This window comes from Neopsephotus bourkii, unplaced genomic scaffold (assembly GCF_033783945.1).
Source record: "Neopsephotus bourkii isolate Nb327-2 ecotype Australia unplaced genomic scaffold, CSIRO-AGI_Nbou_v1 NB_638, whole genome shotgun sequence".
NCBI classification, from domain to species: domain Eukaryota; kingdom Metazoa; phylum Chordata; class Aves; order Psittaciformes; family Psittacidae; genus Neopsephotus; species Neopsephotus bourkii.
Window position 1 is genome coordinate 847,097 of NW_026901137.1, and position 240,125 is coordinate 1,087,221.

The 240,125-nt window shown below is 36.3% G+C and overlaps 1 protein-coding gene across 2 annotated transcripts; it reads right to left on the minus strand.

Annotated features, from left to right (window-relative positions):
- Positions 1-17,717: 17,717 nt before the first annotated feature.
- On the minus strand, positions 17,718-152,593 carry SEMA3E (semaphorin 3E). 2 transcript variants are annotated; one of them, XM_061352220.1, is made up of 17 exons: positions 151,681-152,592; positions 83,229-83,389; positions 75,543-75,602; positions 70,195-70,314; positions 54,071-54,164; positions 46,783-46,902; positions 44,797-44,939; positions 41,958-42,072; positions 41,545-41,614; positions 40,048-40,192; positions 34,990-35,212; positions 32,016-32,107; positions 30,859-30,900; positions 27,597-27,763; positions 22,250-22,317; positions 20,152-20,294; positions 17,718-18,983 (listed from the first exon to the last, which is right to left on the minus strand). In XM_061352220.1, exons 1-17 carry the CDS (start codon positions 151,793-151,795, stop codon positions 18,531-18,533), a joined length of 2,331 nt encoding a protein of 776 aa, XP_061208204.1. In that variant the 5' UTR covers positions 151,796-152,592; the 3' UTR covers positions 17,718-18,530. The 2 variants fall into 2 exon arrangements, with proteins under 2 accessions (XP_061208204.1, XP_061208205.1); XM_061352221.1 differs by lacking the exon at positions 83,229-83,389 and having other exon boundaries at positions 151,681-152,593.
- Positions 152,594-240,125: the final 87,532 nt, after the last annotated feature.

The window sequence follows — 240,125 nt, forward strand, 5'->3', positions numbered from 1 at the left end:
CATTCCTTGAAGTCTCTGGTCCACAGGCTCGACTTCTTGTTGGACTTGCCTCATTGCAATGGACTTGCCTAATGATCTGGATTCTGGTCTGAGTCTGGCTGCCATCCCCAGACTGCGCTGTTCACCTAGCTCAGAGTCTGACACTGGTCAGTGAGGCCACTGACCTGCTGGCAAAGTATCACTTCCCCATCCCTTGTTCCCTGACAGCCTGTCCCATTCCACACATTGTTCAAAGCTGCAAGAAAAAAAAAAAAAAAAGAAAGAATACGCAGTAAACTGTCTGTATTGGAGATAAGAGGGACCTGAAATTGCAGCTGAAGTTCCACTGTGCTATACTATTTAAGGTAGCAAATAACTGCATAAAAAAAGTATTTTAAATCCTCAGTAGTTTCATAGAATCATAGAATCAGAGAATGGTTTGGGTTGGAAGGGACCTTATAGATCATCCAGTTCTAACCCCTTGCCGTGGGCAGGAACACCTTTCACTAAACCAAGTTGCTCAAAGCACCATCCACCATGGCCTTGAACACTTCCGGGATATTCTTTATCTTTTCTTGCCCCATGCTGACTTATTAACTAATGATGCTCAGAGGTCATGGATCACACTTGATATAAAGTGATGTCTTCTGTAAAACGTCCCCAAGTTACCAGGAGTAGCTAAAAACCACTATGTATATATTCAAGCTTTTCATTAAGCTTTGCTTTAGAAAAAGTGACTTTGACATTTCCTCTGTACATTGAAAGCACTAATGACATACCAGAAATCTTGCTATGAAGTGATGAAATTATCACTTTAAATACTTCAAAGCATCTCCAGAATCAACATTGTTTTGAAAAGGTAAAAGCTGAATTTCTCTTTCAAATCTGATCAAAAAAAATATGACATTTTTGCCCAAAAAATATAACTTTTTTTCCCCACAAAAATCAAAAGGAATATTAAGATGAGCAATATGAGTGTACACATACACAGATGAACTTTTCCTCATTGAGCGACCATAAATTCATGTATTCACTTGTGCTACTTTTAATGTAAACATTAGTATTTAGAATCATAGAGTTTGTGTGTAAAGCTTAGCACTTATACAACTGATTTTGTTATAACTATTTATACCATCATGAACTGGATTCTCTACACTGACTATAGAAGAAAACTATGGAAACTAGATCTTTGACTGTCAGATGGTTATGGATAATTTTAGGTTCATCTAGATTCTCCACAGATCCTTTGAATTATTACTATGGCTTATGTGTTAACGTTCATGTTTTACTGTTTGTTGTTATTGTTGTTGTTACAAACAAACAAATGCAACTCACAATGAAAATAATCATATCGATCTAGAAAATTAGTGTTTTAAAATGTATTCCAAAAGGCACTTGTAGCAGGGACAGATATGGCACATAAATAAAAAGTGTTAGTAAAAAGAAAATAAAGGAAAGTCTGACAAACCTTTCCAGAGTTAAGAAATGTCAGATTAGTTATCTTTGTAGCTTTAATCTGACCATTTAATGTGTATACACTCTTTACCATCTGTAAAATAAAAGAAGTCATAGCTCTTTCAATTGGATTTCTGCCTTAGTCAGGGTAACAAAAGAACAATAAAAAGTTATTCAGTATTTTGCTTTATGCTTGTACCACTTGTTCCTGATGCCTTAAATTGTGTACTATTTGAACACGCCTCCAGCAAGAGAATTTTTCATTTCTTTAATGTCTGGCCTCTGAGTGCATAATAAATGTTAAATGATCCATTTCATCATATTTCGCAAGGCACAAAAGAACCAAAGTACAGACATATTTTCCCTTTCCTTTCCCCTTTCCCTTTCCTTTCCCCTTTCCTTCCTTTCCTTTCCTTTCCTTTCCTTTCCTTTCCTTTCCTTTCCTTTCCTTTCCTTTCCTTTCCTTTCCTCTTTCCTTTTCCCTTTCCTTTCCTCTTTCCTTTTCCCTTTCCTTTCCTCTTTCCTTTTCCCTTTCCTTTCCTTTCCTTTCCTTTCCTTTCCTTTCCTTTCCTCTTTCCTTTCCTCTTTCCTTTTCCCTTTCCTTTCCTCTTTCCTTTTCCCTTTCCTTTCCTCTTCCTTCCTTTCCTTTCCTCTTTCCTTTTCCTTTCCTTTCCTTTTTCCTTTTCCCTTTCCTTCCTCTTTCCTTTTCCTTTCCTTTCCTCTTTCCTTTCCCTTTCCTTTCCTCTTTCCTTTTCCCTTTCCTTTCCTCTTTCCTTTTCCCTTTCCTTTCCTCTTTCCTTTTCCCTTTCCTTTCCTCTTTCCTTTTCCCTTTCCTTTCCTCTTTCCTTTTCCCTTTCCTTTCCTCTTTCCTTTCCCTTTCCTTTCCTCTTTCCTTTTCCCTTTCCTTTCCTCTTTCCTTTTCCCTTTCCTTTCCTCTTTCCTTTTCCCTTTCCTTTCCTCTTTCCTTTTCCCTTTCCTTTCCTCTTTTCCCTTTCCTTTCCTTTCCTCTTTCTTCCTTTCCTTTCCTTTCCTTTCCTTTCCTTTCCTTTCCTTTCCTTTCCTTTCCTTTCCTTTCCTTTCCTTTCCTTTCCTTTCCTTTCCTTTCCTTTCCTTTCCTTTCCTTTCCTTTCCTTTCCTTTCCTTTCCTTTCCTTTCCTTTTTCTTTCCTTTCCTTTCCTTTCCTTTCCTTTCCTTTCCTTTCCTTTCCTTTCCTTCCTTTCCTTTCCTTTCCTTTCCTTTCCTTTCCTTTCCTTTCCTTTCCTTTCCTTTCCTTTCCTTTCCTTTCCTTTCCTTTCCTTTCCTTTCCTTTCCTTTCCTTTCCTTTCCTTTCCTTTCCTTTCCTTTCCTTTCCTTTCCTTTCCTTTCCTTTCCTTCCTTTCTCCTTTCCTTTCCTTTCCTTTCCTTTCCTTTCCTTTCCTTTCCTTTCCTTTCCTTTCCTTTCCTTTCCTTCATTCTATTCCTTCTTTCTTCTTCCTGTTCCTGTCTTTTCCTTTCCTTCTTTCTTTTCTTCTTCCCTTTCTTTTCCTTTCCTTCTTTCATTTCATATAGTTATGTGAGAAACAACCTATAGCAGACTGTAACAGAATATACACATTTTAGTTCACAGGTCTGTATGTGTGCTGTGGCAATATCTGTATAGGATAGGGGCACATGCCAGTCCCATGCAATGCTTTTCAAATAAAACCAAGTATAGGGCCTAGGTAGGAACTGAAGATGCTTAGCATATCAGGACTGCAGTTCATGCATTATGTTGTGGTAGCTAAGTCCTAGTCTGTCAAGAGATCTCAGTCCTACAAGAACCATGTCACAGGGTTTGGTGAGATGGCCAGGGTCAGTAAATCATGTGTGCAGATCATTAGTGCAGAGGAAACCAGAGACTGGCTGAAGAGAAGTACATCTGAAGCAGCAAGTGAGAAATGAGGAAAGAGTAGCCTAAGACTTGCCCCTTAAAATAGATGGATTGTTACTTTGCTCTAAAACCCAGCATCTCTTCGCTTGCAACACTGGGGAGCTGAAGAGTCAAAAAGTAGGCCTTGTTCAAGAGTCAGATAAGGGTTCTCTAAAGCCAAGAATAACTTCCCCTGGATTACGACCTACCCAGGATGGCAGACTACTCTTATTCTCCACTACTCACCTGGGGAAATTACTGACTCATAGCAAAAGGGACCAAACTGCTTATTAACACAATAAAGAATGTCAGTGCAAGCTTTTAAAAATGTCTTTTTTTTTTGTTTTTCATTTATTTTATTTATTTTTTTTACCTTGACCTGCATAAAGAAGATTCAGAACTTGTTTGGCAAAAATCCTCCAGCCCAGTTAAGCTCAGGCAGGCACGAAAGTAAGTGAACTGAGAAATAAGTTTATTACTATGATCAGTGGTGTGGTGATTTCCAATTCAAGTATTAAATATGCCTCCCTGAAGTTTCCGTGGAGGGAATGGAGTCTGCCTATCTGACAAGGAGTTTGGTGTTTTCAGACACTCGCGCTAAGACAGATTCTAATTGCTGAAGAGGGTTGGCAGTGAATATTTATGCTTTGTGGCAGCATGACTGGTGAGTTTGAAAAGAAATGCATGCTTATGTTTTGACCCAAAGATCTCCTTTAACATGAGCCATGAACACACCATTGTAGTCCAAAAATGTGTACCTCCATGCTTCAGACTATACTTTCAGCATTTTATTTTCTTTCTAAACTGGATGGGATTAACTTTTCCTACAAGAATACCTGCTTTTGGATACTTAATTTGGACCATTTTCAGCCCTGAAGTTCAAATACTCATCCCTAAGAATAATAAATCTAAAAAGGCAAAGAAGGAAGAAGCATGGTAAAGGTAACATCTTTCTGCGATCCACAGAGTCTTTGAGAGATGGTCAGAGGGAGGCCAAATTATCTGCAGAATTCTGATGCCACTGTTTCTCATCCATAGACAGGTACTTCCACATGAAATAGAATCAAATGAATAAATTCATTTATTTAGGAGAACTATGTTCTTCATATCTAATCACATCCTTGCACACAGCTCTTAGCATTTCCACTTGTTAATAATGACTCTATGTAGCTGTGCCGCATCAGTTACATACTATGGATCCAGTGAGAGTTTGATATAGGTATCTTACCTTCCGTCTTGTGAGCACAAATAGCAACACCATTCAGTTAATTTTTAACTGGTTATTTACCAAGATTCTGGGGTTCTTGCAGCCTTTTGGTGTTTGATAGCGGATTGAAAAGAAAAAGGAAAGAAAAAATACTGCCACGACATTGATCGTGGTGAAGCTTCATTCTGTGGAGCAGTAACTCCAGAGATAATTTTGAAAATTTTGGAATGGAGTATAGACAAGAAACTAACCTAACATTTTACATGCATTTATAACTTTCAATACACAGAGTGTTGGTTGGCTTTTTTTCTCTTAATTAAAAAAACCACCATTTATTATTATAGACTCATAGAATGATTATCATATAAATGAGCTATCATCAGCACAGAAGATATAACCAAATGTGTGTTTTTCATATTCAGATGAATTTAGACTGCTGAAAGTTTTGTTCATTGCTTTGCTTTTTGTTTGATGCCTGATAAGAGTAATGCATATCCTGGAGTTATCCATAAAAATTGCTGTCTTTCTTCAGATACATTGTGGAGATTCATTAGGAACCTTCTGCACAAATATATATGAATATTAGTGTATTTTATTTAACTATATATATATAAAGCTATATCTAGAAATATAAGTATTTGTGTATACATAATGTTTTCCTTGAATAATCTTCTTGAAGAAATTACTTACTCACAATGTCCGTGTCACATCTCTTTTCCTTCAAGCTCTGTCATATTCCTTAGGCTGAGTAGAGTAAGGAGAAGTCTTATGGCATCATTTTATGACAGCTGCTCTTCACCTTATTTCTGAAAAAAAATGTTAAGATGATGATTATATCATGAATGTAAGTCCGTCCCCTTCCTCTTTCACAGTTCAGTCTCCTCCAGTGTTAATAACGCAAGAGCATATTCTTTCACATTAATGTTATTAATTAGCTTTAAATCCCTCAATTTAGGTAAAAAATGTAAGAATACAGACTTTGTTTTGCTTACTTTATCTTTCCAATATCCATTTGCTTAGAATACTGTATTGAAAGGAAAAAGATTCTTCTTTGCCCAGTACATCAAATTCTGACTTCTGATAACTTTGTAGTTTAAAGAGAGAGATAAAGTTTTGTACTTCAGAACCTTTTTTTTTTTTTTTTTAAACTTATAGAAGATTGGAAAGAAATGGGGTTTTATTGTACCTCCTTCATTTACCAAACAATACCTGTAGATAGGCAGCTGGTATATTCTTTCATTGACAGAAAAGTGCTTTGATTCAAGGATCAAATTGTACACATCAGGTAGCAGTTCATCAGCTTCATATATGTGTCTTTTCAGGATTTTGGGGTGAATGACATCCAGTCCTGGAAAGTTGTTATTCTTCCTTATACCCATTTCTTGCAAAATCTCCAAAAAAGGGAAGTGTGATGTCTATTGTACACGTTTCTATTCTATTCTAGTCTAGTCCATTCCATTCCGTTCCATTAACACTTCTATTATGAACAGTTCTTCAGCTTATTCTATGAGAAAACTCTTTAGGCCCTGCTTACTGAGCAGCATATAAGCCAAATTTGATTTAGCTGTTTTCCTTACCCTTCTTCAATACTTCTTTTATTGTTATCATTTATCAGTCAGCCATGTGAATGTCTTCTTCTATGGTTTTCTGTCACAAAGCCTCTGTTTTGGGAAGGATGATTTTTTGCTTATATTTATTTTTATATATATAAATAAATATTTTATATGTGTTTATATATATGTGTATATATGTGGGGTTTTTGTGTGTGTGTTCCTCATACATTTTTTATATTCCATACCAATATTTGTTGAAGTGTATTTTATATGTATACTGCACGTTTATGTAACTACCAAACCTCAGATATGTCTCTTAACACCTAATCAGAGTCAACACATGCAAATAATTCCGTAAAAAAAATAGCTGTCAATGAAATTTAGGAGTTCTTAAAAAATGAACTGTTTATGATGCAGTAGAATATGTAAAAAGTTTGCAATTTTTTTTTTGCAACAGCAAATCCCACTTACACATCAGCTGTCCATCCATTTTTTTCTTTTCTGTTCCAGCTGTTCTTTGCCCTTCCTGTGCCTCCTGCTTATCTATATCAGTTGTGGAATTCCCTGCTCTGGTCCCCATACTAACTCCATGAACCCTTCTTCAGATAGACCTGAGAGGGGTACAAAAGGGAAGCAGTGAGGGGCTAGGGCTAGTGTAGTGTGAGGGCAAAAATTACTCAAGCTAAGAACACTGTTATGGAATGAAATAGGGACAAAATTTAATTCCTAATTAAAATAACACACTTGATAAATTATGCTGCTCATTTGCCACCTCTTTCTGATGTGTGTACCTGATGTTAGTGTCTTACGCATTACAGCTGTCCTGGTCTGCAGTATCAGGTATCAAAACTGACATTCTTAGTTCTATTCATGAAGTAGGACATAGAGTATTTGTTTGCTGAGCAACAAAATTGCATCTTCAGCAGTTATCTCAGGTATACTCAAAGGAGTTAACGCTTCAGAAATGAGACTCTGGAGAAACTATGCAGTAAACGAATTCTCTCCTTTCCTGTATAGTTCTATAGATATTTAAAAGTTTGTTGATTGTTTTAGCCTTACAATCTAGTTAAAATACTGAATGATGTATGCATGCAGTCTATTAGCACACAGCATCGTTTAATAAAGAAGATGGTTTAATCAGAATCCACAATGAATTTTTCCAAAAGTGATTCACAGTTTGTGTTTGCCCATGCCCAGATGCATTTCTGAGTAAATCTAATCAGCGGCTGATATTTCTTTTTTAAGAATACTAACCATGCCAAGTGTGCTAAAAGATCAGTTTCAAGTTCCTCAAGCTAAATCCCTGATCTGAAGAAGAGTCACTCTCTGCTAAGAAGAAAGTCTGGCTGATTTCTGTGAAGTGCCTTGCATGCTGCTTGCATCTAAATGGCATTTTTAAACGCTATAATTTAAAAAAGAAATCTTCAGTGGAGAAATAAGAGCAAATCAAGAGACTGCTGATGCAAGAAAAGCCTCATGGAGATAATAAGAAATTTGACAATACAGTCATAGCAGAGATAAAAGATTTTAAGCTGGAAACTCCTAGTATAAAATCCTCCTTTTCTGGGAACAGAATGTAGTCTTTTGCTCTAAAAACCCAAATTACAGACTAGTTTTGCAGATAGCTTTAAAGTGTTTGAAATTGACGATATAAACAGAAATAGCAGGATTATGAAAATCTTGGGTATTAACAGAAACAGCAGAAGATGTCTACAAGTACAGTTATTGTACCATGTATAGCAATTATCAGTTAATTCAGCAGTTTACTGGGAGTTAATATATGTAATTAATATTAGTTAATATATGTAACTTTTGCTGTGCTTTCCTTAGAACTAGATAGGTAACCCCTAACTCTAAAAGCTTCAGCTCATACTACAGATTTGTATCATCTTTGTTAAGAACACAACATATGTCTTACAGTAGTATCAATCATAGAAGAATACAGTAGTTTGGGTCAGATGGGACCCTAAAGATCATCTAGTTCCAACCCCCCTCCAGTATGGATGGGGCTCAAAGTCCCATCCAACCTGACCTTGAACACTTCCAGGGATCCACAACTGAATTTATTACTTAAATCCAGTCTAATTCTACCATCTTTCAGTTGACAATCACTATCCCTTGACATGTCACTACAGGCCCTTGTAAAAAATCTTTAAGTATTTTATTAAGTATCTACTGATTGCAAATTCAGCAGGTTATTTTTACTTATTTAAGGTAAAGTCTTGTATGCATAAATGAAAGACACACCATCTGTTCTTCATAAATCACTACCTTACCTATGCCCTTGATTAATCAGACCTTGGTCTCCTTGTCTGTCTAGACCTTGTATGAAGAGAACAGCCCTTGCGCTGATGACTGGAAGGTTCGGTTTCAGGTAAGAAGAGATTTCCCACAGCATGACTTTTCTTTATAGTCACAAAAATAGACTGATTGCTTCATTTGATACACTTTTCAATGTGTATGAAAACCCATCTCTTGTCATGTAAGACATAAATTGAACATGGTATCAGAAAGAGATCAGTCTGTATTTCAGCTCTCCTACCCCTGAAAATCTTTCATAGCCTTACATTTAGTGAGAGGGAAGAAAACCCACTTCCCCTAAAGCCTGAAAAGAATTGTGGCTGAACATGGTTCCTCTGCAGCCTTTGAAATTGTAGTCTGAATATTTAGGTCCCACCAAACTAATATTTTATTGGTTTTGGGGTACCTTTATGTAACTGCAGTGTAATGTGCAGGCTGCTTAGAGATCAAAAGCTCTGCAGCATATGTCATCTCCTGACCAAATAATGCCATTTTAATGCTTAATTTTAATTCTTCAAAAACCAGCTTTCCAAAAAGGAAAATCCAAACTGCAGTTACAAAATTACTAACACTTCTTTTTCCTTCCTCCTTCTCTTGCATTGTACCATATTAAAGGCATGTGAATTGCAAGTAGTTGTTATGAATGAGGGATGGCTCCACACATTACATCTACTTCCCTACCAGTTATCCTACATCCAACTCTCTCCTAGCAATGCATCCTATAATTGGCACCCTTTACTCTTGCCATACAGCTTCTGCAGTGTCTGCCACAAGACTTCACAATCTGTGTGTGATTTAATACCCTGGATCAGAGCAAAGCTGCATTTGAACACTGAAAACATTCTGCGGTGAGAGTTATCTCTAGTAGGGAATACTCCCTGGCACAAGCTGTGCTTCAAACCTCTTGGCAGATTCAGCCCATTGACAACTACAAAAGAGGATGCAGAGGGCTTGAATTCATACTGACCCTATGTTCACCACCAAAGACACAGCAGGCAACCATATTAACCAGTCAGGAAGCACCAAGGAAGCCCCAGAAAGTCCACACTTGCAACTGTTTTTTCTGCTCTGTGGTTTCCAAACTTTATGCATTTTTTGGTGCTCTGAAAAGGATGGATGGGGGGGAAACATTTTTAAGTCTTTTTCTTTTTTTTTTTTTTTTTTTTTTCCAAGCAAGAAAGATATATTTCTGCCTGTCTGGAGCATATCTTCTATGCAATGAAAAATTCCCCACAATTCATAATCTACCCAGGCACAGGAACTATGATAACGAATCACAATTCAAGATCTTTTCTGAAAGCTTCTGTGGGTGAGCAGTTCTCATATCAATATAGCCACTAACCCCACATCAATATAAATAACTTACAGACAAATATTTATCTGCAGCTCACTGTTCTCTGTGCCTGGTGTAACATTTAATGAAATCACAAAACAATGCCATGGAAGTGTGTAAAACAGTCAAAAAGAAAGAGTGCAGAACTGAAATGGTAATGTTTTAGGCTGTAACATTCATCATTTCAAGAGAATAATTGATATTCTGGAGGTTAAATGATTTTTACCATGTCCACACTCTTAAAAGGTCAGTGTGCATAAAAAAATAATTGCTAAATTTTTTAGATATTAAAAAACCTCATCTCTGATCTTTTTCAGAATGATTAAATGGCTGGAAAATAGAAAACCAGGTATTCTTTGGAAGTTATACTTCAGTATTTTTGATATCTTTTTTCACACAACTGCAGTACAAAAATGAGTGAGCACCTAATTCCTCTAGTTACCAAGCAATCTAAATAATAATGCTTTCTCATTAAAATTAGTGTCTGATGAAGCATGACCTCTGAATAAATGAGAGTACATCACTTAATGATTTGTGCTGATTAATAGTTAACTAACTGTCCTGGGTTCAGCAGTAGCAGTCATTTTTCTCTTTCTTGGTAGCTGGTGCAGTGCTGTGTTTTGACTTTCAGCTGGGAACAGAGCTGAAAAACAATGATGTTTTGGTTTGGCCAAGGACTTTGTGGGCCTCATGCTCTGCCAGGGAGGAGGGGAGCCGGGAGGAAGCAGAGACAGGACACCTGACCCAAACTGACCAAAGAGGTATTCCATACCACAGCACGTCATGCCCAGGACGTAACTGGGGGTTAGCCGGAAGGGCTGAGTGGACGGCAGGGTTGGAGGAGGTATCGGTCGGTGCTTGGTCGGGCTGGGGGGGGCGAGTGATCTGTTGGCTGGTGATGGGGTGTTGTATTTTCTTCCCTTGTTATTTCCTTTATCATTACTATTATTGGTGGTAGCAGTAGTGATTTGTGTTATACCTTAGTTACTAAACTGTTCTTATCTCAACCCGTGGGAGTTGCATTCTTTCTGATTCTCCTCTCCGTCCCTCCAGGAGTAGGGGGAGGGCAAGAAAGGGGGGGGGAGTGGGTAACAAGCTGTCTGGTTGGGTTAAACCACGACAGTTCTTTTTGGCGCCCAACGTGGGGCACGAGGGGTTGAGATAACGACAGATCTGACCATCACAATGATGATTTATTGGATCTCAGAGCTTCAGAATGTTGTAACTTACTTAGAGCCGGTATTTGCTGTGTTAGTGTTTATCAAGTGTGGGGCTTGGGCTAAGGTTCTTGTCTCACTGTACTTTATGGCAATAACTTGTAATACGGGCGGGCTCCAGCAGCAGGGCGGGACGGACGTGGCCGTGGACTGGTACCGGGCCGTCCGGCTGCTCCTCACCGTCCTGGCCCTCGCCCTCACCTCCGTCTGCGTGAGGCTCTGGGAAGCCGAGGGGGGGCGGCCCCGGGGCCCAAGCGGGAGCGGGACCGGAGGCCGCAAGGGGACGGCTGCCGGTGCAGGAGGTCGGGGCGGTCGAGGAGCGGGAGGAGGCGGCTGCCGAGCAGCAGGAGAAGGCGGCGGAGGAGCCGAGCACCGCAGAGGAGCCGAGCCCCGCGGCCGAGCTCAGCCCCGCAATGGCCGAGAGCATTCCCCGGAAGCCGCCCGCCGAGCCCCAGGAGCACGCAGGAGACCCCGCAGCATTTCCCAGCAAGGCAGAGAAGGAAGAGCTGGACTCAGGAAAAGGGAAGCTGGTGGTGGGAGAGCCGGCAAGCACAGCAGATACACCAGCCCCAGTGACAAGCACAGGAGCTACACCAGCCCCAGTGACAAGCACAGGAGCTACACCAGCCCCAGTGACAAGTACAGCAGCATTGTTTGAGAGTTCTGAAGGTTTTGAATGGCCTTTGGGTATCCTTGGGACCTGCCTGCTGATTGTGATGGTGTTCACTATGTTGGCACATATGCAGAGTGTGTTTTACCCACCACCATTGTGTCTGATCCCAAAATTTAAGCAGAGTCAGGTTTGGGTCTTGTCTGGGGTTAGACAACAATATGGGAGGACCAAGAGGTTTTCCCCAAGGCTGGACAGCCATGAGTGGCAGGGCATGAGGGACAGTATGGGCAAGTATCTAGTCCACTGGGCCCCTCCAGTGCTTTGGAAACATTGGAGATGGAAGGACAATGAATTATTTTGAGCCTGGTGGGCCCATGACCCTTAAGGCCAACAGAGCAGAGATGCAACATCGAGATGGACTCATGATCGAGGGGTGGACCTAACAATGGACACTACTGCCCAGGTTATTCATGTGTGTGAACACCGCACACAGCCTCTCCTGCTCTGAAAGACTGTTACAAGAGATGGAGCCTGGCATCATGGACCAGATGGACTCAGCAGCTTTATAGGGACTGGTCCATGCACTACGATGAGAGTGCACTTAGATAAGAGTGATGGTATATTGAAAATGTGGGATCTGAGCATGACGTGAATGGTATGGAATAAGGGGTGGATAATGTCCTGGGTTCAGCAGTAGCAGTCATTTTTGTCTTTCTTGGTAGCTGGTGCAGTGCTGTGTTTTGACTTTCAGCTGGGAACAGAGCTGAAAAACAATGATGTTTTGGTTTGGCCAAGGACTTTGTGGGCCTCATGCTCTGCCAGGGAGGAGGGGAGCCGGGAGGAAGCAGAGACAGGACACCTGACCCAAACTGACCAAAGAGGTATTCCATACCACAGCACGTCATGCCCAGGACGTAACTGGGGGTTAGCCGGAAGGGCTGAGTGGACTGCAGGGTTGGAGGAGGTATGGGTCGGTGCTTGGTGGGGCTGGGGGTGGGCGAGTTATCAGTCGCCTGGTGATGGGGTGTTGTATTTTCTTCCCTTGTTATTTCCTTTATCATTACTATTATTGGTGGTAGCAGTAGTGATTTGTGTTATACCTTAGTTACTAAACTGTTCTTATCTCAACCCGTGGGAGTTGCATTCTTTCTGATTCTCCTCTCCGTCCCTCCAGGAGTAGGGGGAGGGCAAGAAAGGGGGGGGAGTGGGTAACAAGCTGTCTGGTTGGGTTAAACCACGACACTTAACTATATAAATATATACTCATGTGATCCTGGCGTCAACGGAATGGCCCTGTCCAAAAGCATTCCCCAATATACATTTTCTTCTTGAATGCTGTCAACTTTATCCTCCTCACTGACTTTATTTAACAATAAAAGACAGAACTGCTCAGATGTGGTTACCATATTTTCAGCTAGATTGATAGCTCCTATGTTTTGGAGTATTTACTTTGTGACAAAAATTAGCTTGAAATGGTCTTTCTGATTACCTTAAAGCATCATGGTGGAGTTCATCTGATGAATCCATCTAATTTGTATGAATATATGTTAAAAAGATCTCATAGATTCTATTAAAAATTTTGCATTTTTCTGTTTTTCCCACCTAAACAAACAAAACCCAAACAAACAGCTCCACCCTACCCCCGCCCCCAAACAACAACAGAACAACAACAGAGCAAATCAAAAAGCCCTGAACAACCACAGGGTCTTGTGATTTAAATATCAATATGGACTGTACCCTGAGCTCAGTATGACAAGACCATAGATGGACAGCATTGTAAAGAAGCTTTATATCTCAAGGTCCTTTCCAACCCTAACTAATCTATGATTCTATATTCCCTAATAGCTAATAACTAACCTCTGATGTTTTGTTTTGACCCTCTTCCAGAAGTTTCCACCTGATAGCAGGAAGGTATTAATTAGTACACAGGTGTTTTGGAGCACAAGCTGGGGTCTCTGCATGGCATCACACTCTGTTGATCTAACTTGCCTACTCACCTGGCACTACTCTACCTTGATGCAGCACTGCACTGCATTGTGTGGTGGGTGAGCTTTAGCCACAGGCCTTCTCTGCTCCTGTAAACAGCAGAGTAAGGGACAAAAAAATGTATTTTCATCCCTCTAGTGGCTGTTGGGAAACTAAACAAATTTTGAACATAAAAAGCAAAATGAAATTCTCATTATTTTCAATGATTTCAAAATAATAATGTAATAACATATTTAAGCAGGAGAAAATGCAGTGAATTAAATACAACTGATCTGCATGCCTGAGTTAAAGCCACAGGTGGAATATTACCATAATTTGACAAGGTACACAGTGCATTCCTCTAATTCTGGTTGTTGATAGCACCTCTTAATACATCTAGCAAATTAAAATGCAGAAAATGCTCATGGTGCATTAATTATACCCATTGGTCTGCAAATTTAATCTCTTATTATTGGGAAGAGGAGAAGACACTGAGTTACAGCTGTTGCAGCTTACGATGATCACAATGATGATGATTATTATGGTTAACATTATGTGCCTTCACAGACTTGTTTGAAATCCATGTTGAGGGCACTGAATAAGTGTGATTCTTCAACATGAGAAAAAAACATCATGAGATATATGTGTGATTTTGTTGGATACACTGAATTTCAAACTGACTAGATATAATTCTGAGAGTTTATGATTTATATACGAACACACCCATATTAAATGTAATCCTAGACTGTACTTCTTCAAATTCAGCTTTTAAAAGATGTGCAAAACCATCCTTAAAGACATGAAATTCTACAGCTGAATTAACTGACTTTGCAAGTAAAGAGATGTTTTGTTTCAATGGAGTTTTCAGGGTGTCGCAATTGGGGAAATCTACTAAAACAAGTTACTCACAATGGCTCTTTAGCCCACAGATGTTCTGAAACAGGATCTGTGACTCACCAAGCCATTCATGGTTCCAGGCATCTCCTCCTGCAATTCAGTCTGCTTGTACTAGACAGAGACAAGAATCTCAGGAAATCTAGGAACTAGGCAGATAAGGCTCCCATGCTCCAACTACATTCAACTCTGTTCAGCACTGCACCTCTCACTTCAGCAAATTATGTGCACGTGTGCAAAGGCTTAACGATATATTCACTGTTTCCACATTACATGAGAGCCATATCTCAAAGGAGCAAAGTTGTTTTGTGAAATCAGATTACAGTGATGGATTAGGTTGATATTTGGCAAATTTGTTCTGAAATGTGTGTATCACTGTAGAATATTGATTCATTAATAGTGGCTAGTAGTTTTACTTGATATTGCTAGCTCTGCCATTTTTCTGTTTATAGTGCTAGCCAGATAACTTATTTTCCTCATTACTAAAGGAAAAAGTAAATATCACCCAAAGGCAAGACTTGTCAATCATGGCTTCATTTATGATAAATACCCATGTTAACTGGACATAAATTCTCCTTCAAAAGCAGCAATTTGGTGAACTGAACAGGATTCCAGGTCTGATAGGTGTTGCAGACATCCTGCTAGGTTACAAATGCAGAAAAGCTCACACTCAGGGCCTCTTATCTGGACAGTGCAGATCTCAGAGGCATTCGTGCATTTTGGACCCAGAGACATAAAGTAGCATAAATAAATCCAGCTGCACTGCCCCAGTGCAGACTAAGTAGATTAATGGACTTTTTAAAAAGGGAAACTGACTGACTGCTTTTTTTTATGGAAAAGAAAGTTATCTCTATCCCCCCTTCCCTCAAACTAAAAGAAAAGAACAAGAGAAATTCTATAATTATGTTAGTTATGTTAATTCAAGCACTTCTTCAAATGTCACTGTTAACTGTGCTATTCAGGTACTTGAGTGTAGGGCAATTCTTTTTCTCTCATGCCTACAGATGTTCCATGCTACAGAAAAATTGTGTGGACCGTAAAAGCCTATTTTGAAAGAGACAAGCCGGGAATTTCATAGCAGTCTAGCACTCTCCTGTCTTCATGTCCCAACAGAATCTGAGAACACAGTCATTTGTACAAGGTGACAGTAATCTCATTGACAACAAAAGAGCAGGAACAAAACGAAGTGTTAGTCCAAGCAACCTAGCTTGCACCTTAGCAGGAAGCAGGGCACAGTTCAAAGCTTTATCCAAATTGTTGTTTGTCAGTGAATTTCCATTAGTTAGAATCTTCTTGGTTTAAGTGACCATGTTCCATTCTCAAAACACATCCATGCAGCAGATGATGCTCTACTCAATGGCTTTTCCAAATCTACCTGACATTAACACACTAAATATACTGATTACCCTGTGCTAGTTTCCTACTTAGCAGCCATATACTAATATCTCTCTGTCCGGATCTGAGATCTCTGCTCATAAAATACATGGTGAAGGGCATCTGTAAATAATGATGTGTGAATAGTAATCTGCATATAATTAATAATGGTCAAAATAAATTATGAGAAATAATACAGATTTTTCAGTCAAATACAGTTCTTAATTATATTTATAATTTGACCAGTTCATGCACATACAAAATACATCCAACTCATAATGAAAAGAAGCAAACAATGCCCCCCAAATATACATAGAAGCATTTTAAATAACATTGTGTACAAGCACATTTGTGCATATCCTTCCAAAACACATTGTCATTCTGTCTTCTTCCACAGATGTCATAGCTCTCTTAGAACTTTCATAGCACTCTTTGAAAAGATCTTGTAGTTCTGAATTCTCACAGCCATTGCAGCCAATGAAAGTAGCAAGGTGTGAGCTAGAAGTTTAAATTTTAAAAGGTAAATAAAAATTTAATGAAGTTCTCCAGATGTAACCACTAAAGTGATGGGGAGCTAAAAATACGCACTCATAATAAATCAGGAAATCTGATTTGCATATCACATGATTTCCACCTGAAATGTCAGAGAACAAGACACAAAGTTATGTTTATCCCATCATGCCGAGATGTTGTTATTCCTTTCTAATGGTCCATGAATGGTGCTTTTGGCACTAGATATGAGCAAATGAATCAGAAAGAGTAAAATATGACTCCCGTTATTGTTGAAAAGAAGTGGAGTCCATAGTTCATCAGAAAATGGTTTTCAGCAGTGTTTTAAAGTTTTCCACCAAGGATTGTATAAGGGATTAAGCACAAACCAAGGATGCTTATTCTGTGTATGTTCTTTGCCACAGCATTCAGTGCCAGTACTTTCAATATAAGTATAAACAGAGGACCCCAGCAGCTAGGTTCCATTAAAGTGTCATGGAAAAGTGAATTTATCCTCTCCTGTACCAGATCAAAGTCAGCAACTTTGTGAATTTGTGTAAGGCTATGTATAGTGTCTGGTCCCATCTCTCAGACAGGCATCCTAGCTAGAGAAGTTCAAACCCTCAGATGCATTGATTTCCTTAACACAACTGGCTGATGGAAAGAGTTATCTGTCATTATAATAAAATAAGATGAAACCCTGTTTTCCTGGATACTCGGGTTGCTAGTGAATCTCTTTTATGTTTTCCTGGTGACATCAATATCTGTATCAGTTTGGCTATTTCCCCTACTAGCATCATGTTTTCATTTGAAGAGTTAATTCATTTGTGATTCATTTGTGTCTATAACTTCCTTATCTTTTTTTTTTTTTTTTTTTTAATTCAATGTAAAAAAAAAAGTCCAGTTCACATTGGAGTACCACATTTCTCAAATGTGGATTTTTGGTGTTTTTTGTTTAGTTTTGTCTTGTTTTGGGTTGTGTTTCTTTTTTTCATTTTCTGCATCTGTTTTCTTGTACTTAAATAAAGATATTTTTTATGTTTCTTTTTTTTTGTTTCTTTTTTTTTTTTTTCTTTAAGTCAGTCTTGAAAGCCCTAGACTGTAAGTGACTTAGCTCTTTGATCTCCTCTCCTGGTATCACTCACAAAAGCAGCAAAGCAGCCCTTTGACCAGAGATGACATATCAGGAAAAGATTTACTTCCAGCACATCCTGTTCTTATTTGTAACTGTTTTTTAACTGTTCTTTTTTTTTAACCTACATCCTAACTTTTTATGACCGTATATTATCCCAAAAGCATGTTAACAACATGAAGTGTTACTTAAAATGCTGTTTCTCCAGTATGAATTGCTTCCTAAAATGCCTTCTAAATCTTTGGATTTAGCACATGGAGACTATAAGTGTCAGCTGCAAATAAACCTTTTGTGGGTATGGGTTATACTTCCCCAAACAGATGACAATATCGGATTTTGCTTTGTTTTGCCACAAGAGGGCACTCCCTTAATTCGTGCCACTACTAAGGCAACATCCATTACTACAGACAAGATAGACTCGTTTCCTAAAATATTATTCCAACTTTCTGTATAGATAAATTGAAGATTTTCATTATGTTTGCATTCTCAGCATGCATTTGACTTACATTAAGTTACTAGGAAATCTTATGTAGCTGTGAGAGCACATTGCGCTTCATAAATGGCTGGTAAGACAAAAAAATTGTGGGAAGTAAATAAGATTTCCCTTCATTATCTTTAAAAATAGCAGTACACTGTATTAACACAACTAATTGCTCTCAGTGATAAAGTCAGGTCACAATCAAAAAGAAAGATCCGAAGACATGCCACTTTCAGAAGCATGAGAAATTTGTGAAACAAAGAAAACATATGTGTTATGGTTTTTCATCCATTTGTGAATGCTTAGACATTTGAATTTTTTAAATATGCCATCATGTGCAACAATATACAGCGCAAGCATGGTCCACACAGGAAACTGGTTCACGCACTCAAAGTCTGAAGATTGTCACAACCTCCCTAATGCAAAACTCTGATTACATTGACCTACTTAAAATCAGATAGTTAAGAAGATTTCATTTAAAATGCTTCTAAACTCTCATCATGAGTGTACTGTATAACTTACCATAGCATTTTTAAGTCCCAATATTTTATATATATAAACCTGTGTCATTTACCAAAACCAAGACTGATTTCTCCCTGTTACTTAAGTCCAAATAAAATTTCACCCATAAACAGTTGATGGATTTTGTCCATCAAGAGTCAGCTATGTTCCTGGGCAACCGGTAATGCTCTGGCCTGATCCTTGCCTTCTTCTCCTGAGGGTTGGCATATTTCCACTTAGATGGAGACATTTTCAGCTTTTTTCTCTTCTTATCTGTACACCACACTTTTTCACAGTATTCTTCCACCCTCTGGAAGTTGCTGTAACCTATTAGTTGAAGAAATTCCTTGTACCATGGTTTTGATGCCTGGGGTATACTGCTCTGCATTGGGCATGGCATTTTGTGAGATATCTCCTCCTCATAGTCTTTATTGAACATTTCATCTACGCGTTCTTCCTCAACTACTTCCAGGGTGATTTTCCTGACAGTGTGAACAATGCTGTGCTCCACTGTCTGACAGAAATAGGTCCCTGCATCCAGCCTATGCAGCTTCAGGAATAAGAGGCCAAGATCCATTTTGATTATTCTATCATCTGTCTTCACCTGAAAAATAAATTGGTGCAGTTGTAGAGCACAGTCCTTTACTATTACATTAAATCAGTGCAATTACTTCTGAACTGTACTTTCATGAACATAATACTTGAGAGACAGATTAGAGATCCAGGATCCTCTAATTCACAGTTTTTAAGTAACAAAAATATTTACTTGAAAAAATTAGAGATTGAGCTGTGAAGGGAAAGAGGTTGAAAGAAGCTGGCAAGCATGGAAGAACAGATAGTAAAGCAGATAGTTCCCTGTTTTCCCAGCATGGGGTAGTCACTTATGTCTTAATCACAGAGGAAAATAAGGTTGAAACATGCAAATAAACTACTGGATGGAAAACAAATGAGAATTTGCCAGCTGACCTGCAATACCTTCTCTGTGAATTCTCTTATACATTGACAAAGGTTTTTGAGGTGACATTCACAGGTATTTGTATTATCTAACTGCAATACCACTGTAATTATAAAGCCTCGGTTCTGAGTTTGGTGTTTGAGTTCCCCCAAAGCTCCTACATTGACTAGAACCCAAGTAAATATCTTTATTATAAATGTCCACATTTTCTATCAGATGAGTCCAACTTGAGAGATCTTCATATGTCTATGGCTAAACTGGGGTCTCACATTTGCAGTGGAGCCCAGCTGCTAGGCAATAAGGCAACCGTCTTTATCCTTTGGTAGACTGAGGCTTTTCCCCCTCCATCCTTCCACATACTGAGTGGGGATAGCGACATTGATGTGTATCGGAGAGAAATAAATATAGTAACACTTATGAAACGCTCTTATAGTAAGAAGATATATGTAAAAGAGGCAGAGAATCCACCAACACCCATTTTGAGAAGATTCTGTAATATAGAGGATGAGGAAAGCAAGAATGAATAGCTTTAAGCTAGACTAACATTGGGAGCAACCTGCACATTCCAACTCTGCAACAGCATATTAAGAGAAGTGGTGAATTCTCTTTAGTTTTGAGATCTTAACTCAAGTTTCACTACATTTCTAACATCTGCGTTCAAGATGCTGAATGCAAACACCAGATGAAATCCTCATTTCTGTTAATTCAGGAGAGCAGATGAACATAATGATTTCCCCTGACACCCATGTGTCAGTGAGGTTGTAATATTCCTCACAGTGGGCTCTTACTTAAAAGTTTAGTCTATAAGAATATTTACCTCTTCCTTTTTAGTAGTATCATGTGCTCGCTGGACAAACCAGATTACTTTTGCTTGTAAGGTCCGTGGGGTACACTCCAGAAGCGTGCTGTTGTACTCTATTCCATAAATAAGTCGCTCCTCAGCCTTCTCAAGGACTTCACCTGGAAGGAGAAGATATGTTTTAAAACCATGTGCTACTGCCAATAGTTGTTACATTCGATATTCAGGGTATATTTACTTTTAAGAGTGAAGTTTAATTCAGATCCAACCAGATAGCGACTGAAAAAGAGTGTCTGGTGAAGATCTGACCTGCTAAGTGAATTTTCCCATCATCTCAAACCTTTAAAGGATCTGCTTGTAAAATAAATGGACCAAATTATGCTGTGACTCAGCTAAAATTATACACAGAGAAACAGATCTCAGGCTTTCACATTGCTAATTGCTTATGCCTTGTTTTTATGAATAGTTCATCTATTTCATTGTCACTCAGTGAAACAGTAGGATTCAATACATGCTTAAATATAATCATAGAATCACAGAATGGTTTGGGTTAGAAAGGACCTGGAGATCATCCAGTTCCAACCCCCTGTCATGGCCAGGGACACCTCACACTAGACCATGTTGCCCAAGGCTCTGTCCAACCTGGCCTTGAACGCTGCCAGAGATGGAGCATTTACCACTTCTTTGGGCAACCTGTACCAGGGCCTCACCGACCTCACCACCCTCCCAGTAACAAACTTATTCCTTATATCTAACCTGAACTTTCCCTGTTTAAGTTTAAATCCATTGCCCCTTGTCTTATTGTTACAGTCCCTGATGAAAAAGTCTCTCTCTGAGAGACACTAGATACTAGAAGGCTGCTATGAGGTATCCACGCAGCCTTCTCCAGACTGAACAGCCCCAACTTTCTCAGCCTGTCTTCATACGGGAGTTGCTCCAGTCCCTGATCATCCTCATGGCCTCCCCTGGACTTGCTCCAACAGCTCCATGTCCTTTTAATGTTGAGTACACCAGATGAAAATAAGGACACATAGACTTTTGCAGAATGAAATTCTTAACACCTGTAAATACCCTAACCAATATTATAAATGTGCATGTTAAATACATGTAAAGTTTTGGCCCATGGGTGTCAATAAGAACGAGGTGAATAAAATTAATTAGAACTCAATTCTGCTTTTGCATCCAACAAAACATCTAGAGGAAGATAAGCTAGATGTTATACTGGAGAAGTCCAGTTGCCTTAATAAAAACTTCTTAATCCATAGCAGTGAGAAATGTTCTTGAGATGAATCAATTTTGAACCCTAAAATTACAGGGTTTGTTATCATTGTGATTTTTCAGTTGTACTCCAAACTTAGGGTATAATTAGTATTTCATATTAGAATACACTTTTGCAATATCTACTGTATTTTGTATTATGGACTCAACTTTAATGAATCCTTCTCTGGTAAAATATCTGATGTTTAATATATTAAAATATCTATCTAAAAGAATCTTTTATATTTGATTTTTATTTTCTTCTACAAATATATTGGCTGTTATCCAGCAAAAGACTGTGGAAGTCCAAACAACTGTTTTCTGTCTGTTTTACCATTCTCATTACTGATGTTTGAAATCATCACTTTTTGAGGCTTGGAAAGCAAACAGCATTAGACACAGTAATCAGTATTTTTTTAGGACAAATCTTGATGATGATCATAAATACACATCTGTGTTCTGACATGTCATTGCCCATATCTTTACTTCAATTCTGATTGAGTGTCCTGGCAGTATTTCATATTCATTTCAGGATACAGGCCTGTTGTTTCTTATCCCTGGCCCATCTTTCCACTAGCATTTCTGTTGGAAGCCCTTGAGATGCATTAGCCACATACCTAGTCTGAATGAAAAAGCTGCAGAGCTACATGAACTCTATGGGATCCACCTAACCTGCCATTAAAACAAAGTCATGCTTAGATCTGGATGACATGAGCTCCCATGACTCTTCTAAGTTATTACAAGAATATGCCAATAAAAGAACTTGAGTGATATCATGGCCTGGCTCATACTCTTGGCAAAGCCTGTGCTCTCTGCTCCAGGCATTTGCTAGTAATTTGTAAATGTGTGAGCAGATTACCAATGAACTGCTGGCCAAAACACTGCTGCGCTGCATTTCCGTGTCGAACATCTTGTCTGCGGAAACGTCTGGAGGGGAAAAGATGGAAGTGTTTGAGATAATACGTTTAGCTTACAAATTGTTTGGTTTATGTTAAAGTGGCATTCATTAAAAACATAAGGAGCTAAATCTTGGTTCCTAAAACTTCAGGATTGTTGAGAGAAGTAAACATTTATCCAACGGTATTTTCTCTCTACTCAAGCTATTGGGAATCACAGGTCTGAGTAAAAGAAACACACTTGTCTGGGGAAGAGGCAGAACTATGTGTCCAGTTTATCCATTATAACTACACTAATGTTATAACTACTAAGATCCTCTGAACCAACTGGGCAACACTCAATTCAAGGAAGGGTCATAGGGACCTTTATCCTTTATTTGGATTCTCTCTTTCTGTAAGCCAAGGAAATGTTCATATTTTTTAGTTTCAAAGAGTTTGCCATGTATGTGAATGGTAGTTCTTCTATCCTTTGCTGTCATGTTATTTTTTTTTTTCACTTGGGAATCTCAAACAGCAGAGCATGTACCTTATTATATCTGTGTAGCAGACAGTTGTTAAGCTTATTTTTCTCAACAGGGAAACAGACGTATTCATGACATGCCCATTCTTAGAAAGTGAGCGAGTGGTCAACTGTGGTGAGAACCTGGGAGCCCTGGCTGTGACCTGGAAATAATGCAACTGTTTTTTGAGAGAAAAATTGTTGTGTGTTTTGGACTTTGTGTTTTTTATATGCATTTGCAGAAAAATAATGAAAACCATAACTGTAAAATGCATTCCCAGAAGAACTGTGCTTTTGTACAGCAATTTTTTCCTCTGAGTGTCCTGATAAATAAAATTAAGATTGTTTACTAGGGAAACAAAAGAGCCTATTGGAATGTTATATCTTGCCATATGTAGTATTTCCAACAACCTAAAATTTAGTTGTGCTAAGGGTACCTTTCCTATATTTGCATAATTTTACATGGTATTACCAATGCCATACATAACAGATTAACAGAAATATGCAAGTCAACAAATCTTAGACAGCAGGTATGTGCAGAGTATAAATCATATATGATAGAAAAAAGCAAAACCAAGCATTTTTGTTATTCTTTGCTTTTAATACTTAATAATGCTTAAATAATGTTATGTGAACACAAAAGACAGAATTTTTATTTGGCACAAACTGAATTTACTGAAACTATGTGGATTTATACTTAAGGGTCTTGCTGATGGATGTTACTCATCATATTTCTAAACTTTCAGTAGACAGGGGTTATTTCCTGAATTCTGTCACTCATATGAACTTCTGATCCAGAGGTGCTGGTGGACCAAGAGGGCATCTTTAACCCTCACTGATATTCAGAGCGGAACCAATATATTGTCATTGTTTTTTCAAGGGAATCTGCAAATTCAGTAGGGACTGTGTTAGGTTTTTACAGCAAAAGTGCTAAAGATGCGTGCATATTATTAAAAAAACCCTGAGATTCTGAGATGGCAACAGAGCTTTATCATGCCCTTGGAGTTCTCACTATAATGTATACATTGCAGTGCTTACTACAGCCATGCTTACTGGTAACTCTGCAAAGTGTCAGTGCTGAATAATGTTGCCACCAGCTTTGTATATCTGTGTATACAGATTATTCAGAACAGACATTTTCTTGCACAAATATACAAAAATACTATAGACATTAGTCTTTGAAAAAAGCCATAAGAAAACCCTGTTTCTGTCAGGTCCAGCAGCCCTACCTAGCAGGAACAGGACAGTTAGCAGGCATGTACTATTTAAGTCCTGAAGATCATTGTAGAGCTAAAGAAATCCTCATCCTGTAAAATAGGATAGATCTCCTTTTTCATAACTAGTCTGGAAAAATAAATCTTTGTTTAATGGAGTTTTACTGTTGTGTGTGTGAAGACTGGGGAAGATAACATTTACCAGTGCTTTCACCTGCTACTTTTTTGAAGAACAGGAAAAAATGGGCAGAGGTGCTTAAAAAGAGGGATATGCTGGGAGATAAACGTATTTCAGAAATACTGACATAAGCCTGGTATTTGGTATTCTTTTTCTTAGTAAGCATTTCATTCAGAATTCCATGAATAATAGAGTACATGACAGTTTCTGCCATGAAGTACCACAAGGAAAAATTTTTAGTGACTAGCAAATGTACTGAATATGTGGAAGTGTCTTTTGCAATCTATAACTACATGAATTAGCTTTCAGTCTGCAAGAAAGCAATACAGTGGACATCATCATCACCATTGTCCCCATGTTTCTTTGTTATTTCCCAGGGATAGATGAGGCAAAGTCAAAAAGTCTCAGGGAGAAAAGGCATCACTGTGGTTTGCATAAATAAAGCAGTAGACTTAGTTAGGGTTTGCTGGACCAAATGTTATAACAAAAAGACATTTGGCATAGCACCTGCACCCAGCTGCAAGGTGCAAGAGCATGTTTATGTGATTACTGGTGGAGTGGATGGTAGAGAGGGAGACCAGAGAGGGAGAAGAGGCAGGAGAGTGACTGTCAGCTTCCTAAAATTAGCTAAAGAATCATAGATTAGAGGAAGACCTACCCGAACTGAAAGACATTTTGAAATCACTAAAGCCCTTTTTCAGCCTGAATGGTGAGCTGGCACAGCAAAGAATTTTACTTGCAGAATTTAGTGCTTGTTTAGGTAAAAATTGAACCTGCCTCTGTCAGATCGCAGAGGTAATAGTGAACTAAAACATTCCCTGAAGTCCTGGACCTCTACTTTCTGAAGCAGTCATGGAATTTGGATGTAATATAATTTCCTTTTGGCTTCTTAAGTATTTGCAGTATGCAGGAGCCATGAACCTGTAACTATCATGACATTGTATGATGTTGTGCCACCATCACCAAGATACAAAATTTTGGGTTCAGTTTTTATTTGTCCTTAATTAAATCCTCTATCTGATTAACTGTCCAGGCTATGCATTTAAAAGGAATTATAATATAGACTTTCACAGCTTAACAAATTGGTACCAGCTGTCAGGCAGAGTTTTTCTGTATTTATGCTGCAGTTATCTCTCTATCCTGTTCCTTAGTGCCTTAGTTTACAGTTTTTCTATTTTTCTATTCTCTAAACACTTGTCATGCCTTGGAGGCATTAGGATCTAAAGCAGATAACATTTGAATCAAAGTGGGAAGGACACATTATACATCTCTGCTTTGTTTCAACTCTTCACCAGAAGGAATAGAATTAAAAAGAGATCTCTTAGAGGTGCTCTTACTGAACTAGCAGGGCACTGCTTACAAGTTAGAGGCCCACCTAAATATACACTCTATGAAGGCCACATTTGAACAGATAGAGGTGGTATTAAAACCAGCTCAGTTGTGCTGTAATGTAAGGCACAGCTCTGTGAGGCCCAGTGAAGTGGGGAGGTCTGGCTACCAGGAACAGGGGAAGCAAAGTGCTCTCCAATGCCTTTTGTACCCACATTACTCGTACAGCTTGAGCAGAAATATAAAGGCCAGATACAAGGCCAAATTAAGATATGTACACTCCAGGATGTGGCATTAATAGTGGGTGGAGCAAAAGGCAGCCATGGCAATGTTATCACTTGTTCAGGGTCACTTGGCATCAGAAAACTTCATGTCGTCTAGCAAGAACTTTTCCCAGCAGTGCTGTCCACTTGGTACCAAATGGGAGGCAATTTAAAACAGCTTCCATACACATGGCCTGAGTAGTTTTCCCTGTCTCTCCATGTACCACACAGTTATTGTAAGTTCATAAATTAAAAATGCTCTGATCTTCAGCTGTAAGGCAAAGTGAACAAAGCAAAGGCCATCCATCCCTCTCTGGCTGTTCCCCAAACTCTTATATGTAAAACAAGTTTTCCAGACATCAAGATCATTCAATTGAGGCAAATCCTTCTTCACTGATGCAGTGCTTATCTTAAGAGAAGGAGGGTGATAACAGCAGCATTTTCTTCTTTTAGAGACTGACCTTCTGAATGCTGGGGAGGTACCGGACAGGAAAATGCCTGGGGTGCTGCCTGTATCAGTCAACCCTGGATAAATTCGTGTGTCAGGGGACTTAGAGGCTACTAGTCTGGAAATTGTCCTAGGCGAGAAATATGTTAAAAATGTACAACAGAGTTCAGGACTCAGTGAGTTTCTCTTATCTTTTCTTAGACAATAAGTAGCCTGCAGACAAGGTAAATGCTGATATAGCAGACTAGCAGGCTGCTGGGAAATATTTTAACCCCTTCCCTTCCCCAAATGTCTTATACATCATTGGATGAGAAACCCATATGCTTTATAATTAGGATAATCCAATTTCTACTTATATGGTAGGAAATAAATTTCCCTGGCCTGCTACACAGCTGCTCATCTGTCTTAATATGGGGTCTTATTATTTTAGCCAGACTTTTTCACATTGAGGATACAACCAGAGGTCTCTTCCTCCCTTAGGTCTGCTTGCAAAAGGCATGGGAATACTGTGCAATCCTGCTTATAAAAGTGTTGTAGGTTTCCGACTTGGTTTACCCTATCCCTTAGTGCAAGATGTCCGAGAAATTCTTAATTATGATGAGTCATTGGCTGTATTACTCATTTTTATTTTTTAATGTGCTTTAACAAAAATGTCGGGTTACCCAATGTAACATGACTGTGCTCATTGTCTTTTAAAAAAATCAACAGAAATGTCTGTTGTGCCTGGCTAGAGTCAGCAGTGCATTGTTTTAGTGCACCCAGGTTCATGGAAAGATAAGGTGTGCACAACAAGAACAAGAACCCCCAGTTTCAGGACTTTGTACTTGGACTTGTTGAACTTCATGAGGTTTGGACAGGCTTTATAAATTCACTGGAGAAAGCCTAAGCCTAAACTTTAGCAGATACTCCAGCTTCATTTTGTCTGTGAAGGCATTTGGCTATTAGCACAAATTTGTCTTTGCTTTCTTTTGGAAATGCTGTTACATATGTTATTGCAGTGTGACATGTTTTCTTTATAATACTACCAAACTATGTCTCTGATGTTGTAAAGCATCTTTCTTTGCACAACAAAATATATAGAAGGAAATAGAGGTTTGTTTAAAACCCACTGCAAATAATTACTATGTGACACTGCTTCATTCATGGAAATATTTCTGGTACTGCAGTTTATGCCATCTTGTTACTTTCTCTCCTTTGCAATCCTCAAAGGTTGTGCTAATAAATTGGCAGCCTACATATCTTCTCACTGCTCAGTTTTCTTGGGTTTTTGGTTTGGTTGGTTTTTTTTTTTTTTGATACAGAGTATTTTGTGTTGCAGTAGGAGCACTTTACGAAGGTATTTTGTAAAAAAGGATATAATGGAATGCAGGAGTTCTCACCTCTTTGCCTGCATTCCTGTGGGATAGTATCGGGAGCAGGAGATCCCATCCCAGGCACAGTATGGGTCTCGAGCGAGGCAGCAGTCAGCACAGGCAGTGCCGTACATGTTACACTGGTGGAACTTCACTTGTGCTATGGCAGACTCAGATCCAACATAGAGCTGTTGCTGGAAAAAACACATCACATACGATTAAATTCCTAGAATTTCCACCGAAACTTCTTTTACCAATGGAGTTATTTAAGAAATGTTAGCTTTATCATTGCTTGCCAACTGTGTATCCAGCCTCTGCCCAGAGGGAGGCAGAGTTACTCTGTGGGAAAATATCTGATTACAGATTAATCTCTTCCGCATGAGGACAGAGGAACAGAAGGAAGGTAAAATGAACAAGTTTAGTTTGGCTTTTCCTCTCTTCTGAAGTTTCAGATTGTAAGATTGGTGTTTTAATAAGCACGATTTTAAGTGTATTTTTCTTCCTTGGGATTGTTTCCAGTGCTTCCCTTTTCACACTTCTCTGTTACCTAACATATCTGCAGAAAACATCTGACATGAAAGACTTCAAAGAAAGAAATTCAAATTTGCAAGAACTATAAGCAACCTCAATCTTAATACGGGAATTATCAAGTAAGTTTAATTCCTGATCTAGCTACTTACAGTATGATCATATACACACTTAAGCAGTTGTGCCGTATGATTTCTATAATCCCTCAGTGCACAGGAGATAGATGTTTGGAGGTTTTGTTGTTGTTGCTTCTTTGTTTGTTTATTTTTTCCTGGTGCTGTGCAGTCTTTCTTTACAAATTAGCCAGTCATAATCTACTTACTTAGTATTTATTTGCAGAGTTTGCGGTTTCTTTGCAGCATTAATGCTAAGGTTGTTTGAATCTCTTGAGTTCACATAAATGTCCTTTTCAAATCAAATGAAAGATGATCAATCAAATTCTTGAGATGTTGGCACAATAAGTTCAGAAAAGAAAAGTTTGAATTTACAAGGATTTGAGAAAAATCCTGTTGCTGGTGAATGTAAATGGTCTGAACACAGAAATATGCAGTGTGCACTGCTATAGGAACTGCTTCTGCACAGCTCACTTTCATGGTTTTGCCAGTCAGAGAAAAGATTCCTAATGAACACTTAAACTGTGCTTATCCTAATGGCTAAAATTTGTCCATAAATCCCACTCTTAGACCAAGCTTTCAAAATCTGATATTTTGAAATAGTTTAAAGCTGGAAAATACTGGCAGCTCATTTAGTCTGATTTACCTATCACAAAACATGAAATTTAATCCAGATAGTCCATTCTCGCTCCCTAATTACACCCCCTATATCTGTTTAGATCACAGAAATTTAACTTTCAGAAATGTCAGGGGAAGAGCCTGGGAGAGATTGGTAATAGCAATGCTTGAAGACTTTTTCAGCTGAGATAAACCAGAATATAGTAGCAGGAGCTCAGTCTGCCATCAGGAATGAAAAAGAAACCTAGGATCCTTGTTTGCAGGGAATTCTTTCTTGTCTGTAAAGGCTGCAGTGTGATTGTCCCAGAATACATGAGTAACACTTTCAATTAGACATATGAGATGCGATTTTTCTCTTTCATCTTTTAGTAGGGGTGTAGACTACCCTAAGTCTTGGTCCATCAGAGGAGGGCAAGAAGCATCCTATATCTAGCTGACTGAACATCAAAGAAGAACATTCCTTCCCAGCGGCTGCAGATAACTAACTCAGACCTGAAACGTGATGTTTTATTGTACCACTGACTTAGTGAATACTGGTTAGTGTTATAAAGATATTGCAACAAAGCTAGCAAGCAGCTCTTCACAGACTCGCTAAATCCAAGTTCAAAAGATACCAGCCAAAATCCTCAAGCTACATACCATTTTTTACATAAACTCAACTCTTATGCTTCTGATCATTACGTGGTGCCAGCCCTGTCCCTAAGACGTATTCCAACATTTAATTGTCCTCGGTGTCAGAAAACTATTCTATTTCAAGATTAAGTTTATCTACATACAACAAGCTGAATTTGATTATTTAATCTCATTTTTCTCTGCTATCAGTGTTCAAGAATGTCTATACACTTACACTAGGAAGTCACTTTGGTAAAATTTTATGTTTGACTATTCTGTTCTCTCTAGTCTTCTCATTGATATCTTGAAAAAGTTAAGCTACTTTTACTTTTCACAAGTAGTTTTATTTCTGAACCACTGGATTGCTCTGGTGGCTTTTTACAATTCTCTTCAGATCTTCCAGACACTTGAATTAGAAAAGTTAGCAGCCGTCTCGGGAGCAGGATCTAATGGTGAAAGACTACTTTCTTTTTTATACAGTAACACCTCTTTACTCTTCCAACACAACCCTTTTAGCATGACATTTCACTGGTAGCTAAAGGTAATGCAAATATCTTTCTCTAAATAATCATTTAGGTGCAGTTTTAGACAATCTAGTCTCCAAAGTTGCTTTCACAGTCAGTGGGAAAAAATAGATTGATCCAGGACATTTACACCTAAGATCCTCCCTTAAGTCACCATCAGAGGAGTTTGTCTTCCTGCATTAGCTACAGAAACAATGCAGGTTGATAGACATCAATACTAAAATGATCTTTTTGGGCACACTCACACCTCCTATTAATGCAATTTTCATTCTTTGTTACTTGTGTTTCACTATGTTTATGTTCACCTATGTTGCACCAGATGTCTAAGATCTATTAAGATCATATGTTTATAATGGCTTCATCCTGAGATGATATGATAATATGGTACAGATGAGAATCTACATACAAGAATAATAAAGTGAGTGTTTATATTAGCAGAAACTAGCAGAAAAACAAAAGGGAGTCAGATCCAAACCCCTGCCTTTCATGGGCAGCTGAGTACGTGGGAGAGCCAGCAAGGCTCTTTTTGCACCGATATTCTTGTGGGGCTGAAGTCTGTCTGCATTTACCAGCAAGGAACTTTTCTGTGAGCTGCCATATCCACCAAGCTAGTCCCCACTGTGATTAATATGCCAGTAACTCCTGAAACAGGCTGGGTTTTACTTCCTTTGATAAGCATGATCATGTGAAGTAAGGGGATTTAACATTAGAGTTGAAAAATATAAATGATTCATAAAAGAACAGAGACCATAGTTATCACTTTATATTTAAAAAGGATTGCATGTATCAGAAAAGATCTCATAATATATGATGCACATCTGTCTATCTATACAGCTTCTAGTTTACTTACATTTGCGTCACAATCTTCACATTTCAAACTTGTCAAATACTTACCCTTTTTGAAGAAATTTCCATAGAAATAATAGGAGCTGGCACCTAGAAAATAGGAAATATTCCTTGCTCAGAAAAAAATAGTGTCTTTTTTCTATGACAAGAAAGTAGGTAAATTAGTGTTGATGTTTACTTGTTATACCAGCTTTGCTAGATACGTTACTTCTCTTTAAGTTCTGATGCTACAGAAAGAGGAAATTGTGACTGTATTGCTTTTAAAGACCTTATTTAAAGATAACAAGCCGACACTTAATTCAGGATTATTGGAGCCACAGGAGCCCTACAATTTTGCTGTCAAACATGGTATTAGTTCTTGCCACCACTGAATCTCTTTTGTCCTACTTGAAAGTGATAAGTGGAGTGTCTTTATAAGAAAACATTCATTGAAGATAAGATAAAAATAGCAGGAATTCCTTCTTTTAGCATTGTCCTCTCTGACCTCTACTCATACTTCCTAGAACAATGGCAAAACATAGCCCCCAGTAGGTCTATTGAAAACCAGCTTTATCAAGAGGGGCAATTTCTGTGATTTTTTTTTTTTTTCAGGCAACAAGTTTTTGATTACACTGCCTAAATACAGGTGCCAGATTTGAATATCTAAGTTTGGATATTAGTCTCCTACCTTACCTGTGTGGCTAATATGGCAGGATGTGAATACTTTCTAAGAGAATTTCATTATATTAGCTTTGCCACGTTTAATACGGAACTTTATATATGGAGTATTCTTAAACAGAACAGAGTTTTGCCTCACTAGATCTCAGGTTTGCCTACTGTAAAGACAGATTGACTGATTAACTCTTTCTGAGGATTAGGCTTTTTTTTTTTTTTAATCTGGACTTCATTTTAAGCTTTCAAGACTGCAGTAGGCACATTTTTGTACATGTAATACACATTCTGTACTTATTTAAATACTTACTTGGATATGAGAGAAAACTGAATTAAATGCATCAAGTTTCTGATTAAAAGTTGCAATAGGCAGTATGAATGTATTGAAAAACTTTAGTTGAAAACAGAGATTTCCTGTCATAAAATAACTGGATCATTAGAAATTTTCCTGCACACAACTATTATATATTTCGCTATCCTCAGTTATATTTAGACATTTATTTCCACAGAAAATTCAAGACTTGCATATATGATTCATATACAGCACATTTCACCTTGAATACTTGCAGCTCTTCAAGAATCACTTCTTCCATTGATTCTGTCTCTTGATTATAAATTGTAATAACTTTCAGCACAATTCCATTATCTGAGAATGGGTGAAGAAAAAAAGAAAAACAAAGCAAACCAAAACTAAAGCTTATAATTGGTCAAAACATTTATATGGTTTCAAATATACTAAAAGACTTTTTCAAATTGATAATGGCTATAAATTTACAAATGTGTACCATTAGTTGAATCTTGTGGTTAGTGATGAGGATTCTTACTCTTAGAAAATAGACACATGACAATTTGTCCCTGGCAAATACAAGTCAACTGAGATATCCCTTAGCTATATAACTAATTCACGTGTATTTTTCAAACTATGGGTCATAACTCCTTGGTGAGCTGCAGAAAGGGTGACCGTATTTCAAGAAGAGAAATGAGAGTAGGCAGGAGCTGAGATAATCAAGGCCAGGGAGTGTAAAGTATCTTTAATTATAGGATCAGATTGTTTACACTAGCTGGGAAACTACTAACTATCCTTAATTACTGGCAGCAGCTCCGTTGCTCCAAGCAGGAGTACAAAAACCTTCAGGGGTTCATTGTCCCCAGTTCTTCCCCTCCACTGGGGAAACTGAGCTGCTGTTGAGCTGAAGGTGTTTGTTAATCAAAGGAAGATGAACCGAAAAACTCGCACATTCAAAAAATTCTAAGGCATATTGGAGTTTAGATTTATCTGCTTTTCTGTCATGATAACTCTTGCAGGAAATTAAAACACACTAATAGCATCTGGTCTTCTACCTCTTCAACTTTTTCTTGCTATTGCTAAAATAGTCTTGCTTTCCTTAATTTGAAAATCTGTCATCAACAATGGCAAATATCACTTCCTTTCTTCTGTTGCTTTCAGTCACCTTTGATTTACAGAGGAAATATTAAGCAGACAAGCACTGGGAAAAATGTTCAGCAAAAGATCAAAGGGGCAAATATAAAGAGGAGCCATTAAGCTGGGGTCATACACCAGTTCTCAAACAGAATATATAATCAAAGGCATTCATTTTGTGATAGAACAGTAAAAATAAATTGCATTCTGAGATCTGATTTTCATAAGTAAGTCCCTCTTCAAATCCTGCTGACACACGTGAAAGCCCTGACATTTAGAATTTGCCTTTATGCACTTTTCTAACCTACACTGCTACCCTAAGGAAACTCGTGCTCAGCTGCAAGACCCTGTTTGCTTATGTTACACAGCAGGTGTTGGACTTGGATAAAAAAAGATTAACCCTTTCTAACATTATAATGCCAAGAGAAGCAGTGCATTGTTTGATGGGGGTTTTGCCAGAGCAGAGATTGAAGGGTTTGTTTCAGAGTTTCTAAAGCCCAAATTCCTATGCTGGAATTTCCTGTCACCTGAGATTAGACATCTCAAGAAGACTAAACAGCTGTTGGGTGCCACTCAGCACAGCTCTAACACACACACTTAAGTCCCTTTGGATTCAGCTTTGCTGAACAGAGGATTTGTGTACAAGGGTACTTGATACAGTATCTCAATCATAAATTTAAATGGAAAATATGAGAAAATCTAGTCACCATTATACAACCTGCTGTACAGAAATAAGTGGCACATGGCACAATGTTTTATAGACAACACTAAGTCCAATACCAAAACCATACTGAGGCCATTTAAAACCATAGAAATCAGCACTAGTATAAATAAGCCTTTGCTGTTGTACAAACATGCTTCTTTTGAGTGTTCTCAACACAGAAATGTGCTTATCAGAGGAATTTCATTTGTAAAAAATAATTCACTGTAACTGCTTTCCTAGACAAAATGGTCAAAATGATTTGTGATACCACTCCTGTTGTTAAATTGTTAAAATGTGAATGGATGAATCCTTGGATTTTTTCCAGATGGATTAGATGTGACTAAAGTCTTATTTAGTTCCAAGCTTTTCTCCTATTTTCTTCAGTTTTCTTATTTTTCAAATACCATTAGCATATGTTTCTCTCTGGTTGCTTAGAGTTAGTGCAGGTCTACAATACTGTAAACTATTTTACCTTAACCATATTTTTTGCTCGATATTTACAAATCCTCTTTAAACAAGCTCTCTCTATCTTATGAAACTGTATGTCTGTAACATATGAAAATGGAACAAAAGAACAAGAAAACTTCGTAGAAAACTTCTAACAGTATCTTTTTAAGAAACTTGGGTATTTCCTCCTTCCTTCCTTACGCTGTGTTATAACCCAAATCTGGAAGCTGGCAGTTTCTTTTTAGCAGTATCAGCTAGACTTGTGGTCTCTAGAACTTGGGAAAATAAACTGTGGAATAAAGGCAGTAACTTGATCTGATTTTTTTGAAAATCATATTAATCCACTTTGTTTCTCTCAGGTCTCCAGTCTCAGCTCAGAAATTGATACGATTATGTTCTGAATTTTTAAAAATAATGACAATTGTTCAGGAGTTTAATTTGAGGTTCTTGTTTGGAAAGGAAGGAAGGAAGGAAGGAAGGAAGGAAGGAAGGAAGGAAGGGAGGGAGGGAGGGAGGGAGGGAGGGAGGAAGGAAAGGAAGGAAAGGAAGGAAGCAAGGAAAGGAAAGAAGGAAAGGAAGGAAGGAAGGAAAGGAAGAAAGGAAAGGAAAGAAGGAAGGAAAGAAAGGAAGGAAAGGAAGGAAGGAGGGAAGGAAGGAGAAAGAAAGAAAAAAGAATCTTATATCTGAGTTTCTTTTCTTAGCCTTTAAATGTTTCCCCTACCACTAGTTTTCTGTATAATGTTATCAGGACAGGGAAGCACGTGTCTAGAATGACTAACCTGCTCTGTAAGTCAAAGACTGGAGAACTCATGTTAAGAATGACTGTTAAAAAGGAATGTTGTGTTGATTTTTTCTTTTTTTTAGACTATGCAGAAATTAATTCCATTCATCCTGCAGGTACCCCCCCCCCCCCCCCCCCCCCCGCGTTAAATCATCCCCCTCGCTTTCTTTAATTTACCTGTACCAATGAACAAGACATCATATTGCCCATCTTCAGCTTCCACTCTGTCCACTGCAATTTGTTTAAGGTTGTACTTTCCATCTGTTTTAACTAATATTGGTCTCTTATGAACAGGCTTGATGGGCTGATACATCAGTGGATGACTCCTGGCAAAATGGATGGCTTCATCAGGGTAGTCTTTGGTGGTAGTGTACAGACCACCATTCACCTTGCTGGCACACTGCAGAAACATAAAGCATAGATTATCCTGAAGTTTTGTTAAATAAATTGTCAAGAGACAGCTCGTGTTGTTAGGGGTGATGACAAGTCTACAGAAAACTTAGCACTAAGGTACAGTAAGAACTGGGACAGTGAACTCTATGCTTTTACATGTGTAAATTATTAATTGTGAGAAGCCCAGAAAATGAAAGTTGAACTGAGCCTTGCATTGCAGGTTTTAGAAAGAAGTAGCTCCTTCCTCTCTGGCATTCTAAGAGAAGAGTAAATAGTGACACTTTTGGGTTTTGACAAAAAATAGTGCCTTCCCCAAATTCATATCGAAGATGTAATCAAAATGGCCACTGGCACATAGGAGAAAGGTAGAGACGCAACCATGCAAAATTAGCAGAACACCAATGCTTGACATCTATCTCTAGTCTTATTACTTTTGTTTGCAAAATGTATTGCCATAAAAAGCGAAGCACACATAAAAATTATGCCAGTGGCAAGAGTAATCCTTGATTTCAGGTATTCTAGCAGTATTACATTTGATTCTAATTCCTAACTCATGAGGACAGTATTATATATCACAGTTTAGCTTGAAATACCAATGTTTGTATTGATCAATCTACCGGTTTTGAAAGCGAATAGACTTTACATCAATGATTGACTAAAAGAGGCTTACTCCTTCAGCCAAATGTGCAATTAGGGATAATTTAATGCATTAAACAGAGAAGTTCATTTTAGAATGTTTTGTGAAGGATATAGTGTTCCGTAACTGAAAATAGATTCTACATTTCCAATTTGCTTCATGATGTCTAATTGAAACCGTTCATGATCAACTTGGAAGTATTTCAATAACCATTTACTTTCTCCAAATATTCGTAAGACAGTGTGGTTTTAAGAAACATTTCAAGGAAAGCTACAGTAGCATCCTTTCCCTATTTAAATTGGATTTTTCAATCAATAAAGTGAAATAAAATAGTCTTTATGTTTACTAGAAACAGTAATTTTAAACTTGTGGTCAGCTGTAATTGACAATAACGGACTCCCGCACTTGTCAAGCCGGGTAATGTTTGTTTCCACTTTTGGGGCTTAGCTACAGGAAAGTATTTGTTCAATGTTGACTTTAAAGTAATTGTTTAATCAACCTAGTGATGGAATTTCACTGGCTGTTTGCAATAAGGAGACAGAGCTAGGAGCATGAACACAGGCTAAGACTCCGCTTGCCATGCACTGCACAGCATAAAAAGTGAATAGTCGTTGCCAGGTTGCCTTTGTAAAGTTCTAGCCGTGGAGATATTTAATAAAAATAATCTCTCACAGGGTTTTCATTTTTAACTAAATAAAATCACAGAATCATAGAATCATAGAATAGTTAAGAGTTGGAAAGGACCTTAAGATCATCAAGTTCCAACCCCCCTGCCATAGGCAGGGACACCTTGCTCTAAACCATATTACCCAAGGCCTCGTCCAACCTGGCCTTGAACGCTGTCAGGGATGGAGCATTCACAACCTCCTTGGGCAACCCATTCCACTGCCTCACCACCCTAACAGGAAAGAATTTCCTCCTTATATCCAATCTAAACTTCCCCTGTTTAAGTTTTAACCCATTACCCCTTGTCCTACCACTACAGTCCCTAATGAAGAGTCCCTCCCCAGCAACCCTATAGACCCCCTTCAGATACTGGAAGGCTGCTATGAGGTCTTCACGCAGAATCGTCTCTTCTCCAGGCTGAAGAGCCCCAACTTTCTAAGGCTATCTTCATATGGGAGGTTCTCCAGTCCCCTGATCATCCTCGTGGCCCTTCTCTGGACTTCTTCCAACAGTTGCATGACCTTTTTTTATGTTGAGGACACCAGAACTGCACACAATACTCCAAGTGAAGTCTCAGAAGAGCAGAGTAAAGGGGCAGGATCACCTCCTTCTACCTGCTGGTCACGCTCCTTTTGATGCAGCCCAGGATACGGTTGGCTTTCTGGGCTGCAAGTGCACACTGCTGGCTCATGTTCATTTTCTCATCGACCAGCACCCCCAAGTCCTTCTCTGCAGGGCTGCTCTGAATCTCTTCTCTGCCCAGCCTGTACCTGTGTCTGGGATTGCTCCAACCCACGGGTAGGACCCTGCAATTGTCATGGTTAAAATTCATGAGGTTGGCATCAGCTGACCTCACAAGCCTGTCAAGGTCCCTCTGGATGGCATTCCTTTCCTCCAGTGTATCAACTGAACCACACAGCTTGGTGTCATTGGCAAACTTGCTGAGGGCGCACTCAATCCCACTGTCCATGTCACCAACAAAGATGTTGAACAAGACCGGTCCCAACACCGATCCCTGAGGGACACCACTCGTTACAGGTCTCCAGGCGGACATTGAGCCGTTGACCACAACTCTTTGTGTGCGGCCATCCAGCCAGTTCTTTATCCACCGGGTGGTTCATCCAACAAATTGATGTCTCTCCAATTTGGAGACAAGGATGTCATGTGGGACAGTGTCACACACTTTACACAAGTCCAGGTAGATGACATCAACTGCTTTACCGCTGTCCATCAGTTCTGTAACCCCATCATAGAAGGCCACCAAATTGGTCAGGCAGGATTTCCCCTTAGTGAAGCCATGCTGGCTGTCACCAAGCACCTTGTTGTTTTTCATGTGCCTTAGCATGCCTTCCAGGAGAATCTGCTCCAAGATTTTGCCAGGCACAGAGGTGAGACTGACTGGTCTGTAATTCCCCAGGTCATCTATTTTCCCCTTCTTGAAAATGGGGGTTATATTTCCCTTTTTCCAGTCATTTGGAACTTCACCTGACTGCCATGATCTTTCAAATATGATGGACAGTGGTTGAAGTCACCCATGAGAATGGGGGCCTGTGACCGTGAGGCTTTTCCTATCTGCCTATAGAGTGCTTCATTCGCAGATTCCTCTTGACCAGGTGTTCTATAACATATCCCCACAGTAATGTCTCCCATCGCTGTTTTCCCTTTAACCCTGACCCACAAGCTCTCTGTTATCTGCTCACCTGTCCCGAGACAGTGTTCCATACACTCCAGCCTATCCCTAACATAGAGCAACTCCCCCTCCACGCATGCCAGGCCTGTCCTTTCTAAAGAGTCTGTAACCTTCCATTTCAACACTCCAGTCATAGGAGCCAGGAAAGGAAAGGTGAGGAAAGCCCCCGTTGTGCCTTTTCTGTGAGATGCTGATGGGGCCCTGCAATGCAAAGGGAACTCTCTCAAGTGGTGCAGAACATAGGGCTGCTCTCCTCACCCCCCAGACTTGGGTTGAGACTTGTGGGCTCATATACTACAGAAATGGAAAATTCAGAAACATCTAAAACAAGAGTGAAATGGAAAAGGGTTTGAGATGATTACTTGTAATACCTTTGAGAAATCCACTAGAAATTAGGAATTCCTTGTAGAAATTAATTACTTGTCTCTAAGTAACGAGTTTAATTTTTCCTCCAAAATTTCTATTTGCCAAATGAAAAATCTAACAATTTGCAGGAGCAACTCACTGCAGCAATTGTATGGCTGCTAAGCAGTTGCCAGATTAATTCAAATTTCAAGATACATCTTGTTTCATTCCTTCATTTAAAGTCCATTGCAAGAAAAGGAAGCTTGTAAAGAAACTTGTGTGAAAATTAATTAAAAGCATGAGTGATTTTGCTGAGTTTGGTTCTTTGCAACATTGTTTTAATGTTTCTACATACTTTGTAAATGGTACACTACAAGAATGTTAAAAAGTTCAGGAACCCTATTTGAGGGTAATAAAATATCACTCTGTGATGTCTGAAAGCAAAGCAATGCATTGTGAGGAAGCCGTTCCGTTGCTTCTAGAAAGAACCTATATGAGAGAAGGACCTTGGGTGGTGGAGGACTTATTTCTTGACTAGAAATGTATTTATTCAGATTAGTTATTTTAAAAAAATCTGTGTCTCCTTTCTAACCTGTACATCAATCTAAATTATGACAATATTAAAATTTGATCCTTTTTGAAAAAGATTAAAAAAAGGAACCAGAACCACCTGATATTGAAATAGTGGAGCATCTTTTAATTTTTTTTTTATTTCCCTTAACACTTGTTAAATGCCCTAGTTTCAGCAGCAATAAAAAATAAGTGAATTGGTTTGAGTAAGCTTGTTTTTTTCCAGTAATGATCTTATTTACATTGGAAAATAGTGCATGTATCTTAAATATGTATTTTTTTTCAATGTAAATATATGTACATGTTTCTAGTTCATCCTGGCTTTATTTTCTCTTTATTTTCTTTATTGTTCTCCAGAAATTTCCATTAGGAAAAAACCTCCATGGTTACTCAATGCCCTTTAATAAATTTGACTTTTCATTTATTTCTTTTAGCAGTTAAAGTTATCAAGAGTCAGATGCAAAAAATATGTCAGCAGCCAAATTTAGAACAGTTATTTTAGACTCAATAGAAAGTGAGGCGCTGTCCTGCTAAACCCAGGACAGGCGCCTTCCCAGGTAACGCGCTTAATGTTTCTGAATGCAGCTTCAGACCCATCTTCCAGGGATGCCTCTTTCTGCCCCTATTGCCTAGGGTCCTAGCTGTGGGACCTTTGGACCTAGACACGAGGTTGTTAAATTCAAGTTCCAGCAGGATTTTGAAAAACCCTATATAAACAATTCCACAATTTTCCTTTGGGAAAGGTGTGCATCTGGTACTCGATTAAACTTTTTGCTGAACCATTCCACGATTTTCCAGAAATGCAGAATATGTAAATGTTCAAATAAACATACCCTGACTGTGAAGTCAGGAAGATCTCTACATTAGCAGCAGCTTGCTTTCCCTTCCCATGTTCATTTACACAGCAAAGTGATGGAAAATAGATTGTACTTACAGAACCAGGTCTAGGATAAGGTACTTTTCTTTCATATAGAGCCCAGTGGTATTCAGGTCCTTCTTTATGAGCATATGGTCCATTGAAAGCTGCTCGGACACTTGCCATGTGGTAAACACATATAGCATATCCTCTAAATATATTGCTATGAAGTAAAATTCAAAGACATTATTAAAGCGGTATGTCAGATTCTATACATATAATACTGGTATTATTATGTAGTTAAAAATAAGTCCCATTTCAACAGTATTCAGGGAGAAAAACACTACTTGTTTTTCTTATATGCTTTTCTTGTAACTGCTGTGTTCATTATTCTTTACAAAGTCTTTAATATATTTATATTTATATTTATATTTATATTTATATTTATATTTATATTTATTTATATTTATATTTATATTTATAATATTTCTTTAAGGATGCTCTGTGTTCTAACCCCAAAAATGAAAAATGGTGAACAAAGGCTCTAAATCATGTCTTTACAATCACAAAGTGCAGGGAACTGAATCCAGGTCTTATACATCTTTGATTAGTGACTTAAACAGTTAACCTTTTTTTTTTTCTCTAAGATTTTTCTTGTTATTCGTTGTTGCCTTATTGTGGAAATATGGAAATCAACCACTGCTGACTGAAATGAACAGGAGTCTTTTTATTCTGAATGGGAATGTTGGTTGATGTTATTAAGTCATCAAGATCACTCTATGTAGATCAATCCACATAAAATTTACTCATAAATTGTATTCATTTTATTGCACAGAAGCGATTCAGGGGTTTGGGGGGGGGGGTATTGTTTTTTGTTTGTTTGTTTGTTTTTTAAGAAACATTAGTGCTCTCTATAATGAAATCACCCCTGAAGACTTCAGAAGGTGATCCAGAACATTTTTATTAGGTGCCTGCCCTTCTGTGCTGGGCTAGGGAGCCAGTAGGACATTCTAAGTGCCTGCACCTTTAAAGAACCAGACTGGCTTCACTTTATTCCAGAAAAAATAAGTCAGGAGAGTGAGATAGTGGTAAAAGCACAGCTGCTCTACCATTTACATCCTGAAAAAACAGTTGGATCTCCAAAAAACTGGTACTGCATGCTTGCACTTGAACTGGGCTGCAGTGCCTAAGCTTCACTAGGAAGTTACTAGGAATTTAAGCTTTATCTACTTAAACTTGAATTACAGTGAAGCTCTTAAAGTAAGACAATTCGCTTTGATAAGCTGCTGTGATAAGCACGTAGGAGTGTATATACTTTGACACCAGGAAATTTTCGAGCAGAGAAACATTTAATTAATTTGTGATCCACATAGAATGGATCACTGAATAAGACTTCAAGCTCCTGAGTTTCACAGAGTAGTTTTTACATTAGCAAGGAAGACTGCTGTGAATATAACAGGGATTAAACTGTTTACTATATATTTACTAAGCGATATTTATCATGCAGCTTCTCTTTCTTCAATAGGTTGTTCAAACATTAATCTGTGGTTGCTATTATTTCTTCCAGCTATTTACCTTGTAGTGTTGAAGAGGCCAAATATCACTGGATTTTTGTTATCTCGAGTTTGCAGCAGAAAAACATCCTCTGAAAAATTTAAACTCAAAGTAAATGGTAGCAGATTACTTTTCTCAGCCCCCAAAAGAAAAAGTTCATTGTTTGTTAAAAGTGTAATCCTATTTTACTTGTATATGCTACTTAATTTTATGCAGATTTAAAAGCAAACTTTATAAACAATGCAATACGTAAAGGCACAATTGATGATAGTCAATTCCATATATATAGAATATCATATGAACTGGAAACAAAACCTTAACAACCATTCCCTGTCAATGAATAAAAATACAATTTTTGACAGTCATATGTGTTATTATGAAAGTGTGTGTTTTTTTATGATGGTTTTAAGTTTATTGCAGCCTATGATATTTACCCAATTCATCAAAATGTGTATCAATTCCATTTCTCCCAGGCACAGAGCAAACTAGCCTGGTTTTGAGAAAGGTGCTCCATTTATTCACGAGCATTCGCTGGCCTCCCATATCATTCTGTGTAAAGAGAAACAAATACTGATGGTAATTTGAGTGAGTAAGTCTAGAAGCACAAACATCTCTGCTGAATTAGCCACTCATTGTATCTTTTAATGTCAAAAGCGTGCGTTTTCAAACCACATGTCTATTACTAGTATACTTTCTCTGGAGTCAGTTTCCAAGCAAGATTGCACTGATCAACTCCAGGTCTCATTAAGAGCTGTGGGTTTAGAAGAATTTTTTAATTCTGTACCACATCCGTGTGTAGTTTTAACTATGCAGCTGTTGTAAAGCTTTTTTATTTCTCTCTTTTTTTTTTCTTTTTTTTTTTTTGTTAGCTGGATTTACTGAGTACTTTGGCAAAGTTTAGCATTGTGTTAGGAGCTCAGTGCAGGGTTAGATAAACATGTTTGGAAACTGAAGCCTTGAATCTATCTATAGAGCTGGTACAGCTGGGGCAATTGCCTACATGGTGTTGTAAGAATTTCTCAATAACATTAAATGATTCCTGCTTTGTTATGGCTGTCTCATCTTTTTCTTGTTATTGTGTCTCTTGGACTGTTAGGAGAATAGGGTATTTAGTACCAATCATAAATCAGGTTCTGTAACTTCTGGGCAGCATCCTCAAAGCTATGGCCTTGTATTCAGGTAGGCTGTGTAACTGATTGTTGAAGGCTTTGTATTAGACTTGCAAAACCCCTCTGACAACTTAATTCTAAACTGCTGAAATTAATTGATTTCCTCAGCTTCACACTGATCTCTCACAGAAACAGAACTTTGTTTTCCTCAGAAAAGCAGAAATATATGGTGTAGTTGCCTCTGTGTTACAAAACCTCTTACAGCTTAGATTAAAAATGTAAAAACTGGAAAAAAAGTCAGTTCTTGAATCACCAACTAGCTATTTTCTTTTTGTATTCATTAAATCAAATCTGAATTATAGCATACAGCTGTGAAGTTAATGTCCAGAGGATAGAATATTTGGAGTTTTGGACAAGTGGATTGGAAAGGTCTGTAGGCTTTTGGTTTAACCCATGGCTAGAGATAAGACGTTCAGGTGGATATATTTCAGACTAGAGTGAACTATTAAAATAATCTATTCAGGCATCTACCTGAACATAGACCAAAGAATTCTTCTTCAGATCTTAATGCAGGCTTGAATTCAGAAAGCCAACTGGCTTTGTGGACATTAATGTCTTAGGCTGAAATTTGGTACTTCGTATACATCAGATGTTTTAAGTTACACATGAGCACTCCTTAAGAAATGTTAATGGGTAATATACTTGTGAGCATATGTGACATATACCATACATTGAGGTGACAGAAGATTTTTAACTTGAATCTTGCACTTTACCCAGTAGTTTAAGTAATGAATCCCCTACAGTTAGGAGGGGGAATGCAATTTTTTTTAGAAACAAAATCAGATGCTAAGAAATAAACTCATTCCTTCTTTTAATCAAGCAGAAGTGGTCCCAGTGGGAATGGGAGGGCTCCTCTCATCAGCCTTACTACAGTTCAGTAAAAAAAGAAAGGAATGCACCCGAACTTCATTAGTTGTTCAGAGAGGACCAGTTATGAGCAGCTTGATCTGGGAGACCATATGTTAAAAGTACTCATCTTCATCAACTGAGTTCTTCCTCTGAGATGCTGGCCTAGGGAGCCAAAAAAAGATGGGATCAACATACGAGGAGTGTGGTCTGAGTGGGGAATGGACAATCGTGCAGTGCAGTGGAAGGAATCAGTCTTTCGTCATGAGTTTTCTGCTTCTTCCGGGAAACCTAATTTGCTGGACAGGTCAATCCTTTATTCTAGTTCCTACCTGCACAATTTTCCCTAATCGATGTTGAGAAGAGGATAAATGAGACATGAAATTAAAAATTAATCAGCTACTATTTATAAAGCACTCTATAGATGATTGACGTTGCACTCTTTCTATCATTTATATATCACAAATAGTTTTTTTGTTTTAATTTACAGAATCACAGGATAGTTGAATTTGGCAGGGACTTTTGAAGATCATCTAGTCCAATTGACCTGCTCAAACCAAATTGCTTTGAGCAAGTTGTGCAGCAAATTGCTCAGGGCCATGTCCAGTGACGTTTTAAATATCTCCAAGGATGGAGATTCTGGGCAACCTCTGACAGTATTCAACCACGCTCAAATAAAAAACATGTTTTCTTACATTCATACAGAATTTCATGTGTTCCAACCTGTGCCCATTGTCTCTTGTCCTATTCAGCTTTCTGTTGGGACAGCCATTGGCCCTGCACAAATGGAGGTCAGTTAAGTCTGCCTCTTGCTGAAAGAATAAGAAGGCAAGAGGGAATGTCGGAGGGGACTAGTGGCTGGCCTTGTCCTGTTACCAGGAATGTGAGGGGATGACAGTGTATGTCAGCTGTGGGAGCTGCAAGAGACCCTGGACCCTTGATTTGAATTGAGAATATGGATGGTAAGAGAGTCCGGTGAGCAACTGCTACCACATATCAGCATAGAGAGATATAGAACTGAATGACAGATTTTCTGAAGTTTGCCCTCCTCTTTCAGCAAAATTCAGTTTCAAGCCCAGATTTCAGATCACTTTTGAATTTTCTAATGCTTGAGGCTGTTTAGAGGTAGTATTTTCATTCAGACCTATAGCTTACTCTCACACCCATAATAGATGCCATATTTTCCTGGGGAAGAAGGACCAAAGAAAGAAGCTTGCTTGTTTTTGATTTAGCTGGGGAATCAGAAGAAGGACCTTACCGCACATACACGTCCCACTCTGGTATATATGGCATGAGCACTTGTCTCAGCCTCCAATGCTTTTTCAGTAAAGAAGAAATACACTTTGTTGTCATCATGGTCTTCATTGTCAGGAATCATGTATGAGCCAACAAATTTTGGTTCTATAAAAAAAAAAACAAAAAAAAATCAGAACCAAGTTTATTAAAATAATCGCTTACAGATTTCAGTTCTTAAAATCAGCAGGCAGCAAAGTAAAAAGTAAAATTAAAAATTCAGGGATTTGTCAGTCAAAGAGATACCTGATGGTATAGGGTGATAAAAATAGGGAAAAAAATATCTATTATTTTCTGGGTGAGTATCTATAGACCACGTGGAATACATTAATGTAAAACCTCTCATTGCTCCAATACGCAAATCAATATTCCTTCGTATGCATGCAAGAAAGAAAACCTTCTTTCAGTCCAGTTCTCCAGGGTTTATATATTTTTATTTGGCTTAGGTTAAAACCTGGCACTATTATTCACATAACAATCTCTGATCCCATATAAACCCAGTGCAGGAATTTCAACTTCAGATGAAAACCCTTTTAGATAAAGAAAAAGCTCTGGTAGTTCAGCTAAAAGATGATATATGAACATACATTTTCAAGGATAGAAGGTGCATTGTGTATATTTGTCATGAAATAAAGGCCTTCCAAATTTTTCCTGATTCAACATTTTGCTGCAAAGTTGAAACTTCAGACTTCAGTCTATGCCTGTATACCTTTTAACTCCACATCAAGCAGATCTGTGAATGATTTCATCACACCGAGTTGTAGCTAAGATTTTACAAGTTCTTTAAATGAGTATTTCAGTCACACATAGTATATCTTAAAAAGCAGTGGGTGATGTAAGTATTTTCTAACTTCCTGTTCTGTGTGAAAACAGTAGTTTCATTTTAAGACACTGATACTGTTCTTGCTAATTTTCTGATTTTTTAAAATACACATTTTAAAATATTTCCTTTCTGCAAATTAAAATTTCAGGTATAAACAAAATGAAAAGCAAAGTCTGAGGCAATAATTTAGAAAATTCTCTCTTTAAAATAAAGAAAAATTCCAGATGGAAGAGAAGGCAAACTTCATTTGTATATTGTGGATATCCACGTGATTGTTGTTACCCCAGTCTTTTATATACCCAGTTAGAACGCTCATTTCAGGAACAAACTATGTATTGGACTTAAACTGTCTTTTAAAAAAGTGTTTAAGTCAAGTCTTAAGTGAGATTCATGTAGGAAGAAGTGTCCAGAAGAACTATTTTCTCTCTTCTGATTTGGGAGAAAACTGCTGTGAAATTTGATGAAATATTGCAATATGTTTGGAGCAAAACAAATTAAGATTCTGATTCTCCGTTTCACAGAAACTTTGAAATTCAATGACATCTCATATTGAAGAGTATGAAACAATTTCCAAATTTCCCAGCATATGATTTTTCTCGATATTTTTATTGTGGAATACTCAAATGTTCTTCTCTAAAATTACCTGGTTTAACTCTGCTTCATTTAACTGTATGATCATTGTACGTTTTTTATTATACGTTACTGCATGACATCTCTTTACAACACAATTTGGTAAAGATTGAGTTGTTTAATTGCAACATAAAGATGAAATGATCGCATCTAAAAAAAAAAAAAAAAAAGAATGGTGTGTTCTAATGAGAAATTCCCATTAATTAAATAGAGCATTTTACTTATATCAGGTGTATCACAAAATAGTATAGAACATTCAGAGTGTAAATTAAAAGCAATGTTAAAAGTAAAAAATGAGTGATTTAAAAGTTCTATTTGTTAAATCCAAAATGTAATCAAGGTAAAGATTTCAATATAATCGTCCTGACAGGGGGTTCATGAAAAAGTAGTGAAAAAAATAGTTTAAACAACTTAATCTCCAAATGGATGGATGTATGCATGAACAATATATTTTTAATTTCTGGTTAAACAGGAATTGTTTAGTATTCCTTCCCATACCTTTCAACAGGCGCTCACTATCAGGTTCTGTTCGGAGATGAGCCATGCGGTTCATGGTGCGAAATAGAGCAGCATCTCTTCCCCAGTAGTCACTGTAGAGACCAGTAAAAAGTTCACCACCTGCAGACCATACATTAAAGAACAAAAACAAAACGATTTGGTAATGCTCTATGTATTAATTTCATTACCTAGGACAGAAACTGCATTATAAACATGGCACATTAAAATTTGTTCAAATTCGAGTAAGGCAAATCAGTAAGTTACGTATGGATCCCAAGAGCATATGGGCGTTGCAGCACTGCAACAAGTACTGTTGGAATGGCATGAGGACAAGAATTTTAACTTTCATTTATGGGCTCAGCCTCATTTTCAGAACTGACTTAATGACTTTAGGATAGATTCACACGCAATACATGAAGCCCTTAAATTAACATCTAAATGTATCTGCCATGTTAACTTCTGCTACACCAGGCATTTAAGTTCGAAGATCTCACTGTCATTCAGTTAGTGCCTAGCCCCAGAGACACCTACCTAAGTTTTCACCAGTGCAAGGACTATGACCAGTGCTTTACTTCTGAGCATTTCCAAATGTGTCCTGGTCTTGCTAGTGAGAAAAAACAAATGCCTTGGTTCCAGAACTGGAAGACACATATTAGGTTTATGAGCCAGAATATGGGACGAAAATGCAACAGCAGGTTTCAGAGGATGCAGTTCAAGGGAAAAGAATAGTCATGGTTTCACTGAACCACTGATTTGGGCTACGGTGCTTGGATACAGCTCAAAACTAAACTATACCTGAATCCACAGAGTGGACCTCAAACGGGAGTTTCCTGAGCACAGTTATCAGATTTGGCTCTGTGCAAAACATGGCTGAAAAAAATATTAATTAGTAATTTCACATGGTGAAAATACTGGAGGCAGTTATCTCCCCAGCTGAAGAGATAAGAAGCAGAACCTACTGCTTTTGAAATGATTTCTATAAGCAAGGACATGTTTTATGAGGCCAAGGGAGTTTTCCAGTCAGCCCTCTGGAACTGTTACAGTTAACTACAGTGTGGATACATCTTGCTACCTTAGTTGTTCAGTTGACAGAGAAAAAGAGCTTGTTTTACTCTGATCTGACAATAACTTGTTTTCATACGTTAAAATATTTGACACAGGAGGGACAGGATCTGAGATGTTATCCATCCTGCACAACCAGTGATGAATATTTCCTGAAAACTTTATAGGAACAGAAATTGGGTCCCATTTTCATAGGATTTAGATAGCATTCACAAACGAAGCAAGCATAGGAAAGTATTAGGAACAATGTGATGATTGCCGATAACTGTTGAAAATCTGTATGTAGTGGAGTGCAAATAAATCATACATGTGTTCAAAAATTCACTCTATCTGACCCATCTAAAATTGTGATATTGGATGTATTTTACTTTAGTGAAATACCAGCAGTAAATCTACCTTTTAGTTATGAATGGTGCATTTGCCCTTAACTGACCAAGCATTAAGATATTTCACTTCCTTGTGGATTTAGGCTATAGCTTTTAGGCCCAGTTTCAGAAGCTGACAGTTACTGTCACTAGGTGGCATTCTTATGCTAGAAAATAACATGGAAGGAATTAAACTGCATAAGAAAAGGAAGATGATCTCTAGTTCGTGGCTAAACTGATCAGAGGTTTCAGTGACACGGTCCTACCTGCTAATTAAAAAAAAAAACACCACTGATGCATTCAAACTACATTTGATGGTGGGATTATGGCAGGAAATTTGATTATACAGGATAATTGCAAAAACTAAGGGTTTTCATGCTGGTCTTCCTCAAAGTGTGAATTCTGTTTCTCTTAGGAGATATATATGAATTTAACAGTACCATAAACCTGAAAAATGATTCTGAAAAGTTTATATTTTGGCAGTTGGGGCTGGTTCAGAAACCTCTGTTAATTTGGAATTCAGAGCATTTTTGCCTTGCACTTCACCATATGAAGAATGGATATCGCCTCATAAAATACATGGTCATGATTTGGTGTAAAATACTGGCAAGTGATTTTAAAAGGAAATATAAATTATAGCATCAGTAGAAGTTAAGATTACTCAAAACTAGTAGCGGATTTTATTTCTTAAACAACACCAATTTGCTTAAACAACAGGATTTTCCAGTGTCTGAATAATGCTCCAAACAATCTTCACAAGCCTGATTAATGAGTTACATTAGTCATAAATCCTGCTTTAAGAATTCCATTGGAAAAATATCTAGGACTGGCTGGTTTTGTTTTTATTTATGGTGATGTGTAATACAAAATGTGGTGCTTATTTCTTTTCAACACCCTAGAGAATCTTGGAAAATACATCAGTGCAGGGTAAATGATTCAAAGGATTCATATATTCACATACAGCTGGTGATCGGGATTATCAGCTATAACTCCAGATGTTCAGAAGTTTGGATATGAAGCCTATTCCCTCTGTTTGGCATAGGTATTAAAATGTTAGTACACTTAGCCAACCTGCTGCTACGGCATTCTACCATATACTGGGGAAATTCTGACTGATTTTATCTGTGAGATCCTAGGGGTAGAAAAACTGAAGTTCCAGTCTTGAATGAATATTGTTCCATGAAAGAGATTGTACGAATACAGAAATGAAACCTGATTTTTACCCTGAAGTGTTACTAAACTGAACACAAGTATCAGGTGTGAGCAGACAGGTCACCTCACCTAAGGAAAGCAATGAGAATATACTGGTGATTGTGACTAGCAAAGATTTCAGCCCAAGAGCATTCAACATAATTCTGAGATCTTTTACACTTTTGACATTAAAAGGATCTTCTCCTTCCCTCTTTAGTTGACTTCTGCACACAACTTATATCCAAGTTACAAATTTTGAAAACTGCAGGTTTTTACAGGTGCTGAATAATTATAGTTTTAGAGACACCCTGAGGTTGAGGTTTAAAAAATCCTGGCAAGATTTTCACTCATCTCTCCTCCATTGTAAAGCTATTACTACACATCAACTCACTCCTGCCTTGGTTGCAGGGTTTATACTACTGCACATCACACTGATAAACCAGTTTCTTCCAGTGAAAATCAACTGAGTAATTTTGCAGAACTTCACTCCCACCCTCTTCCAGTGTAATCTCAGCTTCACATGTGTTTGACAAATAAATTGCTAAAGTTTAAGTTTCAATACAACCTGGTTGATCCTGCTGAAATAAGAATAAAATCTTTTTCCTTTCCTTATTTTTAGAAACAAAAAATCCCATGGACCTCAAAACCCAGTTGTGGCTCAAGTGATACATTCGCACTTTCTAGCTATCACACTTTTCAAGAAAACAAATACTTTCAAAGTTCAATGGGAGAACTTAAAAGAGACCTTTGTTTTTTGCCCTATTCTCAGAGAAAAAATATTAACAAAAACTGAATACAAACTTCTTTTAAACGCAAGAATTCCTAAATGATGGCCCTTAAAGAAAACCAGATTGGAACATAAGATTTAATTTAAGAAACTTAATACATACATAGGATTTTTAAAAAATAGGCTGCTTCCACCTTAGAAGTGTGTTTTCTTCATTCGTTATTGGCGTGTTTTGTGTACCTACTTCAAACTAGGAAGAAATGCAAACATAAGCTACTGTTTATCAGTAGCCTTATATGTTTAAAATGTAAAATTCATGTTATGAATAAAGGAGCAGAGTGCAATAAGTAGAACGTAAGCAGCACCTTTAATACATTTCTTTGACTGTCATCCAGTTATTACTAACTGACAACTAAAATCAGAATACCATTTCACATTTATCGCAAGCGACACCTTTCATGGTAGGAAAAAACCAAATTCAAAAGAAATTAGCTACTGCTTAGCTGGTAAATTTCCTCTGTATATTTGTACTTTCTGTCTGTCAGTCAAGTATTCTGTCTTCTGTTTAAGGAGAAAATATATTTATTTTAGTTCATTGTCTGGAATAAAAGAAAAAAACACAAATACATGAAACTGTTTTAAAACTGTAAACCCATAAAATATTGGAGTGGCTTCCCTGGATAGAAAAGCATATTCAATTGTAGTTTAGATTTTTCACCATTTGCTTATGATATATTGCAGGTAACAAAACATAGACATAAACTAATTTCTCAGTTTTCAAGAACTAGTGTGGTCTAAATTAATCAGTGTGCATGATCTGATATCAAAAGTAGTTTTTGCTATTGAAAGCAGATGGGAAAGTTCATTAGAAATAAAAGTCCAAAAGTTTTATATGCCTCTTATCTAAACACACACATTTTATTCAGCCTGTCTGCCATCCAACATCTATTCTGTTTCCTGATGCTGACAATAAATTGCTAGAAGTTAATTGTTCATAAACTGAGGAATTCATCACAAGCTACTTTACCACTGGGTCAGATAACCTGTAATAAAACTTATGACAGCATGGATAGTTGATTTTAAAGCCAAGTCACGAACTATTGTTTTCTTGAAGTGGGTATTTAACTGATGTGTTGAAATACATGAAGAGATACAGAACAAGGAATTCTCTTTCTTCCTAAATTAATCTTGCTAAATCTGGTTCTAATTAGTGATGGGGTAAATGTTTTTTCAAGATCAAGATTTTAAAAGCTTTTAAACTTTTATCAGAGTTATGTCAAATTTCCTTGTTGGTCTAATCTTTACTGTTGGTCAATAGCCACACTGGTGTAGGCTGCTGTGCTAATTGGAGTTGCAGAGATGAAAGCAGGTTTAGAATTGTTTAGCTAGGAAGAAGAGGAAGCTGAGATATGAAAGCCTTTACTAACAGCTTTGCATAAAACTTTGTCAAGGATATACGCGTTGGCTGAACCTACATGGGAGAGTGGAGGCAGCTCCAGGGTGCAGCTTTTAATGGCCTGCTCCTTAGAGAGATTTCACTTTCGGAAAATTGGAGTGCATGAGGAAGAACGGAAAACCCAGGAACCATAGGAAACACTGAAAAAACAGTCCTTGAGGGTGCCTTGTGTAGTTGTTATCTCCTGGCATAGGGTCGTGGCCACCATGAGCTGGAATCAGGGCTCAGCTGAATAAATGACCATCCCTTCCTTCAGAGGGCACTTGGCATTAGAAGTTTCAGTCTCATTTTCAAATTTTAATTAAAAGATTCCTTAATATTCACCATATTTTTGTCCATGTCTTCCACCCTTTTCAAATGGATGCCTACAGAGATAAAGGGTATAGCTTCTGGAGTCTAAGAAGCAGTATTAATTTTGTTTATTCTGCAAGCTCTAGTTAGTAGAAGTTTGCTGAAGATTTTAAAATACATGGAAATACAAAGATTTTAGGATATTTTATCAACTGTTGCAAGTGTTCAGTTCCAGTAGTATAAAAAAATGAAAGCATTAATAAAATAATAAACTGATTGAAGAATTCTGTTATGCTTTTAAGATACAATTCCATGACCACTTGAAATTATAGAATTCCCAATGGAGGCCTTTCAGTTCATATTAGTTTTGATGAAGGGGTAAAATTATTTCTTGGTTTTTTGTCACAAAATGATATTATTTTCTTGCTAATCTTGCTGCATTACAAAATTTTTAAGTTTTTTGGGTTGATTTTATAACTCTTTGTCAGTGGATGCCCAAGATTCTGATCAGCATTTATCAGGGAAGGTCTTATGGATTTCTCTTTCAGATAAAATTGTGATGATCCATAGGACCTCCCACAATACAGGTAAACTAATGTATAGGCCAGAAGCACAAGGACTAACCATTAATCTTGAAGTGCTCAGTGGAACAATCTGGCTTCCATTTAAGCAAATAAAATTCACATTGATGTCACAGTAGGAACGTGATCAGGTTAATTTATTTACTTAGTTCTGTATGAGGAAAGGTTGAGAAGGGCTTCAAGATTAGACCATGAGGTTTCACGCCTATAGCAAATTCCATGGGATGAGTCTTTGTTCCCAGGCTAAAACTGGAATCTGTTAAAAGCTGTAGAAACACTTTAGAAATCAGGGTGGAAGAAAAGCGTGACAATCTGTGCTTCATGGATTTTGGAATGTCAGTCATAATGCATCTTTTTTATTGGACTCTTTCATGACTTCTTAACCCTTCTTAACTTTTAAGAATTTGAGCTGCATTTTTTTCAGTGGAAATGAACAATGGTTTTAATACTTTCTGCAATTTGAAAGATTTGACTTTACTTGTGAGGATCTTTCTTGTAAGTAATTTGTTAATGTAAAGGAACATAAACCTAGCATGTAAAAATACATCTGTCACTCATGATCAAAACTTCCTCACCACTGTGGTTGAGCTTTATCATTATAATTGTTAATCAGAGAGTTTAGCCGTCTAATTTTAAAATACGAAATCAAATGTAAGCATAAAAGGGCCCTAAAATCCTTTTAACATTTTTTATCCCTGAAAAGTTGAATGTTTATATGAATTTTAGCCTCTTGTTATCCTGCTTTCTTTTAACAGCTATACCTTTCAAATGCTCTGTTTTCTAAAACCAGAAATTGTTGCCTAAGTGCATCTAGCTTTCATCCTTTACCTGCTGTTCCAGTCTATTTTTAGACAATGTACTATAATACTGTCAAGACTGTGTTTGCTTGATATCACAAAATGTTTTCAGGAAAACATTACAAAGGAAAAAACATATGGTTTGCTATACTACAAGTTGAAATGTCCCAGCCCTACGCTGATATGCTCACCAGCAAGGCATAGAGGAGCATGCCTCTCATTATGGCTTTCTGGCACTGCAGGAGTTTGAAATCTATTTTTATAACTGTTGAGTATAAGATAAACTCTCCTAGCAAAGCATCACCAGTTTTGGATTGTTTTGTTAGAAGACAGCATTGAAAAAAATCTATTTTGACCTCAAAAGCTGTAATGTATATGAACAATAAATGCTTGATGAAAAAAAACACCGAACCAACAACAGTTAAATTCACATGTTTACAAGATGCTTGTTGCTCAGATTACACCTCAGTGGATAAATAATAATTTTGTGTATTTGTTTCAGTGGTGGAAAAGATTAATCTAGACATATTGCTTTGCTTTGAAGAAAAGCAGGAAATTCTTATTTCGAAAATCACACAACAATCCATTACCTCTTCAAGATGGCACATGTCATATAACATCTACTCACTTCAGTGAGATGCCCTTGCTGCAGTTAATGCTGCCTGGGATGTAATATTAATGTGGACAACACCATGAGGATTAAGTCCAACATGTGGAAGGCTGCAATAGAAGACTGGCAACACTTCGGTGTGTTGAAGAGAAAGACTCAGAATGATGTATTGACAGGACCATGAAGCTTGTGACATAAAGGTCATTACCAATTAAGATGGAGGTGAAGGAAGAACTCGGGTCAAAAGGGCACCTGCCTCGTCCTCTCTCAAATTTGTGCGATTCCAGCTGAAACAGATGATCCTTAAAAAAAAAAAAAAAAAAAAAAAAAAGAATCACAGAAACCAGCATAAACCCTTCAGGCAAAGAAAAAATTCTTAGAGATGAGATTTAGCTTTGTTATACCTTTGTAATGGACTGACTTCATTAGGGAGAAAACACAATTATGGTTGCTTACTTACTGATATACTTAGTAAAAATTCTGTGAGTTTCTACATATCACCCTTACATGTGCACTAACCCCAAAAGAATCAGTAATATACGCACTAAAATTGCATTTATTTAATTTCTGTGGGAGTAGAGAGTGAAGATTCCTCTATCTTTTCTCCAAATTATCTAAACATTAAATAGATATCTAGTCATGGAATGTGTTTTGCTTCTTTAAACATTTTTGCCAGTCACTGTTAAATATATTATGCTGTGTTATCTTTCCTCGATAAATGTTGAGATGTTTATATATCTTCTTCATAAAAGTATGTTTAGGAATGAGTTCACGATTATAGTTTGCAGAACAGATGTGATTTCTGCAGTAGATTTAGCAGAATATAAGTATAAAAAGAATACTGGCAACTTAGTTTAATTTGCCTGCACAAGGCTTTAAATGCTGAGAAAAAATTTACTATGTAAATTTTCATTTGCAATGCTACAATCGTCCCAGCTTTCTCAAAAGACCCAATTAATTGCCTGATAAAATATCAAGTGAAAGCAAGATTTATATTTGCAATTCATACATTAACAAAAGGGCATACTACAAAAAACAGAGATGGGGGAGAATAAAAGGACAAATAGAGAAAAATCTGTGAAAGCTCATAAAAATATGCTACCAGCCATCAAGTGTGTGGCTAGTAAACATTTTGATAGTCTAGTAGACTTAGTTCTGTGTAACAATTTTACCCAAAAGTCTATTGAAATGTGGTTTATATCAGCATATTGGGTAAATGCAAGCTGTTCAGTAAACTCATCTCAGGTTCACATTGCTAATATAGTAAGGTAAATGTTTTGTGAAGCATAAAATTATATGTGACAGGACCCCAAATCCACCTAAATCATACATGCCATTTTGCTGTAACTTCTGATCAAAAAATAAGATTCCCGTTAGTCACAGGGTTGCTATCAAAAAGAGATATAACTCAAAACACAGCTCTGGAGAAGATAAGACATTCATTTCATGTCTGCCTGAAGTGAAAAAGCCACCCCAAAACAAAATTAGCAAGCAAAACCCATATGAAATTTAAGTAATGGTCCTGAAACTCATGGGGAAATGAGACAGAATCTCACCTTCCCAAAAGCTCCTGTGTTGGCTTAACCCTGGCACATTCATGCCTGATGTTACAGCTGATACAGCAAAAAATAATCTTCTGGGTAGATACTGGTGGTACAGGAATATTATTTTCTGCTATACCAACTTCAGCTGCATGCCAGAAGTAGCTATTCCCACACTGTTGTTGGGAAAATGTCAGACCATGAAGAAATATTTTCAGACAATAAAGAAATATTTCTCAGCCCCATTCCATACTTTTCAAACATCACATACCAGCTATTTTTCAAAACTAAATACCATAATATTTTGAGTCAACAGCAGGGAAAAGAAAAAAAAAAAAAAGTGAGGTGAACTAAGGAAAGGAATGAAAAAACTCCTGAAACTGTGGAAAAGTACTAGGGGGCCATAATAGTAACAAAATATGGTGTAAAGGAAATATTTATATAAGCAATCTGACTAGTATTATTTATTCTCCAATCATATATGAAAAATAAAGTTGCTCATGAAAAAGTTTCTCTTCTGGGATGTCAACCAAACTGTTTTTCAATGAATGTTCAATAAATAGGGAATAAAATAATACAGAGAAAGATGTAGAAGTAAGTGGAGAAATAAATGGAGAGTTAAAATCTAACAGCTTTATCTAGTCTTACTGCTTTCTGTTCATTTATCTTCACAGTAAAATAAAAATGGTTTTGTCTGTGAGAGGAAAAAGCAAAAAAATTAAAGCTGATTTCATAAGAAAATAGGCTCAGGTAAAGTGCTCAGCTGTGAAAAATTATTTTGAAACAATACTTGGATAATTTATATTATCCATATTTCATGGTTTATAGTATATGGCTCATATTTCATCCTAAAGAGGGAATAGAAATTGTTTTTCTGTTTTGTTACAGGACAAGACATGATCCCATCATGGCCATAACCGACATTACATATTCATGTCTTCCCCAAGTAAAATGCTGCTGATACTCAGACCAGGAACACTTGGCCAGCATGGGAGTCTTCCAGATGTGTGGAAATATTTTGTGTCACTGTACAGCAAATTATTGTATCACAATGAAAATGCTACTAATGTAGTTAACTATTCCCCTAAGAGTCACAGTGAAACTAAAGGTAAAGATAAACCCATCTATTTAAATGTTAATGCCATAAATGCATTTAAACCAGCAAACTACATGACCATGGAATGAAAATGTTAAGCAATATGTATAGTATACCTTTAATTTTCTACATTTTAACAGATGGAATTTTGAATAAAATTTGTAGCTTAATGCTGACACTGATTGTAGACAAAAATTTGGATCTCAGTGCAACTTGGGGAAGTTTTATTATAAAACCAGTATATAAATACTGGTTATAATATAAACTCACCAGTTCTGATATAAAGCAGGATGTATCTCATAAATGCTTGCAGATGTATTTCACTGTCTGAAAAGTCACTAAAAATATAAGCAATGACTCCTTCAAGAGATATTTTTCCACCTTCACCTTTTAGGACAGATACCAGATATTCCATGGTTGCAATAATTTCCTCCCATCACTGTGGCAGATCAGGTGTTAGGTGTGTCAGCTTCCATGGGATGCCAGTTTAAATGAAATAAGCATTGCACTTTAATAATCAGCTTTGAAAGCTAATACTGTAATTCTAACCCTCCTTGCTCTTTGTGATATTGAAATCCCTTCAGAAATATCAGAAGAAAACTGACAGTTTCCTCACAGGTTATCCAGCACAGCAATTCAACATTGCAATTTATTTCACTGGTAAAAATTATGCAAAAATACATATGGAGGGTTGGAAGTGGAATTACAAATTTCTACATGTAGTTTGGGAAAAGAAATGGGTTTGATTTATGATACCTATGACTCAGGAATCATAATGCACTTTCAACCACTATTAACATAATAATGTTGTTTAAAAAGAAACAGAAGATATTTCCATGGCATCAAGCATTTTGCCATTAACTTGATATGAATGGATAATTTTAGACAATGAAGGATAAAGAAGGATTTAAATAATAATGAAAGAAAAGGTCAAACAGAGACATTAAAATTTAAAGACTGCATTTAACTTTGTTGCAGAAAATGTCTTTCTCTAACGCCGAGTGTTGCTTTGCTCTGGTTCGAGACAGCATTTATGCATGCGATTAATTTAAAACATATGCTTACTTTCACCGCTCTTCAGCAAAGTACCTAAGTCTACTCTTAATGTTGATAAAATGGCTGTATCTTTTCACTAAACCAGGGACTCGAGAATATAGAGGCTTTGTCTGGGTTTTCTTACAATATTATTTTTATGAGAAAAAAATCTAAATTTTTCGTAAGGGCATTTTTCACTTTACATTTTCATTATTTTCCAGGTAACAAAAAAAGTAAACCATATCATACTGGCAGTTTTTAACAGGAAATTTAAACCATTTCAGAACTTTTAGTTATATACTTAGCTATGTATGCATATACATATATGTATATACATACATATATGTATACACTATAACCAAGGTCTGCTTTGCAAGACATCTTGGCCTTTTTGTGGTTGACATTTTTGTTGGTTTGGTTGGTTGTTGTTTTTTGAACTTTTTGGTCTGTAAGATTTTTTATTATTATTATTTTGGGAGGCATGTTTGATTTTGGTTTTTTTTTAAGATGTTCATGTTATATTGTGCAATAGTAAATCGTATTTGGGGGAAAAACTGTGCAGATTTCTGTGAATGTAGCTGTTAACACTGGCTATCCTACACACTATTACTGGAACTCACTGGACAAAATTCATTCTTAGTGTAATGATCTCATATTTATTCAACCTTACAATAAGAATGACATTACATGCAAGAGCTGTTTGATGCATTTCATTTACTAAGTGTCATGCATCTGAGACTTTTAAAAAGAAGTACGAACAAGAAGGTTCATATGCAAAGTTCATCCAATAAGAAAGCATAAAATAGGGATGGTTGCTTGTGTGAAACTATGAGAAACATTCTTTTAAAAACCTCAACAAAGCCATGTGGTGCTAGTGTCATGATGTCCTCTTTTTTTCTTTTCAAGTAATTGCTAAAGCATTAAAAAGGGAGTGTAAACATCAAATATTCACCATATTTGATCATAATGTGCTATTTGAGGAAGAAGGCTGTTTGGAAGGGGTGGGACACACTGGGACACATTGACTCCACACGGAAAGGACATCTGAATGGATTGGCTGACTGATTGACCTGGTAAAGTGAGCTTTCAGCCAAGGTCATCAGAATTGTAAGACTGAAGCCCAGAGCAAAAGCAACAACTGCAAATGAAGAGGGTTTGGGAGGGAGATGGTTTCCCAGGGGATGTTCACATCACTGCACTGAAGTCATATTCTGAAGCTTTCCTTCAACCTCTGTATAAAAGCTGTAAAGTTAATTTTCACTTGCAGGACTGCATCCTCTTACAGACCCCTTCCATTGAAGTTCATTGCAATTTTGCCCTTGCTTTTTATGAGAATGATGCTGAGGCCCTGGTCCCACAATAGAGTAACACATAGGGAAAACTGTGATTTAAAACCTTCACCAAGTTCAGTACATAGTGGTATACAGTTGTAGCTTTATCAACAGTCTTTAGTGCCATGAAATGAATGTAACTGATGAAATCTCCAAGACAGTGACTGACTTTTCTTTTCTGTAGAAAATAAAATTTAAAAATATTTAACATAGCAGATGTTCTCTTTCTAAACAAACAAAACATTGTTGCCCATATGTAATTTCCATTTATTCAAATAATTTTTAAATCTGGTACAATCTTAATATCGCACCTTTATGGTCTTGCATTTTGTACATCCATATGTACCTATGTGCACTTATACAGCCTAACATGAGGAGCTAAAGAACTTATTTAGAAATGAATGAAATGTAAGATTGTAAGGCATTTTGCTGGTGTAACTGAATGTTTTTTCTCATGTAAGAAATTGAATACTGAGTGAATCCGAGAAATTTTCCCATCACAATAGAAAGTGAAGTGCAGTGGACAGAATATACCTCATCTTCATTTCAATCCTCTTTTGTACCACATATTTTTAGTATAAATTCTCCTGAAACATTTTTGCAAAGATTCTCTTGCTCTGTATATTCTCATAACATTTTTTTCTTTCTTTTCTTTTTTGTATACTCACTTATCCTTACATTTTGGTTTTTGACATGGAAAGACACACTGATTACACTATGCAGAGGATTCTTTTAGGAAAGATGAACCTTGGCTTCTCCATTAAAAAAAAAATCTGAAAAATCACAGAAGATATCTGTAAATTAACAGGAAATATAATTCAAATATAAGACTCCAGAACAAACTTTCAACTGCATGACCTGTCTTAGTCTGTACACTTGCCTCATTAAGAAAGCACATGCTAAAAGAAATATACAGGAAAATATTTTGGTTTTGCATAACAGCAGAAAATAACATGCTGGGTCAGGCCTGAAAAGATATATCATATAGTCTTTTGCATTTAAGCAAACTAAATGTTGGTGATAAGAAAAATATGTATTAGTACGTAGGTGCCTAATAGATATAAATCCAGCTCATTCTAGAAATTAAAAATCCAAAACCTGTAGAAAATCAATATCATGGAGCTTATATACATGATCCTGCTCTCCAATTACTTATAATAATAAATTCCTATTGGAACTTACTGGCCTATTTAAGTCAACATAATATAGGCATGCAGACATACGGGTAACACAAGGATGCTCTAAGGAAAGAACCTTTCATTTCATGATGTTACATCTTCTTATAGAAATCCAAATTAAAAAAGGATCTATGCACTGCCAAAAAACTGTTCTGCTGGTTGTCAAAGGATTACAAACTTTTAAAATTACACCTTCTATGTTGCACTCAACTTTATTTTCAAATATTAAGAATAGAGTCCTTAAAGAACTGGCTGAAATAGTCAGATCTCTGCTATTTGACATAATTATTTGGGAGGCAGTATTTCTTCTGAGGATCTGTTTTCAATCCTCTTTACTATCCAGTGACACACTGAAAAGATCAATCGTCCTATGGGATGATAGTGCATAAAATATTGCAGACATTAAATCCTCCCTAAAAATTCAGATGTATTTTTTAGGTCTGTGCATTCTATTCCACAGTTAAATGATTAAGACACATTGGGGTCTAATCTGAAAACATGTTTAAAATCTGGAGCTATGTCAGACTGCTGTCTGCGTTTGCAAAAGGATTAGCAATTTGTGACTTGTGTCAAAATATCTGGCCTGAAGTGACAGAAATAATACATTTCCCTGATTTAATGCATGTGAAAATCTCTGGCAACAGGGAAAAAAAAATCAAAAAACCAAAACCAACCACCCCACATATAGAAATCCCAGGCCTTTATCTTTAGCAGTTCAGAATGTTTTAAGCAGAGGGGATTGAACTGCTCAGAATTTTAGAAGGCACACCTTTGCATGACCATAAACTGGACATATAAAATCATTAATGTCCTATGGCATAGAATAGGACCATTAGAAAAATAAATTATGATTATACTACACTGGAGTGGTAGAAGGCATGAAAGTTCCAGGAACCACATACCAGATCTCTAGAACTAAATTGTTTGAATAGTTGTATATGGAGATACATGGTCTAACGACCAGATGAAAGTGGAGCTAAAGGAAGCACAAAATTGTTATACAAAATTGGAGGAATTTCTGTGGGGAATTGCACAGTCTTTACACAGAGCCTCCCTAGCCAAGACTTTCATTTTTCCTTGATACTGACAGGCTAAACTTGTTTTGAGGTTGTGAAGGTCATATCAGAGCAAATACCAAATAAAAGTCCTTTCATCTAATGACTGCTACCATAACAACTGGGGACTAAGGTTGTGAACAAAATAAAAGTAAAATTAAAAAAAAAGGATACAACTTTATGGTTTGAATCTAGGCTTTGATGATGAATGGAGCAACAGATGTACTAGGTATGGAGAGGACAACAGCAACATTCATCTGAGAATGGATTTCAGAAAGAGAGCAGATACCCTGGGGAAATTCTGTCTATCCCTGTAGCATGGAGTCTTAGATAGCCAACAGTCTTGTTGCAGAGCTTCAATAGGCCCAAAGTGGGCCATTCTGGAAGAAAGGGCAGAGGCGTGGATCCACTGCCTCTTGACAGAACATATGAACTGCAACTAGCACTTCTTTTAAGTCCACTTTTCAATGTGGAGTAACTCTCCTGGATAGATCTCAGTCAAATAAGAATAATTACAGTCATAAATTGTAGAGGAATTACACAATACCAAGGGTGAATCTTATAAATCCTGTCATTGTTCAGTTTTTGCTGCTTTAAATTATGATGACTAATACATTATTGAACAGTACCTCCACTGCTCAAACAGTGCCATAGACTGCACCAGGTGCCCTCACTTACAACAGTGCTTTCTCTCATAAATAAGGGTGACAAAATCTAAAAGTTCTTATAATGAGAGCTGAAATATTTTACCCATCCCCATCAAATTACCACACAGGTGCAGTATTTCTTTTTCCTTGGAGTACTAGTATTATTTCTCTATTTTGATTCATTCTCTCCTAACCATCTGTGTTTAATCTTGCAAAGGGAAGGTCTAATATGATGGAAAATTCATTTCATATGGCTGATCGGTTCACATTCTCTACCAATCTGCCAAATTTAACTTAAACTTCACGTATGGATATATTTAGACAGGATTCAATAGTAATGAATGTCACTCACCTCATGTTATGGATGGAGAGTACTGTCAAACAAACCTGTTGTCTGTTGAAATGTGTAAGAATGACTGATAAGAACAACTGTGCTGATACAGAATACTTGGACTTCGCCAGGGCATTTGACTTAGTACATAGCTATTTGGTGAAAAAAATGAGCATTGTAGAATTATATGATATAAATTACTGACTGATCATAGTATAGTTGTTATAAGGTATGCATTGGTGAATCCTCCTTTACAGAAGGTTTCCCTACATTTGGTTTTTGACAGAAAGATGATTTATTTATTTTTCAGTAGTGATTTAAGCAATCATATGATTTCTTCCTAGTGAAGTTTACAAAAAGACTGAGCAAATATAAATAATGAAAAGGTTAATGAGAGCTCTGGCTTATGAAATGCTCTGAATATCAATTTAAAGGTCAGAAGCTAACAAAGTCGGTTTAATACAACCGTGTCCAAACTATATGTCGGAATAGGGAATACAATTTGTATCTGAAGAGCATTAGAATGCCCTAGAGGGTGAAAAGTTCAGATCCTTGTTCAGACTACTTTCATGTATTAGGCCGAGGCGCCTTGTTTAGGATCTTGGACATCCCAGGTGCCTTGTTACAACTGACAGTGACAGGCATCTCTAGAAATCTCTTCGTTGACCTTGTCATATGAGACTGTTAATTAGGTGCCTCAAATAAGCGTCTAAACTGGGATAATTTTGTGCCCCTGAGAAGAACTTTGGGTCAAGTGTGAAATGCTAAAAAGATGTTTCTCATTTTGACACTGTGCCAAGAGCGCAACACTTGAGTCTATGAAAAGAGGAACCTCAAACAGAGTTAGGGAAGTGATCTTGCTTGTATACACACCATCAAATACTATGGTTCTAGTGTCTGCACTTCCAGAACATGTGAAAGTAGTGCAGCGAGTTCACAGAAAGGACACAAATATGATTGAGGAATCCTTATGATAGGAGGTTTAAGGAGCTATATTTATACAGTTTATTGAAAAAGTGAAGAGGTGGCTTGATCTTTGCATAGGTGCTTACATGTGGAAAAGATGTGGCAAAGATAAGGGGAGACTTTTCAACCTTGCTAACAAAAGCATATTAAGATTAAATGACAGGAACTTGAGGTTAGATAAATTTCACCTTAGATGAGTGGCTTTTTGAAACATTGAGCATTATTAAGTATTAGAACAGCTTACCAGAGAAATAATAGTGTTACTGTTATCTGGATTCTTTGAAATATCCCTGAAATAGTTTGAATTCAGTACCTGGGAGAAATTATCCATGCAGTGTGTGGCTGACCACATAAAATGTTCTGATGGTCCCTTCTAGCCTTTGTTTCTATTTGTGCAATACACATTATTCTTTCCCTAGCAAAGTATGGGAAGAACAGAATTGGTATTTCTTCATTATTCTTAATTAGCTTAACATAAACAGCTTTTCACTAAGGTAATTATTATAGCCAACACTGATGAACCATATGCATTGGTTCAGAAGTAACTTTTTCACCCTGTTTCACAAGAAAATGCTTGACCTTTTCTTTTTCTTCTCCTTTCCGCAACACAGTGAGCACAGGGGTAATCATCACTTAATTAATGTATACTATGAGCTTAGGTGCCATTTTAATCTCTCTTAATATATTTGCATATTTAACTCCCAAATCCTGAAATACTCAAATCTAAATGAAATTTGTGCTTTTGGATATTTTGATGGAATTTGGCAGCCTGTGTTCAGACTAGATGATGTAATGGACCCCCCAGTAAAATATTCTATGACACTGTGTTGCTTATTTGGCAGCACTCCATATATATGAGCACTTGACATTGATCATCACATCACCCATCACACATCACTCATCTCAATGACTAGTTTCACATGAAGTATAGATGCAGAAGACTACAATAAGTAAGCAATTTCATAGTATTTAGGATTGGACATTCAATCCCATAAATATAGTGATTTGAAAAACCCGAAAAGATTTAGCGGATGGTATTCTAACTGGTGTTTTTTTATTCGTGCAGAGGGACACTCTGTCTCTGAACAAATATTTTCTAGGCAAGAATTTGTCACACATTCTATCTAATGAAAAAGTGACCAACACCCACTTCAGTTTGGTCAGTGAAACCAGATGTTCCTCCTCTTTAATCCCCTGCAGACTGAATGTGGAGATGAAGTAATAGGAAAAATACTTGGAGAGGGAGTAACTGGGCAGGTCATTGCTTGTTTTGATTATAAAAATATGTCAGAAACAATATCCTAAAATAATACATTTATATACACATACAATTTTGTTTCTTAACAAAAAGCTGAAAGAACAATGACATTACCAAATAGTAGTCAAGAGTAGAAGAATTATGTCATGTAAAATTTAAACTGAGATAAGATTGGAACATTCTCTCTTATCTTCCATGTCAGTTCAACTTCAGTCTGTTAAAGCAAGGGTTGAGGAAGTCATACTGAGGTGAATTGAGGTGCTGGAGTGGATCCAGACAAGGACAACAAAGGTGGTGAAGGGTCTGGAGAATAAGTCTTATGAGAAATGGCTCAGGGAACTGGGCTTGTTTAGTCTGGAGAAGTGAATGCTCAAGGGGGACCTTATTGCTCTCTACAACTACCTAGAAAGAAGGTTGTAGTGAGGTGGGTGTTGGTCTCGTCTCCCAAGTAACAAGTGATAGAACAAGGAGTAACAGCCTCAAGCTGTGTCAGGGGATTTTTAGACTGGATATTAGGAACAATTTCTTCACAGAGAGGGTGATCAGGCATTGGAACAGGATGCCCAGGGCAGTGGTGAAATCACCATCCCTGGAAGTGTTCAAAAATCATGTAGATGAGACCCTCAGTTATATGGTTTAATGGTGGTCTTGGCAGCCCTGGGGTGATGGTTGGTAATCTCTTCAGCCGTGTTTGATGGGACTTCCACGTGGACTTATTAAAGGTGCTTTGTGAGTTAGTTAATCATAGAATCACAGAATCATAGAATGGTTTAGGTTGATAGGGACCATAAAGATCATCTTGTTCCAAGCCCCCTGCCACAGGGAGTGACACCTTCCACTAGACCAGGTTGCTCAAAGCCCCATCCAATCTGGCTTTGAACATTTCTATGGATGGGGCATCCACTTCTCTGGGCATCCTGTTCCTGTGTCTCACCACCCTCACAGTAAAAAATTTCTTCCTAATATCTAATCTGAATCTACCCTCTTTCAGTTTAAAGCCATTATCCCTCGTGGTGCAGTTTGGATTATTGGAATGTCCTTGGAGTATCCCTAAAACCTGTTGCTCTGCTGAATAGAAAATTCATTAAGATAAAATCATTGCGTGACTGCAGATAGCTCATCCAATTTATTTAAGGTTCATCATAATTCATGTAGCATATTTTGATCTATAGAACAGTAGTGGAGTACTAGCAGATACACGTGGAGAAACAGACTGAAACAGTATGAACTTATTCAAGTACTCATCCTCTACTGCCAGAACTGTGTTTACATACAGGCAAATGGAAAAGACCAGATCCAGATGCTTCCCCACACCCTGCCTTTTGTTGGCATCAAGGCTAACAGGAGGGACAAATGTCAATTTGGTAATAACGGGAGCAGAGTAAATTTTTTTCTGCATTTTTCTTCATCTTCTGTATTTGGTTTGAAAACTTATCTCAGATTTTCTCTCACAGAATACATAAGAAGGATTCATGTTCAATTCATTATGGGAAATTTGGGATGGAGGGTCTCTGAGTCTTGCTTTCTTCTGAAAAATTGTGTTTATTTCAATGACATGAACCTTCTTTCATTACTGGATGATAGACAAATAGAAATTGGAGGAACCCAACCTTTTCTGACCTGAATGAATTTTTGACATTTGAAAGCATTTCATGAAGTCAGTGCTAATGAACTCACTTACTGGCTGGCAATTGAATTAAGTTTTTTGGGAGCAAGATTTTGAAATATATTCTTTTACAAACACCAGTAGTTGTTCTGTCTTCAAAATCAGCACTCTTATTTTCCCAATTTGCAATTTATTTCTAAATGACATAAAAAACATGGGGTAATTTGATGAAATGTTTAAACTTGTGGAAGTAATATTCATCAAAGTAATTAGAAAGGGAGAAAAAGATAAATAACCTGCATGTTGCTGTCAGTGACTATATTTGCATGTTTTTAGAATTGTAATATCTGGCAACAGCAGTACAAAAGTGAATGGCCTGGAACTCCAAAGCAATTCAGTTAAACCAGTATTACAATAGAACGACTGCAATAAAACATTATATATTTAATCTTTCAAATTGACATATATCATAGAATTTAAAAATTAATTGATATAGAAAAACATATTTAGTTAAATTCTGGTGGTACAAAACAAGTTTGAAGTAGAATTAAATAAATGCAATACTTATTGCTTTTTTTTTTTTCTTGTCAACATATTCAAATGTAATTATTTATATTAAGACAAAATACATAGTATCATTAAATTTCTATAAAACATGAAAAGCATGAAAGAACCGTTCCAACATACAGAAGGTATTACAGTATGATTTGATTGTGAAAGATTTTAAGGCACATTTCAATTAATACATAATGAGATTAATATTTTCTAGCAGACTGTCTAAGAGAATGGACTTTTTTACTGTGATTTTCTTTTTGAGAAAGATAGATTCTTTTTTTCAGTAAGTTCCAAAGATTAATGATCTGCCAATGAGACAATCAAATTCTGCCTAGTTTTTGACACAAATATGTCTTTTTGGCTTTGCTCTTTGTTACAAGAGCTCAGCGTTCTGCAAGGCACAGCTCAAACCTGGTTTTGATAAGAATGCATGAATCTGTATCTCCTTTTCATAAGTTGCACTGCAACTCACAAAAACATGCTGAATACTGTATCAGTATGCTACACAGTATGATCAAAGTCATAGCTTTGAGATATTCCCCCTGTTCAAAGGAAAAAATGTTAATGCTTTGGTTTCTTAAAAAATGGCTATTCACAAGTGAATGACCTTACACGAACTTTTGTTGCAAGCCAACAACGAAATGAATTTTCCTGCAACATAGGACTAGAGAGCCCCAAGATCAGGAGTCTCAAGTGGATATTTTGTTCCAACAGATTGTTTCTCTTTGGCCTGCTCTGTAAGCTGGAAAAGGTTGTAGAAAAATATAATCCTGCTATTCTATCATGTTCTTAAATGCTGATATCTCTAATTTTTATGTATATGCAATTTGTAAGTTAAGAACTCTGCAGTGTTTACAGAAAGGGTTGCATCTTCCCTTCTCCATCAGCTCAGGAAGCATTGAGAAATTTATAGTTAATGTCCCTGACCACAGTATGTCATCTGTGTTGATACTGTTGATTCATAGTTCCGTATGGAAGAATGGATCTAGCTTCATATGCTGCATTAACTACGTATCTACATACAAGAAGTCTGCTATAAGGAGTCCTTTTTTGCCTCCTACACTATGTACCACAACACATATGTAAATAAAGGTGTTTGGGTTCTGTTTAGAAATTTAATAGTGTCATTATATTTTTAAGACTGTTTCGTTTGTTACTCTCCCTTCTATGACAGTCAGACAGTGAGAAAGAAGTCAGCTGAAGTGAAAGAAATGGGAGACAGTAATTGGAAGTTATTGAATCTGGATACTCTGACTAGAGAGATCAGCAAAGAGAGACTGAACTGCAGCTTTGTGAGGAAGGATCTTGTCCCTTCAACTCCTGCAGTTACAGGATGTTCTTATCAGTCAAAGAAAGCAAGATTACAAGTCACACGCCATGTGTTATTTTTAACCTATCATACACATGGCACCTGTCTTTTTTAATCCATATAGTCAGCTTTTCAGATAATGGAAACTAATATAGCTACTTACGAGTGTAGCAAACATATTTCCTTTTGGTCTATGCAAATACAAAAAAGGCAATTTTCCCATGATTGGAGTGTGGGTAAAATTTTAGAACCTCAGTTTCACAAGGGAGAATGATAAACAAAAAGAAAGGAAGGGAAGAAGGTGAAGCATAAAGGAGCGATCGTGGCCCACACATTCTTATATATGCATCTTGTTTTTCATTTTTTGTTTGGTTTCTATTTTTATTAGCCTGTTGCTTATGCTTAAATAGTTTTCATAAATACACAGACATTGCCTTCTTCAAACTCTACTAGGAAGCCTGACAGGAAGTTTATGAGAGGAGCAAAGAATATATGAAGTTCCCATGTTTTAAAAATTGCTTAATATTTATTTTTTTCCTCAGTTTCAGAAGACAGTGTTTCTGCAAAACAATTGATTTCAAATGTAAGTGTTATGCTGAGTTCTTAACTTCTGAGATGATTCTTATTTTGACAGCAGTTGGAGGTGCACAGTATTGATTGGATCCTTGGAGGCTGTTTCTGGTGATTTGATTCTAGTTTAGTTTGCCAAAGCTATGCATCTTTACTCAGAAAAGCTTATTGCAAAAACCCAACAAAACACTAAAACCCCCAACTTTAAATTAAATAACTTAGTTGATTTATATAAGTACATTTTAAGAAGAATAATGTCTGCAATTATAGTTTATTCTAGCCAAGTACTTATTTTAAGCCATCTCCAGCCCCTGCCCTCTGTTTTCCTGTTGTTGTAACTAATAGACCAATAAACAATACTGCATGTATGGGACAAGTTTGAATTTTAGCTGCTCTAAATCGTTAGGTACAAAATTGTCAGTTAAATGTGGAGTAGAACAATTAAGGAGTGATGTTAAGAGACTGAATAAAACAAGTTTTGGTTGGAGAGCTGAAGCTGAAATTTGTGAAAAAAAAGAATTAGGGGAAACCCATCATAAACGGATAAAGTAAGTAATTCTGATGTTGAATAACTCAGAAAGATAAAAAAAAATAACAATTCAAAATTTAGCTTTAATTTTTTAAGATAAGATTTTCCATTTATCCTAGTTCAGCTGCACAAAACATTAAACACAGTTCATGCCCACATCAACTATTTGTAATGTAGCTTAATGCTGCACTTCATGTTCTTCTCTGCGGTACTGTTTCACTCAGCTACAAATATCAGTAAGGAGCTGACTTGCTTGCTATGCATGATCAATACTAAGAAGCTGAAGTTAACATAGAATTATTAAAGTATGCCATCTCCCATAAAACTAATGTGAATATAAGGCATCTTCAGTGTGCGCTCACAGCCCAGAAAGCAAACTGTATTCTGGGCTGCATCAAAGGAATAACGACCAGCAGGTCAAAGGAGGTGATCCTGTCTCTCTATTATGCTTTCGTGAGACCCCACTTGAAGTATTTTGTGCAGTCATGGTGTCCTCAACATAAAAAGGGACATAGAACTGTTGGAACAAGTCTAGAGGAGGGCCACGAGGATGATCAGAGGACTGGAGCACCTCCTGTATGAGGACAGGCTGAGAAAGTTGGGGCTGGAGAAAAGAAGGCTGCATAGAAATCTCATAGGAGCCTTCCAGTATCTGAAGGGGGCCTATAAGGATGCTGGGGAGTGACTCTTCATTAGGGACTGCAGTGACAGGACAAGGGGTAACAGGTTAAAACTTAAACAGGGAAGTTCAGATTAGATATAAAGAAGTTCTTTACTGTGAGGGTGGTGAGACACTGGAACAGACTGTCCAAAGAATGATGAATGCTCCATTCCTGACGTTCAAGGCCCAGTTGGACAGGGTCTTGGGCGAGTGTGGGGTGTCCCTGCCATAGCAGGAGGATTCAGCTAGGTGATCTTAAAGTCCTTTGCAAACCTAATCATTCTATGTCTGTGTATTCTGTTATACAGTGCATCATTTAATGGAAAACAATACAACCCCCCAAAATACAGATTTAGCTAAAAACCAGCCAAAATATTTAATTTTTTTTATAAAAATTGCTGTATCAGCTTACTTAATAAAACTCTAAAATGAAAATAACTCTGAGTTCATTGTGTAATTACCTCAAATATACTTTCAAGCATTATTCAGTTCCTCTAGTCACAAACTGAATTTTAGACCAGCATTATGCTTCATCAGGGAAAATATTTCTTATATGGTTTGTAAGAGAACACTGAGAACTTACATTTAAATATTTATTTTTAATCATAGAAGCTTTAGTGGAATCCAGACCCAAAGAGTTACTATAGTAAAATATACGTCTTACCTCTGATGGATGTCCAGCTCTAATAAAAACACAGAGAGGATCAAAAGCTCCTGTTCCACAAGCCAGAAGATGTGTTCTGTTATATCGGTGAAGGACACGGATGTAATTTGCACATTCATCCTTGTTTATATAAAAAACATTAGAAAAATATTAGTATTTTAACAAAATTATATTTTTAATATCTTAGGTGCCCTTAGATGATATTTTACATATCAAATCTTTCTACTCTGTTAAATATAACATGCTAGTTTTCCCACTTTGTGCTAATACCTCAGTGCCACCAATTTCATGGATAAATAATTTTGACTTGAAAAAAGCAAGTTTAAAGCAGCTGTTTGTCACAATTCATTTTGGATGCTTAACCAGTTAGGAGTTATTAATGTATAAACACGCTTCTGTGCTTCTTTAATCTTAAAGGTATTCTGCAAATCCAAATATTTATTTTACTAAGCATTATTAGATGCACTAGACATCAGACTCAGAGCACAAGATGAGAATAGCCAGCAAATAGCTTCTCTCTCAAGTTAAACAAAGATTAGTTCAAGAGAAATAACACTAAATAACAAAAAATAACTACTGCACCATTAATTTCTTGTATAATTAATTGCTTTTTTTTTTTTTAATATTGTATAGCCTCATGCTTTATCTTTTCTCAATGTTCACACCTTCCTTTGAAGAAGAAATTATTCATTTCTTCCCCAGGGCAATGCTCTGGGACTCATTAGTGTATTTGCAGCTTCATAAATATTACAATTAAAAAATTTTCAAACATCCCTTTGAGATGTAGGGTCATTATCCTTCCTGTGCTCAACTAGAAATGGAGACAGAAAGATAAAAGTATCCATTGATTTTGGACTCCTGGGACTTGGTTTTACAGAGTGTGTAACATTTTGCAATGATTTCTATGTTTGGAGCAAAACTCCTGTTCATTTCAATTCATTGCTCAACATTTCTGCAACTCAGACCCTGGGTTTTAAGACAGTTGCATCAAGTTTAAGAAGATAATTATAATCGTATTAATTAGCTAATTTTAGCTATTTTAAAGTTTAGACATGTGATTTATGCTATTCTTCTAGCCTTTTTCAGTAGTCAACACAGAAGGCCAGGCATCTCCAAAAGGAAGTTAATTCTATATAAAATGAATGAGTTAATTCTATCCTAAAACAAATGTATAAAACAGAGTGAAGGAATTTCTGCATTGAAAATTTCCTATCCTTTGCTGATAACTATGTTGGTTTCCCGACTGCTATATTTACAATGAGAACAGCCCTGAACCTTATTAACCATTTGCAAAACAGAAGATGAGTCTGTGGCAGGACCATGAGCAGAATTCAGTGTTTGCCTATCCACATTGGGCTCAAACCTGAGACGCCATCTTTCTTCCTTCATCAAAACTTTCTGACATTCAGTACAAGATTTCCCACTGCTCCAAAAGTAAATAAATGTCATAATGAAAAACTATTATTTGCTACATGATTCTTCTTAGTCATTCACCTTGAAGATATACCATGATAATTGAAAGAAACTACACAGTCAGGTAACCTGTTGTGCAATTGAATATTATGTGCATGGAAAGGAAAAATCAACCTTGCAACATCTTCCTTTATGAATTTCTCACTTCTTAACTAATTTATTCCATTTTTTTTTAATAAATGAAAAATAACAATAATAAAAAGAGGCAGATGTGCAGTTGTTCTATGACCTTCATACTTGGCTGCACTGTAGTGCCTGACCAACGCTCTCAGTGAGGACAACAGGGAGATCATAAGAGCTGCATGGCCCACATGTAAACAGTTACAGATCTGACATAAAGCCCGTTGTTTTTCTAAGGGTATAAAAGCAGGATCCTCTTGTAGCCAAATCTGAAGCCTCACCTATGGGTGTAAGAGTTTTCCCAATTTCCTGAGACTACTGGCATCGGCTGCAAAGGGGTTTCCCAGCTTGAAGTGTGGGCCCGAATAATGATTAGGTGATATTTTGTGTTATATTTCTTCTTAATCTCTGTTGTCTCCATGCAGTAATGATTTGATGCATTGCTAATTTTCCTCTGTACTTTACTTATATATGTATCTATCTCTGTGATTTCCTTTATTGCACTTATTTACTATATAGAGATATATACCCAATTTACATTAGTGTGCTTGTTTGTTTGCATTAGTTTGCTTATTCACTTTAGTGTGCGTGTTTAATAAACTGTGCATATTACACAGCTAGAGTATGGTCATTTTTTTGAGTACCCTGCATGTCAGGAGAACGCCTCTATACATCAATCAGCACTCAGAGACAGAAATATCTACTATGTACATACGTTTCACAAACATTTAACTGACTGGTGCTAGCAGAATGGTGATACATAAGAATTTTATTATAGTTTGCAATTTTTAAATAGATGTTTTACTGGGCACTGTTGCTGTTCTTCTTTCTCCCTCCCCTCCAAGTATTACCTTCCTGACTTTCCCTCTGTCCTCTCTCAGTGGTGATCTGGTCTTTACTCCATGGTTTCCTTCTTTTTATCCACATATGCTTGCAGCTTTTTCTCAAAAATACTGCACAGGATCTTAGAATTTTGTTTTTAAATGGGCAAGAATTACACATTTTTAATTGCATATGCCTTCATAGGATGAGGCAGAGACCAAATATAGAAAAAAGTTATTCCAAATAGCTAGACTTTATCATTTATAAACAAATTAAAATAGGTGCTACTCTGGGAAATGTCAGGCAACTAGACATTACTGCTGACCTCACTAATAATATCCTGTACATATAACAAGGAAGAGATTAATCAGCCAAAAGAGCATTAAAATAACTTTTCTTCATGCTATGTGAATTAATTAAATGTTGTGGATGCCTTTAGGAGGCTCCAAACACTTATTAATAGATCTGTGGAATTTTACTCATCTGAAACCTCTCAGTGTGAAGGAGTTAGTCATCACTACAGAATTTGATTTCTGTATCTGAATGATTTCCAGTTCTGATAAAATCATTGCAAGGGTAAAAGCTTCCACACCACAGGCTAACAGGTGTGTTTCTTGGCACACTGGATGAGAGCAGAAATATTTTTTTCCTTGGCTAGACCCACATCAGAATACCACGGCCTGAGTTTAAGATTATGCACATGTAGTTAAAACTAAGACAAGGCTTTTCTAACTGTCTTATTAATCCTGCTACAAGATCTCTGAAACTGTGCTTATGACTAAAATGCTTTCAGTGTTACTGTTACAAGAGGAACTGATAACTTTTGAAGTTTGTAAAAGCTTGTAGAAGTGGCCTGTTCTGTAACATAGAAAGATGTAGCAGAGAACACATGAAGTACCTTCAACACTGAGATGCTTATTACCACATTTTCATTTCTACTTAGTTAATTATGCCTGGACTAGCAGAACTTTTGCATAGATATAAATCTTTTGCATAGATAGAGCTTTTTGCAGGAAAATAAAAAAAATATGAAAACATGGAAATAAAAAATTGAGCACTGATTTTTTTTTCTGACACTTTACAGAAGAAAACAGCATTTAGAACTTAGAAATGGGACAGGGTTGATTTTAAAACATGGCAAATAAATATTGATTTATGGCTACAAGAACAAAGGCAAAACCAAAAAGTAAAAGGGAAGGGGTTTTTATTCTAATTTAGATTGCATTCAGGTTGAGAAATTTAGATTACTGAATACTGAGCATGCTAATGAAAATTGCTAAGGTTTCTCTGGAATTAATTAATTTTACTCATTCACATAGTCCCATACATAATTAGGTCTTATGTGAGGATGACAATATTGTTTAGTATTACAATACTTCCAGCTTTTACAATTTTAACATCTTCTTCTTAAAGACTCCACTTCTGAAGCCTTATGATTATTTAAAAATTCAGTGATTTTCTCTTAAAAAGAGACACCAGACTTTCACACTACAGAAAGATGTAGGAAATAGATGAAGTTCTTGAAATTATGTCTTCATTCAAATGCAAATTTGAAGACTTACAATGACAGATTGAATTGTAAAAAAGTATGAATTTTAGGGAATCTCAAGTCTGAAGGACATGACTTACATTGCATTAGAACAGTACTTATTTCGGTATTTATTTAGGCTATTGTCAAAATATCAGAAAATAAATGCCATCAAGTTGTGGTGCAGGAAAGATGACACAGCTTTAACTTATAGCAGGCTATGCTGAGAATTGGTATTAAATAAAGCTCAAGGAATTTAGTTTTTGGATTTATTTAATATGACCATAAAGTTTGGATAATGTAGAAAAACACCATTTTCAACAAAAGCCACCCAAAATTCCGAAAGGTACAAAAGCATCCAGAAAAATGCAATGAACTTTAAAGATACCTTAGAAAGGATCAGTTCTTGACTACATGAGTGCAAGAAGTAAAGTACCATGCTGGATTTTATTATGATTATTATTATTTTCCAATCTTTTTCACCTATTCCCTTGATGTGGCAAGTTCTCATGCTTGTAGCTCAACAGAAATCTTTATAGCTTCCTAATCTTCACTGGGAATATGCTATGGTTATCATTAAGTCTGCCCATTTGCTATGTTTGTGGGAAAATTTTGCACATGCCCTTCTGTGTCCTACGTTCCTGTCACTGTTGCTGTAAAACTATCATCATTTTCAAATCCTTTGGTACAGTGTGAGCTCTCTCAGCTGTGGAATTTATTAGGTGCTGTATTTGCTATGTGTTTACGAGGTACAGATAACAGGCTCGGTACACTGCAAAATTAAAGAGAACTCCCATCCAGAAGAGCTTTCATCCTGTGGTGCCAATGATATCAGCTGCTGTATGTCAGTGGGCGTTCAGGTCTTTCCCCAGGAACTGATTACAGTTAAGGCAGTGGATCACAAAAACAACACAGTTTCAGGCTCATTAATATAGAATATTTTCATTTATATAACATAAATGCTACAGGGCAAAACCTTTTAGAGTATATTTTATAATTACTAATAATTATTTTTTTTGTAAGTACTCTAGAGAATGTGAATGTTAATGATAAATTAAAATGTGAAAAATGTGAATATAGAAGGTATCTTATGAGTATGAAAATAAAGGGAAATAAAAGTTGGAAAGGAGACTTATTAAGGTACCTTCTGTGATAACTCCATAAAAATGAACTAAAGGAAAGCTAAGATGATCAAAACTTTTCATTGTCTGTTTATGATCTGTTTTGAAAAGCAATTAAACTAACAGTTTAGTGTGTTCACAGTCGTTACACAGTTCTAAGATGCGACACAAAGAATTATGTCTGTGCATTGATCTCTCTGAAGTTTAGGGATGCCTGAATACTTGTTTTGGACCATCCCCTGGTGTAATTAAAGTGTATTTCATTTGTAATTGATGATACTTACAGCATCTCTTCCTTTAATTATGCATTCTTCTGCCTGCAGAGGTGTACTAGGCCAATGGATCTGAGAAAAAAAAAACACACCAAAACATAGAAAATCATTCAATTGGTTGTTCAATTATATCAATCCAGCTTTTCAGTTATTTTTCAAGTGAAAGGCTCATAGAAGAGAATTATAGAATCATTGAATAATTCCCTTCCCAGGTTGGAAGGGACCCTGAAAGATCATCTGGTCCAATCTTTCATGGAAAAGGGAGCATCCTAGGTGAGCATCCTGTCCCATGACATCTTTAAAACCTTTAAATCACTTTAAAAAGTGATGGAGACTCCTCTGTATCTCTGGGGAGGTTGTTTTAGTGATTAAATATTTTTTACAGTAAAAAAATTCTTCATTGTCTCTTGGTGCAACTTGTCTTCTCCGTGGGGCTCCTTGTGAAGAGAAAGCCTCTGTCCTGTTTGTAGCTGTCCTTTAAATACTGGAATACTGTGTCTAGTTCTCCCCTGAGCCTTCTCCATGGACAAAAGGGCTAACTCCTTCAGTTTTTCCTCACAGGGCAAGTTTTTCAGCCCTTTGATCATCATCGTGGCCCTCTTTTGGACCCTGTCCAGTTTGTTCGTATCATTAATTGTGGTGACTAGAACTGGTCACAGTACTCCAGGTAAGGCTTCACAAGCCCTGAGTAGAATGGGAGAATAACACTTCTCTCTCTCTGCTAGGAATGCCTCTGCGGATACAGCCCAGGATCTGTTTTGCCTTCACTGCTGCAGCAGTGCACTGATGACTCAAGTTCAGCTTGCTGTCCATGGGGACCTCAAGTTCCCTTTCAGCAAAACTGTTCCCCAACCACACAGATTCTAGTCTTGACTCACCATACTACATATACACTTATTGTATGTTACAAAGTTTAAACAAGTTTCTGTTACATTTGGAACAGTTTTCAAGTGAAACAGTCCAGGTTTATTTTTAAATACTTATGGAACCTTACGATAGTGTAAGACATTTTTTTGTTGAAACATAATTGTCTTGCTTAGGGTGACAGAAAACTTAATACTAGTTAGCAGAATTTAAAGGAAGTTACTATATTGAACATTTTATATGAATTCAGTGGAAAAATCTCTGCTAAATTGTCAGTGACTTTCAACATAGAGTCTTTACATCAAGCTACTGATTTCCTACTTTAAGTGAGATTTAGGAAAGAAAATGGTTTACATTGAAGTTAATAAGGGTCAGCAATCAACCTCAGGGGAGAAGGGTCAGCTCTTCACAGCCACTTACTAGAAGTGAAGCCAAATTACACAAGTGAGACTCTTTTTCAGCTACCTACTCTATAAAATCCATATTTCATTCCAGATGCATGATTTGTTTGGATGAAAACAATATTGAACAATGACTGATCAGACTGAAATGATTAATTTATTTCTTAAAACATTTAAAAGTGAAAACAAAAACATGTTCACTTCAGTGATATCAGGTTTGGCTGAAACTAAACACGTACCAAAAACTGGATGTCATCATTAAGGCATTTTGTCAATAGCCCAATCACAAATTATTTTTCTATCTGGAAAACATTTTACAATTACGTTCTTCTGATAGGCTTTTTTTCTGCCTTTTTTTGTAATTGAATTACCTTAGTTTTCTTGAAATAATTCTAATCCAAGAAAATCTAGGGAGAAACTATAAGAGAAGAAAATTGCAAGAGAAGTGGGGATAAACTGTAAATCCCTGAGGCTTTTTGCTTAAAAACGAGAGGTCAGCTATATATTACTTTTGTCAACTTCAGCAGCCTGTCAGTGTTTACACCATTTACTTTACTCACTGGTCAAGAACTGAATAAGAAGCAGCCTGTCCTTAACACAAAAGACTAGGGGTTAAGTGATACGAACTCTAGGATCTCCTGAAACTAAAAGTTTGAAGTCACAGCTTCCACTTCCCAAAGTTCTAACTAACAGGCTAAAATGAGGTGTTTGCCCCTATCAGGTGTAGGAGGCTGTTAGGAACAGAGAAGCCACAGGAAACAAAGGAAATAAACACTTGTCTCTGTAACCTAATATTAAATAAACTGTATGTAGGTGTTTATTTTGGTGTTTGGATACCTAGTCCCAGTACTATTGAATATATTTTACATACACCTTTTCCACTTAAGACATATTGAATTAAATGCATATTCAAAATCAAGAGAAAAAAAGCCACAGATGTAACCCAATGCCCCCACTTTGGATGGAATGTTGAAAAACAGATGCAGTGTAAGCAACACCCCCTGCCATGGGCAGGGACACCTTGTACTAGGCCAGGTTGCTCCAGGGCACGCTGAACATAATCTTGAAAAAGTCCACAGCTTCTCTGGGCAACCTGTTCCAGTGTTGCACCAGCTTCATCATAAAAATTTTCTTCTTTATATTTAATATGAATCTACCTTGCTTCAGTTTAAATTCCTTGTCTGTTCCTGGTAAAAATTATCTTATAATCCCCATTTACACACAGAAAATCTATTATCAGTGAAAAGGCCTCCCCAGAGCTTTCTCTTCTCCGGTCTAAACAACCACAGCTGCCTCAGTCTTTCCTCATAGAAGAGGTATTCCAGTGCTCTAAACATTTTTGTGGCTCTCCTCTGCCTCTGGACTTGCTCTGCTGGGGACTCCAGTGCTGGACACAGCACTCCAGGTAGGGCCTCACTAGCGCAGAGTAGAGGGGAAGAGTTACCCTCCTTGACCTGCCGGTCACAATTTTTTGGTGAAGCACAGGAAACAATTGCCTTTCTGGGCTGCAAGTGCACATTGCTGGATCATGTCTAATTTTTCATCCACCAATATCCCCAACCCCAAGTCCTTCTCTGCAGGGCTGCTCTTAATCCTTTCATCCCCCAGTCTATGTTGATACTCTAGGGGTTGCCCTGACCCATGTGCAGGACCTCGCACTTGGCCTCTTTGGACTTCAAGGTCGACATCCTCAAGTTTGTCAAGATCCCTCTGGGTGGCATCCCTTCCCTCAAGTGTATTAGCTGCACAGCTCTCTGTTATGATCATTTGAAAAGAAATCGATACTAAGGGGCTTAAGAAATACTTTGCCAAGGTGTGCTTACTGTGCTCAGTGATACTGCTGTTTTACTTATCTCACATAACACAGGATGTGTTTGCACTGTATGGAAATCTAGATAATAATCAGATGTAATGGTCATTTTTAACCTGCCACATACTATTTTTCCTTATGTTTATGCTTTAGAGTCAGGACAACTAACAGCTTTAACATTGATTCTTCGCTAGGATTAAAATCTTTTGTCAAGCTGTCAATAATTATAGTTGAGAAATTTTGCAGTGCATTTAGACTGGAATGACATCACATTTAACACACATTTCACAGGGTTACATGCTTGACATAATTATTGGCTTGGACATAATTTTTCAAACATTTTCACCTCTGCAGATTACTCTGAACTAAATTTTTTAATTACTTGTTTAGTAATCTTTTTCCTCATCTTGCACCATAATATTATCATCCTTGAGATAGCACTGTATTTAAAAGACAAGAAAAAGCTACTTTTACATGTACTCCTCATAGGAAAAAATGGAATTATACAGCACTACAGGCAGCAGTTACTGAGCAAGTTCAAATACGGGGAAAAGTTTAATTGGAGCTGGAATACTAATTAGAGTCTCTAAACAGCTTCCCTATTCAGTCACTAACCTGAAAAAATAGGATAGCATATCTAGTGAAAATTAATTTAAAGAAATTAGATGAGCTTTATAGCACTTCAAGCTGAAACAGACTCCTGTGTCAGCTAGTCTGAACTCTAATATACAGCACAGCAATTAAACAATTCAACTATCCCACCCCTGCTTTAAGTCAGTAATTAGTGTTTAAGTAACACATAACTTGTGTTTGGCTGAAGCACAAATTCTGCAAAAAATGTCTGTATATGGCTGGATATTATGGGTATTTATCTACAAATACATAACCACCAATGGATAATCAAACTCACTGCTAAACTATGTGCTTCTTACTTCAGTTTGAATATATGTATATACCTACATGGTACTCAAAATAATCACAAACCATGCTCTTGAAGTCTTGTGTTCAGGCAGCTCTGGAATGGAAATACAGCTAGCTTCACTAGAGGCAGGACATATTATGAGGGCTCTGTAGTTTATTACAGAAGAGACATAAGTCCTAACCTAGAGCTATCTCTTAGTAGATCAGAAATAACACCTTGAACTCTGTCCACAAGAAGCCTATTTACAAAAGTAGGAGGGCTTCTTTTCAGAGCAAGGCCTTTATAAGACCTTTGAAGCAAAAGCTAGGAAGAAAGAGGATATGTAAAGAGTTTGTGGACAAATAGGAAGTGCAGTTCATTTTCACTCCAAGAGACAAAAAGTAGAAACAAAGGTCATCCTTCTCTGTGGGCTGTTAGATCAGTGATGAACTACTGCTATTGGTTCCAGTTGGCTGTCAACAAAGATCTGCTTTGGCACTAATCACAATGAACTGAAATACTTTTAAAAATAAATTTGGCACCATATTTCCAAGAAAGTTCTCTATCAGTGTGTTAGATCATTACAAGTCTTAAAGACTTTGGATCAAATCCCAAATACGAAAAGTTAGTATGTGTAAAGTATGATTCCAAAGGTGGTGTCAAAGGGAGTGAGATCTTAGGGAAATCAAAGTTCATGTGGATGGTACCTTCCTAGCTTTGGCTATACACAGATTTCAAGTACTTCTATGGCTTTAATTCTCTGGAAATATTGACATCCACCTACTGTTAGTGATAAGCCATTCTTCATACAGAAACTGAGACACATGAGTAACTTCATTTAAAAAAGAAACTTATGGAAAGATGTTTTAGATACTCTAAGCAAGAGAATTTATGTGTGTATTGTATGAAAAGAGAGGTACAAAGACTAAAAAAAAAAAAAAAAAGAAAAGAAAAAGAAAAGTAGGTAAAGGAAATGCAATGGAGAAGAGACTCTGCCCAAGATGGCATGGGAGGTCTATGCCACAGCTGAGAGCTCAACCTGATTCCCCAACCTATGCAAGAATAACAGTAGTAGTTTTCTTCCCTGAAAGATTTTTCCCATTTTGTATATATTTTTTCTTTACTGGATATGAAAAAATAGTCAGGGCAATAAATGCTTAAAATAATGGTGTTAGATATATACCTAAGCAATTAAGAGTCTATGTGAAAAAAATACAGTTTACCTTTCAGAATGCTGTTTTGTATTTCAAAGCTGCAGAGAATTGAACCTTAAGCAAAAATATAGTCTATTAAATGTAGATTTATTGGATGCATGCTTTATATGCATCTCAGGTTGAATTTTTTAGAAATGCTAAATTGGTTAGTCAAGGTCTCAAATGCAAAAACATTTTTTGTCCAGTCAGCATACTGTTGTTTTTCTTTGGAGCACTTTTAATATGCTTGCTAGAACTGAATTAATGGGCCATTTTACAGCAGAAGGGACACACTCTAATTTGGAATAGGGTTTGGTTTGTTTTTTAGAAAGCAAATTCATATTGTAAATTGTGGAAAAATGAGTGGCAATGAATTAAAACATATGCACTCTTTTCTAGAATAGGGAAAAATAAAAAGATCTATATGAATGTGCCCCAAACTACCAACTTAATGAAACATCTCTTTTGAAGCTAATGACTCATCCTGGTTACCAGAGGGATAACAAAATCCAGGAACTTGCCTCCACTCCTATACTTTCACTAGATTATAGCTGGTGTTTTAAATTAATTAAGTTTTCAGTCTGAAAGGAAATGTCAAAGGCTAGCCAATGCACAGTTAAAGACAGATTATGAAAGAACTGTGGTAATAATAAATCAACCAATCTTTCAATACCAGGAACTTCCCCCAGTGTATCTCAGTAATTAAGCTCTCATATAAAAGAAATGTCTCATTCCACGCATTTGCTGATAGTACTGTAGGACAATCAAATTTTCTCCGGCTATCACAGAATGAGATCTGCACTGAGTGAGCACTGAGAGAAGAAAAAAGGATCATGACATTTGTATTCAAGGGAGCTAAGCCCCGGTGAGGTCATGTTTTTAAACATGAGAGGTCAAGCTCCATTTATTACAGTTTCTCATCTTTAGCACATCATAAAAGCAGGCAAGCAGGCAAGAAGCGCTTCCATCAATTAGTCATACTCTGCACATAGGTCTGAAGACAGAGAGTATGTTTTCAGAGTAAATGGCTGATCTTCCATCTAAAAACAAGAAAGGAAGAAATGAATTTCAAGAGCTTGTCCAGATGGGACAATGTAGTTGGGCAGAAACATAAAGTGCTCCATCCTGTCATGTCTCCTCATACAGATTTACTTCCAAATGGGGAAGAAGAGAAAGGAAAAAAATCTTATTTTATAGAAGCAACTGCTTCCGAAATTTTTTTCATATCCCTGAGCTCTAATATCTTGTCACAAGATATAAATAGTTTTTATCAAATGGAAAAGGAATTAACTCATATCTCACTGTACACGAGCAAAGCTCAGCATATATGTAATGTTGCTGCTTGGTGAGTTAATATATTTTTTTTTTAAATGTAGATAAATTCTCAGATGGCCTCCCTGAATATATTATTTTGCACATATCTAGGATTGCCTTTCCCAAATGTTTATAAAAATGATAAAGCATATTATATCTTTTCACAGTAGTGGAACATGCTAACTATACTTGGAGATAAGCGAGGTTGCTTATGGTAAAGTTGACCAGAGCTATGGCGTGAAAATAGGGTTAGTCATTTACAGCAAGGGGGCAAAAAGAAAAGAATCTGAAACATCAGTGAGGTATATCATATTTCTCTGAGGGGCTTTGTTTTATGACTCACTTTCTCATTCATTCATTAATTTGAGAATGAATGAAAATACATCAAAATACATTAGAAAAAAAAGTCAGAAGTATATAATGAAAATACTGAAATAATTCAAGACATCATTTATCCATAGTCAAGATTGTTGAGGCAAGAGCAATGCTCCTACCAGCTTCCTTTGCCACCAAATACTTCCAATCCCAGGTGCCAAAGGCAGAAGGGAGCAAGGAAGCCAACACTCATGTGGGTTCTAACTCTGGCCTCTCCAACTGCTAGTCTGCAGATCAGTTGTGATTTCTAAGATGTACCAAGATCTCTGGTAGGATTATGACTTAAATCACCTTTCTCCCACAGACTACTGAGTAGTCTTCTTCACAGCACTTCTGGCTTGAGCCAGTGCAAAATCCAGTTCCTAAAGAAGGTTAAAAATTTGCTGCTGCTACTGAAAACTTCTTGCAGTTTACATGTTGATTGTTTATGTATGTAAGTGTGTATTTATTTATTAATGATTTTTTAGATTTTCTCTCCTGATGTGGAAAAGTTCCCCACAAACACCAGAGAGAAATTATTCCTTGATAATATAGTAGAGATACAGAAATCAGGTATGCACAGAATATGAGATGCTCTAAACAACCATAGACATGCTGGAAGTCAGTGAGAAATAGCTATATGATCTCCAGATCCCCTCATCTAAAGTGAGCCTTATGGGTTGTTACTGGGGAGAAAAATGGTAATTAGTGTATTTACCTCAAATATAAACATGACCTTAATGTACATGCACAAATCAGCTACCAGACCTCCATTATCTCCCTTTTAGTCATGCAAGCTCTGGCATTCTGTGCTGCACATTATGATATGAAATGACTAAAATATATGGCTTTTTACTCCACCTCTCGGTAGTTGTCGCTGACTCGATCCAAACTGAGGGAATACAAGAGGTCTCTTCCTCCCACGAACAGACGTTCTTGATACTCATCCAGCAGCATTATATGAAGACCAAGATATCCAAATGGGCTATGAAAGACTGACGTCCTGTTTAAATCCCAGAGCTCTGAAACACAGAGTGTGCGTGATAAATACCAAACAGCTTAGCTTTCACGGCTTCATTTTCATATCCTCCTAGGGAACTAGACAAGAAGTTGTAGGACATTAAAATGCTGATTGTATAATCTTTGAGTAAGAAAGAGACACAAAACACCTGGGAATAATTTTCAAAATGAGCCAGCTCTCCATGAGGTCTGTGTATGAATCTTGACATCGTAAATTCTGATCAAAATATGATGAGATGGGGAGGTATGAAAATAAGTTTTCTCCTCAACGTTTTCTGAAAAGGAAAAAACATCACTTAAGACATTAACTGCAAATGTAATGAATGAATGAAGTGATGGAAATTGAAATAAATTACTGGAAATTTTCTTGTTGTCTTTCCTTCAAGCACATCAAACTGCAGCTTTTTACTGTACAAACAGTACAGAACGTTTTTCTGGTTTAATTTTTTTGGGGGGTGGAATTGCTTGTTTTAAGCCCAGCACTGTCTTCACTCAGTTCACTGAAAATATTGCCTCTAAATTCAGTGAGAACAGTATGAATTCTGCAAAATGCATATTCACCAGTTTCCAAGTGTTTACAGATTTTGTCCAGAAATGAGCTGACCAGATAAGGGGACCTGGGGATTAGCTACAAAATGATCCAGGTTAGAGTCACTTCCACAGAAGAAGGGAAATTCATCCTGGGTAATGTTGCAGAAACTTGGAATCAGGCCTCACAAAGGAAGAAGAGGCAAGCACTGAGGTCTTTCTGCACTCTGGAGTAGATGGTGCAGAGCACACCCTAGCTTGCAGCAGGTCAGAGAGGCTAAAAACCATTTTGCTGTTGGGAAGCCCCAAAAGAGGTAATTGCAGGCAGTACTAGGACTGCTCCAGAACAGCAGAGCTGGGACTAGGGGAAAGGAAATATGTTCTTATGTTTGTTGTGGCAAATTTTTGTATTGTGAAGAAACCACTTTTAGTAAAGAAACTAAATTAGCTCATCCTCACAGCTATCCCTACACATAACTTTTCCAGTTGTTAGGCTGCGGCCCAGGCCCAGCAACTGATGTTGGAGGAAGTGGGATAGTCCCAGAGCTATTGAAGACAGCAGATCGCCCTCATCCAGTTCAGGGTGGAGGCTCCTGCTCATGTGCCACACCAGCAGTTATGTTCATTCATCCACCACCTTATCAGCCACACAGAGGTTACAGCTGGTTTTCTGCAAGAGGACTTGTCCTACATAGAATCACAGAATAGTTAGGGTTAGAAAGGACCTTAAGATCATCTAGTTCCAACCCTCCTGCATGGGCAGGGGCACCTCACACTAAATCAAGTCACTCAAGGCTCTATCTAACCTGGCTTTGAACACCGCTAGGGATGGAGCATTCACAACTTCCCTGGGCAACCTATTCCAGTGCCTCACCACCCTTATAGTAAAGAACTTCCTCCTTATATCCAATCTAAACTTCCCTGTTTAAGTTTGAACCCGTTACCCTTTGTCAGAGACTGTCTTCATATGGGTCTACACCTATGACATCCACTTAGGATGCCATATATGTCATCCTCATATGCTGTGATTTTCAGAAATTAATGTGCATGTTCAGCCTGAGAATGGAGTCTCATAAGGCACCCAAATACTAAATCACCAACATTCATAATCACTATTAACAATTTTCTTTTGTTCGCTGAGAAAAAAGTGTTCCAAACAAATGAGATTTGAATTCTATATTTGAATTTGAAGTTACCTTGCCCACAAAAGTATTAGCTTGACCAGTTTACCTCATGAGATATCTTACATTATAAATTACAGGAAAGACAAGAAATATCTTGAGCCAAGGCAACCAATTGCAACGCTTTCTTTTAATATTAAATTGTTATTTATATTTTGTATGTGATGATAATGGAATTTAGTAATAGGATAAATGTGTTTTGCTCCATTTATTAGGCAGGTTTTTTTCAGGTTCACAGAGGCTGAAAACAATGAGTTTCTGAAAGCTGTTTCCGTAGATGATAAAATTTATATCAAAGGAGTCATATTAAAACTTCAGTCTCACAATTCAGGGCTTTCCTGAGTGAACTTCAAACAGAATCTACTGAAGAGTTGTGGAGAAAAATCTTAATATCTAGGCTTTTAGTAACATTTTTTAACAGTAGAGGCCCAAACACTTTGTACCTGGGTGTGACTGGCCCCGTTTAACAAACGGAAAAACTAAGTCACAGAAAGAAACATCATGATGAGATGAACAAAAGTCTTTTTTGTCTAAGTTGTGCATACTGACCAGTGCACAAATAACCTTTAGACAGCAGTACACTCAGCACAGAGCTACATAGCAATGTGGAAATAGCACTTTCAAAGCAAGCTTCTCTTGTAAAAAAAAATCCAGTGGATTTCTGTTTCAAAAGAATACTGCTCGTTTCTGATCAGATTAGAAATGAATGGAAGCAGAGCTAGAAATATTTTTTTGGTCCTAAGTAAAGCCACTTTTTAGTTACAAGAATATAAAACACCCAATGTATTTTGAATCATTCCTGGAGTGAAAAGCATCGTGTTTTAAATTCTAGTTATGCACAACCCACAAAAGGATACTGTGGTAGCTGCCCCTGATTTATTTCCATGTTGCCCTGAGGGCAAATTTTTAATAAATAAGACAGTATTTCTTTTAGATCAGAGATATCACATATTCTCTATGAGAACACAAGTCACGATGAGCAGTTCTCTACTTCATCACGTAAAATGGTTAACTACTCACATAAGACTCAGTCCTGCAAAGTACACCTGTAACTCTCATTGTCTTAAATTAAAGTCGAGAATATTAAACACCTTTCAAGATTAAGCTTGTAAAAAGGGATATTTCTAGGGCTACCTCCAGCAAAGCTGTACAGGCATGTTTTTTGCTGTGAGTTTAGAGACAAGCACAGGAATGAACCTGACATCTGGAAGGGCTGGAAAACACCAAGCTGTAAGATATGGGGAGTGATTTTGATACTGAAACACAAATGTAGTAATGTTATGTAGTTCCTTTGAAAGATAGTAGGATTTCTGGACATTGTAGGGTATCTGAGATATTAGGATAATGTAGGCAAATAGAATACAGCACCATCTGAATGCCAGCAGAATGGGTGGGATATCTGGGAGTCTACATGGCACTAGTGGCTGTCATTTCTAGGCAAGCGAATCTCACCAGGTTGTAAGTGACCCAAGTTTTGGAGCAGTAGGATGTCATTCATGTAGTGGTATGCCCCTTCAAAACTGATTGACTCTGATGCATCATTGCACAGGAAACCAGCTGTTCTGCTTCCAGACTTGAGCTGCTGCAGCTGCAGGTTGCACAGCCATTTAGTGAATTATTAGTTCATTGATTGTTGCACTCTGCGGTGTTGAGATACCATCAGTAACTGAAAAGCAATTTCCCCCAAAATCTACCCTCAGTTACCTTGAAGAAGCTTATGCTTGCAAGAGTCACCTTGTGAATGTAGACCCCTCAATGTGTCAAGAGTTGTGCTCCTGGTCATGCTGACACCCTTAATTTGAAAAATCCAGTTTCTAGATCAGGGCCTAAACTTGAGCATAACCCAAAAAGCAGTTGTTTTTATCTCTAATACTATGGTTTAATAGCTACTTTTATGCTGAGCACATTTAGCTCAGTTAAACATCAGCTGCAATTGCAAATGCCATATCCTGGCCAGAGGAAATATAGTGCTGACTAAAGCTGCATGAAATATACCAGTGGCTAAATCGGTCACCTGAGAAACAGCAGACATGAGTTCAATTTCCCTTTCTAAATGGATTGAAACTCAGATCTTTCCTTTTCCATAAAGAGGTTTAATCACAAGCTATTAGCTACGAGACTGGTAGGGAAGGATGGATGCTTTCTCTATTTCCTGTTGAAGCTGTGCAACAAAGTATTCAAGCTTCAGGAAGACCGAACAAGCACTAGCATGACTCTAATATAGTAGCTAAATTGCTTTTCTGGGAAAGACGTCTGGCTCTAGTGCCCAAAATAGTCTATGCATTTTATATTAAACAGTGGATAAACTATATAAACTGTTCCAGCACATGGACCAGAAACCCTTGGCTTCTCTCTTACATGGGAATGGTTAAAGTCTTCAGCTGAGTAAAATGCTTCCTTTTATTGAGTTTCTATAGCTTTCTGTGACAAAAAGTTCTTTCTTTATAAAGATCTTGTGTAAAGAAATAAAAAAATGGGTTGCTCAGGGAGAATAAACCATAAGTAAGTGCTCAAAACACAGGACAAAAAGAAAAGACCTTTCCTGCTTCTGTCTTTTGGTAAAAGCAGAGCTTAGAGTAGCCTCAGCGTACTGATCCCCAGATTTGTGGCAATGTTATTCAACTTTTGTAATATAGTGTTTTGCTTTCTTAATCTAAAAGCTCAACACCACAACTAAACCCACACCGTTATAGTACAAAGAATATTTTACTCAACAAAGGAAAGACTGTTTCAATATTTACATATTTCATGGCACTTCACTTACTTGTGAAAGCCTTAAAGCAAGTCTGGGCTGCCAGATTACACTTCATAAGAGAACAAATCTTACTTCTTGCTGCTTCAAATGCCAAGAACAAACCTGGAGGTCTGTTATCTGTCTGCCAGAGCTTGCTGGCAAATAACCAGACTGATCTTGCTTAATACACTTTCTCTTAGCACATTTGCTATGGTGAGCATATTCATATTATATACTCTTTGACAAGATGGATTCTGTTATCCATTTGTCAAGCAATGGTAATTATATTCGTAATAGCTGATTTCCTCAATGTTTTAATCTTAAGTACGGAATTCTTTCTAACTTCTAAGCTTGTGTTAAAACAGAAATTTCTATTAAAAAAACCAATCTTTTATGATATTATTTTGATATTTTTAAATAAAAAATCCCAATAACTAAAATATGCTTAGGAAGTTGAATGCAAAAACATAATTCGTGCTTTAGAGCAGCCAGAGTACAGTGAGATTTTGTTTATAACAGGTTCTCAGAAACCAAGCACATAATGACTGAGATAAAACTTTGAAACTTGAATATAGAAAAATGTCACTACAGGTTGTTTTTTATTCCAGGAAATGACAAAGCTGCTGTAGCTCTGCTCTGTTTTCTATAGCATTACATCATCACAACTGCACAAATCTATTGCTTTTGCCCTTTTTTGCCCCCATAAAAATTTTTGGTTCCCCTTTTAAATTCTACAGAAAAATAGTCTCACCTCCCACACCACTTCATGCTGGAGAACATTCTTCCGGCAAAGATGTTTTCCAGATGCAGGGCACTGACAAATGAGTCTGGCACTTTGAACATATTGAGTACATAAGGTGGACGGTTCAGTGCTGCTTTACAGGAAGAGGTAACGACTGGGGTTCCCTTCTGTCCCCATCAATAATGTAAAAGGCCACAGATATAAAATCTAGTCAATCTGTACACCTGAATGACATCTTATGTTTCCAATTATCAGCATAGTCTGGTAATATAAATATTACAGAGGAATAAGTTTTATACGAATTTGGTGAGCCTTATGTAATTTTAGTTAATTCATCTGTTTGTTATATAGCTGACAAGTGACAAGTTAACCACGTGAAAAGGAAGAGACAGAAACAAAAGGAAAACCAAAAGGAGACACAGGGGAGAGCCTGAAATGGCTGTGACACAGTTTATAAATTTCAGGTTAATAGTAAGATCAGACAACGCAAGTACCCTTCAGTTGTAAAGCACCAGTACTTTAAGGCAGATTACTATTCAAGGGTACCCTAGAGTCATCCATCAGAAGTACAAAAATATAATTTTACAAGTGGTTGGATCTCTCTGACAAGGTTGAAACCTCTGACTAGCAATATTCCATATAAAATTGATAACAAGAGGCAGAAATCTTCTTACACAGGAGAAAAAAAAAAAAAAAAAAGAGAACTCCCCCCCCCCCCCAAAAAAAACACCTATGCTGCTGAACATAAGAGAATTTATTAGCAATTTTTACTGCTTTCTTGTGTTCACATCCATAAGCTATCTATACTGCTTCAAAAATAATAATGGAGTTATGATAGTGATTGACACATAGTGTAAGGATACACTAACTCAGGTGAAACAGAAAAAAAGCTGAACTGGCTGAACAATAGAAATGGAGACATTGTAAACTCACCAGAGATACCCTGACAAAATCTGAGACAAGGCAGAATTAAATTCAAGCTAACTAAAAGATCTTGGTAGTAGCAATGCTGAAAGTTGCCACTATACTTTTAAAACAGAGTTCCTAAGATATTTTAGTGTCTTATTTGGGGATCATGAACCAGTAGGAGGTAAACTTAAAAGGCTGTGAGGGAGACTGAAGTATGAACTCTCACTGCTTGAGGTTTTATCTGTGTGGCTGCCAGGCAGATGCCTCAGAAACTTGGCAGTGTAGGAGACAGAAAGCAAAGTCTAGTAATGACAAGCAAAACCCCATTAGTCCATAACTACTCTCACACGATTCAACCTCTGCTCTTAGCAGCAGGTAGTTTTGCTATCTAGCTATATTTGGAGAATGTAATTGGCTTCATGAAGGGAGTTGGTGCAGCAAAGTACGTGAATAACTTTGATGCTCTTCCTCCAAATGTGTGGATCTAGTGATGAAGTTTAAATTATAGTGAAAACTTCAAAGAACTTTCCCTCTGAGTTTGCTCAAATTACAGAGGCAAAAGTTTCTGAAATTAAATGGTACAGGGAGACAAGAATATTTTGAATCTGTATGAAATACAAAACTCTCATCTCTTTTTTCTAAGACAGTTGAAAAAAAAACTATAACTTGGACCTGTAATAAATCATATTTTTGTATTTTTGTTTCCACTAATTCCACTCATCTTCTGGCAGAGAAATTTCAGTGGAATTTGAAAGTCTTTAACACAGCTAATCGTGTTAAATCATGTCTTAATCCTTGATATCTCCATTTCAAATTTTATATATCACATCTATACTATGACATACATATACTCTGTCACATCTAGCAAATATTTAGCTTTTTTTCCCTGCTGGCAAACATATTTAGTTAGTCCCATTATAACTAATTTGGTTTCAGTTACTAAACAACAGAAATATAACCATTACAAATCCTCCAGGGTTTATAGTATTGATATGTGTCGTGGTTTAAGCCTACACACTACTAAAAAAGTGTATGCTTACACAGTATTTCATGTTTCTAGATCTCTCTGGAATATTCTACACTGTACATCAAACTAAAAATCATCACACAGAATCTCATACAAGCTTGGTTTACTGCAATTCTAAGATACATTTCCAGAATTCCATGCCAGTCCAAGAAAAAATATTTGATACTCAATTTAATGTGACTAATGTTTAAAAAATTCAATCAAGTGTAATAAAATTTTGGTATTTTTTATATTTAACCAAACCCATCAGCTGATGGTGGCCAATTAGCAGAGCATCTTAGAAAAAAACTTCTTTCTAAATCAGCTGAAAGCACTTATAATACCTGCTTAACAACAGTGGTAGTTGAAATGCCAGCTGCTTTGTGACAGTAGTATCTGTGACCCTACACAGATCTTATTATTGTTTACCTTTCCAGTGTGATTGTTCTCAGAAACTGTACATATCTCCAAAGTGTTCTCTTGAAATGCAGTTTAAATACGTAGTTGTGTTAGAAGGCATTGAACTATATTCAATGCTTATGAAAATACCATTGCTGTTATAAGTTCCCAAGTCTTAGTCCAAGATAGAATGCTTACTCGTTTAACCAACAGTATACTGGGCTTTGTCAAAAAAAGCATGACCAGCAGGTCAAGGGAGGTGATCCTGTCTTCCTACTCCACTCTCGTGAGACCCCACCTGCAGTCCTACTTCTAGCTCCAGGGCATCCAACAGAAGGTTGTGGACCTATTAAAGCAAGGCCAGAGGAGGCCATGAAGATGATCAGAGAGCTGGAGCACCTCTCCTATGGGGTTTTTCAGCTGGAAGAGAGGCTCAAGGAAGACAGAGCAGCCTTCAGTACCTACAGAAGCCTTCAGTACCTACAAGAAAGATTGAAAGGGACTTTTTACAAGGGCTTGTAGGGGTAGGACAAGGGGTAATTGCTTTAAACTGAGAGTAGATTTAGACTAGATATAAAAAAGAAATTCTGAGGCTGGTGAGGCACTTGCACAGGTTGCCCAAAAAAACTGTGGATGCCCCGTCCTTGGAAGTGTTCAAGGCCAGGCTGGACTGGGCTTTGAGCAACCTGGTCTAGTGGAAGGTGTCCCTGCCCATAGCAGGGGGTTGGAACTAGATGATCCTTATGGACCCTTCCAACCCAAACCACTGCATTATTCTATGATTCTATGATTTTATGATTCTACAATTTTTTTTTAAGATGAAATTGTTCCAATCTAAGGATGACACAGGCATCCATGAAATAGTCTTTGAGCACATTATCTAATTCACCCAATGTATTTCTAAGGAAGTAAGCATACAAAGAAATGTCCTCTATAAATTATACTCAGAACATGTTTTGCATTATGTTCTATATCTTAATAGTGTTAACAAGGAAAAATTGATTTATAAAATGCAAGTTTAGAAGATACATATGTTTCAAATAATCACCGCCTTCTTCTGACAGTCCAGTCTCTTGAGGCCTTGATTTATTAAGGTGTGCCACTTACTACATGCTTATTACCACACCAGTGTGGGAAGGGTAGAATTCTTCCTCTGCAGAGATCCAGTGTTTTGACAGAAAGAGAATCTGGTGCTTTCATTTAAAATGAAGATGCCTAAAGTCAAGGTTTTATGCTATTCAAAATGACTGTTGAATTTAATTTCCTTTGTAAAAGATGGATAAAAATGAGCTATCCCATGTGCTTTTCAGGGGCATATGCTCTTGGGCAAGATTGCAGGTGATTGACAGTATTCGCAAAGCTATCTGGAATCATCAAGACTGTGATAAAAACAGAATGGAGGAGAAAGTAGACATTGTGAGAAAAGCAAAAAGCAGATGGAAAATTGAGATGGAAGTAAATAAAAAGATGAAAGGAAGTTTTCAAGGTACTTTTTTCTGCCAAATCAATTACTCACAGCAAATGCAGAGTTTGAGACAATAATCCATAGGTGAGTTTAAAAAAGATTTACTGCATCTCACACATTGAAATAAACCCAAGTTTTACAAAGCACAGCAACTCTGAACAACAGTGAATGGATTTATGTAGAAATGAGTAGATTGTTACCCCAAAGTGTCTTCTTTTTGATTGAACAGAATAGCTTCTCTGGAAGGGTTTAATTCACAGAAAGGGGACAAGTATTCAGCTGTTAAACATCAGCGTGTTCAGAAGACCTACCTGAGTTTTCCAGCACTAACATATCCATGATTTGATCATGCTTTTCCTGATATGGACCAAATACTTTTAAATTATAATGAAAACTGAATGCATCAAAGATCTGTTTGTTTGCTCTATTTTAATTATGGTTTTTATTATGAGACATATTTTTATTAAGAATTCAATATTTTATAAAGAATTCAAGCTTTTATATTGTAGGTGGGATATGTCATATTCAGGTTTTGTTTTTTTCAATGTTGAGTGTGTAGTTTAATATATTTATTCAGCTGGGGTTTTTACCAGAACAAAAGAAAGAGGCATTCAGAAATTACATTAAAAAATCCTTTATAAATACTCTTTAAAAAAAACCTTAACACATTTAAACTAAAATTAATAATTTTTATACTCCACTTTTGAAGAAAGTCTACTAAGTACTAGATACTTAGTTACGTGTAGATGAATTCCAACCCAAAATACATTCTATACCAAAGCTAAGGTTGTTCTTTGTTAATACTTGCAATTATAAGCACTGTAATGAAGTGCTATACATAGGAATAAGATCTTTAAGGGTCTTTGTTATCTTTTACTGTTTCTCACCCAGTATGCTTAATTATCTGTGAAATGCTGGCCAAGTTAAATGCCTTGGAAGAAAGAGACAGAGAAAAGCTTTATTTGAATAACTTGGGACATATTTGAAATCTTTCAGAATCAATAACACTTTGCAAATATTAGCAGTCAAAACCCGAGACATGTTTCTGCCATTTAACATTGAGTTGGTAGACATCAACAGTTGATCTTAAGTAGTGTAACCTGAGAATAAAAGTCAATATTAGGCAATTAATGGTTGTGTAACTAGTATGAATTGTGTAAAGAGTTCGACACTGTCCCACATGACATCCTTCTCCCTAAACTGCATTAGTCTTTAATAAAGCTACCTTTAAAATCAAAGGAGCTTTTGAAAAAAGAGTATTTCATTAGTTTTGCTGCTATGGATTTTTCATAGTAGTATGTAGAGATGGAAAGATGTAGAGAGAAAAAAGACATGTAGAAGACAACACACAGAAACCTTTCACAAGAAAAATTCTAAATATTGGCTTTTGAGATAGGAAGGTTACTTCCAAATTATCTTTAATATAAATATGAAAAAAATGAAAATATTGTATTAGAACTATATGTCCCAAGTACCATATTATTGAATCTGACAGCAATGTTTTAGACTACAATAGAAACAGAAATTTATATTCTGCACATTACTATGAGCATGGGGCTATTTGAGGACAAATTAATTTTGTTATACCTGATGCACATTGCACCAGCAGGATACAATTTTCTATTCCTGATGCGTGGAAAATAAGTAAAAAGAACGTGAACTGTATGAAACAGCTTGTCATAGAATAATGTATTTATCAAACTGTCACAAGTAAGTACACTTAGGAATGAATAGGTCCTAACCATATATTATTCAACTGAAAGCTATTTAATTGTTTATGTTATATTTCATTAATATGTAAAAGAAAAATGTTGCTCTTATATAATTCTGCCACTTGCTATGTAAGCTTAACTGAAGTTCAGGGGAATTTTCTCTCTTTAAGAATTAAAGAATTGGGAATAATTTATTCTTTCCTGACTGTTGTAAGATATAGTAAAATGGTGTCTGGTCTGAAGGCAGTGAGAGAACTTTCTTTATAGAGAAAAATGAAAAGCAGGAAAAACCTTAGAAAATTCTCATTTGTGTAGATGTAATTGCAGTATAGCTTGTTTACTTATGCCAGCTTTATCCACGTAAATAAATATCAACTATATAAATAGTTTCTGATTTCAACAGAAGGATATATTTAACAATCTAAGAGTCACATAAACAACTCTTATGTATCAGTGGATGGCTGGCACCAAGAGACCCCATGGGTCATGATGTGTATCATATTTATATCACAAGAAAACCAGACAAAATGGTCTTCATTTCATCTTTTGTAATCTCATACACTTGTGCAAATTGAGTGTACAATAAGTATAAAACATTATCTTCCCATTTTCCACTGTTGGAAGCAATAGGAGAAAAAGTTGTTAAAGCAAAACACAATTATACATACTTATTTTTGAAAGAAAGAAAATCATGAAAGAAACAGCAAGTACTTTAAGGTCGACATAAGGAATTGTGTTGGCTCATTAACAATAGAGGTAGAAATAATGTGACAGATCTATTAGCTTCAGAATAATCTGCAAAAGCAAGCACTATAACTGCTATTAGATGAGCCAATTAAATAAAGATGGGAGGATGCATTTGACAATCTACTTTAGTTAATAGCCAAACACTAGTTGGAAAAGGAATAGCTATCTTCCAGGTTATTTCCCCATCTTCATTTTCCATAATACAATTTAAAGAACACAGTTTTCTACATGCACAGGTTATTTATACCAGATCATTATTGGGATGTGTCACCTTTCCAAGTAAAATATTTCTATGTAACAGTAAGATAAAAGAGAATATTTTCATCTATCTTCTCTGGAATACTGGCATCTGAGGAAAATGTTCTGAAACCCACAGAATGTGTGTTTCTGTGCATGTGTATGTATGTTTATGTGCATACATGAAATTTTATTTCATGTATTAAAAATAATAATTTCATAAATTCAAAAGTTTCATTTTATAAGCAAGGCTGCTTGCTATCTCAAGCTATGCTAATAAAGGTGTTACCAACAAATTAATAATAAAGATACAAATACAATAGCTATAATGAGGATCTGTGTTTTCAAAAGATTATGGGTCCAATGTAAATTTCATAAAAGAAAGTGGCAGTCCATCAGTGTTACTTTTTCTGCAACTTCTTTCTTCTTTCTTTTTGCCCTTTGAAGCTAGTTTCACTACAGAAAATATAGATAATATCTAAAAATTTTCACAGAGCTAATTAATACCTAAACATTTTCTATGCATGTCTAGCTGTTATTAATGCCATTTGGCAATAACTATTTTCTCTGTGGTTATAAGTTCTTTTGTCCATTGCCACTAACATTATCTGAATAGCTATAAACAATGTTAAATAGCTACTGAAAAAAATTACAATTTCTTCCCTATAGAATTTTCCTTTTGGTAATTTACAGCTCAGTGGAACTTGCACTGTTTTCTTTCCTGCTCTTCTTAGAAGGGTTATAAAGATCAGAAGGCAAGTCCTTTAGAAGAATTTATTTTTCACTGTGTTGCTGTTGGTGGTTTTCTATGATGTGCTGCTATAGTAAAGCAGCAATATAGATGTCGTCTCTGCTGAAATCTGTCCTCTTTGCAGAAATGCCTTGACACTGCCAAGGCAGCTATGAATTCTACTAAGTCCAGGTGCCCCTGTTCTTGCATTTATGCCAAAAATGTAAGTATCAGGCTTTTAACGTGAATTATGAGTTTTGAAATACCATCCTCTGCTTCAAGTAAGTTGTATAAAAAACATTGAGGGAAATCCTTCATGTCAAATATTTACCCTACCTCCTTTTTACATTTTTACGTCATCCTTATATCTTTAAATGAAAAAAAAAACAACCAAACAAGTAGAACAAGTCTACAGAATATTACTGTAAATATTTAGAAGTTTCATTACACAAGACTTCTAGGAAGTTTGGATTAATTTATGCTTAATTACCTTCATTTGTCCTCCAATAACACCCAGTTTGGGCTTCTAGTCACAAAACTCAACACACAGTTGTAAACCTTGAACTTCTCATCAAGATACAAACTCTATGCCGGTATTAGAGTGTTTTTGTTTCTTTTTTTTTGAGATCCAACAAGGGGTTTTTTTGAAAGAAAAAGGAAGGGAAATATATGTGGTTTGAGCATAGCATAACAAGTGCTGAAATGGATGGATTCAGTTTCAACTGTGCCATTCTGCCTCAGTGTTTCCAAGCATAAAAAAAACTATAGCAGCCAAAGAAAATGGCATGAACATTATGCAAATGACAGCATTATAAATTGCGAGTAGTTTTGCACTGTTGAAACAGATCCTGAGACCCAATCATGTAGGAGTGATGCTTAGTTCAGTTAGCCTATTTCCACTGGCATGTAAGTTTCACTTATTTATACCTGTGTAGAATCTGGCTCTTGATGAACTATATTTCTGTACATGGTTTATATATACAGTCTCCTGATCTAAATTATAAGAATAATTTTCCAGTGCTAAGGACAAGAAGATATTATGCCTACTATTAAAATCCAAAATACTTCTGATTTATCAAACAATTTTAAGGTAAATTAAAAAATGTACACCCAAACCTACTGCAGTATTTGTAGCCCTTTCTTTTATGACTGCAATGAGCTCTATTGAAATTGAACTATCAATGTAATTTTCATTTCAGGTTTTACAGATCCATGTATCTAGACTAAAGATTTCAGGTTCAGTCTCCACAGTATGTGTCTACTCCTTACACGTTAATCATGTGTAGTAAGTGGCAGAAGACTTCAAATTGTATTAACACAGGTGGACCTATGGTGGTTATTTGTAACCCTGTTGAGTAAGCATTCTTCAGGCTGCTTGTATAGATCCAGTAGCAGGGTTGAAACCTGGGAGTGATAAGGTTACTTAAACCATAGCACAACTAAAGAAAGTCAAGCTATCCAAGAAAATCAAGGTTGATTTCTACATGTCACATTTAAAAGCTAAAGAAGTATATTGCCTGAGGAATGCATTTGAAACAGCCAAGTCTGGTAGGAAAGAATGTTTTAAAAACACTATTTCAGCAGGGATAGTTCTACTGGGAATAAATAAACTGCTGAATGTGCCTCAGTTTTTAATGCCCCACAGATGTAAACTGTACTTGATTCTATTGTCTATAATTTAATTTAATGTTTGGAATGTTGCAGTAGTATACAGTAAGTGATATGCCCTTTGATTAAGAAACAGCCAGAGCAAAAATGTTTATAATTTTTCCTGCACTATAGAGCATTTTTATTGTAAAGAAAAGATTAGCTTTAGTATGAATTTCTATTATCCAATCTCTATTAGAAATGACATACAGAACAAAGAGGAAGACAAAGTCTGCTTTTGTCTTATTAATTGGAAAGCTTTTCTATTGTAGATTTATGGGATTTTTCTTTGTGTTGCTAATTATGAACAATATCTTGCAAATTTAAATAATGATTCAATAGAAGCATTAGTTGAATAACACCATCAACAGTACTGTGAAATTCTTTTTCTGCAGTGATAAACTGTTTTTCACCTATCCTTACCTTCACTTCTATTAAATACCTCTAATAAATTGAGGAACCAGCCACTAAGAGCAAGAAAGATGCAGAGAAGTGTACGAATATTCAAAACTATTTTTCACTTGTTGAAGCATTTCTAGTCAGAGAATTAACTTAAATATTTATATTAACACATAGCAGTACATTGACTCAGGGTGTAACATCATTTCAGTGTTATACTTTGTGTTGTTCCAATACAATTCTAACATGTATGGATTAGAAAAATAATATATTTGATGTGTCAATACTTTGATTTCTTTTTAAATCTGAATACTTCTATTGTTTTGCAGCTGTTCTTCTAACAACAAAACGGTTATAGGATATTTATATTTTAATTTTTAGAAAGGGCTAAAGTAATATTTATAATGCAAAAAATCCTGAATTAACAAAAAGAAGTGTACTGATACTTTTTAAGAAACTAGTTATGTTTCCTATTTTTCTTTAACCAGAGCCTGGTGACAATCTGTTAAGTGACCTGAAGGCTGTCTTATTTTCCATAAGACTGGATCTTTCTAATTTCATGAACTTAACGTTAGGAGAATCTTAAGGGTTGTTGTTCTTACATAGGCTAAAATTGCAAACACAGGTGCAATATATTGCTGTGTTCAATTTATAATGTGTTTCACAACATTGTCAGCTTTAATCTTTTTAATATAACAGTTGCAGCAAAGGCTTTTTGAAAAGTTATTACTGCAGTGTTGAGTGTACGTGAGAAATTAATGTTTTTAAACTGCAAGTTTGTTTTGGGATTGTGCATGCTGAACATATGATAGAACCATGAAGAACCCAAAGGCAAAAAAAAAAAAAAATTAAAAAATAAACAATCCAATTTAATTGAATTTCATTTATTTCATTATCTTTTAAATACTTTTATGTCAGTGCTTCTGATTTTTAAGCTGACCCTATGATTTGACACATACATTTGGCTAGGTTAGGTGATGTTTAGTTACACAGTATATTAGCTTTTGTTCTTTCATGAGTTAATTTTGACATAAGTAAATGACCTTCTAAAATTATACCTAGTTCTATGCAAACTTCGTTTCTAACAGAAACAAAACTCACAAACAAGAGGCTGGAGACATCTGGAAGCTTGTTGATGACTGACAAACTTCAATCTAACAAAATTTTCTTTTAACTGTTGTGAGAGTTTTTTTTCTCCTGCTTCCACAATTGGTAACAAGTGTGGAAACCAGGATTTTCTTTGTATAATAGCGAATGGTGAACAGCAAACAGGTCTATAGTTTTTTAGATAATAAACTAGGTCATAGCAAATCCATGTCAAGCTTAAGGATTTGTAAGTATCAGTTTAACACTATTTAATATATTATAAGCAAGAAAAGACGATGCTACTAGAGTGTTTATGTATTTTCCCATTCATACAAATCAATAGAAATGGAATACTAATCATTCATTAATATAATCTACTTCCTTTTTCTGAAGAGTTCAACATTGTTGAAAGCTGAATCACTTGCTATAAATATTTGCATTCCTGGAGGATATTCCTCTCTGCAGTAGCTAGAAGCTCTTAGCTTTGGCTTCATGCCTAACTACTCACCTTTTATATGCAACAATCTCAAAACTCATGTACACTGTATCGGACCTAGAGGTTAAGTGTAGTATGTTAAGGGGAGACCAATTTCAACTAAAATGCAATAATGGCATTAAAATATGCACTGCCATGACTTCAGTAACGTCTCTTGTCTGTTACTGTCAATAAGGACTTTATTGGGGTTTGCATAATTATGTGTGCACAGGGAACTATATAGTTGCTAATGGTGTGGACAGTGGCACCTGAGCTGTATTCCAGGGTAGGAATAAAACCAGCATTTTAAAACTGATCTTCACATTTGGGCACTTCAGTCTATACTTGAGGGGTAGCAGGTTTTACTTTCAGGGCTGTTGAGAATCTCTGGTTTTGTGCTGACTTACCTGAAGAAAAAGGATTACAAAGAAAAAAGAGATTTGGTAATGTTTATTTAAGACATATTAAGTAGAAGAAACATGTTAAATGGGCACCATCAGGACTGCTCCAAAAATCAATTAATTACATGGCAAGAATGGGGCTGCTGCGCTAGATAATTGCACATGTCTACACAGTGCTTTGCTCACAGGAATGGTAATTTGGTGAGCTAACTCTGAAAAGTAGCCCAGCTTACTTAAAAGTCTGACTTGAAATTGGAAGCTGATTGATGGTTGGCAGGTTGCTTACCAGGTGTTTTATTCACCTACAAGTTCAAAAGATATAAGACCCTGAGCTTCAAGGCAGAGAGAGGGAACTTGCCTTTGAAAAATCAAGGGGAATAAGGCAAGAAGATGACTGAGACTAGAACTTTTTAAGCCATGAAAAGAACATGAACTGACTACTGGGAAAGCATCAATTATTAGTGCTGTGAGCAATAATTGCTATTACTAACAAGCATCCACACTTACAGATAGGTTGGTACATTTTAAGAGACAGATTCAGTGGCAGATTTTTAATGAGCTCACTTGATAGATACAAACACTTTGTTGTTCCCCTACAACACCAAAGTGTTTAATGTCTTTTCTCATGAAACTTAAAACTAACAGTTAATTTGCTTATGGTTTCTATAAAGATCTCTCTCTCTGAAATAGTGAGAAGCATTAATTTTATCAGTTCAGTATTGTAACAGATTTTGAAAAATTCTCTGTCCTTTTTCTTTCATTGTATGAATGTGGCCCACTGCAAACCATGCAGCAGCTTCTCTGTGTTCTGCCATGTGTGCCAACACCAGAGATAGTTGTTAGTGTGCAAAGAGCATAACTTGCAATGCTGGAATAGAAGCAGAGTCAAATGTTGAAGAAGCCTTGGCGAGAGCCACAGAGGTGGTCACAGTCCTTTACAGGTTCTTTTGCCTCTTTGCAGTACTCTGTGATATTATCCACATGAAGAATGAAGAAGTAAAATAATAGTTTAAAAGTGACCATTTGGCTTCTGTGTAGTGGATTCTCTCACTTTTTGAAGTTTAACTAATTTCTTTTTACTCTTTCTTGCTTCCAGGCATATACTCAAGCCACATACTCTGTCACTTAACTCTGAAGTTGTTTGTCAAACACAAGCTTAGGATTCCAACACTGCTGATGCTTGGTTTTATTTTCTTCCTTTGCAAGAACTCCATTAGTGCATATATGTCAACTCAAATTGAAATTGTTTTCATTACATGCGAAATGCAAAATAGACTACCAATAGCTTTTTCTGTTCAAATAGTTTATTAACGTTACACTCCATAGAAGCTGTAGGACAAAAAAATAATTTTAGAAAGAGAGATGAAAAATGAGTGTATGGTGAAGAAACCAAATATTATGGCAGCAAGAGTGTTTATTGGAAACACTCCCTAGAAACCAAGACTTTTTGGTGGGTAAATGACAAAAAAGGTGACTAACTGGGAGGATGATTAATTCCTTTTTGCTTATAAATGCTATAAGAAAAACTCTCATAAAAGAAGCAAGTAGCTATAAATTTCAAGATACTATGAATGCACAGATTAATCAAACTCGACTATATACCAAAAAAGAGCTTTATTTTATATCTTTTTTATGCACTGTTGTTGGACTTTATGCATTTTTGTGAAGTAGCCAGAATGTCAGCTTAACAAATGTTTTCATGTGCTCACAAAACTCAAAATTGGTATTATTTCCCTTGCATGCTGATGAATGCAGGAAACTATAGCATAATTAATTGTAGGGATGAGTTTTCTAAAAAAATATGATATTTAAGAAATATTTGTGAAGGAAAGTCACTCTGAATAATGTTTTTTCTATTCTGTATTCTGTTAATTCAATTATAAATGTAAATTAACAAACCAAGAGGTAGCTTTCAGAGGCTGAATTAAAATTCATTTGTACTAAAGAGTGAATGTAGCAAACAGCTCTTTATTAGGAGTCATTACAGAAAAAAACTCGTTAATTATATTTGGTACTTGCCAGCATTATCTAAATTGCTTATTTTTATTCTCAAATAAGACAAAAAATAACATCAATAACAAAGAGTTGTAGGTAATGCAATTATGAGCTGAAACTGTGGCCACTTATTCTGTTTGAAAAGAATGCTGTAGTAGGTCCTGGCAGTGTGAAAGACTACGGTTTCCTTGGCTGCATAAGTATTACTAAATAAAACCATTTTACAGCTCAAAGGCCACATGGCATACATCCATACAGCTAAGTTGTTCCATTGTCTTCATATCCAAGCAACATAACGTCATCCACCCCCCCTATACAGAATGGTCCTTGTACTGTCTTCTGAACCATGCCCAAATATTATTTGGAGGACTGCTAGTTTTCATGGTTGCCAAGAACAACATCAAAAATTTAAATACTAGGGATAATCATAGGTCAGTGCTTCAGTGCTCTGGATTTGCTGTTGAAAATTATATGCAACCTTTACTAAATCTACCCCTGCTAGGTTTGTTTTAGATGGATAAACTCTTCTTTTAGTGCATATCTCTTCTAGTCCAGAATAGAATTATTATTTAACTGATACACAGCAACAGAGTGAGAGAGCTAAGTGTGAAGAGTTCCTGGTGTGTTCCTGTTGTCCCAAGCATCTCACAAGTGTCCAACAAAAGGCCCAGTTTTTTGCCTTTAATTTCGAAGAAATAGTAGGTAAGCGTTGCTGCAACGTAGCCAAGGGGCAATAATGAGCACAGGTAATGTTACCACAGTAATGTTAATGAGTAGAGATAACTTCAGTTAGCATCAACAACAGCTTTAGTAAATCGTATCTGTAATATGTCAGTTAAAATATAGTTAGAAGCTGCTTTGACATACATAGGCTGACCACATAGCTCAGCAATAATAATATTTAATACAGGAAGCACTTGAGTAAAAAATGTAAACTTGAGAAATTTCTTTTATTTGAGTAAATCCGTATATCATTAAAAAGGCATGTCCAGCCCCCAAGAAATCTGTATCCTGGGAAACATGAAACAGGATGTAACAAAACAGGCTAGTTCACAGCAATGATCTATGAAATAGTTGCTTCAGATGATGGAAGACAGGTCACTTTTACCCAGCATAATCTCCTTGTGCTGTGTTCTACAGTAGGTGTATATTCATAAAGTGTATGATATTGTGTGCAGGCACAAACTCTGTTCCCTCGGGAAAATAATACAGTTGCATGAAAAATATGTTATTTTTTATAAGCAACTTAGCAACTGTGGCTTGTTCTGGAGCCAAGAACAGAACTTTGCTTCATTGTTTTTTGATTCTATCACCAGTGCCCCCGACATTCAGAACTGCTAGGGTTATGTGGCCCCGACGTGAGGCTTCCTGCTTATCTTTAGATACACCAGTCAGTGTAAGGAGGGAGCTGCATACTATGTCTCCTTAAGGAGTAATCTACAAATGATTGCTGTGATTATGAATACATTGTTTAGAATTTAAAGCTTTTCACTTTCCTGTATATATTATCTATATTATAAACCATGATAGTATAACTCTGCCAACCTCTTACTCAACTAAAGTATGAAATAACTTCATATGCCTCTGCTAACCTTTGTCTTCTCACTTCAACTATGTGGTAAGTCACCATCTTGTTTGCAAAAGTCAACTTTTTAAATGAAGAAATTAATAATAATCTTGAGTGCGCTACAGGATCAACCTTGCCATGCCGATATAACTATTTTGCTGTAGGCATAGTGCTATATTTTCCACTCTATAATGTAGACATGATGAATTGCATAATCCAGTATTAAACAATCTAGACTACAAAACCACATCAAAGTAACACAAAGGAGTTAATTAGCCCCGCAAGAGGGTTACAAATATGTTTTCCACTGCCTTAAATCCATTAGCCAATTGTTCAGGAACATTTTTCTGATACTAAAAAGAGAATGCAGGATTAGTTTTAAATTAAATCATTTAATTATCATGAATGGCATTTTTCTGCTGACCCTGGCAAAAAATCTGGAACTGTGAATAATTCTAATACTGACCAGGTGACACAGTATATGTGATCCCTCAGAGTCTTCCGGTGTATAATACACATCTCAAAGCATGAAAATGGATTGTTGTTATCATTCATAAGTACTAATGTCAACAGTATTAATAGATCACAGCTAATTCTATCAATATATTCAGTTGTATAAGTAAAACATTCAGTCCTGAAGGCTGCCAGAAGCACATAATCCTTTTGATGTGCTTCTGTTTTATATGTGGATATAATTTTAAACAGTACTGTATATTCATTTTCATATTCAGTTGCTCATAATATTTGAAAATATAAAATCTTTCCCAACTCTCTGCTAAGTTTTATGTTTATTTAGGTCTTTGATAACTAGATCACATTTAAATATATTCAGATAAGATTAGGAAAAATAAAAAGCCATCTTATTCTTAAATAAGAATTTATTAATATGGGCCTAATAGCAGCTCTAAGATGTTATTGTCTTCAATATTTTTAGCTATTAATAAGGTACAAATATTCCCACCACACATCCAGCAGTAAAGGTTTCAATACTTGTCTCCAAGAAAATATTCAACTTCTTCACAGTTTATCAGTGTTGTGAAAAATGTGCCACTAAAACAAAATTTTTGTTAGCAATATCAACACATAAAGCATTAAATTATTTGAACACCACCAAAAAAACCCACTTAAACAATGAGCTTATGCCCCCTTTGGCAGTGTTTAAGGCCAGCTTGGACAGGGCTTTGAGCAACCTAGTCTAGTGGAAGGTGTCACCTGTGGCAGGAGCTTGGAACTGGATGATCTTTAAGGTCCCTTCCAACCCAAACCATTGTATGAGTCTATGACTCTATGATTCTATGAAGTCGTTTCAGGTAATAAGCAGCATGCTTATATTCAATGATAGCACAGTTTTTGTTGAAAAAAGTGCATGCTAAGATTCTTTCAGAATTGTTTAGAAATTGAGATCTTGCTAAAGTCTTCAAAAGTACTCAGACGCAATTGTTTCCCTTATTTCTGATCTAAGTTGGAAAATAACTTTGATCTAATCTCAGTCACCTAAATTCTATTGAGAATATAATTATTTGCAATATAAAACTCTGTCAATAACCTCTGGGCATGTTCTCTGTGTTTATTAGAAGCTCCAATATAAAGGTATAAGCACATATCCAAGTTTCATTTTTTTCAATTATTTTTATTTCTTTGTAGAAGATAAGCACAGATATTTGTATGGATCAGACTTTAATGTAGCATTTACTTAAGTTCTAAATACAGAATATGTTTTTTTTAATAGTTCAGCATTCTTGGATTGTAACTGTATAAAAATGATAAGTATAATTTAACAAAAAAAAAAAGTCTCCAAATGTTGTAACAGTCCCTTCTTATCACTGAAGCTCTTAGAAGGCTGAAAAACTATTATGTCTCTCAGAAAAATGTGTCAATAACCTAGAAAGAAGAAATTGGTGGTTTCCTCATTTACTTTAATACATTTGAAGACCACTGCCTCAGGAAAAAATATAAATGAAATTCATCACAATAATACAATATTAGGAATTTAAATAAGATAGAAGAGGTCTGTTGTTTACCTGTTGTTATGATGATAACAACCTATCTGCTGTTATCATCCTCATCTACCCTTCATTATATTAAACTTTGTAACCTTGCCTGAAGCGCAAACAAAAGGCCAAAAAAGCCTCTACAGATCTAAGGTTGCTGTACATATTCCTTTGTTTTGCACTAAAATTGCCTTCGAGAATGCATTAATGCAGTTCTGTAAAGCAGAAGAGAAATTGTAGATATTTAGGAAAGTGTATGTAAGACTTAAAACTTACTACACTTAAACTCAGGTAAATGATACAGAAAAAGTCTCTCTACAGGCTAATGTCACTAAGTACAAAGCCATAGAGAAAAACCAAAAATGGAAAAAAAAAGAAAATAATAGAAGGAATCTATCTCATCTGCTGATCTTTCTTGCACAGTAACTGACGGACTAGATAAACATATAAATGGACTCCCTGCTGTTTATGCCTAACCATAGTTTGGAAATACATTCTATCAGCATAATTGTGGCTGTATTCTTCTGTTCACACTTTAGTTACATGTTCATGCTGTTTCATTTCTAAGACTTGCTGATGTCCTATGGCAAACTCTGACACAAAGTCTGGTTGGGGAAAATAACTTTGTAATATAATATATTTGCTATTTCACTTTCTCCTTACCTTATTCCTGGATGCAGTTTTACAGAAATAGATTCTTTGTCCCCCAAAGTTCATTTGCTTTTGCTGCTTATCATTTTTAGCTGAGGTCATATTCCTAAATTTACAGTTTTGCAGATGCTTACTACCAGCTTGCTACTGCATAATTCAAACAGGATTTTTCTATGGCATGAGCTTTGATGAGTGGGAGGAAAGGAGAAGACACTGCACCACACACTTGTACTGTGAGCCATATGCACCACCAACCTGAGACCTTTTTTCAGATCATGCTGCTTTAGGTTTTTTTCTGAGTAAATGTCAGTAACTCTGGCTCTTGAACCACAGCAGGGGCACCATGTGTTCACAGAGCTTTGCTGTGTGTTCTGGTCTCAGAAAGAGGAAGCTAGAGGAGATTTACAAAGCTGCACAAAATTTCTACCTTTTCACTTGGAGTCCCAGTCCATGGTCCTAGTAGGTGATAAGCTTTTCTTAGCACTCCATATGGGAAGTAGGGCTCAGCATCTTCATTGACACTGGGCTGGCATCTGTTAACAATATTACTGATGCCTTCTGTAACAGTATTTCACAGTTCAAAGAACCCTAGAATCCATGGCTCTATGATTCAGTCTTACCCACACCTCATATACTAGTATTTCCCAATTCTATTGTAAATACTTCGCTTAAGAGATTTTAGGAGCCTGTTTTTCTATTTCCACTATTAGCTATCTAGCTAATAATTTCTCTAGCCCTTAGACTTCCATTTTCTCCTTTCCAGTGGATCCTAAAAGTCCTAGCTGCAGCTTTTAACAGTCATTTGTTATCGTTCACAACTTTCTGTCCACAACTAAAGCATTCAGTACTATTATAATTTAAATAAATTTATTTCAGTCTAAGACTTCTTAAGGTCACCCTTAAATTTGTGCATTATCTGATTATTTCATTCACATGCTGATTGTTTTCGTGCCAAGCCCATAAATGAGTTGTCTATTAAATAAAATACATTCCATGAATAACTACTATGGAATTCTAAAAAAAATGTCCCTCTTCAAGCACAGTTCTCTCCTTTCTTTATTTATTTTATAAGGTGTATGCTAATACCTGTCCATTCCTAACTCTTTAACTGACAAATAGCATCTTATAGCACTATATTAAATATTTTACTGAAGTCCAGTTGCATTTGCTCCACAACATTTCATCTGTCTGAGGAAATGAATAACAATAAATTAGTACAAGTAAGTGCATTTATCTTTGATGAACCTGTCTTCAGAGTCATCTCACTGTTGATTTAATTCGATGTTTTAAGGACTGTTTTTTTTTCTTTAAGTTGTAAAGTCACTCTACCTAAATTTAGCAAAACATAACATAGGTATCTAGGGTAAAGTAGCCTTTTAGGTTTCAAATAATCAAGTATATGTGAAGAGTAAATCACTTCGAGCATACATATAAACAGACTTATGCTGAATTAAATGAGATACCTATTTTCTCTCTTTTAGACATATTTTTAGGTAGCTGTATAAGCCTATGTTTTGGGTTGAAGAAAGCTGTTTTTCCTGAGTTGAGGTTATCAAACTCTGTATTGTTTTTTCTTTCTAAATCAAATGAAAATACTTTGCTTGTACAAGTCTATTGTTATTAGTAAATTTTTATCCCCGTATTTGATATTACTACCCGTATTGAAAGCAAGTTTTCATTTAGCTTTGGGTTATTCTTAGATCATCTCCAAGTTCTGCCCAACCCTTACTGAATAGTGATCTAATTGCATTCTCTTTTATACTCTTTCTTTCAGAGACCTAAAGATCTCACAGCTGCAGCCACTGTGGAGGTTAAGCTTCCTACATGTTTTAAAAAATATGATATACGTGTATTGAATGTGGCTTCAGGAAATAAAAAGAAAAAATGGATTTTATTCTGCTTTGATGGAGACAGACTAGGCATATTAAAGAAAAAGCCCCTGCTGCCCTGAGAAAAAAGTATTCATGTAGCCAGTAGATGTATATTCTACCTTTTTGCTCAAAGCATGTCTGGGAAAGCATGTCTCTGAGTTGCAGCCTCCCAGCCTCCCATTGGGTACAATGGAAGTACTTGACTAAGAACAGTAGCTGAGCTGACAGCTTTTTCATTTCATGGGGGTTTGCTGATGCATTTTAACATTGCTGCTACAGATATTTTTCTCTGAAATCCAGTTGAGGGTGCCAACTCTAAGGATACTACTCTGAAAATAACAGCAAAAAAATCTGCTTCTGTACGTATAAACATAACTATATCCTTATGTCAATGTTATTTTTTGTGCTTTTCGATGTCAAATTGGACAGCAGTGACACAAAGCCTGTAATATGAAGTAAAATGAATTCCAGATGGATGGCCCCAGTTTGTTATTTCAGTAGCGTTCAGAACAATTTTAATTTATTTTTGCTAAAATATTGTAACTTACAAAGATGCCTTTGATGGTGTAGCTCAAGGGTGTAAATGCATAAATATATACTTGTGATTTAAAATGAAGACCACAAAGTCCTTAAATGTCAGTAACTGTATCAGTCAGATGCTCCAGCATATGAGAAATTATACCTTTAGCAATGGTCTTCATCAAAAGTATTTTATAATTTTTATATATATAAATAAATATATATATATAACAAGAACACATACCTTAAATTAACTTCTTAACTTTCCTTATTTTAATTAAAACATCCTTATCTAGTATTAGCCATTTATTAGGAGTCTGCAGGGAAATCACTGTAAACTTTTTTTTATGAGGCAGACTGCCATCATTTTGCTTAAAAAGGTATGTCAGTGAAGACAGAGACAGCTTGTATAACCAAATGAGCAAACATGCGTTTGTCCAGCCTAACAGATAGTTCACTGTTTTGGAGGAAACAGTCTAAGGTTCTGGTTCCTGTTTCCCAGGAAAATCTTTATTTCTTTAATCTAAAGATTCCACATTACTTTCAGGATATGAGATAGAGTCCACTGACATATTTTGATTAGTTGAATACACTAATCACTGATTTATTGTTTGGCACTTAGTTGAGTTATAACCTAAAAGCCAAAGTATGTATAGTTGATACAGACTGGATCTTTCTTAAAGGTGAGAAAAAAAATAACTGGAATGGCTACACATCTTTCTTTGACTTTCTACGGCCCCTGAAATTTCTTTTTCAAAAGAAGAGAAGGCAACGAAGATAGCTTGAGTACTGAATGAATTTTATTGTTTCTGCAGATTAGAAATTATGCAGTTTGTCATATATGACCTCCTATAACAGGTCATTAATTGTAATTAATATTTAATGATAAAACTCAACTATTTGTTTAATGGTAAAACTTTAATGGTAAAACACAATTCAAGTTGGACAAATCAAGTGCCTTAGGTTAAACATGACATGTTTAACTGACTTAAGATTGTCATGCTCAGCACTAATATTGGATTGAATTGCAGAGGAACCTCGAGAAGAAAAAAAAAACCATTTTTTCCTGTTAACTTCTCTTTGATAGCCTGATTGACCAATTCATGCTTCAGATCCTGAATGTTTTATCATTTGTTTTGAACTGTTTGGTAATTACTTGAGTCATGTGAATTCAGAGTCATTCCACCCTGAGTAAGAATTTATCAGTGACATCCAAGCTACATATCCAATAACTAAATTCCCTAATAATTAATGGAAAGAAATATGCCCCTCAAAGAGTAATTTAACCTAATTAAGATCAACATAACCCCTGGATAGGCCCATCTTTTTGCACTGACTGCATGAGAAACTTACTAAGACCAGAGTATTAATTTAAGCATTACAGGCGCCTGAATTTAAGTAAGATGAATATGTGCTTCTACAATGAATGTAGTGACACAGACATGGTTATGATGTTATATGTGATGTCATTTCCACACTGTTTGTCTACAGACCTTTGTATTATTGGTGGAGAATGTGATACTTTGATAGTCTTTGAGCCAGGAAAGTTATTTTCAGTCACAATGCCAGTACATTATGTATGGTGGCAGTATGTGCAGTGGGTAGTGGCGGTAAATATTTTCCTGCCTTTGCTAGTTATTTATCTTAGCTCTGAACTGCAGAGAACCACCTACTCAATTGCAAGAATAGTTCAGTCCCTATGCCATTCAGTCTTCACTGCAGACTCTGGGACCACCAGGAAGGTCCAAATATCTGAGCTCCAGATTGTCTACACAGTTTGCCAGTTACTATTCACTTGCTAGCTAAATAATTGCATGCTTCATGTCTTGTGCTAATAAAGACATACAACCTAATTTACTTCTTTTACAAAGAAAAAAAAGAAAGTGAGAATGTTATTAGAATGTACATTAACCAGAGTCTATAGACTATTTTCCTTTTAGGCCAAAGGAAATTACAGATACACCATTATTTCTATTAATTGCAACTAAAGTACTTTCAAAACCTTACTAAGTGCCAAGGAAATTGCTATCAGAAATTGCAATGGTAACTCAAGCTTTTGTAGCAATTGCAATTCACTTGCAATTTCAATTGTTTTCAGACAAGCCCATTAAAAACTGCTAAGGTCTCTGTTAAGGCTTCCTGGGGAAAAGGCATTGGGCAATACTTGCACGGCTGAAGAAGTATGAAGACTTGGCTCTGCTTTCACTTTTGCATTTATAGAATACTTCCATAGCACTTGTCACATGAGATTTCAGGACCACATTTAAAATACAGGTTAATGACATTGTCCTTGCATCACAGCCTAAAAGCATTTCAGATTAGAAACTTTTCCTTTTTTTTCCCTAAAAATGCAGATATGTATTTTGTCGAGGTTGTGGAGTCTCCTTCCTTAGAGATAATGAAGAGCCACCCGGACATAATCCTGAGTGATATGTTCTAGGTGACCCTGTTTGAGCAGGGAGGCTGGACTATATGACCTCTGGTGGTCCATTTCAGCTTCAACCATTTTATGATATATGCTTAGCACATTACCAAATCTGACATTAAAGGTTGGACATCCGAATTCAGAAGTCTGATATGTAGTTATGTTCTATCTGTCTAATATCTCTACAACAGAGAAGTGAGTTGTTCTAGGAAGACAGCTGTTCAAATCATCATTATAGAAGTCCAACACTGCTAACATGAAACGTACCCCAGAAGTGCTTATTTCTTTTCATTGGTTATAATGACATTGCCCATATGACAATCTCAGGTATAGCTGTTGGCATAAGAATTTGCTAGGTGTTTTATAAAAATGTTATTGATATGATAGATTTAATTACCCTTATTCATCCGATTGAGTCAGTTCCAGAGTTAGAAATTGGTTTTTAAAGAGTCTTTACCTAATATTTTTAGTCCATCTGTTTTCAATATCTTTGCATCTCAGAATCTGCTTATCAACCCATTGACAGGACTATTGACGCAGACTATGTTTTTCTGTATTTGTTGTGGTTTAAACCCAGCTGTAAATCAGACCACACAGCCCTCGCTCACTCCCCCACTCCCTCCCCCCCGCTCCCGGAGGGATGGGGAGGAGAATTGAAAGAATGCAACTTTCGTGGGTTGAAATAAGAGCAGTCAAGAAACTAAGGTATAACACAAACCACTGCTGCTACCACCAATAATAATAATGATAAGGGAAATAACAAGGGAAGAGAATACAACCGCCCACCACCCTCTAACCGATACCCAGCTCGACCCGAGCAGTGATCTCCCTTCCAGGTAACTGCCCCCACTTCTACATCCTGGGCTACATGATGTGCTGTGGTTTGGAATACCTCTTTGGCTAGTTTGGGTCAGGTGTCCTGTCTCTGCTTCCTCCCGGCTTCCCCTCCTCCCTGGCAGAGCATGAGACTCACAAAGTCCTTGGTCAGGCTAAACATTACTGAGCAACAACTAAAAACATTGGTATCATCAGCAATGTTGCCAGGCTGAAAGTCAAAAACACAGTACTGCACCAGCTACTAAGGAGGAGAAACATGACTGCTACTGCTGAACCCAAGACAGTATTTTTTTCTCCTGTCTGTATTCCTCTCAGATTAATTACATTATTAAACCAAAATATAAAGAAGTTATAAAGCATCTGAAACATTTTCAGTATGATTCGATGTTAAGAAAACAAAAGTATGCTAGCTATAGATTAAACTTTAAGATTAGATTTTGCCTAAATGTCCATTATCATCTATTCATGCATAACTGATCTGCAGTAATACTTCCTGTGCAGTATTAAAAGCAGAACTTCCAGATCCCTTTCAGTTACTCTGTAAAAATATTTGGCACAATCCATTTAAGAGTAACGTTTTACTTTCCTGTTTTCCTGGAAGTTTGTTTAAGTTTTAACAGGTTATCAGTAGGTCACGTGATCTGAAAACATGGAGATTGAAATAAAATAATAAATATCAATCTGATGTAAGTAGAACCAGAGCTTTAGGAGGCAAAATTTAAGATTCATGCTTTCAGTCTTCATGCTTTCAGTCTTCAGTTTTGTTTTAAGGTATTTATAAAAAAAAAAAAAAACAGAAGAGCTACAGTCTCCTGGATAAAGCTGGTCTGAAAGTTATTTTGTTCAGTATTTCTTTGTTCTTAACCTGATTACAGGGTAGTCTTCCAAGGAAGCATTTGAAAAACTTTTACAGGTCATTTCTTATAGAGTGGATTTCAAAACTCCCATGACAATATTCAGATTAACGATACACTGGTGAACACAACTAAGATGTCTGATGACTTTATGTTGCAATTTTAAAAGTCTGATTCTTTAGAACACCTGCAGCATCTCAAATCTCAGAGTAAGTGAAATAACATTCTCTTGGTTCAGCACTTACTAGGGGCAAAAGAAATAACTGAGGTCAAAGATAAGTCTGTCATACTGAATGGTGAAATTTATCTTGACAGCCACATAGTGAAATCACATAGTGTCTTGAAATCATATAGGTCTGTCGTAGCTTGTCTTCAGACAGCAAAGATGATCTTATGAAAACTGTTAGAAATTGCCTAATTAATTGGCTAAAACTTCAATTTCCCCCCAGTGCCTTGGAAAACCTAAGATTAATGACGAACAGATCACACAAATTTGTGCAGCCGTTACTATCCTGGATTACAGTCTGCCAAAGCTTCAGAGACTAGGCAACCTATAGAAATGTTCTCGCATAATTCAGAATGAGAACCATCAGTTTTCAACTAACTGGAGGATTTTACAAGACTTTTCCTTCACCTAGCCTGATTAAACCATCTAAATTATTATACGAGAAAAGCCCACATTAAACTGTATATTCTGTACTTATGCAACCTATATGTCTGTGTGTGTTTTAAAATAATGAAACCTAACTTGGGAAATAGAAATTCATGTACATGGAATCTTAAGAAAAAATGTAAGTAAAACACCCATCAATGCATTCTTATCTAAGATGTTATGGCTTCCTAGTTGTAGAATGTTTACAATTATTGCAAAAAAGCTAATTATTACACAAGAAAAGTTAAAATATAATTTCTAACCATTCCTCTTATTGAACTGGTTCTCCCTGAAATAAATAGATTTTATTTCTTTTTTCAACCAAAGTGAATCCGCGTTTATCATATCATGGTAATTCTTGGTCAGTGTCATTTTGTTTTGCAAGAGCTAAGTTCTATGTACTATCTATTTTGCACTGAACACCTCATTAATTTAAAGTCATCAAAGGCATTCTTCTGATAAATTCATAAAATATATCTGGCCATCTAGTACTATTTAAGAGGGATATTTTGAGAGGATTTAGTTCTTTATAAATTCTGTAGGTCTGACAAAGAGCTTCATAATTAAAATTGCCTCCAGAAGATCCTCATCAAAATTTCAATTTATATTTTGCTGTTCTTCTGTCAGAGAGTGCATTTACTTCAGAGAAAAATTTTGGTTTGAGTCTGTACCTCATAGTCTTTTTACATCATTATATACCCATCTTAAAACTAGTATCACTGAGTCATGGAGTCCACTAATTACTGTTATAGAGATACTCATAGGAATATAATTTTAGCAACACAAAGATTGTACTGAAATATTAAGTTGAATTTCATTTTATTTTAGTTAACAGAAAAAGTACCATAATGCCTAGAAGACTTTTCAAGCACAAACAGAAGCAGCCAGCTGTAAACTGTGCTAAAGCAGCAATAAGGAAATATGTCACCAAACTGCAATGCTTTCTCCATGGCCTCCAGGCAATTTCTTCCTTTTCAGGCAACATCTTACATTTTAAATGCCTGCTTTGTGTTAAAACTACCATATCATTAAATCAATCTCTTTTTTTTTCTCAACTATTCCAGTTATTAAAAGATGTAATCAACATCTTTGATGGATTAAGTAATGACCCAATAAAACTGCACTCAGCCAGAAGACACATTTCTGTCTATGTAAGTCCAATGTTGAAGAGTTCCTTTATGAGGAAAAAAAAAATTAAAAGAAAATAGCAATTGGTTCTAATTAGTCTATACCTGCTCCAAAATACAGTGAGATAATCTCTTTTTATTAACAGATGGTGAATATTTAAGACTTAAATCCCCCAAAATACAGGCTAATGCAGGTATCGCTGTAATCAAAAGTGCATGATGATAGGGCAAATCATATCCATACATCTAATTGAATACAGACATAACAAAGAAACATTTGTAAAAATATTTACTTTTTTTGGCTTTTAGGCACTAAAATGACAAGACCAATTACAAGGTTTATTTGGCAACTGTTTGCTAGTTACAGTGGATATTACAAAATAACCCTTTGAGATTTGTTACAAATGCACAACTTTATGTCTTAAAAAACAAGCTACATATTGAACTACAAATGGATCTTTAATAACTGAGAGTTTTCTCAAAGTAATGAAATGTTTTGACTCCTTTGTAAAGGGATGAATCAATGTATATGTTTAATTCTCATTCTAGAAGATAAACTGGCAAAAAAAACCAACTTAAATTATTAATTAAAATTAAACAAAATGCAAAAGCGGATTTTATTAAAAAAGTACATAAACACCAGTTTTCATGTTATCAAGGGAGGTTTAAATTATGTAAGCATAGTTATTTTTCCCTTCATTTTCCCTAGTAAATTTCAATCCTCCTATCTCCTATTAGCTTGTATTTGAAGATAATTGAAGTTCTAATATATATGAAACAAAATAATTTTGAACATCATGTGGATTGACTATGTTTCAGTGTATATAATTTTATTATAATTTAATCTTTTTTTTTGCATCCTTAAGACATTCTTTTTCAGTTCAAAATCAGTTGTAATGGTATTTTGGATGTTCACATAAACATAAACCTTTCTCCTGCATGTATAAGGAATTTCAACTGATATTCCATACTATGTCAAGGCAAGGGTTATGGCAACTCAGCATCATTCCTGCTTTCCAAACATTCAGAGATGCCTCAGTCTCCCATGATTCCTTGAGGAGGAATAATAGGTCAAGAAGATCTCAGCTGCATTGAGAAGAAACTGTTCATTTCTCCCCCACAGAGAGCTGGAGAATGAATACATAGAGAAATCTGCTTCTGCAACCCATGAAACACTATTGCTTAAGAGAGTTCAGGATGGTTTCACTCAGACCTTCTGTTCCTTCAGCTAGCTGCACAAACTGGCTTAGATATATATAAAGTTAATGCCCTCATAATTGGTTGGTATACCAATTTTTAGAAGACTAAAATTATTCTAGCTGCTCAGGATAGATATAACAAATTAAAAAAATGAAATAAAAGAAAACATAAATGTTCTTGCCCATAATATTAAAGCATGCTTTTTGCTTCCTTAAGACATTACTTTTGTTCATGTGTTCAAAATTTTTCTCATATCCTTTATGTTTCCTACTTTTATGTCTTTTTAAGAATTTCAAATATGATTCCAATACGTGGTTATTATCTATTCTACTAGCTTTTAATGTAGGGTTCATGCACACGTCTGCAAAATCCAGAATGGAATTAAATTATTGATCTCCATAGTGTCATTTCCATCCTTCCCAGTTTCTTCACTGTTCTTGAATATTTTTGTCAGTAATGAACTCACACTAATATCATCAAATGGTGAGTTAATAGAGGTTTATGTCGTTTAATGTCAGCTGTCTTTGTATTCTACATCTTTGTATACTTATTCTACATCTTTGTATACTTAACCACTAAAGTTAGCCTCTTGGAGATGGAAATACAGCCCACCTGTCAAATGAATTACCTTTAGAAGTGCCCCTTAAAAACATCTCTTTCCACAGACCACAATAAAAATCTGAGGTAACTGGAGTCTTTAAGTTAGGTGTGACAACTGTAAGCCTTAGTTAACTGTATTTTAAAGTAGTCCTTTTATCTTCTCGGTGTTCCATAATTTCTTTTGCATGCTTTGTATCCCAAGTGAATTTCTTATTATGCTATTGCCAAAGTTTTACTATTTTCCTCTTATCTTTAAATAACACTTTAAATTTTATTTTCTTTTTAATATAAGGAATTACTTTCTCCAGCATGCAGATAATGGCACTTTTTATTTATTTATTTTAATAAGCTTTATTCTTTTTCATATTTTTTAGATAATATTAACTGTACCTTTCACAGTCTTTTGATAAGACTGGTCTTGTAGACGGTGTAAATAAAAAAAAAACCCAAACATCTATGATATTTCAAAAACAACAGCTATGACTTATTATCACAAATGCATTAAAGTCTTATCGATTACTGAAGCAGATCCTGACTTCGCTGTGATTTGACTGAGAACATTGTCTAACAAATGGGTCATTAATTGCTGTTGAAAATCAATTCACTGAAATAATGGCTTAAAAGTATTGCTTAATGGTTTGTCATGATGGATATATATGAGTGACGATAAAATGTTTTAATTTCAGGTGCAATTTATAAGTTATGTCTGGGCTGCCAATCACTTCTAACAGTCATTTCTTCCAGAGGTCGGAAATCCTGTCAGCATTTTCACAAGTGGAAAGTAATTGAATTAACGGCAAAACACTAACATTATCCCTTTTCATGTGCACTGAAAAGAAAAAGATTCTGTGTCTTAGAAATACCAAAATGTTTTAAGACAGAAGCAATTATGGATCAAGACAGCAGGCTGAGCCCTTTTAGATTCTAAATTGCATGGGTCTCTCCACTACATTATATAAAGTAGCTAAAAATGTAGGCATTAACTAGCAAAAGAAAAAAATCAAGGACCTAAACCTGTGTTGCAGGGAAGTCAGAAAGTTCTGTAATTGACTAGAAGAGGATTAAGACCTGCACCTCAGTACATAATATATACAACCTGTATGTATATGTGTGTATATATATACACATACACTATCATACTACAATGTAGTAAGTATATAGCCCAATATTACATAAAATCTTAGCAAGTTTATTGGAACTTGTGTTAGTCATAATGAGCTAAGAAAATCCAGATGGCAAGATGCTAAATTTCTATAAGAATATTTATCTGTTTTCTAAATGTGATAAAGGGAGTACTTATCTCATTTTTGCCCCTTGGTAAAGGCACACAAGGCAATGGTAATATTTTTCATCCATCTCCTGAGAGGATAACTATGCATTAACTCAGTATGTAGCTAATACTGTAGCACCATATCTAAGGGCTTTTGTAATGAATTCAGTGAGAATGAAACTAATGGCCAAACAGGTTACAAAATATTTTATTATGAAGATATTAATGCTTAGTTACTTTTCATCAGACCTGAAGTGCTCATTCTATTCTATTTCATTCCATTCCATTCTGTTCTGTTCTGTTCCTTTCTGTTCCAGTTCAAACAATCCATTTATTTTAAGTTACTAGTGATGATGCTCTGGGTCTAGTCTAAATTAGTTCAAATAATTAATCATAGTTGAAAGCAGAATGCTGATACCAAGAAAAGTAGTTCCATAAGGTGGGTAAACTAGAGCCAAAGTGAAGCAATCTGAAACAGAGGCTATTACTGTTTGTGGAGCACACAGTTTATCTGAAGTTTCTGGAGACACCTCATTTCTGTCACATAAAAACTGAGTTGTTACCTCAATATTAAAGCTGCTACAGTTCACATTAGAATGCCTCTTCATTTTACTTTCAAGGTCCTTCTGTGTATGTGCAGAACTGCCCCAGATCCAGAATTTTAGTTGAAACTAACAGAGCAGCAAAAAATATGCAAATAATTTTGGGGGCTTTTCTGAACTCTTTTGCAGGTAGAGGTTTTGTGCTCCACATTTTATACTGAAGCGCTTTCATTTCATATCTAATTCATATGATTAAAAAGTCTATGAGTAGAACTCTTATAAGCAGAATTTTTCCTTTTAACCTATCAGACAACAATTGATTTTCCAGTTATTAATATACCATGACCCCATTATTATGACAAAACCAGCATAAATTGCACAAAGATATTAAAATAGCCAAACAGGTATTTTTCCTGAAGGAACAGCTTTGTTTCATTACACAGTGAATTTATCAGTTTACAAAGCACTTTCGAATAATTTGGTACAAAGTAGAATTAAGACTATAGATTCTTATTATCATAGCAAAAACATAAATAGGTTTATAGCATTCTCCTGAAAGTTTTATTCATAGGTTTGGATGAAAATATTTTTCTTCCTGAAATCAATAGGAGTTCAGCCCTGGATTCACTTGGCTACAATTTGACCTGCAAGTGAGGACTAAAAACGATTACAACTGTTTGTTTTGACCTCTTTCATTACACAAGACATAAAATTTAATGAAGTAATTTCTGCAGCAAGCCTAATAACTTTCTGATGAGCTCAAGTACATGATTTAAAAAGATACCCAGTTATAGCTGCTCCGTCACTTTGGCTAGAAAACTCTCCCAACAATTAACTATATTCATTATTAAAAAAAAAAAGGTCTACATAATTTCCTACCCAAATCTGTCTTATTATGATTTGTCTCTTATATTGCCTGTGTCTAAAAAATACATATTACTCAATGTGGGCATTTTTGGAAGCACTTGATGTGAATTCAAGGGAAACACTGCTTCTTTTTTTGCTTTAAATTTCTTCACAATCCATTCAGGCATGGTGATGGGCAAGATGCCATTAGATATTTTCCTAATTAACACAATTTAGTCTCAGTTGAAGACATAAATGCTCTTTGAAGCAAAGATGATAAAAGCAGACTAAAAGAGCAAATTACACAAGCGAGTCAGATTAATTCTTAAAGCGCAAGACAAGTTGTGTATGTCAAATAAACTGAAAGGCAGACGAGCCAGAAAGGTTCTTTTCAGTAAAAGAAAGAAAAAAAGAACTATGCATTTTCAAGTAAAAAAAGCAGCATAAGACATAAATCCAGTGTTTCTGGCTGCACTGACCAAACCAACTTTACATGTGGATATAAAGGGTAGAAAAATAATCACTACGATTTCTACTGCATCAAATTAATAATGTCCATATGAGAACCTGGATTCAAATTTTATATGACTTGTCTAAGTCCCTTGAGAGATTGTAGCATTCATAAATATTTTGCCCATTCAAATTGTCAAATATGTTAAAGGAGCTTACAAACTGGTGAGCAAGGACTTTTATTCAGTGCTTTTCAAGTCCATTAGAGTCTATAAAAAGTGCGTCTGCATGGGGAAAAAGGGAAAAGAGAGGAAACCAGACACTGAGAAAAATGTACAGGGAAGCCATCCTGTGTCTTAATGAAGCCAAGCAGTAGTGTTCCTTGATAGTGAAACTGTAATGTGACCTAGTATACCCATCATGCCACTCTAAAGAGTTCTGATATCTCTGAACATAATCTCTTTTTCATCACAAACTGAGGGCTTAGCTTTCTCACGCATACTTCAGGACAATTTGTCTTTGTCACCTGTTCTTACTTTTCTAAAAAATAAACTCCTTATAAAGCTGTTTCAGACAGCAGAAATATGAAGGATTTGTTTACAAGCTTATAATCAGCAGCATATGAACTCTATACTGGGGATAACGTTACGCATACTAACCTCTTGCTCATTCATGAAGATCTGAAATTTGGTCCATGATATAAAGTCTCAACATGAATGACCTTGTGAGCCATAATTAAAATTCCTTGAAACAAAGGTTTTCCTAAAGTTTTAATTGTTTGCAGCACTGGCGTGTGCAGCCCATGTTGCTGGAACACTTATTTATGTGAGGTTCTGGTATCTGAATGCAGCAGAATGTTGGGATGAAATGAAAAGATTATGTCAAGTTTTTCTACAGAATAACTCTTCATGATTTTCTCCCATTAGTGTCAGCGTGGGTCAGCTTCTTTCTTACGCCAAAAGAAAGGAAAAAAAAAGGCAAAAAAAAAAAGCAATTACAGTTTTTTTCCTTTACACTTTGAAAGTTGATGAAAATTTATGTTTGCATTAATGTAAACAAAAAATGTAAACTTGATAATTTTGTCTTAGTAAATCATAACATAGAAGAGTTTCAGAAACTGTTCCTAAATAGAATTACTTCTGCTGTAGTTTCAGGCAGGGTGGAGAGCCTTCTCTTTGGACACATTTTCATGTGTATTTATACAACAAACAGAAGCGTCTTTCTACTTTCTTAAGAAAGCTGAATGTTAAACTGTAAGCCTACTGCAGAGACTTTGAACTATGAATGCATGTATTTTCTTCCCTGTTTCCCCAAAAGAGGATTTTTCTCCCTTTGAAGAACTAAGGCCACTCCAACAAAGATGGCTGGAGCCTCAGTGCTGAGGAACAGAACCATGTTGTAATGGAAAACTTCCTTATAGAAATGTAAATTTCTTACTATGAGGTTTTGATACTAAAGGTACAGGAAAAATATTAAGTAATGTACATAAATAAATAACTGATGGTGCATTTCTGTTCTCTGTGTGAATAAGAATTTTCCCACATTAGTTGCTTCATTGTTATTTAAATGCAAACACATGAATGATAAAACCATACATTTATGAAAAACTAGATAGAAAAGGTAGATAAATACATATTGTGCACTAGTTAGAGAATGAAAACTCCATGCAACATGTGCATACGATTATAACTGAGCAAATACAGTGTAGTGCTAACCCACAGCACAGAAAGAATTACTGCTAGCGCATTTATGAGCATTGTATATTTGAACAAGAATGAATCTTTATAAGTAAAATATTTAGAGGTATGTGTGCATGCATGTATACATACATATCTATGTATATGTGTATAAAGACACACATTAAAGTCTGCATGCATGCACTCATATACACACTATATCAATATACATATAAACACAGTTGCAAACACTGTTATCTTAATGTATCAGAAGAATGCAAGATCACAGAAAAAGTAAGCTGCCAACTATTTCACCTTTATAGAACGCCAAGGTGTTATTCTTTTAAATGTGCACCTGGATTCCAGTGCCACACTTGGTGCTGGCAAAGTTCTCACATAAGAGCACCAAATTATCACCTAAAAAGTTGGATTTTATTAATTCAAAGATACATTTTCTATTTTACTAGAAATACTACTGAAGCTTTAGGAGCTTTTATAAAAATTCTTCTGGCATATCACTGGAGTTTTAATGCTTGAAAGTCTGTTAGGTCCAGTTCTCAGCTGTGTTGCTCAGACTATGATTACAGTGAGATTGAGCAAAGGCTAAAGTGCTTTTCCCCAGCCTTGATTTAAAAGCAGCAAAACAGGTGTACAAAAGAATAAGCACTGGACCTGAGAAGCACAAGGTGGTGTACATTTGCTTCTTTGATGGAGGCAGCTATTCAGTAAGGCAAAGAAAAATGTTGCCAGTTTCCATTTGTAGGTGTATTCTTTGATTCATATGAACATCCTTATTCAGAACACTAGTTAATCATAATTACCATTGTAAAAAGGAATGGATTAATATTGAGCTGAAGGGTTTTATCATGGATAACTGTGGGATTGAAGTGAATTTCCTCTGTAGGTATAGTCACAGAAAAGTTAACATTTTATCTCTGTTAAAACATTTGAATGTTATCGCATTTCAATATATCCTGAAATACAGGGACACTTGAATTTCTTCCCTAGAGTGAAGATATGGAAAAAAATATTCCTCAGAATTCCTCAGAATCTCAGTGTTCCTCAGAAACACCCAGCCATGCTGATGTTAACAAGTGTTTAAAACTTAGTTTCAGCTGGCAGGTGTTCATCAGTGAGGCTGTAAGCCTTTTTGGAGTGAGAAGCCACACCTTTATATTACTATTGTGATGTGTACAGTTGTAGTTGCACTTCTTACTGTGAAATTCATAAGGAATACAATAGAAGAAATGAAGCAGAATCATGACCTCAGATTTTCTAATGACTTCACCAATTACATCAGATGCTCCCAACTCAAGTTGAAATCACACAAAACCAGAAACATCATTAAGAAGTTACTATTTGCAAACCAATAATTATATACTGAAGTTCTCAGCGCTCGCTTTGTGTTGAGCTAGATTATGCCTTTATGTTCTCTCCAAGTAAGAGGCTGCATGTAACTCCTGGGTAGCCCAGGGAAACACTGTGACTCATAGACATCCCTTTGAGTCATAACTTCTTCTTTGCTCTTCCTCCTTGCTCCCACAGCCTTTCCATTTGCTTGTGATCTTTTCCATAAGTAAATTACCGTCCCACCTCCATGCCAGCTCAGTTACATTGGCCAGCAAAAGGAGAAACAGATCCAATGACAGAGTTAATTCCCTGTCTGCAGCTTGTTACATGGGCTAGGCAGTCAGCAGAGCCAGCTCAATGCTCCAAGCAGACCTGCCAGTCTGGGAAGCTCATAAAGGAGTACAGTGTTTGTGGGTTGTCTAGTTTTTACCCTTTAGTGTGGGCATTTAGCTCTTACTCTTAATCACTAAGACCACGACAGATAGCCCAGAAGAAACTCTAAGCTTCAAATGCGTTTCAGGGATCCAAGAAGTAAAAACATTACTGATATATAAATAAACAAACATAGCTAGCTACTGGCAACAAGTTTCCCAGGGACTGACATTGGCTCTCAGGGATCCAGAGTGAAGAAAACTTAAGTGTTCAGGCATTCTTTTATTTAATACATTTATCTGTTGTTGGTTTTCCCTCATTTTTCAACAAAACCAAACTTTCTTTTCCAGAACAGGCCTGTGAAATCTGAAAATCTTCAAAGTAATGAAAATTGAATTTCTGAATCACCAAGCCCGAGTCTGAATCAGTCAGCAGATAAGTAGGATCTGCTTCTCTGAGACTCATACTTTCACTGCAAATGCTGATTTTTAAGGTTCTGAGAATAACTTGTTAGAACAACTTAAGAATATATTGACATTTTTTGCACACTTTTAAATGACTGGGCTCCTGTTCAGAATTTAAAGTAGGAATTGATGTTAAATGCAAGGCAGGGTCAAAGCAATCACAGAGAAAGCTAAATTCAGCTCTACAGTAATGATTATACATGCAGTTTTTACTAGCTGTGTAATAAAATTCTGCAATGAAGATAACAGTGAAAACAGTAGTTAGAATCTAGTTTGAAATATTCCAAGTTGATAAACAGATAACTGCCTAAATATGTGGAGAACCTCACATTCTGTATGTCCAGAAAATTTCCTTATCTAGGGTGTTGCTGTAGCTTTCAGGTTACAATATGCTAGCCTTACTTTCACTTGTATCCAGCCTTTAATAACTCAAATAGGAGATAGATGCAGTGGGAGGAGAGGCAAGAGTCCTCAACACAGAGTCAAATTTCTCCACTGTAGGGGAAGGGCAAAGGGTTGAACTGTCAGCAGCCAAAGAAGGCAGTCGAGTTTAGACCTCTCATGTCTCCAATAAAAAAATGTTCTACCTATTAAGTTACATGGAAATGAAGGTATGTCAAGAAAGAAAACTTGAGACCTCTTATTTTGAAAGGAAATGTTTACCTTTAAAATGTCAGAAGGTTCATAGTCTTGTCTTGCACACATCTGAAACCATTAGTTGCCTGAAGACTGATATGATAATCCTGGCCTTTTTTCCTATTGACTAGCACACTGCAACTTTTTAGTTTGTTTCTGACTTTAAATAGTATATTTGGCAACATGCTGGCTGCTTTCAGTCTACTAAGATACGTAACTTACACATGTGAAGGGAGACTGTGCCCCAAATCAGGGCAGAGGACAAGAATCTCAATTGAGTAGTGGAGCAGCATAATTTGCATTGAATCAGTCAATACCTTGAGAGAGCTTCTTTTCTTTTTGTTTGTTTTTTGTTGTGGTTTTTTTACAGTTCATTCTCTCATATCTCACACTGAGGACACTTCTCTATGTCCTCATATTGTTTCATATCTGTCTAAGTACCTTCTAAAATCAAGATTTTAGCAGTTACGGCCCTAGTGAGAGGTTTTTTCACGAAAGAGAGAATAGATATAGCAAAAGGATATTAATCCTATAGTTATTTAATAATAGTTCTCTGTACTGTAGAATAGTTCCACTTTATAACTTCCTGTCCAGTTGCTTTCCAAGATTATGCCCATTATGATAAAAGTTTCCACACTTCATCTCTCCTTAACTGTAAAATTATTCTGATTAGTAGCAAGGTTGAGGAGGAGGTAAGCAAGATAAGTAAACAATCAAACTAAAAACCCCAAATGGAATACAACCTTCTATGTCCATTTTTATGTAAAATTGCTGATGAAATAACTGGTAAAGAAAATATGCATTTTAGAATTGTTGGGTGTTTTGTTTTGTTTTGTTGGGGTTTTTTTAATAACACTTTGTGAATTACAAATCAAAGTAAATCTGAATAACAGCAACTGAATAATTTTTAAATTATCAACCTTGGAACTGGGCAGAGACACCATAAAATGACTCTCTTCAATAGTTTTATTGCATTTTTTAGAGATGCCTTTGCTGGCAAAGCCTGTATATTTTGCAAACTGAAAATGGTTCTGTTTCAATGAATTTATATATCTAGAAAATATTTCTATAACAAGAAACATATAAGCTTAACTAAGTATGACTGTTACTGGAACATGGAGAATTCCATGGGGTTGGGGCAATGTGGGAGAAGAATTTGTTGGGCTGCAAAAGTGCCTTAGCAAAGAAAGGATACAAAGGACATGACTGGGGCACAAGATTCTCAAGTTCTCAAGATGCTGGTGATTTTTCCAATGTCGACTGTTGGCAATCCCTTGTTTAGATGATGATTAGTTCTCTAAATTTTAAAATCGTTGATGACAAGGAGAACTCCTAAGTCCAAGACTGCATGGAACCATTTGACTCCAGGGTTTAGCCTAAGTGGCGTTATTCAAAGGTCTCACTGAAAATAGTGTTTACCATAGACATAAAGTTAGTATAATAAGAAAATACATCAAAATGTTGACAAGAATTCCTTCCTTAGTATGAATACCACACCACATTTGCTAATTTGTGACAGAGTTTCTGACAATGCAAAACTAAACTTCAGGTCAATTTTAGGCCTCACATAAAATGAAGATTAAATTATCTAACAAAACAATACATCTAGTCCCATTTTCATAAATCACGGTATTTTGACTATGTTAAAATATCAAGGAAAAAAGTAATAGTTGGTAGACACTCACCTCTAGAGAATGTTTTTATTTTTCTTTTTGAATTTGGTTGGACAGAGCCTTGGGTGACACGGTCTAGTGTGAAACGTCGCTGCCCATGGCACAGTGGGTTGGAACTAGATGACCTTAAGTTCCTTTCCAACCCAAACCATTCTATGATTCTGTGATTCTGTGATTCTATGATCTTTTCCTTTACCAGACATCACACAGATATGAAGGGAACAGAAGGGTGATATGCAAGAATACAGATCAGTATATAGACTGATGTTAAAAACATAAGTTTCTGGTGTCCCTGCCAATCCATGCTTCGGATGCAAACAGTGAAGTAGGATTAAAACATGAGATTCTTGTTTACAAAAATAGGTGTTAGATTTAAGAACCAATCAAAAATATGAAAAGTCTCTTAAATATGTCATAATTAGCTATGTTCAAACTGAGTTAATAACCTGCTAACTTTGCTTCTTTATCATTCTAGTTTCCATAGAAATTAAATTAATTTCAACTAAATGCAAGCAAACAATGTATAGTTTTGACCACCCAATAGTAACAGCATGATTAGTGGATTCTTGGTAGCAAGAGAAGCTTTAAGTGTCAATTAGTTGTTGACTGAATGCTCTTTTTCAGTCAAAGAGAAGTGCCTTTGCAGAGCTGATTACAAAGGTAAAGAGAAAACAAGATATATCCTGCTAAAAATGAATGGCTGAAAAGTCAATGAGGATGTCAAATGCATGTCTCCAAGAAATTACAGACATATCTGCAATGCACCATATATGTGGATATGTCTTCTGTGCTGTGTAATTATAAATTCATTAGCTAGATTTTGAACACTATTTTCTTGTGTAAATCACAGTATCATTCATGTCTGTGCAGCAGTATATGCTACAGACAAAAATTGTTTTTTTCAGTATGATTAAATCAATATAAGTAAAGAATTTGATCTATGCACGTAAAAACTGAACTAAATGCTCAGAAAAATAGAATTTTAGAGTTAAGTTTTGCTAGATGTCAAGATTACAAACATGAATGAGAGCCATCTGATTAAATCCTATGGATGTTGCCAGAAAAATCATAAATTGTTCTAATATATATTTTTTCAGCAATTACAGGCAGTATATGGATATGTGAGAAAAACTGAATTTAATGCTACAGATGTTTTCAGACAGAAGCCAAGCTGTGCTCCCTGGTTACAGAAAAATCTTACTATGGATTTGTACAAAGGTCATACTAATCTCAATTACACCAAGAATAGATAAAGGCAATAATAACATTAAAAATGTTAATAACTGAAGACATATACATATGCCAGACTATTGTAATTCAACTAATCTTAGAAAAACATTTGCTTGTGCTTTAAATTGTTATGCTTATAACAATTTTATACAAAACTGATATAAAATTTAAAATATAAATTTAAATATATATAAACTATTTTAGAGAGAATAATAAACAAAAGCTGTGCTAGATTATACTGCCAGATAGTCATTTTCATAGCCATCTTTTAATAATTCATCCTTTTCTTACAATACATTTTTATATTTTTCTCACAATAAAATAATGAAATGATGTTAAACTGCTAGATGTGTAGGAAAAAGTTAGAATTACACTTAAAATAATAAGAAAATCAACTAGTTTATTCAAAGAGTTCATAAATCTCACTTGAAAATCACCTGTTGTTCTCCTCAAAGACAAGTGTATTTCAAAGGGCTATGTTATATATAATTTTAGAAGTACATGGATGTTTTCAGAAATTATTCATTAAGAGAATTCAATAGTTAATGTAGGATTTTCAAAAGGATTCCAGTGGATTAGATAACAACTTGGTCACTGAAATCCTAAGGCCTTCATTGAAAATGGTAGCTAACATGAAAGCATCAGTAACAAAGTTGCACATACGCAGTCACTGATTAATGTTATACTGTACTGAGTTATAGTAGACTCGAGCTAAACTAGAATCTGAGCATGAACAGAAACTGCTTTAAAAATGCAAGCCAACAATAGGAGAAGTATTCAAGTGTGTAACTCTAAATAGATGTATAAATTAAAGAAAACTATATTTTGCTTTCAGGTTACATTTGCCTGAAAAGAAAAAATACTGACCTAGGGGGGTTTTGGGGGTGTTTTGCTGTGTTGTTTTTTTTTTTTTTTTTGGTAGAAAATACATTTTTAATTTGCCCAGAGAAGCTGTAGATTCCCCAACACTGAAAGTGTTGAAGGTCAAATTGAACAGAGCTTTGAGCAACCTGGTCTAGTGAAAGGTGTCCCTGCCTATGAAGGTGGGGATAGACAAGATGATGTTTAAGGTTCCTTCCAGCAGAAACCATTATGTGATTCTATGGTGAATTTTTATGAAGTAAAAAAAAAATTCTATAACAAATTACGTTTCTTATATATTTCCATCAAAAAACCCTTTCCATAAATAATTGCAAAATCAGTCTGCATTAGTCTTTTTATGAAGCAGTAAGTCAGTAGGGATGAGTCTATTAGCACAGTTATCAGTGCAAATGGATTGAGTAGAATCCCTTGTTAAAATTTTATGATATTCCAGACATGGCATCTTAAATGTTGTGCTTGTAGTTATGTGTCTGTATATGTAAGACTTTGATTTAGTACATAACTAGGAATGATGCTAAAAATTTTAAAGCGTAGCTTTGTGGATCTCATGAAGCTCTTCATTTGTTATATCAAATATCATCACATTAATGCTTTCTGAACACTGAATGCGTGCAGAGTCCCTATATTTATCCAAACTATTAAAGTGACAGCTGCTTCTCTCAATTTAAAACTAATTACTCCTTATTAAATGTCTCTGAGTATGCTAATGAAACATACTTACATATGTTTCTAAAAAAAATTTCTACCCTAGAAGTCTCTTTTCAAAGAACACTGCTGAATCTATACTTCTCTCACTCTCTAAGTTTTTTGCTTTTAAAAAAAGCAATGTGATGTACGTCTTTAGTGTCTAAAGTGTTCCATTTCTAGTGCTTTCTAAAACAGTGAAGTCCATTAAAGTCAGAGAAAACATTATGCCATACATAGCAGAGTATCCTTTTCAACCAGAACGATTTTTTTTCCCTAAGGATGGAAAAAATATGCTGTGGTTAAATAGAACTTCCTACATTTTTTTTTTCTTTATTTTTAAATTCAGGCATGCAGTAGCAGCTAAAATGATATATTTCATATATTTGTTCAAAGGCCAGTAAAAAAATGTGCATTAGATGAAAACTGAACATTAATAATGGAAGGGTATCAGAACTGCCTTTATAAATTAAGAGTCTATTGACAGTGAAATTGCACTAAGCCTGGACATGTGTATGCGTTCAGCAGAGTTGGACTGAATTATGCCAAATAAGACATGTCCCAGAAATTTGAAGGATATAAAAGAATATTATAGCAATTTATCCTAAACCTGCGTGCACAGTACAGGCTGTGTAATTTCAATAGTCAGAGATATGAAGACTTTTTCTTGTACCAGAGATATTCTTAAAGGAAATGTTATATTATAGGCACTGCTAGATAAATATTTGGGTTTAGACATATATGTTTATTGAGAAAACTAACTTTATTTAACTAATATATATGCATATAACATTATTTAACTAATCTATATATAACAAGATCCCAAAGACAGAATTATTTCCTCATGCCAGTTAACAAAACCTAACTAAAAGTATGCAGTTGAATTTCCATGTATATCAATTAGTGAGGTCAGTTTTCAACATGTACCTAAACACAGCTAGCCATACAAAACTATTCATCAATATCCATCAAGAAAACTAGAAAGTCTAGGTTATGAGGCTTTTAAATTTCATGCCTCTAATTTGGCCCCAGTAACTGTGATAAATAATTCTTCTGTGATAATCTTCCAGGTAGGTAGTAGAATTTCCTTACTGTTGCTTAGGTAGTTCCACCTAAACTGGGACACAGGTGAGTTTGCCACCCTTTCTTTTCTCATGTTTGTTCAACACCTAACACAATGGAGAGTTGATCTTTACTTCACTGGCTCAAGTTATTAGCAAACTCAGTGAATCAATAATTCCCTGTTGAATTCATGAGAAAGGCCAAAGATTGAGTGGAAACAATAAGCAAAACACTGAGCTTGGTAGCCAGATGTGATGACTGCCTTTGTACACAAGAGTTTGAAAACGTCAGGCAGATGTCAACCTTTAGGAGAGGTTGTTCCTAGTCACAGACAAAGCAAAGGTCTGTACTGACACATTCAAAACCTTGTTTGAGCCTGTTTAACAGTACCACTTGCCTGCCACCCTCTTCCCTTCCAACTTTCTGGCTAGGTATATGCTTTGCTGAGGTAAAGAGAAAAAATAAAAAGCTAATCCATACTGACACATATAGGATGACTTGCTTCCCTGCAGTCCTTCCTTTTCACACCTGTTTTGTAGCTGAAAGGAGAGTGACTAGAACTTCCTCTAGCAATTGAATCTAACGAAAAGTTAATGTGACAGGGAGCATGCTTCCAATTGTTTATTCTTCCAAATGGTCTTTTAAAATTCTTACTTTTGCCAGGATGATGCGTAATTTTTATATATAAAAAAAAGAATCTCCTGTGCTCTAATTCAGTTATGTTTTGAATATCTTCCTTTTAAAATAAATCCTGTAATGGTTTTGTTTATATTGGGGAAATGGGCTTCCACTTAGTTATTTATCATCCATCATCTCATATGTGTGCTGGCAAGGAAGCAATAGGTATACTGAACCTGCACTGATGTAAAGAAATGGAATTGATGTAAATCCAGTGAAGTTATTGCTGATACGAGTGGCAATGGTAGCTAGTTTGATTATATTAAAATTGAGTACTGGGATACCCCACTAACTGGCATAATCTGTGAAAGTGTAAGTAGAAATTTATGTACATGTAACATAACAAGGAAAATTTTAATTCCTAGATTACTCATGAGACAAAGGGGCACAAAATCACAAAATGGGATATAGAAACCTTTATAAGTAGTTTTAAGTAATGTTAAGTTTGATGGCTTTGTAGCAGTAACAATGGAAAATTACTGAGGTGCATGATGCATAGAGAAAAAAAAATAGAGTACAGCTAGAGAACATACTGAGAATTCTCACAAGATAAATAGTTATAGTTGGACTAGTTTTAAGAAAAGCAGTCTAGAAGTACAGGACACAGGGATAAGGAGTATCTGGGAACTGCAGGTGTCCAGGATGGGCTACAGTTAAACTAGCTGATAAGTAGGAGGATAGGAGGATTATTATGTCTCTGGTGCTAACGAACCAATTAAACTGGTATGAGCATCTACTGCGCGTGCTTCAAAGGCTGCCAGAAGTGATGAAGATCGTTGGAAGAAGTAAACGACCCTCAGAGACCACCACCACAATTCTGTACGCATGCGGGGAACTCTCTGGAAAATGATGTAATCCACATGTAGCCTCATGAATATGTATGTATGCCCAGGGACTATATAAGGATGGCTTGTATAGCAATACAATGTTAGGAGGAATTATCCCCCGTGTCTCCCGGCGCCGCAATAAAGAATACCTGCTTGTCAGCTTGAAAACTTTGTTGGCAAGTTTGTTCCTGGAGTTTTCTCCGAATCACTCTGTATCCCAAATTCGAAAACTATTCTTTCAGAGAGATGAAAAGTGTGGTGCTATTGAAATATTTGCTTCATGAGTAAGTGTGTAGTCACTCCAGGAAAAAAGGTGTTTGAAGTGTGATGATCTAAATGCCAGGTGTATTTTACAGAACAGCATTCATTAAAGAAAAAAATGATCATCATTGTCATCACCAGGACTTATTCCTACTGTACTGCTACAAAGTTTACATTGATTTATCACGCAGAAGTTGTGAAACTGTGTTTTTACCAATACTTAGAGCAAATAGTTAAGCCAGATGACACAACATGTCTCAGACTCTTCAGGTTTCTCTTCTGTAAAAAGGTTATAGAAACAGCCAGGTGTGAACAAAATTTGCCCAAAGGTTATTATTGCACACTTGCCCAAACATCTTTTTACAATCAATCACTTCAAGATGTACAGGTTGAGACGAGACATATTCTTATTGAAACAATCACTGCTGTAATCAGGTTGTGCAATCTCCTAAGCAAAACTCTTCCAATACTGACGCTTTCTGCTCTGAAGGCCCCAGTTCTCTATGATTATGTTGGAGACTATTGGCCTTACACGTGTTTTCGTTAAAACAGAATTCAGCTAATCAATTGAATACACTGAGTGGGAGAAAACTGGACAGCCTTTTTTTAACTATGAACATCACGCTCTCTCTGAATAACCACTATTTATCACTGCAGGTGAACAACAGAACTTTCTCCTGGTGAAAGACACATGGTAATTCAATATATAGGGTGAAAAAAATATTGCTCCACAAGATGTGTGTAGGAATGCTTAACTGTCTAGCTGATGTATAGTGAAGTAGAAAACTATATCCTTGATTTAATTAATAGTCCAGGAAACTGGCTATACTCCATGGATCTACTCGCTAGTAAGCTGACACACCAGGGATCTCTGCTTCTCAATCACATGTAGTGAATGGGAATTGTTAAACTCTGTACAAGCTTTCAGTGTCCCACAGGCTACTAAAAATTGGTCTTGAAGAGAAAATTGAAAACATGAGTTTTGTTGCTTAAGTCGCAGCATGTTATGCAGTGTCTTTTGAAGGTCTGGATTTACTGGTGGGAGAAGGACAAAGTGGTTAATGGCTCTTCCTGTCAGGGTGATCTACAAAGCTAAAACATGCTAGCCTTCATATTATAACAGTTCATCTATTTCCCAGACAATCCTACAGGATTAAGGAATCTGGCTTTAGAACTTCAAGTGGTATTAAAATGGCAAGGAAGCTTTATTTAAACACCAAGGTATGATACTGAAACAATGTATTTAGCTATACAAAGATTACAAATAATTGAGAGTTTACATCTCTTAATATAGTCACAAAATTAGTAAGCAATTTATAAAACTACTTACTGAGAACAAGAAAACAGCAATCATATTATGCCTTACAAGTTACAAAAGAACATACTGCAAAATACAATAGTTAATAAAAACAACAAACATATTTACTGAATGATGAAATCCAAAACAATACAAGAAGCAAACAGCAAATGGCAAGGTGTTCAAATCAGTATATGGACTTTTTCTCTAAAGATCATTGACATACTCTAAAAAGTGAGCATAATTTTTATTATAAGATTATTTTATATCTGTACTATTATTACACCTTAAAAAAAAAAAAGGCAGTATTAATTTAACCTAAAATTTATATATTCATTTGAGCAAGGGTATGACTTTTCAAAGGTAATGTGTAAAAAATTCATGAAATCTAACTCAATTTTCCATAGGGTGAGCTGTGTACTCATAAGGAGTAAAAAGATACAGATACATACATATAATCTGATTCATCTATCTTGCATTTATCTGGGACCAGACTTAAAATTTTCTGCAGTTCTTGTTGTTATTTTAAACAATAATAAAACCAATAATATCACAATATTTCAAGTAAAGAGAAACCCACATCTCCTTCTGAAATTTGAGGCAGTAAAAAAAAAAAAGCTGTTTTGAAAAATTGTATTTTTCAAGCCAAGTGAGAATTTAAGGATGTGTCAGGCTGTGTCAGAGCACAGTGCTGTATAATGCAATATAGTTCTTCAGTTCAAATCTATTTTCAGTGTGCTTATGCATGCTGTCCTGAGATGACCAATTGTAGATGCAGAAAGGCAACACTAGTTTCCATTCCAGCAATTCTAAATAGCCAATTTGCCCTAAAATTGCTTACCTCAGATTATATTCCCAAGCATAGAACTAGCAATGTGAGAAATTCAGAGTTATTGGCCTGACTTAAGATGGGACATGCAAAGGAAATCATATCTGAGGGATTCTTTTGTAATTCTGTATCTTCCTCTAGAATATTCTCAAACTTCCATTTCTGATCCTAGTTATAGCTACAAGGGTGAAAACAAGCCACAAGGGAAATAGCAGAGATATTTAAATAAAATATCCAAATATTCAATATCCCACATCATTGCTTTCTTTGTTTTGGTTTTCATTTCAGCCAAGTAATTGTTTTTGAGGGTGCCATTATGTGAATCTTTGCTAGTGACTAGTTTCAAAATAAGTCAGTTAATTCTCATGTTTTCATTGTAGTGTGTGTTAACGATTTTCCTAGAATGTGGGTAAGGAAAATAGAAGTTACAGCTCCAAATGACAAAATGGTTGGAAAAATCAACAAGCTTTCAAACATCATACCTTTTCCATAGGTCTCTCACAGGTACATTTCTACCTCAAATGTAGGATTAGGATCTTACAGAATGACAATAATTTTAGTTAGATCAAGAGTGTCCTACCAGGGAAAGCAGCCCAGCTGTCACACTGATTACAGATATGAAAGCTTAGAAAGACCTCCCCTCCTCCAGGGGATATGTGACTCTAATGGCAATATGGGACAGTGTTTAAAAACACAGGTATTGGCCAAGATTAAGCTGACAATAATTTATCAATTTAGATGAAACTCTTCAGTTGCTCCTCTCTGACTTACTGCTGTGATGGCCTGGACCTTATAAAGAATGAGAAGGCTCACAACATGAAATTCTTACAACAAGTTGTGAATTATATACCCATCATTATTCTGGTTGTAGCATGTTAGGAGTATGTATAGGCACAAAGCCTGCTGAGGTAATTTTAAGCAACCATGCCAGGGGAAATGTGTTGCAGTGGCACAGACTCGACCAGTTTTGACACATCAACCTGTATCATCCTGAAGCCAACTCCAGTATTTCTTTAGAGGTTGGTTTTGTGGATTTTGGTTTGTGTTTTGGGGGGAGAGGATGGAAGGGATGAGAGGCAACAAGGAATGACTTTCTCCCTTTCCTCCTGGCCACCTGAAATTGTTTAAGAGCATGCTCACGGATTATTTATTTTCCGGTAAAGGTTCAGCTGTAGAGTCCTAAGTGCATGATAGCTCTTATGGACTGCAGAATCATAAACAATCGGAAACTGGGTGTGGATTCATTAAAGTCCTGAAAAATTAGTCATATTATTTTATGAATCAGAAGGGAATGCTCTGCTTCAATCTAATTAGTTACCATCAGGGCCTAAACTCAGCTTTACTTTCTATCAGTACAAAGTCATCAGCATGCCACAAATACCTCCACAGATTTAGTTAGCTATGAACAGAAAGAATGAAGCAATGTTTGATAGGTTCACACATCTTCATTGTTAACTTAGGTTTTTACTCAATTCTCATTCATACAAGAATGCCTAAGCTAAGTTTAGTACTTCAAAGTGAAAAGTCCAACTTGGGCTGTGGTATGTGTGTCAGTTCTGTCCTGATTTTGCAATGAGGATGCAGTGAAAACAAAACTAATTAAGCTTCCAAAAACACAAGTTCCCCCCAAATTTGGAAAAGATTAGAAGACACTCAGCCAAATGAAGCACTAAAAAGTCAGAAGATACGTTCACAAAAGTCCCAAACACAGTGTTCAGAGGATATGCTGTACTTGAGCTTCAGCATGTGAAATATAGTTCAAATATCATTTGAATGACCTGAATGCATGCAAAAAAATTAATACAAATGTGACATATGCAAGTAGGGTGACCTTGTCCTTTTTATTCTCCTTTTCCTATGAAACATTTTTGTAGAAATATCTGGTCATCTGCTGAAAGACAAATTAATCTTGAAATTACATATGAGACAATGCATTATTCATCACATATTTCTGAATTCATTATGTACTGATTTTTTACAACTAGAACAAATCCCATGTATTTTTATATCGTTAGTCATCATTATAAAATACTTATGCAAAGGAATGTAGACTTTTTACACAGAAACAGACAGAAAAGGGTATTCAATTTAAAAATGCTCAGCTTGGAAAACAAAAAGGTGCCACTTATTCAGTAGTCATGAATGATCTATTGTTCTATTCTTTTATATCACTGTCTTCCCAGATTATCCAAGGGCAGAAAAAAGTTTTCATCTGCTGTAAAATTCTGTAAAATAGCCTGAACAGTACATCAGAAATATAGACTATTAATTTGGCAGCATAAATTTCACCTGGGAATTCATTGCAGATTAAGAGCTCACATTTGCCTTAGATCAAAAGTTTAATCATTTTAACTAGTTGATGTTTTTCCATGTCTCAGAGTGAACACATACTGATACTGGAATTCTTTAGCTTTTTCATGTTGCAGTGGAATTTTAAAGGAGCAAATGAAAAATAAAGCTCGTATCTGAAAAAAGTTGAAAGCTCTAGGAACCAAAAGTTAGACAATTCCATTACCAAAATAAAATAAGTTATATTCTCAGACAAATGTTTTAAATAATGGATAATTTGTCAGGAAATTTCTGTACAGAACATGGAAAGTACCATAAAGGTATGGTACTACTTCTGGTGGAGAGAATATTAATGACGTTGGCCAAGAAGCCTATTAGCCGAGGTCAATGAGGTAATGCAAAAGAATAATAAATTAGAAAATGTCTTGGACATCTCTCTTGTACACTGATTATCTGGCATAATAAAAGAAAACATTTAAGGAAGTTCTACTTTGCATGTTAAACGATTCCTTCTTGGAATGTTTTGTTTTGGAACACATCAAAGGAAGCAATCAAAGTTGAAAAAATAGTTATACTTGACACAAGTAATAGTGATGGCATCAGAATTAAATTTAGTTGTCTTAGAGGAGGAACAATATTAAAAAAGAAAAAACACAAAAGAGAAAAATTAAACTTATGGTACGAAATTTCAGAAGACGTTTGATTCCAAAAGCAAAACATACAAAAATAAAATAAAAAGGGCAAAAATAATTTAAAGTTAATTATTTTTTTTTATTAATAGCTGGAAGTTACACAAATGCATGATATCTATCATACATTTTCTTTGACCCTGAAGAATCATGAAAATAATCTAAAAAACCCACAAAGCAAAGTAAAAAGAGTTTTAGATTTTTTTATTTCTACTTTTTTCCATCAATCAAAAAGCATTAAAAAAAAAGAAACAGTCCACTGAGGCCAACAGAAGAGAACCAGCCATGACACATAAATTGATGGGGATTTGATACATGAACAGGTTATGATGAAATGAGAAGTTAACATGCATCAGCTCACCTGTGATAAAAGGGTGCCTCTGAATTTGGCCCCAAATTACAATGATTCTGTGAAGCAACTTTAATGTACTTGCAGCAGGCTGTGAATGTGCACCCTAATGCCACATGATTTGCTAAACTGCTGCAAACTGAGTGTGCCCCTGACTCCTTTGTGATTTGCAAAGTTACAGTGAAATCTGAAGAACAAGTAGTCAAACTCAAAACCAGATAAATTATCTGCAGGATGCATAAATCACCTGGGCTACCTTGGAATAAATGAGCAGCTAACATTTCCTTGTGTTTGTTCTTTGCAACAATAATTTAAGAAAATACCTCTTCAAGACATTTTTTTTTTTTTCAAGTATTTATGATAAACCTTTGTCCTAGAGAAAATGTACCAGTTTACCTCACTGACAAGGAGTTATCAGCACTTATTGACATTCATCAAAAAAAGCAATTTTGCCAAATTTGGGCACTCTTAAAATGGGGGATCAGACTTTCCAAAAAAAGTGCAATATTTCAAAGAACAAGTGCAAAGTTCTTTCAATTTACTGTCCATTTTGTCCAATATTAGGCAATATTGGAAAAATACTGTTTTTCAAGAATTCTCTGCAATGTTGAGCACTGTATTTTTTAGAAACTAAAGCTTATTCTTAACCTTTACATTTCAGAACCTATGACTTAACCCACTGTGCCTCAATTTATTAATATGGAAGCCTCAGCATCGCTAAGACAGTTCATATGGGATTTCTGATTTAAAAAACTGATAGCAAAAGTAAGTGCTCCTGTGGAGACTAGAATTGAAAGACAACTCCCGTCATTTTCTCTTTAAAAGTGTTGCTACTGTTTCTGGGAATTGAGAGACCACAAAGCCTGTTTTTACATTCCTATGCTATCTGCAAAATTGAACTTAATTAACAGTCTCTAGATAAACATTACAAAAGAATAAATGGCAGCAGCTTAAGGAGAAACTTGGTTTTATCAGCACATTAGAATTTTGGAATGCATTTACAGCACAATCAATAAAAGGAAAAAGGTTAATTTATCTGACTTAGCATCTCAAAGCACTTTAAATAAAATGTTGCTGTACTGAAGTACTACGGAGGTTACTAACAGATAAAATTGCTTGTTAGCACAACATAAAACAATTTATTACTAGTTTATTGCTCAGAACTGAGAGTGACACCATCTAAGATAATGCAAAGTAAATAGAGAATGCTTTTGTTTGCCTTACCCCTACATTAGAACATTCTCTAATAACCATAGATTTTATTTTTAATCTTGCTTGTGTATATACTTGTCATCAATTAGCCTGATAAGTTTGTTTGTCTGTTTGTTTGATTTTAACTGTTCATATTACTGTTTTGTTGAAAACTAGCTGATATTGGTATAGTGGGCTTGATTTACATTAGATGTAGCCCTGTCTCACTAGGCTGGCTATCTGATCTTTAAAATTCCCAGTCCATACGTTTTTCTATCAACAGCTCTTTCATCTCCCACAGTCATATAGAGCTTATGTGGTCTTTTTTTCCCATATGTTCTTTTCCTTTAACACCATGTTGATCTGGGGAGCCTTCTTCAGTTCTGGGCTTTTTGCTTTAGCATTCTCTTTCTAGAAAGCTCCATATGTATGTACATCTCCAAGACTCCCCTGAAAATAAGATCAGGTTAAAATCCTATATGGAAGGGCTGAGATAAAAACCTTAAGCCATCTGAAAACAGGGACTACCACATAAACTCTCTTCCAAATACTCATTTATTGCACAATCCCTTATTATTGGTAAAACACAATAAAAATAAGAAGCAAAACACACTTATTTCTTATTCTTAATCCTCGAAAACAAACTTAGTGCCTTTAACTCATAAAATAAGAAAATATCTTTAGTTAAATTGTGCTTGGTGATGAGGTGGACTTCCTAGAAAGAACTACCTGTAACACAGGAAAAGCCTGAAATTTCCATAGGAACTATTGTAAAAGATAATTGTATTACCACCGAACTAACAGTAGGTTATCTGACTTCACACAGAAATACCAGTTTGGAAGGACTAAAAGAGAGGATGATGATTTATCATGGTAAATATTATTTTATTCTTTTCTGATGGAAACAAATCCAAATTCCTAAGAAAATCAGGCATTCTTGATCACACTGATCCTTAGGACACAAACCGTTTATCAGTTTCAAATTTATTGGGAAAAGGGTGGGGAGTAAGGGTAGTCTATAAAACATTTAGGTTTTCCTAGTTTCATGAAACTCAGTAGTTAAGAAATGGAAATACTCCATTAGTTCCTTAACCAAATAGGAGAACAAAATTAATGATCCAGTTAATCCAATTAACAGGCAACTGGGCAATTAACACATGTAAACTGGCTGGTCAACAAGCACATGAAGAAACACTCATCCTTTGCTCCTTTAAAGAGCCAAAAATGGGGTTAATAAATATAAAGAGTTCCAGGAATAAGGTTGAAAGCTACATGAGAGAGAAATAGTTACTATAAAGGGGGACTTTAGTGTCTGGGATACCATTATGTGTCCAGCAGTGGGAAAACGTTAGGGATGAGGAAAGGTGAGTGTGGCTTTGAAAGGATTGAGTGACTTGTTAAGAAATAGAGATACTAAAAATGCTACTGATAAAGAGAGTACGGTCTTAGAGTATTTCACAGAATCATAGAATCATACAATCATAGAATCATAGACTCATAGAATAGTTAGGGTTGGAAAGGACCTTAAGATCATCTAGCAGGTTAAAGAACAAAGAAAGCCCAAGGGACATGAGGTACAAGCATATAGGAGACTAGAATACATTTCTTTCACTTTTCATGTTTATTTCAGCTTTAATGATTGCCTGCTACTGAGGCATGTCTTTGTTAACGCTTCTTATTTCTGGTGTCAAACATATTTCAGTCTCACTAGGCAAAAAGGTAGGTAGAAGAAAGTTTTATTCTCACATGTAGGTTAGATAATTCTACTGGGGAAAAAAAAAAAACAACAAATCTTTATTGATTTGGCAAGACTTAAATACCTGAGGATCCCAGGAGCTTGTTGAAAGTTTTTCATAGAACTCAAAGTGAATCCAGATTTATCAAATCTAACAGATTATTAACACATTATCGGTGATCCAATCAGCTCAACAGAAAAACTCTCAATGAAAAAAAAGAACTGTGATTCTTCTTCCCCCCCAAAAAAAATATTTAATTATAAAAGATTTGGTTTAAAATTGCACACAGACATGTTTTACAGGTATTACAGCTTCTCTGAGTCACATTGTATCTCTAATTTTCACCATCCAAGATAGCTACCAGCAGTTGTTTACTGAGTTTCACCATTTATGCTTTCTGCAGGTATGAGGTCTTTCCAAGGGTAAAAACCAGTAACTGCTTAGGTTAGGAACAGATGAGTTAAGTCCAATCAACAATGTTAAGGTCAGCCTCGAGGCTTTCTAATCCAATTATACAAGCTGCTCTCAGGAGGTACCACCACCCTTTAGCACTCTCAGATGCATTTTTAAAAGTCTGTAAACAATCCTGTAGCGACTAAGTAGTATCAGCATTATTACAATCCCTATGAAAACAACTGCAGAACTCCATGATGCCAACAGAAACACACTATTACCCTGTGCTACTGCAATGCAGCTACAACCACAATTATGGGACTCAGGTGAATGTGGTAATAGCTAACCTCTACCACCAAAATTACAATGTTTGTCAAGAGCAGATCTTACAGAACGAAGGACCAAACACTTACAAAACAAAACCACTGACAGATATTTCACAGAAATCAACATCTGCGGAAACTTACCATCATGTTGTGAACAGTTAAGCACAGAAGCCAAATGACATCAACAAGGTTGTAGCAGGATTTCAGTTATGGATATAATGTATGACTAATTCAGAAAAACTCTGAAGCACCTTTTTGTCATAGACTAGAAATCTACTTTTTTTCATGTTAATTTATAACTTACACCTTTTAAAGTAGAAAACATGCTAAGACATGACAAATCTAAATCTTAGATATTCCCCATGGGTCCTGCAATACTCCCAGGCAATAGTATCAGATATCAGTACGTGTCAATATGTCTGTTACCTTTCAGCTATCCTAGGGTAGACCATTTATATGCTGCTATCAAATTCACAATGCACTTCAGGAGCTGTTTCACAAGAATGTATAAACATCAGATATTGCTGTTTTCAGATCTCTATGCTCCAAGATATTTGTTTTGTTTTACTTTTAAATTAAGAGTACAAGGAGTTTTCAACAGCCCAGAGATCTAATTTTACAGCTCAAGGGTTTTAGTGCTAATACACATTAAAGCAGTAAACGTGAAACCACATAAAAAAAAAAATCCAATCCATTAACCTGATATTATGAAGTAATTTGTTATGTTTTCTAACAAAAGGGTTGTTCTGTGTCAAGAAAATTATAGAGACCTTATATAGCACTTGTAACGTCTATTTCACAATTCCAAATGACAAGTACTCACAAATATTAATGTTCTATATAACCTATATAAGAAGCATTTTCTGAAAATACCATTTTCTTTGTAACAAAGTCTCAAGCCTTTTCAGAAGTGTTTTAACCAAAGAATAAAACAGAAAAAGAAATTACACACATAAATCAAAATTGTCAGAGTTTCATGTTGCTTTTTAATGCCTGAGGTATAGGCAAAAGAGATTGGTTTTAATCAATCATTCTACAGGGACGAACACAAAGACTTTGATCTTGCAAACAAACCCCAACTTAACTTTTAATCAATGGAGTCATTTGTCTGATTAAAGATACACACGCGATCAACTATTTCTGGAATCAAGTTTTAGGATATGGTCTATAAGGCTGCTTTGTGCACAGTGAAAATAGCTTAAACAGCTTGTATGTAACCTCTGTTTATTACTGCTTCTTAGCCAAAAAGTAGCTTGAGCTCTGGCAGGTAGCTATGATAGTGAATCAGTTTAGTCTAAGCTGTTCTGAAAGCTGCTTAACCTAACTCAGTATATCATGCTTAACCAAAATCAGCATATTGTGCTTAACCAAAGTCAGCATATTGTGCACTGAAGCAGATGTAGCACACATGGATCGTTCCTGTGGTTCAGAGATAGATGTGTCCGGCAGCTATGGTAACTACTTACATTGCTCAAGTCACTGCTCAAGTGACTGTATCTTCATCCTCATCTTCCAGACCAGATCAAAGACACACTATTTATTAATAATATATTCACTTATACGTTATCAAGGCAATACTGCTGCAGCTTGTAAAATCTGCAGTAAGTCATTCTCAGTTAAAAGACTATCCTTCCTAGAGTAACATCCTAGACCTATCATCAGATATTCAACTCAAATCCATCTCACCTACTTTTATCTGAGTAGAATCTAGGCCTCTGGTTTAAGCTGACAATTATTCTCATCAGGAAAGACAGAAATACACTTCCAGGCTAAGTGCAACAACCAAACACGTCAGTTTTTCAGAAAGTCAGGAGCAAGGAATATCCTGTCAACTCTTTAGTCACAGAAGTTTGTGAGAGGTTTGCTATCGTAACAGTGAAATAAGGCTTCTGTTCTATTTTTATTAGTTTCGTATATTTAAGAACACTGAATTTAAGAACACTTAAGAATTTAAGAACACAGTGCTGCATTCAAAGATGTTGGAGAACTGTTCTTTACTGTGACTGTTTATCTCCTACACATGAAGCATTTTATTTGCAAGAATTCAAGTATTTTACAAGTGAAATAACCAATTGTAGTTTTTGAATGTTGACCACAGAAGGTCCAGTAATTCAACAAGGAATACTATGGGATCAGTAAAGAGCTTGGGACTGTTTACAGCCTGGTTCTAAGCTACCATAAATGCTCAACCTGCTGAATACTTTCACACCTCCTTGGTAGTATATTTACAAATTATTGTTATCTCAGATGCTTGTGTAACCTGAAAATATGCAGAAGGACATGGTCATGCCTAAAATAAGCAGAGAAGAGAAAATAATGACTTACTACATGTAAACAGAGGCAGATAAAGACAAGATCTTTTTTCAGCGAGAACATTAATAAGAACAAGATCTCTAAGACATCTTATGTCTCTCTGGGCTCCCAGACAATACATATTTTCAGGGTTTACATCGTATCATTTGCAATCAACTCAGATGAAATATTTAATACAAAAAGGAATGGGGTTATTTTCCTTTACTCTTTGCCTTTACCACACACCCACGGGAAAGCACTTAGCTCAATCATAAATAAAGGGCTGCAGGAGCTCATGGAATTGAGCAACACTTGCTAACCTTTAGCTTTCTGGCTGAAAAATGACCTTCAGTGATGACCCCAGTGAATAGTGCTATCTGGAATAATTCCCTCACATCGAGCAACCTATTATTTTACTATTATTAAGCTTTAGTAGCACTGCTGGGAGAAACCATCAGTTAAAGTAGAAACAAGGTACTGACCCTTAGGTATTTGGGCACTGTTGTTTTCTGCAGTTTAAGGCACTTTTCATTCATTTTGTACAATTTCCTTTCACCAGTGTCAGGAAGATCAGAGTAAGAGAAGGGCAACATCTCTGTGATGTTTATTGCACATCAACAAATAAAAGATATATTTACAGCTGCATTCACCATTTTACTAGGCCTATTAAACAAATGTGTTGTAAAAAAAAAAGCCTATAAAGCAAACTTAGCAACAGTCAAAAGCCCATTGTTTGACTCCCCACAGAAGCTTCAATTGCTTCACAGTATGAAGTCAGGAATCCTTTAGATAAAAATAAACAGAGAAGAAGTAGAGAATAGTTACATTAAGAATGTTAAGAGGAATGAAGTCTTCTTTCACTGAATGCCTGTCCTCCAAGCACTTGTTCCTTGGTTTAGAGAATTATTTTGCAAATAGATTGCAAAAAAGCCTCATTATTATACTAGAGGTATCCAATCTAGTACCTTTCGAAATTGTTTGTAATAATTTTTTTTGGGGGGGAGATTTAAAAAAATAGAAACAGAAGAAAACGTTTACATGCTGCACTGAATTAGTAAATTTTCTAAACCCAGAAATTCTTCACTACTGATGAAGTAGAAATGTTAACAACATGATTTGACAGGGATCATAAACATCTATTTTTCCTTAGGAGCTGCTGCTGCCAAATCACAGTCTGAAGAAGACTATATATTGCCTGTCATCAAATTATTATAAATAATGAACGTCTTCTGCTCATCAGTGATATTTATTTTTTTCTTTCTCGTGTATTTGGCTAACAATCTTTGGTTGGTTGAGCTTGGAGGGAGTTATTTTTAGTGAACAACTTTTTTTTTTGTCTTTTAATTCTTCTGTATTCTGACATTTAATATTCTCAGGGATCTTTTTAACTATGCTGTAATTGATCGCATGAACAAAAATCTCATATCTCTCATATAACCCCCCTTGGCTGGAAAGTTACCCTTCACAACTAGGTTTCTGATATAAAAACTCCTATCAAGCAAATTCAACTAAGAACGGCAATACAACTTTAGAAGGTAGATGTTGTATGTCTGTGGAAATTTAGTCTTTGCTAGTATGTTATTGCAGGGTTTCCTTTATGTTGACTTTTTAACCTGAAGAAATATTGAAAACTTTAGTCTTTAATCCATTTCTTGGTATTGAAGATCTAATTACCAGGAGTCAAACAGTGACAGGCAGGTGAGTTACAGAAAGTGCTATGGCACCAAGTTTCTCTATGGAAAGCAAATGGACAACAGGGCAGTGAGTATTGCTATTTCCCGGTAAGCTTCATTGATTTTGTACTGTAAATGTATGAGGTAAATGGATGGCACTTCCATCAGGCAAATGAAGCTTTAGTCTGAAACACTGTACTGAATTCAAGGACAAATCTTAGGTCATTGTATGTAACTACAAGATTCCTATTGGCTTTTAATAAGATTTGAGCAGATTCTGATTGACAGAAGAGGTAATAAAGCATACCAAGTACTATATTGAGACAAGGTAGCAAGACATGACATAACCAACCACCAATTATCTGCTTTCACTTGAGACTAATAAAAAGTAATCTAAAAATGAGATTCAATTTTTAGGCCATCAAAAATTATTTTTCAGCTACATGAGTGATCCAAGTTTTGCAGCTATTGGCTATACACACAGTCTGTGTATCATGCCAAGGCGAAGATGTTTGGCAGGCATCATTTTGTTGACAACTTTGTGGTTACAGAACTCTTGTACATACTTGCACAGAAACTGTAAAAGAAACCTTTTACATTACATTATATTCCTGAGGTTCTGTAAATTACAGGTAAAACAATCATGAGAGTCTAGAAGAGAAGCAAAGATTCATCATTAAGATGATATACTCACCAGAGCAGTGTGGCTAAACAGTGTAACCAGATGCCTGATCATAATTGCTGCAATTTATAAATCCTCTGAAAAGGCCTAGCACTAAGAAACGTAACAGAGAAACCCTGAGAAGAAACAGAGAAGCACTTCCTTGTGTTTATAATGTCATCTTCCTACAAAATTTCTTACAATAAAATAAAATCTTCTCAAAACACTTTTGTTTAGGGGAATTTTATAGACATGAAAATCATCATAGGGTGAGAAAAAACTGAGCTCATTCCTGCTTTACATTGTTTTAAAGAACAGAAAAAGTCTTTAGACTGCTATAAAACAGTTTGCTAAAGGGATGAAGCATGAGTGAAAATATCAGTTTTTTGCTTCACCAAAACTAACAGAAGAGGAGAAAAACAGTGAAGTCAGCCTTCACCTTAATTCTTTAAGAGGTGAAATATCTCTTTCAAAGTAAGAACTTTTAGCTTTGAGGATCAGAAGAACCAAGATCAAGGGACAAAGGAATTTGTCAATGTGGGACGATAAAAGTGGGGAAAACATAGTTTGGTAACATTTGATTCTGAAGCTATGCTCCGAGACAATTTATGATGGTTTTGTTTTAACATACATAGTAAAGTCATTCAGTTCCTCAAACTGGGTCTTGGTGATGACCATTTACTTTTTCCATCAATTTAATAAAAGATTTTATTTAAAAAACTTCTCAAATATTATTTTTTTTAATTTATCTATCTCCTTTCCTTAGAGGAATTTGGAATTATAACTAAACTACACTACTGATTTTTTTTATAATGCAGTATTTTCATTCTTTTTCTAACATTTTATTTCATGTTTAATCATGTATACTTAACTGATTATTTAAATGTTAAATATTAACTAACCAACACAAAACATTGTAAATAGTATACTTAAGAAGGCTTTTTTTCCTGTAAAACAAAGATAATAATCTTTATAGCTGCAGGCTATGGATTTCTTTAAGAAATTAAGATTTTTTTATTAATGCTGGCTGCATGTTATAACTTCATCATATTTGCCTGGTTACATGAAAAAAAAACAGGGTGGCATCTTAAATAATATTTAGTATTCCCATTGCACACTTTTGGAATATTTATTGAACAAAAGTTTCTCAAAGGCCTGACACAGATAATCACCCTTGCACAGCCTTTTGTAAACCATACAAACAGCATTAATCCTTTTTTCCAGTCAAGGAAAATGTAATACTTGCTTTCAGTGAAATAATAATGAGTTTAAATAGCAGGTGGTGCTATCACTTTGAAATCAGGGAGGTAGCTGCATGGAAGCAGCAGCATGCAGGATATTCTGGTCTTGCACCTTCACATGGTAGTTCTTTAGAGCAAAAGCAGAAAAGTGATTGAAGTTACTCAGCAAACAGTCTGCTTCTTGCATCCCCTGTGGTGGTGCTTATCACCTCAGAGTTCTGCTACAGCAATACTTACAGAAGCCTTTGTCAACAAAATGTAGTTATGAAAGGAAGTAGCATGGATTCTCTGCCAAAAAATTCCTGTCTTTGTGAGCAAGTCCCTCTAGGATTACTTGGAAACACTCCTGAACTTACTGCTAGTCACCTCTTGTGATATGTATGAATAATAAACCAAGTTTGCTTTATTTTTTTTGTAAAAAATGAATTGTCCAGTGAGAGAGAGAAGGGATGCTAAAGCTCTCCTATGTACCCCACAAGTGATACAGTGTATTTGTGCATCCTTCCCTAAGATATTTCTAAGCTGTCACTGAGTTCTATGGGGACTTGGGAATTTGGGTAAGAAGAGGTTGCTTATTATCATTTTGGTTATCAGCTCGTATTCCCAAACACATTTAGATGTGGGGTCATAATAAAGGCTAACACAGGTCTTTACTTACTAAACCCTTGGAATTATACAGCTTTTTAACTCACTGTGAGAAAACTCCAAACTTCAATCAATTCTCCAATATACACACACATATTTTATACATACATATATATGTATTTATATGCATACATGTAATAATCTTTCTTTTCTTTACACAGATTTCTCTAGACTGTATGTAAGCACAGACCACAGGCTAAATTCTTATTCTGTTACATTCAAGATGATGCATATCTATCATGAATTAACATCTTTCTCAAATTTGCCTTTGTAGGAAAACTAATCTTTCTTACTTATTCAAAACCAAAAACTCTATTACAGTGAAAGCTGTTAAAAATAAAATAGACTTTTTTTGTGCATGAAACTGAATTAGTCATGATTCAGTTATGGGTCATGTGGCTAGTTACTAATTAGTTATGATTTATGTGGCCAGATGATTAGTAATGGAAAATCCTTTGCTTGAATATACTGACCTAGGTCCAGATTCACAAATATCTGTCTAAAAATTCCTTATATTTGTATTATTCAGTTTAGCCATCAGTACCTGAGTAAATGTTGCTGCCACCTAGCTGGAGAACAGACACGGATATCACGGTTAGGCATGATGAAACTCCTAGTATTAATTAAAATGAATTGTGAATTATAATTATCAAGAACGTTATAGGAGGTGTGGTGAAAGTCTGAGTCCTGCAAATGACAATGAAACATTTTTCTGCTATAACAGACCACAGCAACCCTTAAACATGATTAGCTAGACTTAACAAACAAAAATCCTTCTACATTAAATGTTTCATATTGCACATTCTGCACATTAATATCTATATATGAACATATATAACTTTTCCTCTTTAACTTCTCAGCTCTCCCTTTTTAGTTGTCTGCTGCTACTGTTTGAAATATTTATGCTTGGACAATAAATTTGCTAAGCTATATTATTTCTTTCTGAATTCAGTCTGTTCCTTCCACCTGCTGCTGCTTGACTTTACTGTGGAAAGTAACAAGCAGTTCCTGCATCATGTTAAAGATAGACATTCGGACGGATAAGATAGGAACAACTGCTACTTAACCCTACTTTTTCCAGACAAGATGTGCCCAGTGCATAGGTACACAACCTGAGATCAGGTGATGACAAAATCCCTCAAGTCCCTCCAATGTAAATGGGTAAAACAGAAAACAGATCCCTCAAGATCTGCAAATTGTACCACATAACTGTCTATACCAGGTCCCACTGCAACAACAAAATTGTACAGACTGCTGTAGGTGCTCAGCAGCCCAGTTTCATACAGTATTAACTTTGCTTTTTACCATATTTGCAAGCTAGAGGCAACAAACCACAAACAGAAACGCGCTGCAGAACACGCGTAGTATTTGATTTACACTATTAGATACTTCATGGCCTCCTCAGGCCTACATGTTTCTAGTGTAGCTCTGTTATGCTTGTATAAATATATCTCTCCTGTCCTCTGGAAACCCAATCCATTTCAATCTGTAATTAAAACAGCTTCTTTTTAACATACAGTATGTGCTGATTTCACCTTAATTATATATTTCCAATTGCAAGAACTCAAACTGGGGGATACTGGGAAAGAATTTAACCAGCAGCCTATAAAGAATAGGGTTGAAGCTTGGTTTCCATTAATACCTCATTAGGCAGAGCCTGTCCTGCATGTAAAATGAGCTAATGATTTTTAAATGTAGTTGTCAACCTATAACTTAAAAATGTAGAAATTTATTTCTCTCTAGTACTGAACAAGCAATACTACACTTTTACTTCTACAAATCAACATGAAGCTATTGGACTACATTATTACTGCAAGCAAGATCTTCATTGGTCATCATCAAACACTGGCCTTTAATGCTATCATACCACTAATACCACAAGTAGTACTAATTGCTGTGCAAATTTTCTGATAGAAACAAGCTGACAGCTTGTGGAAAACACCTGGTTATAAATATAGTATAGCTTACTAAAAATGAAGTTAGACCCATAAAATGAATGTTAGGTAGTTACAGGATTAATTCTAATCCTATATATAATGGAATAGCAAAATTCTTATGTTTGAGTTTACTGTGAATAAAGACCATTCTCTACCCTACTAAAAAACACCACTACCTTTTGCATTAACTTGACAGGTTTTACAGTAGTGCAAGAATGCAGAACTTTAACTCCCACTGAAGCTGAGTAAATGGCCACAGAGTCAAGCAGGGGTTGCACAATATATCCTTTAATTGGCAAGGGGATTGTGGTATTCCTATCCATCAGGTGACCCCTCTGCACAAAGGTTAGGACATGATCTTGTTGCAGTGGCTTTGGAGATATGAATGTGCTGCAGGTGAAGCTTGGTTTGCTGTGAGAGCAAAAAGCTCTCATTCACTGTCATTCCACTACACTTTCACTGAGCATCATTTAAAAACAAAATTAAAAAATATTGAGAATTTATAAAAATCACAGTCCCTAATTCATGGAAGCATTGTCTTGGCTCTTTAAAGTAGCAAGATTTTAAAAGAGACCAGTTTTAAGTACTTCATCCATAACAGAAAAAAATATCATGTCCATAAACCTCATCATACTCATCATGGAAGCTTTTAATTTACCAGTTAGTACTAGCGTGTTTTGGCCTGAATCCCAATTAAACACCAGCATCCATGGTTGCAAAGGGAGGCAGTGAGCAGGCCTTCCCACTTTCACGGTTTTGGCTATTTGCGGTGGAATTTTTAACTAAATTTACAGCTATTCAACACTGAAAATTTACACATATGGGCTTCATTGTCTGTATCACACAACTCACAGTGAAGGCTGGAGCAGCTTTGTAAAGAGGGTGCATGACCACCTCTTCGTAACTGCCCCATGCCTAGCTGGTACCCACAGCAGCCTTTCTCTGGAGTAAATGCAATTAAGATGAGGGACCCTCCTGCTGTTCCTGTTTGATTAGTGAATACAGCAACAACATTCACTCATTGTTTTCATGCTTGGTCGCTACATTCTTTTGGATGGGAGGACTGCAATAGCTGTTCCCAGGGTGCAGGCAGGTATGCCATTTCTAACCTTTGGCTTGGGATATGTGGCCAGGCACTCCCTGGTTGCAACACAGCTTGTAAAACCAGTCACATTTCACAAGTGTGAAAAACACAACAGGGTATTGTACAAGTTAAAATATAAGATGGTGATGTGTGTTTTCATGCTAGAGAATTTACTTGGGACAGATCTGTCCATGTCACTGGATCTGAATGAACTGAGATCAGGCGGGCAAGGTTTGGCGTTCTGTGAGAAATGGATGTTTTTAAATCTCCTTTAAAATATCAGAGTTATGATGTGTTATGGTCAAATTACTGGCTCCCTGCTGAAAATGGAAGTAGTATGCAGTAGTATACACTGATTCCAATCATGGGAAAAACAATTATTTCTGTAAGTAAGCACAGAAGCAGTTAATAGTCTCAGCACCTTAATGGGGAGTTTGCCAAAACTGGCAGCTAAGCCAGAGTCCTGAACCAACATAACAGTAGGTCTATTTGTCTCATATACTGTGCTTTTCTCATCTCCCTTACCCCATCACAAGCAAACAAATATCAATAATAATGATGCCCTTAGCAAATACATCTAGGAAAAAATCAATGTGTACATGCACATTTTCAACAGCAAGAGATGTGACAGGATTATATAATCAGCATATGCCAGTCATTCCTACTGTACTCTGTAACCACAGGTTAAAAAAGAAGTGGTTTATATATTAAAGGGGTCATATAATTTATTTTATTGAGAGCAATCAATTGCTTACTTACAAGACAGCTTTCCATGACAAGCCTCTCTTTAAATCATGTTTCACTGCCCTATAAAAGCAAACCCCATCTCTTATAGCTTCCTAGCAAGGCATTCAGACCAATTATCCTATTCAGCTTCTCCTTTCTTTATAATTGGTAATTTAGCTTGCTATATAAAGCACAATTAAACCTTGTTTAGACTAAAGCTGTCTACATGTGGAGCTGGAGCTGATACTAATTCTTAAATCTTAGCCATTCTTAAAATAGGTATCCTAATGTACTTCCCACTGCTGCAGCTTAGTTATCACTTTCATAACCACAGAAATGTTCTTGAGTGAATTAGCATTTGTTCATTCCCAGCTATGTCAGCAAAAAGACATTTTCTTTTTATCTCTGTATAAGAGGTAATATCAAAATGTTACTGATTGGCCAATCATCAATTTACCTTGCACACTTACATTTTTTCACTTCTACTGCAATAATTGTCTGTCATATATTTCTAAGCACATAATCAACAAATGTATGTACAGAGAACTGAAATGTCATGGTTGTGAACACATGTTTTATATATATACAGGATTAAAATCAAGTCATTAGGAAGAGTTTACATCATATTCAATCTACCATGGAACAAGAAGATATTCTGAAGGGGCTAAGGAAAAATGCATCATGCACCCATTCTTACTTAATAATTTAAAACAAACAAACAAACAAAAGTTATAAGTACTCTACATATGTATGTCAGGCAAAATAATATTTTTTTTCTTTGAGTAGCTCAGTTAAACTGCAAGCAGACTTACATTGGCAGTTAGTCATTTTAATTATAGTGTGATGACACTTGCTAGTTCAGAAAATGAATCATATGGTTGCACAGGAATTCAGTCTTTTGCCTTAGCTATATTTGTAGATGGATAGAATTCTAAAAGTGAAACAGGCATTTAACTGTTTAAGGATTACTTGATGCAAAAGAGTATATTTATTCAACAATAATTTCAGATTATCTTCTCCATTTCTTTTCCCCTCATTAGAGACTAGACATGCTTCTTACAGCATAGAGGATAAAACAGACTGACAAGCAAATATACTGTCAGGTGGAAGAATATTTCAGTAACCTAAAATCATCACTGTGAGTGCCTTAAATCTCCCTGAATTCAGTTTTTCATCCAAAAAAAAAATGGATGCAGTTTAGGACAAGGAAACGATTCACAAGATTTCTGGACAAGAATATATTACTCTGCCAAAGACCATAATTTAACCCTTAGGTAGTACATTTACTGAAGCCAATGAACTTGTATTAGCATAAAGTCTTTAAAAACCTGACACACTGACCTACCTTTATGTGACAGACGTAACCTTGGCTGCCTTGTATCTGTTGCATGACATCCAGTCGGTAACTCTAGTAACCAGGCATATAGTACCAGGATTAAAAGGTCCTGGGCAGATGCCATTCTGCCCAAGATGAAATTCTTGCTCTCTTCACTTAACTGCTGATGTTTGTTTGCTGTTTTGATGAGTTTTTTAAGGCTCCAAGTTCCACTTCTACTTTCCCAGTGCAGTTAGATCTCTCTCTTTGGTCAGTTTGTGGGGTATCTCTACGGGAAATTCAGTGTTCATCAGAGAAGCACACAGTCTCAGCTAGCCATTTGTCAAGCTGTGCAAATGTCATGTAAAAATATTCCCTCCCTAGGACAATTGTTTACAAAGTGGGAGGACATTCCAAGGCGTCACTCTGCAGTGTTGTGTCTTGAGCTCTCTTTAGTAACTCTGCCAGTGGATTCGGGAAGAAGCTGTATTTTCAGTCCCTCCTGCAAGGCAATTCATTCAGAAAAGGAGGGAGGGAGAGTGGAAAAAAAAAAAAGAAAAGAAAAGAAGAAAGCACCCTCCTCCTTGGTGCTCTTCAAAACTCAGCCCCTTGCTCTGACTTGCCAAACAGCTAGTTTTAATTCACCTTTCACCTTTCTTAATTAAAAACAAGAAGTGCCATTCCCTCCTGGAGTTGCAGGATCCACCCAGCGGGGAAGCCAGGCTGTCAGGCTGCTGTATTTACTGAGAAAGTTCAGGAGGGTTGAGGCAGTGTACAGTACTAGCTGCTTCTAGGAAGCATTTTAATCCACGTGCCGTGCACTGATTCCTCAATTGCTTTGTGGTTTCACGTTGTAAAGCACTGGGAGAAAGGTCAGAATTCCTCCCGTCCCTCCCTTTTGAAAAGTCATTTCAGCGTTTGTTCCTAGCTCAGTTTTAGGGGAGGATCAACCCTAGAATTAACTATTTAAGTACATTATCTCTTAGAGTCACTAAACATCATGCTACTAAGTGGATCAGAGTAAAAGATTCCAGCTGTATATCCTTTCTTACTTTAAAGAAAAAGCTTCCGTTTTGATTTTTTTTCCCCAGTTGTTGTTTCACACAGTGGCTTCTCCCCATTACATTTCAAATGTCTAAGTATGGAACCTTAGGTCATCTATACATGTCAGTATATTTACTTTTCAGACTAGGTGCCTGTAGGATTGAGCGGAATTAAAACATATACATACACACATACATATAAAAAGAAGATAAAAACCTGAGCCAAGCACTGTGATAACATGATAAACAGCATCAGATTTACAAGTGTCAAACAGCTACCTTTTATATTACAACTAACAAATACCAGAAAACTTCACCTCTTTTTCATGTCATTTGTAACTTAAAAATATACCCATGGCAGGAACTAAATTTTTATGCATCAAGACTATAGATCTATGTCTGGGTTACATTAATTAAGGAATGAAGTTCTCTGTAATTAAGGTCTCAAGCATAGAATCACTTAGAATTTTGTGAGGTGCATTTTAGTCATTAACAATTGCACTTTTTCTAATGAGATGAAGCATTAAAGTCATCTTAAGTCTTTATACATCTCATTGTCTTATACAGAAATAGAATCTCAAAGAAAGGAAAATTCAAACTAATATATGCATTTGACAATAATGCACTCAAACAAATTTGGTAGCCAACAAAAGATAATGATATCTGGAGAAAAAGATCTTAAAAGAAATTTCTGTATGCCAGCAAACTGAAAAGAATGCAGTACGATAATATAACAAAATGCTAATAATTGTAATAGCAGGATACATAGATGGGAGAAGACAGATCTGTTCAAGGAGAATAAAACATATGAACTACTAGGTCCAAACTAAAAAAACCCACCAACTTTGTTGAAAAGACAGAAGTAAATCATGGGAGTTTTATGTCCTCATGTCTACCTGCTAGTTCTCCAACAGCAGGTCACGTACACATACCTGGGCTTGTTTTAAATCAGCTGGAAACTGTGCCAACAGCAGTTAAACCACAGGAGCAAGAGCTAAATCACACAGCTATTTGTTCCATTTCTTGCACACCACTGCAGGTTGCACTGAATTTTATGCTGATGTGCCAGCTGTCTGGCAGTAGCTCAGCATGTGTACTTGAGACATTGTCAGTGGAGAAGGTAATGTAGGCTCTGCCTCCAAGCACTGACCTCAGCATGAGCAAGTTTATCATCTACCCAATGGGATTATTATTATTGGCACCTTTCCATAGTACTGAGGCATACAAATGTTCTGCGTTTGACCATTAAAATCTGCTGTAAAGGAGCATGATCTAGTGCCTGCTGAGGTTAGTGAAGACTGAAGATTTTCCTTTGCCTTTGGATGTAATTCTGTGAGTTCTTATTGAAATATTTGCATTTTTCTTAAAAAATATTTAATCAATTATTAGAATTCTCACAGACTCGGTCTGACAAGTTTGAACATTTCTGATTCTGAAATAGTCCAAATGGAATTTTTTTTGAAGGATCCTCATATGGGAAACTCAACACTCGTTCAAATTTAACATATGTATTCTCAAAAAGAACACAAAATCCAAACGTGAGCTCACAGTATGAAAACTGAAAGCATATTCAGTGAATAAAGCAAGCATTAGTGTAAACCCCAAAATCTGGCCTCTGTGTAGAACGCCTCTCCAAGCTGTAGTAGGGTGTTTTTTATTGATTTTCCCTGGCTGCAGCTAAGATAGTGGATGATCAACAGACTGAATTCAGGTATCCTGAAGTGGTGGAGAGGAAGGGAAAAACAAGTTGCTGCAAATGTGCCTTATTTTATATTTAGATAAGACATAGGGTACAACAGGTCTATTCAGACAAGGCATACATACAAATAAGGCAATTTCCCACCAACCTGAGTTTACATGCTCTCACATGCATCTCTAACTCCACACATCCTCAGCCATTACACATCTCCTTGGCTTCCTCAAGCGCAACGTGACCTAGGGCTGGAGCTCCAGTAGAGTCAGAAATACCCAAAAAGCTGATTTTCATATTTGTGCCTGAGGACAATGCATTCTTTTCTGAAATCTGATTCTCAATCAGGGTGGGCCATGCTGGTGCCTCAGGCTACTTCCCTTGCCTGCTGAGGGAAGGGCCATGGAACAAAGGCACAGAAGCAGAAGCCGGAGCTGCTGCTTGATGTTAAGGCTTTGACTGTCAGCAAAAGGTGCCAACACAGGGAAACTGGGAATGGCTGCTGAGAATGGGGAAATATGTCTGCACTAGAATGAGACCTAACAGTGTAGAAAAGAAAAATTAATGTATCAGTATATGCAGGAGACTGATAATATTCCTGATAATCTTCTCATGGGATAAATCGTCACTTTATTGTTCTCAAGTTGCTGTATACAATTTCAAGTCAAGAGAAACATGTGGCCTCAGGTAAAGCAGTCAAGCTCTTTGCCTCAGCACCTTTTCAATTAAATAGCTATGCAGTCTTGCCTTGAAGGGTGTTTTGAGAAACTTCTTCCTAAAGGATTTTAAACAGTAGGTAGAAGGGTGGTAACACAGATGTTCAAACATTAGGATTCAGTCAGATAAGTAGGATTCAGATTAGGATTCAGATGAGTACAAACACAGATGTCCCATGGCTATGGAGCCTGCATGTAATACAGTGACGGGTCCCTGAAGAGTAAACAAGATGGGTCTACTGCTTATTTTCTGTTAATAAGGCAAATACGACAGATCTCTGTCAAACCTAAGTGTGCTTCACTAGGGAAATCTCCAGTTAAGTAAATGGTGACATTTAAGTGAAAAATTGTGCCTGGAAATCTCTAAGTAAAGAGTATTTTATATTTCAAATGCAAACCCTGGATTTGATTGCAGGGGTGGAATCGCTATAATCACACATGTCCTAAAAAGGAAGATGACAGGTTTTCATAACAGAAAGGAAAAAAAAAATAAGGTTGTTGTGTACATCTGTATTGTTTAAGTACAGTAAAGCCCATTAAAGGAACTACAAATTGATTGCCAAATCCTATGTAAAGTCCGTGGACCATAGTTTGAATTGCTACAGCCACTGCAGGTCCAGAGTAATTCTAATTAAGTGATTGAGCCTGTAAATCTAAACCAAACCAACACAAAATGCTTCTGACATATTGTGTGAAGTGATTTAGTTCAACTGATAGAGTGAAACGTCAAGTCAGGAGCACAGTAGATCTGCAGTTACTAGCACCAGTAACAAATTCTAAACATTCTAACTGTAAAGCAAAATGAAGTGTTTAGAAAATATAAAGCTGGGGTGGTTCAAGAATTGCTATAATCATAACTTAAAACCAGGTTTAAAAGTTCCAGAAATGCCTCCTTCTTCTGATGACAATACACTGAACCACGTAGGAGTTCTCTCTTTTTTTACTGGACAATGTTGCCAGGTCAAAAGAAGGTGTTCAATCCCAAAAGGAGCTATTTGGCCTTCACTAGAGTTAATGATGCCTGCATTTTCATTAGTTTTGTAATCTGTGGTAGCTGTACTGCACAGGTAATCATATCTTCACTTATTTGATAGACAAACTTTAAAGGGCATTTAAAGAACTTACTACTGGGCATTTAATTTCTTTTTGACACAGCTTTCAAATTCTATCATCCTTAAAACACATGCAGGAGATGAAGGAATGATCTATATAATCATGTAACTGTTATCTCTGCCTTTGAGGTAGGAATTCATGTCTTCTCCTGTCTCCTTTGCAAACTGGTAACTGGCTCTCCTGCATCAGCAGTGGTGGAAGAAACGGTATCACAAAACTGCTTGTCATGGCACAGTGCAGGTACTGCAGCCTCATAACTCCCAATCAACTCATAAAAAATTTTGTGGACACATTAAGAGCACTGACAAGACACAACAAGAACATGAGAAAGCTGATCCAACAGGTGAGTAATGACTCAATAATATCTTCTGGGACCTCTCTCAATGAAAGGAGCAGAACTGTGGCTGGCTAATCCCACTGACCCTTGGGAGGATATGCTGATAGCAAAAGAATGTTGTCAGATCCTGTTTGATACAAGGAAATAGCAGGCAATAATAATAAAAGTTGGTCCTCTATGGAATTTTCAGATTAGAAATGTTTTAGGTCTTTGCTTTGTCTGCAAGTGTTGGATCCTAACCCTGTATGAAAGTAGATGTGTTTATACGTAATGTCTCCAGGACAGGGAAGTGTAATTTCTCTTGTTTTATACACAGTACATTCTCCTTTTGATCCAAGATCAAATTTAGACAATATTCATTAAGCAAAAGTGTTTGACTGAACATGAACCTGTACTTCAAACTCACCACAAAAATTACGTGTTAAATTAATTCTCTGGAGAAAGGAAAAGTATTCTTAATTAAATTACATTCCCTTAATTCCAGAAAGACTAGGTTTTCATGGGTAAATATGGAAACATACTGTCCTTGGAATACTGCTACTTGCAGTAATGTAATTTCTATGACTAATTAAAGGTGAATGTCAGTACTACCTGAGATACAGATTACATACTTTGGTTAACCTATAAAAACCAGGTGGGACACTTCTTTCTTCAAATACTGACCTCTTAAGGGATTTCTTTATTGGTTGCACTAAAAGACATATCAGTATATCACTGGGTCTCATTCCTGAAATCAACTCCATGTGCCTGACTTGAGATTAGTACATGGGTCACAGCAGTCTGTACGGTTAGTTATGGATGAAAATCAAATTACTGATTTCTCTAGGGGAATGTATTTTTGATGATATTTTTGCTACTAAATAATTACTGAAGTCTCTCAAAAGAAAAAGGAAAAAAAACCCCAGTCAGTTGTTTTTTGGAGATCAAGATTAAATATGGTATGTCATATCTTCCACAAATCACTGAGCAGGAAATAAAAATATAATGCTCAAAAGTCTAATATTAAGCAATTATGGCTATCAGATATTTCTTATTAACTCAGAATGAGGAATATGTTTTATTTAATGAACAATGTGAATACTGTGTAGTTCTCCCTCTAAATTATTTGGTTCCAATTGATTGCTTCTCGATTCTTTGTTATGTAAAAAAGAAACAAAAAAACAAACAAGGCACTATTTATATAAGAATGATGTTTAATGCCTTAAAGATGCCATTTATTTGCTTCAGTTCTTAGCTATTAATTTGTCTACACAACAATGAAGTGTTTTGACCATTGTCAGAAACAGCTGTAAACAAGCATTTTTTTTATTTTCCTTGATGAGAAACACAAAGCTGTAACATACAAATTTTGTACCTGAAGCCTATGGCCATCTTTTAACTTAATTATCATCTTAAAGGTGAAATGGAAAGCATTTGTAAAAAATAAACCCTTTTGACCACAAATCAGTTGCAGCTTTTGAAGCTGCAAATGCATTTTCATGCAAAATATTTGAAAATCAGTTCCAGTTTTATTGCACGCTAATAGATTCCACATTCCTACTTGAGCAAGGTGATGACATCATCAGTTTGGACAAAAGTCCTAAGCTACACTTAGTTTGTATTTTTATTTACATCTATTAGTGGAAGACATATACCATGACAGATCCCAAAAGCAGAGAGGAAGAGCTGCTGTGTGCTGTGATTTGCATCAGTGGGATGTAATCTGCTTTTAGGAATGGATTAGATTTGTTGTGACAGGAACATAGGTTCAGAAACCGAAGGAAAGATGAAGGAAATCTGAAGACATACTTTTGGGTGTTTAATATGGAGTATGCTTGGAAGTGAGCTGTCTATATTCAGCTGCAGTACAGAAAGCAGCTTAGCAGATATGCGTCAGTGTCACAGTGGTTAAAGCATTAATTCTCTTCTTGGTTTAAAGATGTTCATAGGTACGTATCCTGCTTTTAATCCCTTTCCAGTTGTCAGGCAGCTAACATTTAGGTACAATGACACTGAGCACTGAAGGATACAAATCCCCAGTATTTTGCAGCAATTCCTGATGAGCAATGGTTGATTTCCCTGTAGCTATAGGCAGCTTTGGGAAGCACAGGAGATTTTGAACTTTCAAATACTGTACTAAACCTCCCAAAGTAACGAATGGTTCAGTGCTGTAGGAACTGAATGATATATTCCCCTTGAGGTCTTTAGAAACCCCAATAGTAACTAGATCATCACTTTCAAAGGAGAAAACAAACAAACAAAAAAATCCATTGCTATATTTCCAACTGCTCTATCACACACACACACACACACGCACAACCACACACACATGCTTCCATGCTGCCTCATAGCCAGTAGTATGTCTATGTAAGAGAGCTTATGTTCTGATTGACTTACTGCCCTTTGCTGTGAGGTAGTTAAAATACCTGACTTTGCGTTCAGAGCTTGAGTGCTCCTTATACCTTATACACTGGGTGGGTTGTTTTTTTTTTTTTGTGATCTGCTTCATTATTATCATAAAGTCATTATCATTGTATTTCATTTGACATCTGTTGAGACACATATTCATTTGAACTGCTGACACATTCACTTAAGCAAAAAGAAAGAACAAAAAACCCAACCCACACCCCCAAACAGAGACTTTAATACATTTTTCTCCATTGAAGAGCCAACAACTTCAGCTTTCTAGAAGTCTCTGGACAGGGTATCAAGCAGCATTAAGTTAATCCTTTAAATTACAACCTGGAGGAAATGAGAGAGGAGCGTCAGTTTATTTTACAACTAGGTAAGTGATACTTTATCTCAGGGAATTCTGTTGTCTGCCCGTTAAGATCATTCTTACCATTCATATCATTATTAAGAATAGACCTCATCTACTAAAATACTGCAATATTCACAGTCATTTGACATTGTTCCAGTAACAAAATCAATGGTTACAGTGACTACAATTACTACTCAGAAATCCAGTTTTACAGCTGTATAGAAGAAGTGAAGTAGAATTGCCAGATGTAAGCAAAAAAAAAAAAAAAAATCTAATCCTATACAGTGTTGACTGATAGAGAAATTTCATATACACAAATTCCCTCAGCTCAAAAGAACAGCAATGAGACGGAAGCAGAATCAGGAGGTGAGCAATTGTGTGTATGAATGTTGAAAGATGTTCACTCTTTCATCATAGCTGAGCAGAATTCAAAGTGAGAGATTGAAGCTATGAAACAGGGTATCAAGGAAAAATCAAGGAAAGCATCGTGGCAGCAGGATGAATCAGACAGAGGACTGGCTGGCTCAGGATGTGGTCAAAGCCATGTTATTTGGGGCATTTTTAACTAGGCTACCCTGCCCTGCTGGGGAGGTGTACCGGATGAGGTATTAGTTGTTTTCCATCCCAAGGTGCCATGATCTTATAAATTCTGTGGCTCAGGATCATGTCTATTTTGAATTTACAAAACCACTTTGTATGTAATGGGCAAGGCAAGGATTAGAGAGATGATTATTAGACCAGTACAAGACTATTTACATAAGGACTTTTTGCAGTTGGTGAGGGCACAGTGAAAACAACATTTCTCTGGTTAATCTCTCTGTAGGGATTCTCTGAATCATAATTTGTTTTTATAGAAGTGACCATCTTCCTCCAACACCAAAGGAGGGCACGACCTAAAAGGCAAAGTCACCATAGACGGTAGTTTAGTCTGCTATGACTTCCCTGCTCTAACACAAAGCACATGTGTATTCCCTAAAATAGAAAAATTAAAGTAGGCAAAACCAGAAGACACTCAAATTTTGGCTGCCTGAGGAAAGCCCTGATTTACAATATAGCAAGTTATACAGGCTTGTGGTGCTGTGCTAGTTGATGTTCAGCATAATTACCATGGCAGTTACTATGATAAAGTTTTAAAAATAACAGGAACTAAAATGTTGGGTAGTTGTTGAATCATCTGGAATACGGAAGTGGTCTGTAAAATGCAGAATCCACTCATTTTGGTTCCTGTGTATCACTTCTGCAGTCTGTGTAGCTCTTATTCCCTCAGTTATATTTTCCTAAAGTTTCAGAGCCAAATTATTGCATCACCAAAAAGGCCAGAAACAGGATGGCCTTATTTTCTGGTTGTGTAAAATGACTTGATCCGATTTCTATTAATAGGGACTTTTAAGAATGCCAAATATCCTGAAATTATAACTCTACTGGTGCATACTGTGAATATGCAAAAAACATTCATTCAACACTCCCCCCGCCCCCCATTTTATACATTAAATTCCCGTAACAAAATCTGGGGGATTACATCAAGTCAGTTGCAGTGCTATTTGTGAGAACTGAAAGCACAATATATAAAATATACTTTTTCTGTTTCAGTAGTCCAAAGCGATACTAAAGACTTATTATTCTTCAAACTGCAAACAGTCCCACTGATTTCAACAGGGGCATTCATGTGCTTTAAGTTAAGTACATGGTAAATGATTTGCTGAGTCAGGGTTCAAAATCCTGAAATTTTTGGTAATAGAATAATAAGAAATGAAACAAAAAAAAAAAATTGTTCCCAGTAACAGTGTTAGAAAAGAACAAACTATTCCTCAATTTTAGACTTGTTTTTCCTGTTTCAGGAATTCCCCCCTAAGAGATGATAATTTTTATTTCTAGATAGAGATCACATTTTTTGCACCTGTACAGTTAAATATCAGTTCTGAGGCTGTGAAAAACTGAGGTTTTATAGAGTAAGTTGGGCAAAGCCATTTCCAGAGAAGTGATTGCAGGCAAAGGGGGCCAGACTTGGAAGGTACCTCTCTAATACCAAGAGGATTAAGGGACGTTCTCTGTCTGCAGGAGTGAGTGGCACAAACTGACCTGCGTCCATATTGTTTAGGGTTAATGCACTACAGTGCAGATTGACCACATTTTAAATGTAGACCAAAGGTTTCCTTGTGATCCTGAGTTCCTGAGCTGTGTTATTCACCCTGCGTTTTACTGATTTCAAGCTTTCTAACTTTACTGTGGGAGTTGTGTTGCAATTCACTAGATTGGCGTTTTTATGAAACAAGGTTCTGTAGTTGGATGGCATCAGATGAGTTATGAAGGCTTGTGAGCTTTCCTGAGGATGCAAAGCCTACAGAGATAGTGTTGAAAGGCTGTGTAAGACAAAGACTGGTGCAGCCTTTTTGTGCCCCTGCCAAAAGGTGTGATTATGTGAATTGCCTCCTGGACTGGAGAGAGATGGTTGGAATAGTCCAAAAAGCAGTCAGTGAGCAAACAAAATATTAATTAGTCTTGAATTGGCTCAATTAAAAGTTTTTGAGATGGAATCCAAGAGATTTTAGAGGGACAGGAATGAAGACAGGGACCTTTCTCTTTGTTGTCTCTTGTCATCCATGGGACAGGAGCCATACCCTTCTTCCCATACCTGCAGACCTCTTTGCCTTCCCTGCTACAGCACCCTCTGGTTGCACACTGCTCCCAGTGCTCTCCCTTTTTCCTTGCACTGACACCTCTCCTACACATCTTTCCTTGTATCTTAGGCTGACATGAAGGCTGAGCTGCTTATGCATAGTACAAGGGTGGATCAGCTTCCTGTTCTTCATAAGGTCAGGGTCAGCATGGGATCCAGAAACTTATGCTGCAGAAAAAGAAAGTGTTCCTGACTCCCCAGCCTATGCTTGAACGGATAGTTATGAAACATTCTAGGGAAACAGACTAGAATTAATCCAGAATTAAACTCCTTATTGTATATCATAGACTGATTAAAATGATTTTTGCCTCCTGCCCGCTGACAAATTCACATTGAGTTGGTTGAATAATTGCAGATAAAACTGCTTTTCATGGAAATAGCAAGGAAATTATTACAGTCATAAAACTGTTAAGGCGAGAGTGTGCATCTTACCTATGTTGATGCAATAGACTAGTGATCAAATGTTCAGATGTGAGAGATCCAGCTCTAAGCGATGTCATAATTTGATTTAAACCTATGAATCTAAAACTGGGGGATTTGGGTGGTTTTGGGTTTTTTTCCTGAATGATTCAGTACGTAAAGTTGATTTGTGGTCCCGTATGTTTGCATGCCAAACTCAGACAAGAAAATTATTTGACATAGATCAACTTTGATTTTTCTTCTGACATTTACTACCAATGTAATCTTTCATTCAAAAGAAACAATATTTTCTTTATATTTTTGAGACGAAGAAAAGGACTTTCACATTTTATTCAACTTGAAACTTCATTTTCACTTTTAAAGAACTGAAATACAGTTATTTACAGGACCTCAGCAGTTCTGGCACTCAGTTCCCATGTTCAGATCAGACTAAAACACTCAGCAGAATGGAAGCCTGTCTGAGAAAGATTACTATTGCTTGTCAGTTTTATGGAAATTTGCCATCTTCTTCTAAAAAAAGGGGGTGCTTGATCAAGAAAGCCTGCCAACTAAAAGTATATATTTATAAATTCTTAAATTTTGATCAGCCATAGATGGGAGCTTATTCCTCTGTGGGCTGAACACCCAACAAATGACCAATTGACTTCAGTGTTTGAATAGCTGTAAGATGGGAGGAATCATTTGGTACTGAAGGTCATATTTTATTTATTCCAGTTCAAGGGCCAGTAATTTTCCACAGCTAATATCCTGTTTTAAATATATATTTAAATTATCTCCCTCAAAATAAATTCATATACTGACAAATGTCTTTCACTGGCACTTAACTTTTGAAAAGACTTAATTCTAAGTTTGTGTCACTGAGCTAGTCCTTGCCCCAGATATTCTCAGGAATTTCTCTTAGGATAAATATTTCTTTGAATATTTCTCTCCAGATTTTAATGTTATTATGATTATTCTCTTATCATTTCTATACAAGACTCACAATCATGACCCTCAAAATCCATGATATGAGAAATGCATTGACCAACCATGGTTTCTTACTCCATTAATTTTAGAATTTAATTGAGCAGTTATTCACCACCATTACTTTTCTCTATCCTCTTCGCAGGAAATTAACATTTATGAAGTTTCAAAGGAACTATAAAGAACACACAAACTCCTGCAGTAGGAATGTCTGGCTCTGGAAAGGATGGGCACAGATGGTTCATGTCTGCAGGCCACTTCAGGTTTATCTCCACTACCACACAACTGGGAAAAGCCATCAGTTCAAGAAGGAGTTTGTTTGTCAGGTTTTGGGCCTAAGTATCTTCATTTAATGTTATAAACAACACCACAGAGAGGGAGAGAGTGTACATCTTGGTGCTTAAGTGTATGTCAATACTGATAGAAAAAACACGCCATCAGTCTTGTTCATTAGAACTGCATGATTTTATAAAACCAAATCTATCTTTGTCCAGTTTTGCTGAGGCCGCCACAAAATGTCACATCATTTTAGGGCGTTAAACCCAGCTGAAATTGGGACTCAGAGCAAATAAGGCATCCATTTCAGTCTCCCTCGGACTTCCCCCACCATTTTATTTGCCTTCTTTAACATTTCTTCATATGGATAATTTCTGCAGTTCAACAGTAATCAAATATATATATTTTTAAAAAAAAAAGTATTTTATTTATAAAGATTTTTTCTGTTCTAGAAAACAAGCTTATGATTTTGTATCTTTAGAGTGAAGAACATGAGATAGATATTGGTACAATCTTTTCTTCTGCCAAAATCTAACTGGCAGTGAAAAGAACTGGGTTTAGATTTCGTAGGGGCCACTACAAAACCAACTGGCTCCATGCAGAAACTTGGCCAAATCATGCAAACACTTTTTATGCTCAATAAGCTGATTTTCTAACCTGACAAAAAAAGGTGTTTAACAGACCTTGTTTAATAGTAAAAATTTTCATCCAAAGAAGAAAAGAGCACACTTAAGTAGATAAACAGAGCAATAACAACAACATAATTGCTAGAGGAGAAATATAACTGTTTAGCAGTTTTTTTTCTTGTGGAATGCAATTCTTTTTAAAATAGCTACCTCTTAAATATAACACATATTAAACCAGGTAGGTCTAAGTTCTCTCTATTTTTCCTTTTCATTTTTTACCTCTTTGTTTCACCCAGTGACAAAGCATTGTTTTCTTTCATGGCTTCCTCCCTTCTCTGGAGTTCCTGGGATGTAATTGATGTCTTGCTCATGGTGCTTAAATGGGCTTTGCATAAGCACTTACCATGGAGTTATCTTCACCTTATATTAGTGAACTCCTAGTGTTATATCTCACAGGTTTATCTTAAGGTATAATGCAGGTACAACTCTTTATTGGCAGTAGTGGACATTTAGATGTCTGTGCTCTATAGCATAGTTTAAATGTCTATATATATTTAAGCAGCTAAATTGAGTTGAGCTGAGATCTACCTAATTTCTTAAGTTTATCAAGAATGCAATTAGTCTCCCTGAAATACTGTGGTTTTCAACAGAAAATGTGATTCCTGTTTATAAACCCATTTCTTTCAATTTGCAGCCATTACATAGCACTATGAATCATGCACATCTTTCTTCTTACTTCATCAGTTGGCTATAAAAGTTAGTTTCAAGATCCAGAAAAAATGAATTTACTTGAATAACAACCAGCCACCTCATTCATTTCACAATTGCTCAAATGAATATGCAGCTTTTTCCTGCTCTGAAAACAACATCACTGTTTTACTGGGAGCCAAAAAAAACCAAACAACAACTGCAGGAATGTCAAATGAAAGATGCTGAAGACCAATGAATAATTTCTTTCCTAAAGGGTTAATTCAGTAAATAACGCCACAGAACTAGCATCCAGGAGTTGGAGATTCAATTTCTGTCTCTACTTTTGTAATATTTGTTCAGGTCACTTCATTTCTTCATGTCTGAGGTTCCCCAATAATTAAAACCAGAGGTATTACATGTCATGCCAAAAGTATACAACAAAGATATTTATTTGAACATTTATGGAGTCTAAAGATATCAAGTCAAGAACACTAACACCTTTTGGATAGAAAATTGTCTTATAAAAGTGTATACATTTTTAACTTTCAAGTACTTTTGACATCACACTGTAAGACTTCTTCTTATTCATACATTTCCTATTTAAACAGTCAAAACAGAAAGAGGTTTAATTTTCAATAAATTATGTTCTTTCAGATCCAGAAGCTAAGATAGTCTCCTTTCCCAGTAGCTTGAAGCCCTTTAGAAAGTTGAACAAATGTAAATATTTTAAAGCTTTTCCTGGAAGTCTTATGCAAAATTGTGGAAATGAAATAACTTGGGTTTAAGAAACATCAATTTTCATGTGAGCAAAGCAGATGCTATTAATTATCAAAGTAGAGATCATGCTCATACACAAAAACATGAGAAATGTAGTAGCACTGTAGGTGAACCGTAAAAGAGAAGTCTGTTATTTTTGTTAATGGTGATAACGTTAACATCATATTCAATACAGAGGAATGTTACTTTTCCTTTAAAAGGAGGTGTTGCAGGAGAAATCTCTGTATAACTACATCTGTCAGTATTGTTCATCTGAAGTACAGCTTTTTTTTTATTGATTTCTGCTTTTATAATGGTTCAAAACTGATGAAGTTTGCACTAGAATAGAGTGATAAATTGTGGCACAGACCAGCAAGTCAATGTGATGTGGTTCTGCCTCACTGGCTTCCTATGGGAATCTGAATGACCTGGAAAGGTCACGTTTTTCTCCTTCCTTCCTCTCTTTTTTTCAGCTGTTTGACAGACATTTTTTATGACACACCTGAGTGTGGGCTAATGCTATAAACCCCAGCCTCAAACGCTGGCATATTAGCCAGAAGCTATTTTTTTCATATTTCTTTTCCACTCAATTATCTCCAGAAAACCCAAGATAACAAATGTATTGAAATAAAATTGTGTTACTCCTTCTTCTCTCAGTATCTGTTATAAACCAAAGAAGCTAAATTTCTGAGACCACCTGGTACTCCTTTACATTTACAATACTTTATGTATCGTGATAAAATTGAGTTTGACACTTTCTTTTGTATTACATTTTGACCATTAGTACAAGGAAGATGCAAGGTGTAAGATTCTGTTGGTATACCAGAATAATAATTGTAATTATAATAAATTTAACACAGCACAGAACTTCTGTGGTTTTTTTTTAATTAATTTCTATATAAAACAGAAATATTTTCTGATAAATACAGAGGAAAAAATGAAAGCAGCTAAATACTACAGTTAAACTAGCACAACATTTTTACTGCTGACATTGCTTTTGAATTCAGCTTCCAAAATTGGAAACTCTCACTGTTTAGCTGAGTTACTCATATTTGGAATAAATTATACCAACATATGTTTTAATTTTTCTTAGTGATTACTTTGTTCTGCATAACCATTTAGTTGAAAGCTAATGTTCATCATTTTTCATTGAAGATTCAAACATAAAATTATCACATGAGAAATTATAAAACAGATGAGTAGATTAATTAACTTCTTTAATACTAAACACATTTTAATATTGCTCACATGAATCTTTATCCATGTAATCATTTGTGTTTAGGCTTTACATGGGTCTTACAGTTGCAAAGATGAAATATTAATTCTGCTTGTCATTAGGTAGACAGGTAGGAGACTAATGACTGTTGTAAATTAATTAATTATAAAAATTCTGATTTTATAAAATAGCTATTCAACTGAAGTTAGACATTGGTAGTAGCGTGGAAGCATTTAAACAGTGAGGAGACAGAATACAGATCCTGTGCCAAATAATCACAGCAAATTTTACTTAAAAAATAATAAGAAGAATAAGAAACAAATAAAGTCTCTGTCTGAGTTGACATTGTATTTACGATTTTTCTAAGATATATCATGCACTCTTTGTACAGGAAATGGCAAGGAGAAGACCTGTCATGTAAACAGCATAAACATTCAGTTGGGTACTAAATTCTCCAAATTACGTTGTGCTGTGCTCTTTCTAAAGGACAGTCACCGGTCTACCAGACCCACTGGCAGACTTGGAAGACTTTTGAAAGCTCCTTTGCTGTGTAGAAAGTATGATATCACAAAGCCTTGGAGAACTCCAGCTAGAAAGAGATTCTCTTGGCAAGATTGTTGTGTCATTTTCACACAATCTGTAGCGTGCAGCCAGTGGTGTGGCAAACCTCATTCAGTAGTAGTCCTGTACATTCTATATTCTCATACCATGAATGAACTACATCAGAATGAAACATGAAATTAATTAGAAGAAAAGTCTGAAAAATAAACTATGAAGCAAGTTCAAAACAGGTTTTTCTTGGTTATGGACCAGTGCTACTTTCAGTAAAAAATATACAGAGTTTTGTTTGTTGGCTGTTTTTTTTTTCTGATCTTTTAAAAAATATTTAAAAATATTAAAATATTAAAAATATATTAAAAATATAAAAAAATATTTAGCATTCTATGGAACATTTTATCCTTGTTTTTTTAATAAATGGCACTGCCCTATTTATTCAGTGTCATAACATTTTCTGTTTCTCAATTCCACTTTGTCAGCATAATTTAATATTACTTTAACATTTTATTTGCTTTTTATTCTGTATAAAATACTAACAGCAATGTCCTGTTTCCTTCCCTCTCTCTGCATGGGCTTGTGATATAATCATCAACACAAAAGAAGGGCGGATTAATGCAGTTCTTGCCAATAGAGAGGACTTTTCCTCTGTAACATAGATCCCCCTTGTCTCAGCCAGTCCTTCCAGGAACTTTGCAGAGTCAATAAACAAGGGAGAGGGAAGCAGGTAGAAGAATGTCTATTTGCATCTAGTACCTACTGGGCATTTAGAGGCAGTAAGGTCTTGATTTGTCAAGATCTTTCTCCCTACCTTGGTAAATAAACACTTTTTGATTTATAAGAAGCAATCTAAATTAATGATCTGATTTCTGTGCATAAGAATTATAGGTGGTTGTTCATAAAAAACCCCCGAACAACTAAAAAAAACAGCAAAGTTTATGCAGAGTTAGCATAGTGGTGGATGAAACCAGTAAGTAACAGGAGCAGTGTATGCTATAATGACACTTGTTAGACTTTTAAAAAACAAAAATTCCATTTCTTAAATTCCTCATAATGAAATAAAATAGGTTCAGATTATGGCGGGATTAACTGTGTCTTCAGGACAGCCTAATTATTTCTTTCAGGTACAGAAGAAGGGAACTTTTAAGGAAAGAGTTAGAGGCAGAATCACACTGGTGCCTTTGAAGAAAACAGTGATGTGATCCTGGTCCACCTAGTTATAGAAAGTTTGTGATAAAATAATTGAGCGGCCTCCCCAGTATAGGGATAAATACTTTCTGGAGAATGCAAGAGCATGGCTGTGCAACATCATGAACACCTTTATTTTCTGTCACTGACTAATATGCCTCCTAAAATACCACTATTGTAGTAAATCACACTTGTCAAGTCTAGAATTTTTTCCTCTGCAGTGGTGGAAACTAGATAATTCAGAGAAAGATGTAAGAAAACCAATGGGAAGCATGGAATATCTTTTCACAGGTGTCCTGGGTTCAGCAGTAGCAGTCATTTTTCTCTTTCTTGGTAGCTGGTGCAGTGCTGTGTTTTGACTTTCGGGCTGGGAACAGAGCTGATAAAAATGATGTTTTGGTTTGGCCAAGGACTTTGTGAGCCTCATGCTCTGCCAGAGAGGAGGGGAGGCCGGGAGGAAGCAGAGACAGGACACCTGACCCAAACTGACCAAAGAAGTATTCCATACCACAGCACGTCATGCCCAGGAGGTAACTGGGGAGTGACCCGGAAGGGGCTAGAGTGGACTGCAGGGTTGGAGGAGGTATCGGTCGGTGCTTGGTCGGGCTGGGGTTGGAAGTTATCGGTCGCCTGGTGATGGGGTGTTGTATTCTCTTCCCTTGTTATTTCCTTTATCATTACTATTATTGGTGGTAGCAGTGGTGATTTGTGTTATACCTTATTTACTAAACTGTTCTTATCTCAACCCGTGGGAGTTGCATTCTTTCTGATTCTCCTCTCCGTCCCCCCAGGAGTACGGGGAGGGCAAAAAGGGGTGGGGGGGGGGTGGGGGGGAGTGGGTGAAAGCTGTCTGGGTGGGGTTAAACCACGACAACAGGATAATATTCCTAGCTCCTTTTTTCATGAGAATCACCATCTAGACTAAAATAACATGAAATCTATATTCTCATGTCAAGGAGGAAAAGTCAGTCAGAAACCAATAGTCATGACCATGTTACTTACATCCAAAAGATTAAAATTGTTTTCGAATTATAATCCATTTGCTGGTAGCTCAAATGCACTTATATTCCCTTATCGTGTGGAGATAGGGAAACAGATGTTTAGAGAGCCAAAGTAGATAAAGGATGAGTTAATTTCTGACAAGAAAGGTCTTTACATTTATTTTTTTCATATTCATTAATTTACTTGACTGAGTTCACATTCTTAGGCAGTTCTGGTCTGTTGATCAGTCTTAAAAAACTGACACTATCTTTGTGTAAAGATAGAAATGTTTTAAACTTTCCAAAAACAGTCCAAAAAATGTATTGCCAGCTAAAACTGGCAAAGTAAGTGTCAAGTTATGTCACCTCACCCTGGCCTAAATTAATTCACAACTATTCCTATTTATTTCCCTGAGCCTATTCCTGAACACAGGTGATACTCGTTAAAGTAATTCATCTGGCTTTAAGAAAATCCAAATAAAGAAAGCCTGAAATGGTATCCACTGACTGAATGTATCTTATTCTAGGAAACAAAGATCCTGAAAGAAATGCTATTGCCTGCATGATTCCTTTAGTTCTTCAACCTATACTATGAATTTTGAATCAAGAGACTACCAATACTTGCTCTGATACTTCCAAAGCTGTTAATGAATTGTACATTTCTTTAACACCTTCATAAGCAAGAAGAGAAAACAAGACAAAAAGTCAGATTCATATAAATTATGGCTGTTTATCATTAGGTTTTCCAGTGCTATGATTCAGCCTTCTCTACATGAGAATAAAAACATCAAGGACACTTTAATCTTGTGATAAAAGGCAAAAATGGGAAACCATGATGACAAATTTGACAGAAAAAAATAAATTAAAATTAAGGTTCCTATTCTTTCTTAACACAATCATGTTACAGAATAGGAGGACATGTTGGATTCCTCATTTCTAAAACCTCAAAATAAAATCAAGCACATTTTCAAAGCTGTGCTTTAGTTGCCTGAAGTAGCTTCCATACAGGAAAAACTAGATTATTTTTCATATAGAATTATATCTGAATTATATATATTCTGAATTCTGTAGGAGGTTAGACAATATGAGTTAATGATACTTAAGGTATTTATAAATGACATTCTCATCAGAGATCTGTAACAGGGTGTGATATAATATATGCTTGTTCTCTTCTGGGATCATGTCAATACTTACCAAGCTGGAGTCAAAGTTTTATGCACAGAGGTTCGTGTCAGACCTTATGTTTTTGAGTCATTTTCCAGGATGTCAAATGCTTTTGATGATGCCTATGAGATGTAAATCAATATTTAAACCTACTTCAATTATTTTTTTCCCTAATCACCACACAATAATTCAGCTAAGTCTCTGCTGCATCTAACAGTGACCATTATCCAGTGCAACATTCCTGATGTTTTAAATGACAGTGGACTTCAGCTTAGCTGACATATTTTTTCATTGCTATAGCTGCTTTCCAGGAAACCTGGGTGCACTTGGCAAGCACCATGCATTATAACTATTAGATCCCCTAGAAACAATTGTGGAAGCACTGAGGACAGGCTGGCACTTCCTTACATGTGGCTGGAAAAAGCTGTGTTTCCTGATGGATAGCATACCCCCAGAGAGAGTACAGTTATAATGCTGTGTTATTCAGACTGATTTGTGTAAAATCTGATTTATGTAACAGCAAGCCATCCTTCTGAGAAGCTTAACTTCCAAATGGATTGTGGAATACAAAGCTATTCTTTGGCTTTAAGGTTGCTACCAGCAACATGTAATAATAGACTGCAAGTCAGATGGATCATAGTGAAAAATGATTACATACTGAAGACACATCTCTACGCCAGACAAAACTTTTTTCTTTTTAACTTTTATTGTATGCAGAAGATAGATCTTAATGGATTTTACTGATATTATTCCTAATGTCTCTGAAGCTATGAATCCCATTATAACAGTAAATCCAAAATACAAGATTCCCTATCAGGACTTAAAACCATAAAAATATACAACAATGTGTATTCAAACAGACAGCATTCAAAATGTGCATTGATTTATTTTTAGGACTATGCATACTGAATATCAATCATGAAGTTACCAGTGTTCTGGCAGATGAAAGCCAGAAGTTTTTTTCCCCTTGCATGTACATTGGCATTTCAGATTTTTCCTATTTCCTTTCTCAAGCAGCTGTAGGACTCTGTTTCTCTAAAAGCTCCCTTGAAATCTAGGATTAAGAATCTTTTGTGACACTTATTATTTGCACTAAGTCCCATCAAACTAGTGTATAACCACTCTCTGTGGAAGGCTCCCCAATGTCCCTGCTCAGCATCAGTTAGATTACTTTCGACATGAAAAAAGGTTTCAGAAAGAAAGTATTGCTGCAGCGCTCTATGGAGTGCTGTGTAGCTGCTGCCTTCTTTTATTTATGTGACCTGGATTTGTTTCATTTAAGTTCTCTGCTAAAAACTTTGAGTAAAATCTTTAGATGCTACCATCAGCTAAGGCCAAATAAGCTAAGACAGCACTGACATATGAGTGTGATAATCATAGTCAAGGTTAGTTGTGCTGTTAGACAACTGACAATATTTTACTTAGTATTTAAGAAACTAAATGTTTGTTCTAAGAGTATCAGTTTAGCATTAAGATTTAATATGATTTACTGACTAGGTTAACTCAAGTTGCTCTTGACTGATAAAGTTAGCTACTAGCTAGCTAAAGCTCTTGGCACATGAAAATATTAACTATGTCCCAGTATAATTGTTCGATGAAAGAAAAAAGAAAGAATGAGAGTAAGTAGAGAGCCAGGATCCATAAATATTATGTAACAAGGACTGCTCATTTATTCTTTGTAAAACTATTTTAAAAAACCCAAATAATTAAGCTCTGGATCTGGGAAGGAAACGCTGCATTGCATCAGACAAAAGAAAATGTGCCCTTTGTTCTTACTTAATCTGGACTGTCTTCTTGGTTTTGGGCAGTGACTCCTGCTTGTCAGTGTTAATCCCCTATTGTTCCTACCTTAAAATCTATCTGATTGAACTTCTTTCTCATTCACCCTCTAACAATTGTATTGATTCAACATGTTCATTCAAAGAAGATGAGAGAAGACATGAGCATAAATAGCAAGTATGGGGTTTTCCCTTGTATTTCAGAAAGACACAGCAAGTATGGTTTGAGCCTATTTCCAGGAATTAAATGGGAAGTATTATGCCATATGTTGCTAGAGCGTAACATGTATTTCACATTACCTTAAGATATTCCTATTGACCTGTACAAGAGGGAAAGAAAATATCCTACAGCTCCTCCAGTAACCCTGCTGATACTTGGTAAGCTAGTAGCACTAAAAATATTGGTAGACTGGAGTATTTTTGATAACAGGGCAATATAAAGTAAGCTGCTAGAGACTGGGTGGTAGCAAATCTCTTTTTTCGATCATTCCACAGATGACAAGAGGATATTATGGACCTAATGGTGGAGGTTGACCTTCATACTTGAAGTTGGAGAAGTCTGTACACTCAGCTATAAGTGTCATCAAATTTTTGTGCCAGCCATATTAACAATTATTCAAATAGTTCTAAAATGCTTTTCCCAGCTGCCAGAAATGAGCCTTTTTTATAGGAAGAGTTCAACTGGGATTGTAAAAACCATTATAATTTTTATCATAAAACTAAAGCCAGATGTAATTTTAAGTTTTTGAAGTACTGATAAACAAGGTCATCACTAGGAAAATATGTTAATGTTTGTCTGTTGTGGGAATGTGTAAATTGCAGTGTGTCTGCGCTTTAAACAGGGTGGAAGGGGAAGGAAGGAAAAGCAAGAGGGAAGGAGTAAGCAGACAGAATAAAGTATTGTCTCTTTTAGAGTTATGGCATCTTTTTTTTATCTCCTCATGTAGGTGATTGTGCTGCAAAAGCTCAATTAGACATGAACTGTAATCTTTTGGGGCACTGTATGGATGTGAAACTGAGATTAAGTTATCTCCCACATAAATCTATTTTACTTCAGAATTTAATATGGATGAAGTAGCTTTTATAAACCCTCCAACTGAAGAAACATAATAAGATCCTGACAACTTTACCAGCAAGTGTCACTTTTCAAATATATAAATTTAGAAATTTATTTTCTTACTCTAATCTCCTGGAACTAAGATCTAGCTGAGAACTCTAGGAGTTTGGGATAAGAAATGAACAATACAGGCTCTTCTCTTGATATCAGTAGCAACTGGAATTGCCGAGTAGCCAAGACATAGTGCTGTTCATGCTATGTGTTCTACAAGTGTTTAGTGAAATACTGTCCCTGTAATGACTGGAATTTATGAAATAAAGAAAGAAAAATTCACAAATTTTGGGTTTATATCAATTTAATTGTGGCTTGAGCTTGCATGGAGAAGCATAAGCATAAGGTAGGAATGGATTTAGTGAGGATAGCTAGAGGAGTAGTAACAATGTTGCAAACAGAAAATAGTGATTAATTTTGTCTCACCTATATTTTTCCATGTATAATTTAGACTTCTAATTTGAAATCCCAAGGTGTCTGTTGAACACTGAGAATTTAAAAAATCAGCACTCAAAATGAGTCTATATTTCTTTTTTGTTACATTCTAATTATTTTTTTTGCTTTAGTATTTAGCAGTACTAAATATTGCTGTAATCTAATTGTTTCAAAAGATCATACAGTGATTTTTTCAGTGTAATCTATTACTATTACTGAAGAGAACTGTTTGGGGGATTTAAAAATTTATTTTATAGAGCTCATACCTAAAAAGGCTCAGATTATCTTTCAAGTTAGGCAAAATGAAAATGTTTAAAAGTATATACTTCTTTAATTAAAACAGTGAAACAGGTACAGAACAGGGAATAAATAATAATATTCAAACTTTGCCCACTTGAAAATTAGAACCTTTGCATTCAACTATCTTATATCATAACATTTTTTGAGAAAAATGACAAAAATATATAAAAGTCAACTATATCAAATGGATCTGATTCTGCCAGTTGTTCCCTGCCCTGAGGTAGCTTCTTGAATCCAGTGGTACTAATTTGAAATCTGGGGAAAGAAATGTGCTATTGAGGACATACATTGAGTATGGCTGTCATGTTGTGCAACTTATATGCAAAACACATGCACAGAGCAACACTGTGATGTTTACTTACTTTTAAACCTTATCACCTTTGAGGAACTTCCAGGGAAAATTCCAGGGAAACTTCCAGAAGGAAGTACAGCAGGAGGACCAGGAGACCTCATTGGATGGATAAGGAGCTGCTGAGGAAAATTCAAATGAAAAAAGAGGCTTACAGAAAGTGGAAGCAAGGACAGGCGGCCTGTGAAGAGTACAGGGATGTTGTCTGGGAAGCTAGGGACCAGGTTAGGAAAGCTAAGGCCCAGTTAGAATTAAACTTGGATAGGGATGTGAAAGATAACAGGAAGGGATTCTACAGGTACATAGCAAATAAAAAACAGATTAGGGACAATGAAGGCCCCCTCAGGAAGCTCTCGGGTGAACTAGCTACACAGGATTTGGAGAAGGCTGAGGGTCTAAATGACTTCTTTGCCTTGGTCTTCACTGGCAAAGGCTCTGACCACACCACTCAAGATATGGAAGGCAGACGCAGGGACTATGAGAATGAAGACCTTGGGCCCACTGTAGGAAAGGAACTGGTTCGAGACCATCTTAAAAATCTGAACGTGCACAAGTCCATGGGTCCTGATGAAATCCATCCACAGGTCCTGAAGGAGATGGTGAATGAAGTTGCTAAGCCACTGGCCAACATATTTGAGACATAATGGCAGTCAGGTGAAGTTCCCAATGACTGGAAAAAGGGAAATATAACCCCCATTTTCAAGAAGGGAAAAATGGATGACCCGGGGAATTACAGACCAGACAGTCTCACCTCTGTGCCTGGCAAAATCTTAGAGCAGATTCTCCTGGAAGGCACGCTAAGGTATCACAGTATCACAGTATGTTAGAGATTGGAAGGGACCTCAAAAGATCATCTAGTCCAATCCCCCTGCCGGAGCAGGAACACCTAGATAAGGTTACACAGGAACGTGTCCAGGCGGGTTTTGAATGTCTCCAAAGAAGGAGATTCCACAACCTCCCTGGGCAGCCTGTTCCAGTGTTCCATCACCCTCACTGAGAAGAAGTTTCTTCTCAGGTTTAAGTGGAACCTCTTGTGTTCCAATTTGTACCCATTTCCCCTTGTCCTTTCATTGTTTGCCACTGAGAAGATCCTGGCTCCATCCTCGTGACACTCCCCCTTTATATATTTATATACACTAATAAGGTCACCCCTCAATCTCCTCTTCTCCAAACTATAGAGACCCAACTCCCTCAGTCTTTCCTCATAAGGGAGATGCTCCACTCCCTTAATCATCTTAGTTGCCCTGCGCTGGACTCTCTCCAGCAGGTCCCTGTCCTTCTTAAACTGAGGGGCCCAGAACTGGACACAATATTCCAGATGAGGTCTCACCAGGGCAGAGTAGAGGGGAAGGAGGACCTCTCTCGACCTACTAACCACCCCCTTCTAATACACCCCAGGATGCCATTGGTACATGAAAATCAACAAGGTGCTTGGTGACAGCCAGCATGGCTTCACTAAGGGGAAATCCTGCCTGACCAATTTGGTGGCCTTCTATGATGGGGCTACAGAACTGACGGACAGCAGTAAAGCAGCTGATGTCATCTACCTGGATTTATGTAAAGCGTTCGACACTGTCCCACACAGCATTCTCATCTCTAAATTCGAGAGACGTCAATTTGATGGATGGACCACTCGGTTGATGAAGAATTGGCACACAAAGAGTTGTGGTCAATGGTTCAATGTTCGGCTGAAGACCAGTAACGAGCGGTGTCCCTCAGGGATCGGTGTTGGGACCGCTCTTGTTCAACATCTTTGTTGGTGACATGGACAGTGGGATTGAGTGCGCCCTCAGCAAGTTTGCTGATGACACCAAGCTGTGTGGTTCGGTTGATACGCTGGAGGGAAGGAATGCCGTCCAGAGGGACCTTGACACGCTTGTGAGGTGGGCTGATGCCAACCTCATCAAGTCCAACAAAGCCAAGTGCAAGGTCCTACACCTGGGTCAGAGCAATCTCGGGCACAGCTGCAGAGATTCAGAGCACCCCTGCAGAGAAGGACTTTAGCGTACTGGTCATTGAGAAAATGAACATGAGCCAGCAGTGTGCGCTTGCAGGCCAGACAGCCGATCGTATCCTGGGCTGCATCAAAAGGAGCGTGACCAGCAGGTTGAAAGAGGTGATCCTGCCCCTCTACTCTGCTCTTGTGAGACCTCACTTGGAGTACTGTGTGCAGTTCTGGTGTCCTCAACATAAAAAGGACATGGATCTGTTGGAACAAGTCCAGAGAAGGGCCACGAGGATGATCAGGGGACTGGAGCTCCTCCTGTATGGAGATAGGCTGAGAAAGTTGGGGCTGTTCAGCCTGGAGAAGAGAAGGCTGCGTGGAGACCTCATAGCAGCCTTCCAGTATCTGAAGGGGGCCTATAGGGATGCTGGGGAGGGCCTCTCCATTAGGGACTGTAGTGATAGGACAAGGGGTAACGGGTTAAAACTTAAACAGAGGAAGTTTAGATTGGATATAAGGAGGAAGCTCTTTCCTGTTAGGGTGGTGAGGCACTGGGATAGGTTACCCAGGGAAGTTGTGAATGCTCCATTCCTGGCAGTGCTCAAGACCAGGTTGGACAAGGCCTTGGGTGATATGGTTTAGTGTGAGGTGTCCCTGCCCATGGCAGGGGGGTTGGAACTAAATGATCTTAAGGTCCTTTCCAACCCTAACTATTCTATAATTCTATGATTCTATGAAATCAGGGTATTATATGAAAGGACACCCCAAAGGCTCTTTTCTCTAAAACATAATTTTGATTGTAGGCTACAAGCTCCAAAACTGCTCATTTGGATCAGCAAGTGTTAAAACAAAAGCCATGTTAATAGCTGAAAATGTACCAGTACTTAGATTCTTTTTCTCTTGCTATAAAACCAGCCATGAGTCAGGCCTGTATGTTTTTCCATATCCCTATGGACACAACTGCTATGTTCTTAACATTGCTAAAAATCTAATCGTTTGCAACCCCAAAGTGCTCTGTTTGTTGAAGATCCAGTAAAGTTCAAACAATTTTTTTTTCAGTCAAACAGGGCTGGCTACACTGGGCTAAGTGTTTACTACCACCTCCTTTCACCCGTGCCAATTAGCACCTACCACTGAACACAAAGACAGATGTTCATTACCAATGAGGGCTTTCTGTCCTTTTCCCAAGTATGGGGGGGGGGGGGGGGGGGGGTGTGTGTACAGAAAAGTTGTATAAATCCTGCTTTGTGTTTTTACAGAGGGACCCAGCAAGAAATTTTATGATGTTATCACAGCTAGTTCTAAAATGAGAATTCTCATTAAACAGAATAAGCGTTCCATTCTTCACCTTCTTTTTGAAACTTTGCAAAATTTGAATCCAAATTGATTTAGTTCAGGTAACTTGGAAAACAAAGAAGTTGACATTATTGTTTTTCACTGCTTTCTGAGTATAAACCATTCAGAAAATTAATTAATAATAATTAATAATAATAAGGTATAGGAACACAGAGTATACTACACTAAATCAAAGTATAATATTGTATTACTACAGAAATTCTGAAAGATACAATCCTTTGAGTAAGACGCAATAAAGCTAGATTTAGGTTATACAGAGCCATAAATCAGACTACATTTCACTTAACTAATTGCTCCTATCTTACACTGTTATTAAGGTTCCCCATCGCCCTCCCACCTTCTGTGTCATCTTGATGTATGTTCAGCCATAGCTGAATTTCAATACTGGATACTGTGATATAACATACAGGCTGTAAAATCTGAATGTTCTTGGATCTTTGGATAAGACATGCTATATGCCAGAGTGCCAGTTAAATAAAACACCTCTTGCTCTAGCTCAACAGTGTTTTTTTTTCAGATATCATGTCTGACTACTTCTTCATCTGCAGGCAGATATTTGGCCATAAAACAGTAATATGGATTAGAAATTAAACCTTATCAGATGGTGGAGGTTGATGGGGCACAAAATAAAGATTACATGGATGGAGGGAATTAGTATGTAGCATGTGTATTATTTAAATATATCCTTTATTTATTACAGCTTGGAAACCCCTCATTATAAAGAATTCAGTGTTGCAAAGAAGCTGAGCTCATCAGGGTGAAGAAGAAGGAATGTTCTCTGTATTTGAAAAGTCACCTATGAGAAATGTAAATATTCAGAGGAACCTAAAATGTAGATTGCTGAGAAGGTTTAGACTTGTACCATTTGCAGTAGAGTGGGTTTTGTTTTCCACATTGTCATCAAAAGACTATTTAGTGCTAAAATAGTCAACATTTTTAATGTATAATGTTATAAAGTAAGAGGCAGTTAGAAACAAGATCTAAAGGGTACCTCCAAAACATATAGCCCCTTTCTTTTAGACTGACCCTCGTTGATACTTTCTCTAAACCTTGAGATCCCTACTGGGGTTAAAGCATAAACTTCAAAAATGAAAATGTTGTTCTACAGACATTTCACTCTCAGATGGGTACGGGAGGGTGGATGCTAATACCAGGGCTGTGGTAATGTTGTGAGATAGAGAGTACCTATTTTGATCCTGGTATTTCTCACTGCAGAGAGTACCTATTTTGATCCTGGTATTTCTCACTGCAACTCCTTAATTATGTTTATGTATTTATAAGGGGCAACACATACACATTCAGTTCACAAAATATTTTTCCCCTGAGTAAAGAATTTCAGGTTCTTGTTAGGTGAGTGATTATGCATAAACATCCCTTGCAAAACACAGCCTGAGCTGTGTGCTGGAGTTGTTTTTAAGCACTGCCACATAAATACTTCTGGAAGCACATAGCATGCTCTGATATTTAACTTTTATTCCCATTTGTTAGGCGAAGGACAGGAATTCCTTGGTTTAGTTTAGTTTGTATTCTTTCCTTTGTCCTTATTTTATATCTTTTTACTTCCTTTGTTATTTTAAAGATGTCTCAGAGAACTTCTGGTCCTCCAGTGAAATATTCCATTTGGAAATTTGACCTTTTATGTGTACATTGTAAAAGAGTACTAGATTCATAGCTTTTAAGTCCAGAAGGGACCATTCGATCATCAAAGCTGACCTCCTGTATGACACAGGCATGAGAATTTCCCCTCTTTTGGGTCTAATAATTTGTCTGTAAACCATGTAGTAACAGGATGTTATATTTTGAGGGTAGTTTAAAACTGTACAGGTCTCGTTTTAATTTTTCACCACTGGTTTCAGTATATCATTCAAATAATATTTATTATAGGAAATATATGTGTGAATATTGCTAGTTCTTTATATATATCTTTGGCCAAGTTTAGTTATTAATCCATTGCTGAAACATATGTTGCTTCATATTTCAGTGGTTACAATTAAAGTGGTTACTTCAAATTCTTCAAATCAGGGATCGTTCTGCTATTAGGCTAAAACATTTCATCTCACTCACAGGCATCTACTTGCACCCACATAAATTATCAAGTTTAAATTCAATGCTTACTTGTTAGTTGTGAACACTGCATACTTTCTGTCAACTTCAGATTTCACAGTCCTATACAGTATGGAAAAATGAACAGGCAATATTAAACTACCGGTTCATAGCTATTTACATCACATATAACAGCCTTTATTTCAGCTTTATTTAGGTTTGACTCCTCAGCTTTTTATGAGTTGATGAGAAAAGTTACAACAACTGAAAAGTCATGCAGTGGAAACAGGCTCAGCATAAAAGATCAGCAGTGAGAACCACAATCAAATCATGCAGATTTTCTTTATACAGGGCAAAATGGCTTCTCTGAGAAGAACAGGAATAATGGCTTTCAAGAAGGTGTCAGGCTAAGTCAAACCCAACCCAAACCTCTTAACCAGCAAAAAAATAATGTTAAAGACAAATCCAATTCCCCATCCACAGCTACCATTGAGGGGAAGAAAGTTAGTTCATTTTCACTGAAACAAGTAAGACTCAGATTCACTTACTGATAAATGTCCACTACAGAGCACAGAATGTAGAGATATATAGAACCACTAATTTTTAACACCTCACCACAGTTAGATAAAAGGATCAATGGCTAGAAACACATTGAACAAAATGTAAGATAGAGATGTAATAAATGTGATGGGAAAGACACAAATCAGACACCTCAAAACTGACTGCTAACACTGTGGTTGCTGGATGTGATACAAACCAGGGTAAGTCATCTCTGGACACACAGCCTTAAGTCAGTAAGCCACAATTTATTGTTTTGTCAGAGATGGCTAAGAGACTTACTATTTGTCAAGAAATAACAGACATGTGTGTAATCTAACTTCTGGAGAGTAACTGGATATTGCCTAAAGCTAACCGGCATGTTAGGGGTATTTAAATTTAGCAAAGTCAAAGTCTACAAAGAAAGAGAAATATGGATATATTATAGAGGGCAATATTAAGAGCTAATTTCCTGAGGAATTGGAGGGACCTCCACATTTTTAATAAACACTGCATTCCTGCATTGTCAGGTAATGTTGGCATAACAGAGCACAAGCTGACTGTTGTCTTCAGCAGGGAGGAAGAACAAGGACTGTATTCCTACAGAATTTATTAATATGGTCTTTGGCAAACAGGCAAAGAGGGGCCTACCCGTACACACAGCCAAAGGGGAGCCATAGCAGGGTAGTTAAATTCTACCAAGGTTGAGATCCTGCGTCCTGCCTTTTGGTCTGCTGGATTTCGCATGGCCATGGGCTGGCTTGAAGCACAGGAAGGGTCAGCCTCACAGGCTTGCTTACCCATGCCATTTAGAGGTAAATGTAATCTAGAAATGTATGGCAAATAACATCTAAACATGCTCACTGTGGCCTTTAAAGGCCAAGATGTGTGGAAGCCAAGCTGAATCTAACTGTGAAAAGAGACCATTTTTGATAACTGCGTGATCTAAAGATCAACTGAAAACTATTCTAATGCATCCACAGAATGCAGAAACCTCTGGGAGATGAAGAAGGTATTCCTCAGGAAAAAGAAACAGAAGATAGAAAAAAAATTCATCTCAGCAAGAGTCAGTGATTAGATCACAACTAGGAGAGAATTCTGCAATTTGCAGATTGCAAACAGGGGAACAAGAATGCATAGTTGTGAAGCTCAGCAGATTAAAACAGAAAGTTTTAAAGCAGATGAATAAAACTAGGCTAACTGTTCTGTACTTCTTTTTCAGCTTATGAGGTGCCTTTGCAGATCATAATTAGAAGAAGAAAGACTTGAATAGGGAAAAAAAAACCAGAATGAACAAAAAGAAATATATATTTGAGTCAATTTTATTTTTCCTTGAACTTCATAAATTTCTCTGGTGCCAAAGGTTTACTAAGTATCCAAAGTAAAAGCTAGTCTATTGTGCTTGAACTTAATTTCTGAACAACATAAAAATTCTAGAGATGTAGCTAAGGAAAAAAGACAGGGAAAGGCTACTGAAATAAAGGGGAGACTCTCATGCATTGTTAATATTTTAAAATAACAGAATAGATAAACAGGTTACTGAAAGTTATGGAGTCTTGGGAAAAGGAATAATTTTTGGAGAATGTGTATGCAAGGACAGCACAAAGTATTCTAAAAATACACAGAGAAAACATACGTTTGAGTAATAGATGTGCTATTAATATTTAGTGAAGACTAAATATTAAATATTTAGGAAAAAATGAACAGGAAGTGTATGCAGAAAATACTTTTCAGGTTATAAGCATTTGTGATTTGTATCTGCTGCCTCTCACAGGGAGAATCTACAAGAGTTGTAAACTCCTCACTCAGAGCTGAGAGCATTTGGAAGCCAGAGTCTAGGAGCCATGGCCTTACAAAGATGCAAGATGTAGCAGAACATGTTGTCACTGGTGTTTTCCTATGTGAAAGATCATAATTCCCCAAGTAGCCTTCTAATAAGTATTTATAGGAATGCAATGGGAACAAAAGCAGATGCCTCACAAGGTGCATGTAGTTGGCTGATATTTGCTTACACATAAGGGTCTGCTGAGTTTCAGAAGTTCCTATGTTTATCCAGGTTCTCCCAAAGGAATACTAAAAACATGAATGCAAATCACCTTGTTGCATCTGCACACTACTTAGAGCGGGAGCTAGATCACAGGATGCCCCCTATCCTTAAAATCATCTCTGTGAGCTCTTATTTTAATGAGATCTTTGGTACTCCAGACTTCAGTTAGAAATTTCCAAGAATTGTTTAATGTTGTTTTCCTGATTGCCTTCTGGGATTCTACACTAGATGGTCTCAAATCTCAATGTATATGTGGTTGATTGTAACCACCATCTTTCACTGAACTATCAGTGCAATGTGAAATGTAGATGTGAGCCTTGAACCTCAGAGTATTATTATAATTAACAACATCACTGCTGAGGTGCAACTGTCTAGGAAGTAACACTCCATGAATCAGCTTGCCATGCTCAAGAGAATTTTGCTTCAATATCTGTGGGAGATATAGTATGGATTTGGTTTCTGAATTTTAATATGTGGCTTATTGTACCCAAGGAAAAGATAAGCATTTACAATTCTCTCCTTGCCTAAGTAAAGGAATGTAGAATAGCAATTCTTACTAGGCATTGTCAAGTAACTCAAGGTGTAGAATCTGAAACCTGGATTCTCAACTCCATCCATCTTCAGATCATGCACAGGGAATGAGGTTTTAATGCACAGTGTTCAGGGGCATAAACTCTTTTCATTCTTCTCTGTGCACTGTAAATGTTCAAGAGAAGATATACAATTAAGAAATAAGATAGTTTTAATGCTGACAGACACAAGATCAAACTACCGAAGATCAGGCCCTATGACAATCAGCAGAATGCAAAGGGGTAATTAACATGGAGAAAGGATCATCTGGGATGGCACCAGGAACCACAGCTCTGATGAGTCAAAAAGTGCTAGACAAGCACCATTGAAGCAATGGAAGCATTAGCGGTGTGTTACTGGGAATGATTGCAGAGGACTACGTGGCCTCCTTCTGTCCTGAAGCATTACTGTGAAGACTTGTAGTTTAATGCTGAAATAAAAAGGGGAAAAAAAGTCAGCAGTGCTGTGATGTTAACACCATTGACTTTAAACCTAGAAAAAACACACTAAGCAGGCAGATGAGAACTTGTATTTGAATCCTTTGAAGTAATGGAAGCGACAAAGTGGCCTGGGAAGAGTCCAGGAAACCAGGACTCTTCAAGAGTAATCCTGTCCCTCCCAGAAAATTTTGTTTCAGCTTGGAAGAAAGCCATAATTTCTTTGCTTCACTTTCTTCCTCATGTAAAAAAAAATAGAATATAATATTTGTCTGGGCTGCAAGAGGAAGAAATTAGCAGTGAATGCTGAATGATTTGAAAATACAAAGTTGCTACTTGAAGGGACTGCATGGGGCTACTAAGTTTAGCTGCAATTTGGTGTAACCAAATGGACAGTTTCCAAGCACAAAACTCTCAATTCCTGAGATAGGTATGGTTTACTAGTTTACTACATAGGGTAATGCAGTTTCTATTTCTGCCACCGAACAATTAAAAAAAAAAAACAAAAAAACTCCCCCAAAACAAAACCCTAATGTTGAGCATCAGTTTCCCTGACTAAAAAGGACATAACGACATCACCAAAATCAAAAAGGTCTTTGAATTCTACTTATTTAAATCTGTATCTATAAGGCTGGGTTGTCACCATAAACTTCATAGATTATTCTCAGACCCTTATTGCCTTTTAGGCTTTGGTTGGATTTTCATTGTGGCTGTAATATTAACTGTATTCATATGTGAAAATAATCTTCAAATAGAAAGGACTTAGAGTATTTTTTTAGACCCATTTACATGCTGATTCTCTTGCTTAGTACATGTACAATAATTGCGTGCAACCTAACACCTGTGTTTCACTAGTGTTTCCTTCAAGGAATAAAGAATCGCTGTGAATGTGTGCTGGTTTTGGCTGGGACAGAGATAATTTCTTCATAGATGCTGGTATGGGGCTGTGTTTTCAATCTGTGCTGGAAACAGTGATGGCATTACCATCTCATCCATGCTGCAACCATAACTTCTGCTCCTTGATCAAAGTAGCTCGTCATTCCTAGAAAGGTAGGAGCTCCCTGAGAACTGCCATAGTTGGTATAGCCAAGATATCATGGTGGTGCATATAATTCCATGAGGATGACTTGACTTGCTCCACCCTTTTCTCTACCATTTTGAGAGCCATGTCCTGGGGCCTACTGGGGGTGGGAGGTGTCGCATTGCCAATAACAGTTCTTCAAGTTGTAAACTTAAGATGCTGCCCTATTTATTAAGTCTTTCTTTGCAACTGCTCCAACACATTGAGTTTGTACTACAAACATAGAAATGTTGCAGCAAAATAAGACTTTGATGAAAAAAACTGGAAAGAGTTTGTTGAAGAAAAGGTGGCTGAAGCACCTGAGGTTTTGTGTGTAAAGCTAAAATAGAAATATCTGGCACACTGCCTAGTTGTAGAGCTAGAGTGTTGACATTGAGAGTTAATGTGTGATAGCTAGTGTTCCCTAAAACCACATCCTACCTTATTAAAAACTAACTTCCCTTTTTAGACAAGACTGGGAAGTTTGCGATTAACTCATAAAAAAGGTTTTGAAAATGCAGTTACATCTTGTGAAAGGTAAATATAACCTGCTATACAATTAACAGTGACTTGTTCTTGGCAATTCTTTTGAAAGCATACGAATTACTAACAAGACTTTGGGTAATGGTATCTTGTCTGCAGAGATTTCTGGTTTTATATTTTGCTAAGCATAGTTTCATTCTTGGCTTGGTAATTAAAAAGTAGGTGACATTTTGAGTTCAGCTTTCATGGAATCAGCAGGCGTTGCAAAGAGCTGGTAAAACAAGGGAAAAGTTCTCTTTCCCTTCTTTATAATTTGTTATGACTTTGATCCCTTGTAAGCCAAACTTCTGCACCTAAGAGCAACCCCAAAATCAATAGAGCTCTGTACAGTCATAAAAAGCTCACTGCAAAACCACTGTCAATTTTCTATCTCTAGTATTGCTTGCAAGTAACCTCAGACCACATTGTACAATATATGCAACTAACTGCCTGTGGGGCAGCTATACTCTGCGGTGGGCCACCAAGTTGTGCCCATTAGCAGATAAGCTGTAATGAGTGTTAGTTTCTTCCCTTCCTTTCATCTGAAAGGAAATCCAGAAATGTAGGAGTGCAGTCAATCAACAACCTGGGGGCAGTCAGGATGAGGCCTGGAGCAAAGAGTAAAGGCTGCTAATGGTAGTAGTATTTGTCTAATTTCTCTTCCTGCAGAGCACCTGTCATTGTGGGCATGGACATCCCAAAGTCTGTGCAATGCTTTTGCAAGCTGATAAGTGCTTTGTACTTTCTACTAATACTGTAATAGTACTTTGATTCATAGCCCACCTGACAGGCTAGGAAAAACTCCAAGGTGTGAAACTGATGATTCTGCAGAGAACCAGTGCAATTATGTTGGGACAAGTTCCAAATATAACCCATCTTTTTGGATGAAGTGACATTATTTCAGATGGGTTTTGATTTGAAACTGCTAAGTTCCTGTACACCCCCTAAAAAGCTACTAGATCTGTTTTGTTCTAAATCAGGTCTCTGGCTTACTACATGTTGGTAAGAAAGTATTTTCTGTTAAATAAGGAAAATGCCTTATGAGTATCTTGTAAGTGCGTGCACTGATTTTAGTCAGGTTTGGGGAAGATGCATAAAAATGATGGAAAGCTAGAGCACCTCTCCTATGAAGAAAAGCAGAGAGTTGGGGTTGTTTAGCCTGGAGAAGAGAAGGCCCTGGTGAGACCTTCCACCTTTCAATGCTTAAAAAGAATTTATAAGAATATCAGAGAGTTCTTTACTAGGCCCTGTAGCGACAGGACAAGAAGTAATTGTTTAAAACTGGGAGTATTTTCAGATTGGACAGAAGGAAGAAATTTTTCATGGTGAAGGTGGTGAGCCGCTGGCACAGGTTACCCAGAGAAGCTGTGGCTGCCCCATCCCTGAAAGCATTCAAGGCCAGATTGAACAAAACTTGAAGCAACCCTGTCTAGTGGAAGGTGCCCCTGCCCATGCAGGGGGCATTAATACGTGATGATCTTAAGGGTCCCTTCCAACCCAAACCATTCTGTGAGTCTACAATTCCAGGTGTTTCCAAATTTTGCCGAATGAAATCCAGGTATGCAAAATCTTTCACTGTGACTAGGACATCTCATCTGTAACACAAAATATCTAGGTCAAACTTTGACACTGAGGAAATTAAATAGGATTTATACTGGATTTCTTTGTCCTAAAACAGCTCTAGAAAAAAAGAGAAAAAACAAAAGAAACCACCCCACACAACCTAGAAATAAACAGTTTCATTTTATATATATATATTTGTTGAAAGAAAAAGAAATCTTCTATATAAAGCCTAAATTTTTAATATGTTACAAATATTTTTCATATATCCCGCATAGAGCTGTGTTAGCATCAAAATGATTCATTCAGAGGTTGGAAGAATAAAACAGGTAAGAAGTAAGAATACCTAAATTAAATTAATAGCCAAGCCTGGTAAATTATTTAATTGCTTTATACATACTGTTTTATCACCTCTTCTACAGCATATGACAGAAATATTGAATATAGGTTTTGTAACCTAAGAAAATCTTTAGAAAAAGCTACAGGAAGCAACATATTTGAACTTATTTAGAATGATTCCCATATATGTAGCAGGAAAGTAAAAGAATACTAAATTAAAGAAATAAGAAGCTAAAACCAAATTGGGGGTAAAAGATATGCAGGACATAAAGACAATTGAGACCTCTGGTTTAAATCACCTGTGATCAGGTAAAATGAACAGTCCACTGACTTTAGACTTTGCTTTCATCCCTGTTCAGAGCAACTGGGAGTTGCATCTGCTTACATGTACTTTACCATAAATATATTTTAAAAGTTTATTACAAGTTAAGTTTGTGTATGCAACCAGAATTTGGCTCCATGCATTTACTTTTCATTGTTACTAAGTACACTGTGCTTAGTTTTAACAGATGAAGAAATCTCTTTTTACTTTTTTTTTTTTTTTACTTTGCACATCATTATTTACCTGGTAGTGATCAGGGTCTAAAAACTGGCCTGTTCCTAAAATATAGCATGAGTCATTAGCCCATGTAGACATAGCAAAGGCATCTTAGCCTCTGTTTTCATACAGTAACACATATTTTGCTGAAACTAAAATGTGAACAACAATGGAGACATACGTAAGATCCTGCAGTGAACAGGAATCATGTTTGTTCCTGAAAACAAATTACTTTCTGTGGGATTTTTCACTGCATAGGAGGTTTGGGCACTTGTATAGTTCATACTGAATGTAGAATATGCTCCATGAATAGTGAACTTCTCAAATCATGTGCACTTTCCTGTCAATGCTGTGTGAAATAAAGAAGAGGCCCATTACTCTCGTATTCACAAAACCTTATTCAAATGGCATGACAGCATATACAGTGTAATTAATGCTGTTCAGATTTGGACATTTACAGCAACAAACCCCAAAATAACAGTGTAGGAAGTTATGCTAAATGAACCATTACCATACCTTATACTGAAATTATTCTCTGTACAGCTTATCCCAGATCCAGCTGGTTGTACTCCAGATCTAGCTATGGGATTTCTATCAAGTCATGGCTCAGATTCCCAACAGAACACCAGCTACATGCTGGGTAGCCCTCTGGCTGTGGTTTGGAAGGAGCCTGCAGTCTTGTAGCATGGGAAATGTGTGCTCATAGGACAACTGTTCAAACTCATAGGCTCTGTCAGAGCAGAATTAATAGTATTTTCCAATTTCTTTTTTCACTATACAAGATAGGATATGTTAAGAATTTCAACACTTTCTCAACATTTATTTAGACATGCTGTATTCTAGCATGTCTAGCATGTCTAGCAATCAAAATGAGTGCACATTAATTCTAAAAAAATTAAAAAATCAAAATCTGCTTCTCTAAAAAGAGAGATGTGTAAAGTTTTGGTGATTAATAAATTTCCAAGTAAAAAGGAAAAAAAAAAATTGAGAGCATCTCTGAATGGAACAAAAAAACATTATTTTAACCTAAAACCAAAATTCTACCCCAGAACCAGGATGTGCAACTTCATGAGTAAATGAGAATGAATTACAGTTAAGCCATTTAGAATTTTTCAAAGATACTTTATAGATACATTTACTAAAATGCTTTCATTTGCATTAGTCATTTGGTGGAACGCTGTTGGCATTATTTTTTCCACAAAGCACTTTAACTTGAAGAAATATTACTTTCTCAGACACTGATGTTTTCAGATATTGTTATGTACTACTCTCTATATTAAAGACTGTATTCTAGAAATATTCAGCTAACACACAGAGAAAAAACCTAAGGGTCATTTGAGAAAAGACCACTTCCTAACAGGCATCCTTATAAATCTCTTGTGAAATAAGATTTATATTGTCTTGCTTGATACTAATAAGACATAATGAGTAGAATTTCTGAAAGAGCTATTGTAGTCTACCTGCCAAGTGGAAAACTGTACGTCCAAAGCACTAATTAGACTGTTATCATAACTTACACAAATTGTGAATTGAAACTGAAGGAATCCACTGGGACTAGTAGGCTGCTCCTGGTCTCCTGTTCACATAAATTTAACCCTAATGACTGTGCTAACAGAACTCACTTGCTCAAATACAGGTCTATGCCACATGTGCAATTTTACCTTTTGGGTACCCCCAAAAGCAAGAGTGGGAGAGAAATTCTATTCACTGCAACTGGGATCAATTAGCTTTGCTCTTGTTAAATCAGTATGATACGCATTTACATCTGAAATGTATTTTTAAAAGATATTTTGCAAATAAAAAATTGAGACTTCTTTAAGCAACTTTCTTTTGAATGAGGTAATAGGTGTATTTAAGAATATATTTTTATTTATATATTTACATATATATCTATGCATGTCTGTATATATATGCATACAAACATATAGTTGCACTTCTAGGAGAGATACATGTGTGCATACAGACACATATCCACACGGAGAGAAAGACAAAGTGCTAGTGTACAGACTTCAGATGACTTGGCTTTGAAAAGTATTGACAGAATTTGAAGTTAACTATTACTTTGAAGTAGACCTATCTAGACTTTCCTCTTATAATGAGCTCCCCAAAGAAGACCATAAGGCTTTTAAAATCAATAAAGTTTATATTTTTATAAAAGAAAGAACTAGAATTTGTGAGTTCTTTTTATATAGAGGATCATTTTAGAACTCTTTTTATCCAAGAAACACAGAAAATAAGTAAGAAATATTTATGCAGCAACTTCCTCTTCCCCCATGTGTCCTTGCAGGTGGAACTTGACTTTCACACAATGCTGTAAATAACTCAATGATCTTTGAAATGCTGTAAACTTTGTGCACACTCTAATTCCTAGGAAGTTTCTCATTTTGTTTCATCTAAACCTTGGTTGATCAGTCCTTTTTTTTCACGGCACCTTCATCAACTCTGAGTCACATTTCCCTAGTCATACATTTACAAGCTTTTGCCTGTCACCCTCTGAAGTCTGTAGTACTTGCCCCCAGGTGATTCCATCTTGCCTAATCTTCTTGAAAGAGGAAAATATATAATCAGAACAAATATGACACAAATCTTACCCATCGTAAAGAATAAAATGCATAAAAGACTATGTCTTGGATCTCCCACAGAAAATGGACCTCTGATTGGTCCAGGAGTCATGGAAGAAGAAAAATTTTAATTGATTATGCTGATGTTGTGACTGATTATTGATTATCACAGTTTTTCTTCCCAGCGTCAAACTCTATTCCGATAGTTTATGAAAAAAAACAAATAACAAAAAAACACAAAACAAAAGCCTTTATTCCACACAAATCATAAAAGGAACACAAGGCATACGGAAATAGCGATTCCAAAATCACAGTGACCACACTAAAACTGAGCCAGCTGCTGCAGATGCATTACTAGAATTTTTCTCTTGTCCTCAAGATGCATTATTAGATGCAATACTAATCTTGTCAGCTAAAGGACTGTTGTTTGGAATAACACCTTATTCATAGTAGTGAATAGTGATGGAGGACTGGCTAGCTTCCAAAAGTTTCAACTTTATTTTCACTGAAAAGTATTCCAAACATTAGTTGCTTATCCAAATATCCAAGCTTCTGGAGTCTATAAATGATGTTTGGATGTCTAGTTCTTTTAATACATTCAATACCTTTTTTTTTAATCCTATCAGGCCAGCTATACCTTAGAGTGAGGCTTTCTTGAGTTACTGTTGTTGTCGTGCCTGGCACTGGAAAAATATGTAAGTGGTTTTGATTTTGTCTTTAGGTTAGACATAGAAATAAGGCTCAGGAAGTGTAGTTTCAGTGCTTGGCACAGAAAGTCAATCTAGGTCTCAAGTCACAGACACATGGTAAGTCATGGTGCCATAATGAGTTACCCAATATAGCTGATCTGCAGCAACGTTTATCTTCAATCTCTTAGCCTGTGACAAGTGTGAAGTGATTTAAATTCTTTGGTCTTCAAAATATGTGATGAAAAAGAATAAGGATTCTGTGAATTACTTCACATTTGCTGCAAACCAAGAGAACACAAAGGGACAGTTACAACATGTTGGTTGCTCTTCAGCAATTTGTTATCTCTGTGGGAAGTTTTCTGTGTGTCTAAGCCCGTAACTCTCTACCTCTTGAAATGAGATAACTGTGCTTCTTCCTCTCCCCTTTTCATCTTAGGTGACAGTAAATTCTTCAGGCTTAAGGGGGTCCCATAATGAGCAACGTCTTTGTTGAAACTACTCGTATATGAATAAAGGAAGTTCAATAAATAATATCTACTTTTCTTGCCTCACTCACACAGATAAAAATACAGGACTGCTGCCAGCTAAAGATGTTTCCATTTGCAAATATTATCATGTGATAAATTACACACTGAACATGAGATACACCATCTGCGACATCTGAATCTCACAATTTGACCATTCAACATTATCAAATTTTTATTTAAAGCTCTAATTTCTTCAAGGTGTCTCTGAAGAGAAATTAAAGCACAAAAAAGGGGGAATTTCTTCCCTAAAGTTGTTTAACAACCTGAAGGTAGACTAGGAACTGGTAAAATTCTCAGCCCATTTCTCTTTGTATCAGATTATGCTGCCCTGTTATGTGTTAGGTATGTGCAAACAAAGAGCTATAGAATTTTTTGTGAAAGGAATCTATTTATTATCCAGATACTTTTAAAGAACATAATTTTTCAATTTACAATAAAAAATAGTTTCAGAACTTGCTTCTTGAACTGAATGAAGAGCACACTGGAAGTGTATTTTCCTTGTATAAAATAGTCTCTTTATGCTATTTTTGTAAGCCCTGCTTGGTAATAAAGCATTGAGCATGGAACAAGGTTTGAAGATTGAAGTTAGTTAAAGGAAAATGGCAGTAGGACAAAAGACAGCTCATGAGCAGAACCTTTCTGCAGCGACCTTTTATGCCAGTCCAAAATACCAAAAGCTGTGGGACTAGACAGGAAGTTTGCCACATACTGTGTGCTATTCTTGGTGGAAAAAATATTCTTGGTGATAAATCTCATCTTATGTGTGGCCAGAGTCCTGGCTGCAAGATTAGTGTGTTTTGTCAAGTCAGGTGAAAGGGAAACATGGATTCTGAAAACCTCTCAGAGCAATTTCAGAACCAAATAAAGCAGAGATGGTCTAGATGACCCAAGAACAGATTTGTTTCGCAGCTACTTCAGGAAGTGTACTTTTAAAGTGTAAATGTAGTTCACATTCTTTCACATTCAGGGGTGATACATCGCCTCTTCTTATTAAGAACATCATGTAATTTCCATCACGAACCTTGCATTAGTTGTTTACAGTTTTGAGAAACCTAGTATTTTAGGGTGAACAAGTCTGCCATAGATTGTATCATTTCTGTGAAGGTTTCAGCCACACCTAGATGTCCAGATATGCCCTCAAAATAGTAGGGGAAAGAAGTGGAATATGACTTTTGTGTTTGGTGCAGAGACAGCTGTGGCAGCAAAGCCACCGCACCTATATGAAGGGGAAATGTGACTGATGACTAAGCAGCTTTGCTGAGAGGGAAAAATGGGAGATGATAAAGTGGAATTAGCAGGACCTGAAAGGTTCCACTTGAACCTTGAAAGAGATAAGAAGGTCGGAGAGGAAATGAAGAGCATGGTTTGAGCTTGAATTGTGCTTCATCATTTTCTACAGTGGCAAAATGCGTGAGCATTCATTTATCTCACCCACATAAAGAATAAAAGCCTCTGATTGTAAACAGTTGATAGCTGGTTGCTTGTGCTGGTAGACATGTCTGAACAATTAATCTACAGTTAAGGTTCTTAGTGGCCAAAAGACTGGTAATGTAATAGAGTTGTTATTTTAATCAGTCTGGGTTTTGAAATGTTGGTAGCACACATCAAAAAATCTCTTCAAATTATGATCTCTTAAAGTTAAGAAATAAGAGACATTCTTTTTCATTTGAAATATGATTTGGTTCCTAAATAAATGACTAATTTTGCTTCTGCCAAAGGGCATATCACATATATATGCACAAGACAGTTATCTTTACACAAGTAAATTTAACCTTGATATTTTCTTAAATGCAAGAGGCTGTTTTAATAATCTTATTTTAAGATAGACTTATACATTCAGTAAACATACAATACAGAAATGACCATTAATTTAATCCCTGAACTACTGTGAATTTAATTGCCTTTACTGGTTCTCACTGGTTAATACTTGGTGGAAGGTCTAGAAATCTATAATTAGAAAAGAGTGGCTGTGTAATTTCCCCACCAGTTCAAAGCTGCGCTGTGCTTTTTCAGATGGTGTTTCTACACTGAACCTAGTGAGCTGTCCTGAATTATCACTACCTCTGTTAGAAAACTATCCTACCCTTACACCCAACAGAATGCAGAAACCACAAGGAATCTTTTTACTTTTCACAGAACCCTGTGTTAAACATGATACAAAGAATTTAGTAAATGCTTGAGGGTAATATAACCCTCACTGAACTTTCATCATCATGCCCAGCTCCCCTAGCAGTGAGAGATAAGGAAGAAGGCATGACCAGGCTAAAACGGGTGGTTCATTTCACTCATTGTAGATTCCTGTTTCAGAAGGGATGAATCATTCTTGAAATGGCTCAGTAATAGACCCCAAAGAAATGGCTAATCTTAGAGAATATGAATCCCATGTTAAACTGCTTTACAGATATAGGGCCTAAACACAGTGCTGATGAAAAACAATGCAAATCCTTACCTAAATATGAGGTGAGGAACTTTAACTTGAGTATTTTTGACATACTTAGCCTCACATTCACCCTGAGTATGCAGCATGTTACGGGTCAGTAGCTCCAGTTTGTAATATATAATTCAATATTTTACTAAGCTTACATCCCATTTAAGGTCTGCTACTTTACTAAAAGTACTAAAGGCTTATAAATCTTCCAAACCCAGAAATTATATACTTTTGAAAATTTCTTCTTCAGTTTTATTTCTCATTCAATCAAAATAGATCTCTGTATTAGTAATTCTTTCATCTGCGTTTTACCAACTTTGTTCTCTGCTGCCTCCTTTTAATGAGGAAATATTGGCTACCAAATATCATGACAAGATTGTGTATTTCTTATGCATAATTTCCTAAATGAGAATTTTTCATCACTGAATTCTTCATCACTTCATCACAAAGAAACATGAAAAACCTTTCCCCCCCAAAACTCTGTTCTTTTCTACAGAGAAAATGGGAAATAAAGCTTTCTGACTAATCTCATTATTGCATATCTTAACCCTTTTTAATGTCAAACCCTGCATAATTTTGGCTGTTGATTCAATTTTCACAGATTTTGCTGTAACTCTTTGACTAACAGCATATTTAATTTATTTTATGTTTCTACACACCTCTCTCTAGTTCTCTAAGTCTTGGCAAGCTTGCTTCTTTCAACAGTTTGGCCAACAAAGGTAATTAGGAATTCTGCTCTTGCCAGCTCTTCAGGGAAAATATTAAAGACAATAAGTAAGAATAGAACAGTAAATATTTTCTCTGACTGAAAAAAAATCTTCAAAAAGCTCCTGAACAATAATTAATCTTTTTTCCAGATTTCAGATCATTGGATTCAAGATTTCAACAACGCTCAGTGTCAGCTGGAGGCAATGACATTTCTGTACCACTCAGATAAAAACTAATTCTTCTCAAAAGTGAGAAGTGTTTTAAGCTCAGAAGAAGCATTTTGGTCCATTCCAAATCAGTCTGTGTACAGTTGTATATTGGAAAAATCAAGGGGACTCAAATTTTATCTCCTTGATCAGTCTTCTCTTGAAGTTTATTTTTTCTTTAGCTATTAGCTTGTTCTTTAATACTATGTCTAGGTATAATTAAATTTCTTCATTTGATTAGTTTTATTTTCTACATTCATCTGCTCTTCTACATTATTTGTAGCTTTCCAAGCCCTTTCCATTAGCTGTTGCTTTACTATATTTCATTTTTGTTTTTGCACTTTTCTTTGCTTCAGGAATCATTTCATTTTTCATAACATCACAAAAACTGCTGATTCCTCTTTTGCTCTGTAGTCATTAGTCTTCTCTCTACATTCTTAATTATCTACTCTCTTCCTGAGAAATTATTTACTTTTATGCTTCATCTCATTTTTAGACCAACAATTTATAGGTGCTAAAGTTTTTTAGCTTCTCCTCTGCCTCTGCTAAAGGACTTCATTAGGTCACACTGCAGCTATTAAAACACTGTAGAATCATAGAATCATAAAATAGTTAGGAAAAGACTCTAAGATCATCAAGGTCCAACCCCCCGGCCATGGGCAGGGACACCTCACACTAGAATCCCCTTGCATATAGAAATTCTAATTTTATCAGACTTTACCAGATTTTTTAACTTTGGTGTATTTATTGCAACCAAAAAAAAAAAGGGGGGGGGGGGGAGACACAAAATTACAAAAGATAACCACTGTGTCCTCTTAAATATTTTTAAGGGCAAAAAAGGATTTATGTAATGGAAGTTCCTGCATATATTCCAGAAAGCATCTGGCTTCTCCAACATCTTCTGTTTCTCAATCTTATGAAGTAATACTTAGTTTATAATCCATATTCTGGCACAAAGTGCACTGAAACCATGTAAACATTAAGTGAAACACATTTATGATATACAGCATTGCATAGACTTAATGCTACACTGTGAAAAATAAGTTAAGTTCCCAAAGCATAAATTCTTTATAAAAATACTAAAATTAGCCTATAGTGATGCACTATTTCTATAAGTTACTGTGTATATCAGTATATATGTGTACATATATGTATACACTTATATATATACACTAAATACTGTGTAATGAAAATGTTGATGCTGTTGTCCATGTCAAAATTACCTATGTTGAAAAGTCTATTCCATAATAACTGTGTAGTGGGTGCTGAAATACTGTAATAGGATTGCACTGTACAGGCTGGTGGTCCTATCATAGCACCTACATCACAGGACAATGAACTTACTTTCAGGGTTGAGGGAGAGTCCCATATCCCCTAGCTATCTGATTTTATTTTTTTTCTTTCCAGAGTTTACCGAAAGACCAGTATGGTCTCATGAAAAATCTCCATCACAAGAAAAATTCCATTTTCATATGGGTGGGGAGGGGGTAAGGGGGAAATTAGAAGCTCTCTCATCCTCTAAAGATTAAATTATACATTTATTCTTACACGAAGTAAAATCAGTTCCTGTCTCTTGTATTTTAGTCATAGTGGCTTCATAGCATTTTGCCAAACTTAATTGTATGGGGTGAAAGAAAGATATTTCTTTGTGGGAAGTGAACTTATTGCTGCAGACTGCATGGTTTTTGGTTTGAAGATCTGGCTGCCCCTGTGGGGCCCATTAACCTTGTTACCAAATTCCATCTTATCTTGTAACAGAGGGATACTTCTTCAAAAAAAAAAAATCAGATTCTGCAGTAATCAAATGAAAGTAACTTTTATTTTTCCTTAAAACTCAAGATTCAGAATTAGTATTACACTTAAAAAAACTCTACATGAACTAAGAATGTGAAAACTTAACTCTATGGACAGTTTCTGATGCTCTTTGATCTGTGGTCAATATACAATGAGCCTCCCTTGATTGATACAATTCTTCTAACAAAGTTATTTAAGATGATATCATCTTAAATAACATGATATCATTCATCATCCCAAAGGTCAGTTACAGATGTCATCATGTAACAATGATGCAGCAGAAAATCAGCAGGACGTGAAACCTTCAGCATATAAAAGGTTCAAAATATTCTTAAAAGTTGAAATATATTTCCTAAGTAACAGACTGTCAGGAACATATTAAGTCTGTTCACTTTTTAATCTGTCCTCCTAACAGAATACCAAATAATATTCTTGGGCCCAGTCACTGTTTTTACGTTATTTAATACTGTCAGTCAAATTAGTCTAAAAGATCTTGTAGTGGAAAGTGATTAATATTTTGATAAAACTCCCATTACTCAAGCACAAAAGTGAGGATTTTTCTCCTGAGGACGTTAGGTTTATCAAGGGATAAAATAGAAATTATGGAGGGAATTCTACAGAGCAAAAGTCACCATCATGTCAAATCCAAAGAAAAAAGAATTCTCTTTACCTTTGACACAAAGGTAGTGCAGCACGACTATATATACAAAAGATTAAATAAACCCTACTATTCATAAGTGGAGTATAGGAATGAAATGAATAGAATATAGAAGAACAATGTGCTGTTGGATATAAAGGCCATAGTCACATATGCTTGGAACAGCTCATACACCCCTATGAAGCAAACCTATGAAATGTCTGTGATGAAACATGCATTTATATTCTGATGTTGACCATGAATGGTAATTATGACTTTGTAAATTCAATTAATTACAATATAAGAAAAAAAATACTTCTAGAATGCATATTATGCATATTATGATTAAAAGCTAATCACCATAAAAATAAAAGCCCCGCAGCGCACAGAGAAACAGACTGAGAAACATCAGTAAACTAGTGTGAAAAGGACACCTGGAATCACTTTATTGAGGTTATCCAAAGAGAATGATGGACACCTTTGTCCCTGGTGAGAAACTTATTGAGAGCCAAGGGCATAAAGTCACGATGGTCTCATATTCATTGAACAGTGGATTCAGCAGTGTCTAACATTTTCAGTAAGGTATTCCTAAATACTTACAGCTTGAAACGATGAGCCACTGGCTGCATTTTTGTAGCAGAAACCCACATTCAGAATCATGCAGCCATTTTACTTTATCAAACTCTACCCTCCTCTTCCATCCACATAATTTAATCCCTTGGAAATCTCAGCTATAATGTGACATATATTCTATCAGAATAAGAAAATTTTAACTTGCATGATTTTCCTAAAAGGATTTAAAGCTGGTATGTTTAATGTTAGAACCAACATTTTGGAGAGGGATCAGAAGTACTGTTTCTACCATCAGTAGGTGTATACTATTGCCTGTGATCCACAAAGATGTTTTAAAGTAAAGAAAGTGCCTCAAAATGTGAGAAGAAAAAACACCTTAACATTTCCTATACTTTTTTTTTCTGTTATGTTGCTCTCATAGTGTGTTGAATGTCGATCATTCCTATCAAACTGATACAACCTGATGTTTTACTTCACTCATGCCGTAAAGCCTACTCTTTAGTTTCCTCATAAAGCATTCTTGTATAAATGCAGAACAACTATTTCTTATTTTTCTTGATTTCCTAAGACTTAAATAAGTAATGGAAAATTCACTTGAGGATGATGACACATTTATCATTATATTACACTTCCGGCAGAGAAGTGGAAAAATACCTAATCATAGATATCAGACAGCTCCACAGCTTCTTACCAAATTATGATTGATACAATGCAATCTAGATGCAAACTATGCCCTCATTTCTTAAGTTTCTGTTGAACAGAGAACAGACCCACATCCAGGCAAAGCAAATATCTAGCTATCCACAAAGATTGCCTGAAACTTCTGCTGGTTTAAAGCAGTTCACTCAGCAGCTAAGAATGTGAGAATATGGTAACACATACTTCACCACATAACCTGGACAGAGATGAGTCCACCAGCATTTTCTGTCCATGGATTTGAAAGACAGAGCATTCTTCAGCTCCTTAGACAATACAAAAGCTATGATTTTTTTTGTTAGAGCTTCACAAAATCACAGAATATCAGGTTGGAAATGATCTCAAGGATCATCCGGTCCAACCTTTCTTGACAGAGCAAGAAAGGTTGGATACGCATAAATATTGCAGATCAAAATCTCCCTTCATACTCTTGATAAAAAATCAGTTGATTAAATCAATACATAACCAGCCAACAAAGCATCATCACTGATGAAAAGAGTTAAGCATATCGTCCTAATTTGTTTATGCCTGAGAATAAGGAGTTAGATGGGATGATTATAGAAACATAGGATAATAGAATACTTAGGACCTTAAGATCATTTAGTTCCAAACTCCCTGCCATGGGCAGGGAAACCTCACACTAAACCATGTCATTCAAGGTTCTGTCCAACCTGGCCTTGAACACTGCCAGGGAAGGAGCATTCAGAGCCTCACTGGGCAACCCACTCCAGTGCCTCACCACCCCAACAGGAAAGAATTTCCTCCTTATATCCAATCTAAACTTCCCCTGTTTAAGTTTAAATCCATTACCCCTTGTCCTATCACTACAGTCCCTAATGGAGGGGCCCTCCCCAGCATCCTTATAAACCTCCTTCAGATACTGGAAGGCTGCTACGAGGTCTCCACACAGCCTTCTCTTCTCCAAGATGAACAGCCCCAACTTTCTCAGCCTATCTTCACATGGGAGGTGCTCCAGTCCCCTGATCATCCTCGTGGCCCTTCTCTGGACTTGTTCCAACAGTTGCATGTCCATTTTACATTGAGGACACCAGAACTGCACACAATACTCCAAGTGAGGTCTCATGAGAGCAGAGGGGCAGGATCACCTCCTTCAACCTGGTGGTCATGCTCCTTTTGATGCAGCCTGGGATATGGTTGGTTTTCTGGGCTGCAAGCACACACTGAAGCTGACTCATGTTCATTTTCTCATCGACCAACACTCCCAGGTCCTTCTCTGCAGGGGTGCTCTGAATCTTTTCTCTGTCCAACCTGTAGCTGTGACTGGAATTATGTGTTTTAATATATTCTTTCAGCCGAATTGAAGTTTATGGTGCTGAAGCAAATTGATACAGGGGTGACCTCCAAATATAAGGCTCTAAAAAAATAAATGCGTGAGTATGGATTCTAGAATGACTTTCAAATACCTTCTGGGCATTTTCTGATTTAGTGTCTTGAAAGTTACTGGAATATAAATTTGCACAGTACAAAATTATGTTTGAAAATATTGAGTTGAAATTACAATAAATTCTGGTTTATAAACAGATTTTATTTTGTACAAGCACAGGAATTTAATAAAATACCCACTCAAGTACTAAATATGTGTTTCAGACCAAGCTTTTAGTGGCTTGTATCATGGCTGAATCATGGTTCTGAATGACGTCTTTGCCTCTTTCTTCACTGGCAAAGGATCTGACCACACCACCCAAGTCTTGGAAGGCAGACGCGGGGACGGTGAGGATGATGACCCTAGGCCCACTGTAGGAGAGGATCTGGTTCGAGACAATCTTAAGACCCTGAACGTACACAAGTCTATGGGACCTGATGAAATCCATCCACAGGTGTTGTGGTTTAACCCCTGCCAGACAGCTTGTTCACCCACCCCCCCCACACACACCTCTTGCCCTCCCCGTAATCCTGGAGGGATGGAGAGGAGAATCAGAAAGAATGCAACTCCCACGGGTTGAGATAAGAACAGTTTAGTAACTAAGGTATAACACAAATCACTACTGCTACCACCAATAATAGTAATGATAAAGGAAATAACAAGGGAAGAGAATACAAGACCTTATCACCAGGTGATCGATAACTTGCCCCCCCAGCCCGACCAAGCACCGACCAATACCTCCTCCAACCCTGCAGTCCCCTCTCCCTCCCGGGTAACTCCCAGTTACAGCCAGGGCATGACGTGCTGTGGTATGGAATACCTCTTTGGTCAGTTTGGGTGAGGTGTCCTGTCTCTGCTTCCTCCCAGCTTCCCTCATCCCTGGCAGAGCATGAGGCTCACAAAGTCCTTGGCCAAACCAAAATATCATTGTTTTCAGCTCTGTTCCCAGCACGAAAGTGAAAACACAGCACTGCACCAGATACCAAGAAAGAGAAAAATGACTGCTACTGCTAAACCCAGGACAACAGGTCCTGAAGGAGCTGACAAATGAAGTTGCTAAGCCTCTGTCCATTATATTTGAAAAATCATGGCAGTCAGGTGAAGTTCCCAACGACTGGAAAAAGGGAAATATAACCATCATTTTCAAGAAGGGGAAAATGGATGACCCAGGGAATCACAGACCAGTCAGTCTCACCTCTGTGCCTGGCAAAATCTTGGAACAGATTCTCCTGTAAGGCATGATAAGGCACATGAAAATCAACAAGGTGCTTGGTGACAGCCAGCATGGCTTCACTAAGGGGAAATCCTGCCTGACCAATTTGGTGGCCTTCTATGATGGGGCTATGGAACAGATGGACAGCGGTAAAGCAGCTGATGTCATCTACCTGGACTTGTGCAAAGCGTTCGACACTGTCCCACACAACATCCTTGTCTCTAAATTGGAGAGACATCAATTTGATGGACGGACCACTCAGTGGATAATGAACTGGCTGGATGGCCACACATAAAGAGCTGTGGTCAATGGCTCAATGTCCAGCTGGAGACCAATAACGAGTGGTGTCCTTCAGGGATCGGTGTTGGGACCAGTCTTGTTCAACATCTTTGTCGCTGACATGGACAGTGGGGTTGAGTGCACCCTCAGCAAGTTTGACAGTGACACCAAGCTGTGTGGTTCGGTTGATACGCTGGAGGGAAGGAATGCCGTCCAGAGGGACCTTGACACGCTTGTGAGGTGGGCTGATGCCAACCTCATCAAGTCCAACAAAACCAAGTTTAACCATGCCAAATGCAAGGTCCTACACCTGGGTTGGAGCAATCCCAGACACAGCTACAGGATGTGCAGCGAAGAGATTCAGAGCAGCCCTGCGGAGAAGGACTTGGGGGTGCTGGTCGATGAGAAAATGAACATGAGCCAGCTTCAGTGTGTGCTTGCAGCCCAGAAAGCCAACCGTATCCTGGGCTGCGTCAAAAGGAGTGTGACCAGCAGCTCAAAGGAGGTGATCCTGCCCCTTTACTCTGCTCTTCTGAGACCTCACTTGGAGTATTGTGTGCAGTTCTGGTGTCCTCAACAAAAAAAGGGCATGCAACTGTTGGAACAAGTCCAGAGAAGGGCCACGAGGATGATCAGGGGACTGGAGCTCCTCCTGTATAAAGATAGGTTGAGAAAGTTGGGGCTGTTCATCTTGGAGAAGAGAAGGCTGCGCGCAGACCTCATAGCAGCCTTCCAGTGTCTGAAGAGTGTTATATGTTTGCTAGGGAGAGACTCTTCATTAGGGACTGTAGTGATAGGACAAGGGGTAACAGGTTAAAATTTAAACAGGGGAAGTTTAGATTGGATATAAGGAGGAAATTCTTTCCTGTTAGGGTGGTGAGGCACTGGAATGGGTTGCCCAGTGAGGTTGTGAATGGCGGTGTTCAAGACCAGGTTGGACAGAGCCTTGAATGACATGGTTTAGTGTGAGGTGTCCCTGCCCATGGCAGGGGGGTTGGAACTAAATGATCTTAAGGTCCTTTCTAACCCTAACTATTCTATGACTCTATGATCATTATGAACTTCCTGACTGTGGTGAAAATAAAACCTATATGGGAAAATATAATGTCAACTTTTGAATTTTAAGCTTTGAGTTCATAAAAAATTGAAAGTAAAAAACCACTGCTGATGATCCATTTCCCAGTTAAAGCCATAAAATTGTAAAGAGCTCTCCAAAACATCTTTGATCATAACTGTTAAAGCAATGATATGTCCTCAATCAACAAGAACATATGCAACACATTTATTTACAGATCTTTGAATTTACTCAGTTTAAAAATATAGATTAACATTAAAAGGGGATGCAGAAAATACAAGAAAATTAATCTTTAATTTAGTCCAAAAGCAAAGATCTGAACCCAAACATATTTACCAGTCATCAACATTTTAGATGTTTGGAACAAGTTAATGAATTATAACAGAATACAGGTCTTTTTCTTAAGTTTCAGAGCTTTTCACTTTGGACCTAAGTTAGCATAATTGTGAAAAAAAAAAAAAATACATTCAACAAGCAGTGGAAAAATATCAAAAAGGGAAAAACTGCCAAAGGAAAAATAAGCTACATAAAACCACGCTACAGCAATTCTGCATTGTCAAAGAATTTTATATCGTCTGTGTGCAAAGACTTTTTTTGTTCTTATAGCAACAGCTCAAGAATGACTGAAAGCAGAAATTAATTGACGAACACATTCAAAATAAATTATGTAAGAGATTTCCTCACTTAAGGTGTCAACCAACAGTGAAGCTTTATTTTCCTTCATAATCTATTTAACTTTATGCAGCATTCTTTATATTAACCTCTCTGTACTGTGGTCAATAATGGCACCTAAAATATTATTTTTTAAGTATGATACTATATCAAAGCATTTATACCAGTAAACATAGCAGGACAAATACTTTATGAAAATGTCTCAGGCCATAACAGCTCAACCTGTAAACCTGGAAAATAGCACAAGTGAAAACATAGAAGTGAAGACAGCCACATTTACCGGCTCTTCTGAAAATAAAGCACTAGAAGCAAGGTAGTTTAGTCTAGCAAATATGTGAGCTAGGAAAAATCTTAATAGAGTAAAATTTAGTCCTGAGGTGTTTCACTCCCTTAAATTGTTTGGCCCAGACAACAAAAAAAAGGAAGCAGAAAATACTGAAGTTGTATGACACTTGGTTTTCTAGTTCCCAAACTAAGTGCTTTAGCTCAGATCCTCAGGATCAAGCAGAATTCACAAGACACCTGGGGCAAATCTCACTGATTTCAAGGATAATCTACTTCCACCTTACTAAAAATTGGAAATATTGGAATAGGGGGCTCTGTAATTTTTAGGTATAAATCTTTTTTTGCTTCTTTTGAGGCTTTTTATGGACATGTATAATGTTTTGGTTAAAAAAAATCATTTTATTACTATTAGTATTGCTTAATGAAATTATGACATTTACATTTATTTCTCCCCTCCTTGTTAAAAACTAGAAAAGTTAACAGTAAAGTTTGGTTACCTTATCTTGCCAGTGACTGCAAGAAATGGTACATGCACCCTAAGAAACATGTTCAAAAAGTATTCTGAGGAGACTATTCTGATAGTCAGCTGTGCTTAAATTGTGTTTCAAAACTGTTAGCATGGGACACACATTATGATGCACCATTCATATATATTGACAGATAACGAAAATTTTTTCACTGCCAAAATTTCACAGAAAATCAAATCTGAACGAGACTTCAGTTGTATACAGTTTTGTTTCAAATCATACTTTGAAGTTGCACTGCTAAGTATAACATGATCGAAAGGATCCAGGTGAGAGACAACTGTCACACATGCACTTGTTAGTGCTAGAGATTTGTACAGCATGTGTCTCACCTGCTGTAGCACAGGCTTAAAATACAAACTTTGCACCTTTAGAAGACAAAGAAGTTGAAAACCAGAAACCAATGACCAGAAGTATGTACCAACATATATGTCAATTTTCAGTAAATGCAGTGTCTTTCATGAAATATTTATCAACTATAAGGATAGTTTAAAGCTGCATCTGTAAATATACACATTACAAATTTTGCAATGACTTGTAACAGTTCAGGTTTTACACCTAACAAATTTATGAAGAGGAATGTGAGATGATTAGAAAGTTAAACAAAATGCCCCTTTTAGGAAACCGTCAGAGGTCTGAAGTATTCGTAGATTTTGTGCATGTGTTAACAAAAGATAATTGAGACCACTAAAAGCATTAGGGAGAAAAATTATTTTTCTTTTAAAGGTGGAAAATAAGTGGAGATTTAAGGCCTGGAGAAATGGGTTTACACTACATTTTATGCTTCCATCTTCATCTGGGCAGAACCTGGACCCTTACAAGCTGTCAGACACATAAATATATCTGTAGTGCTGGCTCTTGAAATAACACAAGGTTGTTGTGCCTGAATTCACAATAACGGGAGAATATGAAAAGGAATGTTATGGAGCTTTTTAAACAAAGGGCTTCTAGATTTTCAGGTTAGAAGCAAGAAAAAAAAAAAAAGCAAATATGAAAGTTTACCAAATGATTTAATTATTTTATAGAGTGAAAAAATTGATTTTATTATTTGAAGAAATATACAGCATCCAGATTTCCTACACTGGGGGTAAAAGTAATACCAGCTTTCAAACACTGTTTGCTTTTTTATTACTCTTTACATATTTTTACGGCATAATGACTATTATTGGAAGGAATTGACATGATCTTTCCATATTTGTAAATGCAAGCTCTCCCACTGACTTTGGCACAGGCTGTTTGTAGAGAAAAGATGCTGGGTTGGGCCCACAACAGCTTGGTTTTATTTAAGCTATAATTTTCATTACTGCAGCTCAAGTTTCATGAATCATAGAATAGTTAGAGTTGGAAAGGACTCTAAGATCATTTAGTTCCAACCCCCCTGCCATGGGCAGGGATACCTCACATTAAACAATATCACCCAAGGCCTTGTCCTACCTGGTTCTTAAACACTGCCAGGGATGGAGCATTCACAACCCCCCGGGGCAACCTGTTCTAGTGCCTCACAACCCTTACAGGAAAGAATTTCCTCCTTACATCCAGTCTAAACATCCCCTGTTTAAGTTTTAACCCGTTACCCCTTGTCCTATCACTACAGTCCCTAATGAAGAGTCTCTCCCCAGCATCCCTATAGGTCCCCTTCAGATACTGGAAGGCTGCTATGAGGTCTCCACGCAGCCTTCTCTTCTCCAGGCTGAACAGCTCCAACTTTCTCAGCCTATCTTCATAAGGGAGGTGCTCCAGTCCCCTGATCAACCTCGTGGCCCTCCTCTGGACTTGTTCCAACAGTTGCATGCCCTTTTTTTGTTGAGGACACCAGGACTGCACACAATACTCCAAGTGAGGTCTCAGAAGAGCAGAGTAAAGGGGCAGGGTCACCTCCTTCGACCTGCTGGTCACGCTCCTTTTGATGCAGCCCAGGATACGGTTGGCTTTCTGGGCTGCAAGCGCACACTGAAGCCGGCTCATGTTAATTTTCTCATCGACCAGCACCCCCAAGTCCTTCTTCGCAGGGCTGCTCTGAATCTCTTCTCTGCCCAGCCTGTAGCTGTGTCTGGGATTGCTCCGACCCAGGTGTAGGACCTTGCACTTGGCTTTGTTGGACTTGATGAGGTTGGCATCAGCCCACCTCACAAGCGTGTCAAGGTCCCTCTGGATGGCATTCCTTCCCTCCAGCGTATCAACCGAACCACACAGCTGGGTGTCATCGGCAAACTTGCTGAGGGCGCACTCAATCCCACTGTCCATGTCAATGACGAATATGTTAAACAAGACCTGTCCCACCACTGATCCCTGAGGGACACCACTCATTACTGATCTCCAGCTGGACATTGAGCCATTGATCACAGCTCTTTGTGTGTGGCCATCCAGCCAGTTCTTTATCCACCGAGTGGTCCATTCATCAGATTGATGTCTCTCCAATTTAGAGACAAGGATGTTGTGTGGGACAGTGTCGAACGCTTTGTACAAGTCCAGGTAGATGATATCAACTGCTCTACCCCTGCCCATCAGTTCTGTAGCCCCATCATAGAAAGCCACCAAATTGTTTCTGATCTTCTAAGGAGCAGTTTGTTCCCTAATATTTTTAAATACTATATACTTAGGTTATGTCTGTTCTGTGGCTTGGATGTGTAGTGAGCCGTATGTAAAGCTACCTCTAATTGATTTTATCATACATCTAGGATGTGGAATATTGCTCCCTTAAACCTGCAGTATTTGTTCAGCCACAAAGTGTTTCGACTTTTCTGCTGCTTACATAGCTATTAGTACATGAGGCAGCTGGTTTACCAATCCCAGTGTGCCCAAAATTACACCTGTGGCTGCAGGATAGGCCAAAAGTAAAATGCTGAGAGTTAGCTCAACCTAGTGGTCATATCAGTAGAGATCACTTTGATGACACCACCGAGGGGTGGAAGGAGGACTTAGGCTGAGTGTTAGGTGTCTCACCATCTACGGGCACTCTTGCCAGGTGATGCAGCTGGTGCAAAAACTCTGTTGGACAGCTGTTTAACCCCATATAGCAAAGGTGTAAGTGTCCCACACTGCGTGACTTAACTGAAGGATCATGATGTATTACATCATGCTAAATGATAATCCATTTTCAATTAAACAAAACACAATGGCAAGCTGGCTTACTTTGAAATATCTGCTTAACACAGTTATGCTTAACTTTAGGGTTTTGATTAAGTGCTTTGATGACTTAAAGTCTAACGAGAGAATAAAGACAAATGGCAGTGTTAAAGTCAAAATAATCTCTTTAATCCTTTTTTTTCCTAATTTATTGGCAAATAAGAGTTCCTCAAGATTTCATGGTACAAAGTTATACAGTAGAAAGTCAAAGGTGCATTTTCCAGATTGTGCATCATCCTCATATTGATTTTCATTAGCTTCTTTATGTTCAATTAGCCATTACCTACTATGTCAACATGCATTAAGAGCTACCATTAAATGGCTCTTTGTTTATTTAAGTTTAGCTTGAGAGGTGCTTTACTGAAGGCTTTCTTATCAAGAATGTTAAAGAAAAATTTAACCTGCTACAGCCAAAAAATATCTGTCCAGGGCTAATACAGAGCTTAAACTTTCCTTACTTTGTTTATACAAGGTGGCAGTGTTTTCAGTCAGCGTTGATCTACATACTAAAACTAAATTTTACTCTTTGTTCTACTATCCTAAGTATAATGCTATAATACCTGAGACTGCTTTCTTTTTCTTCAAGATGACATTAAATGTGGTCACAAAATGTAAAAAGACCTAGACAGTAGGCCAGATAGCTACTAAGTGGAAACACATTAGAACCCACAGAATCTTACAAAGCAAGAGCACAGTCATCGTGTCCTATTTATATCATCCTTTCATCCCCTGTTAGCTGTGAATGATTTTGCTTTGAATATCTTCCTGAAGAACACTTATGAGAAGATTTGAAGATAAGCATTGTAGCTTTGCTTCCTTTTAGCCAAGTGAATAGTTGTAGGCTAAACTGCAAAAGGTACACTAAACACAAACAACTTCCATTTAGAATTCTTTTTTTTTTTTCAACCTTCCACTTTCATGGTTCTTTTATATTGTTTGGGAGATTTGGCCAGGATTTGCTGAAGGAGGAGGGAAGACAAATCTTGTGGATGGGTGGATTAATTTATTGTTTAATTGGTTCCCCTGCTGTTTTCAAGGTATTCAGAGGCAGTTTAATCTTTTCAAAGGAATACACAAAAGATCATGACACACATAGGGTCAGCAGTCTGAATGCTGAGAATTGCATAAATTCTTTATCTTCAGTTTCGAAGAATTCAGATTCAGATTCAGTCTGTAACAAGCGAAATCTCCTTCATGCAATGATGAAAATATAGCTATCTTTCTTCTTTTTTTTTTTTAACTCATGTTAGCTTGGCAAAAGAAACAGAAAAGGGAGATTAATTCAGTCCTGCCTTATAAGTCATGAGGAAAAACACTCTTTTGTCTAGTGCATCATTGTAATAAAAAATAGCGAAGCATTGATATATTTGGTACAATGGGCTAAAAACTTCATTTTGTATCCAGGCCACATGATGACAAGCTCTTTGCTCAGAACAAAATAATGTGAAATACTGAAGTCATTAAGTAGTAATAAGCTAATGACAGTGATTTGGGATCTTTCAGTTATTTTAAGCATAGCTACATTATTTGCTGAAGTATCCTTTCAGGATTTCATCACAGGAATATTAGTATAAAAATTTTAGCATATAATAGAGAAATGCTACTACTTATTAGTTGCGCGAATACACCAAATGAATTAATTGTGTCCAGTATTCCGATTTGCAATGGGCTGCCAGTCCAAATAATCAACCAAATAGGAATAACAGTAAAGGAAAATTATATGAATTAGAAATAGCTTAATTCTCTTTGAAAGTTTCAAAATCTACAGTAGGGTATTCTTGCCCAGGACAGCAAAGTGGTAAAACATGGGCTTCCTTTAAGGTGTGGGAGAACTCGCTTAGAAGTCAGGGGACAGCACTGCTTGTTTTAAGTTACAGAGATATTTAAGTCCTTTCCTGTAGTGCCTGCCATCATACTGAATAGGGCTTGTATCACTGAGTTTCTCCATCTAGCAACTACATTTCACAGAGCACTTGCCCCCATAGTTAGCTTTAATGACTTGGTCTGTTTGGATACACTGGCATGTGACAGTTATAATCCACTGCAAGACCATGTGTTTCAGGATGAAGATTGACTTTGGTGACATATGCCTGTACCAAAGGCCTAGTTCTCCTCTATTTTACTCACATTAGTATGCACAAGTTATTTAGATAAGAACTCTCCTCAGGCACATATACTTGAGATTTGCAACCTTATTTGACTCTCATCAAGAATTAAGTTCGTTCATGAGTTTTGTCTAAATTTAGCTAAAGTAAGTGGAACCACACAAACAGTCAAAGTAAACCCTATACTAAAGCCACCTTGCTGAAACTGCAACATATTGTTGAAGAAAGTTTTACTAGTACATAAAATTAATTTCATCCATGGAGAGCTATGCGGCTGCTCAAAATCTCCACCAAATCCTTTCTCTGTATTTTTCACCCTCTGACTGCACTTCAGCGTGACTGAAAGGAAAAGTCCATTTGCACTTGACAATCCTTGAGAGAAACCAAATCTCTCTATCAGCACTGCCATGTGCGTCGCACTGTATAAATCATGCCTGCTATGAAACAGTCCTCTCATTCCTTCAAGACAGCTTCTTTATGAGCATAAAAGTACTGAACAGAGCACATATAAACCAACTGGAAGATGTTCTTAGTAAATCATTAAGAGGCTCACATTAAAAATTAGCCACCTACATATTTATCTGTTCTTTTCTAAGTATCAATAAATTATTCAGAACACTGAAATGTCTATTTGAATTTATCGGTATATTTTCATTCATAGGTGTTTCTGTTCTAGTTTCCCAGGAATCAAAAAGATAGAAGAATCTTCTAAATATAATTGTCACTTTATAGCAAACAGTATAATCTCTGGCTGTAGTAACACAATTTCTGGCCAAAAATACCACCCATATTTCTTTAAAAGAAATAAGGTATTCAAGCCTCATGAGTTCTACTACCTGCTTGTTTCTTCATAATAACAGATGCCACTTGTCAAATGTATAGGGTCAAAGCAATCCTAATGTAGTCCTTATCTTTCGGGACACACAGAAATTTGCTACCTGCAAATTCTAATATGTTCATTTTAAAAACTGTTCACTGATAATAGCAAAATAAAACCTCTTCTTTCTTCTTTGTGCTAAGCTCAAGTGAGAGAATTATTCAGCGAGTTCCTACTGCTGATGGTCTCCTTTGACAACTGAAATTCCTGAAATTCAGTAACATCCAAATCTAGCATCTGTTGCACCTTTTGTCCTCCTGATTGAGCTAAATGAAAGGTACATGGGCTTTCGGCTCCTGCTCACCTTCAGGAAAGCTTTATGAGACAGAAAATATGAAATTATCAATTTCTAAATATGTGCACATCTGGAGACCAAACAAATGATCAGAGCCCTGGCAGTGAGTTAAAATCTGGTATTAAGTACGATAAACAGTGACGGTTCTTAAAGTTCTTAAACTTTAAACCAGCTCCATCTGCAACTAATCAGCTGCTTCACAATTTTACATGTGAGACAGGGGATCAAATAATAGTTTGAAGATCACCTGGTCCTCATAAAAGCCTGTTATAAACTGGGTTGATGGGGAGTGGTGAATAGGCAGGCTGGCTCTGCAAACTGGGATTAAGATTGACAGAAAGAGCATGATTGACACTTTGAGCTTCTGTTGAATTACTTTGTTCTGAAAAAGTGTGTTTGAGGGAAAAGGACTAAAATTCCATAGTAGAAGTATTTCAGTCAAGTATGGTTTGATAGAGCACTTGCACTTAAGTCTTTTTCTTTCGGGAGCCTGATTTTTTCATAAGCAGACTCCAAAACTGCTACAAATAACTAGGTCAATATGTAACTAGGTTCCTGCTCTAATTCATTCTCTCTTTTTCACAGTAAAAGCTGCTTAGGGGTTTTAGTGAAGTTAGGTGAGAAAAATGACATACATGGGAGCATTTTCCCTTTTAATAAAGGATTTCAGCCTCAGCTTAACTATCAGAAAGTTCTCTGAATGCACAGTAGAACAAGAAAATCGCGTCTTGTCAAGGATTTGATCTTCGCTTTTTCTTCTTGGAAAAGGAAAGCTTTAAGAGGTTTCATAGCTTTGAATTCTGAATTGAGACAGGTACCTGCCAAACTGTCAGAAGGGTAAATGTTAAACCACCATATGCTTCCTTATCATTTCTGACTGTTCAGCTTCTTGAGGATGGAGCTACCTGGAAATTTTCCTAGTAGTGCACAGTAGCTTCATGCAAGGGCTAATAAGAACCAACAACAGCCACACGTACAGAAGTGTCCAGGGAGTGGGATACCCAAAAATTTGGCTAAGACTTTGCTATTATCATCTTACATGTCTCATTGCTCATGCATAACTTGGTGGCTCTGCTTCACTGCTAAGATTAGGAGAGGATAATAATGTATTGAAACGAAAAGGGAACCTGAGTGGAAAGTGGAAATAAAATGCTTCTCTAAAAATCAGCTTACTTTTGATTGATGTTACTGAAGAAAGTTACACAACTGTTGTGAAGAGTGAAATAGAGATGTTGAAGTTCAGATGTAAAATAAACCAATTAAACCATGTTGTTTGATATCAGATGAAATCACACATAATGACCTGGTCAGACCAACAGCATTAATGAATAAAAGCAGAAACTCCATCAAAACCAGATGCTGCATTAGGGTTTAACTATCATAAGCATAATACATTTGGAAGTGAGTACTGTGAACAAGGTATTGTGAACTCATCCTCTATTTTGAATATAAGCACAATGCCCTAAAGGAAGCATACAACATAAACCATAAGCTTTATATATATATATAAAGATGAATATGGCCACATAAATAGGGGGAAAGAAAGAAGAGGGAAAAAAAATTCAACCCTTGTTGCTATGTTACTAGTTTTTGGAGCAAGATCATGCACACATGGAAATCAGTGTCAGTTCTGCTTTTTTAGTTTTCCTCCTGTGTCATAACTCTCATAGTTCCTGGCTGGGAAACAAATGATATCAGAGCCAAATCTTAATAAACTCTGAGTGGGGTAGAGTGGGGTACTCCAGCTGAACAGAGCTGAGAGATTGAGCTCTCAGAGCAGAGAGATTCTGTAATTTATCATAGCACAAATTGTAGACTTTTATTAATTGTACTTTGGGGCTGGGGAGTGCATTAAGGCACTTGGAATGTGTGGCATGGAGATCAGGAGAGCTTCAGGAGACATCGTGACTGAGAGGACACATTTCTGAGGCATTACTTATTCTACCTTTGCAACAAGGGATGAGGAGGAGGGAAAGCCATGCTAGAGCATCAAGATCAGTATTACAAGGGCACAACTTCGTTATACTAGATGCTGCTGAGGCAGAATAAAACAGCCCTAACCCCAAAGAGTTCCAGTGCAAGTGAAAAAGTGCAAGAATCACATAGAATCACAAGTAGGAACAGGTGAGGAAACTTGTTTTCACTCAGAGTAGCAGGCAGTAATCTCACCTGAACCAGCATCTTAACTGCTTGTCATTTTGCTTCCCATCTCATGGAAACAGTGAAATCTCCAACAAGGGAGAGAGAGGAAGTACACTGAAATTAAAATCTATGTAATAAAGAAATCTTAACCAACTTATTTACATCTAACAAACAGTGAAATCAAAATGTTAATCTTTATTTTCTTCTTGTTCATCTTTAGAAAGAGAAGGCAGAGGACTTCTTTTTGCTACTTCGAGCTACTTTAGACCTGTGTTGAAGTTGACCTGATGACTTCCAAAGGTCTTTACCAACTTTGTTAATAAAATTGCAATAACAAGGGGTGTAAACTGCCATAAATGAGGAGTCCTCAAAAAGTATTTGACCTAATAAACTTAATATGAATTCTTGTGATACTGTGAAAACCAGAACAATTACCAACACAGCTGTGGCACATTTTGGGACTGAAGATGAAAATACATGAAGTATTACAGAGTTCTTAACTTATATTTGAAAAAACAGTTCAGAGTCAACAAAAAGCTAGCTCTATAATTTCAGACAGCCACAAATACTAGCATAGTTAGAAAGTTAGCTGTTCAAAAAAATCCCTAAAGGGAAAATAAGCATTTCCCTCTCCTTTCCAGATCAAATACACAGAGCTGTTATTATATAAGCTTTTTGTCCAATTTATTTGTCTTGTTACAGCTTAATCTCAAAGTTCGTCTCTGCGGATGAATCCAGAAAAAATTTTAAATTCCTAAAAGACTGGGGTAATACACAAAGTAAAGTGCTTTCTTTGTTTTCCCAAATGGAAATTCTAAAGCTATTCCCCAAAATATGTATTTCATCTATGCTTTAACAGCATATATCTGTCTGGCCAGATATGACTGTAATAATTAACAGTGATATTATCTTTTTTTGATGAAATCAAACCAAACAATTTCCAGTATCTTTATTATATGTAGGATATTCGCTAAGATTTAAATCCTTCTCATCTCCACAAGGTCTTTTTTCTGACTATTTTAATAAAGAAGATTTGCAGAGGTTGTAGAATGGCAGGAAACCTCTCTTGTCTGATTGATAAGACTGTGGCATCCATCACCCTACCCAAAGTGGTTATCATTACTTTGGGTAATTTAAATTTAAATTGGGATTTAATTAGCATAATTAATATGATACATCTACCACAAAGACATTTATTCACTTAATCCCACTATTTTTTTTTCAGAAGTTGCTATAACAGAAATCAAGGTAGATTCATTGTATTTTGGCTTTAATCAGGTTTGAACAATGACATTCTTCCCACTAAAACATCCATCAAAGTAGCTAAAGATATATAAGGGCAGGAACTGGTCCTAAAATGTTTGTTATGCTACTGTTTTTCATCAGTATTTTCTGCACTTAAACAAACACTCCTGTTTTTCCCCTTAAACCAAGAATAGATTAAATTCATTAAATTTTATCTAATTTGATCTTCTGAAAGCTTCTATTTGGAAAAACCAAATTGTCTGTATGACAACGTTTTCCATCAAAATAGATTCTTCAAAGCATTTTTATTAAATATATATATGCTTATGAACAAACAAGCAGTCTTTCTTATACTAGAATTTGTTTACCACCTTAACATTCAGAATACTGCTCTCACATGTACCTGTTTTAATGGGTAATGTTTTAATGGGGTTGGTTTTTAATTTTCAATTTAATTTATTATTGCAATTTCTAATTTTATTTTTTAATTTCTTTTAGAAAGAGTAAATGGATTTTTTAAAAATATTAGTTTTAATAAACCAACGTATTTTGGAAGAGATTTGCTTTAATTAATTAGCAAGGTCTTTCTTCTCCTTTCAAGGAAAAGGCTAGTTCAGCAGTTTGAATTCTAACATAGATAGCAAATCAAGTCTGCTTACAAATGTAGCTGCAACTGCTGTAAAACAGTGTCTGGAGCAATTTAAATATGATCCATGAATAACTTCTCAGTGGAATAGCCCCTAACCTTTAACTTATGTGACATTACTTACACCTCATCTTGACATCTATAATGGAATATTCTCCTATTCAATTGCTTAAAAAATGTCTGGCCTGACTTCCGATTGACCTCTGATGAGAGACGATCTCTTTAAAAAGGTTTAACAGTTGTAGATTCATTCATCTTTCTGTAAGAGACTAGTGATAGATGGGCATTGTTCCTGTAAAGTAGAAAAAAAATCAGCAGAAAATACTTCCTGAGATTAAAAATACTGAAATAAATGTTGCTTGGTTTGCTTCTTTCCCTTAAATCTGCAGAAATATTTTATTCTAAGCAACTGTAAGAAATAATTTTTACAGTTCACCCAATCTACTCAAAAAACCCCTACGTTATTACAGGGAAAACCCAACAACTTTAAAGGAGGAACACATTTGAACTAAGAACCACAGTGATAATGTCATATATGTTCTTTTTAGAAAAAAAATAAAATAAATATGAAATGGTATTTCAAAACACCACTCTGCAATCTTAGTAATTAAAGTATTTAGAAGGATACCTGAAATATCTTAAAGACAGTTCTGGTAAATGATAACTCTAAAGCTTTCAATGTCCAGTTATGACATCTTTTAATTAAAGAAAAAGACAACATTATTTTGCACAGCTCTCCCCATGAAGTCTATAACTGAGATTCTGGATTCAGAAATTAGAGGAGATCAGTATAGACCCTAGGTTATCCTAAGGGACAACAGTTATCTTTCTTTTCATCTAACAAAATATTAATTACTGCCTATAACGGCTTATGCGGAGGATGTATATTATTATCCTGTTAGCTTTGCTCCCCCAAAGCTGGTAGGATTCAAGTCAATTCAGATACATTAAAATAAATAGCACTACAAAACTGCTGAAAAAAATGCTTTATTAAGAAGTCAAATACAAATAAAAGCCAGATATATAATACAATTGAAGGAGGTAGAGTTTATTCTGATTGATTCTGGAGTACAATGAAAGATTTGAAAGTAGAACACCATTGGCATGTGTCATGAGGACCAAAGTTCACTTGGAAAAATATTTCTTGTATGATGAAGACACAGGATTTTTTAACTGATTGCAAGTGAGTATTTAAGTCAAAATATTTTTATATCTTTGTGTTTGGGTGTCAAACATGATACCATTTGTTGGGCTGTAAGTCCTGCATTTGGGAAATTGTAGGAAAGAAAATCAGGAATTTCTAAAATTTGCCCTGTACTACATTGGATGAATTACTTAAAGATATAGTGCCAGCAACTAGTACTGACTATGCAAAGACACTGTATGTTCTTTGGGTTTCGACCTGACGGGAATCTTGACACAGTTGTCATCTTTGTGGCGCTCCTCTGGACTCAGTTGAGTGGGTCCATGTCCCTCTTGTATTGGGGACCCCAGACACCTAGTCCAGTCCTCCTGCTATAAGTCATGGACATCTTCAAATAGATCAGGTTGCTAAGACCCCTGACCAACCTGACCTTGAATATTTCCAGGGATGAAGCGTCTACCAACTCTATGGGTGACCTGTTCCAGTACCTCACCACCCTCACCATAAACAATTTCTTTCTTATATCTAGTTTTAATTTACCCTGCTCTAATTTAAAACCTGATTCTAATTTAAAACCATTACCCTTTGTTCTATAGCTACAGGCCCTACAAAAAAATCACTCCCATCTTTCTTATAAGCCACCCATAAGTACTGAAAGGTTCCAATAAGGTCTCCCTTGTATAACAACCCCAAGTGTCTCAGCCTGACCTCACTGGAGAGATGTTCCATCTCTCTGAAGAAGAAATGATATTGTTTCCATTAGATCATATGTCTTATCCAACTTCAGGGATTTTGATTTTGAGTTAAAGTCAAAGCTATTTTTCATATTAAGAAGCTCATACCTTACCACATTATATCTTATGCTTCTGTTCAAACCTTGGTATTCATAGGCATAGAACATTACCAAGCTAACTTTAAAAAGAACCAATTGATTACACCAACTAACCTGAACTATAAAATTAATGAGGAAGAATGTACCCTCTCCCACCCCTGAATTTGAAAGAACTATCTGCTTTGAAACTATGAATCAAAATAGAAGTGGTGTAATTCTGATCAGCTATTTTCATCCACTGCAAGAAGAGCAGAAAACAATTCAATCTATAGTTTTGGAAATATTCTCCAGAAATCTATGACTGGAAATTGAAGGAGAAATTCTGTTTCTCAAAAACTGTGAAACTATAAAGACAACAAATATATACATACATTCTAGTCTGTTTTATTAGAAAGATGATATGTGTTACTGCAGCACAGTTTTTAGCTAACTGAAAGCACCTAGCATTAAAAAAGGACAGAAGCTTTTCAATACAAGCTGAGATTAAACTCATATTTTATACTTGCCAACTATCTAATCTAAAAGAAAAAAAAAGAGAAAATTGATTTCGATAATATATTATATTGTTTAGTTCATAAGATGCAGAAACCACCAAGACATTAAGAAATGACTGACAGCAAGCAAAGGACGAACAAATACAGAAGAAAGAAGATCTGTTGTGAAAATTATGTGCTAGCCTTTACATTCTAACTTCACTCTAGATCCTGTATCACATTAAAGGGTGAGTAAAAATTAAACAAAACAAAAAGCAGGAATGGAAAAAACAGTAACTTTTAATAATGGTTCATGGGCAATATGCTATTTACATCAGCTTCACAGATCAAGATATAGGTAGTAAAGTTTTAATTAAATTAGTAGGACTAGGATTTAATTTTAAAATGCTTAAGTTATCTCAATGGCCAAAAGGCAGTAATCACCTTAATGGTAAGATGGGTAAGACACCACTGTGACATGGAAGCCTCAGTCCCATCACTACCTAGATGATTAAGCATTCATTGCACACTGACGAACTCAAGGCTAATTGCCTCAGGCTACAGTGACTGTACAGAGCCCATTTTTTGAATGCAAGATCAGTAAATTACCTTCTATGGGAAAAAACATTATCTCTCTAAATGATTCCAATTTTAGAGGTTCCCTATGGCTTCTCATACAGAATGAAATGCATGAAAGTTGTTGTATACCAACATTGTGTCCCGCTATGCACCCTGCTTTACATCATTCTATACAATAGGGATTCTGCAGGATCAAGAATACTGCCTTCAGCTGATTTTTAATTTTTTTTTCCCTTAGGAATCTACTGATCAAAACTTCATCTAGGCTACACCAATCCTGCATCTCAATCCTTGGAAATCCTTTCCCTAGGGTGGGCTGATTTTCCTCCGCCTTGCCACCCACCTACATGACAAAGATGATGCCACGTTGATGTTATTATTAAACTTGTAACATTAGGAATTGTGAACTCTTATTTATGCAGTGCAGGACAATTTCATCTATGATCATTTTTACTCTATATTCTGAAAACTGCACTTACCTCCCAACTGTCTTTAGGTGTTTGTCTTGCTAATTGCCTACTGTGACATGCCCTACGTCTGTGATATCTGGGTATTTCTCTATTACTAATGTCTGACAATTCTGTTGTCATTTTTTGAGCAGTCTCTATTTTCCCAGGAAACAAAGGATGTGCACGAGCATTAGCTGCCTTCTTACCCATCTGTTAATTTTTCTCCCTGCATTCTCTTTCTAATCACCTGTGAACATTTCAAATAAATTTGAAAGAAGGAGAAAGTCTGAAAAAGAAAATTACAATCCTACAAGTTTTGTGAAAATAGCCATCTGCCTATTGGAAAGAGATCTGAATTAGCAGTCCTGTTGTTGGAAAAACAGATCACATTCAGACAGATAAGACTCATAGATCAGACAGACAGAACTATATATTCCACTCAGACAGATGGCTGGCCTGCCAACATGGCAACAAAGAGTATGTATACTTCTGGATTATCAGCAGCACATGTTAAATCTTTCCCAATATTTTCTGTGTCCTGCCACAGTTACTGCTGCAGATACTAAAGAACATAAATGCATGAGAGAACAGCCTTTATTAGCCTCACAACACATTGGGAATTCCTTATTATATTTAATTTAATTTAATTTTATTTTATTTATATTTTATTTTATTTTGGGTTTATTTCATTTTTATTTGTATTTTATTGTATCTTAATGTTTGCCTTTTATACTTGCACTGAATAGTTACAATATCAAATCAGAATAAGTTTGTATTTTTCTTTTCTCAAACCAAGCAAATTTACCAGTGTTCAAAACATAAAAGCAGCTGGAATCTAACTAGATATGTTCTCCTTTATTTGAATAAAAGTCAAACAAAACGGAAAACTTATTTCCAGAAATGTATCAGCTGCGAATGTTAGCCATGAGCCTTTAAGAAAAAGTAGTTACAAAAGACATACTGATGAAGATGCTATTTATAACATGTGAATTGTATGTCTGAAATATGATTAACTCAATGTACTTCCTAAACTATTTCAGTTTCAAGAGAGTAAATCTTTCTTATTAGAAATCTAGAATCACATTTTTCCCTTTACCTAATATAAAAATAATGGTCTTTGAGAACATTGCACGGAGGTCAGGATAATTACCTTTTAAGGCTATGCTTTTATTGATGGTTGCAAGTTATTGTAACTGAAACACTTATAAGCCATTGTATGACAAGTGAAGACATGGAAGTTATATTCCTTGGTGGAGAGAAGTGAGGTGGAACCGAAAGGGTCTGTTTGCTAGCATCTCAACTGGCAAACCTGGAGACCACCAATATCTGCTCAGCCACCTCTCCTTACTCCTTCCATTAAACATTTCCCTTTCACTGTGAAAGAAGTGCAGATCTGTATGCTGACTTTGTACTGCACAGACCAATACCCAGTGTCCTCCTGAAGACACATTTTCATCCTTCTTTGCTTCAGAGTGGAATAGACTACTTCATACAGTCCATGCTCTGGCTGACACCATTACCCAGGCCAGCTCTGACACTCTTAGGGAAGCTGGCCACACCTATAATGCTGTGAACTGTGAGGGTATAGTACATACAAGCCACAGTTAGACTATGCAATGCATAATGGTTGGCAACACTAAATTAAATGGTCATTCAAAATGACCTTGTGAAACCTTTTGATGAAAATAGTAATGATTTATAAGCAGTTTAAACAGCTTTACTTAAATTTTGTGTCATTAAAATTGGCCCCTTGTAGCTATCAAATAGAGAAAAATGAAAAAGTGGTGAGATCCTCATTTAGCTTGCAGATCTGACACCAATTTCTTGAGTCTGTATAAATCACTTTAGTTTTGTCCCTTACACTCACATCTAAACTTCAAGGTCTGTTTTAAGGATACATTCATTAGAGTTTGTAATGTGCCAGAGGTGACTAACTGACTGATCCTGGAGAATTAATTCTACCTACAAAGACCAAAATAGAGCCAGGAAAGTAACTAGCTGAAAATTATTAGGAGTATTAGTGTATTACTTATACAGTATGAGTTTATACCAGGAGGATTCTTGAGCTTCCATTCTTTTTCTATTGCTTGTTACATAAATCACACCACTGCACTCCTCTCAGTTTTCTTCTGGACTAATATTAAACTATAGAGGTACAAAGTCCTGACCCATGAAAAAATCATTCACAAAAGTGTAGTTTATTAAGCAGTATTTAATTTAAAGTGGAGTTCCATTGGGTCTTTGACTTTCTACTGAAAGATGAAACCATGTTATGCAGCAGGGAAATTTTGTTGTGAATCCTGTGTGGTCTACCTCAGGAAAAAACCTGTAAAGAACCAGATGAGGTATGGGTAGCAAATTCATCATTTCAGTTCCTTTACACAAAGACTTCTACCAGTGCACACAAGTGGCACAATGATTTTGGTACTTCTGCCTTTTCCAAAAGTTCAGGGATGAAAAGTCCTAGCTTTTATTTAAGTTGATTTATAAAAGGCTGTGTTTCTACAGCTGAAAGTTCATGTGTAATTCTTATGGAAATTCTGTGCTAGTTTTAGTGCAGACAATATGCTCTGTTTCCGTGGAAGGGAATCACAGTAATACAGCATGCAGCTGGGAGATGAAAAGGGAAGGTGAATTAGAAAAATCCTTACTGTCTTAACTAATGCACAGAGGGCCCTCTGGCTGCAAGGTGCTGTGTCAGTAGCAGAGAGGAGCATGTAGCAGGCTGTTTGAATGGAAGAAAGAAACCGTGGATTTCAATAACCATAGAAAGAAAATACAAACAAAAAAAAAAATCAATGATTCAAACAGGAAACAACAGTTCTTTTCAGATATCTATCTCTGCCTAATGCTAAATTACTGGAAAGATCTAGGGGTGGAAAAAAAAAGAAATGTAGACAAGAGGTACAATTAAAGTACATCACTGTAGCTCCAGGCTTCATTCTGTTATTTATATGAATACTGAAAAACTTTTTAAAGCAGAAACCTACAAATAATAATTTTGAGGGGAATTAAAAAGCCTATCTGAAAAACGACGCATATTAGTGTGAGTCAATTAGTCTGAGACTATTTTTTTACCGCTTGTCAGGTTTTGTTATCACACTTCTTAGACTTCACAGCCCTTCACACTGGAGCAATGAAGTTGGCCTTATAGAAAAAAATCAAGGAATCTCAAACAGATCTTGACAATAAATTGTGCAAAAATTACAATGAGGACTACTGAAAGCCAAAGGGGTGTCTGAAATGGGAATGCATCGCTCTGATCTCTGCACTTAACTCAGAATTCAGATATGACATATTGAACAGAGTTTTCTTCTAAAATAATCTTTTCATTACACTTTACATTTTATTTCTGTATTTCCAAGGTGTTGGTGATGGTTTCAGGTGAAATCATAGTTTTTTTGAATTTACCACAGTACGACAATCAGTTTTCTAGTTTTTCGTTATGACTCTTAAGCATATTTTTGCCTTTTATAGACTGGGGCCAGATCCAGCATCTAAATTTTAGTGGAAAATATTTGCTAAAAGTTTTGAGCAGTATCATTTAAACCATTCATTGCAACCATCCAGCCAATTTCTTATCCACCAAGTGGTTCATCTGTCAAATCCACATCCCTCCCGTTTGGAGACAAGGTTGTTGTGTGGGACGGTGTCAACCAGGTTGCACATGCCCAGGGATACAATGTCAGTCACTCTTCCCTTATCCACCAATGCTATACCCCCATCACAAAAAGCCAACAAATTTTTCAGGCAAGATTTGCCCTTAACGAATAACGAATCCATGTTGCCTGTCACCAGTCACCTCCTTATTTTCCACATGCCTTGGCATAGTTTCCAGGACGATCTGCTCCATGATCTTGCCAGGCAGAGGTGAAACTGACCAGTCTGTGGTTCCCTGGGTCTTCCTTTTTTCCCTTTTTAAAAATGTGGGTTATATTTCCCTTTTTCCAGTCAGTGGGAACTTCACCAGACTACCATTTTTTCCCAAATATGATGGACAGTGGCTTAGCCAGTTCCGTCAGGACCTGCAGATGGATCTCATTAGGTCCAATGGACTTATGCACCTTCAAGTTCCTTAGATGGTCACAAAGCTGATCTCCAGTGTGTGGTTCTTTGTTCCCCCAGTCCCCACCTTTGCCTTCTGTGATTTGGACAGTGTGGCTGGAGCCCTTGTCAGTGAAGACAGGAAAAAAAAAATCTGTTGTGTACCTCAGCTTTCTCCATGTCTTGAGTAGCCAGGTCTCCCATTTCCTTCTGAAAAGGGCCCCCATTTTTTGTCATCTTCCTTTTATCACTGACGTACTTATTGAATCTTTTCTTGCTGTCCTTCGCATCCCTGGCCAGATTTAATTTTACAGGAGCTTTACCCTTCTAACTGGATTCTTGGTGGCTCAGACAATTTCTCTGTATTCTTCCTGGGCCATTTGTCCTTGCTTCTACCTTCTGCAGGCTTCCTTTTGATTTTGTCCAGGAGCTCCTTTTTCATCCATGAAAGCTTCCTGACATTTTTTCCTGGCTTCCTCTTTGTTAGGATGCATCTCTCCTGAGCTTGGAGGAGGTGATCCTTGAGTATTATTCAGCTTTCTTAGGTCCCTCTTGCCTCCAGGACTTTATCCCATCATTACTAAGCAGTTTCCTGACAAGGCCAAAGTCTCCTGAAGCCCAGGACAAGCAAGCTTGCTGTGTGCCTTCCTTGCCATGTCATTTTAAATGGTTAAAGAATTAGATCAGCTTTGTAACCTTTTCTGTAGCTGTCTAATTATGCTGAAAGGACAAGACTATCTTGAGATGTTGAGGAAATGGCTGGATTACACAGAAAGCTCTACAGGTAAGGCAGAATTCATGGAAACTTGCATGACTTAAAGATTAGCTGTTATCATTAAAGCAGTGGGCCTTTCCATAGCACCTAAATACACAACGCATTCTGAAGGAACATCTGCTACCAATTCTGCATAGTTACTTCCCATACCCTTAAGCATCTGATATTTGAGTGTTCTACCATATGCCTGTACCTTTCATACTTGACAGCATATATTCAATGCCAAGTGTACAGTGCCAGTTCTTCAAAGCTGAGTTTATACAATTTTTCACAGCCTACCCAGAGCTGAGGATGTATATATACACTTCTGCTAATTGAAGGTCTTTGGTTTTGCCTGTCCACCAGTGCTGCAATCTTCCCTATTTCCCTTTGTCATTGGAAAAGCACTGCTGTTCAGTGCCACCAGTAATGAATTGCCTTTAAAGTGTATGCACACATCAGCTTGTGGCAGCTGTTGGTTAAACTGAGTGTTTTGTGAAGGTAATGAACCAAAATTTACAGGGGATTTTTGAGAAAATAGCGAAGTGTTACAGGGGGATGTTTACTTCAGGAAGTTTGGAGGCCAGATGTCTATTTGTTGTTCAAACACTGGAAATGTTGTTCCTTGGATCAAGTTTGTACATATTTGCATAACTAATAATTATGTGGTTACATGTGGCTCGTTCTGGTCTATATAAAGATAGGTGGCAGAAATTCTCTTGTGTGATGCTAGGCGCCCCTTTATTGGGTTTATATAGGTAACAGTTAATATAGCTTAAAGCAATGGTTAGCATAGTTCAAAGATTTCAAAAAGCTTCAGTGACACTTCATTTTACTGTTAAATTTAGCTGTCTGAATTAGAAGTTCTTCCAGATATTAATAGCTAAGATTTAAAACCTTTAGGATTTTTTTAATTGTAAACTCAAATACACTGAAGCATGCATTACACAAGAAGATATTTTTTACCCTTAAATGTAATTTATTCCATAACAGTCTCACCTCAGGTTTTATCAAAATCATACCTTCAAATATAGTATGAAATGGTCACAGGTCACTCTGAAACAGTTAAGGAAGTGACAATGAGTTCCCAAGCATTTCTGAATTAGGCTCATTATACCAAATATTGGAACAAATATTTTAAGTTTCTTACAAGGTTCTTGAATTCAAGTGAAGTTCCAAAGCCTAAGTTGGGATCACAAGTCTGACAGAAGCCCATACTTTATTTACCACTTTCTAAACAAAGGCAGTGAGCCTTCAAAGAAAGGCACAGAAACACAAACACAGGAATGACTGTGCAAATCTTCCTATGCTCAGAGAACTGGGAAGGCAGTATGGTTAATACATGAATTTAATGACCTGCAAGATACTCAGTCTAATTTCCTGTGGAAAGGGTTTGCATCTCTCCACTGATTACAGAAACAGCTTTAGGAAAATTTGCTTCTAACTGAAATGTCTCAGATGCCCACATTTAATTGGAACAAATAACTGTACAGTTAGTAACATTCAGAGGGATGTAATCAGTTTACCTATTCATGGTACCCATCTTATTGTCTAATTACTATTCCAGTACAGAGCTTATAACTACAAATTGGGGTAAATATGTAGCTCTATGAACTTAGTGGGCATTGCTCAGAGGGATACTTAATAAAACCATGAAAAAAATCACAAAGCAGTTTTTTCAAGAGAAAAGCATTTTTGTGCAGTTACTGATTCAGTCATTCACTGACACCTTTGAGAGTCACATCATCTTTTTCACTGTTTCTCCTGGTTTTATCTTCCTGACTTGTGCTAGGCACCAGAAGAAGCCATTTACATAATTATTAAAGTAAATGGGCACCTAACTGAACACTCCAATATCCCTAAATACCTAAAAATGAAGATGGCTATCAAGATATTTAAAAAAAAAATCTGGCTTAACATTTTCTAAAGAAATATCTGATGAAACTATTTGTCATTACAGTGATTAATTCAATGAGAACTGAGTTTTAGTGGATATGGTGGTTAGAAAGTACAGAGCTTTCACTATGCATACTTTTATTTCAACACTAACAAAAATGGAGACAAGCATATCCTTGATCTGATTAGGAAGAGAAGATGTGACATCAGAAGGCTCTCTCATGTCCCACAGTCAAATCTGAACACACTGTTACTTGTGATGTTACTGGGAGGACTACAGGGGCCTTCATATCCCTCTGTTTTCTCCAATCTATCTGAACAGGAATAAAAGGTTAGAAATAATCCTCATTAAAATGTAATAAGGTGGTAATATCTATGGCACATACTGGAGGTTAGCCGCTGGAATCACTATTCCTGTATCATTATGTAATGATAGTATAAAGCTGCCCTCATTATCCATATTACTATGAAATAATCATAAAGACACAATCACCAGACATTAAAAAAAAAAAAAAAGATTGTAATTGTTCATTGATGATATAAAAGGAAAATTTACTTACAAATGCACCAGTGTTGCTTTGAGTGGGAAAGGCATAATTTTTTTGTGACTCAGCTGTAAAACCTTTTGCATGTGTACTAGATAAATTACATGTATAATTCTTGGAATGTACGGAATGTTTTGTGAGTGTGTTTTAAGAATTCCTACCTCAAATTGTCTTCTGCTCTATGGTTTGTTTTTCTACAGTGTTTGGCAGATTTTTGCAGTTATTATGTAAAGTCCTAATGTTACAAGCATTTAGGATAATGTTTACCTTCATAGATAAGAACAAAGTTAAGTGGATACCTTAGTTTGCAGGCTTGCAAGAAGGCCTATCTGGAATAACTCACTAAAAAAGCATGCATTTATCCTGCACCTCAAGCTTTCTTACTTAACATGCTTTCTTCTTCATCTTTGGAAACATATTAAAGTGTCATTAAAACTAAATAGTACTTTCAGGAGCAGTTGTAAAGATAACTGTCCCTTATAATTCATTACTATTCTCTATTACAGGAAATATTTTTTTTACCAACTAAAAACTTTAAAGTCAAATGTGAAGAAAAAAGCAAGCTAAAATAAATTTTAGCTTATAAGCAATATCTTTGAGATTTGATGCTTTACTGAATGATATCTATTCAGTTCGTTATTGAAGAGAGTGTAGTATCTTATGAGGCTACTACAATCACTTTTATATTTGTATATAATAGAAAGATTAGTAAGTAGAGAGCACTGAATAATATAGATACAAAATCCTCCAATAGTCACCTGTCAGAAAATAAACCTGTCAAAAAATCTTTTTAGATTCTATTCTACAAGTTTGCTTGATGAGTCAGCAGACTCCAGTGTTCTGTGGTGTCAAGTTTACCCTGGGCACAAACCATTTTTTTCCCCTATTTCATTAAATTCTTAAAGTTATTTAAATATTATATTATTGAGTTATGACAGTATAAGCCACATAAATTTTAAAGTCTATTCTACATTTTCTGTCTCTTCAGTATAATTAACGACTGCTTGCCAAATTGTGGTAAATTGATCCCATTTGTTTTCTTAGCAAAGAACGTGATTCTTTCTAATGGCTCTCAAGTTGTTAGGTCCCATTACTAGTTCTTTCAGAAGGCACTTCTTTCTTATTCCTTCCAGATCTCTCTTTTTGCTATCAATTGGGCAATTCTCAACTCTTTTGTTCTAATAACAGTTCAGTTATTTCTAAGCTAATTAATGAGCAGGATACACAATACTGCACAACTATGATGATCACTTAAGACCAACATCCGACTGTAAGGGTCATATGGTTTCCAAACCATATGGCAAAAGGATTAAGCTTGCATCTTACATCCAGAGTTCTGATCTATTCTAATTTGTCAGTATGAATAATCAATGCTTATTCCAGTCAGGCTACCTGTGTATTCTTTGCAGTTTCAATGGAACACATGCTTAAAACTAGTAGTATTGGATTGTTAAACTCTTCTACTTGCTGAAAAAAAAAACCCAAACCCAAATTATTAATCTTCAAACTGCAAATTCAATTGCAATGCAACACCTTTCATATATTTGGTACTGTCATTTTTCAAGCAGCTTGTTGAGTCTGGATGCCTAAAGGGATGATGTTGGCAGAAGGCACCAGCTTCTATTCACAATATCTTCTGTGACATACTACAAACATTAAACAACATTCACTTGAATAAATAAGTTCATAATCATGCATTACATTTTCTTATTGCACTTGATCTGTAAATCCCAATGCACTGTACAGAGAAATCCTTTAACATTATAACTATTTTAGAGAGGTGAAAAGGGCAGTAGTTTGCTCAAGTTAACATAGCAAATTATTTTTTCTAGCTTGTCTTTATTTCTTGAACATCATTCTGCTGTTTGATTTGACAAACCATAAAAGAAAAGGAAAAGGGAAGGGAAAAGAAGGAAAGAGAAGGAGAAGGAGAAAAAAGAAAAGAAAAGGGAAAAGGAAAAAGAAAGAAAAAGAAAAAGGAAAAGGAGGAAAGTTGCGAAATCAGGCGTATAACACAGCTAGAAATATCAGGAGATACTTTCAGGTTTTATTCATGTTTTGATACTTCCTGTCAACATCTGTCAGGAAGTAAAGATTTTACTGATGGGAGCATAACATAGAAAGAATAATCACAGAATTACATGAAAAACTGCAGACAAGCCAAAACTGAAAAACAAAATAATTGGTTTATGCAATACCAAAGGATTTTTTTTCAGAGAGCAAACATCTGCTCCTCTACTTAGGTTTAATCATTTTGCCGATGCACTTCTTTTACACCACAGTTTATAGTGACACCTTTTGAAAGTATCCAGTCAAGAGCTGAAGAAGAATAGCAAAAAGAGCCAGGAGCATAGATGGAGATAACTCTTCCAGCTGGAGGTAACTCATGCAGGGATGGAAGCAGCCTGACTATAGGAAGCACCATTGTGAACAAAATAGTGACTGAAAACTGATGGCTTTCTTAGTAATAAGATACCAGAGAAGGGATCCCTATAATTTTTGTACTACACAAAGAAAATTCTAGGTTTACTTTATTTCTAAAAATTACTAAATTTTCCTTAAAATGTTTACTAAAAAGCTTACTAAAATTACTAGGTTTACCTGAAATGCACAGGAAATATTTAGGTTTTAAGATTTTACCAAGAAAATTTCAGGGTAAAAAAACACATGATAATTAAAAAACCACCTGCTTAGCCCAACATGATGTATAGTTTCTGTTCTGGCTGCATAAAGCAGATCCTGCAATAATCATTAATAACTAAAGATTCTACAGTAAATGAATCTACCTCTGTAGAAAACATATATAAAGAAAAAACAAAACCCAAAACCCCTTACAACTACAAAGGCAATCTTCAGAGCTCCTTAAAAATAAAAGTATAAATTGTTTATAAGTAAATACTATTACAATTTTAAGAAGTATCTGTAGAAACTGTATACTATCCTTACTCATAACCTCTGCTAGATAGCATAGGAGGACAAGATTGTTAGCTGGTACCATCACACTACCAAAAGCAGAGCTATTATGTTTCAGAATCACAAGTCTTTTATATTATTAAACATTAATTAAAATATAATTAATTACATTAATTAAAAGCATAAACCCCTGGATTTACCTGTTGCACTTACATTTTGATTTGATCAATTTTTATAAGGACTTTGTACACTGCTCTGTGCGACTTATGATATGAATTGCATATTCTACAAACTAACATTCAACAGGAAAAAGTGAATAACCATGTCTTTGACATCAAAATAAAACCCACAAGGTAGACTGAACTATTTTTTTTTCTTTTAAGTTTAATAAAAATCCTGAACGTCACAGAATGCCTAGGTTTTACTCCCTGAGTGCCTGAGAACCTGGGGGACCTAAGCGCAGAACCTGTATGCAACTTGCTGACAGTGTATGCAACCTTGACTTAAAGTCTGTATTCCAGCTAGGTATGTATTTTTTATCAAAAATAAAAAGCTTTTATCCTACTTGGGCCACTTTCTTCGCTGTTTGGGAGTTATTGCCTCGGGCTGTTCTGTGGGGCTTCTGAGTAGTTATAACATCTCTTCTGAATGCTATTTTGTTAGATTAACCTTTGGTTCTCAAAAGGTCATGTTTTTATTCATTTTCTGAATCAAACTACCAATACATTCTCTTAGGAGATCCCAACACAACCCTCTGTATTAAACAAAGGAAATTGTTCATATGTCTTCCACAAGTTTTCTTTTCCAAATACATGTATTGACCTTATAGCACTATCTAGCCTGAACACAGTTTCATTGTAAAGCATATGTGAAAAGCAAGAGCTTCTCTTCAGTGGCACACCAAACATAAAGAGCCCCATGAGCTCTTTCTGTTGGCAAGAGTATATTTCCAGTCTATTTATAACTGTCTAAAATAGGTACTTTCATTTCAGTCTTCTGTCCATGTTACTGGAATTCATAAATGCATACAAACTAATGTACACCTGATTTTCTCATTTTCTAAAGAGATTTTTTTTTTCCTGAAAGACTCCAAAAGTGTTAAAATCAGAACTATTTTCCTACTGAACCCAGCCAGATGAACTAGAAAGCAAAGAGCATGATCCACTAACTGGGAATAATGATTCTTCCTCCTTGAAAAGGAGGATACATAGTTTTTAACATTTTATTAGGAAATATTTCTGAATTCTTTTTTTTTTTTTCAGATTTAGAAGAAAAAAAACATTTAGGGGATTTACTTATCCAGATGTAACAAAAATGTGAATTCAACTACTTGGGGGTGGGGGAGGAAAGAATAAAGCTTTTGTGTCCTTTACTCTAAAGGACTTTCCTGAACACTATGTCCACTTCATAAACATATTCTAACCTGATAGGAAATTTGACCTCATGGTCTGAACACTGGATTTTGATCTCTTGTTACCCACTACAGTTATAAAGCCTCGCTAGGAAGTAGGATACAACAGGCAGTTGGCCACATGCTATAGAGGATAGACCTCAAAGACGGAATTCAGAGGACCTGGCTTTATTTCTCCCTTTCTGCTACTGACTGCTGTGTGCTTGGAAATGGATCTCGGGTATCTGTACTTCATTCTCCTCTTCTTCAAAGTGGGAACAGCTGTCTTCCCTGTAAAGTGCTTTCACATGCACTGATGAAAAATGTTATGAAAGAGTAATTTATTAATCTGCACAAGCTGCTATGTGTCACCTTCATATTGATCAGAGTGGTTTATGCTGGCTTCAAAGAAAACTATGGTTCAAATTAAATAACATCAAGACTGAAACAACCTGATTATTGTGTCTGTACACAATTTCAGCTTTCTTTAACTCCACATGTAATTGCCTCCATACCTGAGCTGTGGTGGTTTCTTAAGTATTAAGACCCCTTATACCTTTCTACATGGAATCTAGCTCATTATCTCCTCTATTTTCCCATGTGGATGAGGTCTGACAGATATTACACATGGAAGTTATGACTCTGTACTTCAAATCAAGGGAAGAAAGTTTGTTCCCTGACATATCAAAACACCATTAAGGCTTTTCAAATAAGGGTTTGGGAACAGCAGGAGAACTGAATTTGGCCTGTCTGAAAAGAAGAGCTGGCAAGTTGCAGAGAGTAGGAAGAGGAGTTGCAAGCAGAAGTGAACCTGTAAAAGTGTTTTTAACATGAGGAAGAGAAGGTACCTTAATACGTAAGGAAATAAAGAAAGAACAAGATAGAATATCTTTGCAGCTGTATTTTGAATGGAATGAAGGCCAAAAAGCTAACAGCAACAGATGCCACTCATCCAAATTTGGAATTTTATCTGCATGATTCCCACAGCCTAGCCCACCTCCTTTGATCTTTATGTTTTTCAAGTACTCCCCTTTGGTCAAATCTCAAAAGATCACTGTTGCTGTTGAATCACAATTGCATTCCATTGCCAGATACCGGAAGTAACTTTCTTTCACTCAATCTAATCATTTTGTCACATCATCTTTTAAAATATCAGCTAAACATTTTTCTCTGAAAATTACATCAACATGTTCTTTCTACTACTGTGAATCTTTTCACTGCTCCTCATGCAGGATAACATGTAGGTTCTCAGAGCTGCATCTAGAGTGCTCAAACAGGTGTTTTCTTTGACCATCTTGATAGGTGGAGTGAATTTAAGGACTTTCACCAGTTGTACATTTTTATCTTTGTTTAGAAATATTTAGTCTAAAGCTTTGCACCACGTTGATATCCTCCACTTACTTTTGCTGCATAATGCAGCAAATGCAACAATGTCCTAAACACAAGGTCATATATGTATTTTACCAAATTTGGAACATTTTCAATCACATTAAATCTGTACATTCATTTTCCTGGAAGTTTTTAGGACCAAGAACTGAAATATGCCCATATGGATTTGACCTCTCATATTTATTCATTTCTACCCACTAAGATAATAACCTATCAATAACATAATCATGCAGGTATTTAATGCTAAGCATAGCATATTGCCACTAAATTCAATGAAAGTATTATTGTATACATTAATCAATTATAAGTATTTGAAAAGCTTCAGCTTAGTTTGACAAACTTAAAGAAAGATCCAAATTTAAATTTCAAACATTTGCAGTTATCATTTGCATGGGTGGGGGAAAATTAGTATTTGCTTGCAACCACGTCTACCAGGCTGCCCTTTTTAGTTAGACACTTGCAGAAACACACTGTGTTAGATTATCTCCCTCCCACCATACAGATTAAAAAGGAAACCATGAAAGTAGATTTGAACTTTGTGGTAGCACCAGAGCACCAGATTTCCCAGTACTAAATCCTCTCTGTACAATGGTGATACACCACATTGATGAAACACACCTGCTTCAAGTTAGTATTATGTCCATTGGGAATTATGTGTGTGAGCTACTTGTTTTCCCATTTACTCTTATTCTCACTAGATACAATAGTATTTTCATATCATGTCTAAGGTCCAGGTCCTCCCTAACAGAACTGTATCTCAGAGTTTTTATGCAACAAAATTTTCAGTCATAACTAAGAATCCTCTTTCTTTCTCTCAGCAGACCCAGTTTCAAGTTCTTATTTCAGCTGTGGTAAGAAGAGAAAAGAGGTTGAAAGACTGTTAAGCTGCAGTGAACACTTCCTTTGATATCTAATTGCCAAAGTACAGAATAACTTTGAAAGGGTCATAGTCATTTGTTCTTCTCCTCAAAGGATGGAGAATTTCACCCGAGATTCAGCTTTTATGGATCTATCATTTCTTGATTAGTAGAGAAAGAATTTAGTCAAAAGGAAAGCTTTAAGCTTTCCGATTCTAGAGGATAAATAATGGTCCAATAAAATTTTCATATTCAAATAATGTCTTCCCAACACAAATAAATACTCTGTTTCAATTTAATCACATCTTTTGGGTTATCTGATATTTTCTCTCACCTTCAGATCATAGGGTATTATTTGTATATAAGAATTTCAGCTTCCATATAAAAAACCCAACCACCTTAGCCCTCATGGTTAAAACATTAACTGTAAAGTCTTATGTAAAATTGCAGAAGGCAAATAAAGTGTACAAATATGATCAGGCAAATATGTATTTTTAAAACCAAGCTCATTATTATTCAGGGGCTAACACATTCCTTTCAAGTGCCTGAGGTCAGCAATACTGTAAATGACACAATCTTCAACCTAGCAATATAGAAGACTACCGTAAATCAAGAAGGATAGCAAATAGTAAGGAGAGGGTGGAGAACCTGGCAGGAAAAACACTGATACCATTATGTATGCTTTCCACAGGTACTTGTGGGTGGCACAGCTGAATAAGGGAAGTGATTGGTGACATTGGGTTTGACAGTACAATTGGCTGGGGTAACTTTAGTGAAGAAAGGATAAGGCCTTTACAGATTTGTGTTTGGAAAGCACAGTATATAGGAGGCAATCCTAAAAAAAAAAAAATGGAGAAACAGATAAATGGGCAGTTAAGGATGACATTGCTGAGGGAGAAAAGGAGAGGTTACACATTAGTTTATCTATTTTAGGTCTTTCCAAAGCTGATGCAAATGGAAACTCTCTGGGTTAGACAGAAGGGGTTGTTTCTACAATTCAAAGTGATAAAATATATTTTTTTTTATCTTTTGGATTCTATAGAACAAACACATTATAACTCTGATGAAATGTGTGTCTAAGAATTCCATATAACAAATTTATTATGTTGAAATTCCAGTTGTGTAATGATACTATGCATAAATCTAAAATTGATAATGAAGAAGTAAGGATATTTCTCTATTATCATCTTAAGTGTTAATTTACATCTCACATTCAAGTACAAATTCCTCATTACTCCACTGCCCATGTATTGGTTTATACGTTAACTCAGGGAAAGCTAAGCATGTCCCCTGTCAAACCTTAGCTGTACAGACTGAATGTTTAAAGATGATCCCACCACTTGGCTCTAAAATTTCAAATCAAACCTTGAGAGCAAGCACACCTAATTTAAAGACAGTGTAGCTGTATCTTAAGTTAGCTAAGACAGAATGACTTTTTAATGACAATCTGGTAATGTGGAAGGCAGGTGAGAATAGGGATCCTCTGTTTATTCCCACTTGAGCTCCTTCAGGCTTCATAGGTAAGTGCAATACAGTTAACATCTCCTGATCATTTTACTAAATCTCAAACAAGAAAGACTTGCAGAAGAAATGAATTATTACACCCCCAGCCAAAAGCAGGACACATTGCTCTTACAGCAGAATTGGTGGAATAGTCACTGACACAGCCTGGATTGTGTGCAGAGCGTGCGGGCAAGGTGCAACATCCACAGTGCAAGGTGGCCTCTCTGCAGAGCATATTTCTTGGCCTTCCCAAGTCTCCATGGAGTAATTCTTGGCATATGCAACCTGTCACTTTCTAAATGCTCTTTAAATATGTTTTTTCAAACTTTCCTTTAACTAGCTCAGCAGTCTTGGAAAGTGAAATACAAAGCTCTTGAGCTGTTAAGTCTAAAGCTTTGGGGCCCAATAAATACAGAGCATTTATTTACGTTCTGTTCCTTTACTGGGTACTATTCTGAGTTTATTACCACGTGATTCATATCTTATATTTCTTATACAAATAATTTTATTCTTCAGAGATTGATCATCTTTCTACCTGTTTGTAACAGAACATGATCTCAGCTGGCCCCCTACTTATATCTTCATTAACTACTCATTTCTATGCACTTTAGCTAGTTTTTCATCTTCTATGTGCTTTTGAACACTGCCAACTAAACCGAGAAGTTAAACCATGACACAGTGTTACTTTGTATCTGTGCCTACAGGTGTAATATCAAGGAAAAATTACTCAGGATGTAGACTACAGCATCAACTTCTGCCATGCAGTATGTTGAACACTGATTAGAGCAATGCATCAACAACTTAGGCCAACTAGCAGCATTGAGATCTGTTTGCCCTTGTGACAGATACACAGGAATATATTCAGTCTCCATGTCACTGAAAGCAAATTCATTGCCTGAGAACATATTATTCACTGGCTTTTAAGACACCATGCAATGGAAATGGAATATAATTTAGTCTGGAAAATTAAATGCTGTCATGTCAACATCCTGATGATTTAGACATGCTTGAATGCATGTGTGCGCACTTTATATTAGTTCCAATGTAAAGGGTGCTGTTTCATGTAAAGAAGCCTGGCCTAGAGCTTAAAAAAACAGGTTCTGTAATTCTGAATTTTCCAGTGGCCTGTTGGTTATCCTTAGGAAATATTCTGATGCCTTCTGTTTTCTATCTGGCTAATAAGAAGATGATACTGCTCTCTTTTATGCTTCTTTAAGATATATGGATGAAGTTAATGAGTAAAAAAATACTAAGAGTCATTGCATTAGCATCTCAAGCTTTCTTAACAGCTTAGTGTTACTAAATTATGAAAACAACTAGCAAAGTCTAGACTGTTTTTTGGCAGTTTTCACAAGCAATTCTGTGAAAAGACAGCCTGATTTTCCCCCAAATTTCCCTTCACCTCACAAAGCACCACAAACATATATTATGTCTATACTGTCTAGGCTTTCTAAACTTTCACAAAATCATCCTTGTGTTCTGCCAACTGGAATGCCATGAAATTTAGGTCTGGCATATAACTGAATTTATTCTGTGACAAAATGTGGGTTTGGATAAAGCTTCATTGGAGTTCAGATGGATATGAAGTATGGATCCAATGAGTGTGACCTGTTCTCAGGACTGGCCAGAAGTAGAAATATAAAATGTGGTTTAGGGTTTCTCTGCTCTTCCTTGATCTTAGTGCCAGTTTGGCTGCCAACATATATCAGAACAACTTCAACAAATCCATAGTTAACCAGATCCTCTCCTACAGTGGGCCTAAGGTCTTTATTCTCACAGTAAGGTCTTTATTCTCACAGTAAGTGACATTAGTGACTCTTAATCCTGTGATGTCAATATGCATCAATAATCCTGTGATGTCAATACGCATCTTCTACTGATTTCAACATGTTGTACATCATGCTCATCCAATGAGAAATAATACCAGGTGGAAAATCTCCTTGTAGCCTATTAAGCAACTTCAATTAAATATCAGTCATGCTTTTGCTCTAGAAGTAAGAAAAGAAAATAATTACCTAACTTTTCATTACCTTTGAGTGTTTCCAATTTGAAGAAGATTTTAAAGGATAGGAAATAAAATTAGTAAAAATTAATGTAGATAAGTGGTGGATTCAGGATATAAACCAGCTACTCTTTCACTGAGTGGAGAGATAGACCACTTGGTACTTTAAACTGTCCTTCCACTCCTAAGTTTATCATCAAAAAACTACTTCATTCAGGATTGATTTTAACTTTTGACCATAGTAAAAGTAATAATAGATATATTCAATAACTGGTGATGATTTTACTCAACTATTTAATGGCAAGATGTTCTCAATCTCTCTTGTGGTACTTGTTTATCTTGAATAGTTATTTAGATTCAGACTGAACTGAGCAAATAAAAAGTGAGGTTAATACAAGTGATACTCAGGACTGGCAACCAAGCTATTGAGATCTCACAGCATGCCTAAGACATCTGTTGAGGCCATCATTTGGATACAGAGTTTAGAGGAGGGACATGCCTTTCTGGAAAAATTAGGTAGAACCTTGAATAGGTAAATTAGAGGATTTTGTTTAGGTGGCTCAGTTTTACTGACAGCTTTCAGTTTTTCCTCTACTTTTAAGTGTTCATAGAGTAGAAGAGGGCCTGTATAGTAGCACAGAGTCACAGAACAGATGAGATTGAAGAGACCTCTGGAGGTCACCTGATCCAACTCTGTCCTCGAGCAGGGACACATAGACCCTTGGTAATATGATAACATGATAACAATGCAATCTTTTCATTAATGAAATACACCTTCAGAAAATAAGAAAGAAATTTACCTTGCCAATATGCTGGGGAACTTATCTAACTTGTTTTGTTGAACCTAAAACCAATTTTATTTTCTGCTTCTATTAAAAACTGTAGGGAAATATCTTGGGCAGGGCCCAACTCAAATGGGTGTATTTTCCCTTCTGAGTTTGAACCTGATGAATCAAGAGTGAATCATTCATTAATTTTTCTGGAGATCCCATTTAATCCTCCTGATGGACCCCTGATATGACAGAGGTTTCCTTTAATTCTCTCAGACCATGATTGCACCTTTGAATTTTGCCATCTATTCTTGGAGTGGATCCCAGTGTAGCAGCCCTTATTATCCACTGGAGTTAACATGAGTCTCTTTATCCTTTAAATACATTAGCTCAGTAAGTGACTCAAAGAAGCCTTTTCAGAATTAGAGAATGTTCACAAAGGGACAGTAAGCAGAATAATGGTAAAAACATTCACACATCAGTTTCTGCTTGTGTAAATGTTAAATGTTTCATACAACTCTCGTTCCAATCCCTTTTGCCTTCATCTGTGAGTGAGAAGCAGATTATGAGACAGAATAAAATATCATAGATTATTGTCTGATTTGACTGTTTTTAGCAGCGCCCTATTATTTATGTAATTCGATAGCAAACAGGGTACTAATCTTTTAAACTAATGCAAAATTTAGAAAAAACAACCAAACAAACCAAAAAAACCCCAAACCTGTTGCAGAAAAAACATTCTCTCTCTTTGATTTCGTATGATACTGTAATGCTGTGCAGAATAATTGACTTTTATTTTGCAATAAGAAGAGTAGTTGACTCAGAACTGCATTATGTGCTTTATAATAATGTCCTTTCTGAATGTATCAGTGGTTTTAGACTCAGTCATCTTATGTAACAAGTAATTTTACATACTCCTGTTTATTTTCAGGACTAAAATGCCATTGAAGGCCTCTTTTTTTTCTGATAAAATAATATATTTTGATAAACACAATCTTGTACTCCAGAATAGTTTATACAATTTGAAAATTACAGAAAATATTACTACTGAAGAGAAAATAGAGCAGCAATAAAAGTATTCTTTCTTTAAAATTACAGGTGCTTACTTTCTGCATTAAGCATGTTGAAATGGGAAAAAAAAAAAAAAGAAAAAAATATGTGTGTACATATATATATATGTATGCATACATATATATATATAAAATTATCTGGGCATTCCAGAACTTGTTCTAATGATCATTATGTTGCTGCAGAAGAGTAATATTGCAAAGAAGATCTAAAATTCAAGTCAGTGTTTTAGAATATTGTTTGTTATAAATCAAGATTTTAAGACCAATATATACATTGATTTTTTTTTGCCAGAAGAAAGTGATGTTGTACTGAAAACAGTCCTATATTACAAAATGGCATAGCTATGGGTTTGGTGGTTTTTTTCTCCATTAATTCTTTGTTTCTTATTTAAATTAACAAAAAAATACAAAAAAAACAGTAGAAAAATTTAAAGAAGTTTCAGGTATATTTTTTAACATGATGATATTTGTTAAATTTCAAAAGTAGGAGGTGGGGTTTTTTAATTCCTTCTCTATTAGATGTACAGGTAATTGTGAATTTCTCTTTATATTTCCAGGTCTAACAATCTATAAAATTTGATGGATCTTTTCACTGTTCGTAGAATCACAGAAGTTTGAAAGGGATTGGAAGGCTCCTTCAGAGATCATCTAGTGCAACCCCTTGTTCAAAGCAAATTCTGAACCCAGCTCCTGCCAGAAACGTTTATTCAATGACCAAAAGTGTTTCTGTATAACAGTGATATAAAACACAGATCACTTTTCATTGAGGTTATATGATGGGAGCTTAACTAGTGTTAAAAAGAGTGAAGCACAAAAGTTATGTGATTATTGCAGTCATTAACACAGTAACCCAAAGATTTTGGTAGAAATTAGATCTGACTTTACACATTTATGTCACCGGTTTCTGCAAGGGCTTTCTGTCGATTGTCATTAATAGACATTCCTGTGAAATGTCTTCTCAACTGACACACAAAATAGCAGCAAGAACTGATAGGAACATATTGCTTATACTGCTTTGGGAGAACAAGTTATTTTAGTGCCAATAACAAATAAATAAATAAAAATTATATACCTCAAAACAAATGTTTAAAACCCAGTTAAACAAAGCTGTTATTCCATTGATTACATTTATCCATAGAGTTATGGGAGAAGAGACATTTTCATAGACACTTTACAGAAGGTTATGTGGCAAAAAACTTGAAAGAACTCTTTGTGAATTCAAGCGACTGCTGAAGTATAGCGTATAAGAGAGGATGTTTACTTTCTCTATAAATTGCTCTGAAGCTCTGCCATGAATTTATGTACAGAACAAATTACCTTGGTTTTCGTATGTTGACAGTAACATTTTTTGAGACTGACATCGCCTAGAGTAGTTTAAAATAGTTTAATTTCCAGAATAACAAGGCATTTTCTTTCAAAACATTCAGCATCCTCTACAAAATGTTGAGACTACATTTCCAACTGAAATGTGACCAGCTGGATAATTTTCTTTTGCAGGACTGTCATATGGCTTAGGAGCTATTATGGCAATGTAGGCAGAAATTTAACTTTCAGACCAGTGAATGGTCACTTCGTGGGTGACCAAATGTTTCTACAATTCAGATGTGGGAGAAAGGAATACCTTGCACTGACACACAGCATCTATCTCTTCAACCATACTGAAGTGAGTCATAGTTGAGAATATTCAGATCAAGGCCAACTTAGAGGTGCTTGATGGGCTTACTAGCCAGACCGAAATGATTTAAGTATGTGCAGACAATGTTTTTGACTTTCAGAAATTGATTCTGTGCTACATGCTATGCTGAGGGTCTGTGGAAAGCTTTTTACAAATGCGATCAAGAAATAATATCACAGCTGTGTACATACATAGAAGTTTATAACTGGGATTTATTTTAGAGATGGATAGGGTAAGAAAATGCTGATCCAGTTCTGATTCTAAATGTCAGTGTTTTATACTGTCGGAAAAAAAAGTACAGTTTCATTATGACAATAAATGAAAAAGAGCAACTTACTGAAAGCTGAATTAATTTTGAAGACAGAGGAACAGTGTTCTGTAAAACAGAAAACAGCTATTAGAACCTCACTGAAGAGTTTATGGAAAATGTTACTTGTATGATATGGTCCCCAGGCATATTCTGAATGATGGCTGGTATTCTTAGAGATTTATTTACAGCTCTTTTCAACAAAATGAGCTTCATAGAACTTTCCAGGATATGATAGGTAATTATTCTTCTCCTTCATTGTTTTTATCCCTTTAACTACAGAACTAACCAAGAGATATTCAACACATTATTTAAAATAAAATACAGTCCCTAAAGTTACTAAATGCAGCAAGAAGGAATTCAACTGAAATTCATTGGAAACATCCAAAACTTAGTTCCTTATCAAGAATATGTTGCTGAACAGGTTTTTGTTAGAAATCCAGATTTCCTTGTTTGTGCTTGTTTCAAGAATCAGAATTCTTCTCATGTTTCTACTTTGGTACAGATTTGCAAAGGTCTTTCAAAGTCTCAAGGGATTATTTTAGCTAAATTTAAGATAAGACAAAATGACTCTTTCTTCACACTTCTAGAAAGGGCTGGAAATGCACATAAAAGAAGGGAGTCACTGGAGACAGATGGAGAAAACCCTTTATTATTTGGAATCTACAGAAAACTGTCACATTTCCTTCAGTAGGGTTTCACTTTACAAGGAGAGGTTATGTTTTGAACGTTAATGGAATAGCTATCTGCATAATGAAAACCCACCCTTACACATCCCTGCAGTCCCGTAGCAGTTTGACACTATTACCAATGAGAACAGAATTAAGCTGCAAGACATTTTTCACTGAGAGATCCTTCTGAGAGTTTATGTTGCCAGAATCACTGCTGGCTTCCCTCTCTGCCTGAAAATGAGTGGAAAAGAGTTGCAGAGAGTTTTGCTGAAATTACTAGCTAATAAAAACTTATTCCTATCTCCTTTCAGTTTCAAACACAGTGCCTGAAAAAGTACTCCTTTCAGCCTGTTCCAACCTGCTTCTCCCTTCAGCCCTTTATCCATTCCACAGAACTGCCAGTTGAACAAGCTCAATTCAGACAAAATAAGGACCCTTAAGGCTAGCAAAG

Bases quoted from the DNA above. Each gene is read 5' to 3' on its own strand.
- SEMA3E (XM_061352220.1), bottom strand. From the start codon at position 151,795: ATGGCATCTGCCCAGGACCTTTTAATCCTGGTACTATATGCCTGGTTA. The intron at 42,073-44,796 runs GTAAGGTCCTTC...CTCTTTACACAG, and splicing joins GAGTGGGACGTGTATGTGCG to AATGATATGGGAGGCCAGCG. The intron at 27,764-30,858 runs GTAAGTATTTGA...TGTTTTTTCCAG, and splicing joins TGGAAATTTCTTCAAAAAGG to CAACAGCTCTATGTTGGATC.